Below are 258,856 nucleotides of genomic sequence, written 5' to 3'. Positions count from 1 at the left end.
CAATGCAATGACGCTAGCGGCACCTATGGTGTTCATTAAATATTTTTCCTAAGAATCGGGTTCAGATGTATGCTGGTGTGACTGCTGATGCCCAATTACACTCCTCAGCAGTCTATGACATCATTCAAAAGTCCCAAAGACCCCTGACGGAGCCAAATAGAGGTGAGTAACACTTTAATTGTAATCCCCTCCCCTGGGCCTCTGCTCCTTACACTTTGGGGTCTAAAGAGACCCCAGAATATAATTATAGCAGGTCGGTTTTGGATGTGGTCGAAATAAAACTGCTGGGCAAATCTTGCGAGGTTCGTTCAACAAATACTCTAGATGCCATAGTGCTGCTTACCGATCCTCAATGCTGCCCATGGCCGCCATAGCTACTCCCTTCAACCTAAAGGTTCCATCTTGAAACTGTTCAGCATTAATGACATGATATAAGATGCACAGGGCCCCCTAGAGGGCCGAAGGAGAAGCAGAGCCAGCCTTTGGCAAGTGATGGTATCAGTAAGCAAATACTGGCCATTACCTGCTTGAGTAATTCAGCAAGTAAAAGCCTATTAAAAAAAAAAAAAACAGCAGGGTCCAGCCAGGAAAACCTTTAAGTAATGTGTTAATACCCTGCCCTATGTGTTTCTGGTAGCCTAAACAATAAGTAAGGGCCAATAAACCACCATGTGCAGGGAAATGCTAGAATAGTGTCTGGCCATTAAAGGGTTAACGTTACATCACTGGTCAGCAGCCAATGGCATCGCAGGACATGAAGTTGAAAAAAACCAACTGCCAGTTGTCCTCATTCTATTACAGGACAGCGCACCGGTAAGATATGACATCTCATCATCTGATAGGACTGACACTAAATTATCTCCCATGAGGCCTCATTCACATTATCAGGATTTCAGCACTTTATAATATGGGACATGAGATAAGTCAAATCTTCCAAAATGGCAGTTGCAGCCACCACTAGGGGGAGCTAGATCTAATGTATTTATATAGGTCCCTTTCTATTCCCAATGAACAGTTTTGGATTTAGTGAGCTCCCCTAGTGGCTGCTGCAGTAAACCACAATGTTAACACTTAGTGCTAGTCTGGGGGCCACTGGGGAGCCGGATACGATGTGGGGGTCAGTCAGGGAGCATGGTTATGGAGAAAGAAGAATTTTCATATGTGCTATGTGGGATGGTTGGGTGGGCAGTGTAGCTTTGAGGATGTGTTCACAAGGTGTAATTTTACAACTGAAACAAACAACTTATAAAGTATAAATTCAAAGCCGCTCCAATAACTTCATAAAAATGACATTTTTTTGTCTTTTGGTAAAATAACATTTGGTAGGGGTGCCCCGAGAACTTTTTTTTTTTTTTACAGGGGTGACCCAAGTCTAAGAAGGTAGGAAAACACTGGTGTTATTGAACAGATACAACAGTTTGCAGTACGCTGCTATGCTCCCCCTACTGGTGGCTGCAGGCCATTACAATTTATAGTTTTATTCTGTGGCATATCAGGGGATTTGGACCTTTGTGGGGGATAAACTGTCTGACTGCTATAAAGCTATATTTATAAATTAAAGCGGTAACACCCCTAGAATAGTATATCAGCGTTTCATCACAGGGGTCGAATTCTGGATGTACACCCACTATAAGGACATGGGGAAAGCTGAAGTGTTTGAGTCTTGACGACATCTGTGAATCTGTTTTTGGGTTTACAGATTTTGCTACGTATTGTACAGCGATGGACCGCAGATCAATGGAGGTCAGTGTCTTTATTATATCCTGATCCCTTGTCCTATTGTCCTCTGCTCTGTCCCTGATAAGTGACACTTACTGTATTCTCTTCTCCATAGCACATCTACCGCCGCCAGGAGAACAAGCATGGACTGACACCCTTCTTAAGTGAGTATTTTTAGCCCCATAATCTCATTGATGAAAAGGAATATTTTGCTCATGTATATGCTTTTCATGCCCATCCTATACTCCAGCATCTGATAATCTACAGTACATCTTCTGACTGATCCCATTATCTGGTTTTGTTCTCTCTTCAGTTTATCCCAGCACCGTGGAGGAAAGGAATCTTCAAATCCTCATCTACTCCATCAAGTTCCTGCCGTCACCTCTCTTCAAGATGGAGGTTAGTGCCTTCTATGTTATCATTAGATTCACATATGTTCTTACTATAGATGTATAAGAAAGTCTCAATAGACAATTGATTGATTCATTATTTTTTAGCGACTCATGCCAACCAACCCTGAAGCTCAGAAGAAATACCGGCCCTCTCCACTGCATGAGGAAGAACCAGAGACCTACCAAGAGGAGAAGAAAGAGACACAGAAGATACGAGAAGAGACACTAAGGTTTCAGAGGAAGAGAAAGAGGAAGACCATTCGGAAGAAGCCCAGTAAAGATGAAGTACAGATGAAGAGGAAGAAGGAAGATGAAGTGACAAAGAGACCTCAAGACCAGAGTCAGGAAAGATCAGCGACTCACCAATATCCCCTCCTCCACGACATCTTCAGGACTCTCGGAGGAAAGAAGAACGTCATGTCCAACATTCTCCTCCATCCCTGGCGCAGGTAAGTATGGCAACTCCAAGCTGTAAGAACATCAGCAGCATCTAAAATAGTATTAATAATAATTAGATTAATAGTCATAGAATAGAAATAATAGTATTATAATAATAATCTTCAAAAAGTAGTAATAGTATTATAATAGTCTTAAAAAAAAAATAGTACAAAATAATATCATTATTAAGATTAATTAGCTATAATAAGTAATAAACTGTAATAGGATTCAGCAGGTTTGATCCAGGGTCCTCGGACTGATCGCCTTTTCCCGGGGTCAAGAAGGAATTTTCCCCCTGTGACACGAATTGGCCGAATGTGTCCAGGGGTTTTCGCCTTCTTCTGGATCAACAGCTTTAGGGATAGGGATCTAGTTATAGAATTATATCAATATAATTATTAGTAATAATTACAATACATAATTGTAATAATAATAATAATCTACATAATAATAATAATAATAATAATAATCTACATAATAATAATAATCTACATAATAATAATAATAATAATCTAAATAATAATAATAATAATAATAATTAGGTTAATAGGTAATATATTTAGCAGAATCCTAATAGATTTCAGCAGGTTTGATCCAGGGTCCTCGGACTGATCGCCTTTTCCCGGGGTCATGAAGGAATTTTCCCCCTGTGACACGAATTGGCCGAATGTGTCCAGGGGTTTTCGCCTTCTTCTGGATCAACAGCTTTAGGGATAGGGATCTAGTTATAGTTATATCAGATTTATCAAATAAATATTAGTAATAACAAAATAATAGTAGTAAATTTATACATAAGATAATAATAATACTAATAGTATAATAATAAAAGTATTCATAGTAATAATAATAATATAGAAAAAGCATATAAATATTATATCAGTGTTTAGCATCATTAATTATAGTGATAAATTATAATAGGAATCAGCAGGATTGATCCGGGGTCCTTGGACTGATCGCCTTTTCCCGGGGTCAAGAAGGAATTTTCCCCCTGTGACACGAATTGGCCGAATGTGTCCAGGGGTTTTTGCCTTCTTCTGGATCAACAGCTATAGGAATAGGGATCTAGTTATAGTTATAGCAACGTATCAATATAATTATTAGTAATAATTACAATACATAATAATAATCTACATAGAGCTTCATAATATTAGCAGTAGCAGTTATTAATAATAATAATAATAATAATAATAATAATAATAATAATAATAATAACAATAATTAGGTTAGTAGGTAATATATTTAGCATAATCCTAATAGATTTCAGCAGGTTTGATCCAGGGTCCTCGGACTGATCGCCTTTTCCCGGGGTCAAGAAGGAATTTTCCCCCTGTGACACGAATTGGCCGAATGTGTCCAGGGGTTTTCGCCTTCTTCTGGATCAACAGCTTTAGGGCTAGGGATCTAGTTTAGCGTTATAGTACAATTAGGAATAGGGATATAGGTAAAAGTTATTTCCAAAATTAATTGTTAGAAATAAATAATTACTTATAATTATAACTATGCCTCGTCTCCATTATTTCTCTAGTAGCAACACTTTGACATTCAGATATCCACATACATGTAACAATCCTCATTCTCTAATGGCAGCATATTATGGGGGGCAAGTCCTTATAGTCAGGATCGGACTGCGGTGTCTAGGGTGCAGCAGTGGAATTGTTTGTTCATCTTTTGATCGTCCGCCTCAGACAGCAGGGGGATTGGGGGTGCTAGCAGTACCATTACTATGAATTACAACATTACAATGAATACAATGCAATGTGATATTTTGTGCAGTAATACTCACAGGAGACGTCTTCCCACATTTCCTGTCTCTTCCCTTTGGACCACCATGACCACTTCTTCCAGCTGTGACTTGACTCTGTAAAGTTTGAAACACAGACATCTTTGACTCCTCACTTCTCCACACATCCAACCCCTATATATATATATATATATATATATATATATATATATATATATATATATATATATATATCACAGCAGCCCCTGCAGCCTGTATTATGCCCCACAGTGGCACAACAGACTGTGGGGCTTAATAGAGGTTGCAGGGGGGCCGCTGTGGGGCATAATAGAGGTTACAAGGGCCACAGTGGACTCTTCAAGCTCTATTATGCGCCACAGTTCCACACCCATGAACTATTATTATACTCGGGGGTCTTTTCAGACCCTGAATATAATAATCGGAGCCCCAGGGGAGGTGAGGGAACATAATAAACACTGATACTCACCTCTCCGGGATCTGATGTTACTCCTAGCAGGCATTGGGCCTATATGGTAATGTGTCAGACGTCACATGGTCTGGGATATTACTATATAGGCCCAAAGCCTGTGCTAGCAGTAACATATAGGCCCAAAGCCTGTGGTAGCAGTAACAGCCTGTTACCATACAGGCCCAAAGCCTGTGCTAGCAGTAACAGGCTATTACTACTAGCACAGGCTTCGGGCCTATATGTTACTGCTAGCACAGGCTTTGGGCCTATATGGTAATATCCCAGACCACGTGACGTCTGACACATTACCATATAGCCCTGGAGAGGTGAGTATCAGTGTTTATTATGTTCTCTCACCTCCCCTGGGACTCCGATTATTATACTCAGGGGGTCTGAAAAGACCCCCGAATATAATAATAGCGGCAGTGGGATCGCGGCCTGGCCCGGGCCTATTCACTACCGCCCGCCGTGGCCTAAAGTACAAGGGGAAGCGGGGACAGCAGTGAGCAGGTCCGGGTTGGTAAATAGGCTGCTGCCTGCTGGTAGATACTGCAGCAGGCAGCGGCCTATTATAAACCAAAAAAACAGTTATTATACTTACCGACCGACCGTGCGCTGCTGCTCCCGCTGCCGCATCCTCTTCTCTCACAGGACGTCTGTGTATCAGCGTAGGTGGCATGATGACGCCGCCTACGCTGATACGTAGATGTCTGAACCAGCGCAAGGAGAATGCTGAAGCGCCCAGCCCAGGCTGCCGCCCCAACCCCCCCACCCCCGGACCGCTGCCCGGAGCGGACGCTTCACATTGCCTCATTAGAGGTACGGCCCTGGCCATGAGCGACCTCATACAGCTGATTGGCGAGGAGACACTGATCTCTTTGTAAGGGTATGAACCTAGAGGGCGCTGTAGAGTGACCAAAAGCAGGGTTAAAAAGGATCCTGACAACCAAAAACCATGGAGAACAAAGTTGAATAATAAAGAATGTCGTTGCTAGAATAAAGTTGCTAGTTGTATCTTGTTACATTTTCCTGGCTTTTTGCTATCTAGCCCTGCTGCTTATTATTTTATGTAATGTTATTTATTATTAAATTTGATACTTTTACATATTTAGGATTGTCCATTCTTTACTCTAGCAACGACATTCTTTATTATTCAACTTTGTTCTCCATGGTTTTTGGTTGTGAGGTTCTATAGGAGTTTTTTTTTTTGAGACTTGTAGATAGGGTATAGCTTGAGGCGCATTTGCTGTATGTCATATTAAAAAGGATCCTGACCACTTCCATACCAGAGAGAAAGGGGCTGAACTCCAGAGGGAGTGCGCACAGCAGGAGAGTGTTGCTGGTGGCCTGCAGGTGCACTGTGGACCAGTTGGAGATGGACAGGTGGTTTGTCCCAAGAAGACTGCATTCCAGAAGGAGCCCAACTCCAGAGAGGCAGTGCTGTTGGTGACCTGCAGGAGCAGGTGGAAAGTGGACCAGTTAGAGACAGAAAGGAGGTCTGTCCCAAGAGGACTGGATTCCATAAAGGACTTTGAGCCAGACTGGTGAGATGAAGCCTCAGCAAAGTATCTTGCCCTTGGTAGATTAGATAGGGTTCAAGAATTGAGGTATTGTTCTTCTTGCTCAAACTGCCTGCGCCCCCATGTCCTCCCTCTTACTCACACATGCTGTCTCTTCTCTGCTTCCATCAGACTGTTCCCGGCAGATTCATCTTTCTGTGCTGAACGATCCCGTGTAGCTCCGCCCACACATGACGTCATCACAGGTCCTTAATAGAGATGAGCGAGTACTGCTCGGATCAAATAGGAAGACGATAAAATGTAGCCAGCTGAATCCAGATAGATGAAGAGTCCGCGGTAAATACAATTTAACTTTTATTTAAATAAGATAAAAAAAAAAAAAGTTACATGGTAACCATGGTGTCAAATCTTTGTACAAAAAGCTACGCGTTTCAGGACGCTAGTCCCTTCCTCTCGGCCCGAAACGCGTGGAAATGAGAAAAATGAGAAAAATGAGAAAATTACCAATGGCAAAGGATACAAATCATGCGGGCCCAGTTTGGTCGGCCGGAGGCAGTCCTAGCGAGCCTAAAAGATAAAATATCCGGCCGACCGAACTGGGCCCGCATGATTTGTATCCTTTGCCATTGGTAATTTTCTCATTTTTCCATTTTTTTCATTTTTAATTTTTCATAATTTTTTTATTTTTATTTTACTTTTTCGAGTGTTTTGATTCCTCATTTTTTTAATTTTATTTTTTTAATTTCATTTTTCAAACTTATTTCTTTTTTCTCCTTTTCTTTTCATCTCACTTTTTATCTTCAACTCTGGTATTGGTTTACTTCTATAGTATTTCATTATTTTACTATTTTATATTATTTCATTTTTGTTTGTCTCTTACCTTCTTCATATCTATCATATAAATGTAGTTTCATTCTCTTTATTGTACCACCATCATTGTAGAAGTATAGTTACTAATTTCCATATATTATTTCACCTTCATCTATATACACATTATGGTTTGTACCAGAACTTACTTCTAGTTTCATCTTAACACACCACGGTTGTCGCTATAGTCCTCATCTCATCACTTACCGTCTCCATAGCACGGCTTCTATTAGGCTTCTAGTTCACAGTAGCGCAGCTCTGCACATGCGCACAAGCCTTGATCCTTCTCCTTCGCTCTGGCTATCATCGGATCTCCGTATACCCGTTGAAGCGCATCTGTACGCATGCGCGGCTAATCCTCTCTACGCACAGGCGCCACGGCGCCTGTGCACAATTCGGACATAGTCCGTACAGGCTCCACTAAGCCTGCGTACACCGGACCAATGAGCACGGTCCGGTGTCTACACTTCCTCCTTTTTAAACACGGAAGTGTCACCACACTCCCGCGCCATTCCACCAGCCATCAGCTGTTCACATTGCCAGCGCATACTCTGAGCTATTTGCCATTCAAATTTTCATTTTTGTTGCGGGCCTAGTCGGGACTGACTGGAGGTGAGTACCCCCTTGACAACGAGCATCGTCTTTGTACTTACATACATGGCACTTTATTCATTGTAAATATGCATGGCATTATATTATGTATTTATTGTAAACATGTTATTTACAGATCCACCAGTGGCAGAGCCACGCTTAGAATCTATCTACAAGTGTTCATTCTATTTCTCAAGGTGATTATTTAATTATCAACTCTGTATCAGCACGTGGTCATCTAAATCAGCTACTATATATTAACTGTCAATACGGTTTATGTTGGAAGAATTTTCCTTAATATTGGTGCTGTAGCTTACATATCTGGGCTATCGAACTATTATAGTACTATACTCCACCATGTACTTCATTTTGGCTCTTTGTATATTATGTACATAACTTATCGCAAATGTGTGGTTCCATTCACTTGTTGGTGTACCTGTTTATGACTATATTTTGCCCTTTTGTTTGACTTTTGTTTTCTCATTTTGTTATTTTACATTTATGTAGAGTCTGAGGAAGGTCTTAATGACCGAAAACGTTCACTCATTCTTTACTGAATAAAACGGTGATTGGTTAACGCATACCTAAGTGTGAAGCTCTTCTTTACCTATACCGGAAGGGGCCGGACCCTAGCTTCATCTACCAGGGTCAGCAATTGTATCCCTACAAATACAAACCATCAGATCTTTCCCCAAATGGTATCAATAGAAACGTCATCTTGTCTCACATAAAAAGACACCACACCCATCTCCATACATGTAAATATGAAAAAGTTACAGGTGTCACAACATGACGACACTATTTTTTTTTTTCTATTTTGCAAAGTTTTTCATTTTTTAAAAAGAATCAAAACATTAAAAATGCTATATAAATTTGGTATCACCGTGTTCATACTGACACGTAGAACACAGGTAACATGTCATTTGTACCAAACAGTGAACACTGTAAAAATAAAACCCATATGAAAATGGCGCAAATGCATTTTTTCTCCAATTGCACCTCATTCTGAATTTTTTTCCAGCTTCCCAGTACATTGCACAGCCTATTGAATGGTGCCATTACAAAGTACAATCTGTCCCGCAAACAATAAACCATCATGTGACTCTGTGAACTGAAAAATGAAAAAGTTATGGCTCTTGAAATGTGAGGAGGGAAAAACGAAAATGCGAAACCAAAGAATGGCCTGGTCCTTAAGGGGTTAACTCCAAAAAAATGGATAAATGGCTTCAAGCTTGGAAGTGGAATAACAGAATACGTCATATGCTCCAATTCAGTTTCTTCTGCGAGCAGCAACATCTGCTATTCTCACATAAAAAAGGACGTGGGAGACAACCTGTAGCATACAATTACACACAGCGGAGGAGGTGGGATGCCATCATCTAGTGCAATGCTACAGGACAATTGCCAATATTATTATACAGCTAAAGGTGCAGGGGATGCAAAAGTTCAGCTTTGCAAACCCACCTATAGCTCCTTTTATGCCAAAGAGAATATCTCACCAGGTTTCTATATCTCTTATCCTAGCTGTTACAGTAGGAGGCTGTTAGTCACTGCCATGTTCCTAGAGAGATTTCATAGGTTCAGCAAGAGCTGAGAGGGCAAGAATCTTGTCATATAGATTGTCAGGGACAGACGTGGTCACTAACACTTGCATGTACAGTCAAGGACAGGTGGACACACATAGCAATAGAGCAGATACTGAGAATTACACCTATATACAAACAACGCAATAGAAGTGTTACTGTGCAGGACAATAGCAGTACTGTGTAGTGTCTACATATACAGTATGTATGTATCTATATACAGGGCAAGTTTGAGGTTGTAAGGTGACAAAATGTGAAAACGTTCAAAGGGTATGAATACTTTTTCAAGTACCGTAACTATATGGGGCAACAGAAGTGGTTCTGTCTTGTGTCATGATATACCGGGCAATACGACTAGTATTGTGCACTGTCAATGTATACAGCAGGGCAATAGAACTAGTTGTGTGCAATGTGGAACCTACAAAATGTTCATATATATACAGGGCAATATAAAGGTGGTACTGTGCAGCGTCTATATGCAGGGCAGTAGATGTGGTACTGTATGGTATCTAAACAAACAAGTCAATAGAAGTGGTACTAAGCAAATAGGGCTGGATGATTATGACCTAGTCAGGCATTTTACCTTAATTACAATTAATGGCGATTATTTAGGTCATTACAGTATGACTAAGTGGCGAACCTTGTGAGATTCATTTTGCAAGGTTTGCACAACAGTTTCCGTTGGACTGAAACAAAACTGCTATATTCTGGGGTCTCTTCAGAGGCCCCAGGGAAGTTGATCAAACATAAAAAACATTGTTACTCACCCCTCCTGGGCTCCACAGCGACTCCGTGCTGTCTTTGGCACATCCGGTTGACATCAGTGAGCGCTGAATTCTGTGTCTGGGCCTCATTCGCAAGCATTGTGATGCTGTGTGACCTCTGAGACCCAATCATAGGCCTGATTGAAGCCTGTGAAGCACAGTGCCTAAAGTTCAATGAAAGTGGCCAATTCCTTTAACTTCTGCAGATTCTTGATGTTGCTGACGCTGGGTTCACACCTGCGTTTGGGGTCTCCGTTCTATGGTTTCCGTCTTCTGCATACCAGAAGACGGAAACCATAGACCAGGTCCGGCCGTGCGCGGCGGTGAGCGTTTTAGGCTCTCCGCCGCGAAACCGGATTTTTTTATCCGGACACAGAGTACTGCATGTCAGACTCTGTGTCCGGATTATAAAACCCGGTTTCGCACTCCTGCAGGTTTCAGTATCCTGCCTGTGTTTTAGGCAGGAAACGGAAAACTAAGTACGGAGTGCCGGGCCGCAGATGTGAACGAGCCCTGAGACTCAAGGACCTTTCAGCCATGTGATCTACTCCAAAGAAACAAGCAGACTGGAGGAGGCTCTTGCATTCAACTGTGTATACACATAGATGTATGCAGGGCTGTACCGTACCAACCCCTGCAGTCCTGGCAGAGCCCAGGACCCCTGGAGGATGGTAATGTGTCTAGATCAGGGTGGGCAATTAATTTTCCCATGGGGCCAAATGAGAAATTGTAACAGTTCTAGAGGGCCATGCGCGCTGTGGCATATTTAGCTCCACCCACTTCTCCGCTGACTCCACCCGTTCTCAATCATTTTTCAATGTGCCCCACAAAGTATAATCCTCCTACAGTCACCCTAACATTATACACCCCCATATTATAATGTTTCCCTCCAAATGTCCCACAGTATTAAGTCCCTCTCCTGTTGCCCCAGTATAAACCAGCAGAAACTAGAGGGGACATTAAACTGGGGCAGCTGGAGGGGGACATTAAACTGGGGGCAACTAGAGGTAGACATGTCCCCCTCCAGCTACCCCCCATGGTTTAATATCCTCCTCCAGCTGCCCCAGTTTAATGTCACCCTCCATCTGCCCACTAGTTTAACCACTTCAGTACCGGGCCAATTTGTGGTCCAGGACCAGACACATTTTAGGTTTATTGTGTATGTGCGGTTTTGAGGGCTGTAACATTTTTTCCGTATGTCTTAGTCAACTAATTTTTGCGTCTTTTTTTCAGGGACACATAGGGCTTTATTTTTATGTTATTTTTATTTTCAAATGTGTTTCAATTTTTTTTATATCCAGGAAAATATAAACAAAATAGGAGGGAAATTGTGTCTGGTTTTCAATTTATAATTTTTTTTTATTTAATAACACAAAGTGTCACTGAAAAACGTTATAATATAGTTTTTCCTCTCCGTTACAGTAATTTTTATTTTGTATGGTGTCGTTGGGGGTGGGGCTATAACCTTTAATAACAGCGTTTTATTAGCGTATTATTTATTTATTTTTTATTATTATTTTATTTACATTTTTTTTAAACTTTTTTATTATATTTTTCTTTTCTTTTTTTTTCAGATTGTGTCCCCATAAGGTGATAAGAGACCTTTGGGGACATCTGATCACTTTTTTTTTTGTACTTGAGGCTGATTTCTCCTATAACTGGGGTTGGTACATTTAACCTTAGTTACAGGAGAAATACAGCATCCTGCACGCTGTATATACAGCTTACTGAGCTGATCTGAGTCCTGTAGGACCCAGCAGCTCTGGTAAGACTCTGCTCCCGGTGGATCACGTGTCTGCCGGGTCAGAGGGCAGCTGAATTATGGCTGCGTCCATAGATGTATACAGTGCTCATTGAGCGCTGTATCCACAGCGATCGAGAAGGCAGGGGAGGTAATAAATCTGCCCTGTCTTCTCTCTGGGAGCTCCGGCTGAAGTTACAGCCGGCTCCTAGTGAAAGCAGCTACACGATCTCCGTGCAGCTGCTGTGTTCTGATGGACGTACAGGTACGTTCTGGCAGAACTAGGCAACCACTATCCAGACATATATAGTCTATGGGCGGTGCGGAAGTGGTTAATGTCCCCTCTCCATGTGCATTCAGTGTAACTGCCCCCCTACATCTGCCCCTAGTCCCCCCTCTTACTCACACATGCTGTCTCTTCTCTCTTTATCATCCAGCAGCCTCCATTGTCAGCAGCTTGCAGGAAGCACACAGTCCTGTGTGGCTCCGCCCACTAACGAGTCATAGCCTATCACCAGGATAGGCTGTGATGACATCATCACAGGTCCTTGAAAAAACTTCCACTTGCTATGCGGGCTGGATAGAAGCAGTCAGAGGGCCGGATGTGGCCCCCGGGCCTGACATTGCCCAGGTCTGCTCTAGATCATTGACAAATATTTATTACATGCAGCAGAAAAACTGACAGATTTGTTTCTTACAACAGAGGTTGAGGATTTTTTTTGGGGTTTAAAACTATAACTATACGATATCTAACAAATTGAGCTTCCCATATTTCACATATGTACTTGGTGGTTACCTGATATATCATGTGACCAGCACATATATAGTGTCCCCATTTGCACACACACAAGTTCTTTAGGAGTAATAGTTTGTAGACTGGGAATGCTTATGGTTATGAGATGTTACAGGGCTGCTGAGTCCAACCATGAATCACAGAGAGCCCTGAACTGTTTAAAGAGGACCTTTCATCAAATCGGGCACATGCAGTTTTATATACTGCTGGAAAGCTGACAGTGCGCTGAATTCAGCGCACTGTCGGCTTTCCCGATCCGTGCCCGGTGTAAAGCGCTATCGGTCCCGGGACCGTAGTGCTTTAGTGTCAGAAGGGCGTTTCTGACTGTTAGCCAGGGACATCCTTCTGCCTCGCGGCGCCTATCGCGCTGTACTGTGGAGCGGGGAGGAACGCCCCCTCCCTCTCCTGATAATACTCGTCATTGGCTGAGATATTGTTTATTTTGTAAATATGGTGACGTTTGATGAAAGGGCACATAGGCGGGTAGCTCACCTTCTACCAAACTGGTGAGAGGAACGCCCGCCCACCCTGCCCTTTTCTGGTTTTTGTGATTATGGACTGGTGTCTTCCCTTTCTGGCTGTATTTTCTTTCTTTCAGGTTAGTTGTCACAGCTGGCGGGAGTCCATGCCTGAGGGTACAGCCAGGGGTGAACCTGCCCCTTTCGCCGCCCGAAGCGAACGACAGAAAGCCGCCCTCCTCCCGGAGGAGGGGGTAGGGGCTTAGCGAAGGGGCGGGGCTTAGCGCCGTTCGCAGGTAGAGAGCAGGCATGGAGAAGACCTGCTCTCTGCCTGAGTGTGAGGGGAGGCTGCCGGAGCAGCGCTGCTCCAGTGGCCTCCCCAATCCACCGCTCCATGCTAAGCCAGTCCAGGACAGCTTGTCCTGGACTGGCTTAGGTAAGAAAAAATGCCACCCTCCCTGGGGCCCTGACATAGCGGTCGCTTCAGGTCGCCTCATGGGAGGTGCGGCGCTGGCGTACAGCAAATTATTATTCTTATTATTAGGGCCTACGTGCTCGCTGTCTTACAGCGGAGCATTCGGGAGGAAGAGGAAAGGAACGTGAAGGAAGGGGCATGGACTTGATATTTTGTTGATACTTGTTATATTTGTTTATATTTGGTTGTTTTTTCCAGTTTGTTGGTTTTTCATAAATAAAGCTGTGGCCTACCCCACATACACCACACTTTCATCTCCTGGCTTTCCTTTAACGGGTATGTTTAGTAACAAGTCACCAATGGTTTAAATGAGAGGATACAGGTCCAATGAGTCTTCACTGTATGTAGGCAGCGGATATGTGGTATAACAAACCTGATAATTTCCCCACATAGTGTGCACATATAGAAATGCTTTCTCACTAGGTACATGCTGGTTGGAGTAGTGCACCACCTAGCTGTCAGCACTCAAACTTCAAAGCCTGCACAGCAAATAGAGTCATGTATATCCTTGATAATCTATTTCTAACAAGTCAGATGAGGAAGAAGTTGGAAGCAGTCCTATAATATACGCTTTCTTTATCATGTAGTTCCATATGTTTATAAATCTTAAACTCCAGGCTCTGCTATGCATCAGAAGTATCCAGTGGCGTAACTAGGAATGGCGGGGCCCCGTGGCGAACTTTTGACATGGGCCCCCCGACCGATGCTGAAGACCTCGACCAACTGACCCCTACCACCGCTGCCCCCCCCCCCCCGCGCATTTCTGCGCACACTATAATACCCCATATTGGCCCCAGTACACAGTATTATGTCCCCATAGTTAATCATTCATTTTTCATGTGCCCGCACACAGTATAATCCTCCTACAGTCACCCGTAAATTATATGTTCCCCCTCTATCTCACCCCCAGTTTCATATACACCCTTCATCTGCCCCAGTTTCATGTCCCCCCCTCCATCTCTGCCCCCAGTTTCATGTCCCTCCATCTCTGTCCCCAGATTCATGTCCTCTCCATCTCTGCCCCCAGATTCATGTCTCCTCCATCTTTGTCCCCAGATTCATGTCCCCTCCATCTCTGCCCCCAGATTCATGTCCCCCCTTCATCTCTGCCCCCAGATTCATGTCCCCCATCTCTTCCCCCAGATTCATGTCCCCCATCTCTTCCCCCAGATTCATGTCCCCCCTCCATCTCTGCCCCCAGATTCATGTCTCCTCCATCTCTGCCCCCAAGATTCATGTCCCCTCCATCTCTGCCCCCAGATCCATGTCCCCCATCTCTGCCCTCAGTTTCATGTCCCTCCATCTCTGTCCCCAGATTCATGTCCCCCATCTCTGCCCACAGATTCATGTCCCCCCTCCATCTCTGCCCCCAGATTCATGTGCCTCCATCTCTGCCCCCAGATTCATGTGCCTCCATCTCTGCCCCCAGATTCATGTCCCCTCCATCTCTGGCCCCAGTGTCATGTCGTCCTCTCCTTCATCTGCCCCCAGTTTCACGTTCCACCTCAGTTTACAACTTACACTTACCTTCTCCTCGCTCCCCCGCCGCTCTCTCTCTCACACAGTTGTAGATGCGATGTGACGTCATCACATCGCATCTACACAGCCAGTAGGCAGCGTGCAGCGGCGAAGCGAGGAGCTGAGCTGTGACAGCTCCTTGCTTTAGCCGCATATGTGTTCAACTCAGATCTGTGTCCTCTGGACGCAGATCTGAGTTGAAATCGGGACATATCTCCCTCCAACCGGGACCGCGGGACACGTCACCGGAATCATGAATGTCCCGCAGAAATCGGGACGGTTGGGAGGTATGGTATTATGTCCCCATACTGGCCCCAGTACACAGTATTATGTCCCCATAGTGGCCCCAGTACACTGCAGATAACAGCCTAGGGGCTGTTTGTGGCCCATGTGTTTGAGACCCCTGGTCTAGACCAACACAATAGGATAGACTAAAAGGACCTTTTTATTGTCATTTTTTTTTGCCATCTACACAGGTAAGTTTTTTTCCTTTCCTAAGCATTAAAGGATGACTTCTGGTAAACTATCATGGGCATTTATTAAATAAGAAGTCAGTGTATGAGATGGCAAACAGTGTATCTTGGTCTATGTATGGATTATTGTAATTGTGTGTCAAAACATGAATGTATGCACTTTATTGTAATTTTTTTTTTAAACGTAGATTGTGAGCCCCATATAGGGATATAGGGATCACAATGTACAATTTTCTTTTATCCTACCAGTATGTCTTTTGTAGAAAGGGAGGAAATCCATGCAAACATGGGGAGCGCATACAAACTCCTTGTTGTTTCTGGCGGGATTTGACCCTAGCGCTGCAAGGCTGCAGTGCTAACCACTGAACCACCTACACTTTATTGTAATTCTGTACTAAGAGAGATTGGAGAACTTTATGGTGCTGACCAGGGGCATAATAAGTATTATTATAAATTTCCAGTGCTGACCTGCAGAGATTGATGAGTGACACAGTTTTGGAACTCTTTTCGGTTCTGACCAAGTTAATCTTAAAGAGGACCTTTCACCATATCCGGGCACATGCAGTGTTATATACTGCCAGAAAGCTGACAGTGCGCTGAATTCAGCGCACTGTCGGCTTTCCCGATCTGTGCCCGGTGTAAAGAGCTTACGGTGCCGGTACCGTAGCTCTTCTATGGTCAGAAGGGCGTTTCTGACCATTAGCCAGGAACGTCCTTCTGCCTCGCGGCGCCTATCGCGCTGTGCTGTGGAGCGGGGAGGAACGCCCCCTCCCTCTGCTCACACAGCTTGTCCATAGACAAGCATTATCAGGAGAGGGAGGGGGCGTTCCTCCCCGCTCCACAGCACAGCGCGATAGGCGCCGCGAGGCAGAAGGACGTCTCTGGCTAATGGTCAGAAACGCCCTTCTGACTGTAAAGCGCTACGGTACCGGGACCGATAGCGCTTTACACCGGGCACGGATCGGGAAAGCCGACAGTGCGCTGAATTCAGCGCACTGTCAGCTTTCTGGCAGTATATAACACTGCCTGTGCCCAGATATGGTGAAAGGTCCTCTTTAAACATCCAACAGAGTTTGTCTTGGCAGAGCAGTCACAAACTGAGGTTGGGTCAGTGGGGACATCAACCATGTGGAAGTCCCACCAAAAGTGTTTGAACCTGAGTTTTAAGTATCTACTAATGTTGAGGAGAGGGAGCACTCTGATGGTTGCTGTGAAATGTCCAGGTAAGAGTTGTTTCCTTTGCCTTTGTTTACAAGGCAAACCGGACATATGCAGTAACTTCCGTAACAGGTGGGTGGTCATACGTTTTAGTGAAAGGAGTCAGTAATAACATGCATTTTGTAAGATTTGCACAGAGTCCATCTCTCAGCAGCACCATGCAGAATACTCAGACTGTAGAATCTTGGACCTGCACTTATTGTATCAATATCCAATACAAGGGACAGCTATGCTTTAGTCTGTGGATTTTTTGGGGGATAGCCGTCATATTTTTTATAACAAGCAAATAAATAGAAATAAGATCTGCACTTCCCCTTCCAGTGCTGAACGCGAGCTGTAACCACCTCTTACAAGCAAGCAGATGCCTCTGTAACCTTTCTCACCAGTCCTTCTGTTGTGGTATTATTTCCAAAATTAGGGAGCGTTCACACTACTGTCGGTGCCTGACAGGTAGTGTCCGCTCCTAGTGTCCGCTCAAAATCTGGCACGAACATTAGGAGCGGACACTAGCTGTGTCCGTGACACCTGTCATTCACTTAAATGGGCATCGGGTGTGTTCTTTTGCACTCCGTAACCTTCCTTCCCTGTCCGCAAGTGAAGATGTCCGACTTCTCAAGCGGACAGAAAAACCCGACATTTAGGGTTCTTCTGTCCGCTTGAGAAGTCGGACATCTTCACTTGCGGACAGTGAAGGACAGGCACGGAGTGCAAAAGAACGCACCCGATGCCCATTTAAGTGAATGATAGGTGTCACAGACACAGCTAGTGTCCGCTCCTAATGTTCGTGCCAGATTTGGAGCGGACACTAGGAGTGGACACTACCTGTCGGACACCGACGGTAGTGTGAACGCCCCCTTAGAAAGCACGAGGAGATCGTCTATTTCAGAATATGAGTGTTCCTTAAGGACTAAAAATAAATCTGGTTTTGCGGCCAGGAAAATAAGACTATATCCTATTAATATTATAAATGTGAAAGTTTGTGGGTTTGTGTGTTTGGATGTTCGGATGTTTGTTCCTCAATCACAGCCAAACGGTTGAATGGATTTTGTTGAAATTTCACACACACCGACATATTGCCCAGGAAGGAAGAATAGGCTACTTTAAATGTGGGTCACTCACTCCAAATCGCCACCACAACCCTCCAAAGTTCTCTCCTGCTCTGATGTAGGAGCTGGCATTCTGCCAGCCCAGGTCTTTCCATGCACTTGCTATTGGTGCATGGCTGCGTGTGGGCGGGCTAGGGAGCAAGCGCTGCAGCACCATACGTTGCCGGCAAAGTGTGGGCGGGCCGATTGACCGGGAAGAATGTAGTCAACATGGCGGCAGCCCACATGCTCCAGCTGTCGCTGCCATCCCAGGCCGCCTACACACTGCCAGCATGCCGGCCGGCTACACAGGACCGGCAGATGTTGCGGACTACACACCATACACAAGGTGAGTCCAGCGGGGTGGGGGGTGGCCGGTGTCCGCAACGATTGTCTCCATTAACCCTAACGTCGCCTCAGTCACAGCTGACCTGTCCTGATGTCCTCTGCCGGTGCGTGGGCGCTGCTCCTTCTCGGCTATATTCCTTCTCCGCGTCGGCACCCGGACCAAGCTCCGGGGCCGGCGTCAGGTTCCTATGCCAGCCGGGAGCCTTGCGCAGGGTCCCCGTCCTGTCGGTCTTTTGCTCCTACTGTAGCCTACGCTACGTAACCTGCAATAGAAGCGCTGGTATAGCATAGCATAAAACCGGCGCTTCTACTGCAGGCTACGTGCCATAGGCTGCAGTAGGAGCGAAAGACCGACAGCCTGGGGACCCTGTGCATGGCTCCCGGCTGCCATACGAACATGACGCCGGCCCCGGAGCTTGGTCCGGGTGCCGACGCAGAGAAGGGATATAGCGGGGAAGGAGCAGCGCAGTGCCTACGCACCGGCAGAGGACATCAGGACAGGTCAGCTTGCTCCGGGTGCCAGCGCTGAGCACGAACATTGCAGCGCCGGCAGAGGAAATGCTGTCTTAGTCAGCTGTGCTGCGGGAACAGGGATCGCCAGCTTGCTTAAGGGGGAGAGGGGTGGTGGGGCAGGGGTGATCCGTAGGGTGGGTTGCTGGTTTGGGGGAGGTGCTGGTGGTAGGGGTTAGAGAGGGGGCCGGGGGGGGGGGGTTGAGTTTCACACCAGAGGGCAGAAGGCAAGAAGGGGGGGGGGGGACCACGGTCACGGGTGGGTGGTGCTGGGAGGAAGAGGTAGGAGGTGAGTGTAACTCTAAAGGGGGCCGGGGACGCGGGTGGGGGGGGGTAAGGGGAGAGCCGGGGGTGCAGGTGGAGGGAAAGGGGAGGGCCAGAGGTGCAGCAGTGGGAGGTGACCGCGCTGGATGCAAGGAAAGGGCCATGGGGGGCCACAGGCCGCGCTGCAGGTGGATCGTGCAAGGGTGAGGGGACAGCAGACGAAGTCGCGGGCTATAGCTAGTATACATATACATATTTAAAAATACATATTGAAACTCATGAAGCAGCAAGAACGTGATATGGAGGACATAGCATGGGATGTACTGCAACTCTTGAAACAATGTCATACTACCTGGCAGGAGTGAACGGACACTAGGCTGGTCACTACTCTCTATATCTAAACTTGGCGAGGTTTTCAACAACGGCACTCAGTACGTTCTGCCAAACCACGTGCAGTATATAAGACTTTATGAAGAATCTTTTTAGAGACTGTGGGGCTGATTTATTAAGACTGGCGTTTTGCACACTGGACATGGAGCATTTGGCTAAAATACTGCACCGTGTGCAGAATAATACAGTGAAACATTAGTTGGGTGGACCCCACCAACACCAGGAGAAGTAGCTTGGGTCATTGATACGACTATTGGTATGGAACAGAAAGTGTATATGAAGAAGAGGGGGCACTAGACAAGTCTGAGATCCAATGGAGAAAATGTCTGGACTACTCAAAAGATTAGCGTCTAGATATTTGTTACAGAATAGGAAGTTTAATTTAGGGGGTTTGCTTAATCCTTTGTTTTGCCAGAAGCTGAGTGGCAGTGTAAAGCATCTGTTAGTGGCATACAGTGTCTTCCTCTGCTGGATAAACATTTAGGCTTGGCTAATGTTAGTATTACACAAACCCATATTCAACAATGAGGAGTGCTGATCAATGATCTGTTTGTTAATAGGAGCTATTTATTACACAGAGCAAAGATTGGAGCGGGGGTGAATGAGTGATCGCATTGGCCCCACACCCTTCATCCTCTGGTTACATCGGGATGATTAGAGATTATTTTCTGACCGCAAAAAAGATCATCAGAAAAACTAGTGTTTGCCCACATGAGTAAATCTTACAGATTAGCTACTTAAGCACAAATTGCTTCCAAAATACATGTAAGAAAAATAAATAAAAATAAATAAATTTTTATATCTATCTTTTTTCTTATATATATTTTGGAAGCAATATACACTCACCGGCCACTTTATTAGGTACACCTGTCCAACTGCTCGTTAACACTTAATTTCTAATCAGCCAATCACATGGCGGCAACTCAGTGCATTTAGGCATGTAGACATGGTCAAGACAATCTCCTGCAGTTCAAACCGAGCATCAGTATGGGGAAGAAAGGTGATTTGAGTGCCTTTGAACGTGGCATGGTTGTTGGTGCCAGAAGGGCTGGTCTGAGTATTTCAGAAACTGCTGATCTACTGGGATTTTCACGCACAACCATCTCTAGGGTTTACAGAGAATGGTCCAAAAAAGAAAAAACATCCAGTGAGCGGCAGTTCTGTGGGCGGAAATGCGTTGTTGATGCCAGAGGTCAGAGGAGAATGGCCAGACTGGTTCGAGCTGATAGAAAGGCAACAGTAACTCAAATAGCCACCCGTTACAACCAAGGTAGCCAGAAGAGCATCTCTGAACGCACAGTACATCGAACTTTGAGGCAGATGGGCTACAGCAGCAGAAGACTACACCGGGTGCCACTCCTTTCAGCTAAGAACAGGAAACTGAGGCTACAATTTGCACAAGCTCATCGAAATTGGAAATTTGAAGATTGGAAAAACGTTGCCTGGTCTGATGAGTCTCGATTTCTGCTGCGACATTCGGATGGTAGGGTCAGAATTTGGCGTCAACAACATGAAAGCATGGATCCATCCTGCCTTGTATCAACGGTTCAGGCTGGTGGTGGTGGTGTCATGGTGTGGGGAATATTTTCTTGGCACTCTTTGGGCCCCTTGGTACCAATTGAGCATCGTTGCAACGCCAAAGCCTACCTGAGTATTGTTGCTGACCATGTCCATCCCTTTATGACCACAATGTACCCAACATCTGATGGCTACTTTCAGCAGGATAATGCGCCATGTCATAAAGCTGGAATCATCTCAGACTGGTTTCTTGAACATGACAATGAGTTCACTGTACTCCAATGGCCTCCACAGTCACCAGATCTCAATCCAATAGAGCATCTTTGGGATGTGGTGGAACGGGAGATTCGCATCATGGATGTGCAGCCGACAAATCTGCGGCAACTGTGTGATGCCATCATGTCAATATGGACCAAAATCTCTGAGGAATGCTTCCAGCACCTTGTTGAATCTATGCCACGAAGAATTGAGGCAGTTGTGAAGGCAAAAGGGGGTCCAACCCGTTACTAGCATGGTGTACCTAATAAAGTGGCCGGTGAGTGTATATAGTCCTGGCATTGATCTGGCTGTCCTATTTTCATTGCTGCAGGCCTTATTTGTAATAGTATTTTCTAAATTTCAGAGGGGTAATGTGCCGTCAAACTGAAACCAAATTGTTCAGGAACATGACAAAGATTTGTGAACTTGGCCAAACATAAGTATAACTATCACCCCCACACCCGGACAGAAGTTATTACATACTGTACCTCTGTACCCAGGGCACTGGATGTCTCATTACCATTTTGTTTTTCATTAGATCAATGTAAACGTTCCCCATAATGAGAACACTGATGAAAAGTGAACGCATTACTTATCTTTATTTTACAAAATAACATAAAAACAACATTAAGCAAATATGCAACATTAAACTGCAAAAAAGATGAACCTTTCTTTGTATCCAAATCTGTACACATTCTTTCACAGCTTAGGATCTATGGTAATCTGCTGAATGGATCAGGACAGGTCACAACTGGTGCAAGTGTCCAACAAGTAGCAATCTGTAGAAGCTCTCTTTGGATCTGAAATGGCTGCAGGATAATACATTTGACCTGAAGAATAACTGGACACGATATATGATGCTGAGCCCTTTTAGTACCTTCTCATGACTGCATCCAAAAGCATACAGTTTATTTCATTTGTATTGTCAGAGTCAGGGATGGAAGCAGGCTGTAAGTCACTTTCCTCCTGAAGATGGTGTGAAGCCCAGGAGCTGCTCAATCGGTGTGTATCTCCATTCATCTGCTTCCAACTCCTCCACTAATCCCGCCAACTTCTCCATTCGGGACACTTGTTGATCTGAAAAGATTAGACCTAAACAAATGTTACTGCAACTAGAACAGGATCCTCCCCTGCCTCTCAAGGTTGCTCCACGACTTCAGGCCATCACTGAAGAGGATCATAAGGAATCTTGGCCTCTAACTAGAACAGAATCTTATCTGTGACATTTACAAGGCGTTCTTAGGTTGGCGACAAACTGTCTGCACAATTAAAAGAGAGACAAGGTTCTATATGGACTCATGTTTGTCCAAACAGTGTTCATGTTATGTCGGACTCAGGGACTAATGGGCAGCGCGGATCTCTCAGGTTTACATGTTGGGAGCTGCACGACACACGCAACGTACAATTTGTAGTGGAGGATTTTGGCTGTAGAAACACTGCAGATCCAATAATGATCTAGTCAATGGGGAAGCACTGCAGATCTAGTATTGGTGACCTATCCTAAGAATAGGCCATCAATATTAAGCCCTATAAAAGACTCCATTTTACTCCAACAGTAAATCAAAAAGTTTCATAAGTAAAATTAAATAGCAGATTACAAATCGAAAGCCATATTGCCTACAAAGCCAACAATTTATTCATTGTAGGATTAAAATCAAGTGTTACATTCTCAAGAATATTTAGTGTTTGAGGCTGGTTAATATTATTTCTAATTATTACCCATTTATTATTAATGTATTAGCACCATTATATTCTGCAGCACTCTACGTAAATTGTCATCACTCATTTTGACACCTATCGCATTGGGGCTCACAATCTATATTTTTGGTGTATGCGATGAATACAGAGGAACGCCACACAGTCATGAAGAGGACATACATGCTCCATGCAGATGGTTCCCTTTCTCTGAATAACCCAAACATCCAATGCTGCAAAGCAACAGTGAAGAATAGTAACGTGACTACCCTGTAGTAACTTGTCCCCTGACCAGTCTAATGTACTCTACTACTAGTCAGACTGACTACGTGACCAACATTTTTCACAGCAGGTCTAACAGCAGCAATGGAGAAAATTTTTGGCTTGTGGTCATGACAATCTTGCTAGTTGGCTTACACTAACCAGTAGCTTAAGAAACTTGTATTATGTTAGGAGAAAGACAATTTACATCCTTTTGCCCCGGGTATCAAAGAACAAAGCTTTAGAGCTGTTGGGGGACAAGATCTGGTCTCCTTCCATTTAATTGTACCCATCAGGGATAGGTGTTAAAGGTGCTGCCCTCAAGGGTATACAAAGCAATAAAGGAGGCAAAAACAGAGTTTATTCCCTTTGTAAGGAGTCTTAATCCTTGCATAGTATCTATAGCAGAGACCTGACTGCTGTATCCTCCATAGACCATATAAGTGAAGTAGTACCAAAAAACTAAGCTCCATGAAGGAAATTCACAGGAATAGAAAATGAAATGATAGAAATTAAAAGGGTAGAAAAATGAGGGTTGAGGGATCAATTTCCATCCCCTTAAACAAAAATACATAAGCAAATGCAAACTAAAAACCCAGTAGGATTGGTATTATAGATTGTCAATCCCATCCTGCAAGACTATAAACCTTTATGGATGACCAGACAGGAACATGGTATATAAAATCCAGCCATCAGGCAGACTACTCAGAAGAGCCTAGTCATTGGACTCATAGATCCCTGCTCCAATCCCTTTATTCATGGACAATGGTGAAAAGGCTGCAGATATGTTACTCAAAATAAAATGATAAGAATTCTCGATATACAGCTAAAATTCAGGAAGATAACAGTAAAAAGGGGTTGGATACTTTCAGAGCAATATTGAGAGACCCATGTTAATATTTGTATAATAAAAAGTCCATGTCCATGATCATGTGATATACGGACCACGGTCATGTGATGGACACAGGGCTCCATTCACCATCTCTTTATGGTGACCCCATTCACTGATTACTGTGGCTGAGATCTCCAGCAATTAGCTATGATCAGCATAGAAATCTGTCAGCAAATGTTTAATCCTCCTGCAGTGCCCCCACAGGGAAAATGAGGCATTACACTGTGCCCACTAAAATCAGTTTGTGTTTAGTAAATTCGAGTACAGGCTGGGTCCTCCAAAGCAGGAGATGCTCTTTGTAAAACACTGGTAAATGCAGGACAGAAGAGGGGACTGTCCTATTCCAAACAATAATGTTAATTCCTTAATAGGGAAACAGATGGTCTTTCCACAAGGCAGCAATGTTTTACAGGGTTTATAAACACAAACCATTTTCATACCAAAATTGCTGTTTATAGTGGTTGCGTTATTTTTTGCTTCCATGCGCCCCCTGCTGGAAGGAGGCTTTGGACAGAAGCAGACTCCTACCCTCACTGGCATCTGACAATTTAGTCCATTCTTATACTCCTACAGAAGGACTCTTCTCAGTTATACCGCCATGGTCCCACAAGGGTTCTGACAACAAGAGCAGACACTTATTTCTATCATCTGCTCTGCAGTGAACATAAGCTCACAGTGCAGAAACCCAGCTGGTGGTGCCATACTATGGAAGTAAATGCCATAACCCTTCACTTGATCTGTGTTTTTAACAGCATGAACATGGCAAATGACTACGATATTGATTGCTGCAGTTTCTTCCCCAACTACCAAGCACAGCGCCATACACTATATAGTGGATGTACTTGGTATTGCAGATCAGCACCATTCATTTAAATGGTACTGAGCTACACTATAGTTATGTGACCAATGAAGTGGAGCTCAATATAACAGACCTGGAATACCCATTTGAGTTTTTATGATTTATGCAGTGAATATGATATTTAATGATTGACAACCTGTATTAATAAGAAACTGTATACAATGTTCTAGCCTGGCCAATGCACATTCATGCTCAGCTGATGACTGATCTGAATGTGGAAAAGGGCTTATTTTCCCTGAGAACAAAAGGATGAGACGGTTGAATGATCAAAAGCACTTCATACACATAAGATGGTCAGTCACTCTTGGCAAGTTTGGCCTGTATACATGTGTATGGCCAGCTTACAACAGAGGTACTGGCAATGCTGAATGGAGGAGCATTGGAGAAGCAGGATGTTGAAAAAAACGTAAAGAGTGGAATGGGAGTTGTTTTACTTCACCCTTTCGGGTACCCCTGTGTAAAATGTGATCAGCTCAAGACTTTGGCACTGTCTCATTTCATTCCCTCCCTACATCATGTGTCACATCACTGTGGCTACTGAATCAAGTGATTTTTATTCTCGGTGTACATACATCACAAGGTCTCTTGGCTTTTGTACGACTTTGCTGTCAAGCTAAAAACAGTAAAGTACATTCTATACAACTATGAAACACCATTTATAGACACCTTTCTTAGACCGCAGAAATCTGTTGGCCAAGACACTCTTTTCTAGGGTATGACTTGAACATAGATACAATTTTCATTCATTACTTACCATGTTTCACCTGCTTTAGCGTTGATGCAACTTGATAGCTGAACACGGATTCACACAGGAATCTCTCGGAGCCATCTGCAAACAAGAGGGAGATATTACTAAACAATGTTCTATTTACCTGACCAGATTATACGACCATCTGATGATCCCCCCTACACTTACGAGAAAGGTCAGCTGAATCCAATGGGACCGGCCAACTATCTCAGGTGTATGGGGACCACAAACTCTCTATAAACAGACTATGTAAGGGGATAGAAGGAGCGGCCATGCTGAATCTCAACACCCAAGGCTGAGAAGGCTGTTCTCAGTGGAAGATAAGCCACTGCCGAGTATCCCTGACAGTGGTTTAAGGCCCTTTTAGATGGGCAGATATTCAGGGCACTGTGTAATGGGGACAGGGCTGCCAATAATCTTGCGCGGACATTAGACATCGGACACTAGCTGTGTCCGTTACATTTTGCATTATTTTAAATGGGACATCATGTAGTGTCCTTTACGGTCCGTGCCTGTCCTTAAGTGTCCGTTCACAAAGATGTCCGATTTTTCAAGCGGACAGCAAAAACCTACATGTAGGGGAACATGGCACAATGTCATCAGTTTGATTCGTATGGAATCTTTGCATGTCTTTGTATGACATGGAAGGTACACGGAGGCACAGTATATTATTATTATTATTATTACTATTGTTTATTTATATAGCACCATTAATTCCATGGTGCTTTACATTTGGGGGATACATACAGTACACAGAATATACAGGTAGATATAATACTGACAGTGATCGGCTGGCACAGTGGGGTAGAGGTCCCTGCCCGCGAGGGCTTACAATCTATGAGGGAAGGGGGGAGAGACAGAAGGAGAGGGGGGAGACTGTACAGATGGCAGTGCGGTGATAGTGTTATTGGGGGTTGTAGGCCTTCCTGAATATGTGAGTCTTAAGGGCCTTTTTGAAGTATAGGTCCATAAACTTCTTGGTGGTTCTGTGGATACTGTACATATAGTACTCGGTGGTTGTACTGAGCCATATTATGCTAGTGTATGTGAGTTCTGAAAGACGTGAAAATAATGTGAAATTCACCAAAGCTAGTGTGAAGGTTCAGTACAGTAGTTGCCTATAGTAACTAAGGTACAGCTCATTTGTTAGAAGCCATGTTAAAAATTATCTGTTGCTTTGGGCAACCACAATTCTCTAGTTTTGACAATTCTCTCCCCCAAAATGTGGCATATTGCCTAGATAGATAGTACAGATGACATGAAACAAGTGACAAGACCACAATGAACTTCTACAATCTCACTGTGTAAACAGCGGCCATCCCTTACTGATAAGACAAGCCCCTGTGTAAACCTGACGGCTTTCACTAGTCATCTGAAGCCTGTCATCTATCACAAATATTTTTAGCACGGGCAACACAGTGGCTCAGTGGTTAGCACTGCATTCCTTGCAGCGCAGGAATCCTGGGTTCGAATCCGCTAGGAAGAACATCTGCAAGGAGTTTGTATGTTCTCCCCGAGTTTGCATGGATTTCCTCCCATACTCCAAAGACATACTGATAGGGAAAAATGTAGATTGTGAACCCTATATGGGCTCAAACTCTACATAAAAAAATATTAATAATGATGATAATACGATTGCTTGGAAAAGACAAAAGCTGTGTGTCCGAAATCTGGCTCATCGATCAGTGAGGTATAAATAACAAGTGAGAGGTACTATGGGCTTGAGTGATATTTATATCGAGACCCCAACAACATCTACAAGCATACTGCCCTAAACTTCTGACCCGTACCTGTTTAAACAAGAGTAAAAACTTTGTTTCTTTTAATGCTCTGCTTCCTGACACAGTGAGGTGAGCATATCCCGACTCCTCCTCCACGACAGTATACATATCCCGACTCCTCCACCACGACAGTATACATATCCTGACTCTTCCTCCCTGGCGGTGTGCATATCCCGACTCCTCCTCCACGACAGTATGCATATTCTGTCTCCCCCTTCCTGGCGGTGTGCATATCCTGACACCTCCTCCATGACAGTATACATATTCTGGCATCTCCTCCACGACAGTATACATATCCCGACTCCTCCACCACGACAGTATACATATCCTGACTCTTCCTCCCTGGCGGTGTGCATATCCTGGCTCCTCCTCCACGACAGTATACATATCCTGACTCTTCCTCCCTGGCAGTGTGCATATCCTGGCTCCTTCTCCACGACAGTATACATATCCTGACTCCTTCTCCACGACAGTATACATATCCCAACTCCTCCACCACGACAGTACACATATCCTGACTCTTCCTCCCTGGCAGTATACATATCCTGACTCCTTCTCCACGACAGTATACATATTCTGACTCTTCCTCCCTGGCAGTGTGCATATCCTGACTCCTCCTCCATAACAGTATACATATCCTGGCTCCTTCTCCACGACAGTATACATATCCTGACTCCTTCTCCACGACAGTATACATATCCCAACTCCTCCACCACGACAGTACACATATCCTGACTCTTCCTCCCTGGCAGTATACATATCCTGACTCCTTCTCCACGACAGTATACATATCCTGACTCCTTCTCCACGACAGTACACATATCCTGACTCTTCCTCCCTGGCAGTATACATATCCTGACTCCTTCTCCACGACAGTATACATATCCTGACTCCTCCTCCATAACAGTATACATATTTCGACTCCTCCTCCCTGGCGGTGAGCATATCCTGACTCCTCCTCCACGACAGTATACATATCCTGACGCCTTCTCCACGACAGTATACATATCCTGACTCCTCCTCCATAACAGTATACATATTTCGACTCCTCCTCCCTGGCGGTGAGCATATCCTGACTCCTCCTCCACGACAGTATACATATCCTGACGCCTTCTCCACGACAGTATACATATCCTGACTCCTTCTCCACGACAGTATACATATCCTGACTCCTCCTCCATAACAGTATACATATTTCGACTCCTCCTCCCTGGCAGTGTGCATATCCTGACTCCTCCTCCATAACAGTATACATATCCTGACTCCTCCTCCACGACAGTATACATATCCTGACGCCTTTTCCACGACAGTATACATATCCTGACTCCTTCTCCACGACAGTATACATATTCTGACTCTTCCTCCCTGGCAGTGTGCATATCCTGACTCCTCCTCCATAACAGTATACATATCCTGACTCCTCCTCCACGACAGTATACATATCCTGACGCCTTTTCCACGACAGTATACATATCCTGACTCCTTCTCCACGACAGTATACATATTCTGACTCTTCCTCCCTGGCAGTGTGCATATCCTGACTCCTCCTCCATAACAGTATACATATCCTGGCTCCTTCTCCACGACAGTATACATATCCTGACTCCTTCTCCACGACAGTATACATATCCTGACTCCTTCTCCACGACAATATACATATCCTGACTCCTTCTCCACGACAGTACACATATCCTGACTCTTCCTCCCTGGCAGTATACATATCCTGACTCCTTCTCCACGACAGTATACATATCCTGACTATAGTGCATGTAAAAGAGCAAAAAAGTGGCACTACTGCAGCTGAGGCAGAACTGCTTTATAAGCAGGTTAAGGCAAAAACTGCATATGGGCTCAGAAAAAAGATCCCTGGTGGTGCTCACTATTATAAATACATCAACATTTGGCACGTGAAAAAAATAGAAAAGAAAAATAGGGCACTCACCAGTCAACGGATCTAAAAACAGCAAAATTTTATTTCATCCTTAAAATACAAGGTCAGCCATTTCGACCATCAGGACAGAGAAGATGGAATGATACAAAAAAGAAAAAAAGCGACAATCGTTTCGTGCGTCTAGCACTTCGTTTTTAGATCCGTTGACTGGTTAGTGCCCTATTTTTCTTTTCTATTTTTTTCACATATCCTGACTCTTCCTGGCAGTGTGCATATCATGACTCCTTCTCCCCAACACTTTAGAGTAGGTGCCCTAAAGCGCTGAAGAAGAGAAAGGATACGTACACACAGTCAGTTTGATAAATAATAAATATACACTTTGCATGTGCATGCATGTACTTTTACTACAGCCTATATCCCTCATGAGATCATTAAACACAAAGCTAATCTAATAATGCTATGCCAGAAGACACCCACCAACCACATGATCCTCAGATCTAATAAAGGCAGAGGGGCTTCTGAGGAGGGTTTTTGTGCTGTAAGGTGTTACATGCCAGAAGGTATTATGGGTCCTGTATGGTGTTATGTGTTAGGGTGGGTTCACACTACCGCCACTGTCTGCTTTGGACAGAAACCCCAGGGAAACTGAACAGCTTGCCGGCGATCAGCTTTAAATCCCATTCATATGAATGGGTTTTTAAAGATGACCGCCGGCAAGCCGTCCCCTGTCCAGTTTTTCCAGGGTTTAGGATGGAAACCCCAGGGCGGACAGTGGCGGTAGTGTGAACGCCCCCTATTAGCAGGTGAGGTCCTAGCGTTACCATCAATTGGCTGGTGAGGCTAGAGTAAAAACTATTTGAGAAGCCCTGGTCTAAAGCGTGCAATTGGTACATTATAAAATACATTTATCTGCGTACGTGTTTGTGTCTCAGTATAAGAACACTATATGAGATACACTATACACACAGGACAGTATAAACCTGCAGCATTACTGGCAGATACTGTAACCACGGTTGTCTATAATACTGCAGTACTATACATCAGCTCAGAAGGTACTGTCTAGACTGCCCTAAGCCCAGTGACAGCAGGGCCACTTTACTATAGCAGGATTCATAGACATGCTGCTTCTTTATAAATCAGATAGGAATGAGCAAAGGATTCTTCTGCCAAACTGTTTAACTGTTCCCCAGGGCTTAAAGGGAATGTGTCATCAAGAACTAATGCAGACCACAGACCTAAATAGTTGTTAGAAGGTTAATCCTAAATCGTGGGTGTAAAGCGTGGCTGCCCTGAACCAACAAAAGAGAAATGAAGTACATTCTACTCATTATACTGTATATTTATTTTTAGACAGTCACAGAACAATAAGAGAACCCTACCTACTGTGGCTGGCTAAAAAAGCTGCACATAAGGATGAGAAGATAACCAGCCACAATAAGGAAACCAAGTGCCAGATCATAGAAAGTTCCTGCATCCATGGCCATATGCATCAGCAACCTATCGGGACTAAAGACTGTCATCTCTAAGATGGTAGATTAAATGTTTTGACATTTTTCCCTATTTTATTTAGAAAAAAAACGGAAGAGTATTAATGTTTAATGGTCTACACATGTAAATATAGTTATGTTCATGGGAAAATCCCGGAAACTTTGGAGTTATGAAATCATTTGCTGCCCTCTAGTGGTAAACAAGCTATTTACAACCTGTGTAAATCCATCCATGGTTATCCTAACTGGTTACTCCAGAACATCTACTATATATTGTCATATATTCCATAACTTGATGAAACCTAAAATACTTAGCTCTATAAATAGATAAAGGGAATGATCTGCTTGGCTCTGCTCACTAAGCCACTGTAGTAAGTACATGTTTATTATGCATCACGTGTTTGAGAAGGAAGGCTTAAAACGCAAATATCCTGCTGTACGCCGCATTGTTTCTGGGTAAGGAGTGCGGTTACTTCCAACCTAATACAACAAAACATTTACTACTACCATGTATCTGTCACCAGCTGCAGTGACGGCCGCTTTAACTACAGTATAGGTACATCCGCATCGGGCCCTATAGTTGCGGCGTTCCCGATCAGCTGGACAGTCCCGCGACAGTTCCCCCTCATGTTGGACAGTCCCACATTTTGGGTGCTGTACCACTGATTTGGGTGGCAGGCAGTGATTTCTGCTTGCTATCCAAAGGACACAGATAGAGGTTGAATACAATAGTGGAGCGGCAGGGATGCGCAATGATCACTGAGCTGGAGACGTTACAGCCGGCTCCTGCAGGACTGTGGAAACGCGGTGAGAGCGGGTTCACATCTGCGCCCTGGTCTCCGCTTTCAGGTTTCCATCTTTTGCCGACAGGAGATGGAAACCCGGCAGTGTCCGTCCGTGACCGTTTTGTGGTCTCCGCAGCGAAACTGTTTTTTTTTTTTTAACCGGACACAAAGTCCTGCAAGTCCGACTTTGTGTCTGGTTAAAAAAAAAAAAAAAACGGTTTCTCCGCGGAGACCAGGAGACGCTAATGTGCGGACACTTTGCAAACCCATTCAAATGAACGGGTTTGAAAAGTGACTGTCAGTTTCCATTTCCTGTCCAGTTTCTTGGGCAGAAGACGGAAACCTGAAAGCTGAGACTGGGGCACAGGTGTGAACCCGCCCTTAGGCAAGTATTCTTTGTTTTATTTGGGTTTTTTGTGTGGGGGTTGAGGGAGTAGAGGGCCTTATGAGAGGGCCATTTATGGGGAAATTAAGTTATGAGAGTAGAGTTCACTTACAAAAAGTTTGAACAGGGCCCCCTAATGTATTAAAACGGCCCTGAGTGCAGGGTCTGTGTCACTAGCTGCAGTCACATCAGAGGTGCAGGGTCTGTCTCACCAGTTGCACCTAATGACTTTGTGGATCTGGGAACTTGTCTCAATCACAGTGAAGCTTAGAAAAACGAGAGACTAAAATAAATGACCTCAGAAAGTCTTCATAAATCTGCCCCAGTGGGACAATGATGGTAATTTGTCTCTAAGGGCTGACTGTACAGCGGTTTTCACACTCTGAAACCACTCATAAAACTCACAAAACAAAACAGAAACATTGCTCTTTATTTCCATGTACCTTCCAGCATCTCCCCGGCTGCTTTTGGACAAGTGAAAAGTGCTTTTCTTGGTGGGGCCAAGTCTGAAACACTGAAGCCAGATCCTGTAACGGAGCTCCCGCTCACACCACCGGCTGATGAAGACGATGACGAGGCAGCCATGACAGTGTCTGCGAGACAAGCAAATAGAGAGCTTATAGATTGTTTACATATATAGTACATAATGATGTCTGCTTCCTGCTCAGTATCTATGGTAAATGTTACAATAAAGGGGTTGGCATAAGGTCCTGCCTGATATGCTGTAGATCAGGCATGTCAAACTCAGGGTACCCCGAGGGCCACATGACTAACAAGAGGTTGTTGCGAGGGCCGCACACAGCAGCTAATGTCACACACGTATTTTAACAGCAGTCATGAAAACAAGATATGAAGTAGTAATATGTAACAGCAACATATATTTAACAAAAATACAGCAATTAAAATCTAAACATTTATTTGCTATCATTTTTTTCAATCTTTTTAGTGTTCTGTCCTGAGGCCTGACACCTCTTTGTGCTAACAATTGTTGGTATATCAGGCTGAAATGACAACGCAGTGCCTACTTTAATTAAAGATGATAAGTGGTGATCGGTCAGCCTTGTTCTCTGAGAAGATTTTGTTAGTTTCATAAAAGAAAATTATCTGTTTACATATACACCCTTCATCTGCCCCCAGTTTCATGTCCCCCCTCCATCTTTGCCCCCAGATTCATGTCCTCTCCATCTCTGCCCCCAGATTCATGTCACCCCATCTCTTCCCCCCAGATTCATGTCCTCTCCATCTCTGCCCCCAGATTCATGTCCCTCCCATCTCTGCCCCCCAGATTCATATCCCCCCATCTCTTCCCCCCATATTCATGTCCCCCCTCCATCTCTGCCCCATATTCATGTCCCCCCTCCATCTCTGCCCCCAGATTCATGTCCTCTCCATCTCTGCTCCCAGATTCATGTCCTCTCCATCTCTGCCCCCAGACTCATGTCCTCTCCATCTCTGCCCCCAGACTCATGTCCTCTCCATCTCTGCCCCCAGATTCATGTCCCCCCATCTCTGCCCCTAGATTCATGTCCCCCATCTCTGCCCCCAGATTCATGTCCCCCCATCTCTGCCCCCAGATTCATGTCCCCCCATCTCTGCCCCCAGATTCATGTCCCCCCATCTCTGCCCCCAGATTCATGTCCCCCCATCTCTGCCCCCAGATTCATGTCCCCCCATCTCTGCCCCCAGATTCATGTCCCCCCATCTCTGCCCCCAGATTCATGTCCCCCCATCTCTGCCCCCAGATTCATGTCCCTCCATCTCTGCCCCCAGATTCATGTCCTCTCCATCTGTGCCCCCAGTGTCATGCCGTCCCCTCCTTCATCTGCGCCCAGTTTCACGTTCCACCTCTATGTGTACACACATTAAACTTACCTTCTCCGACGACTCTGAGTCCTCGCTCCCCCGCCGCACTCTCTCTCTTGTGCGCGCGCTAACAGTTGTAGACGCGATGTGACGTCATCATATCGCGTCTACACAGCGAGTAGCAGCGTGAGTTTTGTACATCTGCGGCCCGCACAAAAGTCTCAAACTTTGGAGACAAAGTTGGAGACTTTTGTGCGGGCCGCAGATATGCTTGTAAAGGGCCGCATGTTTGACATGCCTGCTGTAGATGGTGCTGTAGGCAGTGCTGCCCCCTGTGGCGGTTGTTAGGAGGAATCTACCAATTATGGTTACTTGTCATATTCTGGATGGCGCTATAACATAATTTAAGATAAGACGTTCTGTAATTTCATACAAATATAGCCCGGTAGACAAGCAGTGTATGTAGGTCTACAGAGGAGCTTCATACACAACTGACAGAACTGTTTTTACCAAGACTGAGGCCTTTACAAGGGAGCACAATTCCAGATTTGCTCAGGATCAGGTTAGGGGATTGTTGCCACATCTCCCACCCTATCCAAAGCAGAACGTACATCAGGCAGAAGCAACTCCCTGTTCACATCATGTAAGCCGCTCTGCCCTTTGTTCTGAGATTATCTGAAACCAAAATGACTAACTTGGAGATAGACAGGTCGATGAGACTGAAAAATAATGAGATAAAAAGAGCAGATCTCAGCAATGAAGAAGACTAACCACTAGGCACTAACCAAACTAGTAAGCAGTGACTGCTCTCCTAATGGTGTAAGGAGTGGTCGCAAGGCTCCAAGCTCACCGGCACTAACTCACTGCTAATCAACTTTCCTGTCCTTATATACCCCCAAGGGTAACTTTTACATTTACGTTGTTCTGGCCTTTTATTTGTTTTGTTATAGGACCAGAAAAACGGGCTATCTAATGACGAGTAACAACAAATCCTGAGGACCCCATTGAGTATAGTGGGATCTGTCAGGAGTCAGTATTTTTCTTCCTAATATTGCTGGGTGAAAAAGTCAGAGTTGGAAGACCTGGCGCAGATGTGCACACAGCCTTAGCATGATATAAACCACTGTTCATACCAGTAATATAGTAGTAAAGTTATCTATTTAAGGCCTTATTAACACGGTCAGTGTTTCGTCACCGATTTGCACCAAAACCAGGAATCAAGACTACACAGGGGTAAGGTATAATGGAAACATTTGCATCTGTTCTAGGTTTTTCAACCCTGTCCATAGCAACCAGTGTTTTAGGTCTTCAGCTCAAGGCTATTTTAGCAAGAATAGGTGTCTTAGTAGAGCAGACAATAATTTGCAAATCTATCAATGGCTAATGATGTCATTTTTGGGCAAATTTGGGTGATTAGCCCTTTTAGACATGTTGTGCACAGTACAGGTGAATGTGGCTTAACAAAGCCCCAGTCACACTCTCCATGTAGATTTCAGGACTCCCAAGGAAGGTTCCAAGTTTTCTAAAGCTGATGCAACAAACTTCACAAGCTAAATGCAATGCAAAATCTGTATGTAGGATAGCAAAAGCATACGTAAGTGATGCAGGGATAGTCAGCTATTTATAGGTATGCAAATACCTCATGGATGGGCCTGATTTGCCTACAGACAGATGCAAATGCTCCATCTCTCCTCTGGAATCGGTGCTCAATGTATAAGTACTTAATCCTTCAAGGCTGTCTATAGACAAATCCGCCATCTGATTTTCATATCTGTAAAAATAGGATTATCTCTGCATTGCCTCATCAGTGTGTGGCCACAAATGCATGCTTGTTCTCCAATGGAAGGCTCCTACAAGGCACTATTAGGCTGGTCTTACACGGCTGTAACGTAAGTCTGCAATTGAGGGTTTTTAATTGCGGACACATTATATTCAATGTGACCTCTTACACCACCGGATATTTTATCCGTGGTGTGGCCTGGCCGCAACCGAGGTCCGCACTTTATAGAACATGTCCATAATGGCCGTGAATTGCGGCACAGCACGGACTCGCTCATAGAACTCTATGGGCGAGTGCGGCAGGACACGGACGTCTGCGGAGTCTATGTTGCCGATCAGCAACTTGCGGACTGTACATTCAGTACGGTCGTGTCAGACCAGCCTTAGTGGTGTGACAGATTCTCCTTCCAGGGGTTTTCTTATAAAATGATTGCATATCACTAGGATATACCATCACCTTATGACCGGTAAGGGTCCACCCTCCAGGAACCCCATCAATACTAAGAAAAAAAAAAGTTTTTAAAAATAGATATAAAAAACCCTAAATATTTAAATCACCCCCTTTCCCTAGATCACATAAATAAAAGTAACCATAAACACATTAGTCCGAAACCGCCCAAAATATTAAAATATAAAAACATTTGTCCATATAGTAAACACTGTACAGGGAAAAATAAATCAAGATGACTCATTTGGTGTTTTTTTTTTTACCAGTTTACCTTTCTAAAAAAATGGAATAAAAAGTGATGATAACATTAGAGATAAGCGAGTAGTATCCAATCGAATACCTCGCTCGCATAGGAATGCGTGTAAGCCGCCGGACACCAAGGGGTTAAAAGCATCAAATATTCACTGCGCTTAACCCCTTGGTGTTCGGCCGCTTACACGCATTCCTATGGGAGCGAGGCTCATCTCTAGATAACAGCATCCAATGTACAACATTGTATCAATAACAAGGACATATTGTCTGCGTCTCCTAAGGGTTAATAGGATCCTAGAATACAATGGGGATTAGATGGTAGGGGGTAAATGACATTACATTAGGTAACATAGAGGGGGGGGGGGAATAATAGGACATAGGATAATTAGGTCACATGACTAGAATACACAATAGATGAACCATCCCAGATGTCTAATAAGAAACAGATTGTTATAGAACACAATTCTATACTCACCGGATGGCCAATGAATTTAGAAGAAGATAAACTGGAAGGGAACGTCCGCTCAACTGACTGTGACGTGACGGGAGTGACACACAGGAGAGAGAATAGCCGGCGGACCGGAGGACGGACGCTACGGTAGGTGTAAGAAAAAGCTTAAGGACTTGTGCTGACATAAGCGGTCACGTGATCGCAAGTGATCTGAAATGGAGCATGCTCAGTTCATCAAAGGTCCTTAGACTTTAGACGCTACTGTGCATACGCCATACAAAGTTACTTGCAATCACGTGACCGCTTATGTCAGCACAGGTCCTTAAGTTTTCCCTCACGCCTAGTGTACCGTACGCCCGGCTGTCCGCCGGCTATGCTCTCACCTGTGTGTCACTCTCATTCCGTCACATCCTGTTGAGCAGAGGTTTCCCATAGCGGTGACCCGCGCATTTCCTTCATTTAGCTCCAGCTTCTTCTAAACTCATTGGCCATCCGGTGAGTATAGAGTGTTGGTTGTGACTAAATACTATACTCGGTAAGAACCTGCTCCTTATCACTTATAGTAAATAGCCGGCTCAGTGTGAGTCTTCCATTTCCCATTACTGGGCAGGACCTTTCTGCCCCCTAGTGGTCAGATCCTGAACTGAAGTAGTATTTAGGCAGCTCACAGTGATGTCCCCCACTCTAGAGGCATCAGGTCTTCACCAGTATACAGCCAACTCTCTGTGAGACATCATTTGCAGGGACCATTTCTGCCCCCTATGGGTCAGGTACTGAACTCCTACTTAGCTGCTACACATTGACTTGGCTAACCCCCCCTCTCTATAAGGCTCTTTATAGTAACTAGGTTCCAGCTTCAGTAATGTTTGTAAATCTCACAATAAAGTGACGACATTAGATGACAAGACGCCTTTTATCTTTATTATTCCAACAATTATTTTTAAATCAACAAAAAAAACAAAACATAGAAAATTGTTTCTCAGCGTACCGTGTGACCCTTCCTTCTCCACGTATTATTTACTTACAAGGTTTCACACTGCTGATAGTATTTAGCTGAATTACACTGATCTGGCTATTTACTATACTTCATAAGGACCGTTCCCAGGCAGCATATACTTACAAGGATTCATACTAGTGAGGTCCTTTTCAGTGATGGCCAATTCATTGTGAGACGGCTAAATACTATCACTGAAAAGGAGCTCACTAGTATGAATCCTTCTAAGTATATGATGCATGGGAACGGTATGACGCACAGAGTATAGTAAATGGCCAATTCACTGTGAGATGGTTAAATACTATTTACTATACTCTGTAAAGACCTTTTTCATGAATCATCTACATACAAGGTTTCATCCTAGTGAGGTCCTTTCCAGTGATAGTATTTAGCCGTCTCACACTGAACTGGCTATTTACTATACTCTGTAAGGACCTTTTCCATGTATCCTATACTGACAAGGTTTCATACCGGTGAGGTCCTTTCCAGTGATAGTATTTAGCCGTCTCACACTGATCTGACTATTTACTATACTCCGTAAGGACCTTTTCCATCTTTCATGTACTTACAAGGTTTCATACCGGTGAGGTCATTTCCAGTGATAGTATTTAGCTGTCTCACACTGAACTGGCTATTTACTATACTCCTTAAGGACCTTTTCTATGTATCCTATACTTACAAAGTTTCATCTTGGTGAGGTCCTTTCCAGTGATAGTATTTAGCCGTCTCACACTGATCTGGCTATTTACTATACTCCGTAAGGACCTTTTCCATCTTTCATATACTTACAAGGTTTCATACTGGTGAGGTCCTTCCAGTGATAGTATTTAACTGTCTCACACTGATCTGGCTATTTACTATACTCCGTAAGGACCTTTTCCATCAGGTCCTTTCCAGTGATAGTATTTAGCCGTCTCACACTGATCTGGCTATTTACTATACTCCGTAAGGACCTTTTCCATCTTTCATATACTTACAAGGTTTCATACTGGTGAGGTCCTTCCAGTGATAGTATTTAACTGTCTCACACTGATCTGGCTATTTACTATACTCCGTAAGGACCTTTTCTATGTATCCTATACTTACAAGGTTTCATACCGGTGAGGTCCTTCCAGTGATAGTATTTAGCCATCTCACACTGATCTGGCTATTTACTATACTCTGTAAGGACCTTTTCCATGTTTCATATACTTACAAGGTTTCATACCGGTGAGGTCCTTTCCAGTGATAGTATTTAGCTGTCTCACACTGAACTGGCTATTTACTATACTCCGTAAGGACCTTTTCTATCTTTCATGTACTTACAAGGTTTCATACCGGCGAGGTCCTTTCCAGTGATAGTATTTAGCTGTCTCACACTGAACTGGCTATTTACTATACTCCGTAAGGCCCTTTTCCATCTTTCATGTACTTACAAGGTTTTATACCGGTGAGGTCCCTTCCAGTGATAGTATTTAGCCGTCTCACACTGAACTGGCTATTTACTATACTCCGTAAGGACCTTTTCCACCTTTCATGTACTTACAAGGTTTCATACCGGTGAGGTCCTTTCCAGTGATAGTATTTAGCTGACTCACACTGAACTGGCTATTTACTATACTCCGTAAGGACCTTTTCCTTGTTTCATGTACTTACAAGGTTTCATACTGGTGAGGTCCTTTCCAGTGATAGTATTTAGCCGTCTAACACTGATCTGGCTATTTACTATACTCCGTAAGGACCTTTTCTATGTTTCATATACTTACAAGGTTTCATACCGGTGAGGTCCTTTCCAGTGATAGTATTTAGCTGTCTCACACTGAACTGGCTATTTACTATACTCCGTAAGGACCTTTTCCATCTTTCATGTACTTACAAGGTTTCATCCTGGTGCGTCCTCTCCAGTGATAGTATTTAGCTGTCTCACACTGAACTGGCTATGTACTATACTCTGTAAGGACCTTTTCTATGTATCCTATACTTACAAGGTTTCATACCGGTGAGGTCCTTTCCAGTGATAGTATTTAGTCGTCTAACACTGATCAGGCTATTTACTATAGTCCGTAAGGAACTTTTCCATGTATCCTATACTTACAAGGTTTTATACCGGTGAGGTCCTTTCCAGTGATAGTATTTAGCTGTCTCACACTGAACTGGCTATTTACTATACTCCGTAAGGACCTTTTCCATGTTTCATATACTTACAAGGTTTCATACCGGTGAGGTCCTTCCAGTGATAGTATTTAGCTGTCTCACACTGATCTGGCTATTTACTATACTCCGTAAGGACCTTTTCTATGTATCCTATACTTACAAGGTTTTATACCGGTGAGGTCCTTCCAGTGATAGTATTTAGCTGTCTCACACTGAACTGGCTATTTACTATACTCCGTAAGGACCTTTTCCATCTTTCATATACTTGCAAGGTTTCATCCTGGTGAGGTCCTTTGCAGTGATCGTATTTAGCCGTCTAACACTGATCTGGCTATTTACTATACTCCGTAAGGACCTTTTCCATCTTTCATGTACTTACAAGGTTTCATCCTGGTGCGTCCTCTCCAGTGATAGTATTTAGCCGTCTAACACTGATCTGGCTATTTACTATACTCTGTAAGGACCTTTTCTATGTATCCTATACTTACAAGGTTTCATACCGGTGAGGTCCTTTCCAGTGATAGTATTTAGCCATCTCACACTGATCTGGCTATTTACTATACTCCGTAAGGACCTTTTCTATCTTTCATGTACTTACAAGGTTTCATACCGGTGAGGTCCTTTCCAGTGATAGTATTTAGCCATCTCACACTGATCTGGCTATTTACTATACTCTGTAAGGACCTTTTCCATGTTTCATATACTTACAAGGTTTCATACCGGTGAGGTCCTTTCCAGTGATAGTATTTAGCTGTCTCACACTGAACTGGCTATTTACTATACTCCCTAAGGACCTTTTCCATGTTTCATATACTTACAAGGTTTCATACCGGTGAGGTCCTTCCAGTGATAGTATTTAGCTGTCTCACACTGATCTGGCTATTTACTATACTCCGTAAGGACCTTTTCTATGTATCCTATACTTACAAGGTTTTATACCGGTGAGGTCCTTCCAGTGATAGTATTTAGCTGTCTCACACTGAACTGGCTATTTACTATACTCCGTAAGGACCTTTTCCATCTTTCATATACTTGCAAGGTTTCATCCTGGTGAGGTCCTTTGCAGTGATCGTATTTAGCCGTCTAACACTGATCTGGCTATTTACTATACTCCGTAAGGACCTTTTCCATCTTTCATGTACTTACAAGGTTTCATCCTGGTGCGTCCTCTCCAGTGATAGTATTTAGCCGTCTAACACTGATCTGGCTATTTACTATACTCTGTAAGGACCTTTTCTATGTATCCTATACTTACAAGGTTTCATACCGGTGAGGTCCTTTCCAGTGATAGTATTTAGCCATCTCACACTGATCTGGCTATTTACTATACTCCGTAAGGACCTTTTCTATCTTTCATGTACTTACAAGGTTTCATACCGGTGAGGTCCTTTCCAGTGATAGTATTTAGCCATCTCACACTGATCTGGCTATTTACTATACTCTGTAAGGACCTTTTCCATGTTTCATATACTTACAAGGTTTCATACCGGTGAGGTCCTTTCCAGTGATAGTATTTAGCTGTCTCACACTGAACTGGCTATTTACTATACTCCCTAAGGACCTTTTCTATCTTTCATGTACTTACAAGGTTTCATACCGGCGAGGTCCTTTCCAGTGATAGTATTTAGCCATCTCACACTGAACTGGCTATTTACTATACTCCGTAAGGACCTTTTCCATCTTTCATGTACTTACAAGGTTTTATACCGGTGAGGTCCCTTCCAGTGATAGTATTTAGCCGTCTCACACTGAACTGGCTATTTACTATACTCCGTAAGGACCTTTTCCACCTTTCATATACTTATAAGGTTTCATACCGGTGAGGTCCTTTCCAGTGATAGTATTTAGCCGTCTGACACTGAACTGGCTATTTACTATACTCCGTAAGGACCTTTTCCATCTTTCATGTACTTACAAGGTTTCATACCGGTGAGGTCCTTTCCAGTGATAGTATTTAGCTGACTTACACTGAATTGGCTATTTACTATACTCCGTAAGGACCTTTTCCTTGTTTCATATACTTACAAGGTTTCATACTGGTGAGGTCCTTTCCAGTGATAGTATTTAGCCGTCTAACACTGATCTGGCTATTTACTATACTCCGTAAGGACCTTTTCCACCTTTCATATACTTACAAGGTTTCATACCGGTGAGGTCCTTTCCAGTGATAGTATTTAGCTGTCTCAAACTGAACTGGCTATTTACTATACTCCGTAAGGACCTTTTCCATCTTTCATGCACTTACAAGGTTTCATCCTGGTGCGTCCTCTCCAGTGATAGTATTTAGCTGTCTCACACTGAACTGGCTATTTACTATACTCTGTAAGGACCTTTTCTATGTATCCTATACTTACAAGGTTTCATACCGGTGAGGTCCTTTCCAGTGATCGTATTTAGTCGTCTAACACTGATCAGGCTATGTACTATAGTCCGTAAGGAACTTTTCCATATATCCTATACTTACAAGGTTTTATACCGGTGAGGTCCTTTCCAGTGATAGTATTTAGCTGTCTCACACTGAACTGGCTATTTACTATACTCCGTAAGGACCTTTTCTATGTATCCTATACTTACAAGGATTCATCCTGGTGAGGTCCTTTCCAGTGATAGTATTTAGCCGTCTCACACTGAACTGGCTATTTACTATACTCCGTAAGGACCTTTTCCATGTTTCATATACTTACAAGGTTTCATACCGGTGAGGTCCTTTCCAGTGATAGTATTTAACTGTCTCACACTGATCTGGCTATTTACTATACTCCGTAAGGACCTTTTCTATGTATCCTATACTTACAAGGTTTCATACCGGTGAGGTCCTTCCAGTGATAGTATTTAGCCATCTCACACTGATCAGGCTATTTACTATACTCCGTAAGGACCTTTTCCACCTTTCATATCCTTACAAGGTTTCATACCGGTGAGGTCCTTTCCAGTGATAGTATTTAGCTGTCTCACACTGATCTGGCTATTTACTATACTCTGTAAGGACCTTTTCCATCTTTCATATACTTACAAGGTTTCATACCGGTGAGGTCCTTTCCAGTGATAGTATTTAGCCGTCTAACACTGATCTGGCTATTTACTATACTCCGTAAGGACCTTTTCTATGTATCCTATACTTACAAGGTTTCATACCGGTGAGGTCCTTTCCAGTGATAGTATTTAGCTGTCTCACACTGATCTGGCTATTTACTATACTCCGTAAGGACCTTTTCTATGTATCCTATACTTACAAGGTTTCATACCGGTGAGGTCCTTTCCAGTGATAGTATTTAGCTGTCTCACACTGAAATGGCTATTTACTATACTCCGTAAGGACCTTTTCCATGAATAATATACTTACAAGTTTTTATACCAGTGAGGTCCTTTTCAGTGATCGTATTTAGTCTACTCACACTGTGCTGGCTACCTCTCATACTCCAGAATGACCTTTTCCATGTATCTTATAATTAGAGGGTTTTATACCGCTGAAGTCCTTTCCAGTGTTGGGATTTATTTCACAATATGCAACTGAGCAGCCCGGAGCATTAATGGACAGCTCCTTTGCTCCAAATTGCTACACCCCATAATCCTCTCATACAATCTCCATCCTCCTTCCCCCGCCCTTCTCTGGGCGACATGGAGCTATACTGAATTCTCACATGGCCCTGTGCCTTTCCACCAGAAGTGTGAAGCATAGTTTGGTGCAATGGAACCGCCCTCAGTGCTCCAGATCGCGCATTTCTATATTAATCACTATCTTAGCAACAGGGACACAAATTTTCATGGGAGAGAAAGGTGTTACATTGAGGTGAGCCTGACCTGAGAGCATATTGATTGCTGTGGTCACTTCACTAATTACCTAGCACAGCGCCGTGCACTGTATCGAGGCTGTGCTTAGTATTGCAGCTCATCCCCATTAATTTGAAGTAGACTGAGCTGCAGCATGGCCGTCTACTGTATGGACGTGATATCTCTGCCTGAGTAGAAGTGAAGCTCAGCAGCATATTCGTAGAGTACCCATTTAAGAACCTCCATAATGGAGTTACTTGATTACTTCCTCCAGGCACCTCATATTAGGAACTCTAAGGCCAGGTTCACACAGACATTACAGTCTCTGAGAGTGAAGCTGTGGGGGATACAGGGACTCCTAGCATCATAAATAACTATCCTGGTATCCAGGTCCTGGTCTCTCCCATAAGTCCGGTCAGGAGTTACTCTGCTTTTTACGTAGAATTCCTGCTCTACATCATACTGATCAGAGTTTAGCTTTTCGTCCTCTATCATGTCCTGCTCTCAGACAATAGAAATCACCTTACAAGATTGCTTAAATGTGGTTACTTGATTCTGTAGCAGCATGGCTATGGATAGAAGGTGAACTAAAATATTTACATCTGTAATGACATTGGTTAATAATTTGACATGCTTACAAGTTACTTTAGTCATTTTTTTGGGCTCTGCATTAATTTCCTACACAGGTATATTAGTTATAAATGTTCCACTAATTTGGCGTTACCTGGCCCATCCCTCTCTGAAAAGTGATATCAACAGACGTAATGATAGCTCCTAGCCTATGCAGTGGTAATATTTGTTTAGTACATATGTAGCTAGTCTGATTCTGAGTTCAGGAGACTTGAACATATCAGCACCTATGAGAGCTGCAAGGGGTACTGCATACTCATTCATGAGATAATTCAAGATAATGGAGAGATACGGACCAGATATCAACAGTATTGCGAATAGGATGCGAATCAGGGTTAGTTCTGAGAAATATAGTAGATGACTATGTTGCCAGGAGTCTGGGTCTTGACTTGGATCTTGTCTGTATCTCCTGGACCAAATCCATCTATATGAAGCCAGGCTAAATGCTTCAGTATTCAGGCGGAGTGCAGGGGGATGCCAGTGAGGACTGGCATAAAAGTAATGTATTCAGCATTAGTATCTTTTCCTTTATCCAGCTATTACAGCAGTCTGAGATGGTTAAACATAGTTAAATATTCCCTTTAAAGGGGTTATCCAGTTTCTAATGTTTATGTTCTAATAGGATAGGCCATCTAGACGTGCGATGCTCAGACATCAGGGAGCCCCCAAAGATCAGCCTTCATAATGGGGCTGTGCTGCAGCTTAAGCCCCCGTTATAGTATATACAGATAGTGAACAGTGTTGCTCCCAGCATGTAAACATTGCAGAGAGCCACACAGCTAATCCGATCTGTCGGTATTGGACCCTTACACTTTCTGCGATGGATTTTCAGTTTTCCATACCAGCCATCTTCTATATATAACTACCTCTATAGAAGACTGATTTTTCACAGAATTTTGTGCTTTGAGTTTATTTATTTTTTTTCATATTGACCTGGGGAGGACAATTTGCTGGAAATAAATGAAATAAAAATGTTTTGCTTTTCCGCTTTTTGGGACTCATATAACATTAGGGTATATTCATACACAGCAAATTTGATGCAGTATGTTCTGCCATTTGTAATCCGTTTCATTCACCTGAATGAGGTTGTTTGGTAGGGAATCACATTGATTTGTGCAAATCCCAATGATATGAGTGGGACAGTCGCAGAAATTCTAGTGAACTAGTTTAGAGTTTTATATTTTCAGCATTTTCCTAGTTCAGTATATCAGTATTCCAGATCTACTCTATGTCTGCTTTGTACAGAGGAAAGCTGACCACAGCAAGTACATTATATATCATTTCATCTCCTCTTCTTTTGTGTTTACATTCTAGAGACGTCAGAATCATGGAGGTTTTGCGTCCTACCCTGATCAATATTGGAGGTCGAGTATACAGGAAGAACACAGTTCGAGAAGCAACTTATCAAAATGAAGAAGAGGAGGATGATTTTTATAGGGGTAATGTATCGCTGATTCACTGGGTTACATACCACCATTAATTCGTTGTTACTTTTTGTATAATTCTCACTTGTTTTTCCCTTCAGAGTCCATACAATGTGTAGATGAACCATGTGATGACTTCACGATTGAAGAGACGGAGAAGGGTTTCCAGTGTTCTATAAATCTCCCGAGCCAACTTTTTAAGTAAGTATTTATTTCTTTTGTCAATAACCATTCTACTAGTACTAAAGGGGTTGTCCAGGCAGAAATGGACAACCCCTTTAACCACTTCCGGACCACACATTGGGTTTTTACATCTGGAAGGTGGTTTCCTTGTTCTGCTAGGAGGTACTGGTACGTCCAAGCAAATTTCGGCAGCTGCACGAAATCGTGCAGCTGCTTGAAATGGGGAGCCGGCTGTAACTTCAGCCGGAGCTCCCAGAGAGATGGCAGGGAAGGTTTATTACCTTCCTTGTCTTACCGATCGCTATGTATACAGTGTTCCCGCTGCGTCTTCCAGCATTGTGATAAAGCCGCTAATTGTCCTTACCGGTCACATGACCACTGAGGCCAGTCAGCGAAGGGCCTGAATGTCACTACCTGTAACATCATGGGTTATCTTCCTGAGGCCTGCTGAGGCCACTAATTGGCCTCAGTGGTCACATGACCGCTGAGGCCAATCAGTGTCTTCAGCCACCAGCAGATTGAAACTTTATGCATGAGAATTATGCAGTTGTCAGGGTATGTTAAGTCCCTCTCTCTCATACATATATCAGGCATCATATACTGTTACCTTTGGAGCATGTACACAATAGACCTATGGGCACTGTAAACATCGGTGTTCAGTGCTGCTCTAGGATCGTATTCACTTTACTCTGGAAGGAATCCATATCAGGTACCAACGAATGTCAAAATCTCATGATAAATCAGATTTAACTACTAGTAATATCAGTACATTTTGGAATTTTACCTGTGATTTGTTCGTATTGCCAAAACCTTCTATTTGTTCGAGTGGACCTTTTATATAGTGATCAGCTTTATCTGAGATTTCAGTACATGACTGGAAATAATGCTAGTGTTACATATATTCAAATGGCGGAAATGGAAGAAGAATTTGAGACTGATTTCCACCTCAAATTCCTCTTCCATCTCTGCCCTGGCTTTCAAGATGAATGGGTCTAAAAAGTGGAGTAGTTTGTGCAACGGGTTCTGCAGCTGAGTCAGAGCAAGATAGAGCGGTATGTTTATTTCTTCCAACACCCTGCTTCACTCTCTGCATCCAACTGAATACAGTGGGAGGAAGAGTTTGGCACGGAGTTTGAGGCGCAATCCGTCTCGTAATCTATGCCAAACTCTGCTGTGTGAACATTCCCTTACTGAGCTGCAGTTATCAAAACCTGTGCTAACATTTTGATGAAGGACTTGCATAGTAATGAGATACAACATCATTAATGAGTATAAACCCAAAGAGATAAAGCATCACGGAGGTGAAAGGAAGATGCCATAGACGCTCACTAATTGTTGGCCTTAAGACTTCTGACTGACAATGGTTCCTGAGTCCCCAATTAATGCTGACCTCTTCTCAAAGAAACAGGCCATTTCTATGTAGGCAGGAGGAGATGAGCATGTGCTAGAAACCGCTGGAGTCATTTATCCTAGGGGCTATGAGAACATAGAGGGGGATTTGCTGAATTACAACTTAACTTATTCTTTTCTGGTCTCTATTTTAGGTATATAATAGGCAAAAAAGGAGAGACCAGGAGAACTCTGGAGTCGGATACTCGCACCTCAATCAGCATTCCCAGGCAGGGGATGGAAGGAGACATTGGTGAGATTTTAACTATTACTGAACATGCGTGTGTTAGTCATGAGAGATTAAACCTCCTTGAATTCTTCATTTTTACATATCGGGATATACCGTATATACTCGAGTATAAGCCAACCTGAGTATAAGCCGACACCCCTAATTTTACCACAAAAAAACTGGGAAAACTTATTGACTCGAGTATAAGCCGAGGGGGGGAAATGTAGCAGCTACTGGAAAATTTCAAAAATTAAAATGGTTTTTAGGTGCAGTAGTTGCTGGGTGCTAGGAAAGGGGAGGGGGTGTTTTGGTTGTCTGTCTGCCCCTTCCCTGAACTTGAGGACTGTTTGTTTTTTTGGTTTTTTTGTCCCCCCCCCCCCTACACACACACGTGGAATTCAGTCTGGCTGGATATATGGTATCTGCAGTGCTCCTATTAACTCCTTCCCGACAGAACAGGAGCACTGCAGATCCCCTATATTCAGTAAACCAGGCACTTTCAGACACAGGGATACCTAATGTGTCTCACAGTCATTTTCTACTTGTATATGTATTCTACAGAAAGGAGTGATTTAGAACTTTTATTTATTTTATTTTTTATTATATTTTTTAAAGTCTTTTTTTTTTTTTTCTTCACTATTTTATGGGAGATTCTATACATTACTACTGCGACCACCCCAACTCCCCCTCCCCCCCCCCCAAAAAAAATAAAAATATTATTTTTTTTTTTTTTTTTGTACTTGACTCGAGTATAAGCCGGGGGAGGCTTTTTCAGCTCAAAAACTGTGCTTAAAAATTCGGCTTACACTCGAGTATATACGGTAATAAGAAACAATTTACTCCATAGAAGGTCCTAAGATTAGGTAAATGCCACCTCAGATAAACAATACATGACAAATCACTCTAAGGCATTATTTATCAAACAAAAAACTAGGCCAAAATGCAGAAACCGTGTCAAAAAATTAATGTACACCCTTAACTCGGGACCCCACGTGGCAGAAACTCCACTCAAAATCCAGTGAATCCCATCCCCCACACTGCAGAAAAATATGCGCAGCGGAAATTCTGCAATTTCCAAAATAATCGCACTTTTTGCGATTTCCCTATAGGTATAATAACGACTGTAGTTTAAGTCCGCAAATGGTCCGCAATTGAGGGTTTTCAATTGCGGACCATTTGTGGACACATTATAGTCAATGCGACCTCGTACACCACCGGATATTTTATCCGTGGTGTGCCAGGCCGCAACCGAGGTCCGCACTTTTTGGAACATGTCCGCAATGGCCGCAATTCACGGTGTCGGGGACATTAAAGAGTCCTCATAGTATGTTGCAGAGCTCCAAATTAAATAATTAATTAACAGGCCTAGATGGGCTACCACCCATTGGGCCTGGAGAAGCCACACAGACACGCAGGTGATTGTGTATCAAGTGAGTTCTGATTTATTATAAGAAAAAGGTAGTTTAAATACATTACAGACAAAGAGCTGGCTTGGCTATTCTAATCAGGTACAACACGATTGGTTATAGAGATATAAGACAAGCCTGGCACATGACTATTGGCTGAGGTCTGCATATCATTATTACACTCCAACCTGGGATGACCTTTCTCATGACATGAAAAAGAATCTAAGATATTTATGTGTAAGCCAACATCATACACTAGTTCTAGATGTATATCACAGAAAGAGAGATAATGATCACGTACTGGTTCGCTCCGGCCTTGGGGCTAACGACCAAACAGGTTATTTGAACCGGTTTCTACACCCACCCTCAAAGATGACCACAAATAGATAAGGAGTTATAACCCAACCATTAACATTCCACACGCCTTATCCCCTAAAGGGGTCTCTTAGACTCTAAACAGACATCCTTATGAAGCTTAGAACAGAAAATGCTTACAAAATGGCTGACAGAATACAAGATGGAAGATGTGATCCTAACAACGGCACTGCATGGACTCGCCCATAGAACTCTATGGGCGAGTTCGCTCACGGACATCTGCGGAGTGAAAGTTGATGATCAGCAACTAGTGTTGCTGATCAGCAACTTGCGGACCGCAAATGCATTACGGTCGTGTAAGACCAGCCTTAGCCTTGGGGTAAGCTCACACAAGGTTTTATGCAGGCAGATGTTTGAGACGGAATCTGCCTCAAAAAATACCTCACAACTCTCCCATTAACTTCCATGGGAGTCACACAGATTTTTTACCTGTAGCCGATTTTCATCAGCGTGAGGCCATGACGCTTCTTTTTGTCCTTTGATTGGGAGAGTTGTAAGGTGTGTGTTTTTTTTTTTTTGTTTTTTTTTTTGTGGCAGATTCTCTTCCTGCTTGCACAATATTTAGCAGCTTGATGCTGCCAATAAAATGCCCTTAATTAATTGATTATTAGTAAGTGTGGCAACCTCTATAGCGGCAGAAACTTTGGCAGTTTGCTGGTGTGGTGTATTCTGGCATGTGTTAACATAATGCCAAGGAAGAAAGACATTAGCTATGATATTAGAGAAGCAAATGTTACTGTCCATCAATCTAGGGTCCTGTGGGTCGATTGCTATGGTTGTATCTCATCTGTATCACCTTGGAACACGACTGTTAAGACCCAGAGGTTTTTCATTATGCGTTTTGCATTTTGTCAGTTGTCTGATTTTGTGCCACCATTGATCCCTGGTGAAGTGGGGATTTTTTCATTGCACATAGCGGCATATTTACTTATACTACTTTTCTAATGTGTTTTGGGTATCACAGTTTGACATTATTTGTGACCCGTTTTATTGCATTATTACAAGTTACGCTTTAAGGACACTTTTTTTTTTTTTTTGTATATTGGCTATGTTCAGTATTTCTTCATACAATGACAAACCAGATGTCTGAATATTTCTTCTGTTTATATATTTTGTTAGATTTTGTTTTTTATATTTATGATATTTTATATCATATCTTCTATTTGTATTTGAATACTGTGCAGTTTTTAAGGCTTGTAGCATACTCTGCCACTTATTTATGGTGATTTGTCTTTATTGATAGGCTATAGTGTTTTTTTTTTCTTTTCTATGTGGTGGTTATATGCACAATTGAAGTCTGAACATTGACAATTGCTGTCTGTTTTACTCTTTGACCAGCAGGTGGCACACCGATACAAGAAATCACTTGCTTCTAAGGCACTTGTCATTGGTTTTTCAGCCTTCTGTATATGACTGGTGTTAACCTTGATGTGTTTATGTGCCTTGAATGTGCAGTTTTAATGAACTTGCACAACATAATGTAGTATAATATGAAATGTTAAATGCTATTGAATGCTGTGCTTGCAGATAGCGAATGAATCTGCATTGTATTTTAACTATTCTTTGCCCCTTCATCACTGTATATCAAACTCTCAGAAAATGTGCATGTGAAATGATTTTTTGGATTCTAACAATTAGATTTTCCTATTTTCAGAGGCTATGTAGACATCTGCAGTCATTTTCTTATTGTTGCATTGCAATGTAAAATGAAACTAGTCTGGATTAACAATACTCTGCTGTTTTCTGTTGTTTTGTGTCTACAGCGCCCATGCGCTCATATGTGACTTCATGGGAACAGACTAGAAACAAACTCCCTTTCCTATGTCTTTCACTGGTACGAGCATACCTGTATATCTAGTAGGCAGAGGAAAGGTGAAGACTACACGGAGTTTGTTTGTTGTCTGTTACCATGGAGACACACAGGCGCTGTAGACACCAAATAATTACAGCTTTTTAATTACGGCTTATTGAGAAGTTGTTTTATTTTTACTTATTAGTCTACTGTAATATGATGTGGAAGACGTTTTCTTGGACTGTAGTATATATGGCCTTTCCTTTCAATAGGTCATCCATATCAGATATATGGGGGTCTGACTTTTGGGATCCCCACAAATCAGCTTTTTAAAGGGACTGTGACCTTGCAGCATAAGCTGGGGCCTTGTTATTGTTCACCAGACACATCGCTCTCCACTTCGTAGTGGTTGTACATGGTACTGCAGCTTCCTGTAGCTCTGTCCTATTTAAAGGGCCGCTAAATCCTGTGAAAAGACTAGTAATGAAATGTCTACAGGATTAGTTGCAACTGAGTATATATACTTCAGTATAAGCCGAGTTTTTCAGCACAGTTTTTGTGCTGAAAAAGCCCCCCTCAGCTTATACTCAAGTCAAGCAAAAAAAAATAAAACATTTATTTATTTTGTCTTTTTTTCTTTTTTTTTTCTTTTTTTTTTGGGGGGGGGAGGGGGTCTATGACCAGCCGCAATAGTAAGGTATAGAATCTCCCGTAAAATAATGAAGAAAAAAAAGGAAAAAAAAAAAGAAATTAAAAAATATAATTAAAATTTTTTAATAAATGTTCTAAATCACTCATTTCCCTAGAATACATCCCTGTGTCTGAAAGTTCCCGGTCTACTGAATATAAGGTATCTGCAGTGCTCCTTTTCCGTCGGGAAGGGGTTAATAGGAGCACTGCAGATACCCTATATTTAGCCAGGCTGAATTCCAAGTGGGGGAAAAAAAACCAGTCCTCAAGCTCAGGGAAGGGCAGACAGACAACCAAAACACCCCCCTCCCCTTCCCCAGCACCCAGCAACTACTACACCCAAAAACTCCGACCATTTTAATTTTTGAAATTTTCCAGTAGCTGCTGCATTTCCCTCTTCGGTTTGTACTCGAGTCAATAAGTTTTCCCAGGTTTTTGTGGTAAAATTAGGGACCTCGCCTTATATTCAGGTCGGCTTATACTCGAGTATATACGGTAATTCCCTTTAACATTTGCAGACGGATATACACATTGTCCTCAGGAAATATTTAGTTCATAAAAAATGCCAGCTACGTCCAAGAGGTAATCCACAAAATTCCGCGATAGTAATAAAATATAACTTTTATTGCATCTTCATCTTTAAAAAAGTTACATAGTAACTGCAAAAGGGTACATCATTAACGCAAGGCAACGCGTTTCGGGAATCACTGTTCCCTTTTTCTCAGCTCAACTCCTATACCCTCACTAACTCCTTATAAACAATTAGTTAACGAGACCCCTCCTTTTCCTGTTACACCTCCATACACCTTAATTAATCAAACCCTCGATTAGAAAGTAACTGCATATAACATTTGCATTTTGTAACACACCATACAAATCTATTCATTCAAGAAGGTCATATGAAATATATGATATACATAAAAAAACATTCTTATTTAGATAAGTACTACCGCACTAAAACCGCATACACGATCGCGATTATACATAAACATTGATCCACATAAATGACACATACTACCGTATAAACACTGTAGCTATAGTGTATAAACAACATCCTACCTTATATAGAACGCCTATAAATCCATAAGATAAACCATGTTGAAAAATACTGGCATGAAATGGACTCCCCGGGTAAGATGCTTCCCATGTTACTAACTACGCGCATGCGCATAAACTATCGATTCAACGCATGCGCCATAAATTAAATCACTCTCACATAGAACTCGACCAGGAATGTTAACATAGAGAGTCAGGCTGATAAAAATTCCCGCGCATGCGTAATAGATGACCAGTCATGCGCGTGCGCAATCAGTACCCGGCTCCTATGATAGACATAAAAACTCACTAAGCATACTTATATAATATGTTATGTCCCACAAAATGTTACTCCATTCTCATCTGATCTTATCATACACCTGACATAACTAAGTAGATATCAATACAGAAGTATGTCATTTCCCAATTAATGATGTTCACTGTAATTCAATAAATATAGGATATATCTGTTGTAATATTGAGTCCTAATGGTTGACGAGTTTTTAATCTCATAATCCAATAAGCTTCTCTCAAGAGAAGCTTTTTTCGCCAGTCACCTCCCCTTGGAGGTCGGGAAACATGCTCAATGGCATAGTATCGTGGGCTTGTCATATCTCCTTGGTGAACTTCTGAGAAATGGCGTGAAACTCCTGATGTATTCTCTCTACCCTGATTAGACTGAGTGATATGCTCGGAGATTCTCATCTTAACCTGTCTTATAGTACAACCTACGTACATAAGTCTACATACAGTACACTCTATAATGTAGATTACGTGGTCTGAACAACAATTCATGAAAGAAGAGATGGAAAAATTCTCTTTGCAATCTGCACTCTGAAAAGAACTGGTTCTATACACATATCGACACATGTTACACCTATTCTGACCGCATTTAAAAAAACCTTTTAAGTTAAGCCACGTAGAGGAACTTTCTTTTTGTTTAATGTACATACTCGGAGAGATCATATTTCCTAATGTACATCCCCGTTTAGCAACTACTTCCACTCCATCTTGTAGGATGTCTCTAGTTATACTGTCCTGTAATACAATAGGCATATTACGGAAAAAAATGTTCTTAACCCCTTAAGGACGCAGGGTACTTTGGGCCTTAAGGCAAAGACCCTGTTTTTCAAATATGACTTCTTTTACTTTTTGTGAGGATAGCTTCATAATGCATTTACCTATCCAGGTGATTCCAAGATTGTTTTTTTGTGACACATTGTAGTTTATGTTGGGGGTAAATTTTGGTCATTATACTTTGCGTTTGTTTGTTAAAAAACGGACAATGTGCTGAAAATTTCATAAAATTATCAATTTTGAAAGTTTCTGTTATTCTCATGAAAACACAGACAGTCATAACACACAAAATTCTTCCTAATTAACATTTCCCATATGTCTACTTTATATTGGCATTGTTTCTTCAATGTCTTTTTACTTTTCTAGGAAGTTAGAAGGCTTGTAACTTTAGTAGCAAATTGTCAGATTTTCAAGAAAATTTAAAGATTTTGTATTCTAGGGACCTATTTAGTTGTGAAGTGACTTTGAGGGGCCTATATAATAGAAAAGACCCATAAATGACCCCATTTTTGAAACGGTAGTCTTCAAACTATTCAAAATTGTATATAGGAACTTTATTAACCCTTTAGGTGTTCCACAGGAATTAATTCAAAATGAAGGTGAAATTTCCAAAAGTCACTTTTTTATGCACATTTTCCATTTCAAACCACATTTTTCCGTAACAATGAAGGGGTTAACAGCAAAACATACCATAATATTTATTTCTGTGATTCTGCAGTTTGTAGAAATATCCCATATGTGGCCCTTCTGTGCAACGTGACTCAATACGTGTCCTCAGAAATCAAAGAGCACCTTTAGGGATTTCGGGCAGCAATTTCATTAGGATGGTTTTTAGACACCATGTTGCATTTACAGAGCCCTAGAAGTACCACAATAGTGGGAAACCTCCAAAAGTGAACCCATTTTGGAAACTGCACCCCTCAAAGAATTTATCAAGGGGTGTAGTGAGTATTAGTATCCCAGACGTGAATGCACAGCGGATGGTGAAGAGGTAATATGTAAGCGGAGCGGAGGACATTGGGAGCACCAAATTCCCTACTATGTCTCAGTAGCTCCTATGATTGGGGGGGTCACTTTGGGGGTCTCTTCTATTGTTTTTTCTCTTGTAAGCTGCAAAACTGGTCTGTACCCTGACATACGCTCGCACCGCTTATATATTCCCCTTCTGACGCATTTGGCGATTTTGTTTTTTTTTTGTCTTCACATTATTCAAGCTATATTTTTTTTGTGTTGATGTGGCCATATGAGTGCCTGTATTTTTCCGGGATATGATGCATTTTGTAATGACACCATTTTTGGGTGCCTATAGCTTATTGGCTATTTTTATTAACTCTTTTTTTGCTGGGTAAAAAGAAATCAATCAATTCTGGCATTGCATTTTACTTTTTAAATGTTTTTCCACATGGTGTACAGCATAAGTATCATGTGAACTTTATTCTGCGGGTCGGTACGGTTACGGCGATACCTCATTTATAGGTTTTTTTATGCATTAGTAATTTTGCCGAACAAAAACCCATTTGGGGACATAAAGGGGTATTCCCACCTCACATACTCAGCAGTCTTCACTCTTGTAAAATCTTCTTTCTTCCTGGTTTCTTGCATCATTTGGTGGGCGGGGTTTCACAGGCAACCTGCCGTTTAGCTCCGCCCCCAAATTCACGTGTAGCTCCGCCCACCCACATTGGACTATGAAGTACAGGCAGCAGCAACTCCATTCTGTGTTACATACAGAGACTGCCTGTCTCTGTCATAAAGAACACAATTGTATTAGCTAGCCTGATAACTGGGAGAACAGAAGAAATGAAAGCAGCTCCTCTATCTGAGTTCAGGACCTACGTCACATGGTGTAGACACAGGAATAGCTAGATACACAGGCTGGCTCCCTGCACTTAGCCCCTCCTCCCTCCCCCCTGAGAGCAGCAGATACATCACTTGACTCATGAGCAGCTAAGTCAGGGCTGTGGCCACAATGAATTGAATAAAGTAAGATAGTGGACAAACAAAGCAGTTTTGCTGAAGCAATGTATTTAGGAAAAGTCTTACATCCACATTAACCAGCAGTATAGATAGGATCCTTATGATGGGACAACCCCTATAAATCAATGTTTTTTGCGTCACCATCTTCTGAGATGCGTAACATTTTTATTTTTCGATTGACAGAGTTGGTTGAGGGCTTATTTTTTGCGAGACAACCTGTGCTTTTCATTGGTACTATTTTGGTGTACATACGACTTTTTGATCACTTTTTATAGCATATTTTTTAAGGTGAGATGGCAAAAAAACCATTATTTCCGGCGTTTTTTTCCCGTTTTTTTCCCGACATTTACCATATAGGTGAAATAATTTTTTAGTTTTATGGTACAGGTTGTTACGGACGCGGCGATACCAATATGCATTATTTTTATTATTTTTTAGGTGTTTTTTTTTAAATAACTCATTTGCTATAGAAAAAGGGAATTTTGGGGCTTTATTAATTAATTAATTAATTTCACACACTTTATTTATTTTTTACACTTTTTTCACATTTTTTATTTGTCCTATTAGTGTACTTGAACCAGCAATACTCTGATTGCTGGTCCAGTACTATAGCCTGCAATACACGTGTATTGCAGGCTATATAGGAAGTGTGTCTCTGCAGACGCAGAGACACACTTCTGGGCAGGACGGCACGACAGCAAGGATCCAGCAGGTAAGCAGGGGTCCTAGCAGCCCGGGGTCATTAACCAGACCCCGGGCTACATAAAATTCATCAGGGCACCCTCCGATCTCGCTGCGGGGGGTGCCCAGGAGGGGGGTGGGGTGATGTGACCGAAAACACTCCCGATGTCGCGGACATGCGTCCGCGGCATCGGGAGGGTTAATACCGCCGATCGGAGTGGAGCTCCAACCGGCAATTCACTGGGGCAGCTCGTCCAGGCCCTCGGCTGTGTAATGCAGCCGAGTGCCGGGTGTAATGGCGCAGGCACAGCTTCTGTGCCGGCGCCATTACTGGTCAGTAATAGTACTGACCTGAGCGCGAACGTGCTACTTGCCAGGACGTACTATTACTGACCAGAGCGTTAAGGGGTTAATATCTGAAAATTGCCTATTAAAAGATGTTGAAAAAACTAACTTTTTCCTAGTGATTCCTTTCTTTTGTTTATTATCCTCCAACAAAGAGTCCCTGCTTCTTTCACTTACAATTTTTTCCGCTCTGGCTAAACTCCAATTAGGGTATCCCCTCTTCCTGAGTCTATCTAAGGTGAGTTTTTTTTGCATTTGATAAGTTTGCTCATCTGAACAAGCCCTACGTGTTCTTATCAGCTCTCCTACTGGTATGGATTTCAACGTGTGCCCTGGATGCTGGCTGCTAGCCAATAGTATTCCATTGCCAGCAGTCGGCTTACGGAACAAACTGGTTTCCACTTTGTTCGTGTTCACATTGCCACACAATTCCACATCCAAAAATGAAATACATTGTTTATGATAATTATGGGTAAATTTAAGATTGATATCATTTGCATTCAAATATGCCATGAAATCTAATATCTTCTGTTCCTCTCCTCTCCAGACGACCAAAAGGTCGTCTATATACCTTCCTAGCCATATAATATTATCATAGTAGAGATTTTTTACTGTAAATATGAACTCCTCCTCCCACCATGAAAGGAAGAGATTGGCAATTGTAGGGGAGAAGGGGGCACCCATGGGTGCACCCCTAATTTGTAAATAATATTTACCGCAAAATTCGAAAAAGTTATGTTTTAATAGAAATGATGTAACTATAACAATGTATTCACATAAGTTCAACGAGTACTGGCTATATCTCCTTAAATGAAATTCCAAAGCCCTTAGGGCTATATCATGAGGAATACTTGGATATAGCTGCTCAATATCGCAAGTCAGCCATATATAGTCATCCTTCCATTCAAAGTCTTGGAATTCTCTCAACACCGCGGAGGTGGAGTACATTTCTTGTGCGTTTTTGGAAGACCATGTAAGATCGCCATTATTGGGTAATCTGGTATTACACATTGTCCTGTTTGACATAAGCTTGAACATGTCTGAAGATAAGTCAAATGACATTCTTTCACATAAAAGCACTGAAAAGAACTTTTCAATGTATGACTAGTAATATTTTACATGATTGGTCGCAACTCATGAGCTAGAAGAAATTGTTTAAATTTAGATTAAGCTGTAAAAATGGAAGATGCAAGCAAAAATGTTACATATTTAATCACAGGGAAAAAATGATTCAATTAGGAAGCAATCTCCCTTCCTCCATTGTTTGTAATAAATGATTCAGGGGACTTTATTGTTTCAGTATGAAATATCAGAGATGTAGAAAGTTTCCCCAGATTTGTTCCAATTCTGTCTTAGAAAAGTTACACAACATTGTCCACTTTTAATGAATGCTTCTTTTAAAAAAACAAAAATCCTTTGTTTTTCAAAGATAAAATTTCTACCATCAGCAGTAAAATGAGAATTGTGTTCCCTCCGCTGCTGTCATACCTTCCTGCTTAATTAGACATTAATTACATTTCATTCTATGATTTGCATACTTATTTGAATGAACATATTGACAATAGACTTTCTTATGTTCTGTTCTTTTATTAACCCTTTTAGTTTCCTTGTTTGTAGGTTATTTAGCGTTAGTTTGTCGTCTTTGGTTATTACGTGGGTACATTGAGTGGGTGAATATTAAAGGGGCTCTATCAATGGGAAAAGTCATTTTTAACTAATCACATCCTTGCATAGCCTTTAGCAAGACTATTACACACATACCTTTAGTATGTAGATGCCTCAGTGGCGGCCATTTTACAGAAGTCCTGAGTACTTTCCTTGATGTCTACCACAAGGTTGTTCCACTGATAAGTGCCCATTTAAGGGCAGTTAGGTTACTGAAGTTCCCGGAGGTACCAATTTTAGTAATACAGTGGCATCCATCACCCATAGATTATTATGGCCTGCATAAAATAGATGTGTTCTTTTCTTTTACAAGACACCATGGGATGAAATAGCAAAGGTTAATGACTAGAGATGAGCGAACAGTGTTCTATCGAACTCATGTTCGATCGGATATTAGGCTGTTCGGCATGTTCGAATCGAATCGAACACCGCGTGGTAAAGTGCGCCATTACTCGATTCCCCTCCCACCTTCCCTGGCGCCTTTTTTGCTCCAATAACAGCGCAGGGTAGGTGGGACAGGAACTACGACACCGGTGACGTTGAAAAAAGTAGGCAAAACCCATTGGCTGCCGAAAACATGTGACCTCTAATTTAAAAGAACAGCGCCGCCCAGGTTCGCGTCATTCTGAGCTTGCAATTCACCGAGGACGGAGGTTTCCGTCCAGCTAGCTAGGGCTTAGATTCTGGGTAGGCAGGGACAGGCTAGGATAGGAAGGAGAAGACAACCAACAGCTCTTGTAAGAGCTAAATTCCAGGGAGAAGCTTGTCAGTGTAACGTGGCACTGACGGGCTCAATCGCCGCAACCCAGCTTTCCCAGGATCCTGAATGGAATACACTGTCAGTGTATTCCCGTATACCCGATATATACCCCCGATACCCGTTCCAACGGTGTGCCCCCCCACCTTCACCCCAGAAATACCCTGCAAGTCCCCTAGCAATAGAATTGGGGCTATATACACCCACTATTTTTGCTACTGCCATATAGTGCCATTGTCTCACTGGGAATTCAAAGAATATATTGGGCTTACATATAACTTCAATTTCAGGGAGAAGCTTGTCAGTGTAACGTGGCACTGACGGGCTCAATCGCCGCAACCCAGCTTTCCCAGGATCCTGAATGGAACACACTGACAGTGTATTCCCGTATACCCCATATATACACCCCAAATCACCGTTCCAACGGTGTGCCCCCCCACCTTCACCTCAGAAATACCCTGCAAGTCCCCTAGCAATAGAATTGGGGCTATATACACCCACAATTTTTGCTACTGGTATATAGTGCCATTGTCTGACTGGGAATTCAAAGAATATATTGGGGTTACGTGCACCCACAATTTTTACTACTGGTATACAGTGCCATTGTCTGACTGGGAATTCAAAGAATATATTGGGGTTACGTGCACCCACAATTTTTACTACTGGTATACAGTGCCATTGTCTGACTGGGAATTCAAAGAATATATTGGGGTTATAAATACCCTCATTTCTTGCTACTGGTATATAGTGCCATTGTCTGACTGGGAATTCAAAGAATATATTGGGGTTACGTGCACCCACAATTTTTACTACTGGTATACAGTGCCAGTTTCTGACTGGGAATTCAAAGAATATATTGGGGTTACAAATACCCTCATTTCTTGCTACTGCCATATAGTGCCAGTTTCTGACTGGTAATTCAAAGAATATATTGGGGTTACGTGCACCCACAATTTTTACTACTGGTATACAGTGCCATTGTCTGACTGGGAATTCAAAGAATATATTGGGGTTACGTGCACCCACAATTTTTACTACTGGTATACAGTGCCATTGTCTGACTGGGAATTCAAAGAATATATTGGGGTTACAAATACCCTCATTTCTTGCTACTGCCATATAGTGCCAGTTTCTGACTGGTAATTCAAAGAATATATTGGGGTTACGTGCACCCACAATTTTTACTACTGGTATACAGTGCCATTGTCTGACTGGGAATTCAAAGAATATATTGGGGTTATAAATACCCTCATTTCTTGCTACTGGTATATAGTGCCATTGTCTGACTGGGAATTCAAAGAATATATTGGGGTTACGTGCACCCACAATTTTTACTACTGGTATACAGTGCCATTGTCTGACTGGGAATTCAAAGAATATATTGGGGTTACGTGCACCCACAATTTTTACTACTGATATATAGTGCCATTGTCTGACTGGGAATTCAAAGAATATATTGGGGTTACGTGCACCCACAATTTTTACTACTGGTATACAGTGCCATTGTCTGACTGGGAATTCAAAGAATATATTGGGGTTACGTGCACCCACAATTTTTACTACTGGTATACAGTGCCATTGTCTGACTGGGAATTCAAAGAATATATTGGGGTTACAAATACCCTCATTTCTTGCTACTGCCATATACTGCCAGTTTCTGACTGGTAATTCAAAGAATATATTGGGGTTACGTGCACCCACAATTTTTACTACTGGTATACAGTGCCATTGTCTGACTGGGAATTCAAAGAATATATTGGGGATATAAATACCCTCATTTCTTGCTACTGCCATATAGTGCCAGTTTCTGACTGGGAATTCAAAGAATATATTGGGGTTATGTGCACCCACAATTTTTACTACTGGTATACAGTGCCATTGTCTGACTGGGAATTCAAAGAATATATTGGGGTTACGTGCACCCACAATTTTTACTACTGGTATACAGTGCCAGTTTCTGACTGGGAATTCAAAGAATATATTGGGGTTACAAATACCCTCATTTCTTGCTACTGCCATATAGTGCCAGTTTCTGACTGGTAATTCAAAGAATATATTGGGGTTACGTGCACCCACAATTTTTACTACTGGTATACAGTGCCATTGTCTGACTGGGAATTCAAAGAATATATTGGGGTTATAAATACCCTTATTTCTTGCTACTGCCATATAGTGCCAGATTCTGACTGGGAATTCAAAGAATATATTGGGGTTACGTGCACCCACAATTTTTACTACTGATATATAGTGCCATTGTCTGACTGGGAATTCAAAGAATATATTGGGGTTACGTGCACCCACAATTTTTACTACTTGTATACAGTGCCATTGTCTGACTGGGAATTCAAAGAATATATTGGGGTTACGTGCACCCACAATTTTTACTACTGGTATACAGTGCCAGTTTCTGACTGGGAATTCAAAGAATATATTGGGGTTACAAATACCCTCATTTCTTGCTACTGCCATATAGTGCCAGTTTCTGACTGGTAATTCAAAGAATATATTGGGGTTACGTGCACCCACAATTTTTACTACTGGTATACAGTGCCATTGTCTGACTGGGAATTCAAAGAATATATTGGGGTTATAAATACCCTTATTTCTTGCTACTGCCATATAGTGCCAGATTCTGACTGGGAATTCAAAGAATATATTGGGGTTACGTGCACCCACAATTTTTACTACTGATATATAGTGCCATTGTCTGACTGGGAATTCAAAGAATATATTGGGGTTACGTGCACCCACAATTTTTACTACTTGTATACAGTGCCATTGTCTGACTGGGAATTCAAAGAATATATTATATATTGGGGTTACGTGCACCCACAATTTTTACTACTGGTATACAGTGCCATTGTCTGACTGGGAATTCAAAGAATATATTGGGGTTATAAATACCCTCATTTCTTGCTACTGGTATATAGTGCCATTGTCTGACTGGGAATTCAAAGAATATATTGGGGTTACGTGCACCCACAATTTTTACTACTGGTATACAGTGCCAGTTTCTGACTGGGAATTCAAAGAATATATTGGGGTTACGTGCACCCACAATTTTTACTACTGGTATATAGTGCCAATTTCTAACTGGGAATTCAAAATGCGCAAGGCTCCCGGAAAGGGACGTGGACGAGGCCGTGGGCGAGGTCGGGGGAATGGTTCTGGGGAGCAAGGTAGCAGTGAAGCCACAGGGCGTCCCGTGCCTACTCCTGTGGGGCAGCAAGCATTGCGCCACTCCACAGTGCCAGGGTTGCTTGCCACATTAACTAAACTGCAGGGTACAAACCTTAGTAGGCCCGAGAACCAGGAACAGGTCTTGCAATGGCTGTCAGAGAACGCTTACAGCACATTGTCCAGCAGCCAGTCAGACTCTGCCTCCTCTCCTCCTATTACCCAACAGTCTTGTCCTCCTTCCTCCCAAAATTCCCAAGCTTCACAGAACAATAACCCCAACTGTCCCTGCTCCCCAGAGCTGTTCGCTCCTTTCATTGTCCCTCAACCTGCCTCTCCACGTCACGATTCCACGAACCTAACAGAGGAGCATCTGTGTCCAGATGCTCAAACACTAGAGTCTCCTCCATCTCCGTTCGATTTGGTGGTGGATGACCAGCAACCCACCCTCATCGACGATGATGTGACGCAGTTGCCGTCAGGGCATCCAGTTGACCGGCGCATTGTGCGGGAGGAGGAGATGAGACAGGAGTTGGAAGAGGAAGTGGTGGATGATGAGGACACTGACCCGACCTGGACAGGGGGGATGTCAAGCGGGGAAAGTAGTGTGGATGTTGAGGCAAGTGCAGCACCAAAAAGGGTAGCTAGAGGCAGAGGCAGAGGTCAGCAGCTTAGGCGAAGCCAGGCCACACCCGGAATCTCCCAAGATGTTCCAGTTCGTACCCAGCCCCGAAAAACTCCCACCTCGAGGGCACGTTTCTCGAAGGTGTGGAGTTTTTTCAAGGAATGCGCCGAGGACAGATATAGTGTTGTCTGCACAATTTGCCTCTCGAAATTGATTAGGGGCTCTGAGAAGAGCAACCTGTCCACCACTTCAATGCGCCGTCATTTGGAATCCAAGCACTGGAATCAGTGGCAGGCAGCAACGGCAGGACAAAGGCCGCCTGCCGTTCACGCCACTGCCTCTGCCACTGCCTCTGCCTCTGCCACTGCCACTGCTGACTGTGCTGGCGATGCACTCCAGAGGACGAGCCAGGACACCACTTCATCTGCCTCCGCCACTTTGTTGACTTCTCCCTCATCCTCCCCTGTTCCTGTCTTATCTCCTTCTCCTGCACCATCAAAGGCACCATCAGGCGCTTCTTTACAACAACCCACCATCTCTCAGACATTGGAGCGGCGGCAGAAATACACTGCTAACCACCCACACGCGCAAGCCTTGAACGCCAACATCGCTAAACTGCTGGCCCAGGAGATGTTGGCGTTCCGGCTTGTTGAAACTCCCGCCTTCCTGGACCTGATGGCAACTGCGGCACCTCGCTATGCCGTCCCTAGCCGTCACTACTTCTCCCGGTGTGCCGTCCCCGCCTTGCACCAGCACGTGTCACTCAACATCAGGCGGGCCCTTAGTTCCGCGCTTTGCACAAAGGTCCACTTGACCACCGACGCGTGGACAAGTGCATGCGGACAGGGACGCTACATTTCACTGACGGCACACTGGGTGAATGTAGTTGAGGCTGGGACTGCTTCCCAAACTGGCCCGGTGTACCTCGTCTCCCCGCCTAACATTCCTGGCAGGGACACGAGAAGAACACCCCCCTCCTCCTCCTCCTCTACCGCCTCCTCCTCCGCCACCGCCTCCTCCTCCGCCACCGCCTCCTCCTCCGCTGTTAGATTGACCCCAGCTACGAGTTGGAAACGTTGCAGCACTGGCGTTGGTAGACGTCAGCAGGCTGTGCTGAAGCTGATCAGCTTGGGGGACAGACAGCACACTGCCTCCGAGGTGAGGGATGCCCTCCTCGATGAGACGGCAATATGGTTTGAGCCGCTGCACCTGGGCCCAGGCATGGTCGTTTGTGATAACGGCCGGAACCTGGTAGCAGCTCTGGAGCTTGCCGGACTCCAACATGTTCCATGCCTGTAGCAATGGTAAATAAAAAACTTTCCAGCGCCAAAAAATATTTGAATAAAACTTGACTTTTACTTCATACAACTAAAATTGTAAATACAATGGATCCATATGAAATACAAATAAGAGTAGCTTACGCGTTTCGGGGCTACGAAACATGCCCCTTACTCATAGACTCATGTTCCATGCCTGGCCCACGTCTTCAACCTAGTGGTGCAACGTTTCCTAAAGAGCTACCCCAATGTTCCAGAGCTATTGGTGAAAGTGCGGCGCATGTGCGCCCACTTTCGCAAGTCGACAGTAGCCGCTGCTAGCTTAAAATCTCTCCAGCAACGCCTGCATGTGCCACAACACCGGCTTTTGTGCGACGTCCCCACACGCTGGAACTCAACGTTTCAGATGTTGAATAGAGTGGTTGAGCAGCAGAGACCTTTGATGGAATACCAGCTACAAAACCCTAGGGTGCCACAAAGTCAGCTGCCTCAGTTTCTCATCCATGAATGGCCATGGATGAGAGACCTTTGTGACATCCTACGGGTGTTTGAGGAGTCCACAAGGAGGGTGAGCTCTGAGGATGCGATGGTGAGCCTTACAATCCCGCTCTTGTGTGTTCTGAGAGAATCCCTGACATCAGGGATAACTCAGATCACACAGAGGAGTTAGGGATAGCATCCGATCCGTCACAGCTGGAGAGTAGGTCCACACATCTGTCCGCTTCATCGCGTTTAATGGAGGAGGAGGAGGAGGAGGAAGAAGAGTTGTCCGATGATGTGATGGTGATACAGGAGGCTTCCGGGCAACTTCGAATCGTCCCATTGTTGCAGCGCGGATGGGTAGACATGGAGGATGAGGAGGAAATGGAGATTGAACTTTCCGGTGGGGCCAGAGGAGTCATGCCAACTAACACTGTGGCAGACATGGCTGAGTTCATGTTGGGGTGCTTTACAACCGACAAGCGTATTGTCAAAATCATGGAGGACAACCAGTACTGGATCTTTGCTATCCTTGACCCCCGGTATAAAAACAACATCTCGTCTTTTATTCCGGTAGAGGGGAGGGCCAATCGCATCAATGCTTTCCACAGGCAATTGGTGCAGAATATGATGGAGATGTTTCCAGCATGTGACGTTGGCGGCAGGGAGGGCAGTTCCTCCAGTAGGCAACCAAGTTCTCACCGGTCCACACAAACGAGGGGCACACTGTCTAAGGTCTGGGACACCTTGATGGCACCCCCTCGCCAAAGTGCCGCCACGGAGGGTCCTAGTGTCACCAGGCGTGAGAAGTATAGGCGCATGTTGCGGGAATACCTTTCCGACCACAACCCTGTCCTCTCCGACCCCTCTGCGCCCTACACGTATTGGGTGTCGAAGTTGGACCTGTGGCTTGAACTTGCCCTATATGCCTTGGAGGTGCTGTCCTGTCCTGCCGCCAGCGTCCTATCTGAGAGGGTGTTCAGTGCAGCCGGTGGCATCATCACTGACAAGCGCACCCGTCTGTCAGCTGAGAGTGCCGACCGGCTCACTTTGATAAAAATGAACCACCACTGGATAGAGCCTTCATTTTTGGGCCCACCTGTGTAAAGCACCCCAACATGAAACTCCATGTCTGTACTCAACCTCTCCAATTCCTCCGCATCCTCATACTCATCCACCATAAGCGTTGCACAATTCTGCTAATACTAGGCTCCCTCCACCCTGATTTCCCCCAACTCTGCTGGTTAGAGGCTCCCTCCACCCTGCTTTCCCACAACTTTGCTGGTTAGAGGCTCCCTCCACCCTGATTTCCACCAACTCTGCTGGTTAGAGGCTCCCTCCACCATGAATTGGTCCAAACTGGGCTGTTTAGCGGCTCCCTCCACCATGAATTGGTCCAAACTGGGGTTTTTAGAGGCTCCCTCCACCATGAATTGGTCCAAACTGGGCTGTTTAGAGGCTCCCTCCACCATGAATTGGTCCAAACTGGGGTTTTTAGAGGCTCTCTCCACCATGAATTGGTCCAAACTGGGCTGTTTAGAGGCTCCCTCCACCATGAATTGGTCCAAACTGGGGTTTTTAGAGGCTCCCTCCACCATGAATTGGTCCAAACTGGGCTGTTTAGAGGCTCCCTCCACCATGAATTGGTCCAAACTGGGGTTTTTAGAGGCTCCCTCCACCATGAATTTGCCCAAACTGGCCTGTTTAGAGGCTCCCTCCACCATGAATTGGTCCAAACTGGGGTTTTTAGAGGCTCTCTCCACCATGAATTGGTCCAAACTGGGCTGGTTAGAGGCTCCCTCCACCATGAATTTGCCCAAACTGGCCTGTTTAGAGGCTCCCTCCACCATGAATTGGTCCAAACTGGGGTTTTTAGAGGCTCTCTCCACCATGAATTGGTCCAAACTGGGCTGTTTAGAGGCTCCCTCCATCATGAATTGGTCCAAACTGGGGTTTTTAGAGGCTCCCTCCACCATGAATTGGTCCAAACTGGGGTTTTTAGAGGCTCCCTCCACCATGAATTGGTCCAAACTGGGGTTTTTAGAGGCTCCCTCAACCATGAATTTGCCCAAACTGGGCTGTTTAGAGGCTCCCTCCACCATGAATTTGCCCAAACTGGGCTGTTTAGAGCCTCCCTCCATCATGAATTGGTCCAAACTGGGGTTTTTAGAGGCTCCCTCCACCATGAATTGGTCCAAACTGGGGTTTTTAGAGGCTCCCTCCACCATGAATTGGTCCAAACTGGGGTTTTTAGAGGCTCCCTCCACCATGAATTTGCCCAAACTGGGCTGTTTAGAGGCTCCCTCCACCATGAATTGGTCCAAACTGGGCTGGTTAGAGGCTCCCTCCACCATGAATTGGTCCAAACTGGGGTTTTTAGAGGCTCCCTCCACCATGAATTGGTCCAAACTTGGCTGTTTAGAGGCTCCCTCCACCATGAATTGGTCCAAACTGGGGTTTTTAGAGGCTCCCTCCACCATGAATTTGCCCAAACTGGCCTGTTTAGAGGCTCCCTCCACCATGAATTGGTCCAAACTGGGGTTTTTAGAGGCTCTCTCCACCATGAATTGGTCCAAACTGGGCTGTTTAGAGGCTCCCTCCATCATGAATTGGTCCAAACTGGGGTTTTTAGAGGCTCCCTCCACCATGAATTGGTCCAAACTGGGGTTTTTAGAGGCTCCCTCCACCATGAATTGGTCCAAACTGGGGTTTTTAGAGGCTCCCTCCACCATGAATTTGCCCAAACTGGGCTGTTTAGAGGCTCCCTCCATCATGAATTGGTCCAAACTGGGGTTTTTAGAGGCTCCCTCCACCATGAATTGGTCCAAACTGGGCTGTTTAGAGGCTCCCTCCACCATGAATTGGTCCAAACTGGGGTTTTTAGAGGCTCTCTCCACCATGAATTGGTCCAAACTGGGCTGTTTAGAGGCTCCCTCCATCATGAATTGGTCCAAACTGGGGTTTTTAGAGGCTCCCTCCACCATGAATTGGTCCAAACTGGGCTGTTTAGAGGCTCCCTCCACCATGAATTGGTCCAAACTGGGGTTTTTAGAGGCTCTCTCCACCATGAATTGGTCCAAACTGGGCTGTTTAGAGGCTCCCTCCATCATGAATTGGTCCAAACTGGGGTTTTTAGAGGCTCCCTCCACCATGAATTGGTCCAAACTGGGGTTTTTAGAGGCTCCCTCCACCATGAATTGGTCCAAACTGGGCTGTTTAGAGGCTCCCTCCACCATGAATTGGTCCAAACTGGGGTTTTTAGAGGCTCCCTCCACCATGAATTTGCCCAAACTGGCCTGTTTAGAGGCTCCCTCCACCATGAATTTGCCCAAACTGGGCTGTTTAGAGGCTCCCTCCACCATGAATTGGTCCAAACTGGGGTTTTTAGAGGCTCCCTCCACCATGAATTGGTCCAAACTGGGGGTTTTTAGAGGCTCCCTCCACCATGAATTGGTCCAAACTGGGGTTTTTAGAGGCTCCCTCCACCATGAATTTGCCCAAACTGAGCTGTTTAGAGGCTCCCTCCACCATGAATTGGTCCAAACTGGGGTTTTTAGAGGCTCCCTCCACCATGAATTGGTCCAAACTGGGGGTTTTTAGAGGCTCCCTCCACCATGAATTTGCCCAAACTGGGCTGTTTAGAGGCTCCCTCCACCATGAATTGGTCCAAACTGGGGTTTTTAGAGGCTCCCTCCACCATGAATTGGTCCAAACTGGGCTGGTTAGAGGCTCCCTCCACCATGAATTTGCCCAAACTGGGCTGTTTAGAGGCTCCCTCCACCATGAATTGGTCCAAACGGGGGTTTTTAGAGGCTCCCTCCACCATGAATTTGCCCAAACTGGGCTGGTTAGAGGCTCCCTCCACCATGATTTTGCCCAAACTGGGCTGTTTAGAGGCTCCCTCCACCATGAATTGGTCCAAACTGGGTTTTTTAGAGGCTCCCTCCACCATGAATTGGTCCAAACTGGGGTTTTTAGAGGCTCCCTCCACCATGAATTGGTCCAAACTGGGGTTTTTAGAGGCTCCCTCCACCATGAATTTGCCCAAACTCTGCTGGTTAGAGGCTCAATCCACCCTGATTTTCAAAACAAATGTTGGTGCCAACCTCAACTTACTACAAGGGCCAAATTCACTGCTGGTGACAAGCTCTCCTCACTGCAAGTGCCAAATACACATGTTTCAAGGTGTTTTCCTACTGTCAGAGAGGTGGTATTGAGTGTGTAAAGTGTGTAGTTGTTAGGCTGTGATGTTGGGGTAATAGAGGGTCTTTGGTGTGTTAGATGCCCCCAGACATGCTTCCCCTGCTGTCCCAGTGTCATTCCAGAGGTGTTGGCATCATTTCCTGGGGTGTCATAGTGGACTTGGTGACCCTCCAGACACGGATTTGGGTTTCCCCCTTAACGAGTATCTGTTCCCCATAGACTATAATGGGGTTCGAAACCCGTTCGAACACACGAACATTGAGCGGCTGTTCGAATCGAATTTCGAACCTCGAACATTTTAGTGTTCGCTCATCTCTATTAATGACGTATACTGGCCAGACTGCGGCCAAAAAGCAGACTCTTTTGGCCTTTGTCTGACTAATGGAGCTGTATGTCATTGTTTAGCGGATGTGTTGGGAATTTTCCCAATGTACAATCTAATCCAAGGGCAATATATGATAAGAAAGGGGCCTTAGTATAGAGATATAGTTATACTAAAGCAAAAGGGACAATAAAGAAGAAAAATTACACTGACATAATAGCAGCATGTATAGTGAGACCTGTATAAAATTACTACCCAGAATCACTTGTTCTTCTAAGGTAGAGGTTTCTCAAGGAGGATGCCAATCAATATCCCTACGCTATGCTGAGGATGGCCCAATAGGCCGAAACAGCGCTGTCCATAGCTGGGAATCTGTTCCTTTTGGGACAGAAATACTGATTTGGCAATTAAATCCACATCATGATTAAAAGACTTTATAACTGAGTCGTTCATGATGTTAAGGATGCTGCCTTCTATCCAGGAGAATAGATTTGCATATTTTTTACCAGTATGCATGTGGTGAAAATAAAAATCTGCTGCAGGAAAACTGGCCTAGGTAACAGGCTGGTCTATTCACAGAGGTGGTCTATTGTAGAGGTTTTACTAAGGCTCGGTTCACACCAGCACTTGAACTCCATTTGGGGTTTTGCAAGCAGGACTTTTCTCTTTGTATAACTTGTGTGAAACCCCTTTAAGTTTGTGTTTAAGAAGCAACTAAACAATAAACAAAAGTGTAAGGGCTAGTGCACACGTGAACTGCCCGCGCAGGTTTTGACACCGAGTCTGGCTCTGGTGAAAACCCGCCTGCTGCGACCATCGGGGTCGCGGCTTTCCCCTCCACTGTCGGCACAAATGAATGAGCCGACATAGGAGGGTGCTGCCGCTGGGCGGAAGCCGCGCGGCTCAGCCCGCGTGGCTTCCGCCTGAAGAAAGGACATGTCGCTTCTTTTCTCCGCTAGCAGCAGCCCTCCGCTAGCAGAGAAAAGAAGCCTGGCGGTCTGCATAGACCACCATTGTAAAGGGGCGCTTTTTGACGCGAAATCCGCTGTAAAAAACCTCCCCTTTGCTCACGTGTGAACTAGCCCTAAACGTTTCTATAGATTTCAAGCACCTCAGACCTGGTTCACACCTGCATTCGATATTCAGTTCGGGGAGTCCGCTTGGGGACCCCCCCCCCCCCCCCGAATGGAATACCGAATGCATTAAAAAGTGGTGAGCAATAAAAGCACACGGACCCCATAGACTATAATGTGGCCCGTGTGTTTTCTGTGCGGTGTCCGCACGAGTCATGCGGAGAGAAAAGTCCTTCAAGAGCTACTTTTCTCTCTGCATGATTCGTGTAGACACCGCGCAGAAAACACACGGACCTCATTATAGTCTGTGGGGTCCGTGTGCTTTCATTGCTCACTGCTTTTTAATGCATTCGTTATTCCATTTGGGGGTTCCCACATGGACTGCCCCAATGGAATACTGAACGCAGATGTGAACCAGGCCTGAGGTGCTTGAAATCTATAGAAACGTTTACACTTTTGTTTATTGTGTAGTTGCTTCTTAAACACAAACTTAAAGGGGTTTCCTAAAAAGCAAGTTATCCCCTATCTGATAGCATAGAGATCAATGTGGGTCCAACCACTCAGACCCCCCCCCCCCCTTCCCCACTGATAAGGAGAATGCAGAGATAGCTGGAGTACAGCGCTCTGCTCTCTCGTGCTCCCCTCTCCTTTTAGAGACGGGGACAAAAGTTCTGATCAGTTCTAAATCACGACTGGTTTTTTGACAAGTGCCAGACCATAGAAAGTGACTGATTTATGGTCGTATCTATTGGCAATCTATCAAGACAAGAGCAGAAAATGTTAAAAACCTGAAGCCAAATTTTAATCACTTATATTTGCAAAAATGTTTGACTTTTTGTCTACAAAATTAAATACGGTAGTGTTTTGAGAACACGCCCCCCCCATTAGTCTGAGGCCACACCTTGAGGAAAAGCTGCAATGTTTGTTTGTTTTTTTTGTAGCCAAAGCCAAGAGTCCCTTCCAAATGACTGGGAAATCTAAAGGAAGCACTTCTACTTATCCACTCCTGGCTTTAGCTCAAAAGCCTCAGGAAAAATTTGCAACAAAAAAAAATCCTCAGCCTCAAGGACCATTTACATGGGTCAGTGCTAAAATAAAAATGCTCTTTTGTTAGCAGCACATCAATGGTCTGTCCTGCCAATAATATGCAGCCCGTATGGGATAAGCGATCATATTAATAATTGTACACCCCATATATGTACATATGTACTAAGCGATGGATGTGTTATTGTCATCTATTGGCGCATGTTACAGGTCATGATATCTCACCACGTAAACCCCCTTAGTGAACCTTTTTTCATATAACAACTAATAACATATGTGAAATTATTTTTCTGTGTCAGAGGTGTCCCCTGTAAAGTTACTGGAGCGACTCTAGAAATAGGCTGCACTCGTGACACCATATTTACTATATATTTTGTATTCCCATCAGTCTCTTCTGTATGTGCATTTAATTAAATGCATGAGCGAAATCTCTTAGATCCCGGAGTAGTAAGAGCTGACTGGGCCTGTGCAGGTCATTACAAATAAAAAGCCTTATGGGAGACCCTGGGTTTAAATCCTGCCAGCACAAACTATATATGGATTAGTGTACGTTCTCCCTTGGCTTTCCAGCTTTGCTTTGGCTGGTCTGGTTTCCGCCCACGCTCCATACTCACGCTTGGAATAAATTGGCATTCTAGAAATTGCTGTAGTGTATGTGCATGTGTATGCTTGAGACAGGCGCTATATAAATTACAGGTGGTAAATAATACATGAAAGTGTCACGTGTACCATCTGACATTTAGCTTGTCTATTTCCAGATATAGAATCCCTGTGCTCTTCTGTAAAATTCATACTCCATAATATAAATGCATCTACTGATCCATGTTCCCTGCAGTTTATGCACCATATAGTTTACAGCACCATGTCTTCTTCCTAACCTTGTAGGATCGTTTTGCTCACAATTTCCTGTCCATCAACTAATCGTCCTCTTAACCTACGTCTTTTGTAAACCAACTTCAATTCTCTCATATTCAGTTGAAGAATAACGTCTATCTTCTTTCGAGGGTGATGTACGGGGTCCTAAAGATCTGGCAATATGCTAAATTGTTCTCCTTCAGAGGAAGAAAACATTTTCTTTAAAGCTACACTACCTATCCTGTATGTCTTTGTCCAGACCCTTGAAGATCTCTGGATCATGCCTAAGGATTATAGCCAAAATCAGAGTCTCCCAGAAACCAGAAAGACCCACATGCAGAAAGATTTGGGTTTCTTGCCCCTGTGAGTACAGAACAGGGTACTAGTTCATGGTCCTTCATGTCTCTCTTGGAGGTGGTTTCTTATCACAGAGACTGCCAGCTGGCATAGACAGTCTTATAGGCCAGGCAATGCTCCATCCAATGTTTGCAAGGTTTTCTGATCAGAAGCCTTGGGTGCTGTGGTGTCTTGTTATGAGATAAACAAAGAAATGTATAGCCACACAAAGTTGGTCCATCTTGAATAACAGTTTGGTTTGTGCCAAATGAAAGCTCAGGGGAATAAAACAAAAAAAGGGATATACAATATTCTCTAAATCTGGTCGGAAAACTATTTAACAAAGCTATTTTATTCCAGTAATTACAGGACAGAATCGTAATGGAGTGATTTCTGCAAGGACTCGCATTGAACTGTTGGCAGAGACCTTTAGAAAGAAGCAGCCGTTCACTCACTTCTTATCCTTTGCTCTCAACCATCCAGAGATTCAGGAAAGATTCTTGCAGTTTAAAGAAGACGTCCTGTCTAAATGCTTCAAGGTAGGAGAGCAAATGGTCTTTACTATCATATTAAAGTGAATTTCCACCTTTTATTATGTTATCATATTTAGATCATCAATTTTGTTCTTCTTTTTGCATCACTGAGCTCCAAATCCCCTGCAAAGACATAACAGATGTAGCAAAGTTTATCTTGAGTCTGAGCTCCTTGCAGAAGTCTTTGAAAAGCCATTGAAACAGTCAATGGGTTATCCACTTTTTAAAAACTGTTGGTCTGCCATGAATGTAGGCCATCGTCCTTTCGATTGTTTGGGGTCCAACAAACAAACCCTGCAGATCAACTGATATGATAGTGAGTAGCAAATGGCATTTTATACACTGCCAGACCCTATGTTGCACACTTACCATACTGTTAGTAGGAGTGGGTTTGGTTACTACAGACTTCTCCCATCCAAGTGTTCAGGACATGGCTGCAGTACTAAATGTATTATAAGTGAGATGCTCCCATATAACCAATGCGGGGAATTGTACACTTGTTTAAACAGCTGATCTGTAGTGGTCGCAGGGAGTGCGACCGCGACTGGCCCAGCAAGGAAAAGGGCCCACGGCCAGTTGGAGATGGGAGGGCCTGGTACAACTATGATAGCGGTTGAGAAGGCCTGGTTCCCTGACTGCTATACATATTCTAAATGAAAAGGGGTACCGGCATGTTGCTGGGCCCCTTTTCAATAGCTACTAGCTCAGGGGAGCTGACTTAAAATAATAAATAGTTATTCTCCCCTCTCCTGGGCCCTGCGTCCTCTCCGACGTCTTCCATTATGTGACTGAGGCCTGTGATCAGGTCCCAGCAGTCACATGGGGCACAGCGGCGTAATGACGTCAGTGCGTCCCCACGTGACCGCTGAGGACCAATCACAGGCCTCAGCAGAAATGTCGGGAAGAAATTGCTGCAGGAGCCAGAATGCCCAGGAAAAGTGAGGAAAGGTGAATATCAGTGTTTTTTATATTTATTCACCTTCCTGGGGCCTCCGATTCGGGGCCTGGACAAAAGTTTGCACTCAGGCCCACAAGACACTCATTACGCCACTGGGTATATGTAAATACCAGGCTTCTTTGAATAGTATCTCTCTGCTCCATGGTCTCAGCTGTGGTTCCACCAGTGGATACATATGCCAATTGGACTTTTGGAGATGTAATTATATGTATTGTCACTCTATTATATAAAGCACCTTTTGCGTGAAGGATATATGGGGTATGTCAGTTTATGGATGAAGAGGGCCTGTTCACATTTTATTTGCAGATTGAGATGGAAGTTTGGTTGCTCGTTGTGTTATATGGGATTGTGATTTAGCCTCATCTACCTTTCCTATTCTGTGAATGATTTTTATGGGACAATTGACAGTATTAGCCAGATCCTGTGCTTAATCTAATGTGAAATGGTATTACCTGTTCTTCAGATTTATTGATTTTTTTTAGAACAGAAAATATATCTTGTCCGGTCTTTGTGACCTTTTCAAAGTAAGATTTATAAATGATTGCAAAAGTTAAAATCTTTCGAATAAGTTCACTTTTTGGCTTTTGTGGTAATTCATCACTTGCGTTGTATTTGTGTCTGTAATGTAGAAGTAGCATTTCTGCCTTAGTTTAGCTCAGCAGTACGTCTCCGACAATACAGTACTATCCAAGCGATGGATACCCAGGCGTCAGCGAGCAGCATCTCGGTAATGTCGCACTAATGGAATACATGCATTATTACATCTTCTGTTCTCAGGGCTGGAAGGGAATATGTTGTACTTGATAGGCAAAATAATGCACTAAGAAGAAACAGATTCAAATGATATTTATGCAGGGAGCCATATGTCTCTGATCCTGCTTTGTGGGGGGAAATGGCAGATGGATACATGGGAGAGAGAGCGCGACAGAATCAATTTTGTAAAAAGCATACAGCAGAGAAAAAAATAATCCGCACCAATTTACATCAACAGCATATGTCCAAGGCTTAGTTATCTTTTCCCAACATGTGGCTAAAGATCAGGATAAAGTCTCCTCGGCCATGATATATTTGTTTGGTTCACAGTGAAAAGCCAAGTACATAAATAGTAGATGCGCCTTTGTACACAGACATATCCGTGTTCAGCTTGTTTTGCCATGGTTCACACTGTTGGGCAGAATCCTCCTCGCACCCACTAGCTATCCCAGCTGGATACATTGACTGCGGAGAAAATAGAATGATTTTATCTGTGCTATTAAAGATTCAGGAGATCTCCAGGACTGTATTCACTGTGTGATAATCGTCATATACAACATTTCTTGTATTATTATGAGTTTCACGTTTGGTATTGGATACATTTTTCTGTACTGCGCAGACATAATCTTCACTGTTTTATAGTTGGATGTAGGATTGCTGCACGCTAGGCTCACTTGTTGCCTTGGAGGGTTAAACACGTTACTCATTATTATCCTGATATTTAAAGAGGACCTGTCACCTGGAGATGTCTACTAGTAAATACTAATATTCTACATCATATAACCAGTCTGGAGCGTAACTCTGTGTTGTGAAATTTTAGAATTAACTGCCAACTGGGTATATACACCCCTTTGTCATGGGAACTGGCAATAGTCAATATATTCCTTAATATTCAGGGACATTACAGTACAGAGTAACGTATGTATTTATTTTGCTTCGATAGTGCCTTCATATTCCACAGCAGTATACAGATATCGTCAACACTGTCCCAAGTAGGACATGGACCTCACACCCTAATATTATACAGTGATCTTATGCTCCTCAGTGAAATCTGCAAAAACTGAACATGAGCCCACTAGCCACTTCATGGTGACTTCTGGATATCAATCACTACCACTACAACACTGTGCCCAAAGGGAGTGACCACTTCTCTCCTTCTGTATATGCCCAAACACAGTGTGCAGTCACATATATACGGTATTACCCTGCCTTGTAGAGATCATGTATCAAACTTTGTGACTAAAGTAACATTTTCTTAGAAAAAATTGTATTTCACTTGCTAATGTTAATAAAATCTAGGAAACCTCTATGGGACCGACGTGCTCCCATTCCCCTATGTATATTTCTTGAGGGGTGTAGTTTTCCAAATGGGGGTCACTATTTTGGAGTATTTTAGAAGCTCTCCAAATGACACATGGCACCCGAAACCTATTGCAGCAAAATTTGCTTGTAGCGAGTAAAAAGAAGCGAGATGACCTGTCTGCGGATTCCGAGACTCCCTCCCGATTAGGCTCATTTATTCAGGCCTAATTCAGAGTGCAATGTCGGTGCACTGCATTCCGTCACAGCTAGCCGCGGGTTATGTTCACACACGGAATCCATTTTCTGACATGTGAACTTACTCTTAAATGGATCAGTTAAAAAAACAGATACATTAACATTAGAGATGAGCGAACACTATTCGAAACAGCTATTTCAAATAGCACGCTCCAAAGCAAATGAATGGACGCAGCCGGCACGCGGGGGGATAAGCGGCCGACCGCCGGCAAAGTCAGCGTGCTTCCATTCATTTCTATGGGAGTGTGCTATTCAAAACGGCTGTTTTCTAATAGTGTGTGCTCATCTCTAATTAACATCAGTTAGTGTCCATTAATGTCTGCTATGATAGGTGTCCGTTTTTTTTTTTTTTTTTTTTAACGAACACCTTCATAACTGAATTCAACAGTAGTGTGAACTCTGCCTAACAAAATTAACTTTTTATACTGTAGAGGAGAGTGAGCCGCTGACAGATTCCTCTGGGGGGCAGAGGTATATGCCCAAAGTCGCAAGAGAGGACTTGTCTGGACTTCTTTTCTCCAATGCCATCCATCAAGGGATAGTCAGAGTGTTTCTATACGTGTGAGGGTGCATTCACACTACAGAACGCCAGCGTGTATCACAGCCGTACACGCCGGCGTTACAGCAGGGCTGCCGGACACTTCCCGTTCATTTCTATGGGAGCTGGCATGCGAGCGCTCCCCATAGAAATGAATGGACTGCTTTTTTCCATTCATTTCTATGGGGAGCGCTCGCATGCCGGCTCCCATAGAAATGAACGGGAAGTGTCCGGCAGCCCTGCTGTAACGCCGGCGTGTACGGCTGTGATACACGCTGGCGTTCCGTAGTGTGAATGCACCCTAAGATGGTCGGTCCTGCTAAAATTGTCATGTTTTTCTAACCTTCCCTGTATGTGTATGGAGGACTTTGCAAAGCCGCATAACTTTATACCCCAACACTTACAAAGTGCCTGATAATAGGGAATGTGCATTTCATAGTTGATTGCCGTATGACTTATTTCCAAAAACAGCCACTTGATGGTAGTTGCACAATATCCCTCAATATGCGCTCTGCTCGGTATATCACAGTGTATCGGTAAACATTATTATTATTATAGTTTATTTATATAGCACCATTAATTCCATGGTGCTTTACATTTGGGGGTTACATACAATACACAAAATATACAGGTAGATATAAAACTAACAGTGACCGACTGGCACAGTGGGGTAGAGGGCCCTGCCCACGAGGGCTCACAATCTATGAGGGAAGGGGGAGAGACAGAAGGAGAGGGGGAGACTGTTCAGATGGCAGTGCGGTGATAGTGTTATTGGAGGTTGTAGGCCTTCCTGAACAGGTGAGTCTTCAGGGACTTCTTGAATCCTGTGATTGTGGGGATCAGTCTTATGTGTCTTGGTAAGGAGTTCCAGAGTATGGTGGATGCACGGGAGAAATCTTGGAGACGGTTGTGTGAGGAGTGGAGGAGAGCAGAGCGGAGTAGGAGGTCATTGGAGGATCTGAGGTTACGTGTGGGCAGGTAGCGGGAGATTAGTTCAGAGATATATGGAGGGGACAGGTTGTGGATGGCTTTGTATGTCAGCATTAGTAGCTTGAATTCAATTCGCTGGGCTATGGGTAGCCAGTGGAGGGACTGGCAGAGGGGAGCAGCCGATAAAGATCGGGGGGTGAAGTGGATCAAGCGAGCAGCGCAGTTTAAGGTGGACTGGAGGGGGGTGAGGGTGTTTGCTGGGAGTCCATAGAGAAGGGTGTTGCAGTAGTCTAAGCGGGAGATTATGAGGGCTTGGACAAGCATCTTGGTTTTCCTTTTCGTTCAGAAATTGCTCTTAGGTTAGGTTCACATCTACGCTCATGTTTCCGTTCGGTGAGTTTCCAAGCAAACCCTTAATCCACATAAAAAAGCGGTTACCTTAGGAAACCCGCATATCCTATAGACTATAATGGGGGTACATGTGGTTTCCATTCTGTTTCCAATCAAAAAAGGTGAAAACTGCGGAGAGAAAAGCGCTGCTTGTAGGAGAGGGGAATGGAATCCCCATACGGAGTACAAGCGTAGATGTGAACTGAGCCTTAGAGAAGTGTTTTCATTGTTATTTCGATGATAATGTAAAGTTACTACAACTATGATGAATGGTTTTGTTTGTGTTACTTGTAGTTTGCACTTCTACTCCATCTGACTTTGTTACATGCTAAGAGTAGTATGTGCAAAAATAGCAGAGTGTTTAAGGTGAAATGTATACTGTAAACCCATTGACCCTTCTTTAGCTAATGAGACGGCTCACTTATAGTGATTGTATGCAAAACTGCAAACACATTGTTAACAGATGTATTTTAGAAGAGCCTTTAAATGTGACTTATCTATAGAAATTTTTTAAAACAACTTTCTAATGCTATTGTCTTAGAAATTTGCCTTAATAACCCTGTAGTTCTGTCTTTGGCCACTAAGCCAAATAATATACTGTTTTCTGTACAGCAGCCATCTCTCTTATCAGCTCACTAATGATCACAGCTATCACATGTATGTAGATAAGACACAGAATCCACCAGTCACAATAGGTGATTTGACAGCTCACGCTGGGTTCGCACCAGCATTCGGGTCTCCGCTTTCCTTTTCCGGAAACCTGTCATGCTGAGTCTGGCCGTGAGCGCCGGTGATCGTTTTATGCTCTCCATGGCGAAATCGTTTTTTTTTAAAAACTGGACACAAAGTCTTGCATGTCTGACTCTGTGTCAGGTTAAAAAAAAACGGTTTTGCCACGGAGAGCACAAAACGCTCACCGGCGCTCACGGCCGGACACTTTTTAAAGCCATTCAAATAAATGGGTTTGAAAAATGCCTGCAGGTTTCCGTCTCCTGCCCAGTTTCGGGCAGGAAACCTGAAAGCGGAGACCCCGGGTGCAGATGTGAACGAGCCCTAACCTGCTCGCTTCTCTTCTCAGTGACCTCTGCCTGTGCCACAGAACAGGCCTAAAAAACACTAGAGTCAATAGGGTTGACTCCAGATCACTGTGTCTATGGCCCATGATTAATCTCCAGGAAAGAGGAAGTTATAGGTTATTTTAGGCTTAGTGGTAAAAGTTGAAACTGCTAAATATTTAGGATTTCATTTTTATAGATCATAAACTAGCCTCTGCCTGCAACTTCATCTTCGTGTTGTTGGCGTCAATGATCCGCCTATATTCAGCAAATTGCTGCCAACGATGATTCCCCTGCTCTGGCGTTTCAGCAGCTCTCATGCTGTCCTGCTGCTGAACTTGTTCCGTATGCCGTGCCTGTGATTGTTCCGGCATCTCAGCAGCTGTTTGGGATGCCATATAATGAGCGTATTGTTGGCATCAATGATCTTCCTGCTCAAACATTTCGGCTGCTCTAAGAGCCACTTGATGCCTAGCTTGCTCAATCCCCCTGAGCTCCGCTTAAGGAGAAGTCTGTGACTTTTGGCTAGCTTCATAGCTCTTGATGTTTTAGAATTTTGTGACAAATTAGATTTTCTTTTTTCCAGCAAGTTTAAAATTGGCAAACTGCCAATTTCATTAAAGGGGTTTTCCCATCTAAGTGTGTCAGCACTGCCTGGAGCAGATCAGATAGTATGTAAATGATTGTACACAATGGACTCACTGTTATCTGTCTGTTTACATAGAGAGATAACAGACCTGGCTTCATCAGCAATCTTCAATTAGCTGGATAAGCTGCTGGCAAGAGCAGTTTAATATAGTATATGAACATAAATTCATAACAGTCGTGAAGCCATGTCATTTACCGGAATAAAAAGCAGCCTATTGTTATGTCAGTCCAGGTAGCTGCAACGGGGCTAAGGGATTGCAGTAGGGAATCTCGCCCTGCACTACTCCCACTAGCTAACCCGGTCCCTGCCTCACGGGTGTAGGTCGGCTGTTCTCAGGCTAAACCTGACCCCGACAGCTCCTCTCTCACTGACACCGTAGGCCTAGAGGGAAGTGGGAGAAGGAATGCCCTATAAGATCTCTAGGGACTGGAGACTAAAGGGGGCCACCCCTAACGAACAAGTGAAGCTGCTACTGACAGGGACTGACAAGGGTGTGCGCTGACTAACAACACAAGCAGCACACAGGAAACATGTAGGAAAGGAATTCCCCAAACCAATATGGGAAGGAACCGTACACTAGGAAACAAACACAGGGAAACTGAGTAGAAATCAAAGGATAAGGCAATTCACTCACACAGTCAATTATACACGGAGGGAGGATTGGTGAACACAGAAGGGAAAACACACAAACCAACTTGTTCACCCAAAACCTCCCAAAAACCAACCACGGAACTTCCTCTATCCAAGATAACCACCTACTCCTCCTGCTAAGGCCTAGCTCTGTAAAAGCGACACTCAGCACAGAACCATGGGAGGCATGGGTTTATATACAGAGTAGAGACCACTCCTCCCAGGTGCAAATGGGAGGACAGACTAATGAACCAGGAAATCAAGCTGCCTACCAACAGTGCGTGCGAGCAAGTCAGAAGGTGTGCACCAATACCCACGACACAAAATACTCCTAACAGGATCCTCCCCTCAAGGAGAAGACTCCGGATTCTCTAGGAGCATCCTTCTTCGGGAACTCCTTGTGGAATTTCTCCACGAGTCTGGGGGCTGACATATCCGACTCCAGAACCCAAGAATTATCTTCAGGACCGTATCCCTTCCATGCCACCAGATACCGTAGCTTCCCCCGAACATATTTGCTATCCAGAACTCGGGATATCTCATACTCCCCGGACTCAGAAACTGGTGGAACTTTAACTGGAGACGTTCCCTTCTTGGCCTTCTTTAACAAGGAGACATGAAACACCCGGTTTATCTTCCACCTTTTAGGTAGTTGCAGCTGCGCCGCCACTTCATTTACCATCTTGATGATCTTAAAAGGACCCACAAACCTGGGACTCAGCTTCTTGCTAGGAACCTTCAACCTGATATTCTTGGTGGACAACCAAACCATCTCACCAGGGAAGAACTGCAACTCCCCTCTCTTCCTATCCGCCTGGACCTTAGCCTGGTGCGACGCCCGCACCAGATTCTCTCGGATACGGGACCATACCCCTTGCAGCTTTTTAGAAAATAGCTCCTCCTCCGGAACTGGGGACGAAATGGAAGAAAATACTCCGAAAACAGGATGTCTACCACCGGAGCAAAAAAAAGGTGTGGTACCTGTGGCGTTGGAATCATGGTTGTTTAAGGAAAATTCTGCCAGGGGAAGAAAGTCAGCCCAATTATTCTGATTCTCTCGAACAAAACACCTCAAAAACTGTTCCACATCCTGATTCTTCCTCTCTGTTTGCCCGTTAGACTCCGGGTGAAACCCGGAGGAAAACGACAGTGTAACTCCCAACCTGCTGCAAAAAGCCCGCCAGAATTTAGCCACAAATTGCGGACCCCTGTCCGAAACGATCTCCTCAGGAAGACCATGCAACCTTACAATTTCTTTAATAAATGACCCTGATAGTGTCTTGGCACATGGCAGCCTGGAAAACGGGATCAAATGGCACATTTTCGTGAAGCGGTCAACGACTACCCAAATGACCGTGAAACCCTTAGACACTGGAAGGCCCGTGATGAAATCCATAGACAGATGAGTCCAAGGTGCCTTAGGAGGTTCTAACGGATGTAGAAGACCGTGGGGACGGGTATGCGACGCCTTGGCTCTTGCACAGACCGAACAATTTTGAACAAACTGCAAGACATCCTTACTCCACCCTGGCCACCAAAAATTCCTAGACACCAATCTCATGGTCTCTGAAACCCCCGGGTGACCAGCAAGAACCGACTCGTGACACTCCCTCAGTAGACTTTGTCGGAGAGTAGTTGGGACAAACAGCTTGTTTCTAGGTATCTTGGAAGGTGCAGCGTGTTGCGCTTCAATCAAGGCTTTCTCCAATTTCGTGCCCAATACTGCTACCACCACTCCATCCCCAAGAATAGTGGCCGGCGCCTCTCGTTCCTCCTCAGTCGACATATATCGGGATAAAGCATCAGCCTTAACATTCTTTGAACCCGGCACATAAGTCACGGTAAAATGGAACCGCGCAAAAAATAGAGCCCATCTGGCCTGCCGTGCATTTAATCTCTTCGCCGACCCAAGATAAACCAAATTCTTGTGATCGGTAAATACCTGGACTGGCCTTCTGGCCCCCTCCAGGAAATGACGCCAATGTTCGAACGCTAGTTTTATTGCCAGTAGTTCTCTATCTCCGATGTCATAATTCCGTTCAGAGGCAGAGAATTTCTTAGAAAAGAAGGCACAGGGATGCGTACCCTCCTCGAACTCCTGAGAAAGTACTGCACCCACCCCCACCGAGGAGGCATCCACCTCCACTCGGAAGGCCAACCTCTCATCCGGCTGTCTCAAAATGGGAGCGGAGGAGAATCGTTTCTTCAATTCTTCAAACGCGGCTAGCGCCTCTGGCGACCACTTAGCACAGTCAGCCCCCTTCTTAGTCAAGTCCGAGATGGGTTTCACAACCTCAGAAAATCCCTTAATAAACTGGCGATAATAGTTGGAGAATCCCAAGAACCGTTGGACCGCCTTTAGGTTCTCAGGTCGCGGCCACTCCAAGACTGCCCTGACCTTCTCAGGATCCATCTCGAACCCCTTGTCCGATAGGATATAGCCAAGGAAACATAATTTATTGACCGCGAACACACATTTCTCCAGCTTAGCACTTAATTGGTTAACCCTCAGGAGATTTAAAACCTCTCTCACTCTCTCCCAATGAGTCTCCAAATCCGGGGTGTAAATGAGTATATCGTCCAGATAGACCACAACCCCCCTCCCTATGACGGCACTTAGTACATCATTAATAAAATTCTGAAAAAACGCGGGCGCATTGGTTAGACCGAAAGGCATCACCAGATTCTCAAAGTGTCCTAGGGGTGTGTTAAACGCTGTTTTCCACTCATCCCCCTTCTTGATTCTCAGCAAGTTATACGCCCCACGTAAATCTATTTTACTAAACCAGCGAGCTCCCGTAATCTGGCTGAAAAGATCCGAGATCTGAGATGGGATAGGGATTCCGCACCGTGATTTTATTAATCTCCCTAAAATCCAAACAAGGGCGCAACCCTCCATCTTTCTTCTTTACAAAGAAAAACCCCACTGCTACTGGGGACTTAGATGGGCGAATATGCCCCACCTCTAGACTCCCCTCAATATACTCTTTGAGCGCCTCCCTCTCCGGAATAGTGAGATTGTACAACCTTGTCTTGGGTAGCACAGCATCTGGTATAAATTTAATCGAGCAATCATAGGTGCGATGTGGTGGTAATGTCTTGGCTGCCCTTTCCTCAAAGACCTCCCTGAACTCACATATCTCTTGAGGCAAATTATCTATAGACAAAGACATCACGGATATGGGCAGACATCGACCATTACACCCCTGCCCCCAAGAAACTACTGTCTCGGTCTCCCAGTTGATAATAGGGTTATGCTGCTTCAGCCAGGGCCACCCCAACACTACTTGTGCTGGTAATTTAGCCAACAAGAACAAGTCAATCTCTTCCCTGTGGCCACCCACAATAAACTCCAAACCCTCCACCTGTTTGGAGATGACAGATTGCTGTAGAGGGGTCTTATCAATAGCCCACACCGGTATCTGAGACTTCAAGACCAAAGGACTCACCCTTAGTTGCTCGCAAAACTCTGAGTCAATAAGGTTGACTGCCGAACCACAATCAACCAAAATCCGGCACTTCTGCCCATTTACCCATCCTTCAAGGGTCAACCCAGCAGTCTGAGTACAGGAAATATGCACACCTCCCTCCTTAGTAGGTTTTCTCCCCTTACTCTCAATAGACCTGGGGTTATTACCCTCCTTGGCGAACCATTCTCTGGAGGGGCATACCCTTGCTAAATGTCCCATTCCTCCACACACAAAACAGCGTACTGTGCGGGACCCTTCACTCTTGGGTCTAGCACTTCGCACAGTGGCCCCAATCTGCATGGGTTGGTCCCCGGGGTCCTCTCTAAAAACAGAGAATTGAGGAGGGCTAAGCCCCCCAGGACTCTTGTCTCCACGCTCCCGGAGGCGCCGTCCAACTCTAATTGCCAGCTGCATGGCCTCATCTAGATCTCCAGGAACAGGGTGAGAAACTAGATGATCTTTAACCTGGTCCGAGAGCCCTGTCTCAAACTGACTAAGTAGAGCGGGGTCATTCCAGTGTACTTCTGCTGCCCACCTACGAAACTCTGTGCAATATTTCTCTATAGCGTGATCCCCCTGCACCACACGTCGTAGGTTATACTCAGCCGTGCGTACCCTGTCTGGGTCGTCATACAGTAACCCCATTGTGGAGAAAAACGCCTCTACAGTTAGTAAGCAAGCTGAGTCGGCTGGTAACGAATGTGCCCAGATGAGGGGATCATCTCTCAATAAAGTAATAATAATCCCAACTCTCTGTACCTCAGAACCGGAGGAAAACGGCCGTAGCCGGAAATACAAAAGACAGTCCTTTTGAAATCGGAAAAAATCTGTCCTCTTACCTCGGAAGGGTTCAGGTAAGCTGACTTTTGGCTCCAGAGGCCGACCCACAGGGGCGCTACTCACCTGCCTCTGTATGCCCTCCACCTGAGAGGCTGTGTGTTGAGCCAACTGCTGTACTTGAGATACGCCAGAAGCTTGGATGGCATCCATTCGTAGCTTGATCCCCTCCATCTCAGTGGAGATCTGCTGCACCGCCTGGTACAACTGTTTCAGGTCCGTCATAATGCAAACGAACCCTTTTTTTTTTTTTTTTTTTTTTTTTACCGGCTGAGTGTACTGTTATGTCAGTCCAGGTAGCTGCAACGGGGCTAAGGGATTGCAGTAGGGAATCTCGCCCTGCACTACTCCCACTAGCTAACCCGGTCCCTGCCTCACGGGTGTAGGTCGGCTGTTCTCAGGCTAAACCTGACCCCGACAGCTCCTCTCTCACTGACACCGTAGGCCTAGAGGGAAGTGGGAGAAGGAATGCCCTATAAGATCTCTAGGGACTGGAGACTAAAGGGGGCCACCCCTAACGAACAAGTGAAGCTGCTACTGACAGGGACTGACAAGGGTGTGCGCTGACTAACAACACAAGCAGCACACAGGAAACATGTAGGAAAGGAATTCCCCAAACCAATATGGGAAGGAACCGTACACTAGGAAACAAACACAGGGAAACTGAGTAGAAATCAAAGGATAAGGCAATTCACTCACACAGTCAATTATACACGGAGGGAGGATTGGTGAACACAGAAGGGAAAACACACAAACCAACTTGTTCACCCAAAACCTCCCAAAAACCAACCACGGAACTTCCTCTATCCAAGATAACCACCTACTCCTCCTGCTAAGGCCTAGCTCTGTAAAAGCGACACTCAGCACAGAACCATGGGAGGCATGGGTTTAAATACAGAGTAGAGACCACTCCTCCCAGGTGCAAATGGGAGGACAGACTAATGAACCAGGAAATCAAGCTGCCTACCAACAGTGCGTGCGAGCAAGTCAGAAGGTGTGCACCAATACCCACGACACAAAATACTCCTAACACCTATGTGTTAATCGAGGTTACAAACTATCTATGTGCCAAATTTCATCCAAATCCATTCAGCTGATTTTGCATGATTGGGTAACAAACCCACAAACATACAAACTTTCACATTTATAATATTAGTAGGATAAAATGATAGATAAAATTTAAAAAAAATCTTAAAACATGTTTACATAAAAACGTGATTTATATAATGGCTAATTTTCTGGCAACACATGACCTTTAAACTCGTATTATGCTTTAGCCCCATGCCAACATCCACTGTACTAGAATACTGGATGTCTGCTATTTAAAGGGATTCTACCACTAAAGCAACATTTTTTTCTAATTACCACGTTGGAATAGCCTTAAGAAAGGCTATTCGTCTCTTACCTTTAGACGTGGTCTCCGCCGCGCCGTTCCTTAGAAATACCGGTTTTAACCGGTAAGCAAATGAGTACTCTGCAGCAATGAGGGCGGGCCCCAGCACTGAAACGGAGATGGGGGGCGTCCCTACTGCAGCCTGAGAGCTCTTTCTAGCGCCGCCTCCATCTTCAGCTGCAACCCCGCCTCTTCTGTCTTCTTCTGTCGGTCCAACTACCGACTCCTACGCAGTACGCTCCTGTATTGAACTACGAGAGCAAGAGTGGCCTCCCAAAAATGTTAAGGTTAAAACCGGTATTTCTAAGGAACGGCGCCGCGGAGACCACGTCTAAAGGTAAGACACAAATAGCCTTTCTTAAGGCTATTCCGATGAGGTAATTAGAAAAAAATGTTGCTTTAGTGGTAGAATCCCTTTAAATGAGGCTCCCACTCAGGAGCAGAGCAGGCGCTATGGCTGCCAGATTTCCATTGTACTACACAGACCTCTCTTATTGCAAGAATTAAACCTTGTTTAATGGCTGCTTCCCCCTCCCAGCACATTTTCCTATCCTTAAGCTTCACATTCGTTCCCAGTGCATCTCTTGCAGATCCTGCCCAGTTATTGTGGCAGCCTGGAGCCCTCTGAAAACTCATAAACCTGCCATAGAAATACAGCTAGCGAGATCTTCTTCTGGTAATGTAACATTTTGACTTTGAGCTTTTCTTGTACTTTTTGTCATTTAGCTAAAAATGCATCTTTATTTATGGTCAAAAAAGTGTTGTTGTCTTTTTTCTACTTTTATCCAATGATGTTAGTTTGTGTAGCTTGTATTTGGGCCTCATTCATTTCAATGGAGCTTTGCTATAGTACCTGTGGACAGGTGTGGAGTTGCTATTGGAACATTACAGCCATTGGGTTTTTTTTCATCCTGGAGAATTCTTTTAAGGTGTGGATTGGAGCTCGCTCAAGGTTGGACTGATAAATGACTCCCTTTGACTACCAGGTGTCTAGCATTATTCTGTGTGATTTATGGTATGTGAAAGTTTATTGCAGCTTCTTTTTTTGGATGTCATTTCATTAAGACCTGCCAGAGAAACCATAAGGCACATTTCCCTTATATGAATACATGCAAATTTGCTGATGTATAAATTTCTTTTTTCAGAATAAACTGCACGCCTAAGATTTAGTGGGCCATTACGTGATGCTTTAGAAGTACATAAAAATGAGATTTTTAATGAAGGGTGCTTGCTACAGTCACACAATGTGGACACACTTTCTATGGGCTCATGGTTTATGAGAATACAAGATAGTTTTTGATCGCTAGAAACTAATAACCATTAATCATCTACTGCATGTGTGTCACAAAAATGAGCTATTTTGCCCAGAGTATCTAGTTTGATTGTAAAGGGAATGCCTCATGTATTTCATGGTAATGTCCATGCATTGATGATATAGCAAGTCGATCAGCAATCTCCATTTACGTGGAGCAGCCATTTGTAGTGTATGTGAGAAGACGATCAGTGATCATTATTTTCAGCAGCACATTCCTTTACGTGTCCAGGTTTGCGGCTGTTTGACAATAATTTTAATGTTCGCGTAAGCACGGAGGATCACATATTTTATACAAGAATGAATGTTTCTAAAAATGGTAATATACCCGATCATTGGCCTGTACAAATGGACCTTTTCTTTCCATGTTTAGACTTAAAGGGGTTGGCCACTTTCAGACCAATATTGACAATCAAATGTAAAATAAAAAGATATACAATTTTCCAATATACTTTCTGTATCAATTCCTCACGGTTTTCTAGATCCCTGCTTGCTGTCATTCATTCTGTTACTTCTAGAGGATAAGACTCTGACCATGGTCATGTGATTTACGGTCCATGGTCATGTGATTTACGGTCCATGGTCATGTGATGAGCACACAGGTGCCGCTCGTTATAGTCACAGCACAATAATCAGACATCTGCCTGGTAATCAGCTGTGCACCTGTGTGCTCATCACATGACCATGGACCGTAAATCACATGACCATGGTCAGACTTTTATCCTCTAGAAGTAACAGAATGAATGACAGCCAGCCGAAATCTAGAAAACCGTGAGGAATTGATACAGAAAGTATATTGGAAAATTGTATATCTTTTTTTTTTGTACATTTGTTTGTCAATATTGGTCTGAAAGTGGCCAACCTCTTTAAATCTGTAAAAGAGAGTTAAATCTTGTTCTTAATCTTGTTGTGTTAGCAATACAGAAGACTGTGTGTGCTTTACTGTAACCAGTAACATTCTTAATAGGAGTTAAATGTAACATTAATGTCATAGACTCTAACAGTCTCCAGGAGGTGAATTTGTATACCATCTCCCCAAAGACCAGAGATGACTGGGAAATACATATAGAATCATGTCTGTGTATATAGTATAGCTATTCTAGGCTACTAATCTACAATAAAGATGTTAATAATAATAATAATAATATTAATGAGATGACTCTGCTGAATCTGTCTCAGTCTGTACAACAAAGCTGACAAGTGAGCCGTTAAAAAAAAATTACAATTGTCAGCTTATTGTGACTTGTCTACTGGTCAGTGTAAAAACTGCAAGATTTTTGTGATAGTGGGAGAAGATAACAGGCAGAGTGCTGGAGTCACGGTATATCTCACCCAGATTCCTGACATATGTGTGGTCCAGGGTCGATCTTGAATAAGCTGAAGTCAAGGTGTGGGTCCTAGGCTCATTACTCGGCAATAAAAGGCTGCAGAGCTTACACTTCAGGACAGATCCTGGGAGAGAGTGGAGGTGCCTGGGTCTGTCCCGATACTGTAAGTCTGTTTAGACTGTATTACGCTCTTTTTGTTGATTCGTGTGGCTGGTAGTAAGCCACCCATACAGTGTGTACTTATTGTTTAGTTAGAGCTCGGACGAGCAGAGTTTTGTTTCACGTTCTTTAGCCTGAAGTTAAGACTTCAGTTTGCTCATTTTGTGCCTGAAGTGAAGGTTTATTTTAATTATTTATTTATTTATTTATTTTATTTTGCTGTTTCTTTTCTAAATAAACCTATTTGCCACAGATTTTATGTCCCTGTCTATGACTGGTTGGGTCCGCATCATTGCTGCTACCTAGCTAACTTCCCCAAAGTAGGAACATAAAAGGCAATAATAAGCCAATAGTAAATATGACATGAAAGTTTTTAATTTATAATAGAACTTGCATATATGTAACAGAGTCATCATTGATCGTGCAAAGAATTCATTTGATAAATGTTCTATGAAAACCAGAACATCCTTGACATTGTCTACAAAGGTAATACTATTGCTTTTTAAGAACACATACCAGTTCATATGATCCTTAAAAACCTGGAAACCTGAAACAACAAGGCAATGCTTATCCTCCTGTTATAGTCTGTAGAAACATAGCAGTTGAACTGATCCCTTTTCTTGCTGTACACAACGAATTCCAATTCCACAAAGGTAAAGCTGTGCACATACCATGTCCTCTCCAAATCTAATCATTGTTCTGTGTCCAATTCCATTACGGCTTTCATGAAAAGATTATGTTCCATCCTCATCTTGACACAATAAAAGGCAATGTATTATTTAGGCCCCTAGACTCTGACCAGCCATTACAGCCCTTTAATTCCTGCATTACAATACCTAGCAATAAAAGCCGTGTGCTGAGAGGCTCTCACTTTGTTTGTTCTGTACAGTGGTCCCCTGGCAGCTGTTGTAGGTTTAATATTCTGCAGGCTAATCATTCTCGGCGTTACGAATGGCTGTTTGGGACCAGGCTGGAAGGTAAGTATAAGCTTGCCATTGTAAAACAGAGGTAATCAGTGATCAGCATCTCCCTACTGAGGGGTTAGAGAGCAAGCTTGCTGCAGCATTGCATTAACCATCCGCCGACACAATGAAAAGCTAAACCATCATATCATCATTCTAGAATCATTCATTTGTACCGTAACACTTATCAGTGTTCCACAGTGTTACATACAACACAATGACATACAAAGGGCATTACTTCCCCTGGAGACCCTCTTGTCAGATTTTTGGTCAGTGCAATCGGAGAGGTTGACTAAAGAAGGAATTTTATTTTCTTGCAGAGATAAACATCTGAGACCGTAGAATGACCCTTTTCCCATATACTTGTCCGTTGAAATTAGTTTTGACCAAACTGTTCAATTGTTTTGTTACGAGATGGGAAACCACTTAAGACCATGAAATCTGGCTGATCCAAGTCATTTCCAAAGTTCTTAGAAGTAGTTTAAAGCGTTCCAAAGTGATTGCTATGTTTTAGAAGCTTCTTAACACATCTTTTTTTGTTTGCGTCGTATTCCCCCACGCACCTTATAGATTAAAGTATAATGGTCAATAAAAGAAGAATATTGATGACAGATGAAGTTCTATCATCTATGAACTACTGAAAATGCCCTGTACTCCTTGTGGCACTTGTGCTCTTAGGTTACAAATGTTTTTACATTTCCTATGTGTCAATGTCCTAGTAAAGGTTCTTGCTATTGGCCAACAGCTGTTTCTTGACAACCCCACTCCCAGCTCTTTCTTACCAGAAGCATTATGTTTGGTTTGGCCACATGAACAGTCCCAAGCAAGGCAAGAATGTTTTCTAGGAACGAGGTTGAGGTCAGTATCTCGATCATTTAGGATCAGGAGCATCAAGAATGAAACTAGAAACAATATAGACCTCAATAACCATTCAAGGCATTAAAGAATTACTACTCTTCCAGTAGGTTGTCATACAGGTGGTCATTGGCAGATGCTGGTTACTTGGCATGCAACTTTGAGGGCAAAAGAGAGGAGAGAATCTGCATCTGAATCCAGGAAGGCGGTGCATCTGGTTGTTAGGCATGCTCAACAGTTACCGGGCAAGGTGACTAATAGAGATGAGTGAACAGTGAAATATTCGATATTCGTTTCGAATAGCCGCTCAATATTCGACTATTCGATCGAATATCGAACCCCATTATAGTCTATGGGGAAAAATGCTTCGTTTAAGGGGAACCCACAATTCGACTCAGGAGGGTCACCAAGTCCACTATGACACCTCAGGAAATGATGCCAACACCTCTGCAATGCAACTGGGACAGCAGGGGAAGCATGCCTGGGGGCATCTAACAAGCCCAAGTCACAGTTTTACCCCACCATCACAGACCATCAACTGCACACTTTCCACACTCAAAAAAACCTCTATGAAAATGGGAAAATACCTGGAAACCTTCTTTCCTCCCCAATTGGCTGGACAGAAACCCAAATTTTAAGTTAAACATTACCAAGCACCCCTTTAAATCACGTTGCCCATGACAACCACAGATGGAATAGGCAATGGTAAATCCAACAGTACCTACCCTTAACTGTCATTGTGTGTGTGTGATGTGGTAAGCCCTTCCAAAATTCACTTTTCTGGCCCTTAACGTGAGCCCTTCCAAATTAAGTTAGAGGCCCTTAAACTGAGCTACCAGCAGAGATTGAGGCCCTTTAGGTGACTTAAGCTTCTTACCAGCAGAGTTTTAGGCCCTTTAACTTAGTTCAGCCTTGCACCAGCAGAGTTTTTTTGCCCTTTGGGTAAGTTGAGCCTTGCACCAAAAGAGTGTTAGCCCCTTGAAAACTGTTAGCCCCTAAAACGGTGGTTCCAGTACCATCACTCTCATTGTGTGGGATTGATGCAATGGATTGAACTGCGGATCCAGACATTGACCTTGATTTTGATTGGGAAATTGATAACTTTTTGGCATCAAGTCCTGTGGGTAACTTTTATTTAGAGAACCGCCAAGGTGGAGAATTGGCTGCAACTACTACTACCGGTAATGGTCCTCTAATATCGGACTCTACATTACCTCTACAGGGTTCTGATCAGGTGTTAATAGTCCAAACAACATGCTCTAGTCCTTTAGAAGTAGATCAGAAACCACTTTCCCTTCTGACACCAGATTTAACCAAGCTTCATCATCATCCTCATCATCCTCATCATCATCCTGCTGAGATGGAGCCACTAAAGGAAACCTTGCCTTCCAAGGCATGTTTTGGAGCTGTTACGGAGCCAAATCTAAACACAGAGTCCTTTGGAACTGAACAAAATTTACCAGTAGTGTTTTTGGCCCTTAGGGTGAGTTGAGCCTTGCACCAGCACATGTCCCGTAACATTAGGCGGGCCCTAAGTTCTGCACTTTGCACAAAGTTCCACTTGACCACCGACGCGTGGACAAGTGCATGCAGCCAGGGACGCTACATCTCAATCACGGAACACTGGCTGAATGTAGTTGAGGCTGGGACCGGGTCGCAAACTGTGGCGGCCTGCCTTGCCTCCCCACCCAATATTCGTGGCAGGAGTGCTGAAACACCACCCTCCTCTTCCTCCGCCGTTAAATCGACCCCAGCTATGAGCTGGAAACACTGCAAAACTGGCGTGGGGAGACGTCAGCAGGCCGTGCTGAAGTTCATCAGCTTGGGGGACAGACAGAACACTGCCTCCGAGGTGAGGCATGCCATCCTGGATTATATGGCAATGTGGTTTTTGCCGCTGCACCTGGGCCCAGGCATTTTTTCGTGTGTGATAATGACCGGAACCTGGTAGCGACTCTGGAGCTTGCTAGCCTCCAACACGGTCCATGCCAGGCCCACGTTTTCAACTTATTGGTGCAACGGTCTTTTAAAACGTACCCCATTGTTCTCGAGCTACTGGTGAAAGTGCGGCGCCTGTGCGCCCACTTTGGCAAGTCTACAGTAGCTTCTGCTAGCCTTAATACACTCCAGCAACGCCTACATCTGCCTGAAGCACGGGCTGTTGTGCGAGATCAACACACGCTGAAACATATGTTGAGCAGGGTGTGTGAGCAGCAGAGACCTTTGATGGAGTTCCATCTCCAAAACCCAAGGGTTCATCAAAGTCAGCTCCCTCAGTTTCTGCACCATGAGTGTCCATGGGTGGCAGACTTATGTGAAATCCTATCCCATCCTTTCCACTGGACACTTTACAAACTCACAAGAACCTCTATGAAAGTGGATAAATAACTGGAAACCTTCTTTCCTCTACATTAATATGGACAGAAACATAACTTTAAACCGAAAGAAACATTAGCATGCGCTCATCACAATTCCTAATATGATGGCTGCGTTAAGCAGGGTGTAGGGTACAATGCAGACCAGGCCCGTGCACCAGGAACAGGTGTTACAATGGCTAGTGGATAATGCTTCCAGCTGCTTTTCCACCAGCCAGTCAGCCACTACCTGCAGTTGTGTTCATACCAAGTGTCTGCCCCTCCTTCCTCCCAACATGCCCGATCTTCCCAACCGAGTCATCCCACCCTTGCCCCCCTCCCAGAATCTCTTTTTGGGTCCTTTTTACTGTCTCTTCCTCTGTTGAACCACTTCCCGAATCCCAGGAGCTACCAGACGACTTTGTGTGTCCTGATGCCCAAATACTGGAGCATCCGCCATTTCCTACCAATTTTGTGGTTGTGGACCCGCAACCTGCATTTCTGGGCCTCAGTGATGATGACAAGACACAATTGCCATCAGGGCAAGCTGTGGTTATGTGTGGTTTGCAGTAAGAGGAGAGTGAGCAATTAGAAGAGGAGTTGGTGGATGACGAGGACACTGACCCGACATGGACAGGGGGTGATGTCTAGCGGGGAAAGCAGTGTAGATGTGGAGGCAAGCTAAGCAGGAAAAAAGTTGGCTAGAGGCAGAGGCATGGACAGGGGTGATGTCTAGGGGGGAAAGCAGTGTAGATGTGGAGGCCAGCTAAGCAGGAAAAAAGGTGGCTAGAGGCCGAGGCATGGACAGTGGTGATGTCTAGGGGGGAAAGCAGTGTAGATGTGGAGGCAAGCGCAGCAGCAAAAAAGGTGGCTAGAAGCAGAGGCATGTCCAGAGGAAGCAAGGCCAGAGATTTTCCGTGTACTAGCCACTCGCGCAAAACTCGCCCATGTTGGCAGACTTGTGCGAGATCTTGCGTGTCTTTGAGAAGTCCACCAAGAGGGGCAGCTGTGATGACGCATTAGTGACGGTAACAATCCCTCTCATGTGTATGATGGAAGAATCCCTCATCGCCATCAGGGATAACGCATTGTACGCTGAGGAGTCGGGCATAGGAGCAGAACCATCCTAGCAGGATAGTCAGTGCACACTCCTGTCCGCTTCACAGCGTGTATTGATGGAGGAGGTAGAGGAGGATGAAGTGGTAGATGATCTCATTGTCACATAGGAGCCTAGCGGCACCCCCTGGCCAAACTACCGCCACTGAGGGGCCTAGTGTCACCAGGAGGGACAAGTATAGGCGCATATTGCGGGAGTACCTGGCCGACCACAGCCCTGTCCTCTTCGATCTCTCTGCGCCCTACACTTAGTGGGTCTACAAGTTGGATTTGTGGCTGGAACTTGCGCTATACGCCTCGGAGGTCCTTTCCTGCCCTGCCACCAGCGTGCTATCAGAAAGGGTCTTCAGCGCAGCCGGTGGCATCATCACGTATAAGCACAGCCAGATGTCAGCTGACAGTGCTGACTGGCTGTCTTTCATCAAAATGAACAGCCAATGGATAGACCCATCATTTTATTTATTTATTTTTTTAAATCAAATTTTATTGAACGTTTTTTTTTTTTAATTATACAGTATAGAAAAATTACATAAGACACAACTGTGAGTAACATATCAATGATCAAGAAATGTGAAGAGAGACAGAGGGTACAAATACCTGCAAAATGGTTGTAGATAATGAAGGAGTAGTTAACAAACAGTCAATAGACACACTGCTAGGTTATGGATCATAGAGCGATGTGGAGATTATAAAATTATCTCAGGGGAGAGGGTAGGGGAAGGGGGAGGGAGAGACAGTGACAGCCATTGAGAGGGGGGGTGGTGGAGTGTAATACAGAAGGATAATAAAGAAGTAGGGGTTGGTTTGAAAAGATGTCTGAATTATGGTGGTCGGGTCACGCCAGGCAGCAGAGACAGGTCAGAGGTTCATCAAATCGTCTTATCAGAGTGAACTCGGGAGTCGCGAAAGCGGATCCAAGGGGCCCAGATCTTACTATATCGGTCATGTGTGAATCTGTTCCAGCTCAGTAGTTCCTCGAATCTCGAGATTTGGTCAGCTTTGGCCAGGCTTTCCGAGGAAGAAATGGTCTCAGTCTGGTGCTAGTGGAGTGGAATGAGAGACTTGGCCGCCTGAGTCAGGTGGGTCACTAGATTGCACTTCGACGGCATGAAGTTTTGCTGGGGGGCAGACAGAAAGATTAAGGACGGTGTCATTGTAATCTGTTCTTTGGTAACAAGCCTAATCACTTTTTGAACTTCAGTCCAGAAGGGTTGAACTAGTTCGCAGCTCCACCATAAGTGCAGAAAGGAGCCTTTTGATTTGACACAGCGCCAGCAATCTGCAGATGTAGACAAGTTGTAAGCAAAGATTCACTCTGGAGTCTTGTACCACCTTGAAAGGAGCTTATAGTGCATTTCCTGCAAACGAACACAAGCCGAGAAACCGTGGGAGTGCTTCAAGACAAAGGCCACTTCTTCAGGTGTGAGGTGCGTTCCCAACTCTCTTTCCCGCGAGTGAATATAGCCAGGGGTAGTAGTGGTAGAGATCAAGTCTATGTGCGTTTTACAGCTGGACAATTTCCTGGCGGAGGCCCCTCGTAGCAAAAGAGATTTTTCAAAGGTGGTGTAGTCTCTGTTCAAAGCGAATGATTTGTTCAGGGAAGAGGCACATCAGCAGTAGTGGAGATAGTGAAGGTACGTTATGTTGTGCTTTGCAAGATGGGGGAGAAGATCAGCAGGAACAATTTTCGAAGGCAAAGGCATTAAGGTCGGACCGACTTCTCTCGATATAGTGCACGGGCCAAGGAGCAAGAGGCTCAAGCACTTCGACCGGAGCTGTTCTGGGGTAAGTAGCCAGAGTAGTCGGTTGAGTTCTCTACTGTATCTGAGTTCTGCCATTTATCTGATAGTGTAGCATTTCAGAGGGGAAGCGAGAGACAACCATGCCGTCAGCAAATTTGCTTTGTAGAGAGCCGCAACATCCGGAAGCGATATCCCTCCTTGTTTGCGTTTCCGCATCAGTAGTTTCTGTGCTATCCGCGCCCTCTTTCCCTTCCAAACAAATTTCCTGAATAGAGAGGGAATGGATTTGAGGAAGGTAGCTGGCAGTCTTATTGGGAGCATCTGCAGTGCATAGGTGAGCTTGGGGACGATGTACGTCTGCAATAGGTTCCTTCTCCCCAGCCAGGAGATGTATGGGAGATCATAGGATTGTAGCAGGGCCTTGAGGTCTTGCAGAAGAGGTAAAAAAATTATTGGCATAAATGTCAGAGAGTCTTGGGGTTAGCTTAATTCCCAGGTAGGACACACAGTCTGAGTGCCATGTGAAAGGAGAGTTCTGCTTAAGTTTTGCCATTCTGGAGGCTGATAAGGATATATTCAAGATTTCTGATTTAGACGTATTGACTTTATAGTCGGATAGCGAGCTGTATTTGTCTAGAAGTCGTGTTAGAGCAGAAAGGCCTACTTCTGGGTTGGAGACGAGAAATAATAAGTCATCAGCAAAAGCCATGGAATGAAGCGAAGAGGAAGCAATCTGTAGGCCCTCGATTTCCGGGTGGCACCTGACTGCTTGCAGAAGCGACTCAAAGGTGAGGATGAAGAGGGATGGGTTATCCCTGGTGCATGCCATTGGAGATTTAAAAAACGGGAGATATTGTATCATTGGTCTTAAGTCTTGCGTGCGGGCTCGAAAATAAGGTAAGGACTGAAGTTACAAAGGACGCCGGCATCCCAAACATTTTCAAGGTCTCTTCCATAAACGTCCAGTTCACTCTATCGAAAGCCTGGGACAAGTCAATAAATAGAAGGCGACCATCAGCGTCTGCGTGTTGTTGTTCGCAGACAAAGGGGATAGAGAAAGGAATAGCAATTGCAACTCCTTTAGAAGCCGAAGTGGGGTGTGAGTTGAAGAACCACTGCAAAAACTGAGATTTAGGCATGGTAGGTTGCCATGTCGCTTTGAAGTGTGTTTCTTGAAGCAGTAATAAGTGTAAGTGCTTCAGCACTGGGGTGTGGAGACATCAGCAGGTTGTGCTGAAGCTCATCAGCTTGGCCGACAGAAAAAACACTTCCCCCGAGGTTAGGGATGCCATCTTCGATGTAACGGCAATGTGGTTTTCCCCGCTGCACCTGGGCCCAGGCATGTTGGCGTATGTAATAATGGCCGGAACCTGGTAGCAGATCTGGAACTTGCCAGACTCATACACGGTCCACACATGGCCCACGTTTTCAACTTGTTGGTGTAAGGCTGTATTCACACAGAGTAACGCCAGGCGTTTTTTGTGTGCTTTTTGCACATAGCGCCGCGTATACGCGGCATTAACGCCGCGCTATTTTGCGGTGGCGTTGACCGCCGTTAACGCGGCGCTACGTGGCGTTAACGCGGCGCTATGTGCAAAAAGCACACAAAAAACGCCTGGCGTTACTCTGTGTGAATACAGCCTAAAGGTTCTTTGAAACCTACACCATTGTGCCTGATATACTGGTGAAAGTGCGTCCATTTTCGTAAGTGAAAAGTAGCCTCTGCTAGACTGAAAACATTCAGAGCACATTCTTGTCATCTTCGCACCGTTAGCTGGTGGAGGAAGACGAGGGGGATGAAGTGCTATTTCATGTAGATAAATGCTGCTGCACACCAATAACGTGAAAAGGTGAATAATTTATTAAAGCATAAGCGCCATGAACAAGAATGAAAAGCATACAAGAATATAGTAGTCACTAGATCATTGTAATAAGCATGACGTTTCGGTCACAGACCTTCATCAGATAAGATCTAGAGTACTGCAGAGTGCGCATTGGAGTCATGGCGTGTCATTTCATGTCACTGTCCCACACGAGGTTTGAGGGGAAGTTCAGTGAAAATGGAGGAAATGGAGAGTGACCCTTTAGTTGGGGGCAGCGAAGTCATGCCAAGTAACACACTGGCACACATGGCTAACTTCATTTTGGGTTGCTTTTGAAGAGACAAAGGTATACTTCACATAATGGAGAGCAAACAATACTGGATTGAACAAAAAATTGGATTGAGCTTATATAGCGTGACTGAATTACTGTGTATCACACTTAACTTTTGGGGGTACAGCATGGGAAAGCTGGACTTCGCGTATATGGCCTGACTGAATGGCTGTGTATACCACTTTAGCTTTGGGGGATACAGCATTAAAAACAGGTTTGACCACACATGGCCTGACTGAATGGCTGTGTCTCCCACTTCGCTTTGGGGGTTAGACTCTTAAAAATTGGATTGCGCTTATATAGCCTGATTGAATTGCTGGGTATCCCAGGTAGGTTTTGGGGTTACACACCGTGAAAAACTGGATTGAGCGTGTATAGCCTGACTGAATTGCTGTGTATCCCACTTAGGGTTTGGAGGTACACACCATGAATATCTGGATTGAGCATACGTAGCCTGACTGAATTTCTGTGTATCCCACTTAGGTTTTGGGGGTACACACCGTGGATATCTGGATTGAGCGTACATAGCCGGACCTAATTGCTCTGTATCCCTGTATTGGGGGACATTGCCTGCAAAGCTGGGTTGAGAGTATATAGCTGGACTGAATTGCTCTGTATGCCTGTTTTGGGGGGACACCGCCTGCAAAACTGGGTTGAGAGTATATAAATGGACTGAATTGCTCTGTATCCCTGTTAGTTGTTTGGGGGGACACCGCCTGCAAAGCTGGGTTGAGCGTATATAACTGGACTGAATTGCTCTGTATCCATGTTTTGGGGGGACACCGCCTGCAAAGCTGGGTTGAGCGTATATAGCTGGACTGAATTGCTCTGTATCCATGTTTTGGGGGGACACCCCTTGGAAGTTCGACTCCTCTCCCTGCAGTATATAGCTCTAAAAAGAGCTGTTGTTTTTCTTCCATTTTCCCTGCCTAGCTGAAGCACGTCTGTCCCTATGTCTCAAAGCCAGAAAATGAAACGAAGATGGCGGCTGCTATTCTTATAAATCGGAGGTCGCATGTTTTCAGCAGCCAATGGGTTTTTTAAATTTTTTTTTCAATGCCTCCATTGTCGTAGTTCCTGTCCCACCTCCCCTGCACAGTTATTGGTGCAAAACTCGCGCCAGAGAAGGTGGGAGGGGATACGAATTTTTACTGCATTTGCTGTGAGGTATTCGATTGAAATCGAATACCTTGAACGGCCTGATATTCGATTGAATACCTATTCGATCGAACAGCATTCGCTCATCTCTAGTGACTAATCTTCAGCATAGTCAAGTTCTTCTTAAAGGGAGTTTTCCACCTTTCTTAAGTATATTCAACTGCTACCACCTCATTAGAGAACACATTGCTGTGATAAATAAATTACCTTTATTATTATTTATTTATTATTTATTTATGTCACTTTTTGTAGATTTGGACAAAAACTATTTTAAGGTCTTATGGAAATAAGGCAGTTAATGCATTCAGAGCAGATTTTCAACCCTGGGAACACTTGTTGCAGTTCTCAAGTAGAATGGGAGATGACAAAGCAGTGGGAGGATCAACTCCCATGTGGCACGGGGCAGAGTAGGGATCTAAGTGGCAAGAGCAATTCTTCAGGGAGCTGAACCCCCTCCCCTAGTGCTCCAACTGTCTCATTTTCATAAGACTTCAAGGTTGGTTTTCTCCAAATGTACAAAAAATGAGATTCATAAGAAAAGTATGATTATCACTTTAATGTGCCCGATAATACTGTTGTGACTCTTGACTGCTTCATGAATGGCTGACAACCATGGTGAGGCAGAAGAAGTAAAATCCCTATGAAAGTAAATAATCAATGATCTATGCATGTAATTAATTAATTATACAATATAAATAATTATATAATATAGTTGAATTTGGAGTTAGTAACTTTTTTCTGACACTAACCCAGCACTGACTACTAATTTTCGCCAGATATTTACAAAACCCCATTCACATGTTGTACGTTCATCTTTTTTGACTTGATCCTTTGGATCTGAGTAGGATTTTTTAAGAATGTGAATTCTCATTGAGTATCATTGCTGGAGCATAGATTATTACATTATTGGTTTACTGTAGTATTAATCCAGTTATTCCGATTTCTTGACATTTGTATGAAATATAAAAAAACAAAAAACTTGAGTCTTCAGTAGATGATACCTTTTTTAATGGCTAACTCATAATGAGCATTGACATTTGTATACATTCTCGACACTTATTTCTTGTTTGATACAAAATAAAATGAATTACTGTTTGGGATTTTTGATGTTATTGATGTGTCCTGATCTGTCACAAATTCTCCTTTTTGTTTCTCAGTATCCATAAGAGTTTTTAGAGCCACTTCAGAAATTTAAAAGAAAAGATGGCTCTATACTTCATAGTGTTGTAGCATGGGGAGATGAAGGCGATGGCAATTTCAAAAGAAAAAAAGTCTCTTTACTACTAAACTGTCTAGAAAAATAAAAATACTTTTGATTTTTTTTTCCTGGGAATTTAGATGTTCTTTATGTGTAGGACACTGAGTCTCTCTCGGTTTCCAAATAACGATAGTTGGTAAAAATGGATTTGCCTTTTTGAAGCAGGATTGAGATGGATTTCACTTTATAATTACCATTTGCATTTGGCCTATTCTTCGTCTCTTCTTTCCAGACCAAACAATGGCAAATTCTCTTTGGTATTGCTATATACAGTGTTGGACAAAAGTATTGGCACCCCTGCAATTCTGTCAGATAATACTCATTTTCTTCCAGAAAATGATTGTAATCACAAATTCTTTGGTATTATTATCTTCATTTAATTTGTCTTCAATGGAAAACCACAAAAAGAATGGTCAAAAAGCCAAATTGGATATAATTCCACACCAAACATAAAAAAGGGGGTGGACAAAAGTACTGGCACTGTTTGAAAAATCATGTGATGCTTCTCTAATTTGTGTAATTAACAGCACCTGTTACTTACCTGAGGTACCTAACAGGTGGTGGCAATAACTAAATCACACTTGCAGCCAGTTGAAATGGATTAAAGTTGACTCAACCTCTGTCCTGTGTCCTTGTGTGTACCACATTGAGCATGGAGAAAAGAAAGAAGACCAAAGAACTGTCTGAGGACTTGAGAAGCAAAATTGTGAGGAAGCGTGAGCAATCTCAAGGCTACAAATCCATCTCCAAAGACCTGAATGTTCCTGTGTCTACCATGCACAGTGTCATCAAGAAGTTTAAAGCCCATGGCACTGTGGCTAACCTCCCTAGATGTGGACAGAAAAGAAAAATTGATGAGAGATTTCAACGCAAGATTGTGCGGATGGTGGATAAATAACTTCGACTAACATCCAAACAAGTTCAAGCTGCCCTGCAGTCCGAGGGTACAACAATGTCACCACGTACTATCCGTCAGCGTCTGAATGAAAAAGGACTGTATGGTAGGATACCCAGGAAGACCCCACTTCTTACCCAGAGACATAAAAAAGCCAGGCTGGAATTTGCCAAAACTTACCTGAGAAAGCCAAAAACGTTTTGGAAGAATGTTCTCTGGTCAGATGAGACAAAAGTAGGAAAAGGCCTCAACATAGAGTTTACAGGAAAAAAAAGAGGTCTTCAAAGAAAAGAACACGGTCCCTACAGTCAAACATGGCGGAGGTTCCCTGATGTTTTGGGGTTGCTTTGCTGCCTCTGGCACTGGACTGCTTGACCGTGTGCATGGCATTATGAAATCTGAAGACTACCAACACATTTTGCAGCATAATGTAGGGCCCAGTGTGAGAAAGCTGAGTCTCCCTCAGAGGTCCCAAAACACACTTCAAAAAGCACTAGAACATGGTTTGAGAGAAAGCACTGGAGACTTCTAAAGTGGCCAGCAATGAGTCCAGACCTGAATCCCATAGAACACCTGTGGAGAGATCTCAAAATGGCAGTTTGGAGAAGGCACCCTTCAAATCTCAGGGACCTGGAGCAGTTTGCCAAAGAAGAATGGTCTAAAATTCCAGCAGAGCCTTGTAAGAAACTCATTGATGGTTACCGGAAGCGGTTGTGCGCAGTTATTTTGTCTAAAGGTTGTGCTACCAAGTATTAGGCTGAGGGTGCCAATACTTTTGTCTGGGCCATTTTTGGAGTTTTGTGTAAAATGATCAATGATTTGACTTTTTTTTTTTTCATTCTGTTTTGTATTTTTTCATTGCAAGCAAAATAAATGACGATATTAATACCAAAGAGTTTGTGCTTGCAATCATTTTCTGGACGAAACGGAGTATTATCTGACAGAATTGCAGAGGTGCCAATACTTTTGGCCAACACTGTAACTACCCATTTAGGAATATGGAAACTCTTGATGATAACCATTATAAGAGTTGTAGCAGTGGTCATTTGAAGAAAAATCCAATTTATTCTCCTTTAGTCACTATGACATTCTGTATAAAAATTCAGTATTGGGTTTTAAAGGAAGATATGGAAACATATTCTAGCACTTCCTCCCTTCAGCTCTTCCTTTACCTTGGCCCTAAAAAATACAAAAAAGTAGAGTCACTGAGCGCCAATATAGTGTAGTATGAAGATGATGAAGTGAGATATTATTCACTATAGATTGGCCTCTTACCTTCTGATGTTGTGAAATTGTCACAATACCACCACAGCATGTGTTATAGGCCCAAACGGTATATGGCAGCAGCTTTTCCCCATCCGCTAATCTGGGTAGCATAGATACAGCAAAAGGAGTCCCTCAGGGTGTAACCGGTCGGGAAAGGAGTAGTGGGGAGGAGGCGTGCACAATGGAGCACTTCTCAAGGATTCTTCAACAGTTTTATTAAAGGGGTTGTCCCATCACAAGGATCCTATCTATACTGCTTATTAATGTGGATGTAAGACTTTTCCTAAATACATTGCTTCAGCAAAACTGCTTTGTTTGTCCACTATCTTACTTTATTCAATTCTTTGTGGCCACAGCCCTGAATTAGCTGCTCATGAGTCAAGTGATGTATCTGCTGCACTCAGGGGGAAGGGAGGAGGGGCTAAGTGCAGGGAGCGAGCCTGTGTATCTAGCTAATCCTGTGTCTACACCATGTGACCTAGGTCCTGCACTCAGATAGAGGAGCTGCTTTCATTTCTTCTGTTCTCCCAGTTATCTGGCTAGCTAATTCAATTGTGTTCATTATGGCAGAGACAGGCAGTCTCTGTATGTAACACAGAATGGAGTTGCTCCTGCCTGTACTTCATAGAACAATATGGGTGGGCGGAGCTACACATGAATTTGGGGGTGGAGCTAAACGGCAGGCTGCATGTGAAACCCCGCCCACCAAATGATGCAAGAAACCAGGAAGAAAGAAGATTTTACAGCAGTAAAGACTGTTGAGTATGTGAGGTGGGAATACCCCTTTAACCACAACACGTCACACCCTGAGGGACTCCTATTGCTTTACCTTGGCCCTGTCTTGTCTCATCTTACATTTACAACTGGAAACTATGTAAGGCTGAGGCTTTATGTTGCTGCTTTTTTTTTTTTTTTTCCTTTTTGCATATTTTGCTGCATTTTTCTGAGCCAAAGCTAGGAGTGAATTTAGCAGAATTAGAGCAGATTCAGACATTGTTTAATGCGGTATTCTGGTCTGTCATAGGTACAGAACTGTGGATCCTAATGGACCGCATTGACTTTAAAAGGGTTTGATGTGTATCCATTTTTTTCTCCTAGTCTTCATGGACAAAACAGTTGTATTTGCAGGATTTTATTTTTGGTCTGTGATTTTAGATAAACTCTGTGCTGGAGGGATTCAGATGTGATTGTTGCCAAAACTAGTGGTGAACTTTGATGAGATCTCAATAATAGGAGGATCTTTAATGACCACACATTTTGTGACTAGTCCTCTTCTCTCATCCTTAAGACTAAAGCCCCACATTGCGGAAACTTTTTTTTTTTTTTCGCAGATTTTGCTGCGGTTTTTTGAGCCAAAGTCAGGAGTGGATTGAGAAGATGGTAGAAGTATAAGAACTTCTTATATATTTCCCATTCCTTTTGTAGCCTTTCTTTGATTTGGCTGGAAAAAAAATGCAACAAAATCTGCAACAAAAGAAGCTGCGTTTTCGCAACATGGGGCCTTGGCCTAATATTGTTGTTCACAACATTGGAAGGAGATCAGTACAGCTCATTTTGATCCTGATTCTCTGGAATTCTGCAGCTCCCGCTTCCATTTTTTCTTCCTATTTAGATATAGCCTTTGTATTTCAAAAAGAGGTATATCCGATAAATGCCAGTGTATATTTACTACCAGACAGGAGAATTTTTGGTTGAAAGCAAATTTGTGATTCTTTCATTATAAAAATCAAACCTTCACAGTACATTTACTCACCAAGCCAATGCACATTTATCAGTTTGGCAAAAGCAGTATGCACACTGTATGTACAAGGAAGAATGACTAGGAAAGAAAGCTATATCTTTATAATGGGCAAGAAGCCCAAATAAAAGTCTCTGGTTGTCCAAGGAGAAATAATTTATGAGGGCACCCGTCAGAGCAATGTGAAGATGACTTCATCGTATAGCATTTATATCTCAGCTATTCTAAAAATGAATAGAAATATGAAAGCCTTAGGGGTAATCACTTTCTGGCTTTTGTAATTATTATATAGGATACCGCTAAGGTAGCCAACAAATACTTTGATAGAGCCCGAGTAGATCACTAGTCACTTGATTATAAAATGGCTATGCAAAATTTTGGAAGGACTACTGATCTCACCATCAACATTAACAACAAAATATACATTAAACCTGAATTTTTATTACTTTGATAAGCATTTGGCATAAATCAACATTTATGAGTCCATAAGTGAACAGGCTTAGCCATGAGATGGCTTCTATGATGGATTTCGCTAAAAGGGTGCTCACAGGCTTGAAAGGTAGAGCAGATAAACAGATGAAAACCTTTATTTTTTTTTATAACTGTAATTTTTAAAGAAATTTTTAACATAACCAGAAATTCAACAATTCCAACAAAAGAAACGAAAATGAGGGAGAGGCTATACTTTTCAAGCGGACAGCAAAACCCGACGTAGGTTTTTTCTGTCCGTTTGAAAAGTCGGACATCTTTACAAACGGACAGTTAAGGACAGGCACGGAGTGCAAAAGAACGCACCCGATCGCCATTTAAATGAATGACAAGTGTCACGGACACAGCAAGATTTTGAACGGACACTAGGAGGGGAAACTACCCGTCGGACACTGACGGTAGTGTGAACGCTCCCTTAGACCAAAATGAGTACAGCACCGTGCTTTAAAAATCATAATAATAAACTAAACTAATCAAAGACAAAAGATATTCAATCTTAATGGAACACGTAAAAAATACCTAATAAATAAAATTAAAATCAAACTGTAATAAACAAATAAGTGACCTGTTATTTGTAGTAAAATTTAAAAATTTCAGAGTTTACAGCGTTTTTGCTCTCCCAGTTTGATACCATTTTCCCTGAGCATTTAAGTGTGAAATGCAATACATTCAATGGGTAAATAACCAGCTAAAAAATACAACAAACAAACAATGCTTCATGATCTGTGCAAATGCGCTTGCTTGTCTGTCAAGGTGAAGACCCAATGCCATGTCCTTGTAAAAAAAATAATCTAAGCTTAGTCTGTAGATATAATTGTAAGACACCATTCAGATCATGATTTTTACTCTGGGTTCACACCACTGCTTGTTCTAGCTTCAGGGATTCCGTTCCCTCTCTGCATTTATCGCCCTTTTTGGGCAGAAACCGAGAGGAAACTACATGAACTGCTAAGGTAACTTTTTATTTATTTATTTATTTTTTATACGGATTAGGTTTCCATTTGGGGAGTCCCAAAGTGGATTTCACGAATGGAAACCCAAACCCTGATGTCATCCTAGCCTTACATCCATTTACCAGATGTAAAAATGCTGATGCCATCTGTTTATATAGACATCAGAGGAAGAGTAACGCAGTGTCTGAGCAGAATTGGTGATCGTTTCAAGTTGTAGACTTCGCTTACTGAACTGAAAAGTATCTTTCTTTTTGTTAGGTGAATGTGGTAAAGTTGTATGCTAGAAGACAAGTACAACAGTCAATGTAGTCAATGTGATATCACAAGTCCGGAAGTCAAATGCACAGAATCAAGGATCTCTCGGCAGAATCGAGTGTAGACAACAAGAAAAACGAAGGAGATCCAGCACTCAAGATCCAGAAATAGCAGATGTATTGCCAATACATCTGCTATACCCCTGTTCCTATTTTTAATTGAAGTATGACTCTTCCAAAATAAAAGTGACGTTTTAATTCAAGCAATTCTCGATCTTGTGTGCTGGATCTCCTTCGTTTTTCTTGTTGTCTACACTCTACTCTGCCGAGAGAGCCTTGATTCCGTGCATTTGACTTCCGGACTAGTGATATCACGTCTCATGCTGACAACTTAAATGTGAGTGAACGTGCAATCTTTTCTCTTTAAATGTTATTGCCTGAATATAGCTCTGAGCATCTCTTTGTGATTTGCTGGTTAATTTAAGTCTAGCTGACAGCTTCAGCATAAGAAGGTAGACCACATTGGATGAGGCACCAAAGAATCTGACTACTGAAAGCATGAACTTCATTACATTTATGGACCCCCTGACTACCAAGCTACTCCCTGCAACCTTCCAACTGTGATGTCATTTTTTTCATTAATCAAAATTTAGACTTGCCGACTTGTCTGCAATGGTATTGAACCCTGGTTTACTAATTAGATGACCACTAATTGAATTATCATCTAGGAATGGTTCTTCCTCTTTAGCCAGGGTATTATAATTATTGTACCAATTACACAGGGCTTCCTAGACATAACCTTAAGGCTGGTCTTACACGACCGTAGTGTTTTTGCGGTCTGAAATTTGCGGATCCGCAAGCACAAAATGCACTTTAAAAATTAATTCCGCAGACATCCGCAAAGTGCATACGCAACATTCCATGTGTATCAGTAGTATGCAGATCCGCAAAACACAAAACCCACATGTTGACATCCGCAATTGCGGATATACATTGATGTATGTTAAGTGTATATCAGCAAAAATGCACGCGCCCATAGACTTCTATTGGACCTTCCGTGCCCTGCCGTAAAAGCACGGCCATTACGGACATGCGGTATACTGTCCGCACCACGGTTGCGGCGCGCCACAGCACTGACAAATTCTACGGTCGTGTAAGAGGCCTCATACAAAACTATGGTACCGTAAATGGTCCGCAATTTTAAACCCGCAATTGCGGACCATTTGCGGTGTAAAAATATGGTCGTGTAAGACCAGCCGGCTGGTCTTACTTGACCGTAATGGCTTTTGTGGTCCACAATTTGCGGATCCACAACACAAATTTCACTCTAAAAACTAATTCCGCAGATGTCCAACCGCAAAGTGCATCCGCAACGTTCTGTGTGTATCAGTATTATGCAGATCCGCAAAAAACAAAACACATCACAAAACACACATGTTGTCATCCGCAATTGCGGATATACACTGATGTGTGTTCAGTGTATATCCGCATAACTGCACGCGCCCATAGACTTGTATTGGACAGTCCGTGCCGTAAAAACACGGCCATTACGGACATGCGGTATACTGTCCAGACCACGGTTTCGGCATGCCACACCACGGACAAAATCTACGGTGTTGTAAGAGGCCGCATAGAAAACAGTGGGCCCGCAATTGCGGACCATTTGCGGTCTTAAACTACGGGCGTGTAAGACCAGCCTTACTATAAGAAATTCCTAAGCAGACACACAGCCCGTGACACAGTGTTATTTGGGAGAGGTCCCAATGGTGTGAGCTGCAGTGATAGGACTGTTATCACCTACCTTTGGATATGTTGTTATTGCCTCTTTAAAGCATAGTTGACTATTGTTTCGACATGAAAAATGTCTACCCTGCACTTCCAGTTTTTGCCTTGGGTATTAGTATAATAACTGTTGCATATATTAAGAAAATAGGTTGGGGATTTGGGTGTGAATAGAGAGCCTGCAGCATAGCAAAAAATGTAAAGCTGTAAATTTCCTAAAAAAGAAGAATCTATTAATTTCACAGGTTGCCACTGATAGTAATCATAGCTGAGCAGACGATACAGATGAGATGGAAAGAGAATCATCATCAAGCCGAGCTGAGAAGAATACAATAGAGTAGCATGCCTATCTGCATTGTTTTTCATCTAAATTGACTTCAATATCTGTTCCAGATTAGATATGCGCAGGAAATCAACAGGCAGGCAGCCGCCGCTTTGCCTTGCAGAGCTGGTCCTTCTGTTTGCTTCTTTTTGGAAACTCATTTCTCTGTCATTTATTGTCATGGAATCGGTAGACTTCTTCAATTTCCATATTAATAGAAGATAAAAGATATCCCAGACCACAGCACAGCTTTCATCTGCTTTGAATATTGTTGATGGGAAAGCCAATCAAAGTGGAAACAAAAAGGAAAGACAGAAGGCTGCGGTACAGTGTAACAGTAAATGATTTAATACACTTTGAAGACCGATTTCCTTCCGAACAGTGTCTTGCAATGCAGTGTCGGCTTCAGAGATACAGCATCTATTGTAATTGGGGTCACGCATCAGAGACTCCTTTGAGAGCACTGCAGTACACCGTTGTTCCAATGGCGTGGACAGTTATTCATGATCTGTACAGGGTGTTTATAGGGGGATAATTTCCTTTAGATTATACCTATACATCTGCACAGTAATTATATAATTAAGTAGCAAATGACCATAACACTGTCATATGCTTTATGTTAGGCAATGTGTCATGTGACACAACATTCGAGACTCATTGATTAAAACTGTCTAATAATAAGACTGCTTTTGTTGCCAGTAGAAAAAAAAAATCTAAGCTCGGCTTTCATTTTCCAGAGCACTCTAGTATTGATGACGTATCCTTAGGATATACAGTCCTATGAAAAAGTTTGGGCACCCCTATTAATCTTAATCATTTTTAGTTCTAAATATTTTGGTGTTTGCAACAGCCATTTCAGTTTGATATATCTAATAATTGATGGACACAGTAATATTTCAGGATTGAAATGAGGTTTATTGTACTAACAGAAAATGCGCAATATGCATTAAACCAAAATTTGACCGGTGCAAAAATATGGGCACCTCAACAGAAAAGTGACATTAATATTTAGTAGATCCTCCTTTTGCCTCTAGTCGCTTCCTGTAGCTTTTAATCAGTTCCTGGATCCTGGATGAAGGTATTTTGGACCATTTCTTTCTACAAAACAATTCAAGTTCAGTTCAGTTTGATGGTCGCCGAACATGGACAGCCCGCTCTCAAATGATCTGAAAACAAAGATTGTTCAACATAGTTGTTCAGGGGAAGGATACGAAAAGTTGTCTCAGAGATTTAACCTGTCAGTTTCCACTGTGAGGAACATAGTAAGGAAATGGAAGACCACAGGGACAGTTCTTGTTAAGCCCAGAAGTGGCAGGCCAAGAAAAATATCAGAAAGGCAGAGAAGAAGAATGGTGAGAACAGTCAAGGACAATCCACAGACCACCTCCAAAGAGCTGCAGCATCATCTTGCTGCAGATGGTGTCACTGTGCATCGGTCAACTATACAGCGCACTTTGCACAAATAGAAGCTGTATGGGAGAGTGATGAGAAAGAAGCTGTTTCTGCACGTACGCCACAAATAGAGTTGCCTGAGGTATGCAAAAGCACATTTGGACAAGGCAGCTTCATTTTGGAAACAAAAATTGAGTTGTTTGGTTATAAAAAAAGGCGTTATGCATGGCGTCCAAAAAGAAACAGCATTCCAAGAAAAACACATGCTACCCACTGTAAAATTTGGTGGAGGTTCCTTCATGCTTTGGGGCTGTGTGGCCAATGTCGGCATCGGGAATCTTGTTAAAGTTGAGGGTCGCATGGATTCCACTCAGTATCAGCAGATTCTTGAGAATAATGTTCAAGAATCAGTGACGAAGTTGAAGTTACGCCGGGGATGGATATTTCAGCAAGACAATGATCCAAAACACTGCTCCAAATCCTCAGGCATTCATGCAGAGGAACAATTACAATGTTCTGGAATGGCCATCCCAGTCCCCAGACCTGAATATCATTGAACATCTGTGGGATGATTTGAAGCGGGCTGTCCATGCTCGGCGACCATCTAACTTAACTGAACTTGAATTGTTTGTCCAAAATACCTTTATCCAGGATCCAGGAACTGATTAAAAGCTACAGGAAGCGACTAGAGGCTGTTATCTTTGCAAAAGGAGAATGTACTAAATATTAATGTCACTTTTCTGTTGAGGTGCCCATACTTTTGCACCGGTCAAATTTTGGTTTAATGCATATTGCTCATTTTCTGTTAGTACAATAAACCTCATTTCATTCCTGAAATATTACCGTATCCATCAGTTATTAGATATATCAAACTGAAATGGCTGTTGCAAATACCAAAATATTTAGAACTAAAAATGATTAAGATTAATAGGGGTGCCCAAACTTTTTCATAGGACTGTATTATCTGTCGCAGGTAGGCAGGGGCCTGAACCATGGCACCCCCACTGATCAGTTGTTTGCAGCAGCTACAGTCTACCAGAACTAGAACAGCTCTGTATACTGTGTAGCAGCTGGGAAAGGTACTGCTATCTCAGTTCCCAGTTCCTCAGTTAAGAATGGGTCCTTTGGTATAGCATTATTCAGCTACTCTACTTACAAATCTAGGCGTGTAAATTGTATATAGGATCTACATTTGACCGGTGTTTGTATAAAAGGGCAATTACTACACTCTTTTAAAATGTACCTCCAATTATAAAGCAACTTTTCATAAATGAATTGCACATGTGAATATAAGAAACTTTGTAATATATGTTGTTTTGAGAAATTTGTTTCCTCCTCCATATTTCGAGATGTTACTTTTTACATACAAGTGTATGGAGAGGGGAGGAGGCTGCTGGAAACCGCATACAGATGACTGTGTAGCTGCTATGCTCTGCTACTCTGTAACGCGAGGTTCACACTAGCGTTCGGGTCTCCGTTCTCAGCTTTCTGTCTTCTGCATGCAGTGAGCGGCGGTGAGCGTTTTATGCTCTCTGCCGCGAAACCGTTTTAAAAAAAAAATTGGACAAAGAGTCAGACATGCAGTACTCTGTGTCCGATTTTAAAAAGAGTACTGCATGTCCAACTCTGTGTCCGATTTAAAAAAAACGGTTTCGCGGTGGAGAGCATAAAACGCTCACCGCCGCTCACGGCTGGACATCTTTCAAACCCATTCAAATGAATGGGCATGAAAGAGTCCTGCAGGTTTCTGTCTCCTGCCTCTGTTCTGTGCAGGAAATGGAAACCTGCAGAACGGAGAACGGGCACAGATGTGAACGAGCCCTAAGTCATAACACAGCTATATTGCAAAGTAACAGGCTATGGGTGCACAGCAATAAAGCAATTAACAGCCTCCCTCCCCATAGTTCTGTGTGTGAGCTGAGATTTTTTATTAACATATATTATGACGTTTCTTATATTCACTTGTACTATTCATTTATGCAAAGTTGTTTTATAATTGCAGATATGCTTTATCTTTCCATATTTTAAAGAGCATCAAACCTACAGTCTTGTTTGCTTCTACTAAATAGTTAAATACAGCCTTTTCCCATGAGTCTTTTTATATGAAGAAAAGGCATAGGCTAGGTTCACTTCTGGATTGGATTCTCCATAGGACACTCTACCGCAGATTCTGCCAAAAATCGATTGAGAAAAGTCTCGTATGTCCTCTATAGGGTCCGTCTGTGCTTAAGCAGATGGGCTGTCCAACTAGTGTGAACCTAGCCCTAGACTTTGTTTTCACCCATCTCTTGGCTTCCCTGTCTAACAGTTTTTTTTTTTTGTTTTTTTTAATGCATAGAAAAGAAATAATGCTGTGCAAGATCTTTCATGTGAGACTTAAATAAATTGTAGGCTGAGTCTACGCTGCTGATATGGAGCTGTTTTTAAAGAGGACCTTTCAGCTTCCGGGGTACATGCGGTGTAATACACCGCCAGAAAGCCAACAGTGCGCTGAATTCAGCGCACTATCAACTTTCCCGGTGAAGAGCTATCAGTGCCAGTACTGTAGCTGCTGCATTTCCCCCCTAGGCTTATACTCGAGTCAATAAGTTTTCCCAGTACTTCTGCAGTTTTACTATGAGCGTGGCGATGCTGTGGCCCAACACCCGTCCCGGTCTCTGTATACCAGGTCCGGATACCGGGTCTGTAACTATGATATTGCTGAATTACCGTAACGACCCGAGTATAAACCGAGGCGGACTTTTTCAGCACAAAAACTGTGCTGAAAAACTCTGCTTTTACTCAAGTATATACGGTATCTATTTTTTTTTTTTAATGATTTATGTTTTACATTGTATTTGATCAAAACCTTAATGAAATTTAGAATTGAAGAAAAAAAATGATTTGAGCTGCAATAGTTTCCTTATAGTTGTCCCACATTGAGATTTAGATCAGACAATGCTGTGGCGCAGGAGATAAGTGTGTGATTGGAACGTTTACTGTAAGATCAAGAATATTACAAGGAATCTAAAGAAGGGTATTTCATAAAAGAGCAAGATATATTCCAAAATAAATTTATTAAAATGCCATCTACAATGCCTTTCAGTAGGAATATATTTTAAAAGAGGGGGTGAGAAAGTAGGGATCTTGGTCACAGTGGGACTTGGTTCTGAAGTCATTTGGTCATCCATTGAATTGAGCCTGTTGTGCTCGACTTCCTACAGACTGCCAGGCATCGTCCTGCCGCACTATATTACCAACATAATATCAACCTGGAGGAAATAATAGTCACCTTTCACACGCCTAAACTGTTAGCATTGAAACGCTTAACAAATTGTATATTCAGATAAAAAGGTCCTTCGGCGTGTAATAATGCAGCCTACATTTTTTGTGTTTCTAGTTTGGCAGAAACACAATCTTGACCCTGTTCTGTGGCAGCTCACAAATGTAGGTCTGTATTAGAGACAATTAACTCGCGGCTTCTATTCTCTGCTACATTAGTGTTTAGCTATTATTTCAGCCTTCATTGTGCACTACTCTTATGTTCAAGAAAACATTTGGAAGCTGAAGGTTATGTACCCAGCATTAGGTAAGCCGTAGCAGTCACTTTTTTGTATGGATTTATTATATGCTGAGCATTAATACATTTGCTTTCAAGATTTTATGTTTGCTACCTAAGACACATTGGTAAATGTTAACTCCTTGTCATACATTAAACCTCATTTTGTAAATGATTTTGCAATGGAAAAACCTTCTGTGTGTAGATATTATTAGTGATTATTATTTATGTGTATTCATCTGTGGTGATGTTTTGTTTATGAGCATATTGTCTTGGTGCCCGACCTTGCGGTGGAAGTCCTCGCTGGCTGTGACGTCCCCGCCTCCCTTCCTTTGGCCGCTGATTGGCCTCAGCGAACACGTGCCTGGAGGAAAGGGACCCAGGGATGTCACAGGTAGTACAGTGCAGGACCGGACCATGCTAGAAGGCATCGGTGCAACGGGCACAGGTAAATATGGTTTTTATTTTTATTTTCTCTCCTCCCCATGGCCTAATTCAAAAAATAAAATTTTAACCTGGATAACCCCTTTAAGTTGACCCTCTCATCTGAGATCCTTTAAGCTCCATGGAAACAAAAGGACTGTAGTTCACAAGGTTTTGCTGTTTTTTTTTTTTTTTTTCTTTTTTCACCTTTTACTTAGACTTTGCCAGCGACTTTGCCAGCGGCCGGCCGGCGTCACAGGTGCTTCCATTCATTTCTATGGGAGCGTGCGGTTCGGATCGGCTGATCCGAACAGTGTTCACTCATCTCTAGTGATTGGGGTTCCTACTAAATCTATCAAGGTTAGTAGTAGTGGCAGTATGTATCTGCTGTGCCTGGACTGTGTTGGGGTGTGATTTACGCTAAATTTGCAGCCTGAGTGAAGGGTGAGTGGAGTGAATTAACCCCTAGCAGCTGTACCCATGATAGATGGATAGATAGATATGACTAGACCTCTAATGTCTATGGACAGCCAAATCTGCTGCTAGTCTTCTTTGATGGTATATTATCCCTGGGAACAAAAACACCAAGCACGTTGAAATTCAGCTTGCTCATTCCTTATTTCCCACAGCATGGTGGTTAATCTACCCAAGAGGAGGTCTTGTTGTTTATCTCTTATTGATCAAGGAATATTTGGTGCTGCCATATTGGATCCTTGTCTCTCCACTGGCGCTTCTTTAATATTCGGGCAACCTTTGGGGACAGACACTATGCCCTGCTTTTCTGTGAAGGGCTGCACAGAATGGTTCACAGGCCTGTGAAATGTATATTATTACATTTGCGATCTGTAGACTTGCCATGAATACTGTATCACGGTATTTATAAGAGCAAATCTTTCCATTCTGATAGCATATTTCGTCCGTCCGTGCAAATTGCTCTCAGTAGGTAGATGCTGTAAAGATGTCTAAGTTTATAGAGGGAGTTTTATTTAGAGTTTACTATCTCTTTATGGGATATTGTTTTTATGTCACTTGTATTACATCCCATACATCCATGTGAAACACAATGAAGAGCATGTATTATTGGATTTTCATCAATGACTTGCAGAGAGATTATGGTACGAGCCAGGAAACCAAGCTGTAATGGTAGGCTTCGGCCATATAGATGACTTCCTGTTTGTCCTTTTAATAATTGAAGAAGGTAAACAGGTAAAGCCTTGAAGTGTTATTTCATATAATTGGCTGGCGATGAAGGTCCTTGGCGTGCAGCCTTGGAGAATAGTTACATTTTTTGGATCCAACTACTGTGTCTAGAGCAGAAATATATAAAGTTGAAAGACAGAAGTTTACATAAAGAAACATAGTTTGATTCCTCTACTTTTAGCATATACAGATCACGTGTAGTGTTCTAAGTACCTGTCACATTCTGTCCATTAAAAAGTAAAGTGGCGTTGTCAGCAGTGCCATCTACAAAACTGCCTTTCTTGCTGTGCCTAATGAAGAATGTAAATGTGCTACACTGTAATACAGATATTATACCAAGAACTGGCTGCGCATGAAACAATGTTATTGAAAGCAATGCCACTTACAATACATATAGCACTGTGTTCTGTTACTTATTTTTTGAATAGGATCATGGAATAGAAAGCTCCATTTTCCAAAACCCTGCAAAGCTCCATCTGACAATTGGGACCTTGGTTTTACTTAATGAGAGTGAAGTGACTCAGGCTTGTCAACTTTTACAGAACTGCAAAGAGGAGTTTTTGGAGTAAGTACTTCTGCTACATACATATCTGTGTTTTTACTTCGTCTTGTTTGTTGCTTAGCCAGAAGTATGGAAAAATGGACAACAGATCCTCTTCAGTATTTACCAAGCACAGTGCTGTACATGTGTACAATGGCTGTGTTTATTGCAGCTCAGCCCCATTCATTTGAATGGGAATAAGCTATGCTCATCCTATGTAACTGATGAGATGTCACATGGCCTGTGAAGTGGATGCGGTGCTTAGGGAGTGCCACTACTGCTTCAGACTACTGACCCGCAAGGGGTCTTTGGTGTTGGACTTTTGTTGGTTGTCATTTAATAAACTGTACTAAGGAAAGATCATCAATCAAAAAGTCCTAGAAAACCCTTTTGAGGGTCTGTTCACACACAGTTTTTTGTCATTGGACTTTGACGCGGAATCCGCCTCAAAATCTGCTTCCAAAAAAACGGCTCCCATTGATTTCAATAGGAGCCACTCGCTTCTTTTTTCCGCTAGCTAGTAGTGGAAAAAAGAAGCGACATGCCCTATCTTGCTATGGATTCCGCGACGGACTCAGCTGCGGTGTCTGCGGCACGTGACTCTCTCCCGATTAGGCCTGAGCAGAATGCCATTGCACTGCATCTCGGCTGCGCGGTATATTCACACGCAGAATCCATTTTCTGCCGTGTGAACATACCATTTGGGTGCTAATACATGTGCTGGGCAAATGAGTTCTCTCGCAGCATGCGGGCGAGCCCCAGTGCTCAAACAGCACTGGAAGCTTCCCTAAATCTGTGAGAGAACTCTCCAGCGCCGCCTCCATCTTCGTCTGGAACGGTCTTTCTTCATGTCTTCTTCCGGCGCCTGGTTCAAACTGCGCATGTTCGCTGTCCACAAGAAAATGGCTGCTTACACTTGCTGCGAGAGAACTCATTTACATACTGATGAAAACCAGGATTTCTACCAAACGGCGGCCCAGAGAAGACTTTTTTAACCCCTTAACGGCCCATGATGTACTATTACTTCATGGGCGCTAGGTACTTCGCGCACCATGAGGTAATACAACATCATGGTTATAAACAGTCTCTGTGTCTCAAGACACGGAGACTGTAAGAAGGTTGTTGCTGTCCGTGACAGCTGACAACTTTCTTCATGTGAATCTGGCGGTTTAACCCCCTCCCCGCCACGTAGATCGCTGTAATTGGCCGATTGTTTCATATCGACCAATTACAGCTCGCCGGTGCAGATTCAATGATCTGTTCCGACAGATAAATGTGACAGTGATTGGTGCTATATGTAGCATCAATCTCTGTCGAGTGTTTGGGGAGGGGGGGGGGGGCTGTAGTGGTGCGACCCCCTCCAGATGTTTTAATTGTTCACTCTGCCTGCATCATGGCATATTGACCAATTAATGGCGTACGGGGCAGTGTAATCACGTAAATAATAAAGTTTCAAGAAACAAAGTTTCATATACTCAAGTAAAACACCACACACACACAAAAATGTCCCAACAGTCCCAATCATCCCAAAGAAGGTTTTCAGTAGAAGAGACGTACGCTATACTGGCCTCTTATTTTTCCTCTTCTTCCTCCTCCTCCTCCTTCAGTGATGAGCAACCCCGAAGGAGGCGCCCCAGAACAATTGCTGAGTTAGTAGAGTCCTGTAGAGCCCATGTGGACCCCACCTCCAGAAAATTTTGAACCTCAGCTTCCTGACTTTGTGGCCCAGTCAGGAATACAAATTGAGACTGAGGGCTTCAGAGATGATGACTTTTTCAAAATATTTTTCTCTGGTGAGTTTGAAGATTTTATGGTGGCCAAAAACTAATTTGTACGCCGAACAATTTTTGGAACAAATTGCCACCTCTTCCTATGCCAGGCCCCAGAACTGGACCCCAGTAAATGCAGCAGAAATTAAGATTTTCTGGGCTCTTATTCTGCATATGGGCATAGTGAAAAAACCTACAATTCGTCATTATTGGAGTACAGATGTCTTGCACAACACTCCAATCTATCCAATGGCTATGTCCAGGAAGCGGTTTGAAAGTATCAATGAAAATTACTGACATGAAGTACAATGTGTTACGAAAAAACAATCTCAGAATCCCTTGTCTAAGTTAAAGCATTTCAAAGTTATTGACATTTAAAGTGACTCATGTCAGTTTTGAAAAAAGAGGCCTGGTCCTTAAGTCACTTTTGGGCTGTGTCTCTAAGGGGTTAACGGTAGGAGAAGAATAGCCTTTCTTAAGGCTATTCCGACTTGGTAGGCAGAAAAATATACAATTTTAATGATAGAATCCCTTTAAAGAGGTTATCCAGCTTCCAAAAATTATCTGCAAAGACATCCATAGCAATGCTAAATAGTCACTACTCTCTTGTGCACAATTTGCTTGGCTTTATTTTACTTGTTGTCCCTAGCATGATTGTTCTTTGCATGCAGTGAATCTGCCGACAAACTACATTTCCCATGATTCATTCATATGCAAAAGATTATATACTGATCACCTGTCCTGTGCCTAGGGAATAGCATAAAAAATAATTTGAGTTTTACTTTTGAGGAATAGAGTCAAGTGGCATTTCAATATGATTCCGAATACGGGTTTCTTTGGTATTTTTGTATTTGTATCTTTTGCATTAACTAAACATTCACTGATATTTTCTGTTTCTTAAGCAAAATTGCTGCTGGGAAGCCTATGGAAGTGGAAGTATGTGGAGTAGAATATATGAATGATGATCCAGCAATGGTGGATGTCTTGTATGCCAAGGTCCAGATGAAAGATGGATCAGAAAGGTTAGTGATGCTGCAGCTATTTGTTCACACACTGAGTTACGCTACTCTTGCACTTTGGTGACTTTTCATGTTCTGCCGTGATTGAAGAACTTCATTCGTAAGGACTAGAGATGAGCGAGTACTGTTCGGATCAGCCGATCTGAACAGCATGCTCGCATAGAAATGAATGGACGTAGCCGTTACACGGGGGGTTAAGCGGCCGGCCGCCATCAAAGCGGAAGTACCAGGTGCATCCATTCATTTCTATGGTGCGTGCTGTTCGGATCGGCTGATCCGAACAGTACTCGTTCATCTGTAGTAAGGACCGTTAGTCTGACAACACTGCCAGTCAGAATACGTGCTCTGGTCAGATTGGTCAGTGTCCTGCTCACACCCAAATCCAAAATAAATCTACACCGCACATGTTATAATGGTTGTCAAACTAGACCCTCATCTGCAGACAGCTTTTCAGGGTGACTGCTCTTCATCAGTTCTGAGCTGTGTACTGTCTGAAGCTGAGTTTATGCTTTGGCTTGTAGCCTAGGTGGCTAGCAAGGCCTGTCGGACATTGCTTTTGTAGCATTGCTACCTTCCAATAGGTGGCAATAGATATGCAGCTTCTTTTTTGTAAGGTGTATTTAATGTATACCATTTTCCCACAGGAGCTCTACATGGTTTTGTAAGATTTCTCAAAGGGGTTGTGCCATTACAGACACTTATTCCCTATCCACGAAGTAAGATTTCATGAGAATGGTGGCTCAAAAGTTCCCCTGAAGCCTCTCCGTGAATGCAGCAGCAGTGCGCTTACATGACTGGCATTCAATGCATTTCTATCAGACTGCCTGAGAATCTGGCAATGGAAGTGCACTGACGCTTCATTTACAAGGAGGCTTCAGGTGGACCTTTGGGCCCTCCATTCTTATGATTGCTGCGGGTCAAGACAACCCCTTCAAGCCTACATGGTGGTCTCCCTAAAGGGAAAAAGTTACCCCAGAATGGAAGTTTCATTATATGCTGAAGCTGCACCGTCCCCTCAAAAAATCACTATACAAGTACATAGAATGATTCCTCTAAGGTATAGACAGAGCTATGTGAAACGTTAATGGCCATTGCCTCCGAACTGATTTCCTCCTTCACTTAGTACTCTGTGGATCTAAACGTATACAGACTTTACTTATGAAAGGCCTCTATATGTAACACCCTGTTCTTTGTCTCCCTCTACCACTCCGGTACACTGAAGATGTTTGTGCTGCTTTTAAGGGCACTATAGACTCCTTCGCCTCCTTTCCCTCCCAGCTCTTATTTGCTTCTACTCCCCTGTCTTTTTCTTTGACAGTATCTCATTGTTTACTTAGCTCATCATCCTCTCAGACTCCCTTGTTGAGTTCACCCTATCTGTTTTCAGTTTGTGGTCTCTTTCACTGTTTTCCGAGCTGGCGAGTCTTGGATGTGTGCCTGTTGCATTAAATATAGTCTTCAATTTGAGGATATTTCTTCCTGACCAGGTACCTTCTGTTGTACACTAAGAAACCATTGCCTTGTACAGATTTGTACAGCAATCCAGCTAAATGCAGTATTGTTCACAGACTGTGCGACAGACGAGGTGTAGCAGCACCTTGTCAGCGGTCTTAATGTCTTTCTCAAGCTGTGAATGTGTGGTTGCTCAGATTGAATTAGGCTATTAAATCAGTATTGGATAAAAGAGCATCTCTAGCTGAGTCCCAGACAGCAGAAATTTCATCCGACCACCTTTGACTCCAGTTATCCTTCTAAGAAGTTGGCATGTATCTAGTCCAGACAATCATAGAATTGAGGCTCCGTCTTACTTTTAGATACCATTATTGTATTCTTGGCAAGTGTGCAGTCTTTTCATGGAGACGTGAAGATTCTCCTTGGTTTTTAATGTGAAATTCCAATCCTTCTTTGGCTATGATCATTATCCTTGATTCTTTGCAATGTCGATAGACATTCCTAATTCTTTACAGCTTTACTCATCTGAAGGGCAGTCAATATTTCTGGCCTTGGTAGGAAATTCTTTATCTTGTTATAAAATGTGTTAAAAAATACAGATGCCTGGTAGATAACAGTCAAGTGGTTAACTATTTATATACCTTTATTAGTCACACAGTGTATTTTATGCATCTATAATGTATTTATAAATGATCTGCTAAAGGGTTTTCAGTATCAGATGATACTAAACTCTGTAAAGCGACAAGGTTTTAAATGGATCGAGATAAGTTACAAGCTCGAGCACAGAGATGGCAAAGGCAGGAGCCTCAATGTGATATACTCGTAAATAAAGTAATTATTATTTATTATTATTATTATTATTTATATAGCACCATTAATTCCATGGTGCTTTCCATTTGGGGGTTACATACAGTACACAAAATATACAGGTAGATATAATACTAGCAGTGACTGACTGGCACAGTGGGGTAGAGGGCCCTGCCCGCGAGGGCTTACAATTAGAGATGAGCGAATAGTGAAATATTCGAGAGTCGATATTCATTTCGAGTAGAGCCTCAATATTCGACTACCTGATCGAATATCGAATCCCATTATAGTCTATGGGAAAAAAATGCTCGTTTTAGGGAAAACCACTATTCGACTAAAGGAGAGTCACCAAGTCCATGAGTAGCAGGAGGAGAGTGTTTAGGAGGAGCGGTGTGCAGTTAAAGCGCACGGACCCCATTATAGTCTATGGGGTCCATGCACTTTAACTGCACAGCGCTTGCAGTTGCGCTGATAAAATGTAAGCTCCCTCGTAACCGCAAGCTGCCAGCTCTCCCGACTAGCAAAGACGAGCCTGTGGCAAATCAACGCTGGTTCTGCAGCAGGCTCGTCCTTGCTAGTTGGGAGAGCAGGCAGCTTGCTGTTACGAGGGAGCTGACTTTTTCTCATAGGAATGAATTGACCAGCGTTGATTGGCCAGTGTACAGAATTCGGCCAATCAACGCTGGTTCTGCCGGAGGCTCGTCTGTGATTAGGCGGAGTCTAAGATCAGACCACAATGGAGACTGCTGTGGTCCGATCATAGACTCCGCGACAGCAGCGATTGTTACTGAGCGATCCGGGTGATTGCACGCGTGCCACAGGTTCGCCATCACTGCTCTAGACGATCCTACACCTTGTGGTTGAGGCACCAGCGGCTTCAAATACCTGTTTTGTAATGATATTTTAGCAGCTGCTCCCTTAATCCAATGAATTTGTCAGGCAGAAACCTTCCTTATTATTCTGCTATCTGCATGAACCCATCTGTGTTTTGAATTTGCCACAAATCTCTTCATAGTGGGAAGATCACGCGTCAGTTTTTATGAAATATCAAATGTTTTCATAGCTTGTCCAAGGCACTATTTGATGCTTTTCAGCAGCAGAGAGATCTTTTCTTTCCCATATATGAAATGTGGAGGTAGCGGAGTTGTGTGTGTGTATGAAGAGTAAACAGAGGCAGTATGCATATGGAAAGCTGACTTTTTTTTCTTCTTTTCCAATTGGACTAAGTGGAGCAGTAATTGGGGAGGGGGTCCTGAAAGAGAGTCTCACAGGGGATCCTGCATTCAGAAAGTTTGGGAACCACTGCTGTAAAGGAAACGCACTGAAACACAGGGAGAACATACCTACTCTCTGCAGATGTAATCGTGGGTTTGATTTGGACTCAGGACAGTGCTATAAGGCACCCGGCTAACATCTGATCTAAATACTGCAAATGTTCAACATCTGTTTATTAGCTATATGTCTTGTGTTAGTCTGATGCAGAAAATATAACAAAACCTTTCTCATGCTTTATCCATTTACTATGCTCTTACCTCCGTTTACATACCATTATAGTGTGGATAGTATTTACCTGAAACAGGACTCTTGGTGGCAATGACTGATGTGGAATACAATGATGCTACATAAGGAATAAGGAATATCAAATAAAACTAAAACCTGTCACATTGAACATGCAGTTTAGCAGCAGTTTGGTATAGAGTAGGAGGAACTGAACACATATTATATAAATATATATCTATACACCGTATATACTTGAGTATAAGCCAAATTTTTCTGCACAGTTTATACTCGAGTCAGCAAAAAAAAAAGAAATTTCTTTTCTTTTTTTTTTTTTGGGGGGTGGGGGGGGTGGGGGGGGGTCTATGACCAGCCGCAATATCAATGTATAGAATCACCCATAGAATAGTGAGGAAAAAAAAGAAGCTTTAAAAAAAATAAAAAAAATTAAAAGTTCTAAATCACTCCTTTCCCTAGAATACATACAAAATTACTGTGAGACACATACACATTAGGTATCCGTGTGTCTGGAAGTGCCCGGTCTATTGAATATCGGGTATCTGCAGTGCTCTTGTTCCGTCGGGAAGGGGTTAATAGGAGCACTGCAGATCCCCTATATTCAGCCAGGCTGAGTTCCAAGTGGGGGAAAAAAGAAACAGTCCTCAAGCTCAGGGAAGGGGCAGACAGACAACCAAAACACCCCCTTCCCTTTCCCAGCACCCAGCAACTACTGCACCCAAAAACTCCAACCATTTTAATTTTTTGCAATTTTCCAGTAGCTGCTGCATTTCCGCCCTAGGCTTATACTCAAGTCAATAAGTTTTCCCAGTTTTTTGTGGTAAAATTAGGGGCCTCGGCTTATATTTGGGTCGGCTTATACTCGAGTATATACAGTACATAAAAATACACTTTTATGGGACACAATTGAGTAGATCTTGAGGATGTGCAGTCCTCTTCCAACTTTGACTCTGTTTTTCAACACATCTCCAGTTCTGATTCCTTTCTAAATGGCTCATATATGAGAAATAGTTATAACAGATTTGCTATAGCAAAACAGTAACATAAAATAGGGTTTTAATTATAGTTTAGTTCTATTTCTATTTTGAGGTTGGAGTCAAAACATTTCAGTTCCGACACTTAAACCTAAAATTAACTCCAATGACTTTATCTCCTGAATCCTGATACCTTTATTCACTTAGAACATTTAGAACGAAAAGTACAAGGTTGGAACTTCGGATTGCAGCCTAAGTGCAGGGATGACACAAACATAATCAAATAAACAAAGACCAAAGGGCCAAATACACAAACGCTACACAAACACCAATTTCACGAGAGGACAAAAAAAGAGGAGGAAAACCACAAAGTAAGACGAAGAGAGGTAGAAGCTCAGAAAGAGAGGTAAGAAGGGAACATAGCCAGAGAGGCACAGGAAAGGAATAGGGAAAAGAAAGAACAAGAGAGACAAGATAGAAACAAAAGAGAACAAGAAAACCAAACAATAACAGAAGCAACATACCTGAGCACAATACTGAAGAAACACGGGGTACAGCAAAAAAAAAAAAGAAAATGAAAATGAAGCCACCTGGGGTAACGGGGTCCCTATGGGGACAGCCTGAGGCCGAAGAGAAAGAGCTACCTTATTAGACTCCACATATGAGATCCAAAGGGACCACTGGGCTCGAAATTTGGCGTATGATTTGTATTGGCCAACATACGTTCCAAGGTGCATGCTAAATCTACATGGTGGAGTAATTCAGTTACGGTTAAACAAAGAGCAGACTTCCACTGACGAGCGATCATGGCCCGAGCTGCTAACACAATCTGCCCCAGAACGACCTGCATCTCCGAGGGAAAACTACCAGCATCTAAAAAGCATAGGGCAAGACCAGGAGAAGGACTTATATCAAAACCGGCTATGGAGGACATGAAGTGAAATACCGCTGTCCAGAAGGCTCGAATCGGAGGGCAATCCCACCACAGATGCAAGAAGGAACCTACTTGGCCGCATCCCCGCCAGCAGAGTTTTGAACAGGAAGGATCAATGTGCGCCAATTGGGTAGGGGTCCTATACCACCGCAGCATTATTTTCAAGGCCGTTTCCCAATGAGACGCCCCCCTAGAGACACGTTTAACAAACCCAGCTGCAGCATACCAGTCCGACAGAGGGATGGTTCTGGCAAGATCCGCTTCCCAACGGAGCAGGTGAAGAGGCTTGACCCGCTCCGGGGGAACAGAGAAAAAGTCATAAAACGCAGACAACCCACCTCTAACAGGTGAGGACCTATTCCACAGCTTCAAACCCAGTCTGGGAAAGGTCAGTCTAGAAGGTTCATAGGATTGAAAAAAATGACGCAACTGTAAATATTTAAAGAAGTCCGTCTTAGGGAGACGGAACTCATCCTGTAACATAGAGAACGACTTAAACTCGCCATCAGAATATAGATGGGCCACCTTATAGAGACCCCTACAGACCCACCCACGGAGTCGCAGTTGAGGGAGAAAAGAGGTCAAATATAATAGGGGTAACTTCGACAATGGAACCAGGTCTTCCCTGGAGGTGTACGACAAAAAGTAACGCCAAGCAGTCACAGAGGCCTTAATACTCAGCAAGGGAAGGGGAGTGGTGGGAGGGCTCAAATCTTTAGGACGTAAAATACTCATAAGCGGGGCGTCCAGTAGGCTTTCCTCAATTTCGGCCCAACGCCATTTAGAAGTCTCATCCCACCCAACCTTAAGTTGATCAAGGATAGACGCCATATAATATTTCCGATGACAGATGTCTATATTCACACTATTATGTGTAAGGTTTTCGATTATTAATTAGGACCGCCCGCTGGACTCTTAAGTATACATAGAGCAGACATTTTAATGAATAAATTGAATTAATATGGAGTCTTTTCCCCCAAACTATCAGTCTGCTTCACTTCTATGCAGCATATGTAAGCTGCCATTTTACGTTAGTTTCATGTATTTCACTAGCACCTCTTTTATGTTCTCTTTATGATATGGTGTAGTTGCTCTAAAATGATGTTGGAACATCTGACATTATAACAATGAACAACATTGAGCTTCAATAGAAAAAAAGTGTGAATGAAGAACTTCAGGTCAAGGTCGCAGTATGGTGCTAACAATGTGAGGGACGGGCAATTGACTGTTTGAAGGGTTTTAATTATGTACAATTTGGACCCTGTTTTTGTGACATTTGTTGCAACATGTCCGGATTAATTCTATTCTTCCAAGGACGCCATGACCTGACAGCTAACACTTGGACCATGTAAGCTTCCTTGGAGTTCTGGAGGATTTGTTCATTAGCAATGCTCGTCTGGCATCTACAATATTGACTGGTCTTGTTTGCTAGTCACATTCACTGATTTAATCCTACAATTTGCTGCTTGGCTGCTCGATCTTTTGTCTTGGGGATGTTACATTCTTACAGTAGCTCACGTGTGATCCTAAGCCTCTGAAACATTGTACACTTGTCACTGTGCACCTAACATCCACTGACAGGTACAGTCTTTTGTTCCTAATTATAAAATGTTGGGGAAATGGCTCTAATGAACTGTATCATGATGACAAGTGTGAGACAAGACAAAAGGAGATTACCAGTATAGAAAAAAACATTGTAGTGTGATTTAGTAAATTCTTCTTGGGCAGTAAATTTTTAGGATTTTGTTTCCACATTCTTTCTAGGGTTAAAATTTTGTGCGCTTATTGGGTGGTTTCAGCAGGACAATCCAATTCTTTGTACATCAACAGCACATCACCCTGCCTAATAAGGACTGCGCTGCCAACAGGCAATGAAAGTATATGCTGGGGGAGCGATTACTTTAGCAATCGTTCCCACTTCATGTCCTCTGCATCGGCCTGTGTAATGAGATTGGTAAAGTACAAGCGCCGATCGGCATGTTTTGTAGCCGATCAGCTTGTCCAATACAACGTTACTCTCCAGTTCTCATTCAGAGTACATGGAGCAGTCAGGAGAGATAGTAGCGGTAGCTTTTGTCTGACAACTATCTGTGTGTGTATAGTCAGCTGTAGATGATAAAATTAAGTGTGTCCACAGTCAGTACTATGAGGCGCTTACTGCAGACTGTATTAGTAAACCAACATTATAAAAAAAATTTAAAAAAAATCCTCTCTAATGGATCACTACTCTTCTGTTGGGTGCAGTACCGCATGCTGAATAAACACTGCAGCACAATACCCGCAGCCCAATGGCACCCCCACTGCTCTGGCCCACACCACCCCATCGGCACAGTATTACAACAGTGGCTGAGAGGAGTGTGCCACCTTGGTACCAGCGCTCCTCCCATTCATCCTAAGTGGTTTTAATTAACAGGAAACTGCATATGGGATCTACCTACTGGCTCTCACTGCTTTGACTGAGACCACAAGGTAAGGTGAACTTTCTGCTTCCTAAATGGTGACTCTTACTGAGAGATCCATTACTGTGACATGTATAATTCTTGGCCCTGTCAGTTATAACATGAAGGTAGCTCATTAGTGCTTTGAGAGTAAGTGTGATGCCCTTGTTGCACCAGATTATTAACATATCAGAAAAAAATATATCAGCCATTGAGGCCGAATGAGAGAGGCCACAGGAAAATGGCCGACGGACATGTGCAGTCAGCGCTTTTGGATGAAGAGAAGAGCATTGCGAGAGAAGAGGCAGAGGCAGTGAAAGACAGGTCGCCGCTGGAGAGTTTTCAAGCAGCGTCTATTTAAAACATAAATTCAAAATCTTTAAATTTTAGTGTTTTTGCAATTTTTTTTTTAAATCAATTTTATTAATAGAGATGAGCGAACACTGTTTGGATCAGCCGATCCGAACAGCACGCTCCCATAGAAATGAATGGAAGCACCTGTGACGCTGACTTTGCCGGCGGCCGGCCGGCGTCACAGGTGCTTCCATTCATTTCTATGGGTGCGTGCTGTTCGGATCGGCTGATCCGAACAGTGTTCGCTCATCTCTATTTATTAACAATTTTTTCTGTATATAATTTCAAACCATCGACAAAACAGCAACACAACAACAATGCAAAGTAAATATGGAGACACAATCCGACATATAAAGAGGGGAAGTCCATTAGGACCCCCCACACACACACACACTATAAATCTACCAAACATCCTACGATTGGGTTTTTGCAATTTTAATGTGACTGTTAGGGGTTAAAGAATCTCTCCAAATGTATCTAGCACACATTGTCTAGAACCCGGCATCACTGTGTATTACATGTCTGACCATTCATTTGAAGGAGGGGAAACTAGTAATATAATTCCTCAGTAACTCTGCAGGGAAATCTGTGGACACTGTTTCAACACCATGTGATGGCTGGGGGCTACAGAAGCTGGATCCAAAGTGATCAGTAACCCATTTAATGATATGTTAGTGATAGTGATAGTTAATTCAGCAGAACGTGTGATTATTGACAAGCATCCGAGCAGCGAATGCATTGATCCATTAGTTTCAATGAAGAGCAATTAGATTGACATTGAGAGATGAGAATGTCTCCCCTTTATTCCACTGTAGTTTTAGATTACGGCTTCATCATCTATTGATATAGACACATTCATTTGCATTCACAATCCAGGACTGTAAATATCTCTAACAATTTCCATTATAATTACCAGGAATTTATTTTCACATTGTTACTCACGGACTCCTTGAATTATATTTTCTAGTTCCGCAGCATAGTCAAACAAAACATCTATATATCGCATCTAGTATATCTTATTGTCTCCAATTAATTTCTCCAAGTTAATAAAGTGCCATCTTCACTTAATACATTAGTTCCAACGTGGTATAGCAATAATATAATTCCATTTCTTTCATCTGTCATTCCCACTTTCATGACTGGTAATTTTAAAACCCACTGATGTAAAACCAGAAAGATTCTAGAAAACATACAATAATAGCTGTGTTAGTAAAGAGCGCATGTGCTGAGCAAGCTCTTTACTATCTCATACACTATAATTAAGCACTGCATCATCATTATAGTCTTCTTCAAGCAATAACTCAAGCTCCAGCCTCTACAATTTACTCTAGATAGGCAAGCTGGTAAAGGGGTTGTATTAGAAATATGGCTGAAATAAAAGAACATGTAGTAGTCTTGACAAATAGTCTTCATTAAAGTTTGGCTGTTGGAAATGATGTAGTTCCTGGTAGACCTAGGTCACCTAGGACCTACGGTGTTCATACGTACAACCGACATCGATCTACCTTACCATATTACGAATAACATTTCTTATCCCATTACTACAGTTTATGTCAAGGGTCGGCTTCATTAAAGAGGTCCTTTCATGTCCTTGGGCACATGCGGTGTAATACACGGCTAAGAAAGCCAGCGCACTGTTGGATTTTCTGTTCTGTGCCCCTGCCATAGACCTATCGGTGCCGTTACCGTAGCTCTTCAGTGTCAGAAGGGCGTTTCTTACAGTGTGTCAAGAACGCCCCTCCTGACTATAGAGTCCATAGCGCTGTACTGTCAAATGGGGCGTTCCTTTACTGCCCAGCCATGACGCTAAGTGGTGAGGAACCCCCCCACACACACACACTACTAGTCTATGGACTATCTTCCTAACCACACACCATCATCTCTGGGCGGTAAAGGAACGCTCCCTCTGACAGTACAGCGCTATGGACTCTATGGACGGCACCGATAGCTCTTCAGGGGCACATAACAGGAAAGCCGATAGTGTGCTGAATTCAGTGCACTGTTGGCTTTCTAGCGGTGTATTACACCACATGTGCCAGAGGACATGAAAGGTCCTCTTTAAGGAGTTCTTCTCTTTTTCCCCTCTCCATAGACTTCTATTGTATATTTATGTTCAGTGCCAGAAGGAATAAATGAGTAGAGAAGCAGGCACCTTTATTTAATAAACTACAGTATAAGAGTTTAACCTAACATGTGGCACAGAGTGTTAACTCTATTCTTTCAGCTAGTTTCTGTTGTCTTCTGTGCTACATTATCAGACATCAGAAAGTCACGTTAAACTGTGCTACATATGTATATTACAAAGTTTGTTATCTTTACCTGAGCTATGAATAAAGTTTACACTTTAAAAAATCTGTTGCTAATGTCTTGGTGCCAGATATGATAGGGCACCTTCAGTGGACAGTGACAGGTCAGAGTTGTTTGGTGGCACCATGGGACTTAATGTTTCTAAAATACAGATATACGTTGGATAAGTAGGTCACAGTGAATATACAAAGACTGTAAAATTGTAAAAATAAAACCACACCATAAATATTTATTCCCTTCCTACTAGTCTCATAAATGAATGTCCTTTGGAGAAGTCCTGTCTGCTAAGTTCGTTCATATGCCCAATCATGGTGGCACAGCATGGTCCTGTACAAGGTGTTTTTGCCAAGATCAAGATGTCACCCTGACAGGAGACTCTTTCCTGAATGCAGAAGCAGTTGGTTGTGCATTGTATTTTTACAGTTGCCATAGAAGCCTATTAGCTCACTGATGATGTCACAGAATTCCCAGTAGCATATACGTATGGATGATTTATAGGAATACCAATATCACCTGTGATCTATATTGAGACTTTCAGGGAACACACAGATGATGATGATGAGGTGCAGTGGTGTAAACAAGTGTATTTAATAAACATTATGGGTAAAAAGATTGGTAATAAATATAAATTTATACAGGACCTTTCAACATCTCCATCAAATCTAGTTCTTATCTGTTAATAGCTGCCGCTCCATTCATTCCAGTGCAGTTGGAATTTTCTCTCTAGTCTCCCAACTTTCTTGAGCAAGAAGGGCAGTTAGTTTTGGTACCTGATGTTCTGTCTGAACATAAGCCGTTTTCTCTGATGGTATGTTACATACAGTAACAGCACTGACTACTCAGAAATAGGGCTTAGAGAAAAAAAAACCCAACTGCGCCAGAATCGTTGGAGCGGCACTTTTTGAAGGGTGCAAATAGTTGAAGATGGTGAAAGGTTCTCTTTAAGACAAGACAGTGTGTATTGTGCTAATAAAAATACCATAATACCTAACGAAACCTGGTGGACCCTATTATATGCCAACAATATGTGTCAGGAAATGTTAGTATCCATTCAAAAATTGATCCAGCATAGCTGTCAAGGCTCCGCCATAAATTGACCCCATGACAATGTGAACATCCTAAAAGATGTCAGGTTATGTTTGCTTCATTTGTTTTATAGTTCCTTTATTGTTTGCCACTAACAAATATTACCTGAAACTTCGAAACTCTAAAATAAAATGTACAGAATAAAGCAAATTTTCGGTTATGGGATTGTTACCTACTGCCAACTGGAAGAAAATAAAGTACAGGCTGTAATATTGTAATGGCCGGAGCCCTACTCTTATAGGATTGAGTCATTAGAATTAAATAGCTACAGTGCTGCTGGCAAGGTAAAGAGCTGGCTAGGAAGCCAACAGCCATCTATATAAGATTTTTGATAAACTACCAACCAGTATGGATTGCCGTATAAGAAATTCTCTGTGCTATGAGCTATGGGCCAAAATGTTAAAAAGGAGTTTGGAAAAATTCAATTTCTATTGTTATAAATGTACGTTTTAAGTATGGGTTTCTGGGATCCTAAAATATATATCTGTCCAGAAAGAAGGAATAATATAATCTAACAAAAAAACAAACTCTACATGCCTGTCACTTGGACAAAATTGTTGGTACCCCTCATTTAATGAAAGAAGAAGCCACAATGGTCACAGAGATAACTTGAATGTGACAAATCTGACTTGAATCTGATAGATGAGACAAAAAAATTACATTTTGGCAAGGCACATCAGCTCTATGATCACAAACGGAAAAATGAAGCATATCTTGAAAAGAACACTGTCCCTACTGTGAAGCATGGAGGAGGCTTTGTCGTGTTCTGGGGCAGAGGGAAGGACCAGCCTTGCGGAGGACAGGCAGGAAATCAGCGCTCACCCAATTTTTATAAATGGAAGTCAACTTTATTAGGCACTACGCGTTCCGGGCAGACAGCCCTTTTTCAAGTGCAATATTAATCTCGTCTCTATGGACAGATTACCTGTCCTGTTTGGGCGCCCCAGGGTTTATAAAGCGCTAGTAAACAACATGTGTATGGCAGGAAGGGACGTCACGCGCCAAACCGCCGATACACACTCAGTCGGGAGCCGCGAGGAAAACATTGGACTATTGTGAAGTGGCCTTCTATGAGCCCTGAGCTTCTTTGGAAGGAGCTGAAACATGCCGTCTGGAAAAGGCACCCTTTAAACCCGAGATAACTGGAACAGTTTGCTCATGAGGATTGGGCCAAAATACCTGCTGAGAGGTGCAGAAGTCTCATTGACAGTTACAGGAATCGTTTGATTGCAGTGATTGCCTCAACAGGTTGTGCAACAAAATATTAAGTTAAGGGAGCCGTCATTTCTGTCCAGGCCTGTGTCATGAGTTTTATTTTTTTTTAAATTCTGTTGAAGCGAAAAGCAAAGTCTGACTTTCATTCGGTCATTTTCATCGAATTTTTATTTGTCAGATTCAAGTTGTTTCTGTGACCATTGTAGGTTTTTCTTTCAGTAAACCAGGGGTACCAACAATTTTATCCAGGTGTGTGTGTGTGTGTGTGTGTATGTATATATATGTATATATATATATATATATATATATATATATATATATATATATATATATATATATATATATTAGAGATGAGCGAACAGTGTTCTATCGAACTCATGTTCGATCGGATATTAGGCTGTTCGGCATGTTCGAATCGAACACCGCGTGGTAAAGTGCGCCATTACTCGATTCCCCTCCCACCTTCCCTGGCGCCTTTTTTGCTCCAATAACAGCGCAGGGTAGGTGGGACAGGAACTACGACACCGGTGACGTTGAAAAAAGTAGGCAAAACCCATTGGCTGCCGAAAACATGTGACCTCTAATTTAAAAGAACAGCGCCGCCCAGGTTCGCGTCATTCTGAGCTTGCAATTCACCGGGGACGGAGGTTTCCGTCCAGTTAGCTAGGGCTTAGATTCTGGGTAGGCAGGGACAGGCTAGGATAGGAAGGAGAAGACAACCAACAGCTCTTATAAGAGCTAAATTCCAGGGAGAAGCTTGTCAGTGTAACGTGGCACTGACGGGCTCAATCGCCGCAACCCAGCTTTCCCAGGATCCTGAATGGAATACACTGACAGTGTATTCCCGTATACCCGATATATACCCCCGATACCCGTTCCAACGGTGTGCCCCCCCACCTTCACCCCAGAAATACACTGCAAGTCCCCTAGCAATAGAATTGGGGCTATATACACCCACTATTTTTGCTACTGCCATATAGTGCCATTGTCTGACTGGGAATTCAAAGAATATATTGGGGTTACGTGCACCCACAATTTTTGCTACTGGTATATAGTGCCATTGTCTGACTGGGAATTCAAAGAATATATTGGGGTTATAAATACCCTCATTTCTTGCTACTGGTATATAGTGCCATTGTCTGACTGGGAATTCAAAGAATATATTGGGGTTATAAATACCCTCATTTCTTGCTACTGCCATATAGTGCCAGTTTCTGACTGGTAATTCAAAGAATATATTGGGGTTATAAATACCCTCATTTCTTGCTACTGGTATATAGTGCCATTGTCTGACTGGGAATTCAAAGAATATATTGGGGTTACAAATACCCTCATTTCTTGCTACTGCCATATAGTGCCAGTTTCTGACTGGTAATTCAAAGAATATATTGGGGTTACGTGCACCCACAATTTTTACTACTGGTATACAGTGCCATTGTCTGACTGGGAATTCAAAGAATATATTGGGAATACAAATACCCTCATTTCTTGCTACTGCCATATAGTGCCAGTTTCTGACTGGTAATTCAAAGAATATATTGGGGTTACGTGCACCCACAATTTTTGCTACTGGTATATAGTGCCATTGTCTGACTGGGAATTCAAAGAATATATTGGGGTTACAAATACCCTCATTTCTTGCTACTGGTATATAGTGCCATTGTCTGACTGGGAATTCAAAGAATATATTGGGGTTACAAATACCCTCATTTCTTGCTACTGGTATATAGTGCCATTGTCTGACTGGAAATTCAAAGAATATATTGGGGTTATAAATACCCTCATTTCTTGCTACTGCCATATAGTGCCAGTTTCTGACTGGTAATTCAAAGAATATATTGGGGTTATAAATACCCTCATTTCTTGCTACTGGTATATAGTGCCATTGTCTGACTGGAAATTCAAAGAATATATTGGGGTTATAAATACCCTCATTTCTTGCTACTGCCATATAGTGCCATTGTCTGACTGGTAATTCAAAGAATATATTGGGGTTATAAATACCCTCATTTCTTGCTACTGGTATATAGTGCCATTGTCTGACTGGGAATTCAAAGAATATATTGGGGTTATAAATACCCTCATTTCTTGCTACTGGTATATAGTGCCATTGTCTGACTGGGAATTCAAAGAATATATTGGGGTTACAAATACCCTCATTTCTTGCTACTGCCATATAGTGCCAGTTTCTGACTGGTAATTCAAAGAATATATTGGGGTTATAAATACCCTCATTTCTTGCTACTGGTATATAGTGCCATTGTCTGACTGGGAATTCAAAGAATATATTGGGGTTACAAATACCCTCATTTCTTGCTACTGCCATATAGTGCCAGTTTCTGACTGGTAATTCAAAGAATATATTGGGGTTACGTGCACCCACAATTTTTGCTACTGGTATATAGTGCCATTGTCTGACTGGGAATTCAAAGAATATATTGGGGTTACAAATACCCTCATTTCTTGCTACTGCCATATAGTGCCAGTTTCTGACTGGTAATTCAAAGAATATATTGGGGTTACGTGCACCCACAATTTTTACTACTGGTATACAGTGCCATTGTCTGACTGGGAATTCAAAGAATATATTGGGAATACAAATACCCTCATTTCTTGCTACTGCCATATAGTGCCAGTTTCTGACTGGTAATTCAAAGAATATATTGGGGTTACGTGCACCCACAATTTTTGCTACTGGTATATAGTGCCATTGTCTGACTGGGAATTCAAAGAATATATTGGGGTTACAAATACCCTCATTTCTTGCTACTGGTATATAGTGCCATTGTCTGACTGGGAATTCAAAGAATATATTGGGGTTACAAATACCCTCATTTCTTGCTACTGGTATATAGTGCCATTGTCTGACTGGAAATTCAAAGAATATATTGGGGTTATAAATACCCTCATTTCTTGCTACTGCCATATAGTGCCAGTTTCTGACTGGTAATTCAAAGAATATATTGGGGTTATAAATACCCTCATTTCTTGCTACTGGTATATAGTGCCATTGTCTGACTGGAAATTCAAAGAATATATTGGGGTTATAAATACCCTCATTTCTTGCTACTGCCATATAGTGCCATTGTCTGACTGGTAATTCAAAGAATATATTGGGGTTACAAATACCCTCATTTCTTGCTACTGGTATATAGTGCCATTGTCTGACTGGGAATTCAAAGAATATATTGGGGTTATAAATACCCTCATTTCTTGCTACTGGTATATAGTGCCATTGTCTGACTGGGAATTCAAAGAATATATTGGGGTTACAAATACCCTCATTTCTTGCTACTGCCATATAGTGCCAGTTTCTGACTGGTAATTCAAAGAATATATTGGGGTTATAAATACCCTCATTTCTTGCTACTGGTATATAGTGCCATTGTCTGACTGGGAATTCAAAGAATATATTGGGGTTATAAATACCCTCATTTCTTGCTACTGGTATATAGTGCCATTGTCTGACTGGGAATTCAAAGAATATATTGGGGTTACAAATACCCTCATTTCTTGCTACTGCCATATAGTGCCAGTTTCTGACTGGTAATTCAAAGACTATATTGGGGTTACGTGCACCCACAATTTTTGCTACTGGTATATAGTGCCATTGTCTGACTGGGAATTCAAAGAATATATTGGGGTTACAAATACCCTCATTTCTTGCTACTGGTATATAGTGCCATTGTCTGACTGGGAATTCAAAGAATATATTGGGGTTACAAATACCCTCATTTCTTGCTACTGGTATATAGTGCCATTGTCTGACTGGAAATTCAAACAATATATTGGGGTTATAAATACCCTCATTTCTTGCTACTGCCATATAGTGCCAGTTTCTGACTGGTAATTCAAAGAATATATTGGGGTTATAAATACCCTCATTTCTTGCTACTGCCATATAGTGCCATTGTCTGACTGGTAATTCAAAGAATATATTGGGGTTATAAATACCCTCATTTCTTGCTACTGGTATATAGTGCCATTGTCTGACTGGGAATTCAAAGAATATATTGGGGTTACAAATACCCTCATTTCTTGCTACTGCCATATAGTGCCAGTTTCTGACTGGTAATTCAAAGAATATATTGGGGTTATAAATACCCTTATTTCTTGCTACTGGTATATAGTGCCATTGTCTGACTGGGAATTCAAAGAATATATTGGGGTTATAAATACCCTCATTTCTTGCTACTGGTATATAGTGCCATTGTCTGACTGGGAATTCAAAGAATATATTGGGGTTACAAATACCCTCATTTCTTGCTACTGCCATATAGTGCCAGTTTCTGACTGGTAATTCAAAGAATATATTGGGGTTACGTGCACCCACAATTTTTGCTACTGGTATATAGTGCCATTGTCTGACTGGGAATTCAAAGAATATATTGGGGTTACAAATACCCTCATTTCTTGCTACTGGTATATAGTGCCATTGTCTGACTGGGAATTCAAAGAATATATTGGGGTTACAAATACCCTCATTTCTTGCTACTGGTATATAGTGCCATTGTCTGACTGGAAATTCAAAGAATATATTGGGGTTATAAATACCCTCATTTCTTGCTACTGCCATATAGTGCCAGTTTCTGACTGGTAATTCAAAGAATATATTGGGGTTATAAATACCCTCATTTCTTGCTACTGCCATATAGTGCCATTGTCTGACTGGTAATTCAAAGAATATATTGGGGTTATAAATACCCTCATTTCTTGCTACTGGTATATAGTGCCATTGTCTGACTGGGAATTCAAAGAATATATTGGGGTTATAAATACCCTCATTTCTTGCTACTGGTATATAGTGCCATTGTCTGACTGGGAATTCAAAGAATGTATTGGGGTTACAAATACCCTCATTTCTTGCTACTGCCATATAGTGCCAGTTTCTGACTGGTAATTCAAAGAATATATTGGGGTTACGTGCACCCACAATTTTTGCTACTGGTATATAGTGCCATTGTCTGACTGGGAATTCAAAGAATATATTGGGGTTATAAATACCCTCATTTCTTGCTACTGCCATATAGTGCCATTGTCTCACTGGGAATTCAAAGAATATATTGGGCTTACATATAACTTCAATTCCAGGGAGAAGCTTGTCAGTGTAACGTGGCACTGACGGGCTCAATCGCCGCAACCCAGCTTTCCCAGGATCCTGAATGGAATACACTGACAGTGTATTCCCGTATACCCGATATATACCCCCGATACCCGTTCCAACGGTGTGCCCCCCCACCTTCACCCCAGAAATACACTGCAAGTCCCCTAGCAATAGAATTGGGGCTATATACACCCACTATTTTTGCTACTGCCATATAGTGCCATTGTCTGACTGGGAATTCAAAGAATATATTGGGGTTACGTGCACCCACAATTTTTGCTACTGGTATATAGTGCCATTGTCTGACTGGGAATTCAAAGAATATATAGGGGTTATAAATACCCTCATTTCTTGCTACTGGTATATAGTGCCATTGTCTGACTGGGAATTCAAAGAATATATTGGGGTTATAAATACCCTCATTTCTTGCTACTGCCATATAGTGCCAGTTTCTGACTGGTAATTCAAAGAATATATTGGGGTTATAAATACCCTCATTTCTTGCTACTGGTATATAGTGCCATTGTCTGACTGGGAATTCAAAGAATATATTGGGGTTACAAATACCCTCATTTCTTGCTACTGCCATATAGTGCCAGTTTCTGACTGGTAATTCAAAGAATATATTGGGGTTACGTGCACCCACAATTTTTACTACTGGTATACAGTGCCATTGTCTGACTGGGAATTCAAAGAATATATTGGGAATACAAATACCCTCATTTCTTGCTACTGCCATATAGTGCCAGTTTCTGACTGGTAATTCAAAGAATATATTGGGGTAACGTGCACCCACAATTTTTGCTACTGGTATATAGTGCCATTGTCTGACTGGGAATTCAAAGAATATATTGGGGTTACAAATACCCTCATTTCTTGCTACTGGTATATAGTGCCATTGTCTGACTGGGAATTCAAAGAATATATTGGGGTTACAAATACCCTCATTTCTTGCTACTGGTATATAGTGCCATTGTCTGACTGGAAATTCAAAGAATATATTGGGGTTATAAATACCCTCATTTCTTGCTACTGCCATATAGTGCCAGTTTCTGACTGGTAATTCAAAGAATATATTGGGGTTATAAATACCCTCATTTCTTGCTACTGGTATATAGTGCCATTGTCTGACTGGAAATTCAAAGAATATATTGGGGTTATAAATACCCTCATTTCTTGCTACTGCCATATAGTGCCATTGTCTGACTGGTAATTCAAAGAATATATTGGGGTTATAAATACCCTCATTTCTTGCTACTGGTATATAGTGCCATTGTCTGACTGGGAATTCAAAGAATATATTGGGGTTATAAATACCCTCATTTCTTGCTACTGGTATATAGTGCCATTGTCTGACTGGGAATTCAAAGAATATATTGGGGTTACAAATACCCTCATTTCTTGCTACTGCCATATAGTGCCAGTTTCTGACTGGTAATTCAAAGAATATATTGAGGTTATAAATACCCTCATTTCTTGCTACTGGTATATAGTGCCATTGTCTGACTGGGAATTCAAAGAATATATTGGGGTTACAAATACCCTCATTTCTTGCTACTGCCATATAGTGCCAGTTTCTGACTGGTAATTCAAAGAATATATTGGGGTTACGTGCACCCACAATTTTTGCTACTGGTATATAGTGCCATTGTCTGACTGGGAATTCAAAGAATATATTGGGGTTACAAATACCCTCATTTCTTGCTACTGGTATATAGTGCCATTGTCTGACTGGGAATTCAAAGAATATATTGGGGTTACAAATACCCTCATTTCTTGCTACTGGTATATAGTGCCATTGTCTGACTGGAAATTCAAACAATATATTGGGGTTATAAATACCCTCATTTCTTGCTACTGCCATATAGTGCCAGTTTCTGACTGGTAATTCAAAGAATATATTGGGGTTATAAATACCCTCATTTCTTGCTACTGCCATATAGTGCCATTGTCTGACTGGTAATTCAAAGAATATATTGGGGTTATAAATACCCTCATTTCTTGCTACTGGTATATAGTGCCATTGTCTGACTGGGAATTCAAAGAATATATTGGGGTTACAAATACCCTCATTTCTTGCTACTGCCATATAGTGCCAGTTTCTGACTGGTAATTCAAAGAATATATTGGGGTTATAAATACCCTTATTTCTTGCTACTGGTATATAGTGCCATTGTCTGACTGGGAATTCAAAGAATATATTGGGGTTATAAATACCCTCATTTCTTGCTACTGGTATATAGTGCCATTGTCTGACTGGGAATTCAAAGAATATATTGGGGTTACAAATACCCTCATTTCTTGCTACTGCCATATAGTGCCAGTTTCTGACTGGTAATTCAAAGAATATATTGGGGTTACGTGCACCCACAATTTTTGCTACTGGTATATAGTGCCATTGTCTGACTGGGAATTCAAAGAATATATTGGGGTTACAAATACCCTCATTTCTTGCTACTGGTATATAGTGCCATTGTCTGACTGGGAATTCAAAGAATATATTGGGGTTACAAATACCCTCATTTCTTGCTACTGGTATATAGTGCCATTGTCTGACTGGGAATTCAAAGAATATATTGGGGTTACAAATACCCTCATTTCTTGCTACTGCCATATAGTGCCAGTTTCTGACTGGTAATTCAAAGAATATATTGGGGTTACGTGCACCCACAATTTTTGCTACTGGTATATAGTGCCATTGTCTGACTGGGAATTCAAAGAATATATTGGGGTTACAAATACCCTCATTTCTTGCTACTGGTATATAGTGCCATTGTCTGACTGGGAATTCAAAGAATATATTGGGGTTACAAATACCCTCATTTCTTGCTACTGGTATATAGTGCCATTGTCTGACTGGAAATTCAAAGAATATATTGGGGTTATAAATACCCTCATTTCTTGCTACTGCCATATAGTGCCAGTTTCTGACTGGTAATTCAAAGAATATATTGGGGTTACAAATACCCTCATTTCTTGCTACTGCCATATAGTGCCATTGTCTAACTGGTAATTCAAAGAATATATTGGGGTTATAAATACCCTCATTTCTTGCTACTGGTATATAGTGCCATTGTCTGACTGGGAATTCAAAGAATATATTGGGGTTATAAATACCCTCATTTCTTGCTACTGGTATATAGTGCCATTGTCTGACTGGGAATTCAAAGAATGTATTGGGGTTACAAATACCCTCATTTCTTGCTACTGCCATATAGTGCCAGTTTCTGACTGGTAATTCAAAGAATATATTGGGGTTACGTGCACCCACAATTTTTGCTACTGGTATATAGTGCCATTGTCTGACTGGGAATTCAAAGAATATATTGGGGTTACAAATACCCTCATTTCTTGCTACTGGTATATAGTGCCATTGTCTGACTGGGAATTCAAAGAATATATTGGGGTTACAAATACCCTCATTTCTTGCTACTGGTATATAGTGCCATTGTCTGACTGGGAATTCAAAGAATATATTGGGGTTACAAATACCCTCATTTCTTGCTACTGGTATATAGTTACATTGTCTGACTGGGAATTCAAAGAATATATTAAAGAATTATATAAAGAATATAAGGCTCCCGGAAAGGGACGTGGACGAGGCCGTGGGCGAGGTCGGGGGAATGGTTCTGGGGAGCAAGGTAGCAGTGAAGCCACAGGGCGTCCCGTGCCTACTCCTGTGGGGCAGCAAGCATTGCGCCACTCCACAGTGCCAGGGTTGCCTGCCACACTAACTAAACTGCAGGGTACAAACTGGGGTTTTTAGAGGCTCCCTCCACCATGAATTGGTCCAAACTGGGCTGGTTAGAGGCTCCCTCCACCATTAATTTGCCCAAACTGGGCTGTTTAGAGGCTCCCTCCACCATGAATTTGCCCAAACTGGGCTGTTTAGAGGCTCCCTCCACCATGAATTGGTCCAAACTGGGGTTTTTAGAGGCTCCCTCCACCATGAATTGGTCCAAACTGGGCTGTTTAGAGGCTCCCTCCACCATGAATTGGTCCAAACGGGGGTTTTTAGAGGCTCCCTCCACCATGAATTGGTCCAAACTGGGGTTTTTAGAGGCTCCCTCCACCATGAATTTGCCCAAACTGGGCTGTTTAGAGGCTCCCTCCACCATGAATTTGCCCAAACTGAGCTGTTTAGAGGCTCCCTCCACCATGAATTGGTCCAAACTGGGGTTTTTAGAGGCTCCCTCCACCATGAATTGGTCCAAACTGGGGTTTTTAGAGGCTCCCTCCACCATGAATTTGCCCAAACTGGGCTGTTTAGAGGCTCCCTCCATCATGAATTGGTCCAAACTGGGGTTTTTAGAGGCTCCCTCCACAATGAATTGGTCCAAACTGGGCTGTTTAGAGGCTCCCTCCACCATGAATTGGTCCAAACTGGGGTTTTTAGAGGCTCCCTCCACCATGAATTGGTCCAAACTGGGCTGGTTAGAGGCTCCCTCCACCATGAATTTGCCCAAACTGGGCTGTTTAGAGGCTCCCTCCACCATGAATTTGCCCAAACTGGGCTGTTTAGAGGCTCCCTCCACCATGGATTGGTCCAAACTGGGGGTTTTTAGAGGCTCCCTCCACCATGAATTTGCCCAAACTGGGCTGTTTAGAGGCTCCCTCCATCATGAATTGGTCCAAACTGGGGTTTTTAGAGGCTCCCTCCACCATGAATTGGTCCAAACTGGGGTTTTTAGAGGCTCCCTCCACCATGAATTGGTTCAAACTGGGGTTTTTAGAGGCTCCCTCCACCATGAATTTGCCCAAACTGGGCTGTTTAGAGGCTCCCTCCATCATGAATTGGTCCAAACTGGGGTTTTTAGAGGCTCCCTCCACCATGAATTGGTCCAAACTGGGCTGTTTAGAGGCTCCCTCCACCATGAATTGGTCCAAACTGGGGTTTTTAGAGGCTCCCTCCACCATGAATTGGCCCAAACTGGGCTGTTTAGAGGCTCCCTCCACCATGAATTTGCCCAAACTGGGCTGTTTAGAGGCTCCCTCCACCATGAATTGGTCCAAACTGGGGTTTTTAGAGGCTCCCTCCACCATGGATTGGTCCAAACTGGGGGTTTTTAGAGGCTCCCTCCACCATGAATTTGCCCAAACTGGGCTGTTTAGAGGCTCCCTCCATCATGAATTGGTCCAAACTGGGGTTTTTAGAGGCTCCCTCCACCATGAATTGGTCCAAACTGGGGTTTTTAGAGGCTCCCTCCACCATGAATTTGCCCAAACTCTGCTGGTTAGAGGCTCAATCCACCCTGATTTTCAAAACAAATGTTGGTGCCAACCTCAACTTACTACAAGGGCCAAATTCACTGCTGGTGACAAGCTCTCCTCACTGCAAGTGCCAAATACACATGTTTCAAGGTGTTTTCCTACTGTCAGAGAGGTGGTATTGAGTGTGTAAAGTGTGTAGTTGTTAGGCTGTGATGTTGGGGTAATAGAGGGTCTTTGGTGTGTTAGATGCTCCCAGACATGCTTCCCCTGCTGTCCCAGTGTCATTCCAGAGGTGTTGGCATCATTTCCTGGGGTGTCATAGTGGACTTGGTGACCCTCCAGACACGGATTTGGGTTTCCCCCTTAACGAGTATCTGTTCCCCATAGACTATAATGGGGTTCGAAACCCGTTCGAACACACGAACATTGAGCGGCTGTTCGAATCGAATTTCGAACCTCGAACATTTTAGTGTTCGCTCATCTCTAAAATATATATATATATATATATATATATATATATATATATATATATATATATTTTTATTAGAGAGAAGGTGACAAGCAGGGTGCTGAAATCTCGCTATATACCCTGCCCAGGTTCAGTGCAGGTCTTGAGTAGGCCTCAGCTCAGGTGTGAGGCCCATTACTGGGTCAGAAAGAGTCTGCAGATTCTGCACTCCGATACCGATCCATGGCGTTAAAGGAGGTGTGGGTCTGTCCTGTAACCCTGAGTCTGGTGAGACCAAGTTGGGCTTGTTTTGTTTTTGTGGCTGGTAGTAAGCTACACGTATAGTTAGGTTAGCATTACTGTTTAGTTAGTCGTTCAGACAAGCAATTTTTTATTTTGTTTTTTTTTCTGTTAAGTCTGTATTTTGTTTTGTTCATTTTGTGCCTGAAGTTAAGGTTTATTTATTTTTCCAGGTTTTTTTTCTAAATAAACCAGTTTGCTGCATATTTTGGTGTCCCTGTCTTGACTGGGTCCGCACTGGTACTGAGCTTCCTTCCACACTATACTAATAATTTATAGTATTTAAGGAATTTTAATGTAAGCTGATTTGGAAATGATCATTTTTTCTTTATTTTTCTTAGCTACTGTCTTCTATTTCCAAGTAATTGCAAATAGTTCTCTCACAATTACTGTAGTTCGGTGTGGATCACGCAAACAGATTGGTTTCCAGCCACCTCTTGACCTCATCAAATGTGCTTCCAAGCTGTATAGTTAATGATGGCCTACTTTAATTTGTAATTAGTGCAGCACACTTGCTGAATTTATCTCAAGAATTCTTTGATTTTCTCAGTAACTGAATAATAATATGGTATTAACTGTTAATTTTTTACATTATAATCCTCTTCTACCTTTCTCTATTCTCCCCGCCATGTTTGCTACTTTGCTTTCTCAGCACATTATTTGATCTTTGGTTGAAGCAATATTTATAATGTGTGGTGGCTTAGATTGGCTGATAGATTAGACTAAAGGGAGTCTGTCAGTACCAAAAAGATTATTAAACCATGCTGGGGGTATTCTGGGGCAACTGAGCATCTCAGCAAGATCTTCCTTGGGAGGAGGTGGGGGAAACTCCAATTACTGGGCTGGGAGGGATATTCAGCAAGAGAATATGATCTTGCTGTGATGCTTAGCTCCACTGAAACATGCACACTTGAGTCATTTGCAAAGGAATAAAAAGCATTATTTTTTTTTTGTCAAAATCAAGTGCCCATTGTAGAAACAGTGGGTATGCAAAGTATCCAGACCCCTTTAAATTTTTCACTCTTTGTTTCAGTGCAGCCATTTGCTAAAATCAAAAAAGTTCATTTTATTTCTCATTAATGTACACTCATCACCCCATCCTGACAGAAAAAAAAACACAAATGTAGATATTTAGCAAATGTATTAAAAATGAAAAACTGAAATATCACATGGTCATAAGTATTCATACCCTTTTTCTGTGACACTCAAATGTAACTCGCATGCTGTCCATTTTCTTCTGATCCTCCTTGAGATGGATCTACTCCACCATTGGAGTCCAATTGTGTTTCATTAAACTGATTGGACTTGATAAGAAAGGCACACACCTGTCTATATAAGACCTCACAGTGCATGTCAGATCAAATGAGAATCATGAGGTCAAAGGAACTGCCCAAGGAGCTCAGAGACAGAGTTGTGGCAAGGCACAGATCTGGCCAAGGTTACAAAAGAATTTCTGCAGCACTCAAGGTTCCTAAGAGCACAGTGACCTCCATAATCCTTAAATGGAAGAAGTTTGGGACGATCAGAACTCTTCCTAGACCTGGCTGTCCAGCCAAACTGAGCAATCGTGGGAGAAGAGCCTTGGTGAGAGAGGTAAAGAAAAACCAAAAGATCACTGTGGCTGAGCCCCAGAGATGCAGTAGAGAAATGGGAGAAAGTTCCACGAAGTCAACTCGCACTGCAGCCCTCCACCAGTCGGGGCTTTATGGTAGAGTGGCCTGAAGAAAGCCTCTCAGTGCAAGACATATGAAAACCTGCATAGAGTTTGCCAAAAAAACACATGAAGGACTCCCAGACTATGAGAAATAAGATTCTCTGGTCTGATAAGACGAAGATTGAACTTTTTGGCGTTAATTCTAAGTGGTATGTGTGGAGAAACGGCTCATCACCTGCCCAATACAATCCCAACAGTGAAACATGGTGGCAGCATCATGCTATGGGGGTGTTTTTCAGCTGCAGCGACAGAATGACTGATTGCAATTGAAGGAAAGATGAATGCAGCCAAGTACAGAGAGAGCCTGGAAGAAAACCTCTCCTAGAGTGCTCTGGACCTCAGACTGGGACGAAGGTTCACCTTCCAACAAGACAATGACCCTAAATACACAGCTAAAATAACAAAGCAGTGGCTTCAGAACAATGCTGTGACCTTTCTTGACTGGCTCAGCAAGAACGCTGACCTCAACCCAATTGAGCATCTCTGGAGAGACCTGAAAATGGTTGTCCACCAACCTTGACCATCCAACCTGATGGAACTGGAGAGAATCTGCAAGGAAGAATGGCAGAGGATCCCCAAATCCAGATGTGAAAAACTTGTTGCATCATTCCGAAGAAGAGTGATGGCTGTACTAGCTCAAAAGGGGCAAATACTCAATACTGTGCAAAGGGTCTGAATATTTATGACCATGTGATTTCATTTTTTCTTTTTTAACAAATTTACAAAAATATCTACATTTTTTTTTCTGTCAAGATGAGTTGCTGAGTGTACATTAATGATATATATATATATATATATATATATATATATATATATATATATATATATATATATTTATCTTAGCAAATAGCTGCAGTGAAACAAAGAGAATGATTTAAAAGGGTCTGAATACTTTATATACCCACTGTGCTCATGGGTCTGAGCACCAGAAGGTAGTCGGGCTGGTCTAATAACAATTGTAGTGCTGATAGGCACCATTTAAAGTTGAACAATGATCAGAGGTGTATGAGGGCAGCTCAACAAAGAAGGATTGCACATTTTCATGCTTGCATAACTTGGATATGTTATTTCTACTTTTTTTTCATTAAATGCCTATGAAGGGGAATGATGATGTACCTCTAGAATATGCCATCACTTACTGATTGATAGGGTGTCGTGCTATGACCCCCATGACTGATAGAACTGCAGCACAAGTTAAGCAGAGTGGCACTTCTGGCTTTCTGATCTGGTGCCACACCAGCCACACAGCCCTATACAGGGAAATAATTGATTCCATCACTGTTTGTATCAGACGTATTCGCAGAGGTTAGACCTCTATGATCATAGTTTTATGGCATTTTCCAAAAATAATTACCACAATAGTGAGAAATACTCAAATACTGAAGAAAAGTGCCTGCGTCATTAACTATTACTCTTGTCTTCACTAATTATCAGAGTGATTTCTATCTGTACTCCAGATATCAGTTTACAATGCAGTCTATGGAGAGGGAAGGGCGAGGAGGAGAATGGGGGAGACATGGCGATAAAAGGCCACTTACAGTATCAAATGAGTGTTTCTGTTAGAAAAAGGCATAATAGTAATTCCCAATAACCCAGCTGTGATCTGAAGGAAAACACTCTATAGTTAAGGGTGGGTTCACACCAGTGCCCGATCTCCGTTTTGCAGGTTTCCGTTTCCTGCCCAAGAAACTGGACTGGAGACGGAAACCGGCAGGCAGTTTTCAAACCCATTCATTTGAATGGGTTTGAAAAGTATCCACCTGTGAGCGTCTTCTGCTCTCCGTGGCGAAACCAGTCTTTTTTTAACCAGACACAAAGTCGGACATACAGGCTCATTGGCTCAGGCAGTATATTGGAACTGAGTAACTGATGTGTAGCTGTAATAGTCATGTGCAAGTTTTCATTTAACGGTATCAAATTCCTAAAGAAATTTGTAAACACCTACATTTAGATTCCCATCTTCGCACAGGACTCTCCTGGCGGACCCAAATGACAGAGTTCTGGGCTGCTAAAACAGCGGTTACCCATGGACCCCATGGACTTCATAGACTTGAATTGGGTCTGCTGGGTGTCCATCAGTTATCTGCTGTTTTTATACTAGAACCAACGGAGAGAGAAAGATCCTCTCTGCAGGACTTTTCTCTCCGCCAATTTTCAGCGGTTTCTGCAGCGGAGTCTCCATTGGAGACTGTGAACCTAACCAAACCATTATGCTCTGTGATGTACAAGGGATTCAGAAGCTCTGGTTTCTTTCCAAAAGCAGTCTTTATTGCAGCAAACAAGCTTAAAGGTACAGGTAGTGCTGCTCAGCATGTCAAAACAAACAAATGAAAATAAACAATTTCTTTCCTCAATAACCAGGGAGTCAGCCTACCACTGACCTCCTAACAAACAGGGTTTACAAGTAAACAAGGGGTACACATACCCGGCCCTTTAACAGCGTCCTTTTGGCAGAGCTTTCTCAGACTGGTTGAGTGTGTGTTTCTGTGTTTCAGTCTCTCTCACTAACCAGCACACCTGTGCTACTTACAAAGCCCTGCTAGTCTGTTCCCAAGCCTGGAATGGATTGCCCTGCAGGTCTGACCCGAACTTTACTCCAGTCCGGGACCTACAAGCTAAACGCCTGTGCATACTGCAACAGTCTTGGGGAAAAATAGCGGTTCTCCCACACTATACCTGTCTCCACTTCACAGCTCATGTAATACAGTATATGGAAACTCTCATAGTTATAGTTATCTTTTGTAAGGACATGCTCTTCCTCTGAATAAATGGCGACATAATTTTACATTACCATATTCCAGCTTGGAAAAACATCTTCTCAGTCATGTTTAATGCACTTAAACTAGTTTTCTGAGTGCACTGGCCCACATTTGCGTTATCTCTCAAGGGATCTGTTTCTCTTATTCTGACATCTTCGGGGACTGCATTGCATTAGAGATAACCACGTTGTTCTTTCAGCCGTTATCTGTGTGTTATGCAAGTGGATTGCAGAAGATATATGAAATATGTCTTTCTCTCTCGCAGGTTGCAGCTCATAGCGGATCGCCTCATGCAGAGATTTGTGGGCTCAGGGCTGATGCTAAAAGACTGGGACAGAGTAAAACTTCACGCTACGGTTATGAACACACTGTTCCGACGAGACCCCTTAGGCAAGTGTTTATGTCTTACTGATCAGGATATGAAGACGAGAATATGTGTATTGTTCATTTGATTAATCTCCTCCACGCTTAGCTTTCATATTCTGTTGTCTTCCCATTTACAATGTACAGACGGGAAATAGAAGTAACAGACAAGTGCATCCAAAATACAGTGATGTTCCTTGACAATGAAAACAATATTCAGCACTCGAGTGGCAGAAGTAGAGGACAGCAACGTCATGTGTGATAGATAATAGGCTTTTACACTGTTTCAGATGTTCTGGATTCTGACAGTGTATCAAAACTTTTCTACATGTTTTCTATCATCAGCTCTGCTGATTTAGTGGCTCCAGAATAGACATCACAGAAGCTTTGGCGGTACTTTATTCTGTAGTGTCTCTGGTACCTAGATATAGTTAGCAAGGGTGAAAAGAGACATATGTCTATCAAGTTCAGAGGATGTGGATAAAAGGAACTTTAAAGGGGTTATGTCATTATGAACACTTACACTATGTGATCAAAAGTATCCAGACACCTGGCTAAAAATGACTTACAAGTTCGTGGTGCCCTCCATCGGTAATAGAGGGGGCTTGCACCCCTTGTTGTTTTGCGTGGCACTATCACAGCACAGACCTACATTGATGTTTTAAACACCTTCTTGCTTCCCACTGTTGAAGAGCAATTCGGGGATGACGATTGCATCTTTCAACACAATCGAGCACCTGTTCATACTGCACGGCCTGTGGCGGAGTGGTTACACAACAATAAAATCTCTGTAATGGACTGGCCTGCACAGAGTCCTGACTTGAATCCTATAGCACACCTTTCGGATGTTTTGGAACGCCGACTTTGTGCCAGGCCTCACTGACCCACATCGATACCTCTCCTCAGTGCAGCACTCCGTGAAGAATGGGCCGCCATTCCCAAGAAACCTTCCAGCACCTGATTGAACGTATGCCTGCGAGAGTGGAAGCTGTCATCAAAGCTAAGGGTGAGCCAACACCATATTGAATTTCAGAATTACCGATGGAGGGCGCCACAAACTTGTAAGTCATTTTCAGCCAGGTGTCTGGATACTTTTGATCGCATAGTGTATTTCCTAACCACAGGGTAGGCGATAAGTGTCCAATCACTGGGGGCCTGACCACCAGGTTCCCCAAGGATCAGGAGAATGGGGGACTAAGTCTTTTTAAAGACTCTTTGTGAATGGAGTGCTAGTCCACTTGCTTGATCTGCACGCCATTCTCTTCGGTGAGACTTCATGGACAGTAATCTCTGGCAGTGCCCAGAAAAATGGAGCACTGGTCACACAAGTGCACTGGTACTCCATTTACCAGGAGGCTTTATGGCACAACTCCCTTAAAAGGTTTTCCAGGGTACAGATTTTGGTAACCTACTCTATGGATAGGTAATCAATATCAGAAGAGAGGTGGTCCAGTATCCATCGGCCCCAATCAGCACTTGATATGTAGAGAATGGAACAGAAAATAGATAGCACTGAGTCCGTGGCTCAAGACTTTCATCTGGGGCTAACCAACAGTGGAAAGCCACGGCAAAATGCCACTGCTCTGATTGGTATTTCACTGCGGGGAGCAGGGATGTGAAAAGCAAGAGGGATCTGAGATGAATGTCCACCGCAAATCCCTATTTATTTTCCACCATGTAAAATTAGCCTTATTGGGAAATACATGTCTACCTAAGTACGTCTTTTACAGCCTGAAACATTGTTCAACTTTTAAAACGTAGAACTTTCTCACTTAAGTAAACCTTATTCATTTTCCATGTCGAAGGTGTCCATAGCCCATTGAGTATAGACATCAAGTTCCTACCAGTCACCGAATAAAAATTAACTTTCTATGTATAGTCTATATCATTTCTTCATGAGTAAGGTTACCTGAAATCCTGCTTTACATTGTGAAAACGCGTTGTGCAGCATTGAATGTGTTGTGTTTCTAATAAGCTCTATAGGGTTTATCTGCTTTTTCAGGTCATTATGACACACTGGCTAATAAGAACGCAGTCTTCAAGTATTCTAGGCTGCGTGATTCACATGAAAATCAGAGCTGCCACTAGTAAAATAACAGCTTTGTTGCAGCTGAAACAATGAATGCATTCTGAAAGCTATGCTGTACTGTATTCCAAATAGCCGCCATAGTCATTACTATAATAAGGCTCTTTTATATGGGATCTGTAATGTGTTTATGATGTATTCCTGATCAAGGGGTTGAGATTAATTCGCCAAAGATGTAAATGTTCAGCAGAGGTACAATAAAGCGCAGAGAATTAACAAGACCTTTTACTTTATTATAGCTTTAGTACTGGATGTGGAGGTAATGCCTTCTCTTTATTAAAACACCAGACTTGAACCTCTTTACCCTCATAATATGGATTTTTATCAGGAGCCGCAACACTCACCTGTATATGAAAGTATTGTGGGTTTTTTTTATTACTGTCATTTAGGCTGCATAAATGCTTGCTTATGTGCCTTTACATTTTACAGCTGAAGAAAGAATAAGCTCTGGAAGGTTTGGCCAAAGGGAAAGGGAGTCATTTGATGCCAGAAATGTTCTGAAGGTCAGTGGGAAATGGTTATTGTTAAAAAGATATTATTTTTCAAAGAATATAATTTTTCTTTGCTAGGTCTGTGTTGTGAATAGCAGAGGTCGTTCCGCTTATTCATGTTTTAGTTACCGCTTGAGATGTTGCCATGCGCTGCATCGAATCCAGATTTGGTTATTTCCTAACCTTGCTTGGTTGGTTAGGTTTGGAGTTGGTGATGGTTGCACCTATTTATATGATGGCCTAAAACTGGCCGTACGTATTAGATTTCGGTCAATCACAATGTGACTGTTTGGGCTTATCAATGGTCCCACCACCATTATTAACAGCTAAAGTGACTGATTATGAAGTGGTTTAGTTAAAAACAATGCAAAGTGAGTCTGTGCAAATTGGCTGATCGACAAAAAGTACATGGTGGGACTAGGCCTTTGGTGGGCAGATTTTGCTGGGATAGCTTTTGAGTGCTATGTCATGTTTTCAGGGCCCTTAAAGCGCCAATGCAATGGAAACCCCCCAAAAAGTAACCCAATATTGGAAACTACACTCCTTTTAGGGGTGTGACCCCATAGCTGTTTTACAGTCTTTATTAGCTTTGGGACGTAAATAAACCATCCATTTAGCTCATTACTAGAGATGAGCGAGTACTGTTCGGATCAGCCGATCCGAACAGCACGCTCGCATAGAAATGAATGGACGTAGCCGACACACGGGGGGTTAAGCGGCCGGCCGCCGTCAAAGCAGAAGTACCAGGTGCATCCATTCATTTCTATGGAGCGTGCTGTTCGGATCGGCTGATCTCACTCATCTCTACTCATTACACAATTTCTCTTAAGCACAGAAATAACCATATGTGGTTGTAAAATGTATGGGCACGTGGCGGGACTTGGAATAAGAATATTGCTTAATGGATTTTGGAGGGCAGATTTTGCTGGAATAGTTTTTGAGTGCCATATCACATTAGCAGAATCCGTGACTTCCTCTCTGGAGGGTGGAGGAGCTCCAGGAGAGGTGAGTAACACTGTTGTGTTTGATCACCTCCCCAGGGCCTCTACATATTATTCTTTCTAAAGAGATCCCAGAGTATAATTGTAGTTCATGGGTGACGAACCCCACTATTCTGACGGATTCTGCCATTAGGGGTAGGTGGCTCTTACTGCTTGTAACCCCTGAGGATGGTAAGAAGTACCCCAGGGGTGCATGTACTGCACCTTGAGGACCATTGCTCTTTATTATTTCACTGATAAACAGCAGTGGTTGCAGTTTAATCTTTAGCTCTGACTTATTTTATTTAAATTGTGTAACTACTGTATGTTTTCTTATTTTACAAATTACAGAGGTAATTATTCTCTTAGACATTTATGACCTGCCCGCAGGATATGTTATAAATGACTGATAGCGCATTCGAGGATCTCAGAGATGGGACCTACATCTATCTCCCAAATGTTGGTCCCTGAAATCCTATTCAACTGGTGAGGCATGTGCTGGCCTCGGAATCCAGATCATGAGTGAATAAAGAGGTGTCCACATAGGTGCGCTGCTCTCTCCATTCACTCCTATGGTTAACGGAAACATTTTCCACCTGGATATGAAAGTGAACCTGTGTATGAACCATAAATGTGTTTCAAATTTTAGTAAATATACATTCTATTAATTGGAGGTATAAAAATAACTTTTGCGAAGTTGACCTTGGTAATATATTTTGTGTATAGGTTATGTAACAATTTACTCCAAAGACTCTCACAAATAGTTTTAATGGAAATGAAGATATTTGGCAATAACATTCTCCAAAAGGAACAGTTTTCGTGTACTGTTTTTGTTTTCTAGTAAATCAGTCATCGCCCAGTTATCGCCCACTTCTCGCCCACTTCCTTTATAAAGTACTGTGGAGCAGCAGCATCCTTCTCTAGAATGGATGTGCTGTGCCTGTTTTTTGTCATTTTTTGTCTGGTTTTCATTTGGTGCATTAAGATTTTGTTGGCGCAAAATTAAATTTAAAAACAAAACTAAATATGTTCTCTGACAAGAGTATCCAGGAAAGCAAAGATGATGCGGTTCATGTTACTCTTGTATGTAAGTGATTTATTATTGCCTCTCTGTGACTATTGGTACTACTTACAAGACAGGTAACAGAGGGGATCAATTCACTTTATTTCTGACTTATTATAATGTATTCCTCTTATTGCCAGATCAGTGATTCTTGGACTTGCAATAGTTGACATTTTCCACCACTGTTCACAACTCAGTTCATTAGCATTGCACGGATATGTGTGGATTTTCATTATGAATCTACACTCAAAATCTATATGAAATCTGCCAGGTTTTGAGCTTTGAATCACTTTATCAATCATCATTAACTAAAAAAATTAAAAACATTCCGCGCTGTCCTTTAATTACAGATGCCCTCGCCATCTTTCATTTTTCGAGACATTAGGCTGGGTGCCTCCTTACTTCACTTGACTAAATATCTAAAGGGGTTGTTCAGGCAAAAATGGACGACCCTTTTAAAGTTTAAATAAGCTGGAGGCAGTGAAACTAATTAAAAAAATGTATAGTCACCTGTTCCCGTTGCTCCGGTGTCACCTTCATCTGCTCCAGCGGCATCTTCCAGCGTTGTGCTGAGGCCAATCAGCGAAGGGCCTGAATGTCACTAAATATGACATCATCTTTCTGAGGCTCCTGATTAGCCTCCAAGGTCACGTGACCGCTGGGGCTAATCAGTGGCTTCAGCACTGATGGAGGAGAACCGGGAGGGCAAATGAACTGGGATGCGTAGGGCAACAACGGAGCAACTGGCAAAATAACAGGTGAGTATGCTGAATATGTATTTTTATTTTTTTTTTTTCACTTCCCAGCAGATTTACACTTTCAAAGTTTAGCCTGGACAACCCCTTTAAAAAAAAGTTGTCCAGCTTATAAAACTTTAGAAAGACTGTAAAAAGAAATTGAACAAAAATCCTGTTTGTCAGTACTATACTTCTCTCATTCTGACACTTTCCAAGACTCTCACCAGTTTCTACTTTCTGGTCCTCTCGACTCACTGCCTGAGGTGGACCAACACTGCAACCAATGATTGGCTGAGCAGTCGTGACCTGTGTACCGGAACGGATCAGGAAGAGGAGACCAATGGGTCTGCCAGTTCGGAATCCCCCTAAAGATAGGTCATGTCACTTTTTTTTCCCTCTAGCTGAAAAAATCTGACTCATTGAAATGAATGGGAGGTGTTTTTTTGAATCGGATTCCACCTCAAAATCAGCCTTCATTTCTATGGGCCTGTGAGCATGGCCGTGAATTACACTGTCCCGTATGTGGGCTGACAGTCCACAAAGTATGGAGCAAGTCCATATTGGAATGAATGGGGCCATGGAATCATGGGCGGCGCACAGTTGTCATGTTCTTTCACGACCGCCGGCTAGCACACAGTCATGTACAACCCACCTACATGTGGACAGGACTCCTAGGAGAGACCAGGAGAGTACTGATGAACCCACCCACACACACATTGATTGACAATCTTCTGTGTATACACTGATACATGGCAAGCTGTCAATCCCTTTGGTTGGGTGGGGTAAGCAGGACTCTTACTGTCTGGTCAGGATTTACGTAGCTTTTTGTTTAGGAATCCTGCTCCAAATAATCTATAAACCTATATATCCCATAGCTCAGCATCCCTCCCACTATCATATCCTTCTATCAGATAGGAGAAGCGCATATCACATACACATATATCACAGAGCTCCGCTAGGGGGCAGAAGAAATCACCTGACTGGTTCTCTGAGTTTCCTATATAGAATCTTTGCTATTGTTCTTATATCTCAATAAAATAACACCTTATGTTTTTCCCTCCTCCTCTGCGTATTATATTTACTCCTTTTCTAAAGCAAGAGCCTCACAAAAGCTTCCTGCCGTTATTCACAGTCTCGAGGTATTATTCTCAAGAGCATTGATTCAAATAACACCATTTTACTACCTTTGATACATTTGTGTTCTGCTAGTACCTACTATTTTCTGACACTTCCAGTTAGATCATTTTCTTTGGAAATGTGTCTTCAGGGATTGTGTGCAGTAACTTATAGCCATACTGTGGATCTCCTAGTACTTAGCGGTGTGCTTGGCATATATGGTAAAATTAAAGCGTTCTTAGCAGTAAAGTAGTGCAATGAATTTAGTGGTCATGGAGCCCACGGTGGTTTTAATTTGTTTTATAATTTATGGCAAGGAGAATTTTTTCTCCAGACAGGTTTTTTTTTTTTTTTGTATTTTCTTCTCAAATGTGAAATCTGGGACCAGCAAGTAGCAACTTTACTTGTTAAAGTAGTTTTCACAAAATAAATCCTCCTTATTGTTAGCCGTGGTGCAGTTTTTCATGCCACATTACTTTTCATGTCTACAAACACAACAACATGTACGTTATTGGCCATTGTTGCCGCACTGGGAGATGATTTGTTGAATCTGGTACTTTCTACCATTGTCCATTGATAAAATATTTTACAAAAGAATTACAACTTAGACTATATTACGATATGTATGTTCTTGAAAGTCTAGGGAAGATTTGTGATCAATGTTCCCATTGCATCGTCCAATTATTGACTGTTGATGTTCGTGATTTTGCAAAGATTTTTAGGGTGCAGATTCATCAAAGCAATGCCGTGAAGTTTGAGCACTTACAGACGTAGGCAACAAAACTAGTAAGAGGCATGTGCAGAATCTTACGGCGTAAGCGCTCGGCTCATTCCGAGCCATACACGCGAGCGCTTCTAAACACTTCCCATTCACTTCAATGGGAGTGCTCGTAGAGAAAAAAGCAGCCCATTCATTTCAATGAGGAGCGCTCGTATGCCGGCTCCCATTGAAATGAATAGATCTGCTTTATACGCGCTGATTCTGAACATGTTTTAACGTTCAGAATCAGTCAGCGTATCTGAAGTGTGAATGCACCCCAAACAAGTTAAAAGGGATACTCTGGTTATGAACACTTGTCACCTACCACCGGATAAGTACCATAACTGCTATATAGATTGGGGCGTGGGGGGTTCTTTCCACCTTGCTTGAGTATCTTTGTCAGTGACATACAATTTAAATGGAGCTGTAAGGCACATTCTTAACCAGCAGACCATTCACATGGCTCCTGGCTGCAGTCTTTCAACTCACAGAATAGGGAACTAAGACAACACCTTGTACTGTAATACTGTCATACAATATGCCCTTAAAGGGATTGGCCACTTTCAGACCAATATTGAGAGACAAATGTTATGGTTTGTATAATAAAAAGTTGTACAATTTTCCAATATACTTTCTGTATCAATTCCTCACGGTTTTCTAGATTTCTGCTTGCTGTCATTCATTCTGTTACTTCTAGAGGATAAATCTCTGACCATGGTCATGTGATTTACGATCCATGGTCATGTGATGAGCACACAGGTGCCGCTCGTTATAGTCACAGCACAATAATCAGACATCTGCCTGGTAATCAGCTGTACACCTGTGTGCTCATCACATGACCATGGACCATAAATCACATGACCATGGTCAGAGTTTTATCCTCTAGAAGTAACAGAATGACTGACAGCAAGCAGAGATCTAGAAAACCGTGAGGAATTGATACAGAAAGTATATTGGAAAATTGTATATCTTTTTTTTTGGTATCCGCTCTTTTGATCGAAGAGAAAAGTCAGAATTGCAGTACCGTACTTTTTCTCCATTCAGACAGGCATTGAGGTCTATGGAAAGCAGATTGCAACTAGATTACAAACGGATATCAATCAGTTTGCGTCCGTTTTTCAATCCATTTTTTCCTTTGCACATGCTCAGAATGAAGCAGGGGAAAGAAAAAAAACGGATTGGTCAAAAACAGACACAAATGGTTGGTTTTTTGAACAGACCCCCATTGACTAACCATCTAAATATTCGGGTATCCGCTGTGTAACCATTTGGAATCCTTTTTGTACCAAGTTGTTTTTCTCTTAAAACAGTTTGCAAGCGGACAGACTCCCGGTGCATATGTGAACCCAGCCTTAATGCATTTTTTTCACTTCCTTTACTTCAAAAGGGGGAATCAAATTTCTACCCTTTGTCTATGCCTTTCTGGCAAAGATTCCTGGCATTATTTTTGTCATGAAAACTGGGTTAAATGACAATAAACATTAATGGAAAATTAGTCTTGTCCTCCATGTCGAAAGTGTTATGTAAAATTTATTATTTATTATTATTATGTAAAACTTTTAAAAGGTAGGATAAGTTATCCATATGTGAACTGCAGTGGCTTCTTTCTTGTGCCAAAAACATAATGTTCATCAGTCGAATGGGATTGAGCTGCTGCAATGCCATAAAACTAAAGGGGAGATGAGCTGAAATACCAATCACAGCCACTAGGATATGTTCGGCGCTGTGCTTGGTCTTCAGTGAAGAGGTCACAGCACTCCTTCAAATGCTATGGCCCCTTCAACCAGCTTTTGAGAAAATTAAAAGCAGATTATAAAAAAGAATATTTATCAGTATCTGTATTCATTCATAAATATACATTTAATGTGTACTGACATTACAGGGAATTTTGGGCATGGGAGCAGTACCTTAGACCCATACCCATACCGGATTAAAGTTGCTATATACTTGCTTTCCAGCAGCCGATAATACTACAGCTGGGCTCACATTTCTGTGTCACATATTTAGCAATTCCCATTAAAACATGCAATTCTTACTGAGCGCTGTGTTTTGAAGGCCTGCTGCATTTTTTGGTTTGGTCACAGCATGCTATTTCCTGGTGTTTCTATGGGTTTTGTTCCCCATTAACTTCAAGCCTACATTGTGTTCAGATTTAATACAATGTAAGTGTACGTAAAGTGCACTTGTCCGACAATTACCACGCGCCATTTATCTGGCTCTGTTCTAGCCATTCAGTCTCTGCTTATTTGTAACCAAGTTTTTTTGTATTTATTTAGTAAATCTTTTGTATTTAATGAACTTGTTGTACATTGTTTTGTGCACCGTAAGGGTCAGTTCACACGTGAAAACCGCCTAGCTTATTTGTGCGAGGTAAAAAACCTCGAGGAGTTTTTTTGACGCTGTTTTTTGCATTCCACGCGGTTTTTGACGAGGTTTTTGACGCGGTTTTCGCTAGCGGTTTTCGCTAGGGTTTTTTTTTCCTATATGTGCTATAGAAACTGCAGGCGAAAACCGCGCGTTTTTTTGCAAAAAACCGCGCGGTTTTGTGTGCAAAAAACCGCGCGGTTTTTTACCGCGCGGTTTTCGCCTCCCATTCACTTCTATGCAATTCTTCAGGCGTTTTCCGCCTGAAGAAAGGTCATGTCGCTTCTTCAGGAGGAAAACGCTAGGAGGAAAAAAAAAGCTAGTGGTCTACATAGACCACCATGTTAAAGGAGAGGTTTTTGAAGCGAATTCCGCTGTCAAAAACCTCCCCTTTGCCCACGTGTGAACTAGCCCTTAATCTCCAATTCATAATTCTCATTGAGTCATACAATTCTATTATTTGTGCGCTCACTGCTGTATATCGCCTTCCACCACTATTTGTTGTGTTCCATTGTTCTTTACCCCAGTTATAGTGGTTAGTCTATTGACTAACAGGACTTGGGATAATATTGATTCCTCTTTTATTAATGCAACATGCATGGTAATATGGAAAGCTGGTTTTATCTGTATGTAATAGCTTAAAATTATATTCTTCTTATATTCTTCTTTATGACTTGTAAGGACAGTAAAATATCCAGTTTAAATCAGAACTTAGGAAGAAAAAAGTGTGGCTTCAGCGCTTGGAGCTAATTCTAATATGAGTACGAGAAGGGAATGTTATGTTCTTTTCAGTACTTTGTGATTGTACAGAGAGCATTACAGATTGACTTTATTCTGAGCCATATATATTACAGGACATCTTGTAGCAATCCATATCAAGTACATTTCATTGCATATAATCGCCAACACTGGGGACTGGTATAGAATGTTAAATGCTGAGCTATTATCACATGACAATTACAGACCTGTATCTGCTTGATAGAATGACCCCGTAACCTTCTGTTTCTTATTGGGTAAGAAGTCTTACGTATATCCCAGTTTTCTGAATGCATTGACAAATACGTTATTTGTCCTGAACTATACATTGGTTCCATCTACATAAAGCTTTGGCTACATGACATCAAATGTTGTGTACCTTGCATGATGTTACATATCCATATTGCCTTTAGTAGTTGTGGCCATGTATTGTGACTATGGTAACATGAGGCATATTATACCATCAGTCATTATATTCCCTGCTTAAAGGAGCTTTCCAGCCGCAAATTGTGAACCTGGAGTAAATTTTCACCTATGTGTAAGATGTTTGGGAAGATGTACCTAACTCATGATAAGGCGCAATTCCTCTCCAAATTGATTTTTCATTCTGATGGATAGGCATATGTGATCTGTGAGGCTTGACATCTGGACCCCGCGCAGACCAGCTGTGCTCCATTACTATTCAAGTAATAGGAGCGCAATAGCTCTGTTAACTGCACAGTATTTGTATTTACAGTATTTACAGTATTTACAGTTTTTGGGGACTTGCAGCACTGCTTTTAGTATTTGAATAGGAGTGGTGCTATATGCTCCCCATCTACTAGCTGCCTCCGACACCCGGAAATTGCTGGACCAGCTGATTTGTGCAGGATCTGGGTATCGGACATATCATACACTGATGACCTATCATGTACATAGATCATCAGCATGAAAAATCAATTTGGAGAAGAATTGCGCATTCTCATGAGTTAGGTGTATAGGGCTCATAATCTACATTTTTTTCCCTATCAGTATGTCTTTGTAGTGTGGGAGAAAATCCATGCAAACACGGGTAGAATATACAAACTTCTTGCAGATGATGTCCTTGGCAGGTTTCGCACCCAAGACTCCAGTGCTGCAGTGCTAACCACTGAGCCACCGTGTTGCCCCACCAGGTCCTTGTTTGTGTAGATTTTAGCAGACAAAAGTAACATATATGATGAGGAATGTGACATGGGGAATGTCTCCAGTCTCATACACTTTCTGAAAAGTGGCCAGGCTGGCGCAATAACTTCACATTCATCAGTTTTAGAGGTGTGAAATAGTTTGATTCTCCCCATAGGATTTATCAAAAATACAAATGCAGTCTTTTTAGTCAAGATTTTATGGAATGTCATCAGATCCTAGGTTAAAGAAGACACAAACAGAATATCTTACTTCCTCCAAGCAATCTGTGGTTAAAAATGGCTCCGATTTCTTAATCTGGCTCATTTAACTGACAGCTACATCTCCTAAGGGGGCGTTCACACTGAGGAAGTTGGTGCTGATTCTGCCACAATAACTCACGACAGAATCAGCGCTGATAAAAAGACTCCCATTGAGTTCAGTGGGTTCCGTCTTCTTTGTGGAAGATGGAACCCATTGAAGTCAATAGGAGTCTTTTTTTCAGCGCTGATTCTGCTGCAAGTTATCGTGGCAGAATCAGTGCCAACTTCTTCCGTGTGAATGCCCCCTAACACTCCCCTACACCTCCATGCTTGGCTCAGCTGAGAGTGCAAAAGAAGGGAGTAAACTGCAGCCAGATAACACTGGAAACAGCTTACTTCCCAGTGCTCCAGGTTGCAAATCAAAGGCTCAATTAACATATCGACATAGTGCTGAATATTGTTTTTAAACCCTATAAAAAAAAGAATTACAGCCCTGCCATAAATCATCTGTCTTCGGCTAAATACCATTGCAATAAAAGTATGCAATATTTCTATATTAAGAGATGGATCAACATGTCAGAATCAACACATTTTAATTTTGGGGTAGTCCAGGAGACTTACTGCCTGAGGGCTGCGTAATAATTCACTGTCAGTGGCTGCTTATCCCTGCAAACACAAAGACACAATCTCTTGTGATCCATCGCTTCAGGCACGAAAAGACGCTTTTGCCAATAGACAAAAGTGGTAACATTCCCTGAAGACACGTTTCCTTGGGAAAGGAACTAATTGGGAGCAGTCTTCACTTCTCCAAGCGTTCTCCTCCAGAAAGTGTGTTTGTGAATTCAATATTCTGGCCATGTATATTTAATGCATGTTATTTTTTTCATACTCAATTAGTCGCTTTAATTAAAGAGAACAGACACAATAAGCTGCAACTTATAAGCCAGAAGCAAAGCAAAAGTCAAACCGCTCCGCAATTCCTCCTTCAAAACGAAATTAACTAATGAAAATAAATAGATAAAGAGGGTCCCCAAGCACTTTCCGCAGTCATAAAGAACGGAGACCAGGTTACTATTGTCCAATTAAAGCTGATTACAGACTTATTAACTATGGAGGCTTAGAATAAGAGAAATATAAAGGATGCAATGCTCCCCATTCTGTATCTTCACGTTGATATTACTGCGTCAAACTAATAAACTCTGCACAGGATAGAAAAGAAGTGTCTCAAATAGGATTGTTTTACTGTTGGTAATTGCCATTAATTTTGCTCTTTCCACATTACATTACAAGCAATCCAAGGGCCTGAGCTCTAACGACACAGGGTCAACCATATCTGCTATGCGATAGAGGACTGCTGCAGACCAAACCCTGACCATGGCAGAAGACAAGCTATCTGGGAGGAGAGGGTTATATAATATAGACACCATCAAGGAGCGAGGGGACATCAGGGAAAACTGGACACTGTAGGCAGACCAAATAGACCGCATTGAATGCATTGTGGTGCATAGGCGCCAACCAGAGTTTCTCGATCTCCACCCACCTAGTATACGCTGGCATGGCAGCCCAAAAAGGCATGCTGTGCCCACTTTTTAAGGGTATGCTCACATGGCAGAAATGAAGAGGTACCTGAGGTGCCCCCTAATTAGGGTCATCTTAGGGTCATTCCCCTTGTGAATCATTGACTCCCTATCATTGAGATATCAACTTTTTTGTCAACATCCAAATGAGCTCTTTAAAGCAATGGACGCGTTGCTGCTTACCTTTTTGGAGCAACATCCATGCCCTCATTGCTCCAAAGAACATTTTATATGGACAAAAAGGCAACAATAGAGGCATTGATTCATAAGGGGACAAAACCATTTGATTCAGGTGATTCTATCCTATCTGTGGGGCTGAGTTGATATGCTGGGCTCAGGTGACATACTTCCTTCCCTTAACTCAGTGTTAAACTGATCCTGCTGGATCCTTACCAATCAACTTTTTTCACCTATCTAACCACTGGAATCAGTGTGCCTTTAATCTGGTTTATAGTGATGACTTAAGCAGCAAAGTCCATTTCCAACTTACCGTTCTTGAAAATATGTAAATAAAAAAAAATTGTGACTCTTTATGAATACTCGCAATTTCTGCTTTTGTGGATCATGGGCTTGGGCCATTTCCAGTATATTGATGAACAGTTGCTTTTATCTAATGTACATGAATACTTGCAAAATCTTCCAAATTTGTTTCTGAAAAGTTGTAACAATCCCAACAATCTCAGCATATTGGACACATTTTAGGTGAACTCCGCCCCTACAGCTGGGGTTTTTGTGGGGGGGCAAAATCCACCCAAAAATTGGTGCTCCTTGTCCTGTTTTGGGAGATGTGATCAGCTGGAAGTGCTCTAATTTTGGCAAAGGTAGTGTTCACCTAGCAGAATTTCACACTGATATTGAGGCAGATTCTGTATCAAAAGCCATGCCAAATTCTGCCACAATTGTTTTCAATGGGAGGTAGATATTTATGCAGGACACTGAAAAAAATAAGCATCTGGCTCGATCTTGCCATGGCTGATTCACAGGACCCATTGCACGAAACCATTCTGTTGATAGATCCATTCATCTGAGCGTAAAGCCAGATTGACAGAAATGGAAGAGAATTTGAAGCAAAAGTCCACCTCAAAGTTCCTCTACCATTTTCGCCATGTGAGCCTACCTTTATGATATTTACCAGTTAGCAATCCCCTGGTTACATAAGTACCAGAGTTTTGTTTTCTAGGAATACATGGCAGCCATTCATATAATGTAATATATGCATGGAGTGTTTCAAAAAGAGCTGAGCTACTGCTTTTAACATGTTCTCACTACTCAGGACCTGATGATGTCCTGTGTGACATCTCTATATCCTAACTATCCTCTGCCTGCGACTTCGTCTGCGTTTTGTTGGTGCTGATGATCCGCGTATATTCAGCAAATTGCTGCCGTTGATGGTTCGCCTGCTCCGGCCTTTCGGCAGCTGTCAAGCTGGCCTGCCACTGAACTCGTTCATTGCGCTGTTCCCATGATTGTTCAGGCATCTCAGCAGCTCGCTGGGACGCCATATAATGAGCTATTTGTTGGCGTCGATGATCCGCCTGCTCCAGCAGCTCTCAAGCTGGCCTACCACTGAACTTGTTCTTCGCACCGTGCCCATCATTGTTCCAGCATCTCAGCAGCTCACTGGTCAATGAATGTGTTGTTGACGTCGATGATCCCTCTGATCTCCGCTTGAGGAGAAGCCTGTTGACTTCTGGCTACCTTCATAGCGCTTGTTGTTTTAGAATTTTGCGACAAATTAGATTTTCTTTTTCTGACAATTTGGATTAAAGGGGCTGCCTTGGTTAGATTAGATAATATGCAGATAGTTGTACATAATGAAGTGTTATCTGTGTGTATACGTAAAGAGATAACAGACCTGGCTTTATCAGCAACCTCCAATTAGCTCAGAGAATGCTGCTGGCAAGAGCAGTTTAATATAGTACATGAACATAAATTCATAACAGTTCTGAAGCTATGTCACTTACCAGGATAAAAAGACGTTTTTGCGTGATCGAGTAACACATACAAACATCCAAACTTTCACATTTATAATATTAGTAGGATAGTACATGTGGGCAAGAGTTGTCCAGATTAAGCGAGCTGGAACAAGTTTGAGTGGTACCACTGAATAAAAAGCAACGTGCCAATCATACGTTTGCATTTATGTTTATGGGTTCTTGAAATGGTGATATTATATCTGACTGGTAAATCAAGTAAAAGGTACAAAAAAGTGAATACTGGTTTAATGCAGATGGCTAAGATTTTCTCCTCATTTTTCTTAATCACTCGAGTGCCTTATAAATGGCAAGTGCTTCGACTTGCTGAAAATTTCTGTCAAACTTCTTAAATTAATATGGTCTTGAATTATGCATGTGTTGCATTTTTTAAGAATATGCCATTTATTTTCTTAAAGTTAATCTTCTCTAGTGCCACTCATCCATTATTAATACCCCGCCAAGGGAAGGTAGTACAAAGTTTAGTCAGTCAAAAGTGTTAACAAAGAAAAGCCATACACTTTTCATTTATGCATAATTGGACTACAATTGGTTATTGTCCTTCTATTGGTTATTACTGTTACAGGGGTGCAATATGAAATAAGCAGGCGCTACTCATAAGGTAGCTAAAAACAGCCTCAATACAGGATTCACACATGCATTTTTCACTTTCTTCTTCCATGTCATTGATGTCATTATCATAGATCTGCCACAGTTAGCCTGTTTATTTTACAAAACCCAAAGACTTGAGGTGTATGTCATACAAAACAAAATAACTTGAATAAACAGTGCCCTCCATGCCTTCCTAACCTCTTCTCCTTGGTGCTGTTAGTTGCACCATATAAAGTTTTTTTTGGGACTGGACTGTATTTATGGTCTACCCTTAGGATAGGTCATTATTATTTGATTGGTGAGGGTCTGACACCTCCAGCCATACCAAGAAAATAAACCACAGTACCCATCAACTCTAGGTGTCTTTTGCTAGACTATTATTTTGCTGGGGCCCAGTGGAAGATCTTCAGGTACTGGGGTAAACCAATTTCACATTGTACATAGTAGAACATTATTAACATTAAATAAAGCAATGATAAGAACAACTTTTAAAGAAGGCGACCATTGACTCTTGATAAAGCAAGTATAAAGCCTGAGTATATGCCAGAGGCAGCGCAATGATGGAAAGTAATGTATGGTATAATCATGGGGTAAATCTCATTCTGGCTTTATGTGTTTTGGCTCCATTTCATCAAAGCGGGGCTTTGGAGTCGGAAAGCCAAATCCACAAACTGACTCTATTTTTTTCACAGCCTGACTCCGACCCCTTTATAAATGGTTAACGGCCATGGTCAGCCAGAAGCAGTAAAGCTTCTCCAACGCTAGGTTCACAATAGCGTTTGTGTCTCCGTCATCAATATGCGATCAGTGGGAGGTCTGACACCAAGGAGCCCCCCCCCCCCCCCATGATCATCTGGTTGAAGAGACCTTAGCTTTTGGATGTGTGCTGTGGTCTCTTCACAAAATACTAAGTACAGGGCTGTACATATCATGTAGACTGTGCTTGTTATTCCATCTCATCCCCATTCACTGGATGGATGCTGTACCACGTGACTGATGAACAATACATAATCTGCACAAGAAAGACCACAGTGCCTGTGATCCCTGCAGCCTCTTCAAACAGCTGGTCATTGAGCATCCTGGGTCTTGTACCCCGCTAATCACATATTGATGACTTTTCCTACGCGAAGGTCATCCATAAATAAGTGTCCGATGGTCATAATTTATGTTTTTAACAGTGATCTGCTTGAGAGATTTTTTTTAATTAGTATGGAATTCTTTAACTTATACTTAATGGCTATTGGAAAAAAAGGGCACCCAACTAAACAAAAAGATAACCCATCTAAAACATAAATTTTATTCTTACTAAAAGATTCCCAACACCGTACACTCCCACTTAAAAATACCTCCTGATACTAATCTCTGGACCACACAATCTCTAATAAGCATGATAAACTGTCCCTCTCAATGCGTTTCTCTGGTAATAAAGCTCATCAGGAGAGTCATAAACTGATATACAATGTGGTTAAAACCACAGTTCCTGGGACCTTGATGGGCGGACTGAGTACCAGGACCTACCCTCAAGGTCTCGGGAACTGTGGTTTTAACTGCATCTGCATTGTATCTCGGTGTATCAGTTTATGACTCTCCTCATGAGCTTTATTACCAGCGAAACGCGTTGAGAGGGACAGTTTGTCATGCTTATTAGAGAGATAGCACATGCCTAACCACTCAGGTGATGTATTGAGTATCTCTGACCGACTATAGATAGTAGTACTAAGTGGCTGTATACAGGACTGGAGTAAGGAGAAAAGAAAAGAAAACATAGGGGCTGTAGGCTATTGTATGAGCTTTCGACCCATTGTGTATTTAGAGTATACACTCCGCTCTTTCTTCCTGTTAGCTTTGAATGGCCATCTGAGTTGAAGTAAATTTACCCCTTGGCGTGTATATCCATATGGGTGTTATGCTATCTCCTCTATATGTATTATTAGACACTAAGACTAAGATAGAATAATATATCGGAATTACATGTAGGGGTACAGAGAAATAGGAGACGGTGGTCCTTGCACTGGATTATTAGGAATCTTTTTGTTTAGTTGGGTGCCCTTTTTGTCCAATATTCATTCATGGTATCCCCACGCCCAGTGAATTACCTATAGTTAATGGCTAATACCAGGATCGGTGTAGATGTAAGGAGTAGTTTATCAGTACAATGTAGAGAATTCTCTGTATTCAGTACTCACAGGTCATCTGTCAACATTTAAATCTCTTTTTTTCATGGGTTTGTTGTATTTTATACAAACCATGATTGGACATTTTTAACAATTTTATACTTGAGAATTTGCTATTGAAAGATATAATACAAGCATATGCTTTCTTTTGCGTCCTCCTCCTTTCTGAGATCCTATGATTTTTTGTTCTTGAGAAGGCATTCTCACACTTAAATACAATACCCACATGGCCACCCACATGTACCCAAGGGGCTAGCTATGCGAAATCTTTATTTTAGAATTTCAGTTCACTACCGTGGAAAGATTTGTTAGGTAAAAACCTGCTATGGCGAGGCTTAAATAAAGACTGTATAATGATAATAAAAATGTCAGTGTTGCCTATAGTAGCTCAATAAATGGCTTTTTTCAACCTTGCTCTACGAAATAAATTGCGAATCACATTGGCCGCTGCCACTTTTTTTGCCGGGGTAGTTTTTATTCATGATCCCCTTAGTGTTTTAATAGTTTGCATGAATGCACAACTCTACAGGAAACATTGAACGAATAACTGAAAATATTATTTAATGATTGCTTTCTAAATGATGAACATTTTAATCAGATTCAAATGAAATGGAAATTACATTGCAGCCGTAAAATTCATATATATATGTAACTAAGAGCGCAGAATCAGTAATAGCTTTCAGTTGAACAAATTCATCAAATAAATCTTTCACTAATATAAGTAATATTCTTCACTAGAAAAAAAATTACATTGTAGGGGTAACCAAAGGAAATAGCTACAGTGATACTGTATACACCTGCATACCCATAAGAACAGGGTTAAATTGAAGATTGCTGGAGAGCCCTTTGGTAGAAAATTTGGTAGAGCCCAATAAAACTCCTTTGACTAGAGCAGAATGCCAAAGAAAAGCATTGACTTTCCACAACTGATAAGGCCCAGATGAATGGGCCCTGCTCCGATCTCGACATCTTGTTGAAAACAATAGGAGGAAGAATCTGTAGCCGATTTGGGGGCAGAATCCAACCAAAAATCAGTGGGAGATTCAGCCTCGGAAACATAATCTAAGGTTGAGGCCCCACATTGCGGAAATGCAGTTTTTTTTGTTGCAGATTTTAATGTGTTTTTTTAAAAACTTATTTATCCAAAGCCAAGAATGGCTACAAAAGGAAGGGCAAATAAATAGGAAGTTCTTATACTTCTCTCTTCTGCTCAATCCACTCCTGGCTTTGGCTAAAGAAAAAACATAGCAAAATCTGTAATAAAATAAAGCTGCCTTTCAACAACATAGGTCTTCAGCCTAACTGTCTTTGTTATTTAGAAGCACCCCCAGCAGCAGGAAATTCTATACACACTAATATACAGTCCTTATACACTCACCGGCCACTTTATTAGGTACACCATGCTAGTAACGGGTTGGACCCCCTTTTGCCTTCAGAACTGCCTCAATTCTTCGTGGCATAGATTCAACAAGGTGCTGGAAGCATTCCTCAGAGATTTTGGTCCATATTGACATGATGGCATCACACAGTTGCCGCAGATTTGTCGGCTGCACATCCATGATGCGAATCTCCCGTTCCACCACATCCCAAAGATGCTCTATTGGATTGAGATCTGGTGACTGTGGAGGCCATTGGAGTACAGTGAACTCATTGTCATGTTCAAGAAACCAGTCTGAGATGATTCCAGCTTTATGACATGGCGCATTATCCTGCTGAAAGTAGCCATCAGATGTTGGGTACATTGTGGTCATAAAGGGATGGACATGGTCAGCAACAATACTCAGGTAGGCTTTGGCGTTGCAACAATGCCCAATTGGTACCAAGGGGCCCAAAGAGTGCCAAGAAAATATTCCCCACACCATGACACCACCACCACCAGCCTGAACCGTTGATACAAGGCAGGATGGATCCATGCTTTCATGTTGTTGACGCCAAATTCTGACCCTACCATCCGAATGTCGCAGCAGAAATCGAGACTCATCAGACCAGGCAACGTTTTTCCAATCTTCAATTGTCCAATTTCAATGAGCTTGTGCAAATTGTAGCCTCAGTTTCCTGTTCTTAGCTGAAAGGAGTGGCACCCGGTGTGGTCTTCTGCTGCTGTAGCCCATCTGCCTCAAAGTTCGACATACTGTGCGTTCAGAGATGCTCTTCTGGCTACCTTGGTTGTAACGGGTGGCTATTTGAGTCACTGTTGCCTATCAGCTCGAACCAGTCTGGCCATTCTCCTCTGACCTCTGGCATCAACAACGCATTTCCGCCCACAGAACTGCCGCTCACTGGATGTTTTTTCTTTTTCGGACCATTCTCTGTAAACCCTAAAGATGGTTGTGCGTGAAAATCCCAGTAGATCAGCAGTTTCTGAAATACTCAGCCCAGCCCTTCTGGCACTAACAACCATGCCACGTTCAAAGGCACTCAAATCACCTTTCTTCCCCATACTGATGCTCGGTTTGAACTGCTGGAGATTGTCTTGACCATTTCTACATGCCTAAATGCACTGAGTTGCCGCCATGTGATTGGCTGATTAGAAATTAAGTGTTAACGAGCAGTTGGACAGGTGTACCTAATAAAGTGGCCGGTGAGTGTATATACTGTTTGTACTGACGTGTATAAACCAATTTGGTTGTGATAAAATGCTCCTATTTAGCTCCAGTATTAGATTAACCCGGGGTTTCTTCTCTATCTACTGCACTTTCTGCTCACCCTCCATGCTCTTCCCGATTTCTATAGACTTGTCTAATCTGAGTCATATGTGACCTGCAGTCTGTTTTGAGATGGATATAGCAGAGTGAAGGCTGAGTTCATCGAAAGGGAAGAGGTGCAGGACACAGTCTAAATGCAGAATGCAGCTTTTCTATTATTATTATTATTATTATTATTATTATTATTATTATTATTATTATTATTATGTTACAAAGTTCCTTATTGCCAGTACTATTCGTTTATGCAAAATTTATTGAAGTGACAGCACCTGTTTCAATGTTATTATGTTGAGGGTACTTGGCATGTTGAGAATCCAGTTGCACTTGTTATAGAGCAGGAGGAGCTAACTAGTAATTTATTTATTCAGGCCTCAGATTATTCTAGATTTGTCCGCTCCTCCTGCTCTATAACATTCTGTCCACAGATTCAGCTAGACTTTTATCCCAGAGGTTTCCCTTTAACTGTATGGTAGGGTGGTAGCTATTTTGGAGCTGTATATCTAAAACTAGAGCTCCCACCTATATAAAGACATATTAATTTACTCTATTTAGTGTAATAGTATGCATTGTTAAATCTGCATTAGGGATGGCATTGCTGACATTTGTCACCCAGCATTAGAGCTATTCTGTGTTTTACCTTCTGGCAGAAGATGCCAGATGTTTAAGTCTTAAGCATCTGATGTTACAGCTTTTTACATTGGCAGTACATATATTACCATGTGATCCTTTTGCATCCTATAATTGTGATTTTAAGCAGATAAATAGTATGTGCAGTCGTGAGGGGGGTTTTATATGATGTTTTACATGCATTTTTTTGATTGGGATTGGCAATTATTTATTGTAGATAGAGCTTGGCAGTAAATCTTATGCTGGCACTGTTTATTAAGGGTACATCACTATTGGTGTACTCTGCAGGAATGATTCTTCATAGGGTCACTCTTCTTAATGTAGACTTTTTTTTAAAATGTAGATTGTGAGCCCCACATAGAGCTCACAATGCACATTTTTTCCCTATCAGTATGTCTTTGGAATATGGGATGGAAATCCATGCAAACACGGGGAGAACATACAAACTCCTTGCAGATGTTTTTTTTGCCCTTGGTGGGATTTGAGCACCAGGACCACAGCGCTGCAAGGCTACAGTGCTAACCACTGAGCCACCATGTGGCCTCAATGTAGACTTTTTGACTGTCCCATTAAGATAATGACCTATTCTTGGAGGTCAGGTTAGCACAGAAAAAATGTATGGTACACACAAAGCATGCTACATTTTCATTCTCACTTTTTCAACTCTCTCTCTCCCCCCCTTCCACTATTGTGTCAGGGGTGTTTGGTGACCATTTTTGTAATATACTTTATTACATTATCTTAATTAGTTTTTATTATAAAACAGGCTGTAATATTCTCCTTAGCAATTCTCTTAATTGAGCTGTTGCTAGGGAAAGTCCGTACATAGTTGTATTGGAAATATGCAGAGCTGAAACATTTACCAAAGGCAGATGGTCTCTTCCACTGTCTGTATCTCCAGTTTTGTACCACCTACAAAAATGGTTCTGGTATCAGAAATATGAAATTTGGAGCTTTCATATGATGCCAAGTTTTAAGAACTAACTATAATAGAATATGACATATTAAAAATAATTAATAAATAATTAATAACTAATTAAAAATGCAGTCGGGAATGTGATTTTTTTTTATATATATATGCAGCAGGAACTGCTGCACATTAATGGGGCTCGATCAGCAGATTTATGAGTTATGAGCTAAAAATATGCCTGAATAGCCTTTAAAAAGGTTATTCAGGTGCTGCTATTAGTTTGTAAAAAGACTCCCCCATTTTTATTAAATATCTTGGTAATCAATATGTAAATGAACTTGATTGTGTAGGGTTGACATCACAGCTTCTACACGCCCACTGCCTCCAAGCCCCCTCTCCTTCTTCTTATTCATGGTGGTTTCTATTGAAAGCACACGCATGCACAGTAGCGCTCCCTACGGCGCGCTACTGTGCACACCATTTTCCCATAATGAACATTGCAAGCTGGAGCATGCGAAGTAGCGCGCCGGAGGGAGCGCTACTGCGCACGCACGTGCTTTCAATAGCTTGAATAAGAAGGAGGAGGGGGGGGGGGCTTGGAGGCAGCGGTGGACATGCAGAAGCTATGACGTTAAGGGATGCATGACACGCCCCCCGGTGAACGATCAAGCTCATTTACATATCGATTTTCAAGGTAATTAATAAAAACAGGGGAGTCTTTACAAACTAATAGCAGCACCTGAATAGCATATTTTCAGCACCTGAATAGCATATTTTTAGCTCATAACCCGTAAATCTGCTGATAGAGCCCCTTTAAGTTGAAATTCCTGACTATGCTTTTAACTAGTGATATCTCTGATTCTGTTAAAGCGAGTTCTTAAACTAGAAAGTACAGCCAATTTTTATACCAAAGGTGCAGCCATTTGAAGTGACCCTCACCATTTTGGTCAATCTTCACCTCTATGTACTACATTGAGTGTGTGTACGGACAGTCACTTGGCAATGCTTGGAGCATTGCTAATGGGACATTTACAGCTTGTTTTCTTTTAAAAAGAAGTTTGATAGATTAATAAAGTATATTACAAAAATTTCCCCCCCTTCGATAAAAAATAAATTTAATATAGTCAATGAAATGGGAGGTACGCTTTAAACCAATTCTTAATAAGTAAGTATGTAAGAAAGTAAAGAAGCGGGTGTGAATCAAGTCACCACTAGTACAGTTCACCTCCTAACCCCAAATTTTGCTTTGGGGTCCAGAAGATTCAAGCTACGCCTCTGTGCATGTATATTAGATAGTTGTTACTGCTGTTGACAGTCTTTGGGCACTTTAAATGTAAGCACCACTATGTTGTAAACTCTCCTAACATGATGTCGAGAGGTTGATGTGGTACCCTTGCAGATTTAATATTGATGGCCTCTGCTTCTAGTTTAGAAACCCAATACACCTTTAACTTCATTATTTGAAAGGAACCTGTCACATTGAACACGGCGAGGAAGTGTTCAATGATCTAAATAAGTTTATAATAAAACCTATATAAATAACCAATAAATTTAGTTTTAACTAATAAAAATAAAATTTTGTATATGAATGTGCCATTTACATGGTTTCCTATGAATGTGAACCCAATGTGTATGCCCATTTTGCAGTCATTGTTTCTGAGATAGGCTTTGACTATTAGTAAACAAATAATTAAACACAAGCCTTTAGGGCTAGTTCACACGGGGGGCAGGGGGGCAGATTTTGGCATCGATAGTGATGCGGGGAGCCGCGTCACTCTCGGGTCAAAACCCGCCTGCCACGACTGTCACGGTCACGGCTTTCCCCTCCGGAGTCTGCTCAAAGGAATGGGTTGCTGCCGCCAGGCGATCTATTCCTGTAATGGGTCAACAAGATCAGATCGGTAGGAAGCCACCAAGCAGCCTGACCATCAGGATATTCTCCACAGTGGCTTATCTCCCCCTTACTCTCTGGTTCTGGAGGGATCATGTTTCACACGCTGTGCAGCAGATCATGCAGTTTGGTTGAAGACTGTGAGTTACTATCTTACATCTTGTAGTAGAGGGATATGCAGGCAGCTGTAAATACAGGAAATCCCTGTAAGATGGGAAATATAATAATAATCATATATTTTAATTGTATGGGGACAACATATTCTGCAGCAATTTACAAATCATAGGGCTCATGTGCAGACAAAATTTGACATTACAGCTTAATAAATCAATTTACGCAATAGGAGCTCACAATCTATGTAGTTCTTTGCATGGTGATCCTGCAAATTCTAGCAAAAATAAAACCAACAGCGTTGAGAAACATAACTAAAATGAAAAATGACTTCTAAGCAATGATAACATTATCGGGTGATATTCAGACATATATATATTTCTGTATTTTTCATAAGTTCAGATATCCCTTTTAAAGGGTTGTGATTGAGAAAGGTATGGGAGAGCACGTGTCTGAATTAGCACGATAGTTACCACATTTAGTAGGCTGCAGCCATAATGGGGAGTAGTTGGGCTCTGAAATATGGAAAAGCTAAGTTTCATATGAAAAACACAGCTGCTCTTCCACTCCTGAAAGATCTTTTCGAGAACTTTGAGAAATGACCCATATTAAAATCCTTCCTTGTAGGCTACAGCAGCAGAGCTCCAAGTAAGCACATCTTGTGCCTCCAGCAATCCACTTGTTGAAGAATTATTTTCAACAGAGAATATATTCCAAATTAGATAATAGTTTGTTTTGTGAGCTCTAGCTGTATATTCCCAGAGAATCCATTGTAAAGATTAATCCTAGAAGAAACTCCAAAGGATGATGAAGTTTCCCTAAGGTTTTGAAAGTGAAGACACCATTTCTCAAGGTTATAGTTGCCATAAACGTAAATTTATACATAAGTAATTCAGATGGTAGACAAAGCAAATAAAATCATCAACATACCAGTTGCTGCCTCATTTGCATTCGTTTGTAAGGTGAAATATTCATTAGCAGTGTCTGAACGGCTCTATTGTTCCGCTCACTATTCTACAAACAGGTGCTTGCGTGGTTCTCATTTGAGAAATCTGTGTGCATATAACCGCCATCCAGCCAGCCCATGAATAAAAGAAAAGCAGTCAATGATGATAAGATAGCTGTGCATATTTTTGCTTTCTGCTACCCCTAGCCAGTTTGCTGTTTTTCGGGACGTTGTGAATAAAGAAATCTTTCGTAAGCTTTCATAATTCATTATTTAGGAATTTGATCATAAGAAATATCAATGACCAGCTCTGTGCATAGTTGTACTCTATTACTTCAAATTGTGGTTTTACGGTTTGTTTTTGTTTTTTTATTAGCCTATTGTTCTTAGAAAATGTAAGGTTTTTTTTATGTAGGCTTCTGTTTACAACCGTATTACTGGTTAATGAGGGTATTGCTGTCTTGTAAGCAGGGATATATTATTTGTGATTCGTTTAGTCAAGTGATTACAGTATCTCAGCTTTGCCATACAAATAGGTTTTATTTTTTTTAGTTTTTTTTTTTTAGGATGGAAATATGCTTTACATGATTCTAATAGTGGGAGAACACCCTAAGAGCCTGTTGACACGGTGGAATTTCACACTGATTTTGAGGCAAATTCCACCTCAAATTCAGCACTAAATTCCACCCTGATTCGAAGATTGACACATTCTACTAAACCTTGCTGCGGGTTCACTGGCTGATTCAGCTGCAGATCTCACGGCGTGAGCCTCTCCATTGGTTATTATTATTGTTATTATTATTGTTTATTTATATAGCACCATTAATTCCATGGTGCTTTACATTTGGGGGTTACATACAGTACACAAAATATACAGGCAGATGTAAAACTAACAGTGACCGACTGGCACAGTGGGGTAGAGGGCCCTGCCCGCGAGGGCTTACAATCTATGAGGGAAGGGGGATAGAGACAGAAGGAGAGGGGGAGACATTTCAGATGGTGGTGCGGTGATTATTGGAGGTTGTAGGCCTTCCTGAATAGGTGAGTCTTCAGGGCCTTCTTGAAGTCTGTGATTGTGGTGGTGGTGGGGGGGGGGTCAGTCTTATGTGTCTTGGTAAGGAGTTCCAGAGTATGGGGGATGCACAGGAGAAATCTTGGTTGTGTGGGGAGCGGATGAGAGCAGAGCGGAGTAGGAGGTCATTGAAGGATCTGAGGTTACGTGTGGGCAGATAGCAGGAGATTAGGTTGGATATATATGGAGGGGACAGGTTGTGGATGGCTTTGTATGTTAATGTTAGTAGCTTGAACTCAATTTGCTGGGCTATAGGTAGCCAGTGGAGGGACTGGCAGAGGGGAGCAGCCGATGAAGATCGAGGGGGTGAGGTGAATTAAGCGAGCAGCGCAGTTTAAGGTGGACTGGAAGGGGGAGAGGGTGTTAGCTGGGAGTCCATGGAGAATGTTGTTGCAGTAATCTAGACGGGAGATTATGAGGGCCTGGACGAGCGTCTTAGTCGTTTCAGGGGTGAGGAAGCAGCGGATTCGGTGGATGTTCTTGATTTGGAGGCGGCAGGAAGTGTTGAGGGTTTGAACGTGTGACTTGAAGCATAAGTCGGGGTCCAGTGTTACTCCAAGCCATCAGGCACGTGGGAGAGGGGTAAGTGGGGTTCCGTTGACTTTGATAGATGGGTCAGGTGGAGGGGCCATACGGGGTGGGGCAAAGATGATGAACTCTGTTTTCTACATATTTAGTTTGAGAAAGCAGGAGGAAAGGAAGGAGGCTGCGGCCGTTAAACAATGTGGAATTCTGACCAGCAGAGAGGTAATGTCTGGTCCAGAGATGTAGATTTGGGTGTCATCAGCATAGCAATGGTACTGGAAACCATGAGATTCTATGAGTTGGCCCAGGCCAAGGGTGTAGATGGAGAACAGGAGGGGTCCTAGGACGAAGCCTTGAGGGACACTTACAGAGAGGTGGTGAGGAGGTGGTGTGCGAGTGGGAGACGCTGAATGTGCGGTTGGTGAGGTATGAGGAGATCCAGAAATGGGCCAGATCTGAGATACCAAGGGATGAGAGAATTATGCCCATTGACCTGAGCCTAATCAGCCCGAGAAAGCTGTAAGGGGGGCATTCACACAGAGGAAGATGGGGCTGATTCTGTCACGATAACTTGGGGCAGAATCAGCGCTGATAAAAAGACTCCCATTGACTTCAATGGGTTGTGTCTTCCGCGCGGAACACATTGAAATCAATGGGGTTAAACAGCCTCCTATTGATTTCAATGTGTTCCGCGCAGAAGACGGAACCCATTGAACTCAAAGGGAATCTTTTTATCAGCGTTGATTCTGCCGCGAGTTATCGTGGCAGAATCAGTGCCAACTTCCTCCGTGTGAATGCCCCATAACTCTGCCGATGGAGGCCAGAGAGACGGAAATGGAAGAGGAATTTGAGACAGACAGTCCAATTCAAATTCCTCTGTTTCCACTTTGTGACCATACCCTAAGGAGCAATGGTCCATGTGTTGGTCATAATTCCTGGACTGAACATGGCCATAGAAATGGAACTTATAGCGAATTATAATATAGTGAGCACCTAAACGTCCAGAGTGTTGTTGTACTGAACTGACATAAAGCTGTCAGTACAGTATTCCTATAGGCATTCAGATCTCACTGTACCATAACTATATATAATGCCGTGAATTCCTTTCACACGCCTTTGGTCAGTCTAGGAAATGCGACTGGCACAGATGGAACACAGTTTTGTAAATTGTCCTTTAGGTTGTGTTCACACATAGCAGCCCCTGTGCAGATAGATGAAAGCTGTGCAGGTTTCAGATGCATCAAAGACCATGTGTATCTGCAAAACTGTGCAGCCATTAGCAATGTAAAATTGGGCATTAGGGTGACGTTTGTCTACACCTTGATCTAGTTGTGGTCACTATGTCTGAGCTCACCCTCTAACAGTTATATTTTCTAGCAGTCACATATAAAGTGTCAGTTTTAATATGAATAGCTCTGTAAATACAGTCACTATTATAGAGTTGATTTACTGCTTTACAGAAGTAGATCTGCTGCCAAACCTAACTTATCAATCCTTAACTGTATCTGCTATACTGCCAAGTAAAAACAAAGTCATTATTCCGTTCACCATGTTGCTTACTGCCAGGTCCAATTTAGAGAGTCCCGATGTTGTGCCTGTCATGCTCCGCCATAACCTAACCAGACATCTACTACTCATTTCCTTCCTCAGTCGTAGAATTACTCGTATTTATTCCATTTGTTTTAGTATTTACTGAATTTTTGTGCATTTCTATGCATTTTTAATGACTATAAAATACTGACGTGTAATATAATTGCAATTTGTTTTTTATGTTATTGTCGTGTTTCCTGCAGTTCTACCTTGACTTTTTTTTCCATATTTCCCATCACTTCTCCCATATTTTCCCATATCACTTGTATATCTCGATTTTTCCATATTTTATTATCTTATATAAACCACTGTTGTTGCTTCTTTAGTTTTTGTTTGGTTGTGCTTTCCTGGATTGAATATTAGTGGGAACTTTCTTTTTACATATTTCTAAGGGTCCACTAAGGGGTGCAAAAGTTGATTTCTGAATTGTTATTTTACTGTGTAGAACAAAGACAATGCATGAATTGTTTTTTTTTTCTGGCACACATTCACACTGGTCATTAACCTGCCAGGCTGCACAGGCCAGAGCCATAACTAGATCTCCTGCAGCCCTCCATGCATAATGAAATACTGCCTCGGCCATTATTTTCTGATGTGTAGAGCAGGGCTGGGTATCTCTCAGGGACTGAAGTTTAACAAAGAATACAGTGATACATAGTAACTAAAACAAGCAAATCTCTTCCAATAAATCATATTGAAAACAATGGGAGGTAAGCATACACTTATTTATAGGCCTTAGTGAGTAGAAGGCTGTGCAAGCATAGAATTTCATAAAACTCTGCTTAGTTAGTGGCCGGCTGCCAGTACAGGAGAATTCTGCACCTAGAGACACAATTTCTGTTTTAGCAGAGACCTGAACTCATTTACCGTATATACTCGAGTATAAGCCGAATTTTTCAGCCCAGTTTTTGTGCTGAAAAAGCCCCCCTCGGCTTATACTCGAGTCAGCAAAGAAATTTTTTAAATTATTATTTTTTTTTTTTTATGGGGGTAGGGGGTCTATGACCAGCCACAATATCAATGTATAGAATCTCCCATAAAATAGTGCAAAAAAAAGATTAAAAAATAAAATAAAAGTTGTAAATCCCTTCTTTCGCTAGAATACATACAAAAGTAGAAAATGACTGTGACACACAAACACATTAGGTATCCCTGTGTATGAAAGTGCCCGGTCTACTGAATATAGGGTATCTGCAGGGCTCCTGTTCCGTCGGGAAGGGGTTAATAGGAGCGCTGCAGATACCCTATATTCAGCCAGGCTGAATTCCAAGTGGGGGAAGAAAAACCCCCAGTCCTCAAGCTCAGGGAAGGGGCAGACAGACAACCAAAACACCCCCTTCCCTTCCCCAGCACCCAGCATCTACTGCACCCAAAAACTCCGACCATTTTAATTTTTGAAATTTTCCAGCAGCTGCAGCATTTCCCCCCATAGGCTTATACTCGAGTCAATAAGTTTTCCCAGTTTTTTTGTGCTAAAATTAGGGGCCTCGGCTTATATTCGGGTCGGCTTGTACTTGAGTATGCACAGTTATTCCATAAAATCTTCCTTTTCATAAAGCCAGGAATAGTGCATATGAGTGATTGACAAATTTGTTCGGTTATAGGATGGTTTAAGAGTTGTCACTGCAATCTATTGAGAGAATGTACAGATATGTATCTGTGGTATGATCTTTTATAGTCCCAATGACAAGGAATGAATATTTCTAGATTATCCTAAAAGGGGTTCTTTACTGTAAGAGCAGTGATACTCCCTGGCAGAGGATATTGTGATTGATTTCTAAGGGGTCTGGGCATTGTGGGAACTGGTGTCTTCTCCTGATTATTGTTGCTTTCCTTTGTTGCATTGCTGTCCTGGGAATTGCACAATTGTTATCATTTATCACCTATAGTGCCAATTCTTCTTACCTTCACCATATCTTGTAGCCTTCAGCTAATGTACAGGGGACCTGGACTTTATAAGAGACCCTCCCCTTTCCAGGAGTAGTGACCTGGGGACTTTCTGCAGCAAAGTCCCTCTCTCTACATGGATGCCAAATGATGTACACTAGAGAATCTGTTAGACTCCGCTTCCTGTTTTAGTTCAGCACCTAATCCTTCGCAACCTCATGGGTCCACAACATCTACATTAAAGCGTTTGTCACCAGATCCCAGCAAATCAACCCAACCCCACAAATATGTTTATTGGTGCCTCTGTTGCTGACATATTTCTATTTTTGACTGTATGCAAATTAGCACCTTGAAGCAATGAGGTTGTTGCTGTTACCCCAAAGAGGTAAGCGGGAACACCCTCATTGCTCCAAAGAGGTCATTTGCATATTGACAATAACAGTGCTATCTCAGAAACTGAGGCACCAATTCACAAGGGAAAACACTATCTGATTCAGGTGACCCTAACCTATCTATCTGCAGGACTGTGTTGATACACTCGATTTGGGTGACCGACTCCTTTTAAGTTCCATTACAGATTCCTTTCTTAAAATAATTATCACAAATCATAGTTACTATACTAGGCTACTATTACACTACCGTCATCTAATCCATTGTTCTGACCCATAATAGGATCAGAATAATGGACTGATAAATTGGTAGAATGAAGAGTGCAGTTGGAGCACATGTTTCTGTCTTTTCCAGGCGGTGATGCTGGATACAGGTAGAATGTGCTCTTTCTATATCCTTCAGGGTTGGTTCACACTAACGTTCAGGGGCTCTGTTCCCCATTCTGCTTAAAATAAGCAAGCAGGGTGGCCTGCACATAGCCGCGTGAAGATGCATCTTTCAGAGCTCCCGAGCCTATGGCAGCCTTACCTCTTCTGTAGGGGGTCTGAGCGCTCCACCAGCCCGCTCCAGTGATGGTACGCCATCTGGGCCTCAGAACTGCCTCCTCCCGCCGGGTTGAACCGCAGTTGGCCCACTTTCTCTTGGCTCCCTCCTCGTCTCCCGCTCCTGCTGGCAGATCCAAGATGGCGCTGGCACGCGCCATGGCAGTGGAGCAGGGGAACCAGCCTCCTGCACAGCCTGTGGCTCCAGCACTGCTTCTTCCGGCTCTGCAGTACATGATCCGGCCGGCGTCCTCCTCTCGGTTTCCTGCAGTGCAAGGGATTGAAGTTTCCCCCCAGGTACCAGCTCTCTCTCTCTCCCTGGTCCACAAGATGATGATGGCCCTGCAAGGCATGTCTCCCTCTCCTCTGCCCTAGTCCCTGGCCTGCATGACCTGTCCACTCTGCCTCCTGCTGCGTCACCTCTGCCCCTGCCTGGGTCCCTGCCAGCTGCCCTTGTAGACACCTCTCATCTCTCAGTGCCTCAGTCCCTCTCAGTCTCATCCGAGGGATTGTCCCCTTCTCCGGCTAGGCGAGCCTCCAGTCCCTCATCAGAGACTCCTTTTGTCCAGGTTGCCATGGACATTTCCACTTCCCGGGCTCGCTCTACTGGCCCCTCTGTCACGTCCGTGGGGGCACCGGATCCGACATTCCACCCCTTTGTCCGGTCTCTGCAACTGGGGCATCTCCAGGGTCCCCCTCAGGAGGTATCTGCGTCTACTGCTGCTATACATGAAGCTTCAGCCCTGGACTATTCTTCTACCCTGGTAGCCCGACGTACTTCTCTTTCTTCCGATTCATCTGATTCTTTTCAGGGGGAAGCCTCTTCACGGTCTCACCGCTCCAAGTGTCCTAAATTAGCGGACATATGGCAGCTTCTTCATACTATGCCCACTAAAATGGACTTGGAGGCCATGGTCTGTACCGTTAAGGAGCGACAGGATAATATGTTGTCGGAGTTTAAGTCTGAGCTGCACTCTGTGTCCACACAAGTCACTGCTCAACAGCAGGTTACAGATTCCATCGCCCAGCGTCTGACTGCAGTGGAGCAATCCCTGGCCACCCAACGTACGTTTAATCAACACATTCTCCTTCAAGTGGATGATCAGGAGAACAGAAGCTGCCGAAATAATATCAAGCTCCGGGGTATCCCCGATTCGGTACCCGCTGTTGAGCTTCGTGCTGTTGCCACCTCCATCTTTAACATGGTTCTATCCCGGCCTCCAGACACGGAGATAAACATCGACAGAATACATCGTATACCTGGTCCCAAATGGTCTGCCACTACGGAAACATGTGACGTTCTTTGCAGAGTGCACTTCTATAAAGAGAAGGAGGATATTCTCCAGGCCACTTGGTGGTTTGGCCCGGTGCCGTATATGGACTGCCCGATACATCTACTCCCTGATGTCTCTCATCGCACACTGGCCACGCGACGAGTCCTTAAAACCGACCTTGTAGCTGATCCTGGATTCTAGAGCTACATGCCACTGGGGCCATCCTTTCCATCTCCAGATCCACCGTAATGGGGCGATGTTCACCCTTCACTCTCTCCGATCAGGCGTCTATGTTGGCGCAATTCCTGGATCTATCCGAGCTGCATCTCCCGGACTGGCTGGAGTACCCATTGCTGCCCCCCTTTGGCTCCTGCCCGCCCTTCCTCCTCCTCTGGGACCCGACGTCAGCGCCGGGCGGACGCTCCCCCATAGGATGTCGCCTCGCAAGCTATTACGTGATGTTGGACATTCTGTGATTGAGGTTTCTCTCTAGGACCTTGATTAGCCTGCTATTTCCCTTTCTGTCTCACATTTGACTTGTTCTGCATTTTTCTTTATTGATTCTGATTTAAGTGTTCTGCCCCGCTGGTGGTCGCTGCGGTCTTCGGCCTGCGGTGTCCCCTGGCGGTGAATACTGACCCCTCCCTTTCTGGTTTGGAGATCACCGCGGTCGGTTGTCCTTTCATCCTTCCCCCTTCAGTTTCTGTTTTGAAAATGTGGGAGTTGGTCACCTCAGTGTCGTACTCTTTCCTTTGATTTGCTGGCCGTGGTGTGGTCCGACTGGTGTGTCTGCGGGGTTCCAGACGGCTGTCTGTTGTTTTGGAATGGGGTTTGGCTCCTGATTCTGCTCCCCCTTCCTTCATCTATTTTTTGCCCCCTGGTCATTCGATTTTGCTGCTTGGGGCTCGGGTAGCGCTCTACTGTGGCTAAACCCCCCCCCAACTGGTTAGGATTGGCAGCTCTCCAGGCATATACTGCGGTGTGTCTTGGAGACCTGCATTAGTGGGTTCCTTCCCACGGATTTGTGTTGCCCGTTCCAAGGTTAGCTTGATGCGGATTTGCTAAGTTGTCTTGTTTTGTTTTCTCTCTTATCTTCGTTTCCTTCTTACATCTCCCTCCCACCCTTTTTTTTTTCTTCTTCTCTCTTTCTCTCCCTTATTTTCCCTCTCACTTGTTTTTTGTTGTCATGCTTTGTCTTGTCTGTTTGGACGTATTCTCTGGAACGACCTTATTTTTCAGGTCCGATTGTTCTGGCCCTGCTTTATTGTGATTTCTTTTGTTTTTGTGTGTTTTGCTTCTTTATAAAATGTTTATAAATAAAGAATTTATTAAAAAAACAAAACAAAAAAGCAAGCAGGACTTTTTTCTCCGCCGATTTCAGGCAGAAACCTGGAGGACCCCATTACAGTCTTTCCACAGGTAACCGCGTTTTAAGGGGATAGGGTATCCATTTCCAAGAACAGAAATCAGAACACTACTGTGAACCTAGCATCATTCTGTTAGTTTTTGTGTCTTGCTCTGAAACTTACAGTCCAGAGCAGTGGACTAAACCAGTGGATCTCAACTTAGGGTATGCGACACAGGGCTGCAGACCATGGCTGAGAATCAGCTCTATGAAAGTGGCAAATTTAGTAAAATGCTAAGGTTCTGAGGCTCCTGGAGGGTTTGTGCTGCCCATGCCACCCATCATCTTCAAATAGCAATCTTCTGCTATTGGCAGAAGATGTTGGGTCAAGGTTAAAGTGGCAGGTCTCCTCTACAGCAGCAGGTAGTCTTTACTATTCTTTACTATATAGACCAATAGCTTCTGATCTGAAAAATGAATGAAAGGTTGGTTGTAAGCTAGAAGACCTTCAGAATTTTACTGAGCATCTCGCGCTATTTTTTTCTTCCACACTTGAGATCAGGAGCAGGATTTGTCACATGATGGACACTATAGTCTCTACTGGGGATACTTGGCAGGAACTTTTTTTCATGAGGGGGTACTTAGCTTGGAAGGCTTGAGGAAAACACAGGGAAGGGAGCTGTACTGGTAATGGGTTATTGTTCCCAGGACTTGTCTAGTTTCCAATATTTGTAGTTGGTAAATGTGGCCTCTGCCACAAGATGTTTTGCCTTCTTTTGGATCAAGACATGGATGGTTGGATTGATCTTGGATGGGTCTTGTGCATATTTTGCCAACCTTACTATGATTTCAGGATCAGACTACATGCTAGTTTGTTTACAGTCTGCGCCCAAGGTTTGGATAACTTTACTGAAGACCATCTGCCGCATAATTTTTTTTAAAAAAAATGTGATAAAATTGGTTCTGAAAGTTGTTTTTTTTTGTTTCCTTTTCTTTTTTTGAAAGTTGGTTTTGCTGTGTATGTGGGCGAAGGTTTAGCATTTGTATACTAAAACTTGCAAAGAGTTTGCAATGAACAATGTATTGCATTAGTCATGGTTTTAGCTATTTATTTGTCAAATAGGTTAATGCATAGAGATGTACATGGCAAGGTCTTAGTAAGTGTTCAGGGCTTGAATTTAACATTTTACTTTTAGAGTGTGACAGTAAGGTACTAGCAAATAGGAATGTTCATGGTGTGGGGAGGAAAAACAAATGGCAATGCAGTATCCTTGAGAGCTAGAACAAATACAACATCCTTTTGTTAAATTTGATCTCAGTATACCAATCCACAGTTGATTTATATTGAAACTGGCTTTGGCATCCAGGATCATACCTTGACATTTTTCAGCATCTTGCATTTTAATTCTAATTGCTGTAAGTTTAACTAAGATATTGATCTAAATAGAGCAGGAAATTGGGGGTTAATCTGGTTGTGACAAGATGAGAATTCCAGAGATCTAGACATCCTTTTAGGTCCCTTTGCATGTTATAGTGTGTGTGTGTGTGTGTGTGTGTGTGTGTGTGTGTGTGTGTATTGTCAGGGTCTGGGGTTGCTAGGTGGGGTGGCATAGACATAGTTTCTTTAGTCCAAAACAAAAGTAAAGTTTTATTTTCACTCAAAAAGGTAGTGCAGCAACAAAAGGAAACGATACAAAAATAAATACCTGCCCGGCTAGACTCTAACTAAACAGTCATACAATGCACCCTTGACAGGGCATCAGCGTTTCCCAATAATTTCCCTGGCCTGTGTTCTACACCAAACACAAAATTTTGCAGAGACAGGAACCATCGGGTAACCCTAGCATTTCTGTCCTTATTGATTTTCATCCATGTGAGGGGAGCATGGTCAGTGATCAATTTAAACCTCAGAGCATCCAGTGCCCACTTAATGGCCAAACATTCCCTCTCTACAATGGCGTAATTTTTCTCTGCAGGAGACAGCTTTGTGCTCAGGAACATTACTGGATGCGCCTCACCAATTTACAACCTGGGACATCACTGCTCCTAGACCTGCATTTGAGGCATCTGTCTGCACCAGGAACTCCTTCCTAAAGTCAGGGGCTATCAGCACTGGCTGCTGGCATAGAGCTTGCTTTAACCTCTTGAACACCTCCTCTACCTCTGGTGTCCAGTGGATCATCACTGACTTCCCACTTTTCTTCAGGTCAGTGAGAGGAGCTGCAATAGAGGCAAAGTTTGGCACAAACCTCTGATAGTAGCCCGCAATGCCAAGAAATGCCCTGACTTGCTTCTTGGTTAGCGGTCTTGGCCAGTTCTGTATTGCCTCCACTTTATTGATTTGGGGCTTTATTACCCCTTTGCCAATGACATAACCCAGGTACTTGGCTTCCTCCAGCCCTAAAGCACATTTCTCAGGGTTGATAGTAAGGCCTGCCTCACTTATGGAGTCCAGTACTGCCTGCACCTTACAGAGGTGACTTCCCCTGTCTGGGCTATGAATGACCACATCGTCCAGGTAAGCTGCTACGTAATCACGATGTGGTCGCAAGATCTGGTCCATCAACCCATGAAAGGTAGCAGGATCTCCATGCAAACCAAATGGCATAACCCTGTACTGGAACAGCCCTTCCGGAACAACAAAGGCAGTTTTCTCTTTGGCTTCGTTAGACAAAGGTATTTGCCAGTAACCTTTTGACAGGTCCAGTGTGGTTATGTACCTGGCAATTTGCTCCATCAGAAAACAATTCATTTGTTGTTGTTGCACATTGGACTGTACAAGATGCTTCAGTATCTCCTCCATAGTCTGGGTCTGTATAGCGGCAGCAGCCTTTACCCAGGACATAAAAAAAATTTCTCCAGTAAGGAGTGGACGTGTTGTTGCCCCTAGCAAACGCTGTATGCCCGCATCCTCCACCAGTTGTCAGGGTCTGGGGTTGCTAGTTAGGGTCGCATATACACACACAAGTCCAGTTTCTGTAGTCCAAAACAAAAATTTCTCCAGTAAGGAGTGGATTTGTCGTTGCCCCTAGCAACCGCTGTATGCCCACATCCTCCACCAATTGTCAGGGTCTGGGGTTGCTAGGTGGGGTGGCATAGACACACAAGTCCAGTTTCTTTATTCCAAAACAAAAAGGTAGTACAGCAACAAAAGTGAACAATACAAAAATAAATGCCTGCTCGGCTAGGCTCTAACTAAACATAGAATAGGTTACCTCACCTCGGTTACCTCACCTCGATTCCCCACTATATATATATATATATATATATATATATATATATATATATATATATATATATATACACACTCACCGGCCACTTTATTAGGTACACCTGTCCAACTGCTCGTTAACACTTAATTTCTAATCAGCCAATCACATGGCGGCAACTCAGTGCATTTAGGCATGTAGACATGGTCAAGACAATCTCCTGCAGTTCAAACCGAGCATCAGTATGGGGAAGAAAGGTGATTTGAGTGCCTTTGAACGTGGCATGGTTGTTGGTGCAAGAAGGGCTGGTCTGAGTATTTCAGAAACTGCTGATCTACTGGGATTTTCACGCACAACCATCTCTAGGGTTTACAGAGAATGGTCCGAAAAAGAAAAAACATCCAGTGAGCGGCAGTTCTGTGGGTGGAAATGCGTTGTTGATGCCAGAGGTCAGAGGAGAATGGCCAGACTGGTTCGAGCTGATAGAAAGGCAACAGTGACTCAAATAGCCTCCCGTTACAACCAAGGTAGCCAGAAGAGCATCTCTGAACGCACAGTACGTCGAACTTTGAGGCAGATGGGCTACAGCAGCAGAAGACCACACCGGGTGCCACTCCTTTCAGCTAAGAACAGGAAACTGAGGCTACAATTTGCACAAGCTCATCGAAATTGGACAATTGAAGATTGGAAAAACGTTGCCTGGTCTGATGAGTCTCGATTTCTGCTGCGACATTCGGATGGTAGGGTCAGAATTTGGCGTCAACAACATGAAAGCATGGATCCATCCTGCCTTGTATCAACGGTTCAGGCTGGTGGTGGTGGTGTCATGGTGTGGGGAATATTTTCTTGGCACTCTTTGGGCCCCTTGGTACCAATTGAGCATCGTTGCAACGCCAAAGCCTACCTGAGTATTGTTGCTGACCATGTCCATCCCTTTATGACCACAATGTACCCAACATCTGATGGCTACTTTCAGCAGGATAATGCGCCATGTCATAAAGCTGGAATCATCTCAGACTGGTTTCTTGAACATGACAGTGAGTTCACTGTACTCCAATGGCCTCCACAGTCACCAGATCTCAATCCAATAGAGCATCTTTGGGATGTGGTGGAACGGGAGATTCGCATCATGGATGTGCAGCCGACAAATCTGCGGCAACTGTGTGATGCCATCATGTCAATATGGACCAAAATCTCTGAGGAATGCTTCCAGCACCTTGTTGAATCTATGCCAAGAAGAATTGAGGCAGTTCTGAAGGCAAAAGGGGGTCCAACCCGTTACTAGCATGGTGTACCTAATAAAGTGGCCGGTGAGTGTAGATCGGCATGTGGATGGAACGTCTTTCTTTTTTAGAGCGTGAGGGTTATTTTCTAAGCCTCCTATTCCCAATCCCGCAGAGCCTTTTTGGATGATAATAATATAACATCTTCTCTTAATCTATGTTTAGCGCCTTCATTCAGCACAACGACTTTAATAGAATATACAGCAAACAACAAAGTGCTCTGTGGCTATTTTAATCGGCAGTCTAGGTGGCGGAGAACGGAAGAACACTTGCAGTTCATTTAACTTGATTGCATTTCCTATTTACTTTATTCAACAACTTAGTATCATGAAGGAGTTCACCATCTGGCAGTGCGAGTATTATAAAAATGAAATGCATCTTAAATGTGATAAACAGCTCAGGCAAACACACAATTGGGCTTAATAAAGATTGTGGACTGAATTGCAGTTGAAGGATTTTGACCTAGTACTTTCTGATTGGTTTTTAAATGCTCACACATTTAATACATAGGATGAGATCAAGGAAAGGCTAAACTCTGAGGTTTGGAGTTTTTCATTATGTAGCGGGTGCTTGTATCATTCCTCAGTGGGGATGTCTGATAATGCTGAGATTTATGCAGACTGATTGTTAACTGGAGAGTGCTCAAAGCATTTATCATAGACCATTGTGAGAGGGTAATACAAGAATAATACATTATAGGATAAGGTCAATTCAGGTCTGATACATTTATGTAGTACAATCGGATATTGAAAGCCCCTGGATTATTGAATTCAATGGAACGATAGCATTACTTGCAGTTTCACAGCCACTATTAGGCGTCATGTTTTCTATATACCTTCACAAACATTGCCATTAACAACTTATACAAAAAAAGGCTCAATTTCAGATTCTCCTTTGTTCATGATCTTACATGGTTCAAGCACTACACAGCCTTCTCTTGTTGCTAGTCACCTAGTTGCATGTCCTGTTTCCCATTCTTAAGTGCAGCCCTACTGGTCTTGATACATGGTTTTGTCTCACTGCCTAGGCAATAAGTGTCTGAAGAGGACGCCAGGCTCAAAAATCTATCCCCTTTTCATGTGTGTTGCCTTTTATTGGCTTTACTATTTGTTTTGGTATTCATTTTCATCCTAACCTTGGTACTGGTCCTGACCTCAGTCCTGCCTTGATTCTCGCATTGTCTGTCTGGCACTTGTAATCCTACCGCTGACACACACTTGGCTCTACTTGAGATTATTCTGCCATCTTTTTCTTGGGCTTGTACCATTCCCACCACCTTCCCATTGATGCTGCTTGGCAGTGTTTGCATCTACTGTCAATATGTGTCTGGTTTAGGATGAAAACCAGGGGAATCCTGAAATTGCGCACAGCAGTTTAGCCAACACCGAATGATTTGCAGCTTAAAAAATCTTTTTTTTCTGTCACATGAATGTAAAAGGCAATGTTGGCGTCACAAGTTTCGTATCACTGCCATTATACCTATCCTTTGTATAAAAACTAATTCTCCTTCTGTTAGACATTGTAAGGTCAACCATAGGAAGCGAATCTTCAAATGTTCTTTAAACAGAATGCGAAAGGGCCAGGACACCATGGTAGTATAGGTCCCAATATGCATAAATAAAATATAACTTAAAACCCATAAATATAAATTTAATTAAAATATGTCTAACTATTGAAATAAATCACAAGACAACTGAAATTTCATTTGTGGATGTTATTTGGCCACGGTGTTTATTTAAGGTTAACAATAACAATAAATAATTTAATCAATAAATAATTAAATAAATGAATAAATAAATAATTAATAAATAAATAATTTTAAAATAACCAAATCCATAAATTCAAATTCTCAATAAAGACAATAAAACCAAGTCCAATCAGCCAAAGCTGATCGACTAACCACCTTCAAACAAACACCATGACATTTATCTTGAAGAAACTCGTTCCTTGGGAGGGAGGGCGGGGGCTTGATTGTAGAATTTTCTTCACGAATGACCCGAACAGCTGATATAGCAGGTATTTATATTCAAATTTCCCGCCACAAAAACGTCAAAATCCAATCAGCTGATGAGACCTGAATCAGCTGATCTCTAGCCACACCCATTTCGAAGATTCTAGAAGGTCTCACCAGCTGATCAGAGTTCACCTTTACCCTACTTTCCTACTTGAGGTGATTTCAAATTTTGGCGGGAATATTAACCCTTTCCTTCAATACTGTAAAACTGTACCTCACTTCCCTGAGGAGAAATATAAGATTTTATTATAAAAGTATTAAACCTTATGCTGGAGCCACACTACCATGAGTCCCCCAGAGCTATTCAGCTCTGTGGGGGCCCCCCCATTCTTTATATGCCCTAAGGGTCTTAAGTTGTAAAGTCAAGCCTTAGGAACTCTGCACTTTTTGAGTAACAAAAGTCCTAGCTTGGGTAAATATAGAACTGATATTAAACTAATGAAGTGGTTCCATAAAAAGCATGTGATCTATGACTGACCCCTGGTAGGGCTGTGGAGTAAGAGTTGGGACCAATTTGGGGTGGAGTAAGAGAGGATATTTAATAGAGATGAGCGAGTAGTACTCGATCGAGTAAGTAATCAATCGAATATTACGGTATTCGAAATACTCGTACTCGATCGAGTACCACTCGCTATTCGAATGTAAAAGTTCGATGCAGAACCAGCATTGATTGGCCGAATGCTATACAGTCGGCCAGTCAACGCTGGTTCTTCTTCTACCTTTAGAAGTCTTCTCCGTGCAGCTTTCCCGCAGTGTCTTCCGGCTCTGAATTCACTCTGCCAGGCATCGGGCCTGGGCAGAGCCGACTACGCATGCCCGCTTGTAGTGCGGGCATGCACAGTCGGCTCTGCCCAGGCCCGATGCCTGGCAGAGTAAATTCAGAGCCAGAAGATGCCACGGGGACGCTGCAAGGAGAAGACTTCTCGGAGGATCCAGCCCGACCCTCACTCGTGGACTTGGTAAGTATAATTTGATCGAATGTTGCCTACCCCTGAAACGAGCATTTTCCGCCCATAGACTATAATGGGGTTCGATATTCGATTCGAGTAGTCGAATATTGAGGGGCTACTCGAAACGAATATCGAACCTCGAATATTGTACTGTTCGCTCATCTCTAATATTTAATGCTTCTGACTGACCTTGGCTACCAGCCTTTTATGAAGGAATCAGAATTGGGTTGAGGAAAAATTGGAGTCGGTAGTCAGTGGTTTAGCCTACCAACTCTATAGCCCTAACCACTGCAATAACTTCAATCTTGAAAATGGAGGTCCCCAAGTCCATTTTGTGGACACGCAAGACCACTCCATTCACTTCTATGGGACTGACGGAATTAGTTCTTGACTTTTCATGGTTTTCTAGATAAAACCTTTAAAGAACTTTAATTAGCTTCAGTATTGAACTTCCTTGTAATTCTGTATTAACTTCTGCTTCCTCAGCCAAGCAGTAGCAGTAAATGACTACTGTGATTTCTGAAAGACTATCTGTTCAATTGTTTTGGCCTTGACTAGATGGGAAAGATGTCTGCACATGTATCAGAAGACTTGCCCCCTGAGAGATGTAGACATTTTCTGTGTTGGAGTTATTCTAACCAGCTTGTTAAGATGACGCCCAGCTCAAGAATTCTCTCTCTTTATATTGTTCAACAAAAAACTGTCTGCTTTTCTTATGTTCTTGTCGTAAAAATATGCAGAACTCAGTAAGCATGCTTCCACACAGCAGGCGGCCATGAAAGGTCCTGTGGAGGCTTCCGCCATTCCTTCCCCTTCTCCCCTCTTCTTAAGGAATATGAGATAAAAAGTAAATGTTCTCTTGTCTGTCAGATAGAAGGGGAGGGGTTCTTCGCTGCCTAATCAGATATTTCTTTAGTTGTATATTCATTATATTAGACTTTTCTGGAGCTGGAAGGAGGATTTGATGCAGAAGACACAAGTCGGAAGTCGTATAACTTTCAATATCCAAAGTCAGAATTTAGACAATGGAAATATTAGCATACTAGCTTTAAAATACAACAGAAAGATGTATTTTTACTTAAGCATGTGCAGAATTTTTTTACTGTTGGCCTATTTGTGCCTCTTGTAGAGCTTTACACATTGCAGTAATTTACATAGCCGGTGTTCTTTTACTGTACAGTACAGTGTCTGGCACGACAGGTTGAGCCTAAAGGTGCCCTCATATGCATCCATTTTTGTTAAATAAATTTCTGCAGCTAAAACTCAGTGTCCCTTATCCCTTATCTGAATGGGGTTGTTTTACGCTGGGTTCACACCAGCGCCTGAACTCCATTTTCAGGTTTCCGTCTTCTGCATGCAGAAGACGGAAACCTGTCATGCCGAGTCCAGCCGTGAGCGCCAGTGAGCGTTTTGAGCTCTCCGAGGCGAAACAGGTTTTTTTAAGCCGGACACAGAGTACTGCATGTCCGACTCTGTGTCGGTTTAAAAAAAAACGGTTTCGCTGCAGAGAGCTTAAAACGCTCACCGGCGCACATGCCCAGAGACTTTTCAAGCCCATTCAAATGAATGGGATTGAAACATGCCGGCAGGTTTCCGTCTCCTGCCCCTGTTTTGTGCAGGAAACGGAAACCTGCAGAACGGAGTACGGGCGCAGATGTGAACGAGCCCTTAGTGGCAAGCACAGGGATTTCGGCAGGTTCCACTGAGATGAATGGGACAGTCACAGAAAGTTCTGCAAGAAAATCTTTTGTATGTGAGGTCACCCCAAAGCTACAGACACATGGGAATGAATTTGACCTTAGGCATTGCAAAAAGTCATCTGCAATGGAAATCCTCAGTCAAAATCTCCACTGAAGTTCAATTTATATGCATAAAATTTCTGCACCATGTAGATGAGATTTTTGAAATTTAGAATTTTCTATGTGCAAATACATCAAGAAAATACACGGCTAATATGCAGTATGTTCATTTACCCTTATACAGACAGTGACTGCTTTTACCTCCATGCATTCAGCACTGGGTGGAAGCACTGAAAGCATTTGTCAGTGGCCATTTTCTATTCACCATGGTAACTTGGTAAATTAGCAGTTTTGGACATACACTATATCGTATAGGGATTTTCTGATAACCAGACGAATATTGATAATGATGACAAATCCTCAGTATAGATCATCAGAATAAGGTCAGTGGATTTCCAACACCTATTCCCCACATCGATCAGCTGTTCTGGCCAGTCTCTGGTGTTGGAACCTATACAGCAGATCTGCAGTATCCCAGCATAGTCGCTATATATATGTATGTTCCACCAATTCAAGAATGCCTCATAGCTCCTTAGCAGTGCTTTGTGTAATCCTATGTAAATAAGTGTTCCTTAGCTCTTCTCTACTTCTACACCATGTTGAGTATTGGTAACTATGATTTACCAGGTGATATAAAATATTTTAGGAGAGAAGGGACATCTACTTGAGCAATGCCCATGTTCGCATTATACACAATCCAGTCACATTAATGTGACCACCTGTCAAAATCCAGAATAACCACCTTTGGCAGAGCGGACCGCTGCGAGACGTGCAGGAAGAGAGGGGATGTTGTGATGATGATCACTGGGATGTTGAGCCAACTCCAGTGCCGTGTCAAGCTGCGCTAGGTTACACGGTTAAGCATCCATGGCACGAACAATCTGATCGAGGTGGTCCCACAGATTCTCGATTGAGTTCAAGTCCAGGAAATTTGCTGGCCAAGGGAATACGGTAAACTCATCCTGGTGCTCCTCGAACCATACACGTAAACAGAGCGAGCTTTATGATACTTCGCATTGTCCTGCTGGTAGATGCCATAATCCTAATGAAAAACAATTCGCAGGTAGGGGTGAACATGGTCCATAAGGATAGATGCATACTTGTGTTGATCCATCATGCCTTCCACAATGATGAGTGCACTCAGATGGCTGATGACGCATGCTTTTTGCGATGGGTTATTTAACGTTGACGTCAAAAGTAGGCGTTGGTCACATTAATATGACTGGACTGTATAGATTCCGCTTTTAGCATATTCCATGATGCTCTGCCAAATCCATCGCATGACATACGCTAACATTGCCTGGTTGGCTTAACCTTCAATGATCAGCTGACCGAAGGGGCTACAACGTTGGGCAAGTGCTGTGGCCTCTTAATATTATATCAGGCACAATACACTGTATAGCGGCAGTGCTAGTATTGCAGCTCCATGCCATTCTCTTGAACCCCATGAATATTGGATGTCACGTCATGGTCACTAAAAAGACCCCCTTAAAAATCTTGCAAGACCCTTTTAAAAATACATCACTACTTTTTCTAACAAGCCTAATACAATTTTTAATGGAGGCTTCTACGTAGGGCCGGGCGATTCTGACTATTTATATGCCATGCTATGACACAGATTTTTGGTTTTCTTTACTCACATATCAGCAGTCCTGATGGCATAGTGTACAGTGAGTGACATATAATTTAGCCACTGTCATATATGTAAAATAATTGAAATAATCGATCTGCAAGTTCACAATGAATAATTGAGTTGACTTTAGATTTTTTATTTTTTCTTATTAATAGCCCATCCCTACTTCTACCTTAAAAAATATTGAATTCTGTTTTGCGGAAGTCTCAAAATAAATACTTAATGTGACAACAACATGCAAATACATTACCCTAATGGCGAATCAACCTTGCAAACTTTATTTATAAATGGAGTACTTGCTGATGACAGCTTCCCTGTGGACAAGGTGCATTATTGAAAAACTTCCTAGGATAATCATGAATTACAACTTGTCTGGTTGGAAATGGATTGCATTAATGACTAAGCCCAACGCGTAAAATGTAACTTGGTGACTAGGATAGAAATCAAACCGGAGACCTGTCTGAGCAGAAGTGCTAGAGGTATTGCCTTGATGAAGGCAGGTAATTTGTAAATGAAGACTAAATGAATAGTTATGTATTTAATGCCTCCATAATGACTATGTGGAATACAAATTGAAAGCCTTGCTGCTTGTCCCATCCAATTAGGATCATAACTCATGAATATTAGTGTATAATAAGCTGAGCAGAGATTCGCTTGGGCACAGCTGTGTAACTCCAAACAGTCAAAAAATGGATCCTGTTTGATGGAAATATCTAAAAATAGGAATTTTGGATAAAATGAAAAATATTGCAAAATCTGATCTTAAAGAAACACTAAAGTCACAAAAAATATCCCACTTATAATGATGACAGATTATAACGTTTCAAAGCTCTTTGGCTTCTTCAGATATAACTAAGAACAATTACTGAAGGCTGCATATTTACAGTCCTATGAAAAAGTTTGGGCACCCCTATTAATCTTAATAATTTTTAGTTCTAAATATTTTGGTGTTTGCAACAGCCATTTCAGTTTGATATATCTAATAACTGATGGACACAGTAATATTTCAGGATTGAAATGAAGTTTATTGTACTCACAGAAAATGTGTAATATGCATTAAACCAAAATTTGATCAGTGCAAAAGTATGGGCACCTCAACAGAAAAGTGACATTAATATTTAGTAGATCCTCCTTTTGCAAAGATAACAGCCTCTAGTCGCTTCCTGTAGCTTTTAATCAGTTCCTGGATCCTGGATGAAAGTATTTTGGACCATTCCTCTTTACAAAACAATTCAAGTTCAGTTCAGTTTGATGGTTGCCGAGCATGGACAGCCCGCTTCAAATCATCCCACAGATGTTCAATGATATTCAGGTCTGGGGACTGGGATGGCCATTCCAGAACATTGTAATTGTTCCCCTGCATGAATGCCTGAGTCGATTTGGAGCGGTGTTTTGGATCATTGTCTTGCTGAAATATCCATCCCCGGCGTAACTTCAACTTCGTCACTGATCTTTGCAAAATCAGGATCTACTAAATATTAATGTCACTTTTCTGTTGAGGTGCCCATACTTTTGCACTGGTCAAATTTTGGTTTAATGCGTATTGCACATTTTCTGTGAGTACAATAAACCTCATTTCAATCCTGAAATATTACTGTGTCCATCAGTTATCAGATATATCAAACTGAAATGGCTGCTGCAAACACCAAAATATTTAGAACTAAAAATTATTGAGATTAATAGGGGTGCCCAAACTTTTTCATAGGACTGTATGTACAACAGGACACATAGGGATAGGATTTCAGGAGGGAGGGGGGTGAGGGGAAGAGGCTTATTAGTATAAACATGTAAACAATTCACAGGTCCCAGGTTCTTATCTTTATGGCTGTCTTAGTTCAGTGATTTCTGTACATAAATATGCAGCCTTCACAAATTGTTCTTAGTTATATCTGAAGAAGAAGCCAAAGAGCTTCGAAATGTTATAATCTGTCATCATTATGAGTTAAAATGAAAGAAATTTTTTGAGAGAAGTCCTCTAGTTGATACCTTTTTTAATGGCTAACTTTAAAAGTTTTTTGATGACATATCGAGCTTTCGGGACTACTAGGACCCTTCATCAAGGATGGTATAACACAATTTCTGAAGGTAGGCATATATATATATATATATATATATATATATATATATATATACAGAGAAATGGAGTGTTGGATGCAAAATAGATCGAAAACAGAACATGTAAATAAACAGTAAAAAAAACATATATATCAGTTCACAGGAAAGTTCTCTGGGTTTATGGCTTCTGTGATCAGTGACTGTTGTCTAGTGGTTGTAAAAGGCCATAAAACCCTGTCCCTGATTTAACCCCCTTTGGAGAGTGTTAAGGTTCACCATAAGTTTAAAATCCCATATGAGGCGATCTTTTCTGCTCTTGAAGTTTCCTCTTAGTACCAGGATCTTCATATCCTGGGTCATATTATGATTTTCATTGCAGAAGTGTTTTGGCACAGGGAGGTCCATTCTCTGTTCTCTAATCGTATGTCTGTGTGAGTTCATCCTCATCCTAAGTGACTGTCCTGTCTCACCTACATACAGGCCCTCAGGACACTTAGTACACAATATCAAATACACTACATTAGGTGTGCTGCAGGTAAAGTTACCTGGGATCTTGTAGTGTCGATCAGAGTTCGGGATCTTTATTTTTTCCATAGTCAGTATGTGAGGGCAGGTCTTGCACCTCTTATTTCCACATGGAAATGTTCCTTTGTTAGTTGGAGGTGACAGTGAGCTGCTAATAATCATATTCCTGAGGTTTGGTGGCTGTCTGTAGCACAGGAGAGGGGGGGCTGGAAATATGGATTTTAGATGGTTGTCTTTTTGCAGTAGTGAACGTAATTTGCATGTAATTCCTCTAAGCATCTCCAGGTGGGGGTTATATGTGACAACCAGGGTCACCCGATTGTTCTCATTATGAGTTAGCCATTAAAAAAGGTATCACCTACTGAAGACTCTCAAGCTTTTTGTTTTTTATATTTCATACCCACTGGCTAAGGGCTCGTTCACATCTGCGCCCGGTCTCCGTTCTGCAGGTTTCCGTTTCCTGCACAAAACAGAGGCAGGAGATGGAAAGCTTCAGGACTCTTTCATACCCATTCATTTGAATGGGTTTGAAAGATGTCCGGCCGTGAGCAGCGGTGAGCCTTTTATGCTCTCCGCCGCGAAATCGGTTTTTTTACTCTGTGTCCGGTTTAAAAAAAAACGGTTTCGCGGCGGCAATCATAAAACCCTCACCGGTCTGACAGCTTTCTGTCTTCTGCATGCAGAAGACAGAAAGCTGAGAACGGAGACCCGAACGCTAGTGTGAACCTAGCGTCACATGGTACAAAAACAAACATTTTCTTCTTTATACAAAAAATTTCCCAGCATTCTTCTCTTCATCATCTTTTTCCTCTTAGATTATGTTCTTATATTCTAGATTAAAATTTTCTCTGTCCCAGAAGCTCAGCTATGACCTCCCTCCTCCTTCACACTGTCCTGTAACAAGCTGTAAGACAACTGGCAAGAGCAGCAGCGTTCCTGATGTGCTCTATCTGCAGTAGGACAAAAGATCCTTTTACCCCATCCCCTCTCCCCACCAGACAGATATAGATTAACCCTCTTTTTTCCCTCTGCATAGAGTTGTATAAGAGATGTAGACAGGCACAGAACAGGCTAAATGTAATGTTGCCTATTTACGCATTGTAAAAAGGATATGGTTGCATTAGTGGAAGTAACTTAGTATACACAGTATTTTAGATTGTGAACAAAATAGTGGTAAAATGTCCTAAACTGCGAGAATAGAATTACCAATCCACTATTTACCATCACTTGTAAAAAGCCTTAAAGCTGACCCAAAAAACATCACTTAGCGGTTCACCTGTCAAGTATATTTAGCAAATTTATGTAGGCCATGAGCTTGATGCTGAAGGCAACGTGTCACCAGGAGAACCCCCTTTGGATTTGGGTACAGGATTAAGAAGCAAAAAGGGCAAAATGACACAGAGCTAGAATAGCAACGTAAGCATTTAAAGTGATATAAATGGTGACAAGAGCAATAAAATAACATTCCAGACTATAAAAATACAATGGTTATATCGATAGTCCATTTTACAGCCTGTTAGATGGTAAAATCCAGTATATTCAGCAGACAGAATAGAATTTCAGTTTCCTCTTTCTCTGCATAGATCCAAATCTGCTCCTTCCCGATGAGCAGTAAAATGACAATTCTTTTCTATATCTAAATTTTAGCATAAAACAGTACATCTATGTTATTTGTATGCTACTCTATGCCTCTCCTATGTTGTACCTCCTGCACTGGGTTCATATCCGCATCAAGTATTCACCCAGCATAGAGCCATCACAAAAAAGTCCTTTTTGTCCAGTGATTCCTCAGCTAAAAATAAATGACATCTGATGGACCAATCATAAGTAGTGGTGTACCTTGGGCTCCACTCATGCCCACTATTTGTACAGTCCAGTTTTCTATTCTTCTGCACCTCTGACAGACGAAAACAGGGCCGGCATCAGGAATTTTGGGGCCCCATACAGCCCAAGTGTCTGCCCCCCCCCCGCCATTTTGAGACTACTTTATTTTGTGACATACCAATTATGTATTACCTCCCAACTTTTGAAGAGGAGAAAGAGGGAGAAAATGTATTTGCAACAAAATTTAGCCCCGCCTACTTTTCTGTTGACTCCGCCCATTCTCATTCATTTTTCATGTGCTCCCACACAGTATAATCCTCCTACAGTCACCCATAAATTATATGCCCCCCCCTCCATCTCTGTCCCCAGTTTCATGCTGTTCTCCCCCTTTCAACTGCACACAGTTTCATGTCCCCCCGTCTCTGCCCCATTGTCATGCCGTTCCCCCCTCATCTGCCCCAGTGTCATGCCATTCTCCCCCCTTCATCTTCCTCAGTGTCATGCCATTCTGCCCCAATGTCATGCCATTTCCCCCCCTTCATCTGCCCCAGTGTCATGCCGTTCCCCCCTTCATCTGCCCCAGTGTCGTGCCATTCCCCCCTTCATCTGCCCCAGTGTCATGCCGTTCCCCCCTTCATCTGCCCCAGTGTCGTGCCATTCCCCCCCTTCATCTGCCCCAGTGTCATGACGTTCTCTCCCCACCCCTTCATCTGCCCAAGTGTCATGCCGTTCTCTCCCCACCCCTTCATCTGCCCCAGTGTCATGCCGTTCTCTCCCCACCCCCTTCATCTGCCCCAGTGTCATGCCGTTCTCTCCCCACCCCTTCATCTGCCCCAGTGTCATGCCGTTCTCTCCACACCCCCTTCATCTGCCCCAGTGTCATGCCATTCTCCCCCCCCTTCATCTGCCCCAGTGTCATGCCATTCTCCCCCCCCTTCATCTGCCCCAGTGTCATGCCATTCTACCCCCTTCATCTGCCCCAGTGTCATGCTATTCCCCCCCCTTCATCTGCCCCAGTGTCATGCTATTCCCCCCCTTCATCTTCCACAGTGTCATGCCGTTCCCCCCCTCCCCTTCATTTGCCCCCCAGTTTCATGGGCCCCTTCATTATGTTCCATCTTAATGTTAAACACAAAACAAACACACTTACCTTTTCCATCGCTCCCCCGATGCTCCTCTCTCTGCTCACTCCACTGACATAATTGTAGATGCGATGTGATGACGTCATCGCGCCTACACACGCTGAGCCGGGCAGCAGCGTTTAAAGCAGGAGCTGAGCTGTCACAGCTCCTGCTTTAATCGCGTATGTATTCAGCTCATGGGCGTCCGACGGACGCCCATGAGCTGAAATCGGGACCGGCAAGTGCTGGGGCGGGCAAGTGCCGGGGGGCCCCCAGAGGCTCTGTGGACCCCGGCACTTGCCCGACTATGCCCTGCGCTGACGCCAGCCCTGAATGACTGCTACGGGCACCAGGGGGCCGGCACACGGTGGCGGGTCAAAACCGGGCCCCCTCCATTTTTCAATTTTGCCGGGCCCCTGACGCCAGTACCAGTAGTACTGGCCTATCGGCGGCCCTGGACGAAAAGGATGGAAACACAATGCAGATGTGGACTTCTGACTAGTCCATGAATGGAAATACTATTGGTTAACATCCAGAGGACTCAAAAAAGCGAAAATAACTCCTGCATAAAAGGCAACATCTGAAATATTGTATTCATTTAGCCAAAAATTAACACATATAAAAGGAAACCTAACACAAGTGATCATATAAAAACAAGAGGTAACAGAAGTATCTTGTCCCCAACCCGTGATGTCCTCTGAGGAAGCTGATTTATTTTTATGGCTTGTGTTTCCACTATCTAAGCAGGCAGCATTGGAATCAGGTTTTAGCTGTTACCAACAGCTAACACCCTGCTCCTTTACCCCCCTATCGGAGCTCAGTTTAAACCCCTTTAATGTTGCGGTCAAATATGACTGCGACATCCAAGGGGTTCCGTGATGTTGCCGGCACTCCTGACACCCCCCCACAGCGAGGTCGGGGGTTGCCGGTATATGTAATATGTGATCCTGCCAGGACCTTGGGAAGTCAGCCTAAGCTGACATCCTGTATAAACTGCAAGACACAAGCAGTCTGTGTCTTGAAATGTATAATACAGAATCAGCAATCAAAGTATTGCTGAATCAAGTGTCCTAAAGGGACACATGAAAAAGTAAAAAGAAAGATAAAAAAAAAAAAATAGTGTTTGAAAAAAATTATTAAAGTTCTAAAGCCCCCAAAATTCCCTTTTTTCTATAGAAAATAAATTGTATTAAAAAAAATCCTAAATTTATAAAACCAATGCATATTTGGTATTGCCGTGTCCATAACAACCTAGCCCTATCCCTGGAATTGTACTGACTAGAGATGAGCGAGTACTATTCGAAACGGTAGTTTTGAATAGCACGCTCCCATAGGAATGAATGGGAGCGGCCTGCGGCCGGCGCGTAGGGGCTTAAGCAGCAGGACGCCGGCACCGGCTGCATCTATTCATTCCTATGGGAGCGTGCTATTCGAAATTACCGTTTCGAATAGTACTCGCTCATCTCTAGTGCCAACCCATAGAATACAAGTGACCTTTCATTTTGGCTGCAACACCGTCCAGTTGCACCCCATTCTGACTTTTTTCCCAGCTTCCCAGTACATTGTACAGAATATTAAACTATACCATTACAAAGTACAATTTGTCCTGCAACCACTATGCCCTCATATCCCTCTGTTTATGGAAAAAGTAAAAAGTTATGGGGTTTGGAAAGTGGGGAGTCAAAAAACGAAAATCAAAAAAATGCCTGTGGCCGGAAAGGGTTAATGCGCTCCATTAACCCTTTCCCGCCGCAGTCATTTTTTTCAGCTTTAGTCAGAAGTAGTGCCTAGTGCAGTGTGAGCTGTAAATGCGGCCCTGTAAGTAGTATTTATATGCCAGCCAATGTTTACCCTGTCACTGACTAGCACCAACTGGCTTGTGTTTGCACTTTACATATCACCCTTCATGGACTACCATATAAACAGCAGTCATTATGTTGGTTGGTGGGTCGTAATGAAAAATGTTGTGTACGGAAAGTCATTTTCGACTGATGTGACATTTCCGAGTTGACTGTGACCTTTCAATACATCCAGGAAACACGAGTAATTGCAGAATCACACTAAGCACAGATTCCTACCGCTGATGATTTCCATTGACTTAGCAGCTTGTATGTCACTTGTGCCTGAAGACTAATCACTCACTGAATTTTCTGTTGTCTTTTAGAGACTTGATGTGCGGTTCCCATAAGGTGTGTGGTCATGCTTCGCTTTCTGCACCAGATTATCCTGTATATTTCTAGTATAAATCTTTGTAATGTATCTCTTCTAATCCTGCCTTGAGTTTCTATTTTCATTGTTATTTCCCTGTAGTCGCAAATCTATTTGAAGCCATATACAGCAAAAAAATTGCCTTTTTAAAGGGAGTTTGCCACCAGAACATCAACCCAACCCGCAGATAGATAAGTTAGGTTCAAAGTGACATGCGGCAGCGCCCTTATTGCTCCAAGGTGGTCATTTGCATTTTGACAAAAACATCAATATCTCCACGACTGAGGCACTGATTCAGAAGGGTAAAACTCTGTAGGAGTCTGGATTGATGTGCTAGTTTCTGGTGACACTCTCTTTAAAGAGGACCTTTCATCAGATCGGGCACATGCAGTTCTATATACTGCTGGAAAGCTGACAGTGTGCTGAATTCAGCGCACTGTCGGCTTTCCCAATCTGTGCCCGTTGTAAAGCGCTATCGGTCCCGGTACCATAGGGCTTTACAGTCAGAAGGGCGTTTCTGAGACTTAGCCAGGGATGCCCTTCTGCCCAGCAGCGCCTATCGTGCTGTGCTCAAGACTGGGGAGGAACGCCCCCTCCCTCTCCTGATAATACTCGTCTATGGACGAGCACTGTGAGCAGAGGGAGGGGGCGTTCCTCCCTGCTCACACAGTACAGCGCGATAGGCGCTGCTGGGCAGAAGGGCGTCCCTGGCTAAGTGTCAGAAACGCCCTTCTGACTGTAAAGCCCTACGGTATCGGGACCGATAGCACTTTACACCGGGCACAGATCGGGAAAGCCGATAGTGCGCTGTCAGCTTTCCAGCAGTATATAGAACTGCATGTGCCCGATCTGATGAAAGGTCCTCTTTAAGAGAACCTCTTTTTAACTCCTTCCCAATATTCAACATAATAGCATGACTGATGTCAGATCTTCAAATATGGTGCCAACTCAGAAGCACAATGGGCACCATAACCATTGCTCAGTGCACTGGAGATTCAGCGATAATGCCTGCAATTGGAGTCCTTTCACATTGGTCCCTAAACTCCAAAAAGTTCCCTTCCTGTACCTATGCCCTTTCCACCCACTTACTTTTTTCTTCCAGGACGGCTCCCACACAGCTTGATATGAGATCTGTCAGGTAGGTGTTTATGACACCCAGGAAACTTTTGAAGGCTCCCATTTCTGTCCATAGCTACATATTGAGGCTTGCCTGTAGTAGGCCTTAATAGGTATATGGGAAGGAAGGTGGTGGTGGTGGTGGTGGTGGTGGTGGTGGGTGTTAAAAAAAAAAAAAAAAAAAAGAAAAAAAAAGGCTGTCCAGTCAATGAGGCGGTCCTATCAGTAACAGCCTCCCCTCTATGACTGTGCATACAGAGCTGTCCGTCAATTATAGGACCACCTACTTGACGTCTCAACATGGAAAGAGCAGAGATTTCAGTGAATAAATGACTGCCAATTTATATTGACTCTTCTGCTACATATTTAGATACCAATTTGTTGAGCCTCCGGCTGCATATTGAGCAAAAGTTTCAATGTGAAAGCGTCCGAAGAGTCTGTAAAATATATCATTTATCTTTTGCAAGTTATGGCACGAATATAGTGGTATGAATGATGATGTGGTAAGCTGAATAAAGGATCTCGTACATTAGAACTGCTCAAATCGTGTACACTGTGTAGCCATATTCGTACTCTTACATAATTGTAGAATCAGAGCCGCTTTTCTAATCAGCTCATTTAGAAGCTCCGCTTTTATTTTTAGTAAATCTCTGATTGAGGGTGAGATTGTTGGATTACACTCGGCCAAACCAATATATGCATAAATGTATTGCAGGCGCATTTTCTTTCTTGGTAAGCTAAGTGTTTTCCAAGCGTAAGGAATTGTTAAGCTATAAGATTGTTGGGGGTCTGTCACCCGACAACCCCCCCTGACCTCTGATTAAAGGGCTCTAACACCGTCGTCTTCACAACTTACAAAAGCACAGTGCCATACAATGTACAGCAGCTATGCTTGGTATTGTTGCTTTCTGCATTTGCATGGGATTGAGTTGCAAAGAGGCTATTTGACCAATGAATGTGAGGTTACATGGCCTTTGAACTGAAAGAAGGACCCCCCAACCCCCCCCCCCCCCCCCAAATCTAATACTGAAGGCCTATCTTGAAGGATTGTATGGCCTATCCTTAGCGAGAAGTAGTTGACTCCTGGTCCTGTATAGTGGTGGGGCATCGGTAATAAAGCTCAGCTCCCATTGAAGTCAACCAGCCACCATGTCAGAATGGGAGCTTTCTCCTTCCAGAGTTTGCCATTTAAACAGGACCTTTCATACCCACATGCATATATTGCTAGAAAGCTGACAGTGCGCTGAACTCAGTGGACTGCCGGTTTTCCTGTTATGTGCCCCAGGGCTGGAGATATCAGTGCCGTTATTTTCAGCACCGACCTCTCCTCACTGTCAGAAGGGTGTTCCTCATAGGTTCGGTGTCATCGCCAGGCTGTGAGGAACGCGCTTCTGACAGTGGGGAGATACTGGTTCCGAAATTAACGGCACCGATATCTGCAAAGATGCAGTACCACATACGACTAGAAAATAGATTTTTTTCTACTCCTGGGTAATCTTTTTAAGTTATCTGAGATTTGTAAAACTGTAACTTTTTCATTTACTTATAAGCGACCATTTCTGACATCTGCAACTTCAGAGTCAATTGGTCACTGTTTGTTCTTATGTGTTGTTATTGTCATATTATTTAGCAATACTGGACTCAAAGAACTAGGATGTTCTTAAAGGGGTTTTCCCATCTCAGTGTTTCAGCCGTCTGTTCTTCTCACTTCCTGTACAGTATTTCTGCCCCCTCCTCTCTCTTGCTGAACGGGATACAGAACACTTAGGTAGATCAGATAATATGCACATGCTTGTACAGATTGGACTCAGTGTTATCTATGTGTATACAGAGATAACAGACTAGGTTTTATCCGTAAACTGCAATTATCTGAACCATTGTCCTGCTGGCAAGAGCAGTAAGTGAGTGACATCACTTGTCCTATCTCCCAGGTCCATGGTTATAGCAATGCTGTGTAAACAATGGAATAAATTCACATAGCAGGCAAACAAAGCAGCATTTCTAAAGCAATATATTTAGGAAAAGGCTTCAATTTACATAAGCTATGAGTATAGATTGGATCCTTGAGATGGGACAACCCCTTTAAGGTTAAACATTAAAGATATAAGTTATATTTTTTATTGCTGTAATGGTCTGATCACATTGGTCTCTCAGCATGCGCTGCTTCTGGCTTGGCTCTAGTTCACACTGTGCAATTCCTGATTCTCCAGGATGCTGTGTATTCTTTTTTGTTGCTGCAGACCAACCCAGCTTCTATTTTAGCCAGTTCCTGTCTGTGTTAGTTTTAGCTTGTGATCACATGGTGCAGCTTTAACCACTTTATCCTGTTTCTGAATACTCGGTACCACGATTCTGTTTGTTTATTCAGCTTTTACCAAACTGAGGCCACATCAGGAGCTAGTGGCATGGTGAACTCCTCGCAGCAAAATATCCCTGCGTTGGGGTTAAAACGTGAAACCTGGGTGAGTCTGCTGGGATAACTCCCTTAGAGATGGCTCCAAGCCCAAACCAGTTTTGTTGCGCAGTGGGTCCGCAGTCCGCTGCCAATGACAGTTGCATTGGCAGCCATTTTAGGCACCATCTGGAGCCCTGTAATAAGATGGATGTATTTGCACTGCTGGAAAAGAAATCTGACCATTTGTCTGCATCTTCTCCGTCTAGCCTTAGTAGCGCTTTCAGTCTCGGATGTGCAATTAAGTCTCCTGTAACAGGAGCCGCTTCCACTTATAAAGAACATTGCCGTTTTTGCTTTGTATTTAAATAAGCCTCATGTTTATTAGCAAAAGCCATTTTTCAGACAGCACAAAGATGAGAAAATTGCTCCTGATGTATACTTTTTGGCGCCTTTGTTTTCTTTGTGCAGACATGAAAGAAAGGAAAATAAAACACAACGTGCCTGTCATTTAGATGCTGTTATGTCTGACTGCTGAGTTACAGTTATTGTCTTGAGAGCCTTGAGTGTTTCTTAGAATCATAATAAACAACTGGCTGGTTGACATTGATTTTAATATAGATTTCCAGGAATGTTGTATGGACAACTACCTGTATGGACAACATGGCAGGTGGTGTGAACAAGTCTGGATGCTAAATTATATCCGATATACACTTTATTACTTTTTATTATTTATGCAGAATAGCCACCATTTAGACCCTTCTAAGTAATACACAAATCGTTTTAAAGGAATTGTCTCATAAAGGGTAAATGTATAGCAAGAAGTGGCTTTCCTTAGTAATAGCAAATCTGTCTCCCGAGATTTAAATAGGAAGACAGTGCCTCGTTATGCTGCCTTCTATAGGAAGCACCCTGAACATCATGCCCGACTTTCCCAGAAGCCTTTACTGCATAATGTGGGATTTTTACCAAGTCAGTTTCTCAGCTACGGACGGCACCGTTTCTGTCTGGTTGGACCTCGTCAGCGCAGCGTAGAGAGAACTGACTTGGTGGAAGTGAGAGGCTGAGAGACAAGATTACGGAGATAATGTCACTCTGTAAGGAGAGACCATCTATTAGGTGGTGCTTCCTATAGAGGGCAGCATAACAGAGGCACTGTCTCCCTATTTACATCTTGGGAGACAGATTTGCATATTCCTCCCATGATCCCTTACAGTGGAGCGACTATGGCTGTATAAGTCTCCACACACCTGATAGGTGGTCTCTCCTTAAAGAGTGACATTATCCCCATAATCTAAAAACAAGCAGTCAGTCAGGGTAGGTGACACAGGCATACTGGTCAATAACTAGCTGTGGTCAGACATGGGTAACAGGCACAGTAGAGAACAAAAAAAGTCATTCATTATCATCTTTTGTGTTAAAAAAAAAAAATACACAGTGGCCCCAACACAGTATTATATGCTGCACAGTGGCGGCTCCCACAAAGTATAATATACTCCACAGTGGGCCCCCACACAGCATAATATGCTACTTACCTTACCTCCCACAAAGGGCAGCTGGGCGATCTCCTTCTTCCACCACAGCGTAGGCACAGGTGAGTGACGCCTGCGTTAGGGCAGAGGTCACACTCTTATGCCAGTGTAAGCCGCGACCCCTGTCCTACACTGACAGCATTCAGCTATATGTAGACCTGTCTTCTATTCCCAGTTAGTGAACGACCTGGAAGCCAGGATGGGGAGCGCCAACAAAAGGGGCTTCGAACACGCTCCATAGATTCGCCACTATGTCGTTAAAGCAATAAACTTGACAATTAGAACCTCTACTCAAGCACCTCCATGTGGGTGGAGATTCCTTTTGTAAACAGGAAATTGGACAATGACACACATCCTGGTACGCTGGCGCCCCTCAATCCAGAGCAGGAGAAGGACCCCAGCAGAGCAGTGGATGAGCCAAGCACCAATATAGGTAAGTGATGCGGCAACTGTGAGCACCAGGACGATCATGGTGACAGTAGTCACAGATAACTGATAGTCGCTCTTGAAATTCCTATAAGTCAGTTCAGGATTTGATAAGGATTTCAGTGCAGATTCTGTCCTGAAATCAAATTTAATCTGCTAGCTCATTTAAAAGAAGTCTGTCACCCGGACCCATCATATCAATTGAGCCCTGGAGATTGGTTAGGATCACCTGAATCAAACAGCGGTTTTTCCCTTGCGGATCGGCACCTCCTTTGCCAAGATATCGTTGTTTTTGTCAATATGGAATGAGCTCTTTGGAACGAAGAAGGTGTTACCATTGTTCCAGTAGAGCTGATTTGCATATTGACAAAACCGGCTATATTCTGACAATGATCCACAAGGAGTAAAACATCATTTCATTCCGATAAGCGATAACTATTTATCTGTGGGGCAGGATTGATATGCTGGCTTCTGATGAAAACCTCCCTTTTGGTGAACTGGATATTTTATACACTGGAAAATAATCATCCACAAGAAAAAATAGCATTTTTTTTGTGTGTAGTGGACTCTGCATGGAAGAGCCATGGATTAACCCCGATGAATGGGGCCAATCTTCCTGCTGATCGGCTGGCACAGCAAAAATCTAAACCGTATTTCTGCAGCATACCTTGTTACAAATGCATGTCAGATTTGACATGGGCAAATCCATGATGTGTGAACATAGCTTTAGTGTTCAATTTTCATGTTACTTGTTTAGCGAAGGGTTTCCAGCCTCCTAAAGTAAGCATGACTGACAACTTTATCTTTTCCATTCTACAAAGATTTTACGTATTTTATGAAAATCGTTTGCTTCCAATACGTGTTTACTGCGCAGCCTTTGAACACATTTCCTAACATCTGCAAATGCAATTCTGTCTATTTAAGGTGCCTGCAATTTGTCTCCCGAAACAAGTGTGTAATCATCAATTACCTGTAAAGTAATTGCGGCTGAACTGGAAATGTTCTTTGATCTGCACAAATTCTGTCTTATTTATTCCCCTAAATTCTTATTTATGCCACTAAATGCACATCATAGACTGCAGTTTATGAAGACATCAGGAATTTAGCATTTATTTATTATTTATTTATTATGCTTACTTGTATAGTGCCATCATATTCCGCAGCGCTTTACAGACATTGCTAGTCACTGTCCCATATAGGGCTCACAATCTACAAGTATTTAGTATTTCTTCATATCTGATCACTAACTTTTTAACAAACTTTGCATAAATCAATAGTACAGATGAGTAAAAGAAATCTATATTTTTCTCAACTTAATAGGATTTTTTTTTATACTTCCCTTAACATCAAAACTCTTCACTCATTCTAAAATCTCTGCTGAATCTGTCTTGGTCTCCCAAGACAAACTGTCAGCTCAGTGAAGTATCAAATCACAGCTGTCCATAGAATTCTAAAGTGAGAGCCGAGCAAGAGAGATTGTTGCAACAGCTAAAAGTATATTTTTACCTTTTTAGAGCTTCTTTTATGTCTTCCATGCTGCCACTGAGTAAAGAAAAAAATGCATGTCGAAAAAATGGGGCAGGGCAGAAATTAGACACTATATTCACACACGTTATACAATTTAGGTACACTTTAACTCATGCAGTAGATTTCAATGCATGCCTCCCATAAAATCTCACTGCACAACAGTATGCATAAGGTTTAGGTTGGCCATTTTACCTGCCATGGCTCCAACAATTGCTTAATATTCGATTGTATTTATTATTATTATTATTATTGTTTATTTATATAGCACCATTAATTCCATGGTGCTTTACATTGTATCTCAGTGTAACCTCATAGAGGGGAAGCTGCATGTGACCATGTAATATATTTATAGTCACAATATCCTGGTCATGTAAAATTGCAGTTACATAATCCAGTTTATGCAATCCAGTAATATCAAACGGTATCAAACCGCTAACACAATTATATGAGTGATATGCTGTATTCACCCCGGGGGAGGGAATTTTACCCACTGAATCACTTCTTTGTGTGGTAGTCATGTTGGCGATGGGATTAAAATAAGCGTTTGCGGTATTCAACACAATGTGTCGCTTCTATTGGCCTCGCAGTCTGGACAGCATTAAGTGCTTTTCGCCCATTATCTTTGTGCTATTCTTGCTTACCGTATGGCTACAAGTGATGGTCCTATTTTTCTTTGTGGAAATCTCCTTGAACCGTACAGCTTTGAAAGCATCACTAACACAGCATGGCTAAAATATTGTTGCAATGTGAAAGCTGCCTGAATCATTTCCCGATCCTCATGTGTTTCCTCCTAAAATTCCCTAGAAACCTTTGAATTATTTTTTGTTTTTGTTGGCTTCCCAATGGGTGGTAAACCCTATACAACCCATCCTGTGATTACATACACATTGATGTCAATACATGGGATGTTATCATTCTGTTTCCTTCCATGAAGTTGGCAATCTCATACAGTCATATAACATACATTCACACCATCAACATAACCAATGTACTAAAATTTCAGGTTCTCTCTATGGTGTCAAATTGTGATATCCAAGTAGAGAAAGCTGAATCAATATATAGGGTTTATGTTTAAGAAAATTCAGTTAGCGTTAGCGACAATACTGACTGAATGAACACTAGATGGCTGTTTTAAAGACTATTAAAAATGGGGCTGTTAGGGGCAACACGGTGGCTCAGTGGTTAGCACTGCAGCCTTGCAGTGCTGGAGTCCTGGGTTCGAATCCCGCCAGGAACACCATCTGCAAGGAGTTTGTATGTTCTCCCCGTGTCTGCTTGGATTTCCTCCCATTCTACAAAGACATACTGATAGGAAGAAAATGTACATTGTGATCTCTATATGGGGCTCTCAATCTACATTAAAAAAAAAAAAAAGAAAAAAAAATGGGGCTGTTAGCCAAATGTCACTCCAAGAGATCAGACATGTCTAGCTCAGGCTGGACGGACCATAGTCTCCTAAATACTGATTCAAAGGCCCATCTCACTCTGTCGGGCTAAAGATAAGGTTACACAAGTGTCTGTAGTACACACTGAATGAAATACTCTGGGGAAGGGGGGATTCCAATGGGGAGGAGAAATTAATGTATGACCATATAACCAATCTAGTGGTTGTCTCTCAAGCCCTATCTGCAGCACCTCAATCATCCCCTGAGGCCCAGTTTACAACTGTGTTTGGGATTCCATTCGGGGTGTTCGCTTGGGGACCCCCAAATGGAAACCTATACGCATAGAAAAATGGTTACCTGGGAAAACACGCAGACCGCATAGACTATAATGGGATCCATGTGGCATCCACACGAATCATGCAGCACTTTTCTCTCTGCGGAAACCACACATACCTCATTATAGTCTATGGGGGTCTGCATGTTTTCCCAGGTAACTGCTTTTCTACGTGTAAAGGTTTCCATTTGGGGGATCCCCAAGCGGATTCCCCGAATTTAATCCCAAACGCAGATGTTAACCGAGACTGATTTAGAAATGCAGGGGAGAAACGCATCGGGTGATTTTTCTTTTTTAAGCCTTATTTTTAGCCCAACTGAGACTGAGATGGGTCGTCTGAAGATGCTCAGTCTTTGCTTTTGGGAATTGATAGCGTTCAAAGCTCGTGAAACCACAGCCTTACTTGCTAAAATGTGTTTTTAGAAGATTATTTTAGATTTCATGGTGTTGCAGTGAATTTACTGAATAAAATGATTTGTTTCAGAACCTGGAATTCCAGAATCGTTTCTAATCTGATGTACTATAGATAATAGTAGAGGAGGACAGGGAAAGGTTGGCTGAAGGTTAATATGCCCAGAATGTGAATAAAATGCAAATTACTGGAACTTTGAACAACATATATTAGTATAAAGTTTACATTTTTGCATTTTGATGGGTATTGTAACATTTAATGTACAGTTGTGTATTCAGCTCTGTTTAGCTGAATGTGAAGATACAATGTATGTACTGCTTTTGTATTTGTCAGTGAAAATGTCCATCTTTTCATATCATCTTTCCCCGGATCATTAATTTCTCCTCTCCATATGCTTGTACGCTGAACAGTCTGGCAGTCAGACAGGACTGATCTGGGAAAGTGTTTGAGAAAGTGATTGTAATTGTGCTGTTTCTGCAGGGTTGATAGGCCACGGGCTAATGACATGATAATTTATCCGTCCTACTTCAATGTGCTAGTCACTTGGGTATGTTTTGTACGTGGTAATCTCTGAGGTCTGTTCCCTGCAGCTATCTGTTTTGTAGTTTTGGTTTTTTTTAGTCTACGGTTTTTGGATTCACTGCTGAGTCAGATCACTTTTTAAGTAACTGAGGATTATGACTATAGAAGGTAAAAACTCAGAACGCTGTTGAATCTGTTTTGTGTATTTTTGTCCGTTATAGATTTCACATTACTTGCATTAGAAAGGGTTTGGTCTTATTTGGTGTTAACTTGTTGCTTTGATAAATTTGCTAATTAAACCAGAGCTTGTGTCTGTATTATATATACCTGTAATGCTGGGTTCACACCAGCGTTCGATCTCAGTTTTCAGGTTTCCGTCTTCTGCATGCAGAAGATGGAAACCTGTCATGCTGAGTCCGGCTGTGAGCGCCGGTGAGCATTTTATGCATTTTTTTTAAACCGGACACAGAGTACTGCATGTCTGGACACAGAGTACTGCATAAAACGCTCACCGGCGCACACGGCCAGAGACTTTTCAAGCCCATTCAAATGTTAGGGCAGGTTCACATATGTGAGCGTGCATGTAGGGAAAACTCTCAGTGTACACACTAGACATGACCATAAGAGTGTTTTTTCAACTGCCATCTGGTCAATAAAAGTACAATCCACTGGTCCTCAAAATTTTTAACAGGGGACCAGTTCTCTGTCCCTCAGACCATTGGAGGGCCAAAATATAGTTTATAAAAGATTAAAGATTGCACGCTCCACAGTAGCTCCCCCCACAGTATTATACACTCCACAGCAGTCCCCTCCCACAGTATTATATGTTCCACAGTAGGCCCCCCACAGGATTATATGCTCCTCAGTTCGCCACCCCCATGCTGTATTATATGCTCCTCAGTTCGCCACCCCCACACTGTATTATATGCTCCTTAGTTCACCACCCCCACACTGTATTATATGCTCCTCAGTACGCCACCCCCACACTGTATTATATGCTCCTCAGTACGCCACCCCCATACTGTATTATATGCTTCTCACTATGCCCCCACACACAGTATTATATGCTTCTCAGTATGCTCCCACACACAGTATTATATGCTTCTCAGTATTCCCCCCACACACAGTATTATATGCAACTCTGTTCGCCACCCCCACACTGTATTATATGCTCCTCTGTTCACCACCCCCACACTGTATTATATGCTCCTCAGTATGCCCCCCACACACAGTATTATATGCTTCTCAGTATGCCCCCCACACACAGTATTATATGCTTCTCAGTATGCCCCCCACACACAGTATTATATGCTCCTTTGTATGCCCCCCACACACAGTATTATATGCTTCTCAGTATGCCCCCCACACTGTATTATATGCTCCTCAGTACGTCACCCCCATATTGTATTATATGCTTCTCAATATGCCCCCCCCACAGTATTTTATGCTCCTCAGTTCGCCACCCCCACACTGTATTATATGCTCCTCAGTTCGCCACTCCCACACTGTATTATATGCTCCTCAGTATGCCACCCCCATACTGTATTATATGCTTCTCAGTATGCCCCCCCCACACACACACACACACCACACAGTATTATACTTACTTACTGCGCGTCCTCCTTCTTGTGACTACAGGCGCTCATGACTTATGCATTTACACATACAACTGGAAGCAGCGATTGCTCACTAATGGGGAATCCTGTACCGGATTCCCGTTAGTGAACAATCCGGGCAACGGCGCGTGGGCACATGCAGCGGGCCAGAAAAATGTCCTTGCCGGGCCGCATGTGGTCCACGAGCCATAGTCTGAGGACCCCTGGTATAATCTATAAGGAAAAAAATATACTAGCCAGTAGATATAAGAGATAAAAATTGAGAATCTTCTGTAGTTGATAACTTTTCAATTCCTTTAGGTATTAACTTTGTTCATAGAACTACTACAAGAAAGAAAAATCTGATATCCTCTTCTAAGATAATGCCATTAAAAGATATCAATTACTGAACGCTTTCAATTTTTTTCTGGCGTAATGTAGTAAACTCCATTATTTCATACACTGGTATCCAGTAAAAAAAACAAAAGAGAATTGTTTTGCACTGGGACCCAGTTAGTGACAGAAAGCGCTGGATGGCAACTACCTGAAAAATCCTTTTAAGTCTAAATCCCAGTGTACACGTTAAACAGAGACCATAAACATGATGTGAACAGAGCCATATTAGAGCTCCGCGCAGCAGAACAGACATGTTTACCTCTTTGAGAAAACATAAAATGTCTTGGATCCTCAATCAATCCTATTAAGTATTAATACGCGGATCGCTTACCAGACCTGCTCCTGGACGATGAAAAGCTCAATAAAATCACGTATCCTTCAGTGATATGTTTATTATGTTTTACACATCTGTTCACAGCACTGACAGGAAGACAGACATCACAAGGAAAGCCGAGCTCACTTATTCCCTGCACACAGTCCTGGAGCACAACCTGATTCTAAGTAAGGGAAGGTTAGATCACCACCGCCATGTCCTGCTCTCCGCACTGATAATACCGTCATGTATCGGCTTTGTTTGTAGAGCTACTCGGGGAAGAAAAACTCTTATAGCCTTTCTAAGGTCATGGTTCCCAATGTATTTCTAATAACATTATTGTTCAAGTTGAAGGGGAGATTTAAAGGGATATTTCTTGGATACATCAAGATTATATTGGTGGTTGTTATTGGAGATATTTCTACTCAAATTCCAGCTCCGTTTTAGTAGACTTGCTGGCTACTCTGTCTACTACAAAGGTGTAAGGTCACTTTCCAAACTAAAACCAGGGATGACAAGTTGTGCACACAGCTTTTGGAAAGTTCTCTACGTTATGGAGGGGGCGAGCCGGGTATTAAGGGTCGGTGTATAGCATACTAGCCTGCAACTCCCGTTTCCTTTTTCTTTTTTTTTATGTAGATTGGGAACCCCACATAGAGCTCACAATGTACATTTTTCCCCTATCAGTATGTCTTTGGAATATGGGATGGAAATCCATGCAAACACGGGCAGAACATACAAACTCCTTGCAGATGGTTTTTTGCCCTTGGCAGGATTTGAACACCAGGACTCCAGCACTGCAAGGCTGCAGTGCTAACCACTGAGCCACAGTGTGGCCCCCTTCCCGTTTCCTATTCTCTTGGGTGTTAGCACACACGGAGTGATTGACTAAGTGACTGTTCATGTTATTTTCTTTTCTCAAAACCACTTAAATCATTGTCGTTTGGGCATCTTTGTTCTCACTATTCTCACCCCATTGTTAGCAGATTGAAGGGATTGGATGAGCGCTACTGTCACTACATCGTAAACCAGGCACAGCACCACACACCATGGGACTGAGATGCTGAAGAACTACAAGACTGACAGATGTGATGTCACCGAGCGTCATAGCCCCTTCAAACACGTGATCTGCAGGGTTGCAGGGAATTGGACCCCGTCAAGTAGCAAAAGATTGGTTAAGCTGATCATGACATAAACATGTAGTTTTGTCCGCCCACGCCTAAAATTTTCAGACCTTGTTGATCAAATTTTTTTTTGCTGGAAGAAGTCTGCTGTCGCCAATCACAAATCATGTTTTGCGTTGACTTCTCTTCTCATTTCTTATCTTGGGTATGGGCACCTTAAGAGACTTTTTCTACATTTAGTTGTGACTATTTTATTTGGCGTGAAAACAGGAAAAAAAAAAAAATAATAATAATAAACTACTAGTAAAAGACATAACAGCCATGGGGAACCATAGCAAAATTGGAATTGGATCTCATTCCATCATGACTTAATCCTATGATTAAACTGGGAGTCACGCCAAGTGTGTGATGTGTGCTTATTGCTTACTATAGGGCGCTTATATTGATCTGTCACTTTTCTATTTCTCTTGTGGCGGATGCATGCTTTCTATTGATGGAGAGCTCTCACTAAATACACGACTACTTCATTATACAGTATTGTATATGGATCCCAAAATGAGTGACATCATGTTGTACGGTTGCCTCCCATCCTTGTTAGACAGCTTTGCTTTAGCACCAAGATCACAAATTTCAAACTTTTTATTTATATATAACCAGATTTGTATTTGTTGTCTTAAAATCTTAAAAGAAATTCTTGATAATATACCAAACAAAAATAAAACAAATTCTAATTGCTTAAAACATATAGTAATGTAAACCCGCACTACCTTTTACAGACCAACACAAAACGCGTTATGTTACCCTGACTTGCATGTTTGTTTAGCAGTTGGTTGATGCAGTTTTCCTCCTAGATCTTATGAAGCATGCCCAGTGGCGGCCTCCTGGAGCCTCGTAATGTAGCGCTGTCACTTTAGGACTGATATCTGGTGTTTTATGGAGCATGTGCTTATTTCTTGCTATGGGGTGCTAGTACTGATCTGTGTGGTCGCTTTCCTTGAAGCCGTTGATTTCCCTCATTGCCTGGTCACTGATGGATGGTTTACCATGCCTGAAACTGCTGAGCAAATATGTGTAAGAGATTTCTCGCAGTTGTCACTTCTCCTTATGTGTTTATTTCCTAGAAAATGAAGGCATGATTTTTTTTTTTTTTGCTACCTACTGTTACGTGATAGATGTTTTTTTTTTTTTTATATGCATTTTCATTTTACATATAATATGTTACATAGAATAAAAAAAAAAAAAATTTAAAAACTAATTCCTGGACGACCCCAATTATGCTAGCTTCACAAGGGGATCCACCATTTTTATACTGAAGCCAGTGGAAAGAAAAGTCTTTCTTGCAGGGCTTTTCTCTCCAACGATTTTAAGCAGATTTTGGTGTATAGTTTCCTACGGAGACTCCAACGAAAGTATATATCCAGCCTTAATCGAATTGTCTGGTTTGGAATAACCCAATAATCTAAAGGGAATTTTGTTGTTCATTGTAGGTTTGACTGATGGTGGTGTTGACGGCGGTGGTTAAGGAGGAGAAGGTGGTGGTGGTGGTGGAGGAGGCGGGGGCGGGGTCGCGGGAGAGGGGGGGCCGGAGTCACAGGGGGAGGTGCAGGCCAGGATCGGGGGGGGAGGGGGGTTGTTTGCTGTTGGCCGGGGTGAAGGGGGGAGGACGGAGAAGGGAGACCGGGGTCCCTTTGGAGGGGCCCACTGGGGTCATGCGTGGAGGGATAAGGTGTCGCAGTGGGCGCAGGGCAATGGGGGAGGAGGGCCGGGGCTGCGCTGCAGGTGTGTCGCGCACCAGGGGAAGGGGGCCGCGAACGAAGTCGTGGGTGTTGCTAGTTATCATTAATTACAGTATGACAGCACCCCTATGTTACGGTTTGTGCTATATCACTATATGACTTTAGTGTAGGTGCCTTCAGCCTTACAATTATTGCACGGCACTCCAAGGACCTCATCTTTGATTTTTTTTTTTTATTTAAATTGGCACGCTGAACAAAAAAGGTTGCCTACCTCTGTACCAGACCATAGAAAGTTCCTGCATTCATGGTCATATCCATTGTCAACTAGTCAAGACAAAAGACTGTCACCATTGAGATGGTTATAGAATATTTTTAAAACGGCAAAATTTTAATTTGTCTTCAATTCTAAATATGGTTGTGTTTGTGGCAAACCCCTTTCTGTCCCGGTAAACCCCTTTAGCCTTGTATAAAGTGTATTGTATTACCTCAGTAGCCTTGCCAGAGACAATGTCATCGCTCTGTACCATAACCAATGTCCTTGTCATGGATGCTACAACTCTATACTCACCTTGCTTTTCCCCTGTACCATTGTTGAAATGTGTTATTTTAGGTAACTGGAAGACTTGATAAGAAGATCGCTTTAAGGGCATTATGACATTTCTTATAAGCTCAATAGGCCGTGCACGCACTACACTAACAATTCCGCTCTGCCATAAAATACAATGCAGGAAATTGAAAATAATGTGCTTACAATAGTTTTTACTCTTGCTCTTTCGTAACCGGAATGGAAGCACTTTCCTTCTGCCCTAACCTGCATGTATATGTGATTTATGGCTGACATTTAGAAAAGCTTAGAAAAAAAAGTCTCTCTAAGGAAAACCATCACTGACATGTTAGCATTGCTATAGCCCACTATGCGGGTCAAGCAATGGCTATAACCTGGATCTATTAAACTATTAAAGAATATTTCCCCCTAAAATTAAAGCAGACCTTAAAGGCAATGTCATTTCTTTGTCTGCCCCTCTAGTGCCCCGGACCTTGCATCACTGTGTTTGCAGTGTAGGTCTAAGGTATCTGCGATACCACCGTATAGGTATATAGTGACTTTTTTTTTAATGCTATACAGTGCCACATAGATTTCCCATCACTTTCATTATGAGATACGATCGAATATATGGGGTCTGTGTGCAAACGACAAGATGATATGGATATGTTTTTGTCCTCTGTAACCTTCATAGACCTAGAGATTTTATTACTGAGCACAAGCTACAAAATGGACAGTAATAGGGCCTGCCCTGAGTATTGCTCCTGGGCTCACGGCCCCCTACATGGACCCATAATAATACATGGTCCTGTGTAGGGGGCCATTAGAATATCATAGGTCAATGTGCTATCCATTAAAAACATGGCTAGCACATTAAGGGTAAGTTCAGAAGGATTTTTTTGTTAGGATTTTGAGGCGGACACTGACCAAAAAGACAGCTCCCATTGAAATCAGTGAGAGCCGCTCAGGAGTTTAAACCGGCTCCCGGAAAAAGAAGCTAGGTGCTCGTTCTTCAGGCCGTTACACCTTGCGATTCGGCCTGAAGACACATCCTCCTCCGGACTAGGCCCTTTCATTGGGCCTAATGTGGAGTGGTGTGCGTGGCTGGATGCCGGTGCAGTGCACCGGTTTTCAGTCGCGGCTACCCGTCTTTTGTTCCGGAACCTGAGGCAGCGTCCACCTCAGGTTCCGGTCCAAAAAACTATGTCTGAGCTTACCCTAAACCTACAGGCATATGACTGAGCTGATTTTATAATGGAGTACACTTGGGTTACACTCGGATGGCATCCAAGTCACTTCCGTACCCCATTGACTTCAGAGTGGAGGGAGTTCCGTTGTGTTAGCAGGATAGAACCTGGTTTATAATCATTGGAATGTTGCGGCGGACCCCAAATAGAAGTGCCTGACAATGCACTCAGGTAGTGTAACGACTCTGCCTGTTCGGGTCTCTGCACCACCCTCTACTCGCACGCTGCGGCAAAGGAGGCATGTTCAGTTTGATTCCTTGCTTGGTAGTTTTCGTTGCACTGTTTGAACACTGCTCTATCTGTCTCTATAATTAAGTTTCCACCACATGCATCTCCTGCACCTTGTTCCCTTTCTCCTTCAAATAGTTAATTCTAGCCTTCCCTGTGTGATTGACAACCTGTCTTCTAATCAAGCCTAGGATGGGTCTTGGGCTTCCTGTATACTGGAGATCTGCCCTCAAAGACTTGCTGGCGATTGTGACTTTGTCCCTGCTAGCTCCTCTTTCTGCTTATATTGCACTAGCTGGTACCCGCGACCTCGTCTGCGGTGATTGTAGAAGTGGGTATATGCAGGCATGGGTAAGGTTTTCGTACTGTGTATAAGGTATGGGATATGAAATGTAAGTTTGTATCTTGTTTTTACTGTAATTCAGAGAATACGTGAGACTTTTGTGTTGAAGTTAATTTGTATTTGAGCTGCTATAAGGTGTTGTGAGAAACTTTACATAGTGACTTTGGGACAAAAGTATTTGAAGTTAACCCTTTCCCGCCGATGGCATTTTTTGATTTTCGTTTTTGACTCCCCTCCTTCTAAACCCCATAACTTTTTTATTTCTCCGCTCCCAGAGCCATATGAGGTCTTAATTTTTCCTGGGACAAATTTTTCTTCATGATGCCACCATTATTTATTCTATATAATGTACTGGGAAGCAGGGAAAAAATTCAGAATGGGGTGGATTTGAAGAAAAAATGCATTTCTGCGACTTTCTTACGGGCTTTGGTTTTACGGCGTTCACTGTGCAACCAAAATGACATGTCCCCTGTATTCTGTGTTTCGTTACGATGCCAGGGATAGCAAATTTATAAGGTTTTATTTACATTTTGACCCCTTAAAAAAAATCCAAAACTGTGTTAAAAAATTATTTTTTGAAAAGTCACCATATTCCGACAGCCGTAACTTTTTTATACGTGCGTGTACGGGGATGTATAGGGCGTCTTTTTTTGCGGGACCGGGTGTACTTTGTAGTTCTACCATTTTCGGGAAATGTTATTGCTTTGATCACTTTTTCTTAAAATTTTTATCAGAAGCAAAACAGTGAAAAAATGGCGGTTTGGCACTTTTGACCATTTTTCCCGCTACGGCATTTACCGAACAGGAAAAATATTTGTATAGCTTTGTAGAGCAGGCGATTTCGGACGCGGGGATCCCTAACATGTATGTGTTTCACAGTTTTTAACTACTTTTATATGTGTTCTAGGGAAAGGGGGGTGATTTGAATTTTTAATCCTTTTTATTTATTTTTTTATATTTTTTTTACTTTTTTTAAACTTTTTTTTTGCATTTATTAGACCGCCTAGGGGTATTGACATGGGTGGGCGGTGTCGTGGATTGTCAGAGCGGTGGGGGTCGGCAAACATGGCTGCTTCGGAGCATTAAAGAGAGCCTCCTGGAGAATCGGTAAGGTGAGGGGCAAAGTATATGTATATGAGATTGTGTGGGGTTAGGGGCTAAGCTGTAGAGGGCAATATGAATTTTGTGGCTTGCTATGGTCCAAAGTGTGTGAGATTGCAGAGATGGTGGTGTGAGTTTGGGTTTTGTGGGGGTCCTGGCACAAACGTATGTGCACTATTGTGACGAAAAGTAGCCTATTGTTTAATCGGGTGTATTTACTATGTTTGTGGAAAATTTCAGCCAAATCGGTGGAGCGGTTTTTCCGTGATTGAGGAACAAACATCCGAACATGCAAACATCCAAACACACAAACCCACAAACTCACAAACTTTCACATTTATAATATTAATAGGATTACTGCCCTCTGACCCTTGGGTTCCCTTGTGAATATTCTCTTGGATTACGATTTGGTACTGCGTTGCTCGACTGTTACCGGACCCTTGGCTAGCTGACTTCCCTTTTTTGTTGTTTATCTTGTCTGCATTCTCTGTTGTCACATATTTAGGAAGGGCCCGTCGACCAGTTGCCGCGGCAAGCAGGAAGGGACAGTGGGGGGATTTCAGCTTAGGGCTCACTGTCTATTGTGCCCCTCCCCTCAGGGTTCACCATCACCACTGGGGAATTGCTGCTCCTATTGCATTTCCCTTACAGGTAGCCTAATAGAAAATAAGTAGGAGTCATCATATGGCTGGCTTCTGTGGGCATGGTGGCATATTGTCCTATAGTATTTTATAGTCCTTTAGTATTTGTAGGCGTTAGTATAATAAGTATGTATGTCAGGGTTAATAATTGTAGAATCCATGTTCTCCTCACAGCATACATAATAACACACCTCACCCAATATAAAAGTTAGCTGATGCCAGCTGTACTCGTACAAAACTTCCCAACTTTATGAGATGGCAAGAAAAGTGCTAGAAAATAATAATATATAATCCATGCTGATGGGAATCTATTGTTTCTGGTAGTAAAACATTTGTAGGGAGGACAGCTGCCTACCATGCAATTAAACCACTTCTTGACGGATCATGATTAAGATGTCAAACTTTAGACACTTAATTCCAGGAGCTGTGAGAGCTGCAGGTAAAGAAAATGGTATTTTCATAAGAGCTCTGATTCCTATTCTGCTCCGTACTGCAGACTGCGAGTATCGCCGCCATCGATCAATAGAACTGGCTGGAAATCCTCATTGTTTCCTAGTTACCTCAAACCTCCAGCTCCTCCTGGGCGACGGGGCATTGTTGTAGGATCCGATTGTAAAACTGATAGTGTTTGAATGACCTGCCTTACAGATTTGCATGGCTGTACTATAAGCTTGCAAATATTCCTGTCTCAAGGGATCTGGACCTTTCCATGTAGAAAGAAAAATTAGAGACACTGGCAGTGGAAATGAGCTTTAGAGCTTTTAAAGTGCATCAGCTACATTACCGCGAAAATCAATAGCGCTCAGCATAATTCTCAGGAACATAAATAAATAACGCTATATTTACAGGACGTGTGCAGCTATCACTTTATTAGGAGCCAAGTTTTGCACTTTATTTTCACTGAATCTCATGAATTTCATATAAAGGAATGCATGTATAAGGCAGCTGAAGAGAAGCCGAGTAAACCACTTAGGGCTGGGGACGCCAGGACTGTAACTAAAGGCACATGGGCCCCGGTCAAAAAGGTGAGCGTGGGCTTCATCTCACAACCAATAGCCACCTCCCACCTTTATATTGTATATTTAGCTTTTCTTTTTCTTCTCTTATCTGAGCCCAGACTTGTTTACAGCATGTCTGTACTTCCCATCTTTCCCATCCCATCAATGACACCTACATGGTGCCCCAGCCTCTCCCACAGAATCCCTCCTTCACTATATGCTGATGACCAACTTCTACTTTTGCCCCACGTGGCGTAAACACCACAATTCGCCCTCGGTGGAAATGCCATGGAGAAATTCCGGTGTTTAGAGTCAGAGCAGAGTGAATGGGATTCTAGGTTTTTATGGGCCCTTGGGCGACAGAGCCTCAGTGGGCCCCCTTGTGGAGGAGGCGGGGGAGTCTGGACACTGCACGTCGCAGATGAAGCGAGTGACGTCACGCAGGAGTGTGGCGTCACCAACGCCATACCTCCCAACTTTTGAAGAGTAGAAAGAGGGTTAAAATGTGCTCTGTGCACCGCAGCAAATTTAGCTCTGCCCACTTTTATGTTGACTCCGCCCATTCTCATTTATTTTTCGTGTGCTCCCACACAGTATAATCCTCCTACAGTCACCCGTAAATTATATGCCCCCCTCCATCTCTCCCCCAGTTTCATATACACCCTTCCTCTGCCCCCAGTTTCATGTCCCCTCTCCATCTCTGTCCCCAGTTTCATGCCGTTCTCCCCCTTCATCTGCCCACAGTTGCATGTCCCCCGTCTCTGCCCCAGTGTCATGCCGTCTCCCCCCCTTCATCTGCCCCAGTGTCATGCTGTTTTCCCTCCCTCATCTGCCCCAGTGTCAAGCCATTCTCCCCCCCTCATCTGCCCCAGTGTCATGCCGTTCCCCCCTTCATCTGCCCCAGTGTCATGCCATTCTCCCCTCCCTTCATCTGCCCCAGTGTCATGCCGTCCCCCCCCCCACATCTGCCCCAGTGTCATGCCGTCCCCCCCTTCATTTGCCCCCCAGTTTTATGGGCCACCTTCATTATGTTCCACCTTCATTTTTTTTAACACAAAAACCAAACAAACACACTCACCTTCCATTGCTCCTCCGCCGTTCCTCTCTCTGCTCTCACACCATTCACATAGTTGTAGGCGCAGTGACGTCATCACATCGCACCTACACACGCTTAAGCCGGTCCACAGCGTTAAAGCAGGAGCTGAGCTGTCACAGCTCCTGCTTTAATCGCCTATGTATTCAGCTCATTGGCGTCCATCGGATGCTGATGAGCTGAAATCGAGACAGGCAAATGCTGGGGCGGGCAAATGCCAGGGGGCCCCCAGAGGCTCTGTGGGCCCCGGCACTTGCCCGACTACGCCGTGCACTGACGACGGCCCTGAGAGTGAGCATCATAAATGCAGCGGAGATCTGGTGGTAATGGGCTTGAACAATAGAGCCGCCACACCTCTTCTGCGATCCAATATAAAATAAAAAATAAAGTTCAAAATAAAATAATATTTTGCTATAATCGTTCAGCCCTACTTTCCGCTATCCACCCAGAGTTGTGACTGTCCCCATGGTTGCATTTATATCTCTTGTTACTCTGGAGTCATCGCAGGTTAATTCCAGACAGATTATTTTATATAGATTCACTGTCAATACAGACTTTAGTGGGTTTTGCATTTTTCATTAACTTGTCATTAATATGTGATCTAGTATCCTGTGGTGTAGCAAGATATTTATGGAGTGAGGATGAGACATAATAAGTCTTCTCTGCGAATAATCTTTATAAAATCCCCGTTGCATCTGGTATCATTAACCCATTAATTTACAGCTTGTAATTCTGGACTTCAAGCCTGTGTCAATATAAATTTACAGAATGGGATTAAGGCAATTGTCCTATCAGGGAAATCTTCATGTGTTTGCAGATCCCTAATAATGAGGACCATGCCTTGCCTTGGCTGGTTGTTGTTACCAGTTGATCCAGGGGAAACGTTGTAATGGTGTAGGAGAAGCTACTCTTTACAGCATGTCTTGACTCTAGCTTAAAAAAGAGGAGTTTGGAAAATGGGACTCCCTTTCAATGACTTACATATGGCCTTATTTGGAATACAGACAGAAATTTTGCTCAGGATGGTTTTTGTATCTACCAATGCCACTGTTTCAACAGGGCTGGTTGACTATGCTGTCTGACTCTCCTCTAAAAGATGATGCTTGGGGGAAAGAAGAGATGGGTGGTTGAATTTTATTGCCTCCACCGAAGTTGAAGATAAGCCTCCACAAAAGTAGACTGGCATCCACTTACGTCCCTCTACCCACTGGGAATGGATGTTGATTGACAGATGTTGTGTTTGGGCACCTTTACTCTGTAAATCTACTTTAAAGACTTTTATCTTTATAGCCTACTGCTTCTGCCAATACCAAGTTGCCTAACAAATTAAGTAATTGTAAAACCCAAAGTCTCATTTCCGTAGATCAGTGTTTCCCTCTTTTTTTTTTGAGATGGGGCACCCCTGGGGAAAAAAAATCCTCAAGACACCTCTACCAATTAATTTTCATGGCAATTTTAATGTTTTTTTAGCAAAGTAAATTTAGAAAACCTCACTGAAAACCTTGTCAAAACTGCATGCATTTTTTCCGATGCTGGTTTGATACAAATACAATTACAGTATCAGAGCAGCACTGTTAGGGTGAATTCACACTACGTAACGCCGGGCGTGTATGAGAGCCGTACACGCCGGCATTACGGCAGACTGCCGAACACTTCCCATTCACTTCAATGGGAGCGCTCGTAACAGCGGCGTTTACGAGCGCTCCCATTGAAGTGAATGGGAAGTGTTCGGCAGCCCTGCTGTAACGCCGGCGTGTACGGCTCTCATACACGCCCGGCGTTACGTAGTGTGCATGCACCCTTAGAATGTATCCTCAAAGCTATACCATCCTATACTTCCTAACTACCATGTATAAAAAATCATTTTTCACCATCACCAGGCTCCTGTAGCGGCCCCCACAAAGTAGCCCAACACAGTATAATGTTCTCCAATGGTCCTCAGACTCCTAATAATTCTTCCTCTAGTGCTCCACAGACACTTAATAATGCTCCCCAAACATATTTGTAATGTTGCCTAGTGGCCCCAGGCAAGTGGTAATGCTCCCCAGTGGCCCCCAGGTACTATATGGTAATATTCCCAAGATGCTCCCCAGTGGCCACCAGGCAAGCGGTAATTCTCCCTTGTGGTCACCGCACTGTAGTTGTGCCATATGATAAAAAACAATCAAAACTTTCCCAACCTCATTTCCATGAAGCTCTGCTGCTCTTGTCCAGCAGCTCGATGCATCAGGCCTTTACCAGATATCACTAGCAGATGCTAATGTATGAAAGAGGGCGTGTGACGTGTGACGATAGGTCATAAAAAAATCACAGAAAACCCTGAAAGACTAAGGACCCATGTAGCAAAACGCAGCAAAGAAGTTCTTTGCATTTTTTCCCTGCCAGCGTTTCCACACCATTGGCATGCTGTGGATGGGATTAGCCAGAATCTCATCCACTTTGCAGGTAGTTTTTTTTTGCTGTGGCGTTTTCACTACGTGAAGCCATGGTCTTAAATGTATTTATAAAGTGCCAGAACTACTCAGCATGAGCATACTGTAGTATAAAATCTAATACTAAAATTCACGAAATGAGTAAGCGCGTCCAAAGGTATAGTTTTTATCCCTACCTTGTCTGTATATTTTATCATAACTTCTTATTACATAGATATAGTACCAGCATACTGCACATATACGGTGCAAGGACCAAGTTTCCTAAATAGATACAATATCAGGACCAAGCTTACTGCACATATACGTTATATACATAGTCAGAAGCTCAGAATGAGAATAAACGCACATCGCCATACAATTAGAGAACAGAGAATGGACCTTCCCATGCCAAAACATTTCTGCAATGAAGATCATAATATCACCAATGACATGAAAATTTTGATTTTAAGAGGGAATTTTAAATCAAGGAAACAGCGACTGATTCATGAATACAAGAGCATGACCCTATTTAACACTCTGGAGAATGGAATGAATCTTTCACATGGGTTCATGTCATTCTATAGAAATCACTGAACTAAGACAGCCATAAAGATAAGAACCTGAGACCTGTGAATTGTTTAAATGTTTATACTAATAAACCTCTTCTCCTCATCCCCCTCCCTCCTGAAATCCTATCCCTATGTGTCCTGTTGTACATAAATATGCAGCCTTCAGTAATTGTTCTTAGTTATATCTGAAGAAGAAGCCAAAGAGCTTCGAAACGTCATATTCTGTCATCATTATGAGTTAGCCATTAAAAAAGGTATCTACTGAAGACTCTCAAGTTTTTTTGTTTTTTATATTTCATACCCACTGGCTAACACGGTACAAAAACAAACATTTTCCTCTTTGCACGTATACGGTGCAAGAACCAAGCTTCCTAAATAGATACATATCAGAACCAAACTTACTGAATATAGAGGATTAGAGAAATGGTATTGTGCAGCGCCATTACGTGTGTATATAGGATTAGAGCAGAGTTACACACATACACCTACCATACACATATTACAGGTAGTGGAGAACTGGATATAGTATGGTATCATTTCGTCGATTGAGTTTTTTTTAATGCTATTATGTTATATAATTTTTATTTGTTTCGATTCATTTGTAAAATCTGGTTATCGTTCATAACATTTATTTTATTTTGGTCTTTTTCCCCTGTTACTCAGAGTTTCTTTATACTACCCGTTATAGCTAAACATGAATATCAAGCTAAAAAAAAGGTTACGGACCTTCGCTCTACAACATTTTGTTTTTTCTTCTTTTGAGAGACTCGTGTTGACAATAAAAATAAAATGAACTAATAAAACAATCCAGAGATTTGCTGGTAACCCTGGTCTGTATCCCTATGTCTGCTCTATCTGACCTTGGCCAAGTAATTTATAGCTCTTTGTCTCAACTACACAAAATAGGTTTTATGCTTCTACAAAGAGTGAGAATATGTTTTTGTTGTGCTGTGGATGACATTGTATGTAATTGTAGAAGTAAAATAGCGGCACTTTCAGTTCAGGTATTTCAAAAACCAGTTAAATCTATTTTAAAGTACACGTGTAGCAGGTGGTAGTCTGCGGGTGCTAGTCTGCAGCCCAATTCCTGTTTCACATGTTGTTTCATGTCTTTAAGACACCCAGGTCCTACTTGAATGATATCAGGGATGGCAGACATGGACGTTTGGGCTACTGTGACAATGCATCAGTACCAACCCAGGCGGTAACAGCTATAAGCAACTCTTTATAGGTGTCAGGAGTGTCATTTCACCTGCTGCTTCTTTAAAGTGGTATTCCCATGACGCTTGTTCACTAACCTGCAGGCTGTTATGCTCTCTTCACTTCCTGCTTTTCTCGGCACGTAGGTGGGCGGAGTTTCATTCGCACGGGATTGGTTGTAAATGAATTACCACAGTGTGAAGCTGATGTAGCAGAGCTGGATTTGAGTCAGTTTGCATTAAATACAGAGGTAATGGACTCTCTATCTCAGCCCTTATCAGCCAAATTCAATTAAACCGACTGATAAGAACTCAGAAATCCCGGAGCTCTCTGAGAAGCTCTGCTACTTAAAAGACACAAACAGCTCAGAGCTGCTTCCAGCCCCTCCCCCCCGAGAGCAGGCAGCTACTTCACTTGACAAATGAGCAGATAATCCCAAGGGCCATAGGAACGGAGTGTAAACAATGAAGTTAATAAATTAAGATAGTGGCCAAACAAAGCAGTTTTGATAAAGCAATGAATTTAGGAAAAGTCTTAAATCCAAATAAGCTAGCAGTATAGATAGGATCCTTGTGATGGGTCAACCCCTTTAAGGTTGATGCGACAACCCGGGGAAGCTTTTGTGTTGTATATTTCCATGCCTTGACCAAATAGCAGCTGAAGAGGCCAATATAAAACCACTCCTTCATGACACAGGCGCCAACTAATTTAGTTTGCTATTCCTAGTTTGGCTCTCCATGTTGTGTGTGAACCTGTTTCCTTTAACCATTGGCTTGTTTCCCATGTACTCTATTTGCCTCCTGATTCTGCTTTGATGCGCCCGTTTGAATTGGTGCCCCTTGGCTTGTTTCCCAGATATTGCTTTCATCTCCTGACTCTGCCTATTAACTCCTCTCCTAATTTTGACCTGTGCTTGTATGAATTCTCTTGTCTCCATGTCACTGTGTGAGTTTTAGTGGATTTTGTTTTGGTTTCTATAGCAGTGCATTTATTATTGATACATATATCTGTTTGGTGATCATTCCAATTCCCAGATTCAACACAAGTCCAACTTACCTCGCGGTGTTCTTTGGTGAAGGGGGAGGGGGTCGGTCTTGGCTGGCAGTAGTGTTCTAGTTTTAAATATGCTGTCTCCCACTGAAAATCCATACATTGCACCGGCATCCAGTCACCGCTACCCGTATTTTGGACCGGAACCTGAGGCAGCCTCCACCTCAGGTTGCGGACCAAAAAACCCCATGTGAACCCGGCCTTAAGGTGTTATTGGGTCATGCATTGTCTTCCAGGGTAGTTGCCTATAGGTGGCATTAACTAAACAGTTGTCTTGTTTCTGAAGGAGAGATAATTTTTGGTTCTTTGTATCAGGAAAAAAATAATCTGCATTCATTACAAAGATATTCTAAGGTACTGCATCAATCGGCAAGAAGTTTTAGATCTTTGAGAACAATATTTAATATTAGGTAGATAGATGGTCTTTTAAAGAATTACCTAGTGACATACAGGATTGTCACATACATTTCTAACAATCCTATAGTATAATGTTGTGGGGTTTTTTTGTTGTTGTTAAGAACATGTACCTGCAGCTCAACAGAGATTATTTTCACACTGTAGGTCTACATCCCCATTAGGACTATGTCAGCCTGTATCTGCTGACAGATCTAAATGGTAATATTTGAGTTTGATGGCATAATGCAATTGATGGCATAATGCCCACGGTGGTAATCTGCTCTGTGAATGCTCCTCAGAGTCACAGGATTGCCAGGATGCCAATATCAGAGATTTTGCTGTATTGTTCTTGAAAAGATGCTACATAAATCGTATTGGTAGTGGACAAATAAAACTCATTAAAGTCATCATAGTAAGACATACTAAACAGAGCCTGGTCTTAAAGACCCTAAATACGCTAGACTAGAGATGGTTAATGAATATGAGAGTCAAGGTCAGAGCGCTTTTTTAGTTATGATTTCTGCTATAGGATTTTGCGCTGCCGTCTCATTTCACTTGGGTTAACTGTCAGTGTTAAGTTGAGATTTACAGAGCCTCCATAGGAATCAATGATGTTCTCTGGGGAACTCATAAATCCACAAGTAGGAATCACCACAAAGGTACTTTTACTATCATCTGGTCAGGGAAGACCCTGCAGTCTAACATGGGCTGTACTGTCAACATTTTTACTCTGCTTATTTAAAGTGTTCCTCCAGCTATAAACAACATTACATACATGAATAGTACAGGTTAATATATGAAATTTTGTAATATTTTCAGGAAGAGTTACTTTCAACTTATTAGTCTGTGACGAGGGGGATAGAAAAGGCACAACAATAACACTAGAGAACACTGTGATATCTTAAATGTCAGTAAGTGTTTCTTAAGCTGTTTTTTATGCTGATTTCAAATCTTGAAACCGTTTTGCTCTATCAGGTCAGATTGTTAAGATATTGTCGAATAAATGTTTTATGTTGCTTAAATAGGGCTACAAGCTAATGACAGTATACAAAATTATATGATATATATATTGTCAATAAATAAATAAATTTATATATACATATATATATTTTGTCAGGGTCTGGGGTTGCTGGGTGGAGCATCATAGACACAAAAGTCTAGATTCTTAAGTCCAAAGCAAAGGTAAAGTTTTATTTTCACTCAAAAAAGGTAGTGCAGCAACAAAAGGAAACAATACAAAAATAAATACCTGCCCGGCTAGGCTCTAACTGAACATAGAATAGGTTACCTCACCTAGAATAACAGAAATCCAAAAACCAGTTGAATAATTCAGCACTCCAGCTAATCTCTGCTCACAGTCTGCTGCTGGAGCAACTTCTTAAGCTCTCTTGACAAGCAGACTCTCTGCAGCTAAGTCGCTGCTGGAACATCCCCAAAGTGTGGACTGGAGGGGGGTGGAATGACAGGTCCTACTACCAACCTACCTGTCATTCCTAAAAATCCAGCCCAGTAACCGGAACTCTGAAATAACCCTCAGCAGACATTAGTTTCCTGCTGAGAAACGTTCTTTCTGGAGTTTTCCTACTACCTGAGTAGTCTGGGTGAGATGTGCACCCCCTCCATGATCTGACCAGCCATCAGCTTAAAATCCTTACTAATATTTTAAATGTGAAAGTTTGGATGTTTGTTCCTCAATCACTCTGAAACGGCCTAGAATGGTGCCCGGAAGGAAGCATAAATACCTTAAGATCCCCATACAGAGAGAAATCTATTGAAGACAAGCAGTAAGATTGAAGACAAGGAGCAAGTGAACAGCTTAAAAAGTGGAAAAGGAAACATGCAAGGATGTACAGTACTGTCTATAAGGGGTTATCCAACTTTCTTTTTTTTATTATTTAATACTACAGCAGAGGGCCCATAAACATAACAAAGCGGTTTTCACTTCTTTCCGGGCCTCAGTTTCTGGCACTGGCAGTTCCTTTTGTCTGTATACAGGTCTCCTGGCTGTCACGACCAGTGATGTGACAGCTGCAGCCAAACACAGGCTTCAATGGTGACTTCTCCATGTCACTGCTTTTATGTGTCATTTGTGAAAAGCTTATCGCTAGGCCTGGAATTGGCTGCAGTGGTGCATGTTGATGGTCTGTTCTGGGGGGGCTCAGGGACAGTGAGGATTTGTCCTGCTTTCTCCTTGCCTGCCCCTGGCACAGATCCTAAACCCACCTAAGTGAGTTTTAGGTTTCTGATTTATTTCCTTTTATTTTATGAAATTGTTTGGCATAATTTTACTATATGTTATTGGTTATCCTCTTTTTATGTATAAGCATTGTAACCCTTTTTAACATATTAAACTCACTTTAATAAGTTCTGTCTTGTGTACTTGAATGAATCAACGTGCCACACTTGGGGCACATAACACTACCTCTTAAGACAATAGCTTGGGAATCATAATAGTAATTATTTGGTATAATGTGGAGATAAGAGGGAGTACCATATTTTTCGGACTATAAGATGCACTTTTTTCTCCCAAATCTGGGGGAGAAATGAGGGTGCGTCTTATAGTCCGAATGTACCATGTTCCTGCTGCTGCTGGCTTTCTGCAGGAGCGTAGCAATGCTGCAGGCCCCGGCACCTGTGCCGGCGTCTAAAACCCTTCCCGACATCCGCCGTTCTATTGCCAGGATGCCAGGTCTGTAAGAATAACGGCGGCCACTCTGCTGCAGAGCGGTCGGCATAGCAACCGGGTCTCCGCTATACGCGGAGGCCCAAAGCTAATGCCCTCAATTAGAATGCAATTAGAATTAAAACTTAACTCCCCCTTCTCCCCAAAGTGTATAGAATACACCCCCATACCTGTGAAGTTGCAGGCCAGCTCCTGCGCGGCGAGATCGCAGGAGCTGACCTGTTCTGGTGACAGCCGGGAGCCTAATGAAGGCTCCCAGGCCTGTCATAGCTATATTACTATTGTATAGATATTGTACTATTGTAGAGAATCCCCTATAGACGGCAATACACTTGTATTGCCGTCTATGGGACTAGCAATCAAATGATTGCAGGTTCAAGCCACCTAGGGGGAAGGGGCAATAAAATAGTGAGGAAAAAAAAAAGCTTTTAAAAAAAATAAAATAAATAAAACTTCTAAATCACCTACTTTCCCTAGAATACATATAAAAGTAGAAAATTACTGTGAAACACATACACATTAGGAATCCCTGTGTCCAAAAATGCCCGGTTTCAAACCACCGTGTTTTTGTTTTGTTTTTTACCGTTTTGCCTCTGATTTAAATAAAAGGTGATCTAAGCGATAGACATTCCCCAAAATGGTATAACTGAAAAATACCTCTGGCCCCCGCAAAAAAAAAACAAACAAAAAAAAAAACGCTCTATGGATCTCCGTACAGCCGCAGGGTCACCTGTCAATGTGGCCTTGCAGCTGTTGCAAAACTACAACTCCCATATATTAAATATTTTACCATTTTTTTGCCTCAAAATTTTTTTCCCTTATTTTGCTCCTCTAAAACCTAGGTGCGTCTTATAGTCCAGTGCATCTTGTCATAAGTGTGTTAGTTCTTGGAAACAAACCTTAGTGATGTCAGTTTTAGTTTGTGGTACAACTGGGGGGTATTAATTATTCAGAGAGATCTGCTGGGTTTGCTCTGATTCCCCAGCCACAGCCACACCTAACTTGACCTCCAGTTGACAATAATCATAGTAAAAGATATTATTGCACAGTATTTTACTTTCTATTGTCCATTAACAACTTCCTAGGTGAGTATTACATTCCAAGTAGGGCTGAGCAATTCATCAAATAATTTGATCAAATTGCCATTTGAAAGAAGCTCAGTTTTGATTATCATCAGACTTGTGAAATTGCTGTTACTTAACCCTGGAGTCTGATATATTCTGTGCAGACTGCTGCAGGCGATGATCAAGTTTTTTTCACTGTAGTCAATAGATTGGTGGTAGAACGAGGAAGATTGCACCAAATATGACTCTTCTCCATGTGCAAGATCACTGAATTATATTGAGAATTAAATCAAGATTAAAATTGACTATTCCCCATAAACTTGAAAAAACATCGAGAATTTTTTTTATTTTTAGTCGAAATCATCCAACACTAGTTCCGAATAATCTCTGTGTACGATCAGTTAGAGCCGGTTACTGATCATGCACTGATCTGTCATGGAAGAAAGCCTTTAGTGAGTTTATCGTTGCACAGCATAAAATGCATTAAGTTGAATAAAGTCACTAATTTTTAAACTCTTAAAAAATAAAAAACAAATCACTTTATGATGCTATAATGGATTCAGGAACATTGAATCTGGAATTAGTAAAGGCCAAACAAATGCATAACATTAATTAGAGGTTGCGCCTAGTGTGCTATTAAAAGAGAGAACTGCAGATTCAGCAATTAGTAGTAATTAGGATTAGTGGCCAAACAATCATTAAAAGTAACAAAAAGTTTGCTTGATTGTTCAGACTTGGAACTAAATACATGTTTTTAATGAGTTTCTTTATATAAAGCAAATATAGTTCTCTTTAAAAGTTTAAAGGGTTGGTTACATTGCATTTAATTCCTTAAACACATGGCTATTTTAGAGGAGGAAAATTGGGCATTTGTTTAGGGCCATCAACCGTGTAGGTCTACGTGGCGTCAGCTGTATGTGTGTGCTTAGGGCATGGCAGAAAACATGGTCTCCGTTCACTTAATTCTTGCAGATTTGTAGTAAAGAACCCAGGATATTTGTGTCCCAGCACTGGTGGCCACTGGGCCATGCAGACATCACAGGCTAGAAGAGGCCTTCCACACTCCAATTGTCATCTTGGGGTCGAGGAAAGGTAAGTATCAATTTTATTGAGTCACAAATGGAAAACTTGGGGAAAGGATATTCCCACAAACACCAGGATGCGTGCTTCCCCTTGGGAATGCAAGACTCAATATATCCATAGAGCTTGAGACGACGTGGGATTTTAATAAAAATAATATAATAATAAATTTTATTTATATAACGTTAACATATTCCTCAGCACTGTACAATTTGTAGGGTTAAAATACAGACAGATATTACAAAGAAAGCCATTTCACACAATGGGACTGAGGGCCCTGCTCGCAAGAGCTTACAATCTATGAGGTAGAGGGGGTGACACAAGAGGTAGCAGGGGCGGCATTGCTTATACTGTATTCAGACAATTTTGTAATAGAGGTTACTGTCATTACACAAACATAAATTTTGAGCCGTCACCAGTCGTGTCCTTTAAGATGTGGATGGTGCTTGAACATATACAGTTAGCCTGAAATGGCATCATATCATGCGGGGTAATGTGGGAGCGGGGACAGAGGAGGGTTAGATTTTGGGGATTCTAATTATAGTACGGAAGGGTTGACATTAGGAATTGTGATAGGCCTGTCTGAAAAGATGTGTCTTTAGTTAGCGCTTGAAGCTGTAGAAATTGGGAGTTAATCTGATTGTCCGGGGTAGAGCATTCCAGAGAAGTGGTGCAACTCGGGAGAAGTCTTGTATACGAGCGTGGGAGGTTCTGATGATAGAGGATGTAAGTGTTAGGTCATTGAGGGATTTTATTTAAATAGGATAATGCGTTTCAGGGTTTTTTTACACACCACTTAGAGTGTACCCCTTTATCAGATCCAACGAATAGAAACTATTGTATGTTTCCAACAGGTATGTGCTATTACCTATCAGTATGCAGTTACCTGTAAAGGGGGCACTATTCTTTACCAGGGAGCACAATTACATATCAAGTGAACTTGCCAATCTCTACTTCCACCTTGACACACATAATATTAACACTTAGCCGATCACTGGTATGGGATTTCCTGTGTGCCAAGAGGGGCTAGGAGGTACAGACCAGTGGGAGACCTGGGAAACAACAGAATATAATTGGTGAGGGATAAGTGAGTACTGCTACTTTTTACTTAGTCATATTCTAAGCTGTCAAAGACGTCCTTTGCCACAACTAATAGTACAGGAAACAAAAGAATAAAATATTCACAAATTTTGGCTGTCAATCTTATGATTTACTAATTCTTGGAAATTTTTCAAAGTTTTGGATGAAAAATATTTCTTTATTTTTTAAACGCAATTGTTGTGCTCCGAGTCCTGCTCAGTTCTAGCTTTCTACAGCTCCATTTTGATGAGTCCGATAGAAGGTAGAGGCTTTAGATTTATGCCTGCAATGTACTTGTCAGCCAAGACTTTGTTTGGACACAACTTTTTTGTAAGCAATAAATTTGGCTTTGTCTACTTTTTTGCTAGCTTGAAGTACTATTTTTCTGTTTTCTGTGCTCTAGCTCTGTTATGATGGAGATCCAGAGAAATATTAAATGAACTGTCAAGGGAAGCAAAGAAGGAAATTGTAAGGAATAAAACTAGAGGAAGTAGAAATGAAAGATAAAAGAAGAATAACAAGACCCTTAAATGTCTCTCTAGAATGTAGGGCATGTTAAAAACCTGTCACATTTGTAAGTGGCGATTTTCCTGTAGTAAGTGTCCTCTTCAATCATGTATTCTGCGAACAAATTAATTCTCCAACGGATGACATGTAAAGGCTTGTCTGCACTTAGAAACCGGTTCTGATTTTTTACCCATAAACACCACCACTGTTGTCCAGGGGCTGTATGGGCTACGACAGCTCAGTTCAATTTTAAAAGGTACCTGAGTTTTCTTGAAAAGTTGAAATACATGGGAGGTTTTGATGGGCAGTCTGATCTATGACTGTATAAGCCTTCATCTGTGGTATCCCATCAGTTTTTCTGCCGCTAATATCCACATTATGGCTGCAGCACACTTTACATTTGTCTTTGAGGCAGGGGTCATGTACAATAAGGAGCAGTCTGCCCGCTTCCTAACTACTACTGGTTTATTTTCATGTAAATCTGCCAGCAGTAACTGTACAATGGCAAACAAACAGCTGAGAAAAGCCCAAGTGATCATAATGTTGGAGATCCAGAAACACTGAACTGAAAATATTTGCAGGCATGATGCAGCTAAGAAGATCTCTTACACAGGAAAAGAGCAATCTATTGTGGACATAAACCCTCCTCTGTTGTGCTGCCCTGCCTGAGTATTGATAATATGGAGCTCGCTGGCCCCATGGCCCTGCCACTTTTGCATTGTATGGTGTTATTATGTACTCTGCTTAATGACTAGATTGCCCTTCACTAGATAATTATCCTTTTATAGTTTTTCTCTTACGCTGGGTTTACACTACTGCCGCTGTCCACCCCGGGGTTTCCGTCCTAAACATTGGGGAAACTGGAAAGGGAACTGCTTTCCAGTGGTTAGATTTAAAACCCATTCATTTGAATGGGGCTTTAAAGGTGACCGCCAGTGCAAGGCAAAATTGAGTCCAGATATTATTTTGGGCGGTGCCAGCTTTTCTAGTACCATGTAAAATACTTGGCTACTAAATTGTGTGCGGATTCTATTATCATTGTCACCAGTGGTACCCTGAGAACGGTGGTGGCAAAGTAATACATCATATGGTCTCTGTAATAAAGTAATATGAAGTAATACCCAGTTTTCCATTCAGTGCATGACCTCAGTCTTCGGGAGTGACATCATTGTATTCCTGTCCAATGATGTCACTTCCTGTGTGTTGCACAGTTTGGAGTTGCAGCTGATAAATCTACAGTATATCCATCATTCATGATAGTGATTTGTTAAACTAGTTATTCCATCCTGTAAGTTTTTGAGCATGGAGTATGTTGGATAGTGGATTTGTTTTGCTTCATCTATAAATGAGTGAATCTCAGACAGCTTGGCCTTTTATTCTTCTAAAAATAATTGGCGCTAGCTAGAGAAGAATTAATTGGTCTATGTGGAATTCCCTGGGACTGGTTGGTTGCTCGTGTGCGGCCATTTACTATTTTTGAAGTTTTTAATAGGGATATTATTGCGATGAAGATATGTTTTATTACTAGAGCTGTGGTTCTACAACCAGAATGACAATTTCAATGTTTATTTTTGTCTCGCTATACATTGCCAGCAAAGTATTCAGAAGATCTCAAACGCACAGCCAGAGGGATGAATTGTGGCATATTTCAGGATACCCAGAACCCTTTGTTGTCAGGCAGGCAAGGCAGTCTAAATGGCATGAGCAATGACTTATGAATTATGCATCTTGCACTATTTTATTGCTAGGCATCACAATTTCTCACTTGAGTGAATTGTCAGCTAACACAAGAAGGAAGCCACGCAGCAGCTGACACTTTTCATGGCTGAAAAAAAAAAAAAAACACTTCAGGCTAAGGATAATCCAGGCCCCATCTCAAGCAAGATGATAATGTGCTCCCTTAAGAATATGCAACCCGCTAAATACTACGCCAATGATCATTCTCATTACGCTCTATGTTTAGTCTCAGATTTCACTTCACAGAAAGAACAAGAGATACCGCTCTATCAAAGGTTACAATAAATGCAGTTTCATTTGGATTACTAGGGCAGCATTATACATAATTCAGCCACACTTCCAGAATCAAATGGAAGGATACAGAAGTCTATTATTCCAGTTTCTGCCATGCATCAGTGGGCACGTGCTATGCAGATCCCAATCCTTTAATGACAGATTCATGTTTTTAGACAAAATCTTGTATATATTTGATGTTGAAGATTCATTATGGGATCTGCTGGCATGTCCTAGAAGATTACGTGGTCTTTCTGTGCATTGTCTAGCTCATAGTCTCACATCTCTCCATACATGTTACGATTTTACATGACTGTGCACCTTAGAAAGAGAAATGTAAATGTCTTAAAGAGGTATTCCAGCTTGAAGCATTTATCACATATGCCATTGATATTGAAAAATATTGCATCTCATTGTCCCTGACTGTATGCTATTGGTTTCTTAGATTATTGCCAAAATGATGTTCACTGTGCTATGTCTATTTTGAGATGGACTCCAAGTCACACGACTCAGGGGACTCTTCTCTATAAGAATCAATGGAGATGTGGCAGGGAGATACAGAAAAGAAATACAGAATAGAAAAATGAGGAAAAAAAAAGAGAAAAACCTACCTAGACTGTACAAAAATAGTGATGGTGGCAACAGCATCCAAGAAAAAAAAAATACAATAAAATATACAACATTTCAACCACTGACCTAGCTGGGTCTTTCTCATAAGTTGCATGTTTTATAATGTTGAAAAAATAAAGATTTTCTATTTTTGTTTAGTATTGCCACCGCCTTTATTTTTGTATTGATATTGAGGACTGGTCCCATCTTTTATAGGTCATATGTGCCATGTATTTAATGCATCCATGTAGGATATTTTGTTTTCACATTCCGATTTACTCATTGAGATAATTTGGGTCCGCTTAAGTCCAATCTATTAAAAAAGATACATGCCGACTTTTTCATGGACAGAACATGGTTCAGGAACTTAATCTTGTAAAAGACTAATGTTGGAGTGGAATAGAAACATTTTATTGCAACCAATGCCCTTTTACTCACATTTGTACAGGACACTACTTTTCTGTTTATGTTCTCCATGGTCAGAGAGAGACAGGTTTGTCCTGTAGTCACTATGCACATTGGCAGCTAACCTCCACCCATCACCCCCTATATAATTGAAGGCTACAGATACAGCATGAAATGTGCTAAAACCGAAAAATATAAATATTAAAATAGACATATATATATATAGTGTTACTTCTTCTTAAAGGGGTAGTCCTATCCTAAGGCTCCTATCTATACTGGTAGCTTAGGTAAATTGAAGACTTTTCTTAAATATATTGCTTTAGAAACGCTGCTTTGTTTGCCTGCTATGTGAACTTATTCCTGACATTGTTTCCATGCGCCGGACCTGTGTGATAGGACATATGACATCACTCAATGCTCTCATTGTTATCTACAGCTCTGCCTAGTGGACAATCAGTTCAGCTAATTGCAGTTTGCTGATAAAGCCCTGTCTGTTCTCTCTCTATGTAAGCATATAGATAACACCGAGTACGTTCTCTACAAACATGTGCATATTATTTGATCTGCATTTATATTAGATTTCTAGTAATCATCTGTATTATGATACTTCATAGTGTCCTGTTCAGGAAGCTGGGAGGGGTGGAATACAGGAAGTGAGAAGAGGAGACAGCAGACAAAGCTGGTGAAACAGGGAGATGGGAAAACCCCTTTAAAGGGATCCTATCATTAAAACACAATGCATTCACACTGAGTAAACGCTAGCTTATTTTGTAGAGTAAAATTACACTTGTAAATTTTGCTATCCCATTGACTTCAATGATATTTTTTTTACAAGTGTAAAAATATGCCTGTAAAAAATACGCCTGTAAGAAATACGCCTGTAAAAATACGCCTGTAAGAAATACGCCTGTAAAAATACGCCTGTAAAATGTCATTGAAGTCAACGGGATAGCAAAATTTACAAGTGTAATTTTACTCTACAAAATAAGCTAGCGTTTACTCAGTGTGAATGCTAGAAAGGCTATTCTTCACCTACCTTGAGATGTCTTCTCCACGCCACCGTTCGGTATAAATCCCGTTTTTCGTCGGTATGCAAATGTTCTCTCGCAGCACTGGGGTCGGGCCCCAGCGCTCAAACAGCACTCAAATGGCCGCTTACATAGTATTGTAAGCAGCCATTCTCTTGCGGCCGGCGGGCATGCGCAGTCAGCTTTGCCCGAGGCCTAGAAGTTTGAAGCCTGCGCCGGAAGAAGACACGTGAAGAGGACGTTCCTAAAGAAGATGGAGGTGGCGCTGGAGGGTTCTCTCACAGCATTGGGGATGCCCCCAGTGCCGTTTGAGCGATAGGGCCCGCCCCCAGTGCTGCAAGAGAACTTATTTGCATACCAACGAAAACCAGATTATATACCGAACAGTGGCACGGAGAAGACATCTAAAGGTAGGAGAACAATAGCCTTTCTTAAGGCTATTCCTACGTGGTAGGCAGAAAAAATTGAGTTTTAATGATAGGATCCCTTTAAAGGTAATAAAATAACAGTGTTTTTATGTGCAATTTCCTTTGTTTCAATTTGTGGGGAAAATGGTAAAAAAAAAATCTGATATAATGTATGATGTATTTTGAGAAAACTACAATAAGCCCTTTACTGTGCAGGATGCTATCAATGGGATTAAGTGAAATAATGTTTGATAGATCTAGCGGCTGCAGTAATATAGTAAATCACATGCGGCCTATAGCAACTTATACTGTTGGTGCATTTGCTTTTTATGAGATATAATATGCCTTGATGAGCATTTCATTGTCAGCCTAGACCACCAGGAGCACTAGATAGTCCATTAATGAGAACTAACAGCTTAAGCTATTTCTTGAGGGAGCACTCAAGGAGAGATTTTTTTTTGCTTTCTGAATAGTACATTCTCTAAATGTCAAGCAATGACACACTCCTCTCTAGCCTCCCCAGGTTTTAATAAAGCCACATTTGGCTTCCCATTGGCATGTTCACTCTTGGACTATATCCATCCATCTTGTCAATCACTAATCATTTCCTTATAGAGACAGTATGATTTGCAGGGAATGTGTTTTTCACCTATTAAGTCTCCATTACTCATCCTATGTGTTATCTATTTAATTTTGTTACTTATACTGTATACTGTGGACATATTCTGCAGCACTGTACACATACCATTAAGTTTGCACAATTAAAGAGGACCTTTCATGTCCTTGGGCACATGCGGTTTTATATACCACTAGAAAGCTGACAGTGCACTGAATTCAGCGCACTTTCGGCTTTCCCATTAAGTTTCCCAGGTGAAGAGCTATCGGTGCTGTTACCAATAGCTCTTCACTCTCAGAAGGGCGTTCCTGACAGTCTAACTGGGAATGTCCCTCCTGACAGTCTGTCCGTAGTGCTATCCTGTCAAAGGGGCGTTCCTTAGTACCCAGCCATGACACTGAGCGGTGAGAGACCCACCCAGTACTAGTGTATGGATGAATACTGTCAGGAGGAGGGAGGTGTTCCTCATCGTTCAACGTCATCACTGGGCGGTAAGGAACACCCCCTCACAGTTTTTCAATACACACAATACTGTCAGGAACACCCTTCTGACAATGAAGAGCTATTGGTAACAGCACAGATAGCTCTGTACGGGGCGCGTAACAGGAAAGTGCACTGAATTCAGGTTCTTTACTGCTTCTGACTGACTTTGGATAGGTCTTCAGGATAGAATATAAATATTAAAAAAAAAAAAAACACAGACCCTTTATATCCCCTGTAGTTTAATTGAGGCTGCCCCAATTGTCCCTGCAGTGATGATGTGATATGGGCTCCATATCAAACTTTAGACTTGGGGGGGCCCCCATGGCATAGCACCGTCTTTTCTGGCCCCCACTCAGTCTAATTCCCCATTTACAAAATATTATATCACATAGCGGCCCCTGCACACAGTATTATGTCCCATAATGGCCCCTGCACACAGTATAATGACCCACAGTGGCCCCTGTACACAGTATTATATCCCATAGCGGCCCCTGCACACAGTATTATGTCCCATAATGGCCCCTGCACACAGTATAATGACCCACAGTGGCCCCTGCACACAGTATGATATCCCATAGTGGCTCCTGCGCACAATATGATGTCCCACAGCAGCCCTCTGCACACAGTATAATATCCCACAACGCCCCCCCCCCCCTCCCCAACACACACACAAAGTATCATGTCCTATAGTGGCCTCTTCATATGGTATTGTGCTCATTGCAAATATTGCAAAAATTTCAGGTTCAGCAGAGCCTGAAATTTTGGGGGTACACCACCCACAAGCTATTATTATACTTGGGGGTCTTTTTAAACCCTCTCCTAGGCTCCACCATGACTCCCTGCTGCTTTCAACCTTCTACAATAACGTCATAGATGTGGGTCACCCAGGCATCATTATGTGTTGCAATGCCAGCCTGAACTATGTAACGTCTGTGATGCCATTACAGAGGATGTAGAAGTGAGTAACACTGATTTTTATGTTTTCTCACCATCCCTGGGCCTCCGATCATTATACAGTATAATAGCAGTATTTGTTGGGGTTTTCTCAACAATACTCTTGAAGCAGGCCTACCGCCTTACTTACCAATCCCTGCACTTGCTCACAGCCACCTCCACTTCCCCTTCTGCCCTCCAGGAGTCCCCAGCGATGTAATATGATGCACACGTGGCCCCCTGGAGGGCAGAAGCAGAGGTGGCTGTGAGCAGAAATGGGAATCATTAAGTAAATAAGGTCCATTACCTGCTGGGGTTACTCAAGCTGTCAACATCCTAGTATGAGGGAAAAAAAAGCAGCAGGTGCCCACCGGGCCCCCTAATGTCACGGGCTCTGTGGCAGCCACTATGGCTTCTATGGCAATACTGGCCCAGTGCAGCACTCCATCACTGCAGAAGGAAAAATCCGGTACCACAGGGGCAGCTACAGAGATTTGGGATTAAGTTATTTTATTTATTTTTATTTTTCAACATTTGTTGCATTATTGTCTAATTCTTCTTACATTGATAATACAGTATGATGTAAGTGATAAGAATATTAGTATGAAATAATACATGTGTAGTCATGGGGCTGTTATCCTGGCAGAAGGCATTTGGAACAGGAAGTGCTTTGAGTGGGCTCAAGTGCGTTTTGCTGTATGGCGTCCACTGCTTTATGCGGAAAACAATGCACATCTCTCCATTACCTTTTGGTTTAACTATACAGTATGGAAGCAAGCCTCGCACAGTTTAAAGCGTATCTTAATCAGACTCTGCAGGAAAAGCTTTGTATTTCCTTCATGTCGTGATTTTACGTTTTGTCAAAAGCAACAGCAGGATGGATCTGAAAACACAATAGTCAAAACATATCATTTGTATTCAAGCTACCACATACGTGAAAGAGAAAAATATCCTGAAATGCTTAAAGCATTAAATAGGCACAAAAGCCAGCTATAGGAGCCATATCAAATGGAGCCGCAGAAAGACAACAACCGTAATAATAGATTTTGTTATACAATAATAGCAGTAAATTATAGCTAAAATATAGTTAGAGAAATTTTTTTATTAATAGTAAATACTTATGTGTGCGTTCATATAGTCATGTGGAAATTATTGGATTTAAAATTGAAGTTGGGTGGGAGACGGGCTTTTCATGTTCTTGTGGTATATAAGAGATATACTTTGAAAAAGTGCAATTTTTTTTTGTCTTATTCTAATCTATTAGAATTAAGGTATATTTCCAAATTGTATATATAATACACTTGATATTGTTATCGGGTCATATAAAGGTTTAACTACATACGGCTTTGTTCACATTGTCACATAGCATTATAAGTCAATGGAGTTTTTCAGGAGTCATCTGTCTATCCAAAAACAGATCCATCATTGCTCCATTGTTAACGAAAGTCATAACCCTAGTGTGCGCCTATAGTAATACAGAAATGCAGCACTCGCCAGTTCCTAAAATACATCCAAAAATGAGGCTTGTATAAAACTAAGTGTACAGTGCAAAAGTAATAGGCCATTTTGTGGTTGCAAAATTACACTGCAAAATAGACAACTTCTATACTGGCATTGGAAACGCGATTATTCGATAAGTGCAAGCGACATAATAGAAAATCTGGCGCAGTTAGGGTCTTTTGGCAGCGTATTTTGACGCAGAATCTGCCTCAAAATCTGCTGCCAAAAATGTTTCCCATTGACTTCAGTGGGAACCGCTCAATTTTTTCCGCTAGCTAGAAGCGGAAAAAAGAAACGGGATGACCCTTCTTGCTGCCGATCCTGCAGCTGACTCAGCCACAGCGTCTATGGCACGAGACACACTCCAGTGTAGGTCCATCATACACAGGAGCAGGATGACCTTCGGACTGTTCACACAGCGGAAAAGGTTTGTGCCATGTGAACATACCCTTAGGCCCTCTTATTTTCCTGCTTCCAACTCACCAACTTCAAGAACTGTTCACTTGCTGCCTGATATATCAGTGTTTTTAATAGTATGACATGGAAAACTTCTAAATTTACATTTGATTCCTGCAGTTCTTATAGAGTCCGAGACCCTGGAATATACTGTGTTTGCGCGTGATAGTAAATTGTATCTACAGAAGCAGTTTTGTTTTTAGTCTGCAGCTAAGAATTGAATTGCAGCCAACCATCTACCGTATTTTTCGGACTATAAGACGCACTTTTTTTCCCCAAAATTTTTGGGGAAAAGAAGGGTGCGTCTTATAGTCTGAAGGTGGCGCCTGGCATCCGCTGTAATAGAGAGGCGGAAGCCGGCAAGTGATAGACGCCGGGGCCTGAGACATCGCTGCGCTCCTCTGCCCTGCATGAAGCCAGCAGCAGCAGGGGCGATGCTATTCCGCTCCTCCGTGCCCCCGCCACTGGCTTCATGCAGGGCAGAGGATCGTAGCGATGTCTCAGGCCCCGGCGTCTATCCTTCCCCGGCATCCGCCTCTCTAGTACAGCGGATGCCGGGTCAGTATCGGTGGCCCCTTCTCCCCCGGGGCCGGTCCCCACCGGCCCTGTACCTGTAAAGTTGCAGGCCGGCTCCTGCGCAGCGATATCGCAGGAGCCGACCTGTTCGGGTGACAGCCGGGAGCCTAATGAGGCTCCCCGGCCTGTCACGGCTATATTAGTATTGCGGCTGGTCTCTATGACCAGCCGTAATACTAATAGACAGAATGTCCCATAGACGGCAATACAGTTGTATTGCCGTCTATGGGACTTGCGATCAAGTGACCGCAGGTTCAAGCCCCCGGGGGGGAATAAAATAGTAAAAAAAAAAAAAAAGCTTTAAAAATATGAAATAAATAAAAGTTCTAAATCACCTCCTGTTTTTTTTTCAATACAAGGTGATCTAAGCAATAGATATCCCCCAAAATGGTATAACTAAAAATTACAGCTGGCCCCGCAAAAAAAACGCTCTATGCATCCCCGTACAGCTGCAGGGTCACCTGTCAATGTGGCCTTGCAGCTGTTGCAAAACTACAACTCCCATATATTAAATATTTTACCAGTTTTTGCTTCAAAATTTTTTTTCCCTATTTTCCTCCTCTAAAACCTACGGTACTTTGCAGCTTTTCAGATACGGCCATCTCATAATTATATGCTTCTTCATCTCTGTATCTTTTGGTTTTATTGTAAATGCAAGTCGATGTCTGAATTACCATAATCATATAGTAAAAGAACCATTGTAGAGCTAACATTACTGTCTTACTAAGTCAACAACCCCTTCCCATACTTACTAGTAGGGAATATGAGTGCACCAGGCGGTAGACTTGCTTCTCTATGAGCACCTCCAACTGTGGCAGACTCGGCACAATCATGTATTCCATGGTTGACCATTCATTTGAATTGGCAATCGGGATGTGTAGCCATCTGGGGCAAGAGTAGCTGGTCTTGTGGTGGTCGGCTGGTACTTGATAAATCACACTTTAGCCAGAATATCATCCCCTAATATTAGTAAGTTCATGCTGTTCTCAATAATCACAGTATTTCCAAGGCTATAATCGAAGACTACGCTACGTCCATTAAAAGTTCAACATAAGGACAGTGCCCCAAAGGCCCTTTTACATGGGCTGATGATCATATCCGCTTTTGTTCCCAATCATTGCCTTTCATAGCGATCAGATGACACGCAACCATTTGTCGTTGATCACATCTTTTATGTGGGCATAAAGATAATCATTTGTTGGCAGCACATCCCGGCTTGTAAACAGAGGATGTGCTACTGACAAATACAACCTGGATAAGACGAACCATCAGATTCACATAACATGACTGCCATATGTAAATGGATGATAAACAAGCACCATTTCATTTGCTGTATCATTGATCAGTGCTCAATACAGGTAGAAAATCTACCTATAGTAAAAGACCATTAAGAAAATGGTGTCTGTTCCCTGAGATAGAGGTAGAATACTAGGTAGAAGAAAAGATACCATTAGTGCACAGACCCAACCACTAGAACGTTTATGAAATTCCTTCCGCTGACAACCTTCCATACGTTCTAGCAGGATTTTGCAATCTGTATTTCTGTATCCCCCATCACAGATCCTAAATGGTTTACAAAGAGCAATATACACAATACGATACAAATCACATTACATGTAAAACATACCCATGTTAGACATCATGTTTGTGTCAGGCCACCACCTTAGGGCAACTCCATTCTTGTTCTATTGCTTTGTGTTTTAAAGAGGACCTTTCCCCACCTCCACCAACATGGATGAAAGAAGCCAATGTATGGTAAATTCATGTAATGGCTGTATGTATATTTATCATGTTTCATAAGGGGCTACCTAAATAGGACCTTTCACCAATTTACCAACTCTTTGCTGCCTTCTAAAGCTGCTGTACCAATGATTCTGGCACAGTTGGAATTTTTTCTTTAGCCCCCCCCCCCCACACACACACCTTTCCTTAGACAAAAAATGATTAGCCTGGAACAATGGAACAGACCCTATTGAAGGATGCAATGAGCTGGGGTTGGTGAATGGCCCACTGTAGGTAGATCATAATGAAACATATAGAATTCATTAGATATCGGCCACTTCCATCCATGTCACACCTTTTAATGGCCTGTGAATGTAATTGCAGCTCAGCCCTGTTTAGGTCAGTGGGACTGAGCTGCAATACCACTCATAGCTTTTGTTAGGGTAAGATCACACGGTGGAAACCTTTTCCGCCGTGTGACTTTTCCAAGCAGCTAGCCGCAACTGGATACCAATGCAGGACATTGGCATCTCGTCGCAGCATTCTGCTCCTGATAAGGCCCCAATGAATGGGCCTAATGAGTAGGGAGTCTCGAGCCACGGACACTACGGCTGACTCAGCTGCAGACTCCACGTAAAGATAGGCATAGGGCAAAAATGATGAAGCCCAGTGTTGAGACAGACGAAAGGCAAAGATCTAGTTCCAGTAATGAATTGTGTGCTATTCTGCTATAGATTGGAAGCGTGAAACTTTCCAGTTGCTGCATAAAAAGCAAAGTCCCTAAGGCTAGTTGGATGAGCTTGGACTTAGTCCATATCAGCATGCAGTTCATCTATGCTAACATTAATAATAAGTATCTTATCCTAATTCATCCATCTCAGAATTAAAGCCGAAAGCACCAAAGCGATTAATATGCAAATAGCCAATTAGTATTTAAAGAAACTAAATTTTCCCATAGGAATATTATTCCCCAAGTTATCGGCGTGCGCGGAGAACTACATGCTGTGCTGAGAAAACCGACATCTTAGCTAAACCTACTCCAGGACTCCCACTCAGTGAAGGCATCGTAGGGTATTCGGATGGTTTTCACATGTTTGATTCCTGATGTAAGTGAATTTTCAATCAGTGCAGACAAAAAAATAAGCCCCCTGGGGAGTCTTCATGGCGAATCCTGGGTATCTACAACAACACTATGGCCTGGAAAGCAGATTTGTCAGAAAAGCATCATATGAAACATAAGAACATAAAAAGAAATGTGGAGCTTTTTTCTCTGTTACATCGGCAACAATTATTGATCTGAGCCATTTTGTATTTGCAGCTCTTTGACAAGTTCTATTTTGGAGAAATCAGCCTGGACACCGTTCATCTTTCCCAGAGGTTCTCTGTAGATGGATCCGGTTACTACACAGCAGCTGGACGTGTCCAAATCTCCTGAGGAACCTGCTTATCAATAACTCCCAGAATTCTCTGCTGCAATATTTCTGTGGATTGCGTGGTATATTGAGGTTTATGGTTTACAGGTTTATTAAATTGAAGAAGGGTCACTTTAATAGATAAAGAGAACAAAAACTTGTAACATTCTTTGGTCAACCATTGCGTATATAAATTTCAATAAAAGACAACTATGAGTAGCCACTGTATGGTTTACTTTAAGGAATATCAGCTTGCTATATATATATATATATATATATATATATATATATATATATATATATATATATATTGAGAGTATTCTTTTGCATCCACTCTATTAGCGTCTTACTGAGCAGACGTCGAGAAGCCCTTCAAAGTGGTTGTCCAGTTTAACTATATTCATACTATATATCTTAATCGGAATTTCTAAGATTCTTCTATTTGTGAGAATAGGGCACTTAAGCAGAACATGTCTACGTCTGAAACACATGTTCTGTCCTGCATTCTGTGAACAACCTATTATTTTAAATGTGCACTTTGTAATACTGACAGTCCGACAAGTCTTTCTTTTTGCATCATTAAATAGGCATTGCTCCACTGATTCTTGAACGGTTGGAATTTTTTCTCTAGCCCTCACTCTTTCTGAGTAATAAGTGCTGTTAGTTTTGCTGCTATTTAGATGGGCAATGTCAGGTGTGATTCTTAGCTCTGACACTGTCCACCTCTGATTAGAGATCTGAATCGCACCCCTCTTGCTTTCTCCTACCTGACACTGCCCACCTAACAGTATGTAGCATATAAGACACCAAAACTAACTGCACTGATTGCTCTGGAAAAGTGGGGGGATAGAAAAATTCCAACTGTGCTAGAATCAGTGGAGCCTATTAACCGATGCTAAGAACTGGAGTTGGTGGGGATGGTGAAAGGTTCTCTTTAATTTTCCCAGTTGTGGTGGTATAGGGTAAAGGAACACTTACAGCTAGGTTTTCCCACAGATTTCAGCAGATCATTGAGGATCCAGTAGGGGATCCCCCACAACCATAACTGTTCACAGCCACTGTTTCCCTCATTGAGTTGTAATCTGTGGAGGAATTTTGCAAGTAGACAGTTTCCCTGTAGCACCACTGCAGTGTAAGAGAAAAATATAGCTCTTAAAATTGTTGAAATCTTTGGGTTATTCATGTATCGAGAAATGAAATAAGATATATAATGTTAGATGCGCTGTTTAAAGGTATTCTGTCATTAGAATCCCTTTTTCCAGTACTACCACATCGGGATATCCTTAAGGCTATTCTTCCGCTACCTTCTCCGCACCGCCGTTTTGTGATATTCCCGGTTTTCTCCATATGCAAATGAGTCTCCAGACATCACACTCGGGCGTCCCCTGTGCTCAAACATCACATGGAGCGTCCCCTGTGTTATCTGAAGACTCCCAAGCAACACTCTTTTTCTTCTACAGCCGTGCGTGTCCTCCTGCGTCTTCTTCCAGTGAGACTGCATTAACTCATGGAACAGCCACAGAAAAACGCCTTTGAGTAGAGCCGACTACACATGTCTTGTCGGCCATTTTTCTGTGGCAGCTACATGAGCATACTGCGTATGTTTAGTTCTACGGAGTACAGAGCATACTGAGCATGCTCAGTAGCTCTGTTCTTGCATCACTTACTTGGAAGAAGACGCAGGAGGACGTGTGCAGCTGTAGAAGAAGGGCGTCGCTGGAGAGTCTTCAGGCAGGACAGGGGACGCCCCCTGTGCTGTTTGATCTTAGGTGGACCACCCCCTGTGCTGTCTGGAGACTCATTTGCATGGAGAAAACTGGGAATATCACCGGAACGGCGGCATGGAAAAGAATTCTAAGGCCGGGTTCAGACAGGGTTTTTTGTTCCCGGAATTTGACACATAGGCCGCCTCAGATTCCGGACCAATAAACCGCCTCCCATTGAAATCAATGGGAGCGGGTCATTTCCTTTTCCTGTTCGCGGAAAAAAGAAACTACATGATCTTTCATCAGGCGGATTTGCCTCGTGACACCTCCCTCCCAACTAGGCCTAATCCGGAGCGGAATGCAATGCACCGGCATCCAGCCGCGGCCAGCCATTTTTTGGACCGGTATCTGAGGCGGCCTCTGCAGCATTCTTTCCTACTTCCTGGCGCCCTTAGTGGCTGCCTCGATACAGGGCTCCAAGCTGGGAGCAATCTCTATCTTTCCTTTCTCACTCTTTTCCTCTGTATCTTCAAGAATCGTGTAGCTAAGCAATCTAGCACTATGAATTAGCAACTATAAATCGAATGGAAGACCCTGTGGAGTATTTTTGTTTCTATTGTAAAGCATGGACAACGACAAGACCTGGTTCAGCTGGTTTCCACATGTGCCTGTTACCATCCCCCCAGCTAGGACAGCATGGCTCACCATGCGGCAAGGAGGAGAAACCTACATGGAAATGCGGACTTCTTCCTTCAAGGAGATGATTTTCGGTGTCTATTGCTGATGTGTGAAGATGCCTACAGCTGACTGGTATTTCTTTCTATTACTGTGGACACGTGGGACTCTGTTACAGCCTGGGAACCTACCATCACCCACCTACCCCCAGGAGTTATGGAAGCTTGGCAAGAGAGTAGCACCATGTATACCTGGATAGCTTCAGACCTCTCTGGGCAGTAGAAAACAGTGGTAAGAAGAACGGAGGAGGGCTGTGATGAAGGACATTTGGGGCATTTTTTGTGGTTAATGGACAATAGTGCTGATACAAGATACCAAACTATCAGCTGTGAGCAGGAGATCTCACCACCTACCAAAGGAACTGCCACATGTTATCATGATAGCTGCATATGTCCCCCACCTCTGCAAAAATGTTTTCTGCTTGTTATATCTACATGCTGTGACCCCTCCTCATGTCCTCCAACCACGGTCGGGCTGTATTATTAACAACACTCCGCACAGAGAACTAAATGATCCTGCCGTGTGTCTGTGTTTCTTTCCTTTTTAGTTGCTCTGATTCCTAGGATTTCTCTATCTGCCATGAGCTTGTATGTGTTTCTCTCTTGTTATATACTACTGTACTATCTATGAAACTGTATCACTGAAATTTCCCCATTGTGGGACTATTTAAGGATTATCTTATCTTATCACATTCCAGTCCAAAAACCCTGTCTGAACCCGGCCTAAAGGTAGGGGAAGAATAGTTTTTCTTAATGCTATTCCGACATGGTAGTACTGAAAAAAGGGATTCTAATGCTAGAATCCCTTTAATAATACAGTGGCGGATCACATTCATGACTTCTGCTGTCAGTACATCTAACACTAATGGACATATTGAATCATATATAGGCATGTTTTCTGTGAAAGTATTCCGCGCTAAAACTTTTTACAGGTATCTGAAGCATTTTTTTATCACAACATCATGTTCATCTCAATATCAAGTAATAACAGGAAGATGAAAGAGAACCTGCACCGCCAGCATATCAGAGGTGTGATCACAGCTCAGTACAGTAATTGCTTTTAGGAGCACAAAGCGTAAAAAATGTAACATTTCTCATGGCTTCCTAAAATTGTTTTTTTTTTTTTTATAAATTTCGCTGCGGTCTTTCAAAATATCAATAAGCATTTTAAGATATCATTATCTTTCTATAAGTTTATTATTCTACTTTTGCCTCTCTCAAAAATATTGAAGTTGATAATTACCTAGGTCCTCATGTTCATTAAAATTCATGGACTGTCCTTGGGATTGGCCATCAATGTTAGGCTTGGTTCACCTGGTGTACTTCATCAATCCCTCACAAAAATTCTGTCTCACATTCATTTCAAGGCAGACACTCCATTTGCTGCTTGCTGAAAAATAAAGTTAGCGGATAAAAGTGCACGTCTCAATCTTTAGGCTGATTCTGTCGCAATGTCCCACTTAAGTTAATGAGAGTCGGAAATCTTTCCATCACTGGCAGGAAGATTTCTGCCGTGGATTTTGTATGGTGGGTCTGTCCTTTGATCGAGGTGGTCGATTCTAGGCTGTAATAAACTGATCACTTGTTCGAAGGAGCTTATTCGCTATTTACCAGGCACATTCCCATTGGCTGGTTTCTGACAAGTCCCAGATCATAGAAAGTTCCTGTATTTATGGTCATGGCTATCGGCTGCTGATCAAGACAACAGACCGTAACCACTAAGATGGTTAAAGTATGTGTTTAAAACTCTTCAACTGTTAATTGTCTACAAATCTATATGTATTTTTTAATGGTAAATTCCTTTAAGCTTCCATAAGGGCTGTCATATTGGACTGCATAGATATTTCAGCATGGTGACTGTGCAGGTTTTTTTTTTTAAAGTCTGCAGACTAATACAGTCTCTAGGAAGGCAGGAAGTTCCACCCAGCCTTGCCGCTACCAGAGAGTGATAGGGAAGCTTTATACAGAGCCATATCAGTGTGGCTGTTCTGCCTTAAAGGGGTTGTATAGGCAAAGAAGTAAGGAAACTGCATCACACCTGCCCTAAAGTGGTGTGTGGACTTTTACTTCAATAGAAAAGAGCTGCAATGCCATACAGCATGTGTATATAGGTGTGTATGTACAGGTGTGATAAGTAAAAAAGTCTTCTTTGGTTTTCCAGGACGGCTCCTTTTAAGGACCTTTTTACATTTACTAATAATTGGGCAACATAAAGTTTATTCACAATCCCACTAAGGGATACCATGTGCAGGGGCCACTGTGTGATATAATACCGTGTGCAGGGGCCGCTATGTGATATATCACATAGTGGCCCCTGCACACAGTATTATATCACATAGCTGCCCCTTCACACGGTATTATATCACATAGTGGCCCCTGCACATGGTATTATATCACATAGTGGCCCCTGCACATGGTATTATAATACCGTGTGCAGGGGCCACTGTGTGATATAATACAATGTACAAAGTCCACTATGTGATATAATACCGTGTGCAGGGGCCACTATGTGATATAATACCGTGTGTAGGGTCCACTATGTGATATAATACCATGTACAGGGACCACTATGGGACATATACCATATGCAGGGGCCGCTGTGGGACATTATTTTGTATAACGGTGTGTTTTCTGTATTAGGAATGTGTTTTTGCACAGAAAACTCAGGCATTTCTTTTGTGCAAAATGCAACATGTGAACGCAGTTTTACATTGAAGTAAAAGTTCCAAATGGCCTAAGAATATACCTGTATCCTGATACATAGTGTGTTTCCACCATAAAGATGCTGCCATACGGTGCTCCTGCCTACCTCTCATGAGGCGACCTGAAGCGACCGCTTCAGGCGGCGCTAAGCCGGGGCCCCGAGGGTGGGGGGGGGGGGCGGCATTTTTACTGACCTAAGGCAGTCCAGGACAAGCTGTCTTGGACTGGCTTAGCATCACCGTCTCGGCAGCCCAGCTCGGGAAGCGAGCGGTGGATTGGGGAGGCCCTGTGGACGCAGCGCTGCTTTAACTATAACTGCTTTACCTATTAGCAGCGCTGCTCCAGCGGCCGCCCCTCACGCTTAGCAGAGAGCAGGTCCTCTCCCTGCCTGCTAAAGCTGCCCCCTCCCCTCCGCCCCCTCCTCCCCACACGCCGGGTGACATGGCTACGTAATCAGTCCCGCACCCGACATGTGCCTGCGTCCTACGGGGGCTCTGAAGACTGGACAGAGGACCGGACTAAGAAGAACAGGGAGCTGCAGGTAAGCAGACACCAGTGGGGGGGCTAATCACTACACAGCGTGGGGTCCAAAAATTGAAACAATTTTTGGATTTCATGCTGTGTAGTCAGGGGTGAACCTAGCCTTTTTGCCTTGGGGGGGGGGGGGGGGCGGGTGCGGGTGGTGGTTGGGATTGAAGGGGGGGCGGCTTTCTGTCATCCGCCTCAGGCGGCAAAAAGGCTAGGTTCACCCCTGGCTCCTGCACACATACATTTACCACTAATTGGGGGCTGCACATGTACTTTCATTGCTTCTAATGGTAAAGTACAGATACATCCCAGGACAAAGCAGTAAACGCGTGTCCTAAAGCATCTGATGACAGCACTTCTGTGTTAAGGTTTGTGGTATATGACTTTAGTATAGGGGTCAACAGACTTACAATTATTGCCCGGCCCTCCAAGTACGTCATCTTTAATTTTTTTTTCATTAAAATTGGGACGCCAAACAAAAAAGGTTACTTAAGAGTGCCAGATGCCACAAGGACGCCAAAAATTTCAAGGTGAGTGTGTTTTTAATTTTTTTACAACTCCCCTGAGCCTCCACCTATTATATTCTAGAGTCTTAGGAGACCCCAGAGTATAACCATTTACTACAAGGTATGTTGCGGTGGTCAATATAGTTTGTTTTAGAGGAATCCCCAATTATTTGGATTTGTTAAACACTGAACAACTTGGAATATTCACGTCAAACCTGACTCGGAACAAATCTGTTCACTCATCTCTAGTCCTTGGTTATTGATCCTCCTACCTATAGATGATGCAGTGGCTTTGCTAACCATGCCTGGATAATAATCTAAATGAAACAGTGTCTGCCTACCAGTGCGCCATTACTTGGGTGGGCTCTTCAGTCTTGTAGACTTGTCTTGCAGTAATGCCTTGCATGTGACTTAACCTTTGCAGTTGTGATGTACGGTACTGAAGCTAGTGACTGGCCGCAATAGTCATGTCTCATCCCTGCAGGCCAGCTCGACAAGACTAGTGGGGGCCACCAGGGTGGTAATGATGGAGTAGATTTATTTTGATTTTTTTTTTTTAAAATAAGTTCTCCTTCCTCTTGGAAGATCCTGGACAACCCCTACAATATACTTTACTTACTTATAAGAAATGAGCAATGAACCTTGATCCAGTGGAACCTAAAGGGGTATTCTATTTGCATATGTAATGACTTTATACACTTTGTGTTTCATTGCTGTCAGTAAATGACCTTTTTTTTTTTTTTTTTACATCATAAGATTGAAAATCCCATTCTGACCAAAATGCATATCAGTGAGCTTTGTCTGTTGTATCCAGCATGATACCATTCCGACTGGACTAACTGTAACAAAGTCATAATGAGTAGAATTGGAGAAACAGAGCCGCTGGTGAGAAATGGATGGACAAACAGATAAATGTCTTCTAGGGAGGAGAAGAGCTCTGAGCTAGATTACTCTGTCTACATTTTCTATCCACATGGAAAATTATTATCCACTGCAGAGAAGAAAAACTGAGCTTTTGTCAGATGTGTTTGTCAACAGGACGTCAGGCAGCCCATGGAATTTAGTATGTTTGTGCAGTGAGCTTGGACATTTACACTTGTCTACGTCTAATTCAGCAGAGCAGATCCATTCTGACAGACATTAGCTGGGAGAAGATATTGTTCTCTCCTGTCCCTGCTGCCAGTGAAATGCTGTCTACAGTCGCTGTGTTTCAATTTGTATATGTCCCTTCCCCCTCTAAAATGTGTTTGCTTACCGCCATCCGCACAAGGACTCATTTTCTGTATTTTGTTTTTAAACATCATAAATACGTTCCTCATTGCTAAATTGGCCAAGCTGCAGGTCATCTGATTCTTCATCAATCGCTAAGGTTGGATTGGTGTACAAGCACACAATGGGCTTCTATGACATGGATATTAAACTAATCAATATTGTGTTTATTGAGCTTGACACAGGTATAGAAGAGTTAATGAAAATATAAAAAAATAATCAAAATATCAATTGACAATTAAATGGATTTTTTGGAATTGGAACATTGCTCATGCCAGTGCGCTAGCCTATTTCGATATACATGCTGTTGTCATTGTTGGTGACATTGAATAGTATTGCAGGGTCATCTTGTTCATTATGCGGTATAAGGACAACGCTACAATACCATACACCACCGCTAAGCATACCGCACGCATGTATGTGTAGCAACGTGTAGAGGATGCAGCAGATTTGTGCTGAAGATTGGACTCCCACATTGATCTGATATTGAGGCCATCTAAAATTTATTGTGATCTCATTAAAAAAAAAACTACAATAATGTCTTGAACTTCATTTAGCGGCTCCCCATTATTAGTTTAATTAGGGGTGTCCCAAGTAAGAGCACTTGATATAGGATATTAAAATGTCTTAAAATGTAAGTGCTGATTCATCTTTCCCCCCCCCCCCCCCCGTGTTCTGTACGGGGCTGTTTGGTGAGTATTTTTGTAATATACTTTTATTAACCTACATAACTTTTAATTCAAAACAAGCTCTAAAGTTCTCCCTTCAAAATCTGGGAAAATCAGGGAAAATCCGTACACATTTGTATTGACCCCACTATATCTCCTCTTGTGACATCACCCCTTCATTACTACAGTACACTAGTGACTGTCTTTCTGCTGTCTCTGACATCATGTCCTCCGTCTACCTGGCACTAAATCTTTCAAAGACTGAACAACTGCTGTTTCCACCATCTACTAACTGATGTATCAGGGTTCCCCTAATATTTCCATTTCAGTCTGTGGTCAAACCAAAACCATGCCGACTGCCATCGGGTTACTTGATTCAGAATAAAACATGGCTGGTATACTATATAAGGACTTCTACCTTTTGTGTCACCCACTCTTCCTCATAGATTGTAAGCTTTTGCGAGCAGAGCCCTCACTCCTATTGTGTGAATTGATCTATTGCTCTGTAATGTCTCATTTTGTCTGTATATGAACCCTATGATATGACAAGTGCTGTTTAAATATGTTGGCACTATATAAATTTATCACTAGTATTGCCAGTATGTGTGGGTGTAGCAGTTACCAAAGGGTGAGGGGGTTACTTCAAATAGTTGTTTCTTTACTTCTATAACTTCTAGAAAAGTGATTCTGAAGTCAGCTGATTTTCTAGATATAAAATCAGAGATGTCACTATTTAAAAACACGGTCTGAAATTCGAGCTTTATATGTTAAGTGAAATCTTGGTGCCATATGAAAGCTTTTAGCTTTCATATGACACCAGGAGTACTTTTAAAACCAGAGATACAGCTATTTACATTGTCTGCCCCCCCCCCCCATTTTGGCAACTGCTATATCTGAACATGCTGCCAATATACAGCGAGTACAGGTATAGGGGTGGACTCTTCCTGGAAAAGGACTACTAGGGAGAACTTTATTTAATCAAAGTAAGAATTTATCTTTTTAACATCACACAACATAAAAGAACTGATACAACACTGATGTGCAAACTCAGAATGTCGAATAACAGTACGAAGGTACAAAATGGCTGCTAAGATTACAACTGTAACTCGCTGGGCTTCAATGCAGCTACTAGGGAGAGCCTGTTTTATACTAAGAAGAAATAATCATAAAATAATTACAAAAATGTTTACCAAAGACTTCACCTTTTTCTCATTCTCATACTAGAAAAATGTGTAGTGGTGTATAGCACTTAAATTGGACCAAGCAGCAATCCCAGATACAGCCTTTGGTCAAGAGTGACACTGTTTCTGCAAAGAAAGAATTCGTTTTCTAATCTCTTCTCTAAGCCTACAATTTTGTCATTTTGGTCAACAAGAAAAAACAAGAAAGATAAAAACTTACACAAGTGACACTTATGGGCCCAGCTTGAAGAATTAACGTAAGATTTTGTAGGCCTAGACAAACTCATTACCAGGTTACCTAAGGTAACATAAAGCGAATGTTGGCTCAGGAGAGCAGAGATTGATAGTGCGTACCTTGTACTGCTTTGTGTAGCACAGCGTGTGTTAAGCACCACACCAGCCTCTAAGATCCGTCCGGGCTTCTAAGGCAGGGATTGAAGTTAATGTTGTTTGCAGCCTACAGTGTTATGCAAATCATGTGGCCTACATTTCTTTGTCTCCCTTTATATATTTTGATGTTTGTCCCTGAAAGGAGTGACTTGGTGACACTTAATGGGTGGCAAAAATCGACCATAAACTTTTAAAGTGACTTGTATGAAAACAGACATATGATATGCTTGTGGCGACAGACATAACGGGATTCAGAAAGGAAAATAAATGAATGTGTTCGCATTCCCTGTAACAAAGACAAATGACACATACAGTGGTTTCCTGCAGACCTAAAGGATACATGTGTTCAATACAGCTTGCTATGATCATCATGAAAATGTCCACACACTCAACACACTGTCAAATGACTATAGATTGCATTAATATTGTATTCTGTCCAACTAGTAACAAAATGCATAAGATTTCTTTCTCCATTAAACCCCTAGAATATATTTTCTAATTTGTTTTTTTTAAGGGGGCCTCATTGGGTGGAACATTGTTAGGGAGTGTTCACACTACCGTCTGTGTCCGACAGGTAGTGTCCGCTCCTAGTGTCCGTTAAAAATCTCTCACGGACATTAGGAGCTGACACTAGCTGTGTCCGTGACACCTGTCATTTATTTAAATGGCGATCGGGTGCGTTCTTTTGCACTCCGTGCCCTTCCTTCACTGTCTGCATGTAAAGATGTCCGACTTTTCAAGCGAACAGAAAAACCCTACATGTGGGCCATAATTATGGATACACCCAGGTGGGCTATAAGTATGTATACGCCCAGGTGGGCCATAAGTATGGATACACCCAAGTGGGCTATAAGTATGGATACATCCAGATATGGATACACCCAAGGTCTCCAGATCTCACTCCCTTGGACTTGAATCTCTGGGGCCATTTGAAGGCTATGTATGGTGTACTCCGTAAAGATCCAGGATGTGGGGCAACTGAAACATCCTTTAGTTGTAAGCTCTTGCGAGCAGGGCCCTCAGTCCCATTGTGTGAAATGATTTTCTTTCTAATGTATCTTTCTGTCTGTATTTGAACCTTACAAATTGTACAGCGCTGCGGAATATGTTGGCGCTATATAAATAAAATGTATTATTATATTATTATTTAGTTACCGTTGTTGTTCCATGTCACAAACATGTAAATAACTTGATAATGAATGAACCTACATTAAAAATAAGCACACCATTGTTTTTCTTGTGCAATCCTCCATGTGTTTGATGTGTCACATGATCCCCTTCCCACTGAAAAAAGTAAAGTTGAATCCAAAATGACGGCTTTGCAGATGGCCGCCATGGGCATCACCCGGCCTCAAATGTTTCCCCCCCTCCCAGGTACTAATATGCCACAAGCAGTAAGATGATATCAGCAACCACTTCCATTTTATATGGGTGTATCCATACTTATCCACCCTGTAGTATGTATTCCACAAGTCAGGTTATAACTAAGAGGATGAAATGGACAAGGAGGATTTTTAACCGCATGTGTTCTTTTGCATAATTTTGGATAAGTTGAAACTGGCCGGTAAAATTGTAAGATTTGATGTATCTGTAAATGGAAATAAGTAAATGTCATATATGTAAATAAGTTTAAAAATCATAGAGACCTAAGAACTGAAATTTATTTTCATGTTTTATTCTCATATTTTACAAGGATATTTACAAATGCTCAGATCAATGGTGACAAGGGAATGTAATCATATTTCTTCTCCATACAGTGAATCTATTTCCTCCATGTCCAACCAATACTGCGCAGTGATGCATGTAGAATTATTATAGAAGATAAACAAGAGATGAACGATTAGCAGTAAATCTTCTCATTCGATAAGACAAATTGGCTAGTTTGTGTCAAGTTCTAAATTTGATATTTCTGACACTAATGTGCAATTACAACATCTAAATATTTGTTATGCAAATCAATCATGTGTTTTGTAAATCTGAAAGTTTCATTATAGTAAAGGTAATGAGATGTGAAGATAGGGTAGTTTGGCACAGCCATTTCAAGATATTCAGTAGGAAAATAGGAATCAATTAATGAAAATGTCATTTTGATCACATTCAATAAGTCCAAATTAGTGCCATTTACCTTTTCATTAACAGTAGGTAAATTATCCCAGGAGTCGACAGCCTCATAAAGCTACTATAATGGCACAGCGACAAGTCCTTCAGGATGTCAAAAACGTCTCAGAAGAACATTGTAAGGACTGGAGGTCATTGCGAACTCGGGTAAGGTCAGTCACGACTCTACAGCAGGCTTGGATTGGCTATCTGACCGGTATAGCCTAAATGTAAGTGGACCACTAAGACCTTTACTTTTCAAGTATTTCACTCTCTAAAAACTGTGGGTTACACTGTATACATCGGGGGTCTCCGACTCGGCCAGGCTAATAGGTTGCACACATGCAAAATTTAAAGTTGATGGGTCGCATTCCTTTCAAATTTTATACAACACAAATGTATTGTTAAATGACCCAACAATGGACCAACAAAGTTTAATGTCCCCCAACAGTGGCTCCACACAGTTTAATGTCCCCCAACAGTGGCTCCACACAGTTTAATGTCCCCCAACAGTGGCTGCACACAGTTTAATGTCCCCCAACAGTGGCTCCACACAGTTTAATGTCCCCCAACAGTGGCTCCACACAGTTTAATGTCCCCCAACAGTGGCTGCACACAGTTTAATGTCCCCCAACAGTGGCTCCACACAGTTTAATGTCCCCCAACAGTGGCTCCACACAGTTTAATGTCCCCCAACAGTGGCTCCACACAGTTTAATGTCCCCCAACAGTGGCTGCACACAGTTTAATGTCCCCCAACAGTGGATCCACACAGTTTAATGTCCCCTAACAGTGGCTCCACACAGTTTAATGTCCCCTAACAGTGGCTCCACATAGTTTAATGTCTCACAACAGTGGCTCCACACAGTTTAATGTCCCCCAACAGTGGCTGCACACAGTTTAATGTCCCCCAACAGTGGCTCCACTCAGTTTAATGTCCCCCAACAGTGGCTCCACACAGTTTAATGTCCCCCAACAGTGGCTCCACACAGTTTAATGTCACCACCAGTAGTTGCCCCACAAAGTTTAATGTCCTGCCCACACATCTTTCCCTAGCAGTGGCCCCACATAGTTTGTTGTCCCTTAGCTAGTACTTACCTCAAAGTTCCCAGGGTGCGCTTATACCCCTGTGCCCCCCGGAACTGGGGAAGAGAGCTGGAGGTAACGGGGTCCCCTCAGTTTGAAAAGTTTACTTTGAAAGCTGCCACGACGTAACGTAACATATGAAATATGCTCCAGTTTCTATGTGCCGCAGATTATTGTGCCTATTCTTTCTGTAAGCTACCCTAGTTACAATTGCATAAGCTATACCAACTGCAGACCTCAAGTAAACCCCACGTCTACAATTCTTGTATTGATGCTCTCTTCATTGTTACTGTATGGTAAATGTTATTATTTATATGTGTAGTATATGACAGCATTATTTATGTGCATAGGGTGCTGGTATATACTATATACACTCACCGGCCACTTTATTAGGTACACCATGCTAGTAACGGGTTGGACCCCCTTTTGCCTTCAGAACTGCCTCAGTTCTTCGTGGCATAGATTCAACAAGGTGCTGGAAGCATTCCTCAGAGATTTTGGTCCATATTGACATGATGGCATCACACAGTTTCCGCAGATTTGTCGGCTGCACATCCATGATGCGAATCTCCCGTTCCACCACATTCCAAAGATGCTCTATTGGATTGAGATCTGGTGACTGTGGAGGCCATTGGAGTACAGTGAACTCATTGTCATGTTCAAGAAACCAGTCTGAGATGATTCCAGCTTTATGACATGGCGCATTATCCTGCTGAAAGTAGCCATCAGATGTTGGGTACATTGTGGTCATAAAGGGATGGACATGGTCAGCAATAATACTCAGGTAGGCTTTGGCGTTGCAACGATGCTCAATTGGTACCAAGGGGCCCAAAGAGTGCCAAGAAAATATTCCCCACACCATGACACCACCACCACCAGCCTGAACCGTTGATACAAGGCAGGATGGATCCATGCTTTCATGTTGTTGACGCCAAATTCTGACCCTACCATCCGAATGTCGCAGCAGAAATAGAGACTCATCAGACCAGGCAACGTTTTTCCAATCTT

At 42.5% G+C, this 258,856-nt stretch overlaps 2 protein-coding genes across 3 annotated transcripts; one reads left to right on the top strand and one right to left on the bottom strand.

Moving 5' to 3' along the window:
• Positions 1-21,719: 21,719 nt before the first annotated feature.
• Positions 21,720-36,888, bottom strand: ANAPC16 (anaphase promoting complex subunit 16). 2 transcript variants are annotated; one of them, XM_075258612.1, is made up of 4 exons: positions 36,675-36,888; positions 32,361-32,510; positions 25,595-25,669; positions 21,720-22,225 (listed from the first exon to the last, which is right to left on the bottom strand). In XM_075258612.1, exons 2-4 carry the CDS (start codon positions 32,500-32,502, stop codon positions 22,089-22,091), a joined length of 354 nt encoding a protein of 117 aa, XP_075114713.1. In that variant the 5' UTR covers positions 32,503-32,510; positions 36,675-36,888; the 3' UTR covers positions 21,720-22,088. The 2 variants fall into 2 exon arrangements, with proteins under 2 accessions (XP_075114713.1, XP_075114714.1); XM_075258613.1 differs by having other exon boundaries at positions 21,720-22,210; positions 36,675-36,883.
• A 101-nt stretch (positions 36,889-36,989) lies between these two features.
• On the top strand, positions 36,990-245,182 carry ASCC1 (activating signal cointegrator 1 complex subunit 1). The gene is made up of 10 exons (XM_075258243.1): positions 36,990-37,145; positions 45,493-45,617; positions 45,704-45,803; positions 47,330-47,427; positions 72,956-73,134; positions 115,367-115,503; positions 118,151-118,270; positions 147,151-147,275; positions 149,764-149,837; positions 244,888-245,182. The coding sequence occupies exons 2-10, from the start codon at positions 45,506-45,508 to the stop codon at positions 245,002-245,004; spliced, it is 1,062 nt and encodes a 353-aa protein (XP_075114344.1). The 5' UTR covers positions 36,990-37,145; positions 45,493-45,505; the 3' UTR covers positions 245,005-245,182.
• The last annotated feature ends 13,674 nt before the right edge of the window (positions 245,183-258,856 follow it).

Source organism: Leptodactylus fuscus, chromosome 10, assembly GCF_031893055.1.
Source record: "Leptodactylus fuscus isolate aLepFus1 chromosome 10, aLepFus1.hap2, whole genome shotgun sequence".
In the NCBI taxonomy this organism is placed as follows: domain Eukaryota; kingdom Metazoa; phylum Chordata; class Amphibia; order Anura; family Leptodactylidae; genus Leptodactylus; species Leptodactylus fuscus.
This window is presented reverse-complemented; position numbering and strand designations above follow the sequence as displayed.

Coding starts and splice junctions, on each gene's coding strand:
- ANAPC16 (XM_075258612.1), bottom strand. CDS start 32,502: ATGGCTGCCTCGTCATCGTCTTCATCAGCCGGTGGTGTGAGCGGGAGC. Junction 25,670..32,360: donor AGCCGGGGAGATGCTGGAAG/GTACATGGAAAT, acceptor TCTTGTTTGCAG/ATGGCTCCGAGAGATTCCTG. Junction 22,226..25,594: donor GCTAAAGCAGGTGAAACATG/GTAAGTAATGAA, acceptor ACATTTGTTTAG/GTCTAATCTTTTCAGATCAA.
- ASCC1 (XM_075258243.1), top strand. CDS start 45,506: ATGGAGGTTTTGCGTCCTACCCTGATCAATATTGGAGGTCGAGTATAC. Junction 45,618..45,703: donor GGAGGATGATTTTTATAGGG/GTAATGTATCGC, acceptor TTTTCCCTTCAG/AGTCCATACAATGTGTAGAT. Junction 149,838..244,887: donor ATGCCAGAAATGTTCTGAAG/GTCAGTGGGAAA, acceptor TTGTATTTGCAG/CTCTTTGACAAGTTCTATTT.